The 269,701-nt window shown below is 35.0% G+C and overlaps 9 protein-coding genes and 1 non-coding gene across 24 annotated transcripts; 6 read left to right on the top strand and 4 right to left on the bottom strand.

The window, feature by feature from the left end:
- The first annotated feature begins 2,377 nt into the window (after positions 1-2,377).
- Positions 2,378-12,301, top strand: LOC140743413 (superkiller complex protein 3-like). The gene is made up of 2 exons (XM_073074655.1): positions 2,378-2,606; positions 3,469-12,301. Exons 1-2 carry the CDS (start codon positions 2,562-2,564, stop codon positions 7,186-7,188), a joined length of 3,765 nt encoding a protein of 1,254 aa, XP_072930756.1. The 5' UTR covers positions 2,378-2,561; the 3' UTR covers positions 7,189-12,301.
- Positions 12,302-21,945: 9,644 nt separating this feature from the next.
- On the top strand, positions 21,946-22,019 carry TRNAI-GAU (transfer RNA isoleucine (anticodon GAU)). Its single transcript has one exon. It is a non-coding gene; the product is annotated as a tRNA-Ile (tRNA).
- A 12,016-nt stretch (positions 22,020-34,035) lies between these two features.
- On the top strand, positions 34,036-34,952 carry LOC140743412 (uncharacterized). The gene has a single exon (XM_073074654.1). It carries the CDS (start codon positions 34,209-34,211, stop codon positions 34,914-34,916), a length of 708 nt encoding a protein of 235 aa, XP_072930755.1. The 5' UTR covers positions 34,036-34,208; the 3' UTR covers positions 34,917-34,952.
- A 14,699-nt stretch (positions 34,953-49,651) lies between these two features.
- Positions 49,652-50,953, top strand: LOC140743107 (uncharacterized). Its single transcript, XM_073074167.1, has 2 exons — positions 49,652-49,812; positions 50,116-50,953. Exon 2 carries the CDS (start codon positions 50,187-50,189, stop codon positions 50,565-50,567), a length of 381 nt encoding a protein of 126 aa, XP_072930268.1. The 5' UTR covers positions 49,652-49,812; positions 50,116-50,186; the 3' UTR covers positions 50,568-50,953.
- An 8,177-nt stretch (positions 50,954-59,130) lies between these two features.
- On the top strand, positions 59,131-61,163 carry LOC140743411 (uncharacterized). 2 transcript variants are annotated; one of them, XR_012102463.1, is made up of 2 exons: positions 59,131-59,315; positions 59,603-59,743. XR_012102463.1 is itself a non-coding variant. In XM_073074653.1 (2 exons), the coding sequence occupies exon 2, from the start codon at positions 60,278-60,280 to the stop codon at positions 60,452-60,454; it is 177 nt and encodes a 58-aa protein (XP_072930754.1). In that variant the 5' UTR covers positions 59,169-59,315; positions 60,044-60,277; the 3' UTR covers positions 60,455-61,163. The 2 variants fall into 2 exon arrangements, 1 of the variants encoding a protein (XP_072930754.1); XM_073074653.1 differs by lacking the exon at positions 59,603-59,743 and adding an exon at positions 60,044-61,163 and having other exon boundaries at positions 59,169-59,315.
- A 7,685-nt stretch (positions 61,164-68,848) lies between these two features.
- babo (TGF-beta receptor type-1 babo) lies at positions 68,849-83,864 on the bottom strand. The gene is made up of 10 exons (XM_073074652.1): positions 83,516-83,864; positions 82,207-82,324; positions 80,857-81,008; positions 78,365-78,595; positions 76,321-76,551; positions 75,604-75,771; positions 74,945-75,117; positions 73,614-73,847; positions 70,144-70,271; positions 68,849-69,136 (listed from the first exon to the last, which is right to left on the bottom strand). The coding sequence occupies exons 1-9, from the start codon at positions 83,613-83,615 to the stop codon at positions 70,146-70,148; spliced, it is 1,533 nt and encodes a 510-aa protein (XP_072930753.1). The 5' UTR covers positions 83,616-83,864; the 3' UTR covers positions 68,849-69,136; positions 70,144-70,145.
- Positions 83,865-95,499: 11,635 nt separating this feature from the next.
- Positions 95,500-112,488, bottom strand: sl (small wing phospholipase C gamma 1). Its single transcript, XM_073074651.1, has 12 exons — positions 111,939-112,488; positions 111,649-111,787; positions 110,961-111,123; positions 109,382-109,582; positions 108,679-108,794; positions 107,427-108,357; positions 106,938-107,119; positions 106,435-106,612; positions 105,656-105,721; positions 102,438-102,632; positions 98,453-99,278; positions 95,500-97,514 (listed from the first exon to the last, which is right to left on the bottom strand). The coding sequence occupies exons 1-12, from the start codon at positions 112,294-112,296 to the stop codon at positions 97,267-97,269; spliced, it is 3,603 nt and encodes a 1,200-aa protein (XP_072930752.1). The 5' UTR covers positions 112,297-112,488; the 3' UTR covers positions 95,500-97,266.
- A 1,165-nt stretch (positions 112,489-113,653) lies between these two features.
- PAN3 (Poly(A) specific ribonuclease subunit PAN3) lies at positions 113,654-152,265 on the bottom strand. 2 transcript variants are annotated; one of them, XM_073074649.1, is made up of 15 exons: positions 151,908-152,265; positions 151,705-151,804; positions 151,541-151,627; positions 151,199-151,423; positions 144,994-145,081; positions 143,859-143,978; positions 137,834-138,073; positions 129,505-129,659; positions 123,877-123,998; positions 121,299-121,401; positions 120,343-120,479; positions 119,323-119,401; positions 118,417-118,532; positions 117,025-117,187; positions 113,654-116,544 (listed from the first exon to the last, which is right to left on the bottom strand). In XM_073074649.1, exons 1-15 carry the CDS (start codon positions 151,922-151,924, stop codon positions 116,455-116,457), a joined length of 1,842 nt encoding a protein of 613 aa, XP_072930750.1. In that variant the 5' UTR covers positions 151,925-152,265; the 3' UTR covers positions 113,654-116,454. The 2 variants fall into 2 exon arrangements, with proteins under 2 accessions (XP_072930750.1, XP_072930749.1); XM_073074648.1 differs by having other exon boundaries at positions 113,654-116,571; positions 151,908-152,264.
- Positions 152,266-153,217: 952 nt separating this feature from the next.
- Positions 153,218-166,450, top strand: Syx7 (syntaxin 7). Of its 3 annotated transcripts, none has more exons than XM_073074646.1 (8): positions 153,218-153,371; positions 153,620-153,729; positions 155,372-155,441; positions 155,739-155,889; positions 157,147-157,240; positions 159,599-159,723; positions 163,215-163,370; positions 164,188-166,450. In XM_073074646.1, the coding sequence occupies exons 2-8, from the start codon at positions 153,627-153,629 to the stop codon at positions 164,272-164,274; spliced, it is 786 nt and encodes a 261-aa protein (XP_072930747.1). In that variant the 5' UTR covers positions 153,218-153,371; positions 153,620-153,626; the 3' UTR covers positions 164,275-166,450. The 3 variants fall into 3 exon arrangements, with proteins under 3 accessions (XP_072930747.1, XP_072930746.1, XP_072930748.1); XM_073074645.1 differs by having other exon boundaries at positions 153,257-153,536; XM_073074647.1 differs by having other exon boundaries at positions 153,289-153,307.
- Positions 166,451-167,480: 1,030 nt separating this feature from the next.
- MESK2 (misexpression suppressor of KSR 2) lies at positions 167,481-254,821 on the bottom strand. 11 transcript variants are annotated; one of them, XM_073074636.1, is made up of 11 exons: positions 250,761-251,208; positions 250,343-250,535; positions 249,920-249,997; positions 235,537-235,733; positions 216,802-216,919; positions 187,427-187,568; positions 183,132-183,278; positions 179,445-179,690; positions 176,250-176,334; positions 172,577-172,679; positions 170,872-171,012 (listed from the first exon to the last, which is right to left on the bottom strand). In XM_073074636.1, the coding sequence occupies exons 2-10, from the start codon at positions 250,525-250,527 to the stop codon at positions 172,609-172,611; spliced, it is 1,269 nt and encodes a 422-aa protein (XP_072930737.1). In that variant the 5' UTR covers positions 250,528-250,535; positions 250,761-251,208; the 3' UTR covers positions 170,872-171,012; positions 172,577-172,608. The 11 variants fall into 11 exon arrangements, with proteins under 11 accessions (XP_072930735.1, XP_072930734.1, XP_072930736.1 ...); XM_073074634.1 differs by lacking the exon at positions 172,577-172,679 and having other exon boundaries at positions 167,481-171,012; positions 250,343-250,532; positions 250,759-251,209; XM_073074633.1 differs by lacking the exon at positions 172,577-172,679 and having other exon boundaries at positions 167,481-171,012; positions 250,761-251,209.
- Positions 254,822-269,701: the final 14,880 nt, after the last annotated feature.

The raw sequence follows: 269,701 nt of genomic DNA, 5'->3' as shown, positions 1-269,701 counted from the left end.
AATATTTGAATTTTGATTTTTATATCTCTCTGTTATTTCATCAAAATGTTTCTTTCTTTCTTTCTTTCAAAATGTAAATTATTTGCACACACTGTTGTTTTCGAATCAATTGAACGTACTTTGAATTTTGATTTTTATATCTCTCTGTTATTTCATCAAAATGTTTCTTTCTTTCTTTCTTTCAAAATGTAAATTCATTGCACACACACTGTTGTTTTCAAATCAATTGAACGTAGTCACATGCGTGCACCCGTGCAAGTTTTAACGGACATCCTTAGAAATATAAATAAATCTTTACTGCTGTGTTAATCACGTAAAAAGTTATTTGTTTTATTCCTAAACAAATATATGATTGTATGTTAAGAAATAGTACAGCAAAGAAATATAGGTATTACTCTAATTCACGTTTATGATTCTAAATTTAAAGGATTGATGTAGTGATGCACTTTTAAATTATGAATTTAATATTTAATATAATACTTTAAATATGTCAGTTACTAAAACACTATGCTTCGATCTATATGAGGTTACAGCGAAAAATGCATTTTACTGTTACAATAGCTAATTGTGTTACACCTAACTACGTAGTAAAGAGATCAATGTGTGGCTAGAGATCATAATTATTATAACTTGTACGTCACATAGGTACCATGTACGTCGCTTTAATAATAGCAATAAACTATATTTGACAGGATTTAAAAAACAACAATGAGTATAGAACTATAGATATATACATAGATATCTGATAAATAAACAGTAAAATCTATTATCAAGGATTCTCGAAGTAATCAAGATTTTCAAGGAATAATGTATCTGTTCAAATCATAGAACTTGATAGAATCCTGGAATAGAATCTTTTTAATAGTTTATATCTCGCTTAATGAAAGCGTGCACCACATGAGTAGAAAAAATGTAAAAAAAATGGTACAGATACCTACAATGAGTATCTAATAAACATATTGCACTTATTTACCACAACTCTGGTAACATAGAACTTATCCTCAACTCCATTTTATAATATAATAATAGGTATATATAGAAACCTCATTTGATACAGCTGTCCTATTTTTCAGTAATGTATGGGAGCTCAGACAATCTTGTGGCATGAATTTTCTATTTGGTTCGTACAAGAGTTATTTAATTCTGCAATCTTATTTGTTGTTGTCCACGAGCGGAAAGATCACTTACCATTAACTATACTGAATGCTCGATAGCTTATACTATTTTGTAAAAATAGGTCATATTAAATTGTAATACAACTGTTACTTTAAAAGAATGTTACGTAGTTTACTGCAATAAAATGTAGAATATACCTACAAGATCCTGTCCAAAATATGTTAAAATTAAAGACTTTACTGTTATAAAGAGAACACGTGCTTTAGCTTTACTTTTAATAATTTTAATCGAATAAAATAATAATAATAATAATATGTATGTATGTTGTGGTTTCAATTTGTATGTATTTATTGTGATTGTAAATAAAAATTAAACTGAATAAAGATACGTTTTAAAATAAAAATATTGTGTACTTTCTTCTTTCTGCAGCTTTATAAAATTTTCAGATTTTCTTTTCATGAAAATTATATTTCAAACGAGAATTTTGTACGAAGTTGAGTCTTTTTGTAACAAAACTGAATTATAATATATTTAACACATCTTTTTAAAATTTCTTACGTTGGATTACATTAAAGAAATAGTCCAAATGTTAAAGAATACGCCCGTTATTAATATTCAATCCATCCAGTGATTTGCCAAACTTCAACTCATACTAGAAATTGCCAAATTTACCTATGGTAAGTAAAAATTTAATATTTTTGATTATTTATTTTTTGGGTTAATTTTTAAAGTCCAAAGCTATTACCTAAATTCTAAAATATTAAGATATTAAAATATTAAGAGTAAATAATTAAGAACTTAAGATATTAAAATATTAAGAGTAAATAATAATAAATCACCCCTCAGTAATATCAAGTTACTAATGTCTGTAAAAACCACCAAGCGGACTCAGTGCTACGCTTATCACCTAAGACATAGAAAAGTTATTAAAATTTTCACATATTATATTTTTCAAAAAATGGCGGCCTATTCGATTCAGCTAAAGCGACATCTGTGTTATAGACGTACAGTAAGAAACGTTCCGTTTCAATATTACGTGAGGCTAAAAGGACTCTTAAAATAGTTAAATATTATTTTACACACCTTGTTCTTCAATTGAAAATTATTTTCATTTTAAACAACATGTAAAATTCTTAAATAAAATATAAAAAGACTAACTTTCTTGTTAAACTCTGTATCAAAGGAACAATGGAACGTAGCAAAGCATAATTTAAAAATAATATTATCGATTGATGCGCGGCGTCGGCAATCCTGTCTGCAGTATTGATTTCCTGCATAAAATTTAGAGCTAGTGTCGCGGTAAAATTCAATGTAAGCGCAAGTCTCTCGCTCCATTACAGTAAAAAATCTATCAAAATTGCTTAACATCAGCAATGTAAAGTTATTTGAAGTGAATTAATGTGAAAAAATAAAATGTTTTAAGGATTTTGTATAAAAACACCAAAATGAAGTTTTTCAATCGGCGAACAAGGCCTCCGCCTAAGGAAAAAGTAAGTGTTGCTGAAATATCACCCTTTTTCAATTTTTAACTGTGTATATCTTTGTAATGCCCTTAATTTATATTAAGTACCTACCATTATGCCACTGGAGATATTAATAGTTATATTGTGCCTACTTTATGCGTGTGTATAGAACTGTGCGAAAAGTAAATTAAAATATAGTTATTATATGCATTTCGAATAAAAGCAATATTGCGCTGAGCATTCGACTTTTTCAATTTTCCATTTCATACTGTGCGGTAACATTTGATCTCTTCAAGGTGTTGATAAAGTGATTTTACTTGCTATATTTCGCGAATTAACAGACGAGTATTTATATACTGAAGGGTGTATGTATTGATTTTTACCCACGGGGGTGGGATGACCGAAAGGTCGTATCTCCACACTCCCAACCCCACCCACCGTTGCCGATACCCGCTCTCCGCACCCGTTTTCCCTCTCCCCCCGCTTTCCCCCTGCCTTTAGCCGCAATGCGCGACGCCTCGCCCGGGTCTGCCTGCGCAGCTTTTCCTTTGTTAGCTTGAGAACAGAATAAGTTCCTTTGTTCTCTAATCATGTTTTAAATAAAATGTATTGATTAAGAACTCCATATGAATGAGACATTTAAATTGAATTATCTAGTCAATTATAAAAAAAAAATAAAACATAATATCACATTGCTAAAGCTATAGTCAATTTTAAAGGCTCGGCAATTGTTTTACTTTCCCAGGGTAAACTATTTTTTTCTTTAACTATTATTCAGAAACTTGAAAAAAATACTATTACTTCTCCAATGTGGACTTATGGTTGGTTTCAATTTTAATTATGTAGATGTGCAGCACATCATTTATTTAATTAAATAATTTTCTCCTAGGTCCCCGACAACAAGACCCTATTAAGATTTGCCAGACAGTACATAGATGGAAAAAATATGCAAGAGGCTCAGAAATGCTGCAAAAAAGTACTTAAGAAAGATAGCCAGTGCTATATGGCACTCGTACTATACGGAAAATCATTGGGAACGTCTGAAGAAGCTCTTAACATGTATAAAAGAGCAATAGATATTAAACCAGATAATCCATTAGCTTGGCAAGGTCTTGCTAAATACTACGAAACAAAAGATGATGAACAGTCTAAAAACCAACTATTTGAAATTTATCGAAACATTTTAAATTTGCGTATTGATGATGACTATGCTATAAAAACAATAAACAAACAAGGCACATTGGGTTGCCTAATGAAACATAGTGAAACTATAAGTACCCTTATAGAGTATATGGGTGTACAACGCGATGAATGTATAATGAAGACAGCTGAAAAGCAATTTTTAGCATTGTTAGTCTCAAAAGTCCCCATTAAGATTGAAGATATTACCAATACCACAAACATGTTAAAGAAAATTAATAATACAGATTCGAGAAACAACGTAAGCATGATACTTTTAGGAAAATGTATTTTGAAAACAAACGAATTTGCGAACGCAGTACAACAAATAATTGAATTAGAATTCTTTCCTGAAAGCACAATGATGAAAGAATGGTTGTGTAAAGTACTATGCAAAATATTTATAGAAAAAGATGACTTTTACAACTTTGATATTGACAATTATATAAATGTACTGACAACTGGAGTTGAAGACACAATATATGGAGGGACCCTGTTGGCAATAATGGACTACAGGGTACAGAATTACGAGGAAGCACTACGGAAATGCTCTCTTGTAGTTGACGATTCTGAGGATACAGACATCCCTGAAGCTCTATTTATGTTAAATTGTTCAAGGATGATCAAAAATGTTTCAATGACAGAAAGTCTTATTCAGTCATTTTTGACTAAAGAAAAGCTTAAACAGCCAGAGTTTCTTGTAACGATGAATAAAATCATGTTATCATGTTACATTGAGAGTAATAGACCTCATGAAGCACTCATTTGTCTAAATAAAATTCCCATAGATGAAATGGATTCCGCTGTTTTGATTGATATTGCGAATATGTATTGTGAAGCAGATGCCCATGGCGTAAGATTTGACAACATCTTATTCGGATCGGATTATCTTGATTTATTCAAATTTCTAGCTTATATGAGAGTGGAACAATATGATCAAGCTATTGCAGTTTTACGTAGATATGATAAACATCCGGTGAAATATTATTTACTTGCACAGGTATATTGGCAAACAGAAATGTTCGCCCATTGTCTACAGAGCTTGCAATTTGCATTGGAATTCCTTCCAAATCATCCTAAAGTATATTACAGTTTAGGTATATACTACTATGACCACGAAAGAAATATATATAGAAGTATACAATGTTTTGAAAAAGCTTACAGCATATGTAGTACAGATATTGAAGTAATACGAATGTTAAGCGTAGCCTATGACCAAAATCTCTTAAGAGACACAGAATACAACTTATTAGAGACAGCTGTTAACTCAACGGAAACCAAAAAATTTTGGATGTGTGCAAGACTAGGGCGTTTGTGCTTTTTGAAAGGCAACATGGACGACGCTCTTATTTATTTGCAAGAAGCCATTCATCTGAACCGGTACGACCTTACTGCCTATGAGTGGATGGGAGATGTCTATTATAATACGAAAGCGTACGATCTAGCGCTTAACGCGTATGAAAAAGTTATGGACCTTAGTACCGATATATCACTCCTGGTCAATTGTCTTAGCAGGATAGGATCAACATACTCTCGCCAAACATATTACGATAAGGCGATTTTTATTTTCGAAAGAATTCTACATCTTATCCCAGATAGTATCGAAGCCTTAAAAGGCCTTACACAAAATCACATCTTGAACGCGCAAAAAAAATCATCAAACTATTTATTTAGTGAGGCAAGAGACGAATTACAAATGGCTTTAAATACCATCACTATAATCATGACAAGTGGTGTGACAAATTTGATTTATTTGCATTTCTATGGAGATGTTCTAGTATCCCTAACAAGACTGCCGAAATTTTTCAGTTACGTTCGAACCCGCAATCCAGAGGGTGAATCACGTATAAATAAATTAGGTTTATACGAAATGGCGATAGCAACCTATGCAGATATAGCAAAGACAAGAGACACATATGCCTTGTTTAAGTGTGCTCATACGTATCTTGAATATTACGTTGAAACAAAGCGAGCTTCACTTTTGCACGCATCATATAATCTATCTGTACTTAGCATAAAAGCTAAACCTGATTCATGGCGTTATTGGGATTTACTCGGAAAAGTGTGCTATTTTTTGCACAAATCTGACGTTGCTCATTACAGCTTTTTTAAAGCAATTATATTAAATGGCGACATATCTGCGTTTAAGGTATGGTGCAATCTTGGAACGTTATATTTAAAAATCAATAAAGATCGATTGGCAAACTATTGTTTTGCAGTAGGCAAGAAATGTCTACCATCTTATCCTTCAGCTTGGATCGGAGACGGATTGTTAGCTGAAATTATCCGTGAGGATGGAAACGTGGGCATGTTTGCCCCTAATCCCGACTCAAACGAATTTGAAGAACTAACTGACCTTGACTTCTTAGATTGGGTCACCGCTATCCATGAATTATCCATTCCACCAACAGAGCCATCCTTTGACATGGCTCTTGATGCATTTTTTATTGTTCCTAATCGGATGGATATAATAGAATGGTACTTAACATTTGAGCAACATACAGGTTGGGGTTGCATTTGTTTAGGTTTAATACAAGAATATCGAGGACAAATAAATGAAGCGACTGCATTATATAATAAAGCATATTCACTGGCAGAAGGTGACTTTAAAAAGGAGACAATACTTCACATGTCTCGACTTCTAATGAAACGGCATAATTATGATGAAGCAATAAAGTTGTACGGTGATGTCGATCAAGTAAACTTAGAAGCGACCACTGCATTGGCTAAGGCTCTTTACGAAGAAGCAAGTTATAAAGAGTCATACATCGCCTACAATAAAGCTTTAAATGATTTGTGTCAAAATGACGATGATCTAGTAAATGTGCTAATCCCAATGAGCAATGTAGCATTTAAATTAAATGGATGTGCTGATGCAGTAAGATTTGTGCATAGAGCAGCGGAAATAACATCCCCCCCAATGCAGACTCATGTTTTTAATCTCTCATTCCTAAAAACATATGCTTTCGGCAAAATACATGTGGATATAATCGCGTACATTATGTCGCAACATATGCACTTCTACGTCGACGATGGCATGTGGTGGTACTACATGGGTCTAAATTACCTAAGCGGTGACAGTGGATTTGCTAAAATTGCAAGTTTGTGTATTCAAAGAGCCATTGACGTATCGTTGGACACAGAATATTCGCGTGAGATAGGAAAAATGCACGCTATGATCAGTATTGCAGAATTTTATTCAGGCGATAGAGAAGAAGCAATGGCGTACGCCAAACAAGCATTAAATATATATCCGGACCAACCAGAGCTCTGGGCTGCGTTGATATTGTGTGTGTTTTCTCACAGACAATGGCCTCAAAGAAAATCTTGGATAGAAAGGGCATTATCTCGAGTACGCCAAAACATCACTTTACCCCGATCAATCAGCGAATGGCTAGATAACTTGGAAGAAAAGCTTAGGCGTGAATAAAAGAAAGGTGATCAATTAAGAAGATTCCCTTCCCCATACATTGTAGAACATCACTATCTACTATCTACATTAATTTAAGGTGCAACTTTCGTTTCGTAGTAGTAGTCAAAATAAAGAAAAGGCAAAAAATGTTAATCAGCAACTGGAGTATAATAAATTATTTTTCATTTTAGTCAAATCTGGATATGACCACTTTATCTGTCTCTCGCTATAAAATAAAAATTTTGACAGTACTTACAAAATTAAAGTTCTATGATTTTCGTGCAATATTACAGTAATCGTAGGAAATCATTGAAATGCATGTTTTGTGCTTTACTTCCACATAATCAAACACCTTATCTAACATAATTTGCAAATTTTACATAACGTGGATGTTATGGTATGTTTCCTGTTAGGCAAGAATAATTTAGTAGCTTTCTAATAAGCGTCTTATAGAAAGGTAAATATATACTTGAATAAATCAATTGACATGATGCGATTGACATGAATAAAGAATGAATAATCTTACTGGAAAAGAAAAATGTTGAAAGGATTACAAAAAAAATGGGCCTAGTTTCTAGTCGTCGCCGGCTAACGTCATGACACGTGCAAACATTTTCGCGTTTTAAAATAGGTAGTACCTAATGCAAAAAATACTACTCGACTTGGCGGAGGCACTGCCGTGCCTCCAGATTATTTGTCAGAACAATAGAGAAGCACTTACATTATAAAAGGGGATTTCAAGATCTCTCATCGTGCCCATTATTGTAGTATATAGTGCAGCATTAATACATTGCACGCTTTACATCTTATTAACATCTCACAATAATGATCTGAACTTAAATTTGTGTGAAGCCAAACATTTTATCTATAATACAACATAGCTATAATTATCAATAAATTACTTTTAGCCACCAAGATTGGAATCTTAGATGTTTGAAAAAAGTATAGTCTGTAGGCATTGATGTAATAACACCTAGGTGATAGTTATTTTAACGTAATTTGGTTAAGATCAGTACAACAGTTACACGTAGTAGATTTAGTTGCGTAGGGAGGGCACATTCTTTTTTAATTAATTTTAAGCGTTTAGTTTCAAAGTCAAAATTGTATGTTCTTTTAAAAGCTGACTATTAATAATGGATTATGTTAAATCATCAATCTTATTGAAGCCGATAAGTTATAGGAGGATTAGATTTCTGAAGTTAATTTCAGCATACTTTAATGGACTTAGGACTTAATATATGTCAGTGTTTGATTATAGAATAATATATAATATGATTATAACATAAATATAGTGTACTGTAATGTTTAATCTATAAGTGCAGGTTTAAAAATTGAATTAAATATCATAGTTTCTTCGTGTACCAAATTCACCAAAAATATTTCAACAATATGTTTGTAAAATTTGGATAAGCATTAGTACTTTAACTTTGAATCAGTTAAAATATTTTGTTCTGTAGTACAATAATGTTCCATTCAGTCTACGCAAATCCTATAAACCATAGCTCTGTTTTGCAGCGATTGAGGTAACAAGTCTAAGTATTGATCATCGATAACATTATACGATCTATTAGGTCTGTAACCTGAAATCTATGATCTATAGGACTGGCAAAGATGATTTCTTCTTTTTGTTCGCCATTTATGTCAAACTTTCGTACCCATATTATTTTAATTGTAAACTTGTGTTAATTGATAATGTCTTCGATTATAGTTAGATGTAACCAATTAATTAAGAGAATAATTGAATGTAATAGTTAGGTACTAGTGGAATAGCCACAGTAGATATACGCATAAAAAGCTTTTATATGTATCTATGTCCTCTATTTATGAAAACCTAAATATAAATTTCAAGTATTTTTAATTAAAGTTATAGTTACTTCTTATGGCGCATTTGGAAAAAAGATCAATGTATTTTTAAGGAGAGGCGGAGTTGCGTGCCAATGTAACACATAACTTATTTGTATTTACTTTTGGTATTTACTTCAACAGGTAGTTCGCTTGTGTTTTTAGAACTTGTTGGAATACATATTTAACTTTTTGGAAAAGAAATAGGTATTACTTACGTGTAGACACACGCTTTTAATAAATCTGACTAATTTGTACTATTTATAGTTTTTATCATAGTTTTACTTCAGTGTATATTATCTAATTAAAAACTACAGATATTTTTAAAAGTATGTACACGAAATCAGATCTAGTCGATATTATAGTTCCAGTGAGACAGTTTCCTTATTAAATGGATTCTACGAAAATATGTATAGAATCATAGATTAGTAAAGATACTTCGCCGTCTTGAAATTGAATGAAGCCACAAATGGCTTCTTATAGTAAGTTCTTTTTTTGAATTCTTGACAAATAAAAACATTTTTAGAGAAAATTTACGAATAAATAACTAATACTGCGTAATTTACATAATAAGTAAATAATTTTTAATAATAATTTCAATTATTTTAGAGACATTTTAGCACGGAGACGTGGCAAAACTTTTTTACGCAACTATTTCAATTCTCAAAACTGGGTACATTTTCTTGTTAGGAGTGAGTAATCTTTACTAATCTATGTATAGAATGAAGTAAATCATAAATGTCATTGATATATTTCCCCGTAGTCGCACAATGGGTTGCACATAATATTGACTTACATATTATTATATAACTTTGCGTTTGGTTAATCAACTTGTCATTACCTATTATTTTTAAGTTGCAAACTTACGTGATCACTGGATAATGTATTAGGATTAGTTACTTATAGGTATAAGATCATACGTAATCGTAATTTTAAGATAACTAAATGTTACTTGTGTTGAAACACATTTATGAGTAGTGAAAAGCCACAGAAAACGCATTAACAAGCTTTTGTATTATCTGTATTTGATGTCTATCTAATCTTTAAAATTAGGGTGTATTAATTTACTTACTTAACTGTACTGTAGTTTTTTATCATACATTTAAATCAATTTATATGCATCCGAAAGAAGTTCATAAGAAAAATACTTCGCTTCAAATTACCTATCGATTTAACAGCAGCGCATATCTGTTGATTTGAGTATATGTTTATTTAGTCGAGGAAATCTTTGTCTTTGAATCGATTAGAAGTATTTGATAAAATGAATATTCAGTGTATATCCTAAATATACATTTATATAATGGACTATATGTGTATAATCCTTAAAGTAATTATAGTAAAACTATATCATATGCTTATACGTGTTGTAGTTTGCGTAAATCACTTCAATTTCTGAGAACTAGATTTAATTAATTTATCGCGATATTTATATGTATACCTTAAATATTTTAGTAACATGCATTTATCATAAATATCTTCATTAATAAATAATAGCAACGTCCATTAAAATTCTCTCTCGTTACACCATTTGTATTATGTCTTAACATATTACTAAGTCATTTGAAAGAACGAAACAAATATGATTTCCATTATTATAAAAACATAATGAGCGCTAGTGTATACTAACAAAGACATTATTAATAAAAGTAAAACTATTATTACTGCTGACATGAAATCAAATTTGGTTCATTTGTATCCTATGTCAAATTAGAGCAGGAATTTTAAGGAAATCAAAGAACTGAAGAGGATAATTATGGTAAAAATAATGGACGTTCGCAATGATAATTATTGCATTGAAATGTAATGACAGAATTTCTCCCATCCAATGGGTCGTCAAGGTGGGTACAGATTGCTGCAACGTAACATGCAATGTAACAAAATTCCCATAATGTAGCACTTTTGCGCACGAATCGTACACTCTACGCGCGCGAACAGTACCCTTACCAGGAGTTTTTATGTTTCGACGCATATGACTGTTTTGGTATTTGTTTACGTATTTGTAACATACAAATTCCAATCAGCGCCCCTAGCGCATTGTGTCAGAACTAGGAAATCATATTGGCCCATACGTAAACAAATACCAAAACAGTCATATTTGTCGAAACGCAAAAACTCCTGGTAAGGGTACAGATCATTACAACTCGTGCGCGCTGCGATCCGGGACTTGTCGGTTTTTTCGCCGAACATAAAGGAGCGCGCAGTGTGCGCGGAGCGCCAGTGTGGACGGATCGTGTGTGTCTGTACTGCGAAACGGTACTGTCGTTAGTGTTCTCGACAGACTCAGCTATGTTCGCCGCGCGCATGCCGAACATGTTCAATTCGTGCGCGCGCTGCGTCCACACTTATAAAATGCTCCTTTCATGTTACATTGCTTGTTACATTACATCAGTACTGTACTGTACTGTACCCACCATAATCTGTCACACTTGAAAGCGCAACACAATTTACACTGTCACTTTTAATCTTACCAATTTCACTTTACCGCGGATTTCATTCTCAAGGTTCAAAATTTTACAGTTCATAAACTTTATTATGCATAGTTCTAAAATTCCTTAACAATAACCAAATATTAATTAACACGATTAGTGAAGAATTTTTCATATTCTTGTATTCTCTGTTAATTGGAAATATGTAGAAACTACTGATTTTGATAATGTATTGAATGTACGCCAACAATTTTATTCCTAGTTATAACCTAATGAACAAGCGCACCTTTTTAATATTAATTTTATGTCGTTATAATATGTTATTATCCTAAAAATGTGGATCTTTTAAATTTAGATATATTTTACAACTCATCCATAAATTATGTCGTATACGATATCAGTGACGTCATTATAAAATAAATTGACGTCTATTAAGAGTGAGTTTTAACAAAAAAACATATTTAAAAATATGAGACTATAACACAGGAGATCGCACAAATATGACGTGTAAGATCGATCAGCAGGGAAAATAATTTATGGATGATCCCTATTATTTGAATTTAGGTATTTTATTTGTTTTAAACAACTAAATTAAACCTTTTAGAAAATATTATCATAATATGTATTGTATTAAAAAAGAATGAATAAACTTTTTTGGAACCCTTATACCTGTGAGAATCTTTAAAAATTTTCTTCACACTTTGACTATTTTTGATGTTGAAATTTATAATTGCTAAGCAAAAATATTCAATATAATACTAATCACTATTAGATAAAAATGTAAACGTAGATAATATTCTATAGAATAGAAATATTATTTCAAGTATATAAAAGTCTGTAATTCGGTGTCTAAATGAAATAAAGTTCTCTTTTACTCTCAGTGTCATTTTATTTACATTGCTGATTTTTCCCTATCCCTTAATCCGTCTTAATCACATATATTAAGTACATGATAAGTATAAAATATTAAAATAGGTATATACCTACTTACATACGTTCAAATATCAGTACTTATATCTTTTCTAGAAATGAATCTTGAGACAAAATATTTTTACTGGCTAACCCATAGATAAGTATAGATATCTCACCGCTTTGTAATTGAAGGAAGCTATTAAATGACTTCAACGGCTTTCAATACTGTCAGCCGTTTAATGGCTGTCATGGTGTAATTTACGCATAATGCGGACATGCGCAGTTAAGACACGAAATCGAAGAAAATGTGCGAAGAAATATCGCTTCATTCGTAAATGATCTAAAAACTACATTTTTTAAATATTTTTCAAACACGAAAATAATTGACAGTGACAATTGTCAAAAGGTTACATTTTCTTGTTAGAAGCGAGCAATCTTTACTAATCTATGGGCTAACCTTATCAATTTTTAGACAGTGGCTCTACCACGCATTTGAAAAGAAATAAGTAATCATTCACATGGAATATCTACAGACTCAGTATCGCCTGTACTATGGACATCTGTAACCAGTAGGTCTGTAACCTTACCTGAGGTCGGTCAGACCTGCGTTGCAATCTCTGGGTATACTTTGACTTTTTATATACTTCAGGAGTAGCAGACGATCATGCAGTCCACCTGATGATAAGTGGCTGCTGCCGCCCATGGACAATGTAATCAACCCCACATAGAACTAGATATTCCTTTCTGCGCCGCATCTGCGCTGCTACCCCTGAGGACTAAGCTGGAACGATTTGGAAAAGTATGTCTCCCTTACCACACTCTCCAAAACAGTACAGCGGTTTAACACTGCTGTTTTGAGGTAAAAATAGGTGTGAGGGTGGTGCTGTCGGAGTCGAACTACAAAGGGTTCTACCGCTTTTAAAACTACACGCCTAACTCATGTACCTATATTATTTATTAACATACATTTCGAACACCACCTCACCAGCAGCAGTAGCATCAGCCATCGGCCCCGGGCCTCTAGTCCTGGGGGGCCTGCAAATTAAAATCTTGTAAATTTCGATCAAATTCCTAGACAGAGGACCTCACTCAAGTTTCCACCCGAGCCTCTGACGAACTAATGCCTGCGCCATTGTACCACAACACTTAATACTACTATTACAAGACAGAAATATATGAGATGATGGTACTGCCGCAGTCTATACACACAGTAATTAATTATTTTAACTCGGTTACATGAAGTAGACTTTAAATCCACTTAGAATGGCTTTGTGTGATGATCTTTGATGAGAATATAAATTGCCTCAGTCTAGAAATTATTAATCACTTGCTTTAACGACGAACGACACAGCGAGGTACAGTAACATAAGTGAGAAATCACAGTATGGAATATGTCAATCCGCACCTACTTCGCTAATGTGGTGAATCTTTAACTCTCTGCCTATTTAGGGTTCCTTGTACAGAAGCTTCAAAGAGAATCCTATTACTAAGCCTCCGCTTTCTTCATTCCGTCTGTCACAGGTTTGTATCTCTTGAACCAAGGTTGAGGTCTTGAGGTCGGCCATAGATGCACCGCTACCCCTGAGGACTAAGCTTGAATGCCTCGTAAAAGTATGTCTCCCTTACCACACCCTTCAAACCAGGACACAGCAGGGTTTAACACTGCTGTAAATAAATAAAACAAATAAATTAGCAATTCCTAAACATAGATTATGTAAGGTGGCTAGATCTTTCATGGGTAACTGTATTCGCTACTACAATAAAATAGAATCTCACAGAAAAAAAATCAAACATTACTCTGCCGTTAGTGGACCGATTTTGATAATTCTTTTTTGTATTGTGTAGAGACGAGCTGGAAGTTGGTCCCACTTAAATATGGTTAGGGTCCGTCGATGGGTTCTGGAGAAAATGAGGGGAACTCCTCCACCCATGTAAATATAACAGCCATAACTTCGCCGTTATTAACCTATTTTAATGCCTTTAATTTCGTGTGTGGACAATTGCTACAAGTTGGTCCCATTTAAATATGATGAGGATCAGAGTGGGTTCTGGAGACAAAATATGTAACTCATCAACCGATGGGTATAATTGAGTTTTGTTTGAAGATATTTGGTGTAGGTTCTAATGAAATTGCAAAACTAGTTTATCATTGACTATTTAAGGGTCTGATAATGTGGCTCGGAGTCCAATAATGTAACTCCTCAACCAATGGGAATAATTGAGTTGTGTTTGAAGATATTTGGTGTAGGTTCTAATGAAATTGCAAAACCAGTTTATCATTGACTATTTAAGGGTCTGATAATGTGGCTCGGAGTCAAAATATGTAACACCTCAACCAATGGGAATTATTGAGTCGTGTTTGAAGATATTTGGTGTAGGTTCTAATGAAATTGAAAAATCCGTTTTAAAGTCATCATGACCTGACTGCTGCACCCAGGGTTGGCTCCATGCATGAGACATCCTCGGTGCTCAACAGCACAAATACAAGATATTACACACGCATTCAATTATTATTATAATCCGTTTTAAAGTCATCATGACCGTCAAGACCTGACTGCTGCACCCAGGGTTGGCTCCATACATGAGATATCCCCGGTGCTCAACAGCATAAACATGAAATATTATACACGCATTCAATAACTCTTATAATTCGGTCTAAAGTCATAATGACCTGACTGCTGCACCCAGGGCTTCATACATTTGATATCCTCGATGGTTAACAGGCCGGATACTAAATTTTATATACGCTTTCAATTACTATTATAATTCGTTTGAAAGTCATCATGACCTGACTGCTGCACCCAGGGTTAGTTCCAGACATGAGATTCAATGGTCAACAGCACAAACACGAAATATTATACACATTATATACATTTCATTATTATACTCCGTTCTTGAGTCATCATGACCCGACTGCTGCACCCAGGGTTAGTTCCAGACATGAGATTCAATGGTCAACAGCACAAACACGAAATATTATACACATTATATACATTTCATTATTATACTCCGTTCTTGAGTCATCATGACCCGACTGCTGCACCCAGGGTTAGTTCCAGACATGAGATTCAATGGTCAACAGCACAAACACGAAATATTATACACATTATATACATTTCATTATTATACTCCGTTCTTGAGTCATCATGACCCGACTGCTGCACCCAGGGTTGCCTCCAGACATGAGATCTCAGCAGTCAACAGCTCAAACACGAAATATTAGACATAAAATGTTTAGGCTTTAATAAATTAAAGCCTAAACATTTTTTTGTTTTAATTAAATTACGACATTTAATGACACCTGTTGGTAAATCTGATGTTTTACCGTACTTTGGAGATTTTACAGTAGCACATATAATATATACAGATAAAATTTTATAATGAAACAAACGATACGTTTTTTGGTTTATTCATAATTTAATATTAGGAGTAGTAGACGAGCATGCAGTCCACCTGATTGTAAGTGGGTACTACTGCCCATGAACATCTGTAAACAACCACATGTAAGATAATAATCCCCCCTAAGGGATTTTTTATAATATAGGAGTAGCAGACGAGCATGCAGTCCATGTGATGGTAATTTGCTACTGCCGCCCAGGAACATCCGTAATCAACCCCAGATAGGTCATAATTTCCCCGCTACCCCTGAGGACTAGGACTGGGACTGAGCTGGAATGCCTCGGAAAAGTATGTCTCCCTTATCACACCATTCAAACCCGAAAACAGCAGCGCTTAACATTTTTGTTATTAAATAGAAATATGTATGGTAGTGGTGCCGCCTGAGGCGTACCACAAAGGGTTCTACTACCTTCAATTTGTATTTGATTCGAGGCATATTTTCTTTTCTTACCGTTCTTAAGTAAATTACGGGTAAAACACTTGTAACAGCCTACGCTGACAAGCATCATGGACGGTCACCGACTGTTGTCAGCTCAGTTGACACCGGAACGCCGCGATTTTGGTTCGATTTCGGCGGCACCACCGCCACACCTATTTCTGCGTCATAACAGCATTGTTAAATGCTGCTGTGTTCTGGTTTGAAGGGTGTGGTATGAGACACATACTTTGCCGAAACGTTGCAGCTTAGTCCTCAGGAGTAGCGGTGCATCTGTGGCTGTCTTCAGGCAGGAATATCTAATCCTATCTGGAGGTGATTACAATAGTCCATGGGCGACAGTAGCCACTTACCATCAGGTGGATTGCATGCTCGTCTGCTACTCCTTTATTATAAAAAAAATCAAGACTGTCCATGGTTGCCGACATCACGCGGCAACAGCCGACCACTCTCGCTGACGGCCGCCGACTGTTGCGTCCCGTTGCCGAGGACGGCCGCAGTGGTGGCCACCGACCACACACGACGAACACGCATGAAACCCGGCCAATATGATAATACAGCCGTTCTTGATAATGTATTTATCAATGTTTTGCTTCTCGAGGCATTTGAATATTACTTCATATTAGAAATTGACAAATTTCAGTCAAATTAAGGTTTAGTAAAGTAGTAATAACAGGTATAAAATAATATTTTGTTTATCGGTTTCTGTGCGGTTGCGTTACGATCGTCAATAATTGTAAAAATAAATCTCAGACTTTGATACTTATTGAATAGAATACTGTTATTTTATCTGTCACGGGCCACGGCCCGTGTTTGGTACGTTCGATGACTGTCGACGACAACTTCCGGTTCCATAATTTTGTATAGAAAATATTATTTTGTCTGCCAACGTCTGGCATATTGCTATTGCTTGCCTCAGTATTGAAAGGTACGGAAGTTATGTGGTGTTACCGGCGTAGCTTTCTGCTACGAGGCGGGGTAGCTAACAGCTACGAGGGCTGTGTAGCTACGTATGTATTTGGCTACGGTAGTGGTGGCGTCGCCGTAGCATCCCGGTGGGATTGGTTATTAGCATAGATATATTATGTCAGTAGGATAATATATCTATGGTTATTAGTGAATATTCACCATACAATCTGTGACAACCACACAGTGATTGACAGACATATGACAACAAATGGAAAGGCTATGGGTAAACAATTAACGGTTCCGTGAAATTGAGAATCCCAATAAACATGTATGTATTATAAATGCATTATAAAGTCATACGGTTGTTATTTATTGGCCTTAACCACCATATTTAGGCATTCGCCTTATACAAAATTACCAAGTAGTCATCCGATTATGCACCGCCGCCGTGCCGTGGGAACGCTGACTCCGCACCACCGCTCCGTTCCCATTATCCGTCCCGAACGTGGGAATTCACTCTGGGTGCTAACATCGCCCCAGCAAGTCACCTAGGATAGTTAGTTATAATTTAGGTTAGATTTAATCCAGACTTGTAATATTCGGTTTTGATAAAATACATTAATATAAATAATTCGGTCTTTCTGCATCCTGGCTGCTGCATCCCGACGCAAAACATAACTCGGGCTCGATACTCTTTATGTGTAAAGAATCTTTTTTTTAATAATTTCTGGGTAGCAGACGAGCACGCAGTCCACCTGAGCTACCGTCGCCTACGGACATCTGGAATCAATGCCAAATTAAATATGGTTCCTACCTGTACCCTTACCAGGAGTTTTTACGTTTCGACAAATATGACTGTTTTGGTATTTGTTTACGTATGGGCCAATACTATTTCCTGGTTCTGACACTATCCGCTAGGGGCGCTGATTGGAATTTGTATGGGCAAATACGTAAACAAATACCAAAACAGTCATATGTGTCGAAACATAAAAACTCCTGGTAAGGGTACTGATGACGACCACAGATGCGCCGCTAAACTGGAATGACTCGAAAAAGTATATCCTTACCACACCCTTCAGAAAATAACACAGCAGCGCTAACACTGCTGTTATTACATTTATTTATTGAATGACACACCATCGGCTTATGTTGTTACTATTCATAAAATAAACGGAATAATAAAATAATTAAATAAAGGAGGATGCCCACTGAAATATGGAGTTTGGTTTCATTTTAAATATTTTTGTACCATATCGCATATTACATCATTTTGTAGAGTTTTAACTGCAGATTCAATATTTATAAGATATTTGTCTCTAGGTTTACGAGAAAATAGTTAAAGATTTTCACCAAAATAGATTATTTCTTGACAATTGCAACTTACAAATAACATTTGTTTTTAATTATTTTGCATAACTTAAAATATAATAATAATAAATGCAATGGAAACTCTAGGGCTTCTATCTAGTTAGTAGATAACTTTTTTTTTTTTTTTTTTTTTTCGTGGTGAAACCCTTCATGGGTTCCTCTCAGCTGCGGGGGTAGCGGAGAGGATATGCCGGACTCCTACCGGCTAAAACCCCACGGTGTTCCTCTGGACGCCTTTTGTCGGGACCACGGGTACGCTGATAGCACTCGTCCGCGATCCCGACGGCGTTTGCCCACGTCCGGGCCCGTCTCGGTTCGGGATGGAGCTGGAGCTGCTCCATCCGCTCATCTTTGAGGTGCACGCGGGAACACCGCGCGCGCCACCTCAAGGTTTAATGGTGTTTTTGACGTAGGACACCCCCGTGTCCTACGCCAATGCCTCCGTTATGGGGGTAGGAGATGGACGTGGGGAAACCTTCGCCTACGCCCGATTTTACGGCTGCGGATTGGGAGGTCTGAGGATTTCTCTCTCTCCCGCTCCGCAGCCTCCTTCTGCGAGATAGTAGTTAGTAGATACCTAATCAATTTGAAAACATGAGGACCGACCTACTACCAAACATGCTTTTTATAAATATAAATAAACCCAGTTGGCAAGTATGGTATCATTGGCCTGGGCAATGAACCAGTGATTCTTTTGCAATTCCTCTAGACTTTTTCGGGCGATTATAATAATCCGAATACAAAAACGAATTGTTGTTTCAGGGATTTACCTACATAAAGGTAAAGCAATCCCTGCTCTTATGATAATACGTTATAAATTGTAAGGTTAAGCATTAATAACACACTGAAGTATAGTCCGCTGTCCACTGAGCTATGCATTTGTGTGAGTGCACATGGATGGTGTAGGTGTGAAGTCAGATTACGTCCTTTAATTGATTTAAACCGATTTCAATAATACAAAGTTTATTTAATTAAATTCATTACATATTCTAAAAACATTTTTTTACTATATTTTTTAAATAATACCTCTTCAACTATGGATCTAACTAAAAATGATAAAATTTATTTTTGAAAGTTTTTTCATCTGAGTCTACTTTTGTGTTTACTCACACTAATGCAAAGCTCAGATTATACCTCGCGGACTATACAAGACTATTCCTTATTTTGTTACATATAATTATTTTTAGATTACTAATCATTTTCAATCATCCAAAAATTTTGCCGGGGCACACCCGGGCACTGTGTTTAGCGGTGTAGGTGATATCGAGGAACGAAGTATATTCAGCATTCAATTCATTCAACAGGAATGTATGTATAATACATGTATAGTAGAAAAACACTGGTAATTTTATAGATTTCGTAAATAAAAACATGTTTGTGCTTACATTGCAATAGCTGGCTGAATCCTACGAGATATCAAAATATTTTACTACAGCCGCGTTTCCCAACCTGTGGTTCGGGGGTCCGCGAGTATATGTATGGGGGTCCGCGGTATCATCTCTGAACTATACATAAATCGCTCATTAAATGCAAAAGGGCCGCTTTAGTGCTATTTTCAACCACATACCTATGTGATCTCTACTCTTGTTTATATAAAAAACAATTACAGAAACAGATTACAAGTAGAATCTGATTTGTGATTACAGCTTAGTAGTAACATCAACCCGAATATCCCTGATTTAGTTGCAAACAAGCAACACCAATCCTCACATTCATATTTTTTCATATTTTTCATAATAAACAGTTATAATTACCTTCTGTATTTGTTTTTTTTTTGTATCTGTAATAACTAAAATAAATACCTAATCCGTTTTTTTGTTGTTTATTTTATTAAGGGGGTCCGTGAAAACTGTGCTTGATTTCCTAAGAGTCCGTGGACTGAAAAAGGCTGGGAAACGCTGTACAACAGTATTGTACACCTTAAAAAGGTCTACAAATAAGTCCGCGATGGCATATGTCTATCTTTGTTGCGTACTCCACAATAACTGTTTTTCTATACTAATATTATAAAGAGGAAAACTGTGTTTGTTTGTTTGTTTGATTGTAATGAATAGGCACAAAAACTACTGGACCGATTTTAAAAATTCTTTCACCATTCGAAAGCTACATTATCTACGAGTAACATAGGCTATATTTTATATGAAACGTTTGAAATGTACAAAGTTTGCCGGGTCAGCTAGTATGTTATAAAAAGGAGACAAAAATTAAGTTCATATAAAAATGGTTAAAAATCCTATGAGTATAACATTTCGCCGGATGAATATACATTTGGACGCACCTGCTATCAATAAAGATGGTTGTCGTTCGGTTCAATAGAGAGTATCCATAACATTGTAGTTTCGACTGTTTTCCTTAATTATCAAAATAGAAAACGAAGATGCAGTATACCTGGAAAGTCGTCACTGCCGCCTATAAGAATCAGTAACCAGCTCCATATAGATTGGGGTTTTACGGGAAGCCTGTCAAAGACGATTTTGAAGGTGGTAGAACCCTTTGTGGTTCGACTCCGGCTGCACCACCGCCATACCTATTTCTACCTAATAACAGCAGTGCTAGGCACTGCTGTGTTCCGGTTTGAAGGGTGTGGTAAGGGAGACAGACTTTTCCGAGGCGTTCCAGCTTAGTCCTCAGGGGTAGCGGCGCATCTGTGGCCGACCTCAGGTAGGAATATCTAATCCTGTCTGGGGTTGATAACAGATGTCCATGGGCGGCAGTAGCCACTTACCATCAGGTGGACTGCATGCATGCTCGTCTGCTACTCTTATATTATAAAAAAAAAGACGCGTAACCACTCCTGAGTAGATACAGAATTGGTCGCCTCATATGCAAGTCGGCCGATATGTGGCAACTCTTCCGCCAAAACAAAAGCACTGCTGGTGGTATTTTTTGTCTGAACCATATTGACCCTACTACTTTTCGAATATATTGTTGTGAAATATTTTACATCTTTTTCGAGGTTCGGAAGTGTATTGGACGACGAGAGTTTGATCAACGAGGCAGGGATCCTACTAAGGAAGACTGCACGTGTGGTCGTAAACACCTCTTGCAAATCATTTTTCAACCAATTCCATTACTGAAGACAACTGCTGCTGTCGCACTCAGCACATCAAATTGGGACTGTTCTTATGTTAAAGGGACAAGCGACGTCGTTCTGATGATTACTTTAAAAAATAAGACACGATCGACCACCTACGGGGCTCCCAGGGTTGGTGACCCCTGACCATCAGGGGGCCGACCGTCCGCTAACGGTAACGACGCGACAAGTACCGAACCACCCACTTGACAGTGGGTTGGTCTATTTTTGATACTTATTCATTATATTATAATGTTTTAAATAACATCAAACCAATCAAATCAAACATCACTGAAAACCGCATAAAAATCGTATCCTCTCACTCCAAACGCATAGTAAATATACAATGTCCGTTCCGTAGCGAGTAAAAAAGCTTTAACTATAGGATACTTTCGCCAGTCAATACAATAGCTCTCGTGGCGCAGTGGATAGCGCGCTCGGCCGATAGGCTGAGAGGTCGGTGGTTCGAACCCTCCCGAGAGCGTTAAAAGACAGTCGGGTATTTTTGCTTTTTTTGTATATTTTTATTTGTATATTCGTATTTGCATTGTTTTTTTTTATATGTTATAACGATAAAATATTTTACCATTAATGTCTTAGTATTTGTAGAACAAAGTTTGTGAAATATTGGAGGACTGTTTTGTTTTTTAATTAATGTCTCACTCACAATTTTACTTATTTCTCACTGTGCAAAATAGTTGTTTTCACAAGTGGGACTTTCTTTATCAATGGGCTCCTCAAAGCCTCATAGGACCGAGATTAGACACGATTCTATGACGCTTAGGTACCGGGTATACAATTATATATTCCTGGACTTACCACTGACTGACTGACATGCCGTTCTCCATGTTGCCGTCTAGGAACGACTTTGTTGTCTATGGCGGGTTTTCTCCTTTCTACCCCGAGGCAAAGGGAAAACTATGAGATGCCATATATTCAAGATGGCGTCCGATTTAAAATTTTTAACTTTTCATTTATATACTTTATGCTGATGTTTGTTTCTTTTTCGAATAATATTTAGGTGGGTGTTACGATGAAATTGGGAAAAAATGAAAAACCAAGATGGCCGCCGAGATATTAGAGTTTGAAATTTTTCAATTTTCGAGGTGTTTTTGCGGGCTCGTATCTCTTGGGATTTTTAATATTGTTTCGCGATTTTTTTTAATTTTGTCGGATATATCCTCAATTTTGCCAAATTGGATTTTTCAACTAGATGGCGGGTCGTCTGTTAGGCAATTTGTAAAATGTACGAAAAAACGGATTTTTGAAGTGAAATATTTGGAGGTTGACAACGTTTGAGCGATTTGCTTTGTTCGGGGCGGTCGTGGGGCCCGGTCCGAAGTGTTGACAGGTTTGAGTTTTTTCTCCCCACTCTTACAATTTTTCAAACTTTTCATTCAAAAATATGAAAAGTAGAAGGAGAAATATTTTTGATGAACATTTTTCACGGGAATATTTTTTTTGGGTGTCGTAATGACTAAATGTTGAACAATGAACAATCCAACTGTTGTCAACTACGAAATCGTTTCCTTTCACTTCAGTTGTGATAGTTCTACCATTATCATCGGGCGATCGACGCCGATACAATGGACAACCATCGTTGCCTGTAATGGTCAATTTTCGTGGATACCGTTTGGAACACTTGCCGTCGACCATGCACGGTGATTGACGGTTGATGAATCCATGAATCATATTCGTGATTACAACATCATGTAGGTCTGGATCGGTTTAGGAGCAGGAATCTCCGCTCATATGATGTCATCTATTTGATCTGGCCGAATTCTTTCGACTAACCAAATTAGAATGTGAGTATGCGGTAGGCCTCATTTTTGCCATTCGACTGAATACATTGAATAATTTCCATCCATTTCAGACTACATGTAAATGTAATGAATAGATCTTGCCGACCATAATGACGAACATATGTCATTGCATCTTGCGCATATTCATGCATATGACGCGGGATGTGTATGTCGCCGGTAAAATAGTCAATCGACCAACATTTTCTGAATCTCCTTCTGTGCCTATTGCATCGCGTAAATGAATATACTCTTCCGAACGCAATTTAGCTTGATTCAACCGAATGAGAGCCAGGCGCTCTGTTTCGATATTAACGTATTAATATATTATTAATATTAATATTAATATTGTTGAAGCAGTCGACGAAATCGCAATTGTCAGAATTTTCACAAATCATCAAACAATATGCGTAATAATTCATCGAACTAACCTTCTTGGTAGTTTCCTCACCTGATATAAATACAGTAAAAATTGTATTTTAGAACCCCTAATAGGTTAACGACTCTTACAGCCACTCTCTACTAAATTAGGTGTCACTCCTTTTTTGGGTACCAAAAACGCAAACAGAATAAAATGTATATCAAGTTAAAATGAAAACAATGATATTGATCTTACCATTCAATGGATTATTTTTTTGATATTAAAGTGATATCCATCGTCTCCTTGCCAAAACATCAGCGGGTATTGTAACGCGTCATATGAACGGTGTGTTTCATATATTCTTTGTTGTTGCCCAGTATTGCGTCGTGTAACGGCAATTACAATATCACGTGTTTCCATGTTTTCACCAACAATCAGGATTGCCACTTCATCGATTGTTGGAGCATTAAATGTGCGTTCATGTGTTCCAGCTAGTCTTTTATCTGCTCTGATCACAACTTTATAGTCATCACTTGGCATGCGCTCTAAAGCAGAATTGAACAGCCTGACCAATGAATGATGTTCATGAAGCATTTGCTGCAGATCTTGGAGAATTGCTCTTTTCGTAGCTGTGTTGATCCCTTGACGCCGGTCAAGTGGTTCTTTCATATTGCCCATGAAGTATATTTGCAAGAATTTATGATGTGCATCTTTAATAGGGTGCAATGATCCAATGCGATGGCAAATCTGGCCTTGAATCTGTAAAGTCAAAGCCATAGTTATAATTAGATTTACAAACACTTTTTTTTTCAAATAATAACATGTCATTTTTATTTTAGAGACAAATACAGAAATCTAACAAACTACATTCCAGATTTTTTTTACAAGCATAGAAAATAAAGTTTTTAACGTAAATTACCTTAAATGTCGGATTATATCCGTGTTCTTCGATAATTTTCGCCCCAAATGGAGTCATTTAGAAACAGACATTGTATTTTTAAGTGTTCGCTAGAAAATGTCGTGATTCTAGTGTTTCGCCATAAAGCAGGAAACACAATGGCTCTGGTGGCGGGACCAATCATGGCAATTTCACTTTACCACTACCAGGCGCCAGCACAAACCAGGCGTTTCACCAGCAAACTTCAATGCGCCACAATGCTGGAAAACAACATCCATTGGACCAATGCAAACTAAACGATGCAAGCTGTACCCGATGGTGCAATAATATAGAAACACTGCTCGATTCAAATCAATACTTGAACCATTTCTTCTTGCACTTCGAAAATTAGTCCTTTGTTCATCTGTACGGTAAGCTCGACGATTTCTCGTTTCTAACCTAGTCCTTTCACGGTCTGCCTCTCTTTGCTCATTTGTTTGAGAAGCACGAATTAAGGCCCTCCTTTGCTGTATACTAACGCGGCGCTCTTCTCGTGCAATTTCTCGTTCTGCATCAGAAAATTGACTCGCGACATTCCGTTGCCTAATTGCATTACGGCTCGGCTGGGAAAGATTAGATCTTCTAGGACGCGGCATTATTATTAATAGTAATACTGAATATGCACTCGCACAAAACCACATAAAACAACCAAATATAATAACAGTGCCTGAACTTTCGAGACATAGACAATAGCTATATCGTTTACCACAAGGTGCTTGAATGAAAATCCGATTAATGAATTAATCCGAGTGTATCCCAAGCTGCACAACATAGTTTTCAATCATTTTTACTGACATGTGTTTGAAGTACTTAATTATTATTATTTTTTATTTTTTATACTCATTCTCATTTTATAAAGCAGTGATAGCCTAGTGGTTAAGAAACTCGGCCTCTCGACCGAGGGGTTCGAGGTTCAAATCCCAGGCCCACCTCTGATTTTTTAAAGTTATGTGCGTATTAGATATTAATTATCACTTGCTAAACGGTGAAGGAAAACATCGTGAGGAAACCTACATACCTGAGAGATTTATAAAAAAAAATCTCAAACGTATGTGAAGTCTACCAATACGCACTTGGCCAGCGCGGTGGACTATGGCCTAATCCTTTTCATTATCAGAGGAGACCCGTGCCCAGCAGTGGGACAGTAATGGGTTGTTGATGATTCTCATTCTGTATGTATTCATCATCATTCAACTAAATCATAGACAACCTTTAAAAACACATATATACTTTTGTTAACATGTAGAAAAAATCTTAGGTATTATTTTCGGAAATAAAAAATTAAATAATTAATAAATAATTTACACTAATTAATGTCTAAAACAAACAAATATAACAGCACCTGAACTTTCGAGACATTTTACACTATAGTCCATAGATATAGGATGTCAAAGATACACAATGTCAGATAAAACGCGTTACCAAAACTGATATGTGTCTGTGTGCGTAATAGTGTTGTTACGTTCATATTTTTTATCGATTAACATCCAATATTAAGTAGGCAAAGTAGCTTTTGTGTTCAAATTATTACAAAAAATAATTAAATACTATATTTTTATAGATGATTATTTATTAATATTATAAAACATAAAACAAGTATTACGAAATATAAAAAAATAAATTAAACGATACGTAACTCATAGATCAACAAAATAATTAACAATAAATAATCAACAAAATAGATAACATAAATCAACAAAAAACTTAACTTGCTTTTATGTTCTCATCTCATGTCATATCAATCATCGCAATGATTTGGACAGTATGGACGTATTATTTTTTATTGTATTTAATCATTTTGAACCGACTTTCCAATGGGAAGAGGTTCTCTATTAGTCGCCTTTTATGTATGTCCAGCGATTATTTCGCGAAGCCGCGAGTGATCGACAAGATTCAAACTCTATTGTGCGGCTAGTTTTACAGGGGTCCACTTCGTGGAAATCGGATTTATTTTTCTAATTTTCCCGGAAAATTGAAAAACCCGATATACTTGTTTTTCATTTGAATTTGAAAGAATATATATAAGTAATATTCGTGGTTCTGAGAATCATTAAATACTATATCAAAATTAGCAAAAAAAGTGCATTGGAAGTTGTTTATTTTCTTCTAGTGAAAAATTTCACTGCTTCTAGAACCGTATTTAAAAAAATGCCTTAAATCTACTTAAGGACTGCAAATTGCAACGCCATTTAAATAACATCAATTTGATCATACTAATATTATAAAGGCGAAAGTTTGTGAGGATGGATGGATGAATGGGTGGATGTTTGTCGCTTCTTGTAACAAAAACAGCAAAACAGATTTAAATGAAACTTTCCAATAATATATTTTCTATATCAGAATAACATATAGACTAAAATTTATAAAGATATTACGTGGTTCGGCTATAATGTACCGACAAGTATTAAGAAGTTGCAAAAATTCTTGCGCTCTGAGAGCTGTCTGGGCGAACGCTGCATAAACCGTTTGTACGCTAAAACAGTATTTCCTTCAGCTAATGAAAAGTAATTATATTTTTATGTTTGTAAATAAAATAACTATTAACTGTATTTTTATTGGCCTCGGAAAATTACAGTTTTATTTAAATGAGTGCGGATAGTACACCTGTCAAGCTTTAATAATTTACTTTCATATTTCAAACGAAGATCGAAATAGATTTCGATTACGCTTTTCATCAGAAGATATCTATGGTTATCTAATGGATCTTGATCTAAAATATGATATTTCATATCGTTGAATAGATGTTGGTTATTACGCAAAACAATTAAGACACTCTTGGCAAAAATAAAATCATCCATTCTTTTTGTTTTCATATTTTCTCTAAAATAACTCTCAGCGCTACAACACAAAGTCACAACGTTTCTGGATGGGTATGTAAGATAGCCGTCGCCTGTTTGTGAATAATCCCTTTTGATAATTAAGCTATTGTAAAACAAATCCGAAGAATTACTTAATAGACTTTGTACACAAAAATTACAGTGAATTTTTTTACTTATTTTTTTTACTACATATCCAGATATATAAGTAACAATCATCTTAGATATTTGAGACAAAGAAGCAGAGTTATCTAAGAACACTAGCTCTTCGTCAAAATCAGTTTCTTGGTATTGACTATTTTCATAAATACCATCCTGTGCCAGTTCTTTGAAAATCTTATTATAGTTAGAAGAACTGTTGATTTTGTCAATTGTGCCAGAGGTAGATAACACTGTGATTTTATCTAATTCTAAGCAATTTGCATTTTCACTAATTTTTATTTCGGTATGGCATAACAATCTTTTATAGGCGGCTATAAAATTTTTAACGGTAGGATTGTTATTAAAACCTCCTTTTGAACGAATGGCTCCAAAAAAAGTTTCTAAATGATCCTGTGATAGTTTATATACAGGAAGAAATCGTAGACAATCTTTTTTTTCTATGAAAGATAAATACATCAATTTTAATGCAATTCCGTTTGTGATAAAACCTAAAAAACCTAAACGTCTTTGGGTAGTTATTAGTAGCCTACCATCTTGACCTTTAAGGGATAGGAAGTATTCAGAGATTTCATCAAGTTTGTTGAAAACATCGGCTTTATTACTTGGACACAGTGGCTTTTTAAATCCTAAATTATTCAAATTTCTGGAATTAAAAATGTCAAATATATCATTTACATGATGAAGAAATTGTACTGTTGCTTCCGAATCCTTAAATTCCGCCATTCTGAGATCTTTTTCACAAACGTGTATAGCTACACCCACCGACCTACTCAATAATTGTGCAGCTAGTCGGACTTTCATTTTTTGGGTCTTGAAATTAATATGTCGCGCAGTTAATTTATTTGCAAGATGCAGGCCCTCGTTTCTCTGTAAATTCTGTAATTTTTCGACAAACATAAAATCAATTTTTCGTCCCGTACTGTCGTAAAAAATTTTATGATCTCCAAAGAAATTTCTTATTAACTTAATAAGATGGCATGGATCAAACAACACATAATATTTCCTACTTTTATAAATAAAATATGGTTTATATGGGCCCGTAGTTAAAGATGCACCGAGTGATTGCACCATATTTAAATTAGATGCGATCCCATCAAATGTTATTGAAATCACATTACAATTGGTATCGTTTAGTAAATCAAGACATATTTTTAATAATCGGGCTTTTTCAGATGCAGTAAAACTTTTAGCTGGAAAAAAACCAACAGGTAATTTCCAATACCCGTTTACAGCTACCACCATAAATACAAGTATTTCTTTTGCAACGTCTATCTCCTCACCATATAAATCGTTGCCAATGTTTACGTATCCGTAATGTTTCCTACCAACTAATTCAGGCTCTTCTCTAATTTTAATTTCGTCAAAACATAGTGACACATGCACCGGTCCTTTTTTTGCTAATTCTGATATAGTATTTAATGATTCTTGCGTAAACCCCGGCTCACAATCTAAACGAGAATACCAATTTCTTAAAGTATTTACGTGAGGTAAACACAAATTAAATTTATCCCTAATATATGAATAACACCTAGGACTATAAAAATGTACCGTAAGAGCGAATTTTTTAAGGTCTTCGTTGTATAAATCTGTTTGACAAATTTGTTTTTTATCTCTACTATTTACCCTGTCTACTAATTTTTGTAATAAATTGTTAGTACACGCGACTTGAACCTCATTACGATGGTCATTAAGCTCACGACTTTCATTAATATCTTTGAGAACTTCCTCTAAAGTTAATAAACGTTTCTTCATCCTTTTTGTCTTCACTCTTAAATTTCTTAAAATTCTATTTTTTTCTGCTATTTTTCCCATAAGCTTTTTTTTTCTAGGAGAAAGAATTTGACCCGAAGTCCCAGGTGTGGGTTGTAGACTTGAAGTTTCAGGGATAATATCTCTATTGACATAGGAAGTTACTAAATGTCTTGATGGCAAAAAATTGATCGGCACAAATAAAGTCGGTACTGCATCCTTCTTTAATATACGCCGGCAACTTCGTTGTACAAAACATTTTTCTTCAAAATGTTTGCTACAGATAACTGCCGATTTATTTGGCGTCCAGTCTGGCCGATTTATTATTTTGATCCATTTGTCACGAACCTCGCTTGATCGACTCGGTATCCTTGAAAAGATATAGGTGATACAAAAATTATTCGAGTTATAATAACAGGGTATTTGACATAAAAATTCAGAAAATGTAAATTTTGTTACTATCCGTCAACTAAGTTTATGTTCTGTTTATATAGGAAACAAACACTATCGCCTGTATACCATTTTTGCGATGCGTGAAATGATATTTATTTTTACAATATATTATCGACACATTATCGATACAATATGACGTCACCATATTGTCAAGCCCTAGCGTGGATTAATAATTTAGTTCTCGTATATATTTTGGTAACTTTACATCTAGCTATGAAATGTATGTATTTATAGCAAGATAAATTAATATGAAATTGTATAAAACCAACTAATATGAAATTTGACGAAATATTGCTTAAAACCCTGGGATAGAAAAATCGTATTTACCTGTGAAACGTATACTTTTGTGGATTATTTTTTCTTGTAACAATACACTTAACAATACAACAAGACACCATTATAACAAAAAATCAGAAATACATTAATAGTAATTTGATTTTCACTAAAACATTAAAACGTCTCGTAGTCGGGGGAGCTTAAGGCTGCTTATTCGAAGAGAAATTGACACACTGTCACTTTTGTTGGCATCTCTTTCTCTCTAGTAGATTGTCTATATGAGTTGACATATGTCTGTCTCATGCTTTGTTGGTCTTTAGCGTAGCGAAAAAATTCTAAGTCTATGCTATAGTCCGATTCATAATTAGGTGTCCAAAATGTAAACAAAGGTCTTGACCTATCAAGAAAATATGTGTCAAATGGCAGTTTCTTATTTTTGACAATATTAAATTAAGACATCGATAATAAAATAATAATCTAAATAAATTAAAATCAATTCACATTTTCCAATATTTGTATTAACTCAATTTCATTTCATACAGTAATAATAATAAAAAACAAGATTTATGAGAAAAAATTAAATTGTGATAATGGTCACACAATCGGCATCCAAAACATTTTTTGTGCCACCATTTTTAAGTTTCGTAGTTGATATTATTCATTTTCGCGATCGTGATCGAACTCGAATTTTTTCTAGTTTTCATAGCGCGTTTTTTTTTAAACTGTGTGCAGTTATTAAGTTTTTGTTTTATGTAGAATTTTGTGAAAGTTTTCGTTTCTTGTTAATTTGTTAAGGTTTGCAATACCTGTCATCGAATTTTGACGATGACATTTCTTTGTTTACATTTTGGACACCTAATTATGAATCAGACTATAAATAAATTTCTGAACGCACACATGAATAGTTGTTACAGTATTTGACAGGATTGGACAACAAATGTTTGACATGTAATAAACAAATTAGCATTTATTGAAATGCTTAAGTATTCATTACACATCTCGAGTTTTCATTATTTTTAAGATGTATTCTGCTATTCGGGGCGGAGACAAATCCAACGAATCAATAACCATGAAAATTGGTTCAACACATCTCCAATTATAAGTGTTGTAACAAACCCGTCTTTGTTTTATATATATACGGTCTTATTCATAAAAAATGCTTATAGAAGGTTTTAAGCACTCATTAGTTAAAGTGTTCAATAAGCTTATAAAACGTTCTATAAAATTGCTTATTCATAAACGTTCCATAAACCTTCTATAACTAATGTGTCGCTAAAGTCAACTATAAATGAAAATGTTGCCATTATAGTGAAGTTCGGCGAACAAATTGACGAATATCCATAGATAAACATCATTAAATGACATTATTTCGTACTAAAAAATATTCTGTCTTGACATTCTTGTCAATGGGTTGTCGATAAAACCAAATCACATGTCAGTGTCATTGTATTTGTAAATACCGCGAATTTAAAAATATTTTATTTATTAAAATGGGATGTGAAGCAAAAGTTGTTAAAAGATAAAGGAGTGAAAATTGGTTGGATATTAATGTTTTATGTAATATTGATATAATTATATAAAGTTAAATTCAATTAAGTTTCGTTTTGTAAACATTCGCAATATCTTATGGCAGTAAACCCTGTATTTCAGAATGTGTACCAGGACCTCTGCGATCTAATTTACGATCATTACGTACGAGATCAATTATAAAATTTACTGTCGATTTATTAAAGCGATAACGCTTACTATAGTCTAATGAAAACAGATCACTCTTTGGTGCAATGTTCTTCGAAGTGAACGGTTTTCTAGATTTTTAATAATCTAAGCTTTGTAAAATTTGCATTGTAATTTAAAATAGTGATATAATAATTATTTATATCACTATTTTAAATTACAATATAATAATTATTTATTAGTTATTTATCGGATATTAAAATAAATTATTTCAAGTTTGTATACAAAATGGACATTGACATAATTTATTAAAAACGTATTGTCAAATTAGGTTAGTAATCACGAATCAGCTGTTGAGAGTCGGCCATCTTTGCCTTATAGCACTGTTATAGTAGGGTTCTGGCCTCTATAAGTTATAGAAGGTTTATAGAACGGTTTAGTGCCTAAAATGCGTTTATGAATAACACTTTTTGACAATCGTACTATAGCAACGTTATAAGTGTGCTATAACTTTTTATGAATAAGACCGATAGATTATAGCTATTTGAAAAAAATATTTGTGAACTTTTTTTTTTAATTTGCAATTTAAAAGAGTCCATAATATAAATGAGTATTTTTAAACTACAATTTTAACACTACATATCATTATATATAGGCCAAGTACGAGTCGAACTCGCACATGGAGGGTTCCGTACCACCAACATTTTCATATTTTTTTTGTTTTTAGTATTTGTTATATAATAACAGCAGCAAGCAGCAGTTGTAAATACATGACTGACAGACAGACAGACAGCAAAGTCTTAGTAATAGGGTTCCGTTTTTACCCTTTGGGTACGGAACCCTTGTCCTTGTAGTACCGGGACCAGAATAGGGCTACGGTATCCTCTGCCTGTCGTAAGAGGCGACTAAAAGGGGCTTCTGGGGTTGCGGGTGGCAAGAGTGGGAGCTCAAACCGTCCAGCAAGCGACCCCGGGAAGGACAGCGGTTTGTGTGGTCGCATATCGCTGTAATCACCAGGGGATGTGAGAGGAGCGTAAATTGCTCCCCCAGGGCAGAGCCCGATAAAAGGGCGTCGCGTTAGGAGGACTCCGGTTGTGTTCCGTTGGAGATCCCGGAGTTCTCCACCAAACGCTGAGGACGGCCACCGGGGGGGTTTTAGTGCGGTAAAAATCCCACATAACCCGGCGTCACTCCCATGGCCAAAAAAATAAATAAAAAAGGGTACGGAACTCTAAAAACACGTTCCTCCTTTCGCAATCTATGGCGAAATATGTTTGAAAAATGTAAGTTTGTTCGCGTAACATTGTAATAACGTGGTCTTGACGTTTTTTAAAGGCCATTGATTTCCTATAAATTTTCCTGTAATATTAAACTAATGTTAGCCTATGGTATACGATTATATTATGTTATAGTCCAAGATCCCAGGGCCACCAGACGTCACGTATTTTCTGACGAAGGAAATGTGGACGATTGAGTAGTGTTAGTATGTACTAAGAACGCATGCCTACCTGCTAGCTTGCTCAGACGGCCAATTTTCAGGTATCAGGTAATCAAGGTACATAAAAACTTTACTTACCTCACGTAAATTCTCCAAGCTAATTTTTACGTATATTTTAGGCAATATCCTTAAAAATAAGTCGCCAATACTCCCAGACACTTTCCGTCGGCCGTATTGCTTTGCAGACGCTTTAAAGCTCCCAAAATAATTACTTAACTTCACGTAAATTCTGATGCTCCATTTTTATATATGTCTACCAGACAACTATTTTAAAATCTTTTACAAGAAGACAGACCGATCCAAGGGGCCAATCATCCCCTAAGCTCAATTTTAATGCCTCTGTGGGTAGGAGCGCGAGGGCATTATCCACGCGCATGAGACTGAGTGAGACATGTATTAGGATATATTGACCTCTCTCTCTCTCTCACTCCGTTACAATTTACTCATATAACTTAATTATTAATATTTAAAAAAATCAGCTAAAATAAAAAAAAATGTTACAAATGGTGACCCAATTGAAAGCAACGAGATATGATGTCATTTTTGACCAGTATTTTTCTCCTTCTATAAAAGATTACGAAAGATTTCGTCGACATGAATCGTCACAACTAGAATTCAACATTACTAGACCAGATCAAGTCCGTCCATCAGATTTCGCGAAAGAATTAAAAAACATACATTTCAAGCAGTCTCTTGTTGAATTTTTTATACTACACTGGGCTACTGATGAGATGATTCCATTCATTGACAATAATAAGATTTTTTTTTAATTTTAAACAATGTTACTCTTTCATCGTGATTAACTATAAAGTTATATCTGAAATCGATGAAGATTTATCATGTTCCGAGCATGAGGAAGCTGATACAAAGATCGTGTACCATGTATGCAACATTGATGCCCAGGCTAATTTTGTGATACGATGCTCAGATACTGATATAGCAGCTATAATGCTGGGAAATATGCATCATTTGAAAAATGGTGATTCCCACGTTTGGATTTTGACCGGCACTGGTAACAAACAGAGGTATATTGACTTGAATACTATCTACGAACAATTCGGACCGTCGTTGTGTCAAAGTTTACCAGCATTCCATGCTATCACAGGATGTGATTTTAATCCAGCATTTTTCAAAAAGGGCAAACAAAGGCCGTTTAATATTTTGAAGAAAAATGAAGAATACCAACAAGCATTTCACCGTTTTGGTTCCTTGGATTTTGTTGGTGATGTAGATGAAGAAGAACGTGTATTCAACATAATACAAAAATTTATCTGTGATGTATACAACGTTCCTGGAATAATTCATGTAGATGCTGCCAGACTCCAACTGTTTATTAACAATTATATGGTTTCTGACATTAATGAAGAATTCAATCGGAAAAATTTGAAAAACTTCGATGCTAGCAGCTTACCACCTTGCAAAAGTGAGCTTTGGCAACAGTTCCGACGAGCTAACTATATTGCTAGTCTTTGGAACAATGCAACTATGAAGATGATAAATATTTTCAAACCCGAAAATAATGGCTGGACATTAAAAGATGGAACATATGATTTTCATTGGTTCGACGGAGATGAATTACCGGGTTTTGTCAGTGAGTCGCTAGAAGAACAATCAGGTAATTTATTTTCGTTTCTCATATTTTTTGTGTCAGTTTAGTTTTTTCAGATCTTCATTGTTTGAATTTTTTTTTTACAGTGGAAGGAAATGAGGACAATGTTGATAGCGACAATGACGATTTAGATATTCAATATCAAGATTGGCTGGATGATGAATTGTCTAATTTCAATGACGATGATAATGAAGATTAGAGGCACTACTCAGAAATTTTCAGAGATTAATATTTTTCTACTTTGTATTTTACTTATGATTAATTCCCAATAAATAAATAATTAAAAAAAAATTGCTGTTATTCAATGAATTCGTTAACACTATCGAGTATTTGATATTGCTTAAAAAAAAAATTTGAAGTTTTTTCGAATTTATTAAAACAGCTTGTAGGATAAAATTCTAGAATTATTGTAGTCAAATGAGCATTTTTTTACAAGTTAATTTTTAATTGTTTACCTGATTTTTTATTTTTTAGCTGATTTTTTTAAATATTAATAATTAAGTTATATGAGTAAATTGTAACGGAGTGAGAGAGAGAGAGAGGTCAATATATCCTAATACATGTCTCACTCAGTCTCATGCGCGTGGATAATGCACTCGCGCTCCTACCCACAGAGGCATTAAAATTGAGCTTAGGGGATGATTGGCCCCTTGGATCGGTCTGTCTTCTTGTAAAAGATTTTAAAATAGTTGTCTGGTAGACATATATAAAAATGGAGCATCAGAATTTACGTGAAGTTAAGTAATTATTTTGGGAGCTTTAAAGCGTCTGCAAAGCAATACGGCCGACGGAAAGTGTCTGGGAGTATTGGCGACTTATTTTTAAGGATATTGCCTAAAATATACGTAAAAATCAGCTTGGAGAATTTACGTGAGGTAAGTAAAGTTTTTATGTACCTTGATTACCTGATACCTGAAAATTGGCCGTCTGAGCAAGCTAGCAGGTAGGCATGCGTTCTTAGTACATACTAACACTACTCAATCGTCCACATTTCCTTCGTCAGAAAATACGTGACGTCTGGTGGCCCTGGGATCTTGCTCTATTACCCTATGGTCTATATTAACATCTATATTTAAGCCTAACGTAATTAATATTTATATTATAATTTATGATCAATGATTCAACAGTTAACCACGTTATATTTATTGCAATGTATAATAAGTAAACAATGTATCGATAGCCATAGATATAGAATAGCAAGAGACCAATGACATTTTATACTTATAGACAGGTTATACCCGTACTAACTTGACCGAAAACTTGAGCGAAACTCCATTGATAGCACACATGCACGTTTTTTATTTTACTTACCTTTCACTACTTAGACAAATGTTCTCTAAGGGACAGAGCTATTAGAACAATGTGATAAAAAAAGACAACTAGTGTTTGACATTGCGTTTAAAGTGTACGCCAACGTAAATATTGACCATGGAATATAGTGACCAATGATTACTTCAGTCAAAACGGGACATCGATTTTTTTATGTCAACTACTTTTTATTTGAAAAAATATGGTTTAAAAAACTAAAAACACGTTATTATGATAAAATCAACTAAAAAGTAGAAAATAATTTTCAATCTAGGGATTATTTAAGGAACAGTAAATAGTATAATTGAGGAAAAAGTGTGGGGCGCTTTTCGAAAACTGATAAATGGAGCACCCCATGCTTTTTTCACAATTTTACTATTTATTGTTATTTAATTAGAAGTTACTTAATTAAACGTTACTAATAATTCAAGATGGCGGAAATTTGCTTTTAAAACATTGTTATTTTAAATTTATGGATTTTAATATTTAGTTATCATTACTGTTATTTGGGAAAACGGACCAATTTTGTGTCCCGAGGTTCTTTTCGGAGATAACGGGACGAAGCATCGAAAAAAGGGACTGTACCGTTCAAAACAGGACATATGGTCACTTATCCATTGATCCGCATGCTTGTCAAAGACAAAGAAATAATGGGACAGAAGGTAAAAAATATACAAAACTGTTGATATGTTTTAGTGCGCCGTTTACGTAGAAATTTTATAGTACATTTTAACTAAATAATTTATTATATAAATATATAATTTAAAAGTCTGATACAAAATATGTAGATTTTATGGTTTATTCTATTTTATCTTTAAATAATGTATCTATACAGATCGATTGGTTTAAAATAGACAACTTAAAAATATAATCAATTTTTTATTCAAAATAGGTTCTTTATTCTTTTTTAATGTAATTGCATCTACCACCACTTCACAAGGTGTTTCGATATGGAGAAGAAGCGAAAAATTTCTGGCTATACAAAGATTGTTTATCAAGTTCAATAAAGACGTAGGTAGGTTACTAACAAAACAACCGGCGCTTGTTAGTGGCACTCATCGGGAGAAATACACACTACTTTATAAATATTATATTTAAACAACACACTAATAAATAGTTAAGAGGAGCAAGTAGGACGGCATGTTCGCCTCTTAATGTGCGGGCGATAGGTGCGCCGGCGGCGGCATCCGCGGCGCGCGGCCAGTCGCCCCACTCCTCGACCACTTGGCCTACGGCGTTGGGCAGAGACGGACGCTCGCGATAATTTGTAACCGATCCCAATTAAACAGTTAAAATACAGTCCACTTCTTTCATTTCGAGCCCTATGCATATTAGGTTGTCCCTGTAGTTCCGGGACTAGAATAGGGCTACGGTATCCCCTGCCTGTCGTAAGAGGCGACTAAAAGGGGGCTTCCGGGGTTGCGGGCGGCAAGAGTGGGAGCTCGAACCGCCCGACCAGCGGCCCCGGGAAGGACGACGGTATGTGTGGTCGCATACCGTCGTACACACCAGATGGTGTGGCGAGCGTCAAGCTCGCCTGGGCGGAGCCCGACGGGGCAACGCGCTAAGAGGACTCCGGTTGTGTTCCTTTGGAGATCCCGAAGCCCTCTACGCAGCGCAGAGGACGGCCACCGAGGGGGTTTTAGTGCGGTAAAAATCCCACATAACCCGGCGTCGCTCCCACGTTGTCGGGTACCTTTTGAAGGTTTCCCCTTCGATAACAAAAAAAAAGGCATATTAGGTGCTCTAACACGGCACGTCTAACTGAATATGCAAAAAAAGGATAAACATATAACTTTATGCGTGGCAATCATGATGACTATTCGTTAAAGATGAGTTTAAGTCTGATCCGTCTATATGAATTAATTGAATAGCTACCTATAATGTGCTTGGTATAGAGAGAATAAATTCGTATATGCATTAATTTAATATGGTATTAGTATTAAGGGAAAAATACGTAATTCAGTGCGTGTCTCTGCGTGAATGTTGCATGGAATGGAGAAGGGTGTTCAAGAGTGTTTTATGATTAACTACTAGTATGATTTTTGGATGCAGGCAAAATAAAAAATAAATTCTTTTGTTTTGTAAGATTTAATTATCATCGTCCATGGTATGTTCAGAGCAAGTCCGACTCTAATAATTTGGATGCGAATCGTCTTCCCTTCTTACCTTGCGAACAATGTCCAACCACTTTAGTCGCCCTATTTCATTTAATGGGAACCTAAACAGAAACATACACAGAAATACAATCACTACACAGAAATAGTATTAGAAAAAATATCGACTTAAACATCAAATTAATAAATATAACTTTCAAATTAGTAAATGATTTGTGTAGTTTCTTACGATATATATACCAATAATGTACCTTCTGGACTATTTATTAATTTAATCTATGATACATGGATACACACAATTCATAACGCTTCTCTTTTACACTTAGTAATATGCCCATCTTTTTATTCGCTCTATTATCTGTGACATATATTTACGCTAAATTTAATTTGAATTATTGAAAAATCGATAATAACTTCTTGAAATTGAAATACTTACGAATGATAAGTGATTCCACCACCTTGGGTGATTTTTCCGCTGTAGTTTGTGCAAAATATCATGACACAAGACGGCATTTTTAATCACTTTTCAACACAGAAACTTTGACATAGACACGACCATTCTGAGAGGCGCGCGGCCCGTGACTAAGTTGTCATAGGCCAATTAGCCCATGAATCATGTGCCAAATTTCGAACGTGTATGACTCATCTACGTCTTTATTAGTAGTATATCGATGCAAGAGACATAAAGAAGCGGGTAATGGTGGTTTTGTCATTCGACTGTTGGGAGGAAGGACGGGACGTGTTTTTATTGTGTTGTGTGAAGAATAAAGAGAAAGTGATTGGAGCTCTGCTGTTTTAATTATAGACTACATGCTTCTGAGGCTATCCCAATACTAAGTATGAACTATTTTCAGTATTTTCTTACAAAATTCTAGCCTCAGTAGATTCGAAGATAACCGGAGGAGGGAAAAAGGTCATTTTACGTTTTATTTCTTGAAAAACTTTAAGAGACCCCCACAACAAGCCCTTTCATTCGTTATGTCACATGGTATAGTTTGCAACACATCTCTTACCGAACCCTAAAACATCGTCGATGTAGGGCTCCGGAGTCTCGCAGCAACGTATAGGATGAAGTCTTGTCCAACTAAATCGAGATTAATATAGTTATAAGGGAGTCGGAGAAAAACAACGTTCCTTTATTTTCTTAGTAGTCAGAAGTAATGACATATATTTTCTTTTTAAATATACAATAAAGTTTAAAAAAGGTAAAAATATATAAAAACCTTTGTCTATTGTCAGCCAGCAGCCTGCATCGCCAACAGTCGAGTTAGTCATTTTCTTATATCACAATGTAAGTTTATACAAATCTGAATATAGAATGTTTAAAGTGTTCCATTTTTATTTATATTTTTACAATTAATTGTATTCACAATTTTTTAACCATAGATATATATACAAAAACAAAACAAAAAATATAACTTAACAAAAAGTAAATAAAGCTTAAGATAATATAAAAATTTAAAGATAAAACTATGAGTCCAAATCACTGCCTCTCGGTAGGGTCCCAAGAATGCTGGCTGCGTTGCCGCGTTGTATGCCCAAACATGTTCTTTGGCCAAAATAAGATTTGGTATTTGACGCTCCAGAAAGGTCGAGCAGACACGACGACATTTCTTTGAAGAAGCGCCGTGCTTCCGGTCCCCACGGACCCAGTGTCTCTGAAATCTGAATTAATTTCATTATCCACGACGGCGATCGGAAACTATTTTAGCAACACATGTCACATATTATTATAATTAGAAAAGCTTTTTAAAAATACACTGTCACTATAATTTGAATTAACGCCAACAAGAAATGTGGTAAGCGGGACACACTTTTCCGGATTCCAGATTAGTCGTCAGGGGTAGCGGCGCATCTGTGGGCGACCTCAGGTAGAATACAGAAATGTTAATGTGCGGAAGGAGCCAATTACCAGCAGGTGAACTGCGTGCTCGTCTGCTAAATGTATTTCTAGGCCTGCAAGTAGAGATTTTAGGTAAATTCGCGCCAAATGATATCCACGGCGAAATTCTACTAAGATCGGTCGCAACCTAAAATTTTAATCATAGGATCATTTGGACCATGTTTTTTAATACATTTTTAATGGGTATTTAATAGCTTATGCTAGCTATTGCTAAAACAAATAAAAACTTCCTATTTAAATTATCTAAGCAAGTTATAATTTCGTAAATTGCCTATTTTTAAAAGGTATTTAATTTGTACGTGCGATTTTGTGGGGTCATGACCCAGTACTAGAACCGGGTATGAGATTACTAAGTATGATCATGCTGAAAATTTGAGGATTTTTAGTAATAACACTTAGGTAGGTGCCTTCCTACCTACCTTAGCTAAGTCGGATATAAAAATATAAATTATTGCGAAACAAAACGTCCATTTCGAATGATTAGAAACATTGAGTAAAAAAAAATGTTAATACAAGAAATGTTTAAATTAATGAATGGCGGGAACTTAACTGCCAAATTAATATGAAAAAATATGTATTTTCTTAAAATTGAGGCTTTTCCTTTAGTTTCTCATTTATCATTGCTTCCCAGAATTTGATCCTTATAAGAGACACTATCAGATAGTGGAATAATATAGAGGTGTATTTTTTTCAAAATGAACTGTTTCGATTCCCGGCTAAGGAAAAAGATATTTTCAAAAACTAATAATGCAGTTTTAATTTTTATCAAAATCGGCCTCGTAACTCCTTTCAGCATTTTTCGCTAATCCTTATAGTTTCGGATTTGGCCCTGAAGGCCCGTTTGAAAAATTCACCCTGTATATATATATATACTAGATGACCCGGTGAACTTCGTACCACCTAATTATGAGTGACTATCTGTACCTCGTGGTTTCACTCGTGTAATTTATGTATTATGTCCATAAACTACTGGTAAATATTAGGAAATGGCCACAGGAGAACAGGAAAATAAAAAATACAATTAAATAAAATTCACTCTACCTCTCTGCACCACTCTGTTATTTTTTTATCGACTTCAAAAAGGAGGTGGTTATCAATTCGGCCGGTATATTTTTTTATGTATGTACACGAATTACTCCGCCGTTAGTGAACCGATTTTAATAATTATTTTTTTATTGTGTTATTTTTTATTGTAGGTTCTAATGAAATTACAAAGTCAGTTCATCATTGACTATTTAAGGGTCTGATAATGTGGCTCGGAGACAAAATATGTAACTCCTCAACCGATGGGGATATTTGAGTTGTGTTTGAAGATATTTGGTGTAAGTTCTAACGAAATTGCAAAGTCAGTTCATCATTGACTATTTAAGGGTCTGATAATGTGGCTCGGAGACAAAATATGTAACTCCTCAACCGATGGGAATAATTGAGTCGTGTTTGAAGATATTTGGTGTAGGAGGTTCTAATGAAATTGCAAATCATTGACTATTTAGTTAGGTTAGGTTGGAACACATAAGACAATATAAAACCAAGCGGGCAGGGCGCGGCAGCGCCCTGCGAGCGGGCGGTTCCAATCAATGTAAATTCAGACCGTATCTTAATTCATGATCACGTTTATACAATTTTATATTGTATTAATATAAATGTTATTATGTCATCACTAAAAAGGGTAAAAAAAAATTTAACAAAAAATACAACCGACTTCTATGTCACTACATAGTAAAAAATAATTCAAATAAATGTTGGTTTAGTACATATTGCTGAAGTCGGCGCTCAATATATTTCGTTCGAATTATTTTTTACTTTGTAGTGACATAGAAGTCGGTTGTATTTTTTGTTATTTTTTTTACAAACACGCGAAAAGAAGTACCTATAACTTCAATAACGGTTTTTTTTAAAGAAAGTTTATTTACTTATAGTACTCTAATCGGGTTGTTGAATAACTAAAAATGCTGAAACAGGTGTGTAAATAGAAAGGCGATTTATAACAGTCTTAAGGGTTGATCTAAAAAAACAAACAGTGACTCAGATGCTTCATTATGTCTTATGATAATTTTCTTAGTGCTCCAAATTAACGGATATTAAATTAAAGTTCCATACCCGATTAAACGACCCTAAAGGTTGATTTTCCAAAAACGGTGAAAAATGTGTTCTATTATTTTGAATCAAAAAGCTAAATTCCAATTTTCATAGACTTTGCTTCAAAATCTGCCGATTTCTAAACGAAGTGTCTTCTAAAGCCAAATGCAAATTTTTACAGTTTTTGCTTCCAAATTAACGGATTTTAATATAAAATTCCAACCCCTACTTAACCAACTTAAGGGTTGATTTTGCAAATATCGTAAAATAGATATTTAATTACTTTCTATCGAAATCCTATCAAATACCAATTTTCATATAGATTTGCATCAAAACTGGGGGACTTTAATACAAACTTTCAACTCTTATTTATTCACGGAAACGCGGTTGAACAGGATAAAAAGTATCCTATGTCCGTCTCCTGGTTCTAAGCTACCTCTCCACCAATTTTCAGTCAAATTGGTTCAGCCGTTGTTGAGTTATAAAATGCTTCACGAAAACGCGGTCGAACGGGATAAAAAGTATCCTATGTCCTTTTCCTGCTTCTAAGCTACCTCTCGATTAATTTTCAGTCAAATTGGTTCAGCCGTTCTTGAGTTATAAAATGACTTCACGGAAACGCGGTCAAACGGGATAAAAAGTATCCTATGTCCTTTTCCTGCTTCTAAGCTACCTCTCGATTAATTTTCAGTCAAATTGGTTCAGCCGTTCTTGAGTTATAAAATGCTTCACGAAAACGCGGTCGAACGGGATAAAAAGTATCCTATGTCCGTTTCCTGGTTCTAATCTACCTCTTTACCAATTTTCAGCTAAATCGGTTCAACCGTTCTTGAGTTATAAAATGACTTCAAGGAAACGCGGTCGAACGGGATAAAAAGTATCCTATGTCCGTCTCCTGGTTCTAAGCTACCTCTCCACCAATTTTCAGCCAAATCGGTTCAGCCGTTCTTGAGTTATAAGTGGAGTAACTAACACGACTTTCTTTTATATATATAGATATATATATATATATATATATATATATTGTTACAGGCACATCGCATTGATCCATTTATATTGCTGGTTGTTAATACTTTACGTCACTTATTAAATACTTTTCTATTATATATTTTAGAATGTGGAGTCTTGCTTTGAGTCATAAAATGTCAGCTGATATTTTGCAATGTCTTTTATAATGAAGATATGATAAAATAATAGTGGATAAAGATGTATTAATGTAAATGTTGATGATTATGGAAGAATATATTGTATTTCTGGAATTCCTTCTGAGCGTTTTAATAGCTCAGAAGTGGGATTACTGCAAAAATATACTGTTTTTGCAACGCCCACGGATGATGGATGCTCAAAGGTCATGTTATTTTTGCTATTTTTTGTAAACGATTTAAAGAAATAATGTAGAATACACGATAATTGAAATTATAGTCGAATGAATTTATGAAGTAAATAAATACTGAAAGAATGTTGAAATACGTGAATATGTTAAGATGGTGAATATTCTGTTTAAAAATGTTCGATACAAGTTTAATCGTTTTTTGCTTCAACAGATTTTTATTTTGTTTTGAATTACGTGATGTATTTTTGCATTTTTCATAAAAATCGAGGCGTCATAATTTCGCAAAATTTCACATTTCACATGTAAATAAACATTTAAAGACATTGAACTATCTATACCCCAGCGAAATTGGAAGAATGTTTACCAACAATCGTTGCTTAGCAACTGATAAGGGGAATATAACAAAAGCCTTTTTTTCGTCGGTTCAACGTATTTAGAAATAATATTATAACATTTATAACATTTTATTTGTTTTATATCAATATTGCTTCTTCTATACGGCACATTACGTCTGTTTTGAATTCAATATTGTGAATAGATATTTGAACTTGACTTTACTTTTAGTTTTCGCGATTAATCTTACAAATTTTAATTTTTAATTCGTATTCAAACGTATATTAAGTAAATTCATACGTCTTGTACTTAAAATGCCGTGTGAAATTATATTCTGATGATATAAATGCATACCAGTCTCATATTACAATGAATTGTAAATTGAAGATACTCACATTATTATACAAACCAGCTGGTGCGGTGTGCATTATTGAATAGTTTCATAAATTAATTGAAATTGTATTTAAAACACCATAACAAAATCAGACCAAATGTTCTAACAACCTGACATTCCTATGGCATGGCTTATTCTTAGGGTTATTACCACTAAACTTATTTGGATATTTTTTTGTCTTTGTCTGAGCGCAATAATATCAATGTTGTAAAAGTGCGTCGTATGTAATGAGGTTTAGAAATAGTGGTCATGGTGAAATAAAATATCATCCTTGACTTATTACCACCAATTCGAAATGCTGTCAGTATGAACCAGGATGATCGTTTTTTATGAAAATACTGATAAGGCCCTATCTACAGCCGTATATATTTAACTTTGAAATAAACCCCATAAACGATAAATAATGTAAAATTAATTAAACGAACAATTACATAGGATTCATGTGTAAGTTTCAGATAAAGGAAGACTAACAAAGTGAAGTTATCCATCCATAAATGCGCTTTAGATGGTCGTAGCCAACTGCAGAAGTTAAAAAAGCCAGCGATGATGAGCAACGAAGCCGAAGTATTTCCAGATGTAGTCCGAGAGTTTGTTATGACCAGCACCGCAGCCGAGCCGAAATATTTCCAGATATAGTCCGAGAGCTTGTTATGATCAGCACTGCAGCCGAAGTGCCAGATATAGTCCGAGAGCTTGTTATGATCAGCACTGCAGCCGAAGTATTTCCACACATAGTCTGAGAACTTGTTATGATCAGCATCGCGGCCGAAGTTTCTTCAGAAAAGATCGCAAGCCGTTCATTACGGGAAATGTGTTAAGTCCCAACGTATCGTCATAGTCATAACGTACGTGATAATGAAAGAAGAGGGAAATCGACAGACTATTTATTATTATAATTTAAGGTCGAATAATAATGAAAATCTTAATCAAGATTGCTTTTGTTAAAGAAAAACTGTTAAAGCAAAATGAACAACTCGTGTTTACGTTACTGCACTTGAATGATTATTATACCTTAAACGAAAAGTATTCGCTCCTTACAGAAGTGATACTAAAAGTACAGTGCTTTATAAATCAAAGTACCTACTCTTTTTCTACTGATTATTTTTGGAAGATTTTGCAAAAGTCCTTAAGAGATTATGGTTTCCTATTCCGCACAAAATAATGTTTCTGAAGAGTTTTATGAACGTGAAAATAAGAAGATAAAGAGATAGATAAGATAGATAAGAAATAAGAAGATAGATAAGAGAATATAGAGAAGAGATAAACACAGCAGCACGTTATCAAAAATAGACTAAAGGACAATTAGACTAACGAAGTAATATATAATAGATTAGATATATGAAATATGAAATATGTAGATTTATATGATATAAAATATGTAAGTAGTGAAAACATTTTAAGTTACAATTTTGTCAACGTGATCACAATAGTAAATCAGGAAAAACAAAATATAACCTAAGTTTAGAGTTGATACTGAATTCAAAGTGTACTTTATAACAAAGAATACCCCTTGGTAATTCACTTGCTCGAAATGGTAGAACATACAGAATTATAGTATGTGTAATTAAACCTTTGCTGATCCTGTTTACTATTTTAAGTGATAATTAACATTTAAAGATAATAGATAGTTTATATCATTTTATTATTTCAAATAACATATTGTACTAAATGTTATATGAATGATGAGGTAGTAATGTTTTATTTGAATGGAGCATATAATTACATTTTACTTTTATAAGATGAGTACAAATAATGTTTATAATGATATTTACGATACGTGTATATAACATACGTATATATTCATGCAATTATTTTAATGAAATTTATGATATTGAATAATGAGAAGTAACAGTGTAAGGATATCTATACTGTCTACATATCACATGAGCTTGGTCCATGAGAGAGCATGTTCCATGCATGAGTGTTGTGTGACAAATTTAGATATCTCTTAACTTAGTGATTAATGGGGATAGAATAGTGGTAGCGATATATAATTTGATAGCATAATAAAATACGTATGTTTATGTATATGTTTTCATTTTATTGATGTGAAATTGAAATGAAATTTAAGTTCAGACAAAAATGTAATTGTATGATCCTCTTTATTCATAAATATTGAAATAGTGATTTAACTTTAAATAATTGGAAGACCATATTTATACGAGTATAAAATAAGTGATGTAAACAGTTAACACGTTAAATTAATTGACACAAATTACCTATATACCTTGACACAAATATCATGCGATATTAGTTAACTTATTCCAAGACTAAATAGACGAATCAAACCCCAGGCCATATTACAAAGTCTACGGATATTGGGCTAATTAACATATAGTAGGGTTTTAGATATATTTAACTGTACAAAATATTCATCATAGGCTTATGGAATATTTATTTTTAGAAGCAAGTGTTTTATGACACAACTAATACGAATTAACAACGGATTAATTGAAAAAAAAAAAGATTTGATACTGACATCAGTCTGTTTGGGGAACGAAAGGAATGGTATTTATGTTACAGTTCTATGATAAAGATTGCGATTGTGATTTATGAACAAAATTATCAATAATTGAATCATACGCATCACAGTCTCATTATGAATAGACCATAGAAAGTTATTGTAAATATTTTCTATAAATAATGTGCTTAAGACAAAATTACTGACATGCACGTAAAACCCATTGAAATTCCCTGAGCAAATCGGAACTTACTTGCAATAATAAAAATTAATTCCAGCTAAATTATATTTTATCTGAAACATAAGAAGACTTAATGTGAAAATCAGTGCTAATGATGAAATAATTAAGAGAACAGTTTTCGAGGTATTTCAAGAAGGCGTTGATGGATATAAGGAGCCAGGACACAAGTTTAAAAAAAAAGTTGAAGACATAGATTTTATGTTCAAGGCGGAAATACTGATTCTAGTGGAATATTAGAAATGAACTTTACCCCTTAAGATAGGGAAGAAAGATGAGGGTTTCCACGGATCTGTTTCCTTCGAAGAGTCAATCCATTGATAGAGGTACATCATACTCAACATCGATAGAGGCTGTTGTGACGTCAAGTAGACATTCTATACCTATTATAATAAAAATGAAGCAAACATACGATTAAGTAAAGGTTGATAATGAAACTGCAGAATGATGAAAACAAATAGAATTGTTTAATTTTAATCGATTTTTGAAGGAGGTGGTTTTATGTTTGGCTATATATATTTTTGGAGTTCATGCTGGACCGGCAAAACCTCAGAGGTTCATGTCAACTGTATATTTTAACGAGTCAGAGACGCCAATAAGTTAACACACAGTAGATACTTCGTGAAAGTGTGTATTCCAGACGGCGTTATAAAGCTGACTGACGTGGGGAACGGGGAGGAATCGAGCGAATGCGTCTTACGGAAATTGTTAGTAAGATACGAGCGAACCGATCCAATAAGATAATTTGCTGGAAAGGAATATGTGTCATATAAATTAAATGTGATTTCTAATGCTTATTCTAATACTGTGGAAAATCAAAAACAATACCAACGGCTAAGATTTGGATTGAATGTAAAGATGCTGAAGGCTTGTATCTTCATCGAAAATAAAGTAAATTCAAGATAAGTCACCAACGAAGAATCAACAAAATACTTTGAAAAAATTGTTGGGGCTCGAAATTGTTTATATGAGCAAGAGAAGAAGCGGCATTTAAGAACTTTAAAAATAGATTTATTAAAAATTATCGATGGAAATAGTAAAGATGAAAAATTAATAGCTGAATACTTCTATATTACGGAAAGTCATGTAGGTCAAAGTCATTAAGATAGAGCAATTTCTAAGTAAATGTAAGCTGCATCGAGTGATGAGAAACAATCATCCGAAAAATTTAGAAAACATTAATCGTACTGGACAGACTTTGAAATATATTGATTTTGCGAAATTTTATATGAAGAACCATTTTTTTGTACTGGTTGATAGCTACAACAAAAATAATCTCAGAAGGAATCACCTATTTGTGGTAACATATTTTTTTTATTATTTGCCTTGGTCTTTCAATAAGTTTTAGTTTCAGAGAATGAACTACTTCTAACCCCAATGTTACTTTCCGAAAGATGACAAAGGTAGGCAATGTATGGAACAGCGTTCCTGTACTAAAATGCAGATAGGCTGGGAATCTTAAGCCGTCTACCGAGCCACAGAAAAGTGGACACACAACCATGCAGATGGACGGACGACATCGTACGATTGGCTTGAAGAGATTGGATGAGAACAGTGCGAGATCGGGACTTGTGTAAGACCAATGGAAAAGCTGACATCCAGCAGTGGATGGCGACGGGCTGAAGAGAAAAATAAACGAGCATTTGTTTTGGAAGAATCTATTAAACAGGAATAATAATATTTCACAATCTTACGAGTACTGAGTCAAGCGGAGATTACCATTAATATTCTTCTACAAAAAAAAAAAAACAGCGGTTGAGATGCTGAATGGTCGAAAGTATTGCACTGCGATCTCAGATAGGTATACTTCGAGATGCACAATCAAATAACGCTGACCAGCAGTCAGAAGTTTGATGTATTGAATAACGAGGGGACTCGTTACTTTGTCGGATGGCCGAATGTTACAGGCACATCGCATTGATCCATTTATATTGCTGGTTGTTAATACTTTACGTCACTTATTAAATACTTTTCTATTATATATTTTAGAATGTGGAGTCTTGCTTTGAGTCATAAAATGTCAGCTGATATTTTGCAATGTCTTTTATAATGAAGATATGATAAAATAATAGTGGATAAAGATGTATTAATGTAAATGTTGATGATTATGGAAGAATATATTGTATTTCTGGAATTCCTTCTGAGCGTTTTAATAATATATATATGTATGTATGACTAAGATGTGGTAGAAATGTATAAGTACTTTCGTAGCCTAGCTTCGACCTCGATCTGCCTCGCACATCTCAGATAGAAAAGCACCCAAAGCTCGTCAATAACTAACAAAAAATATTACTTGACCAATTTGATAAAAAAAGGAAATAATATACCTCTCAAACTTTGTCATTACGTATTTATAGTGTACTTAAATAAAAAAAAATATATAGGCAATTGCAATTAATAAATTAATTGATAATACATTTTTGTCATACGAGCCCCTTAAGTAAATTCTCAATTTCACCTATACAAACAAACGATAGAAAAGTCTAGAATCATCATTTCAAAGCTTCCACCTACTAAAATATTAAAGGCTTTATAAGCTGCATGCGTAGGCTACACCCACCCCCTCCCACGGTGCAGTATTGGGGAAAATCAATAACATCCCCCCGCGCCGCGCCCGGTCTGCGCATCCCAGCTACACCTACATGAGCAAAATTAAAATCTACGCTGTGCCCTAAGCTCATTCGCCTGCTCCGAGCACTTTGAAGCGCTAGTCTGTCGTTTATTGATTCTAAAGTGGTCTTTGTCTAGTTTTAGGGCGTGGTGGTTGCGGTTTAAAGGTAAGTTACAGTGTATTTAATGCTATTATTCCAACTGACTAAAATTTAGGTCACCTTCTAACCAGGGAAAGATATAATTTGTTAGATTTTCATGCTTTTTTGAACTATTTGCACCATAAAAATCAATATGAACGCCATTTTCCGCATCGATCGGTCTTTGTTTAATTACTTTCATTAATAAATAATCGAGTTCGAGCTATGTGGTGCTAAGTGGAAACGTTAGTTACGTAACATGAAAAAGCAAATGGCGGATGGAAAGTTTCGTGTTCGTGTAGTAAAAATATTTATTGTTTCTCTTTCCAGATAAGCCGTAAGCCCGTCCCAAGGCAACTTTCAAGAGAACCCGGAAGCCGAGCCGGTTGAAGATCAGCAAGATGACTGTCGGCAAAGTCACTAAGAAAGACTCGCGTCTTTTCTCCAGGACTTACAAATTTATGAAGAAGAACACTAACAATCTGACTCTCAAAGACTTTGCTGAGTTGATTGACTTCATGACAGAAGCTGACGAGAGCCTGAATAATCCGACTTCGTCTCAACAAGAAACCCGTCAATCTTCCAGGCCGGTCCTCGGCTTGGGACATTTCTTGGACCAGCCCTCGCGAATTAACCATGCCTTGTCGGCGGGTGCTCCAGGCAATGTAGGCAACTCCTACAAACGCACCGGCCTGCCCATCCCACCGGAGAAGAAGAAAGAAATTGATGCTAACCGCAACCCTCTCGAAGCGCCTACAAGCCGCCCTATGGAAACCCTGTAAACTTCAACTGTTCCGGAAAATTTCGTCGTTTAGATACTTACATAGTTATATGTGTAACTTTTAATTCTGATTGTTGTGTAACTAGTCTTATTAGGAAATTAGTACTAAAATGTATACGTTTCTTGTTATTATTTTAATTCTTAATACTTTTGTACTTTTAGTTTTTAATAAATTAAACATTCAAATCTACCTATTGTAATGTATTTTTATTAAGTAGGCAGTTAAAAACTTCAAATGTTAAAATTATGTTTATGATCTCATTAAAAGTTCTCTTAAGATTCTATTTAATTAATGTATAACTATTTTAATAATGTTTATTTTATATTAAACTACTTATTGTCTACAATAAAATATTAAAGTATACTCTACTTACTTAAACAAAAAAATCCTTTCATTTCCCTCATATTCATTCTAAATATTTCATAGATTCTATTATTTTAATAGAATCTGGTCGAAACAAACGCCTGTAAAATCTTAGATGACACAAAATCTTTAAATATGATATTACATATCTATATAATTAGTGTTCATCATAGTGATTACATTCTCTTTGGTGATCATAGCTGATACATTATCATTAAATTGCTTACTTTTCAATGCCAGAACTATTAAACAGGATCATTGTATTTTTTACAAATTGATTCCTTCATTAAGACAGAAATATATTGTGCTAATAAATATGAATCCTAGCACCATCTATTGTAATATGTCAACATCTTTATTAAAGTGGATAACTTTCTGCTCATAAAAATAAATTATATTACCAATTTTATCTCTCGTTAGAGTTTTTCCTTTATATATTTATCGATATTAAATTTCGATAAATATTATATATTATTCTTATTTGCCGTGGCATATTGACAACTATAGCCACTTGATACCGTCCGTGGTGCTCTATAGCATTCCGCGGGTGATAGTTGTCAATAATGTCAGAATTGTCATTGACATTTGTCAATGTGACACGACTAATAGTGCCGTAGGTAACATTTATCGAAATTCGATGTCGATAAACATTTTAAGAGATCAAATTTAATGACTGAAACTTCTTTTTATGCACAGAGTACCATTTATAACCGACTTTAAAAAAGGAGGAGGTTTCTCAATTCGGCCGCATATATGTTTTTTTTAGCTATTTTAAACATTTGATAATATTTGTCATTCAACTTTTATACAATAATTTAGGATGACAGTTTATTACTTTCTTTTATTATGTACGCAGAAACCGGAATCTTCTTTTAACCTTTTTATGCAACGTCTATATACTGGCCGAGAACAGACATGAGTACGAGTGGGAACCTATTACCTTTTTTTTTTCTGGTGGGGTAAACCTTCAAAAGGTACCCGACGACGTGGGAGCGACGCCGGGTTATGTGGGATTTTTACCGCACTAGAACCCCCCCGGTGGCCGTCCTCAACGCTTGTTGGAGAACTCCGGGATCTCCAACGGAACACAACCGGAGCCCTCCAAGCGTGATGCCCAACGGGCTCTACCCTGGGGGAGCACTTTTCGCTCCTCCCACATCATGTAGTGTTTACGACGATATGCAACCACACATACCGCCGACCTTCCCGGGGTCGCTTGCTGAACAAGCTCCCACTCTTGCTGTCCGCAACCCCGGAAGCCCCCGTTTAGTCGCCTCCTACGACAGGCAGGGGATACCGTAGCCCTATTCTAGTCCCGGAACTACAGGGACAGGGTACCTATTACCTACTCTAGTATTCGTATAAAGGTATGTATGTTATGTACGGTACTCAGTCACCACAATGCTAGCACATAATTAGCTACATTCTCGTGCGCAGCGTTTACATAATCGTCATTGTTTGGCGAGTTATTAAGCGGATTGTTCTCAATTTCCTAAATGGGCCATTATAGTATGTATATCGTGAGTACGAGTATAACTAGGTCATATTGAATATTAAAAAAATTACAGGTATTATAATAATGCCGGCATGTTCAGAGCCGAATGGTCTCGCACGTGACGATGGCAAGCGGCCCGACAGTATGACGTTAATACCCTGGAAGAGGGGGTAAGATGGTGGTGCGGGACGCAACTTGCGTTGATACACTGGAACCTTCTCCAGACGGTCAGGATCTCCAGATGGCTTCGTCAAGCGCGGGGGCGGCGGCTACTGCTGCTGAAGAAGAAGAAAAATATTTGTTACTTTATGTAATAATTACATACTTGCGGATTTTGGTGTTGAAACTTTGGGTCCATGGGGTCCGGGTTATAGCAATTCAAAGAGGAAATTCTGCAAGCGTCTTGGGGACCCTACCCAAAGACAGCGATAACGATATTTTTTATGAGTGTTTTTGTTTATATATTTTTGTTTTTCTTTTTTGTAAATTAAATTCTTTATTTTGTATGTATACAATTTGTATAAAGTATACACATTTTATTTAGATAGAAAATTCAATAAAAAATGCGATAAACTATTTCGTCCTAATGGTTGGTTGACTGGATTAGTTGATTGAGAGTAAGTAGTTGGTAAGTTATTAGTTGATTGAGAGTTTTATCTCTGAAATGGTTTCACCAACATTCTTATTGCTCATACTTGTTGGATATTTATGGATTTTAAGTATTGTTTATAATAAATATAGTAAAATGTTAGTCGTTTTAGACAAAAAAAATAGACTGTTTAGCAAATTTATTTTACAAGCAGTATTTTATATCACAATTACTGACAGGCTTGCATTTAACTATTACAATTCTATTTACTGTATTATTTATTTGCCGAAATAATTAGTTAAAATAATAAAATAATTATTTGTAAGGACCTCCGCCCCCTCATTTGCCTCAGAGGATTCAAATCTATATAATATATCCGCCTCTTTCTACGTGGAAAGCGACATTTCGCCCTTAGTTCATTATACAGTTTAATCGATGTACATCGATGAAACTTTTTGCAAAACAGCTACTCGGGTAAGATGAACGCTCACATGAGGAAGGAGTCCCCTCAAGATGTTTATGTATATTGAAACCTCATTTCAATATATGTTATTATAGTGCCAATAAAACTACAAGCACTCTTGCCGAATGCATACAGAATCGGAAAACAACAGAAATGTTACATTTCAAACCCACTGCTGAGTTGTGATGCAGGTTTCGGTACTTACTGAAACCGACTCAAATACCATGAAGCTCTCTCATAAAAGAAAAAAATGTTCACAGTAGTCCGTGATCAGTTTTTCAAAACGATTACGGTTTTTCTAATCGATATGTTAAACTATTATGCTAGTTCGATATTAGAATTGGAGTTTTTAGGTAGGTACGATGTAGTATCGGAACCTAGGTATATCAGTAAAACTACATAGTAGTACCGTTTTAATATATAATCGTATCTTTTTAACGATTTTCGTAAGATAACGATACGTATTTTTTCGTAAGATAACGATAGATAACGTAAGATTCACAGTCAAATTTTATGTCTTGTGCAGTATTCTCTTATACTAAATGTGTTTGATAGTTCAGGTTAACATATTTTTGTTATGAATTATTATATAAGAATGGTTAACATAAAATTAGCCAACTCGCAAACGGCGGGTTGCATACCATCAAATGTTCATTTATTTTTAGGGTTCCGTACTCAAAGGTTGAAAACGGAACTCTATTACTTAGCATCCGCTGTATGTCTGTCTGTTCGTCCGTCATGGGGCTCTATTTCTGGAACCGTAACAAATAGACACTTGAAATTTTTACAGCATATGTATAATTGTGGCCGCTAGAACAATAAATAATAAAAATTAAAAAAAATCTTCAAAATGTGGTTCGCGATTATCTTTTGAACCATGTCGCCATGATACTAAAACGGATTACAAAAGTTAAAAATAAATTTAATGGAACGGTCCCTTCGGGTTCCTCTATACGCTCTTATCCAATTATTTTTATTATTTATTAGTATTTGTTGTTATAGCAGTAAATGCAGTGTAAAATTGAAACTGTCTACCTATTACGGTTCATAATAGCGGATAAATCTAATAAAAATAGCATTGTCTTGTATGTTGACTTCCATTGATTGCTCCAGCGTTCCAAAGTATTCCGCATGATTAACTCGGTGTAGCCGTTAAATAGCATTTATATCCCTGGCTGACTCTTGCATTAGAATAAAATTCATTAGATAACACACAAATGCTTAGGAGTACACAGTCATGTACTTACTCGCCTTTTACAGTAATGAAAAGAAAAATGTAAGTGAATTTCTACAATCACTTTATAAATAAACATTGCAGTATGTTATTTTGTTATGATTAAACTAGTTTACAAACGATACGTCGAAGTGAATCGTATAGCAATAATATCGTATTTAATATCGATATATCCCATAGTGCTGTAGTCATAAATGTCATAATTCAGACATATCGCATAGTAATGGCCTCGATCGGAAATTCGGAAACGTTAACCGTAAACAGGAGCTAGTGACAGTAACGGCTATATTCGCCGATAAATCCCTAATACAAAAAAAAAAACAGGAATCTTTCTTTCGGGCTAGGTCTCTCGTATCGATCACATGCTGCAATATTGGAAGGCTTTGTTAAGTGAGTAAAATGTGAGTAATCGACATTTCCGAAAGTGTTATTTTGAAAATCCGAAGAAATCAAAATAATTCCATCAATTTAAAATATAATATCAATAGCGCAATAAATTTGCTTACAAATTTCACTCGCCGAAATCAAGATGGAGGAAGTGTCCATAGCGGACACCGTTCCCGCTGAAATTTACCTGAAGATTTGGTCATATTTACCATCTAAGCAGGTGGTACAACTTCGTGAGGTGTGCGTCAGGTGGAAAAACATCATCGATGAGTTGTCTTTATGCGATTACTTTTGGAACAACAGGTGCATGAGGGACTTCCAAACCATCTATAAGTCGGCTGGTGAGAAGCGCCGCCCAGGAATGAACTGGTCAGACCTTTACCGCTCCCTGACCCTCTGGTCCAGGGTCCATGTGGCTAATGATAGCACACGCGATCTGTGTACTGCCTCGTTCGTCAACGAGGAAATAAGAAGCCTTGAACTTCTATGTGGCAGAGTGATCGCAGTCCACAACAGAAGCTCAGTCTCGTACTACGATATTGACACAATGATTCAAGTACGAGCTCCTATTTCTGGAAACTTCCTGAAATATTCAGAAAACGATAAAGTCTCTGTGGTACTGAATTACCATAAGTTTCTGTTCGTTGAACAGAAGGTTTCCACGATGGACTCTCCACTTATAACATCTTATGATGATATTAAGACATTCTTGCTGCTCGACGATGTCCTGTTTATTATCGATATGGACAACAACTTGTACCAATGCAAGTTAGATGCTCCACAACTTGTGAAAGAGTTTGTCATTCAATCCCATTGCGGGATTGTGTCTGTGGGATACTACGGTAAACACTTACACGTGCTGCTGCTTGATCAGGGCGTATATGCCATTATTAACAACACGCTGGTTCTAGTCACCACATTGGGTGCGACTTCAAATTTGATGCACCTGTTGTATGTGTTTAACTTCACAGACATGATTGATTGGAGAATTTATTTCCACTGGATGTTTATTCTGAAGTATTATGTCCCTCAAGGACCTCTTGAGGAAATACTAATAATGCGGATCTATGGAGACATGGTGTTCGTTGGATGTAACTGGGGAATCCTCAGAATCTACAAGAAGCCATTTGTTCGTGGACAGTTCAACATATTCAACTCCGAACCCATCAAACAGTATAACTTCATGGAATGGCTCGGAGTTTCGCAATGCACGTGCCCTATCCAGAGCATTGATATTCAAGAAGTAAAAGATGGGCACAACGTATATGTGGCAATGCCAAAGAAGATTACAGTGATCAGCTTTAATCACGATTTCCTAGAGACAATTGCTCCAAGAGTGTACATCGCAAGCATGAACAGATTCGGCATCAAAAGGATGAGGATGTGTTAAATTTGGCATCATTTCAACACACTGCAAAAAAGATATCAACCAAAGACACGAAAAAATATTATAAGAATGTTAACTCTCAAATCTCTTAGCCAATGGATGTTTTATTGTTAAGCAAAAAATGCAAATGCAATAAATATATCTGATTCTTCGATTCATGATTCATTATGAGCAAGAAATTAATTATCATCTGAATGATAAGCTGAAAACATTGAGGAGTTAGATCATATGGCAGCATGATGGACTATTGCCAAACCCCTACTGGTACTCAACAAAGACCTCCGCCAAAGAAGAATTTCTTTGGAATATCTCATACTTTCATAAGCAGTTACTACTTAATTGTCAAGTTTGAAACTTTCCACAATATAATCAGTATTAAACTAGTTAGTTATTAGGATTTAAGCATTTTAAAATTAAGCAAGTTAATCAATGTATGTCAGACTTGATTTTAGAGGACTTCATATGATTTTCTTATGCATTTTTAAGGAATTACAACTTAACAAAATTTGATCTCAGTACTGTAGTGATAGATCTTACATTTTATATATCATGTACTATTATTGTGTTATTTACTTCAATGTGGTGATTAAAATATTTTTTGTTATTTTTAGAATTAGGTTCAAATTACATTTGATAATGCTTGAGTTCCATACAAGACTTTCATTTGGGTTTGGTTTAAGGATAGGTATCCACCGAGTATCATATGTACTAGATACCCAACTTATTTGCTACTTACAAATGTAGCAAATGGGTATTTCAACTATTTGTTATAGTACGCTATTATTGTTTTTGTTTTGAAATTTGTATTTTTTATCTGAATGTCAGTTCTAAATAAGTAAGCATTTAATCGTGAGTTACAAAACTCCTTATTATAAAAGTATCATATCATCTTATATAAGTATTTAAAAACAATTTTTAAAAAATCTCTGTGTATAGTGATTATAATTGTAAGCTTATAATCATAATAAAGATTAAAGGATTTTATGTAGTTTCAATGCTATACCACCCAAAATACTAAAACGGATGACTTGCCAAGTGGCTAGACATGACAGGGAATTGTGTCATCCACAACTTATTGCTAATAGGTAATAAGCCATTATAAAATATTTTTAAATCAATCTGAGACAGTGTGAAGTAGGTTGAAGGTAGGTACCTACCTACCTTCAACCTACTTCACACTGCTGTCAAAAGTTGCATATTGCAACTGCAACCTACCTAGGTTGCAGTTGCAATATGCAACTTTAAAAAAAATGTGCTGTACCAATGACATAATACTGGTGATTTATGTCAGTTATTAATACTCAATCAATCCTTATTTTGCCTAGGACTTTACTTTGCCTTTGATTTTGCCTAATTAATGGTAAAATTTGTGAGGGTGGCTGGACAAACTCATTTGTGTTATTCTTTTATTATCTCATATGTGTATCTGTATACCTATTTAAACTTATTTTATTTGCAACTATTGCCTGTCTGTTGAATAATAATATGAAGGTGGTAGAAACCTTTGTGGTTCGACTCCAGTGGCGCCACCGCCACACTTATTTCTGCCTAATAACAGCAGTGTTATGCGCTGCTGTGTTCTGGTTTGAAGGATGGTGGTCTTTGATTTTACTCATCTAAGGGTGTGGTAAGGGAGACATACTTTTCCGAGACGTTCCAGCCCGTAGCCTCAGGGGCAGCGGCGCTTCTGTGGCCGACCTAAATTCGTAATATATAATCCGATCTGGGGTTGATTACAGATGTCCATGGGCGGCAGTAGCCACTTACCTACCATCAGGTGTACTGCATGCTACTCCCATATTATATATAAATGCTTATATTAAATACAATAGAAGGAGATAGATTTCTTATATTAATTGAAAGGCAGAGGTGTCCCATTACAAATTATATGTTCCACTGATGGAATATGTGAGAGCAACACAATGAAAATAAGGTATGTCGGCGTAAAATAGCCACTGGGACGTGACATTAATTTGTGGCTGATTTGGACCATTTTTTTCAAATAAGAATTATCATGCAAGTGTCATTAAATACGGCTTAAAATATTCGCTAATCTCTCCGGCAAATCCGTAAGTGAGTAAAGGAAATTAAATAATATTTGTTTTTTGTCTGTTTGTACTTGTAGCCAATCTTGTACTTTATTTTTTACAACGATACCTAAGGACTTCAGAAGCCAAATCTCTTAAGTTATATATCTCATCATATTAATCTTGGAGTAGGTACCTTGCGTGTTTTTGTGCTGAATTTGAAGCTGAAGCATTAAATAAAATAAGGCAAATGTAGTGTTGTAGTTATTGTAACCAGAACATGAAAGATTTTTACTGGAGAAGCTTTTAACCATCATATTAAAAAGATGCTAAATAAATAAAACTATGCAAACTAATCATATTCATTTCGTTTTAAACATTAAATTAAGAAATGCGTATTAGATTTATGAGGCTAGGAGTCCTGAAGAGGTTATTTTGTCATTGAACTCATTGATTTTTAATACTTATTAAAATATTCTATATAATTATGAGGAAAAAAACTAGGCATTAAAAATAATACATTGTGTCTTCGTTTTTAAAATACAAAAATATATATTATAATCAATTAATCATAGAATTCATAGATCACACATAACCACAGCTTATATATTTGTCATTTTCTATAAAACGTCAGGTACATAAATATTATCTGTGTTCTCTGTTCTATGCTTTGTGGTTCAAGCAAGCGAACGCAACGAATAATTTATTCAACTACTTGTCTACTTGATAAGTTGATACTTGATAAACTTTACGTTTATAGTTTCTGTAAAGTTTGTTCAGTTGTTTATTAACAATTTCTACTGGTAATTATGTTTATATGTATTTCATTATCAGATTAACACGTGTTTCATTGTAACTATTTTAATAATATGTGACATTCTTTTAATTTCCCATCCAACTATTTGTTTACCACGCCCTAAAACGGTAGAGTGGATCTAGTGTTAGGGCCTGGACGTTATTATTTAAGACTGCGAGACTGACTTATTTGACGGGATTGCATGGGAATTGTCGTACGCACTTGACTTATTTCTTTTTTTCTGCAGGTATAAGTCGAAAATGTCGGCATATGAACCTCACGCTTACTTTACAGGGAACGGAACTTATAAAGCTATTAATCCTATAATATCTAGAGTGGGAGACTTTACTCCATTCTACATCACTATAGCGATCTGCTCCGTTATACTTGGCTGTATAATTATTCTGAATATAATTTGTTGCTGTTCCCGATATTCAGATTATTGGCTGGATAGACATACAGGTCAGTTTAGGTTAAAAAATGCACAAGCTATAATGACGTTACTGGGCTCAATCATTTTTATTCAAGATTATAAGCTTGTATTCACTTTTATATTTTTGCTGCATGGTAGTATAGTAGTGAGGGTTAAACAAAAATCGCAAATCAAATGTAGTATTAAGTGTTATAAACACAATTGCCACGATTATGTACATCTTGTTATTTTTTTCAGTACTTAATATTTTAGTAAGTTAGTAAATAAAATATACATTAAATAGTATTTCTTTGTTTATACAGGTAATCGGTGGATTGTATCTATTTGGTCGGCAACACCACACAAGCAGCCACCTTTGGATTTCACGGAATTAGAAAATCAATACCAGACAGTACAATACATGCACCCATATCACAGTGAGGAATACCACGAGGTTCACAGACATCACTCCGAAGTACCCCAGTCCGTCTCCCAACAACCTCTCACATCTTCACAGGAGTATTTAGAATTGCATAAGAGGGAAAGTGATATTTAAAATGGCTTTCTTGATGATGTATCCTGCGATAGCCATTCTGTCTCTTTTCGTTCTTATGGTCATTATATTGATACTCAGATTTGGTGCACGTTGGTGTAAACTGCGCCATGTCACTTTCGCAGATCAAGAATATTGGAATGAAGAGGAAGCATATGAACAGAAAGTTTCTTATGCTTAGTGATCTGCATTCTTTGATCATTCCGTCCATTTATGTTCTGACTTTACTTTTATATTCTTGTAGATTAATTTAATTTTAAGATCAAACATGAATACATGAGGAGAATGTTTGTTTAGAATGTATCAATGTTTTAACAACTTAACACTTACATATAAAATGACCTAAACACACAAGATTCATTTGGTTGGATCTTTTAGTGTTCGTTTCAACATACAAAAATCTTTTTCTTATGTAACTTAGTATAGTCCGCGCCATACTACTTGTCTGCTCTTGAAGTTGTTGTAAGCAGGTGTAGTCATACAATTTGCTATGGCGATGCGATTCATTTCTATATTCAGAGCAGACTTGCAATTTTACAATGTTTAATATATTCTTTAAAATATTTAACTTTTAAATAGGATTTCATAACATATGTGTTATTTTACTATTTACAGATTTGTTGAGCACTTAATTTTATTGACCTCATTCTGATTTTGTTCTTTCTAGCACTTTGTTCAATTTTAATATTTTTCAATTTTATACGTTTTGTAGTATATTTAATCATAAAACATTTGATTTTAAAATATAAAATTATTGATGGAATCTCTGTGTCGAAATTTTTTGTGTATTTTTATTTCAATGTTTTGCACAATTATGAGCATTTATATTTTAGACTTAGGTGTGTTAAATATAAGAATCTTTTCCGTCCAATAAAAATATATTAAAATACTATGAATTTTTCATTAACATAACCATTAAAATAAAGTAAATTTCTCTTTAGTCCAAAATATTTTCCAGGCCGGCCTCATCTAGGAAAAAGAGTACATATTACTTTTAAAGTAGGAATGCTACCCAAACTAAAAGACATTACCTTTGAGTAGTGGAATACCATAGCTTTCTTACTGCATTATTTTCAAGCTCCTACTTAAACGACTAAAGAAACTGGAAAGAGAACCAAACAGCTCTGGTTAAATAAGTTTTTTATCTGAGAGCGCCCTGAATATATTTTGTACTTTGTCATTGGAATTGTGTATATGTACATTGGACTAAAAACAACTAAAAGTGTAATAAAAACCGGCTTAGCCTTTTCTAATTTCAGTCTTTTCAGTCGTTTCGGGTTTTTGGGCTGGAATTTCAAAATATCACTGTCAAAAATTATACAATACATAAATATGTAAATTTCTATAACGGATCAATTTTCAGTACATTTACTATAAATCATATAGTTGAACAAAAAGGGCAGTGTAAAATAAAACGTATGATTATAAAAACACTTGCTTTATTTATTGATATTAAATTAAATTATTCACTTCATAAACAATTCATAAAACTTACGCAATGGGATAATTAAATAATGTTATGTACATAAAATTGCTCATATTTGGAATAAACGATCGAATCCCTCTGATCTTGTGATATGATGGTGCCTTTATTCACACATTTAAGTTATTGCAGTTAAGTAAACAATACTTGTACTTTTTTGGTATTGCTCATCAAATTTTATCAAACCAACAGTTTGATGCTTGTACATTTTGTATGACATTAATAAAATTTGAACTTGGCGCCTTAAGTCTACATCTAAAATATTTAATTTTTTAATCATTAATAATATATTATAACATACAAGTAAAGAACGACGAACGTCGAACTACTAAAGTAAAAATACATAGATTAATGGGACAAGATGACATTGAATGCAGTCCTATCACATTAATCTATACGACATCTAATGGGATTTTAAATCTTCAAATCTAACACCAGTAGATATATGTCATTTCATAGATTTTGTCTGTTTAAGGCCATTCGTGATTGGTGTTCCATTCTCGTTTTTATTTTGCATTTTGTGTATACAAAATATTCAGTGATGTCAGAACTAAACACTTATTTGACTTAATTACATATTACTTTAGTGGTGTCGCTTCAAACATTGAGTGATGTCCAATAAATTTTGTTGTGAATTAGTTCATGTTTTACCATCAGCCATATAACATTTATCAAATTATATTTCATGCATTTATGCATTGCAAAATTTTATTGTGCAGGATAGTGCACATTAAAATTGTCAAAAACAAAAATGTAACAGGCCTACGACAATCAAGATAAATTAGAGTCTTACCCCTAGAAGTTACACAACCAAACATTTTTAACATTAAAATAACTAAACCTGTGATTTTTAAATACAAGATTATTGCATGTTTAGTATAAGGCATTTTTCATATATCAGATGACAATATTATTAAATACTTCTTATAATAACACTTAAGACACAAATATAAAATCACCGCAAGATACCTACTGTATAAAATAGCTTGACATAAAAAATTCAAGTACTTTGCACAGTGACATTTCAAATTAAGTATAAAACATTAAATACTTAATACAACAAATTAGGTAGGTATACAAAATAAAATAAAAATAATATTACCTTTAATTTTACCCATATACGGGTCACTTACAATGGCTACGCTCGGTTAGCTAGAGACTACTTCCTTCTGTTGTGGCAATAACATCCACCTTTCAAATGGTAGATGATAATAGGTTGGAAAATAATCCGCCATTTTAAGATTCCTGTTTAATATCATTTAAGTCAATATTTATTAGTGTAATCATCCATGTTCTACAAAACTTCTTCCCAAGATTTAACATGATTTGTAATATAATTCTGAAAATTATTCGGTTTCGACTCGAAAAAGTAATTCAACCTGATAGTCAATTTGCATATCAATCTGATAACGGCAAATTAACCCGATCATGAAGAACACGTACATTTTGGAAGAACAAAACGTCCTCTTTCCAATTATTTAAAACATTAAGTCACAAACATTTAATGATATGTGAGATGTATAAATTCAAAAAATGGCGGGGACTTAACTGCCACCCTAATACGTTTATTCATGCAGTTCAAAGCCATGGCAATGCAGCCAAGCCATGGCAAGTGGTACGTATGCGAGTACCGTTTCACTGAACACACTGATCACTAAGTAAACTTAATAACGCCGCGATATAATAAGTAAAGCGGTGCGATTTCCTAGTTATTTCAATGCGTTCACTACATTACAAAAAATAATAACTAAGCCTTATATTATATACCAACGAAACTAAAATATACACGTTCCTTAACTAACACTACACAATCACTATTCAATGTTTGTGCTACACCATGTATCACTGCCCAAACTGCTATCAACGCTATATTCTATCGATCTCGCAGTCGTAAGTGAGAATTTGTCGGTACTGGTTTGTTCATAATAAAACTAACATCGCATTTAGCCCTCAACAATCATACAAATTTTGAATTTGCTTTATACAATTTAAATAGCAGACTACAATGTTACAATACATATAATATAGATTGATAACGGTATAATTTGTTATGGCTTCTAGACATATTCAGAGTGGTTTAACTGTGTATGTTGTGGGATAGTATTATTTCAATCAGAGATGCTTTTTATATGATGTTGGAAAACCAACGTTAAACTAACTGCACCTTATATTTCTAGTATCTATTCATCGTCATTCTTTTCTGTTTTTATAATTATTAATGATTCTACAAAAGTCTGGTTTTATATCTAACAGAGAAGGGAACTAATACATATGCCTATATAACATGATATAGTGTAGAGACCATCAATAAAATATTGGCAATTGTCCTTATATTAATCAATTCATGATTTTTTAACCAAATTATTTAAGTGGTTTAGATGTTATATCCATATATTTTACATATGATCTCTTTAAAATTATTTAAAAATTACCTACAAGTGCAATATATTTTTAAACCTCAACAATTATAATATATAAGCGAAAAACTACCTAACATACATATATTACATAGAATGAATGATCAATATTAAAAATAACCGCATAAATTATTATAGAAACTTATAAAAATCCTATATGAAAGCATCACAAACAATACATTTATACCTACACCAAACACTTAAAATAAATCTAACAATAATACATTATCCATACAACTTATGCAACTAAACTATTTCTACAGCACTCAAATTAAAGACACAATAAAATAGCATAAAGACTACCTTATTACTAAATAATGTATGGTATACTATTGTCCTATCACCGAATATGTGACAACAAGAAACTGTTACACTATATCTTATTTGTATTGCTATACGGTCAGGTTCAGGTAAAGGATTGGCCTTTAAAATTCAAAACACTACGTTTCGACAAATTGTCAGACACCTATGTTTAATCATCTTTCCACAAAATTCCTAAAAACTAAATTTTAAAAAGATGTTTAAAGCAGATAGCTCAACTTTACGAATATAATATTTAGATTTTATAACATACCCAATAAAATAATTAGGCATCCACTTGTGTGCATTGACGTAGAAGCAGAACATTAGTGTGAAATATTTACAACTTTTTTTTAGGAAATAATTTTGTTGCTTTTATTTTTGTTTCGAGAATTCATTATATTCATCGTTTTGTTTGCATGTATAAACTGACACTAAGGTACTGTGAACGAATTTTCTATGTATTAAGAATTAAATTAAAAAATGTGTAACTTATAATTTCAAATTCGCAGAAAAAAAAAATTTCACTTAGGAAAAAATGTTGCTTCTTTCTTAATAATTGTCATCTAACATATGTATCATGTGCTCAATAATACAGTGTGTTTTATTATAATAAATAAAAATTAATCATATTTCCTATGCAATACAGGAAATACATAGAAAATTAATATATTTACTGAAGATTTACACAGATGCCTTTACAGGTATTAATTTCAATAATTTTGGTAATAAAAGTAAATTAATATATAAATACGTTATATATTAATTATTCTGCTAGTCAGAAAAAACATCTACATTATATTGAAATATAAGGATTTCATGCATATCAAAAAGTGTTTAAAATACAATTTTAATAAAAATAATAATCTTGGAATTGTTAGTAGATTAATTGGAAATCGCACATAGACAAAACTACGGAATTATTAATATTTATTTGCGTTAGATGAACTAAAAAGTGTACTGATAAAAATATACAGTGCATTCAACAAATATATGTAGTACAATTATTGCATATCTATATCTTACAGAAAAATTGGTAGATATATAAAAATGTGCATATTGGGGCATATTAAATTCCACCATTTTTAATAGTACCTACTAAGCTTTTTTCGCGGAGATATAACTGTGCTAATCCCAATTTTAAAGGATCAAAATTTTGCACAATTAATAAGATTGCGTAATAAATAATGTGATTTTAAATTGGTTTAGGAGATTTATACTGATTAGCTAGTTTCGTTTACTATTACTATTGAAAGCGCGACCAACTAATCAAATTATTGTGCATTTAAAATAAAACTTCTAGTGTAAAGTATATGTGTGCAACATTGTGGTAAATAAAGATTATTTTATTTTTAATTTCAGGCTGGTTTCATACCTGTTTACCTGAAAATAAAAATAAAAAACGTAATGATGAACGACGAAAAAGTAACGATGGGTGGGTTTGAGTTCCTTTTTGTACTTATTAATAATTGTAATATTATAGCCAGGGACCAAACTTCATTATAACAGAAGTGATTTTGTTACTATGACGTAGTGATTAGGATACAAGTTATATTAAGTTATTGTTTATCCCGTCTAAAGCGTACGTAGTCTTGCGGCTTCTGTATATCTCAGTAGATCCATAGTCCGCGCCAAACTGCTAGTCCGCTCCGAATATAGAAACGAGTCGCATCGCAATAGAAAATTGCAGATATTACCGAGATGAAGACAACGTGGGACCTTCCTGGCACCCTCCGCTGCTCGCTCTCGTCCACGGGTACATAGTTGTGTTAGTGTGCCATTACGTTACGGAGTATATGCTAACTAAACCTGCGCGCAACAACTTCAGAACGGACTAGCAGTTTGGCTCGGATTATACAAAGTTAAGCAACGTCGGGCGTTCAGCCACTGGATTAAAAATGGAGACCGCTAGTGGCAAAATTTAACGTGTCCGTTCTTCAGAGGCCATGATTATGATTAGCCGTCGGTATTCAGTTGATGATATTTGCTCCACGTTGCCGTAACTTCAATTTTATGAGTACTTCATAGACTCCGTTGTCTAGAATTGTAATTTTAACAAACTAATTAATTCAATTCTTTGTTTAATTATAGTTTTGTATTGTTGTAAAAGTGGATGCGATCTAAACTATGTATTGCTTTGGTACAGTTAAAGCTTAGTTTTCAATGTTAATTGTAAAACACCCAATACATTATAGCTCGAATTAAGTTCGTACAAAATATCACAAACCATCTTTTGTTATTAAAATAAACTATATTACGTAGTAATTTAGTAGTAAAACAGTAGAAGTGTAGTTTGGTACGAAAATAGAAAGTTTATTTTGATTGGATTCAAATAGAAATCAATAATTACTATGTTAATATTAAAAACTTAAAGTAACTTAAAATTAATATTAAATTATTTAATTAGCGGTAAATAACGTAATGGGCAATAAAGCAAACGAAACCGCAATGGAACAACTCTACAATAATTAAATAACCTCCATTTGAATCCAAGGATCGCTTTTTAAACTCGGTAATGAATTTTAAAGGCGAATATAAATTACATATTACTGTTAAAAAATCAGTCTCGATCAATAGCTGCTAATGAGACATAAATAATAGAATATACAAGTCACTTAAACTTATTCAATCAGTGCATGCGGCCTTTATACCTTACGGACGCTTATTTACCTGATAATAAAATATACGTATTTGGTGACATTAAATTAAACAGCGAAATATGTTCACTGACAATATATAACACTCAATGTTTAAAGATATATGTAGACTAGTACTATAAATAATAAAAAGCATTCTGCTTTTCCTATGAAAATAACTTTAAAATACTCCATTCATCTTTTACAAAATAGCCTTACCATCGAACCTATTCTAACAATTGATTGATCGATCTTTAACAAAAACAGAAAATGTCTTAAAAGTTTAGACGTTCCATATAATTAATTCTTACATCATATTAGTATACATCCTCATATTTTTGAAGTACAGATACTTTCTTAGGTGCTATCTATATAAACGCCGTAAACTTTTGCATAATATGAATCTTGCCTTGAAAGAACAACCGTCTACGCAGCCGCTGAGCGCCAATGTAACCCCCAGAGCGGCCATTAACGACCCGCTCGTCAAATATTAGAAAAAGCGAAGAGTTGACACAAAGTTTTCAGGCGAAAATAGTTATTAAAACGAAATCTTAATTGATAATTAATCAACAATATAATTCCCAGAATTTTCTTATAGTATTAGAAAAAGATGCAAAATATTATTGATGAGCTTTTAAGTTGTCTTTAATAAATAGCTGTTTTTCGTCTTCAAACAAAAGTTTTAATGACTTTTCGGTTTTCCTAATAGGTACAGTTACACCTATATCGGTGTCCACATCTTTAACTAGAATAAACTTTGATTTAATTCTGTCTAATCCGTTACCATTAAACTACTGAATTGAACATCGATTGTACTACGTTTAACTATTATTATTATAATAACATTACGAACGGTGCTTCACGTATGTCACGGGATAAGTTTCAAATGCAGTGGAACTCACCGGGAGGGGATGAATCGAATGAAACTATTACAATTTACATGTAAATCTAGTAATATAAAAAGTTAGGTATGAAATCTACGTGATTATCAAAACGCTTACTGCAAATATATAAACTACATACTTTCATTATATACAAATTGCAAATATCTTAACATCGAGAATTCCAGATCCGAACAAGTATGAAAATAGGTGCACAAATATTTATATCTCTGATATTCAATCTCTCGACTTACCCTAAAGTACGGTGTACGCGATCTTAAGGTTAATATACCTAATAATATTATTTAAAATACTACAATGATTACTAGAGTCATCGGAGCCAGGAGAGGGCAAGCGTGTGCTCGGTAAGTTACCGTTTCGCTTCGGACGCACCTCTCCGGCCGTGACTGTCACCGATTCGTGCCATTTAAGATAGGAAACTAACTTTTACAATTCACAGAATTCGAATGTTAATCCATCAATCACAATCTTATAACCTACACGAAAAAATCATCTATGATTTAACAATTTAATTTAAAGTACATAACTCTAGGAAGGCGCGTGATTTTAGATTCTTTTTAAATTTTAACCATAATCAGGTAACATATATTGCCAATGATCGCTAAATTACTAAACATTACGACCGCCGTACCAACGAGAACCATTCGCAGATGTTAAGTGAGGAGGGAAGGAAACCAAACAAATCGTATAACAACTGCATAGTGGCTGCACGAGCGCCCCGCTGTCATTTACATTTACGAAAAACAAGATTTATATTTGCAAACCAAATAAAATTTAGTTATAATTTTATTTTAATTATAACTAAATTTAAAATTAAAAATTATTAATAACACGCGATTTCATTAAAATACAGTAAATACATTAAAGAAACAGAATGTGACAAAATATTTTACATATTTTTTTTTGTTTGAATGTTCAATATTATAAACAGAATCAAAATCTTAACAAAAGTTAGAAACTACGTATGTATGTACTTGGTAACGAAAAAAATATCACTACAACTTCCAAGTCCTTAACATATTAGTATATTAAATGCTCCTTTCTGATATTAGTGGAATATAATCTAAGAGGTAGGATAAGGAGGTGACGGTCTCGCGAAGCCTCGCCGCACGTGTCCGCCCCATCCTACGCAAAATATACATACATTTTACTGATTTTCATAATATATATAAGTAACGAAGCATGCAGTCCCTCTGATAAAAGCGCCAGTTAACTATGGACTGTTATCAACCCCAGATAGAAAAGGTCCCACTTAAGGCCCGGTTTTTCGGTTAAGGAATTTCAAACTCTGTTTTCTTATTTAATCCCGTTATTTCGGGATTCTTTACAGTTCATTCCGGTAACTATTCACGGAAGGTTTAGAATGCAAGTAAAAACGCACATTCAGTGCAGTTTTTGTAAATTGGACATTCCTATATCAAAAATACTAAGAGAGCGAGAATTAAATTAACATAACATTCAATTTACCCTCAAATATAAATCGAAAGTTATCTCAACTCACAAACATAACAAATAACCTCAATTAAGATTATAAATTAAAATACCGAAGGCAACAACAAAGTATAAAAATAATTATGCAACAGATAAATACATTGAACTTATCAACCTACACACAAGGGGACCGGTCATATATTTCAATAATAAAATAATTATGTTTACTTTCACCCATTGACAGCAATAACAATATTTCAATGATAACGCTGATAAACACGAAGACGATTAACATTCCAGTATAATGCAATTGTGTATAGAATTTATTGTTGAAACTACGTTGACAAAGAAAACTGATAATACACGAGTAATATAAATAGATTTTTTATAAAGTTGTAGTGGCTTTGAGAATAAATAGGTTTTAAAGGTCCCTGTGTAGTTACTACAGCGGCACTATTCAAACCAGAAAATAGCAATGTTAAGCGCTGCTGTGTTCTGGTTCGAAGGGTGTAAGGGAGACATACTTTTCCGATACGTTTCAGCTTAGTCCTCAGGGGTAGCGGCGCATCTGTGGCCGACCTACGGTACGAATATCGAATCCTATCTGGAGACTGTTACAGCTGTCCATGGGCGGAAGTAGCCACCTACCATCAGATGGACAGCATGCTCGTCTGCTACTCCATATTATAAAAAAACCATACCATTACAACTTGATGTGGTCCGCTGTGCCAATGTTGGCCAGCGTTTTCTTTATTCGCAGTGCGGTTAGCCGGGCTGCCGGTTTCTGGTACCAGCATTCCTTCATCACCTTCGATATCGCCGAGAGTACCTGAAAAATACAACAGTTATAAATTATAATATAAACTAGTTTCTATACCTAGTGGTCGAAATTAGATGTTATTAATAATTAATTTGTTTTTTTTTTATTACGATTATTAGTAGACTGTAGTTCGATAAGAGGGGAGGTAAAACAGCCACCTATTTCGAATGTAAAGCAAGCTACTAAAGTTCTTACGTTTAAATGGCGTGAATATCAGCTAACTTACATAGAAAGCAATCATCTTATTCCTCGCGAATGGCAAGGAATCTATGATCGGTTCCAGATAGATTCCCTGTTCAGACATCTGGTTATGACCACGACTGACAGTGACCAGTTACCGCTATACTGATATCAGCTATACTCAGAGCTATTTGCTACCTTAATCTTAATCTTATAAAAGAAAAAGTGTGCTTTAGACCACACGACTGAAGTAAAACTTATTTAGCTCAATCTATATATGTTTATACATGTTTATTTAAATACACAAAACGTAACTCTCTCTCTATATTCACTAACTTTCTCATTCTATCTTCACCAACTTATATATCCCTCTCAACTTCCGTTCGCATCACCCGATCACACTTTCCGTAACGCTCTCGTCACGCAGCCACCAGCTAACTCCCCAAGTCAAACGTGCGTAAAAACGTTCTACTTCAAAAACTACATACAACAAACGTTAATATGGTATAGTTATCGCCAAACTGCTAGTCCGCTCTGAAGTTGTTGCGAGCAGGTGTAGTTATACAATTTGCTATGGCGACGCGATTATTTCTATATTCAAAGCGGACTAGCAGTTTTACGCGTACTAAAAAATAGCCTTGTACGCCAATAAGCCACGTGTATGTGTGACAACATCATACATTCATACAAAGAGATTATATCACGCCTTTCAGAAGCGCGAGTGAATCACGCACTAATAGTTATCAGCCTGTTTACAATTTACATCTGAAACGTATTGTCATCCAATCTGATGATCTTCCATGAGGTGATTCTCGAAACGTGTTGAACTTTGCCATCTGCTTTACATATAGAACTGAGACGACATTGAAATTAGGGATAACAATACTGCGTATAACAATGCAATTATGGTAGTATATGTACAATTAGTGTCGTTGTCGTCATGAACCCGTCATTGTCCCATTGCTGAGCACGGGTCTCGTCTCAGAATGAGAAGGTTTTAGGCCATAGTCCCCGCGATGGCTATATGTGAACAGGTAAATGTGAAGCTTTTTAGAACTATGTTTTTCTTCACAATTATAACAAAAGAAGAAGCATTTCAAAAACGCACTAGCTTTGAAAAATAAAAGATTTGCGAGCCTGGAATTCGAACATGGACTCTCCAATTAAGGGGCTGCGTCTCTTTTTTTATGTTTAACCAAACGATAAGGCAGACGGGCTACCTGATGGAAAGCAGTCACCGCTGCCTATGGACATTTGCAACACCATAGGAGTCGCCAATGTATCGCCGGCTTTGAAGGAGAGCTCTTTTTACACCCCTCTTGAAGAGCCCCATGTCATAGTCCTGAGGGAATACCTCAGAAGGAAGTTCATTTCACATTTTGCACGTACGCGGCAAAAATGAATGTCAAGTTGATGTGGATGGAACTTCATCCTTCGGCGAGTGGTACGATGAAGGAAGGGTGACGTAGGCACCAGATCGAACAGTTCCTCAGAGCATCCACCATTGTAAAGCCGGTAGAACACGCAGAGGGAACCAATGTCCCTCCGCAGACTTAAGAGTTCTAACCGATCAGAGATCGCTGGGTCATCGACGATTCGCACCGCGCGTTTTCTGTACGGAGTCAAGCGGGTTAAGCTGGCATTGTGGCGCCCCTGTACAGAGATGCGAGCAGTACTCCATGTGGGGCCTCACTTGTGCTTTATAAAGCAAAAGGAGTTGAGCCCCAGTGAAGTACTCCTTGGCTCTGTTCTGGACGCCCAGTTTCTTTGATGCCAACTTGGCTTTAACTTCCAAATCCCGATACTGCACGTCACACGAGATGTCAACTCCCAGGATCCCAACACTTTTACCAATGGTGAGCGGGGTACTTTGGAACTTGGACGCTATGACGAATGGGGGTTTTTTAGCGGCAAACGCGCAGACTTGTGTCTTCGTTCTACCACTAGTGTCAATCATGATTGCTTGCTCTCTGTTAAACCGCTATTTCTATTGAAACGTATCAATGATACGGGTAGGTAATTTTCACATCTGAAGATAAAAATATACAGTTGTAAAAACGTCATAATGATATGATACATAGAGACATGTTTTGTCAGACATTATTTACATCATTCAGCACGGATATAGTATACATTATACAGGAAATCAGCGAGCCCTGATATATTTAGATACACATAAACAAATTAATAATACGACCTCCTTAGCTACGATAACGATATATCGTATAGAGATAGGGCCGAAAACGAAAACAATTTATCGCATCGGAATGTACCGGGGATGTTCCTCAACTCACGTGTATGTAGCTATGCCTAATCTCATAGCCTAATCTTATCATTTCAGTGATTGGTAGTTGTATTCATCTCGAGATATGATATTAGCCTGATCGGAATGTCATCTGTTAGGCACGTTAATTAATGCTTGATATAAACAATTTGATAATCACGGGGACTTACAATAACCGAAGTAAAAAAAGAACTTTTTTATTAAATGATTTGCAGTATCATAAATACTTTTTTATAATTTTGGAATTGAACTATTAACATGAGTCTGGTTCGGCCCAAGTAACGTTCAATGTTAATCATAGCTACATATATTCTGTTAACATTAACATTTCCTCCTCTCAGTGTGACAGCTAACAACACCACTTTAACCACAAACGTAACCTTACCTTTATTTTTTTTCTTTCATCATCAATAACCCATTACTGGCCCACTACTGGGCACGGGTCTCCTCTCATAATGAGAAGGATTAGGCCATAGTCCACCGCGCTGGCCAAGTGCGTATTGGTAGACTACAGGTTTCCTCACGATGTTTTCCTTCACCGTTTAGCAAGTGATAATTAATTTCTAATACGCAAATAACTTTGAAAAATTAGAGGTGCGTGCCTGGGATTTGAACCTCGGACCTCTCGATCGAGAGGCCGAGTTTCTTAACCACTAGGCTATCACTGCTATCAATTTTTTCTTTACGGGGGGGAAACCTTCAAAAGGTACCCGTTACTTCAAAAGTGATCATGCCGTCCCAGACTTCGCTGCGCTGTACCCTCGCCCCAACGATGTCCGGCGGAGCGAAATCCAGCCCCACTTTTTCGACGAACGTCCGCCGCTGCAAGTCGGCGTTCTTCTCGGCCTTTTGGCTACGATCAAAGCGTGACCTAATCTACCACTAACCTGGTCCGAGTGCCACCTGTTGGGCACATTCGGGCGTCGTCTCTCCACGCAGACCACGCGGCGCATGTCCTCGAGCGCGGGGTCCGGCGGCACGCAGTCGTAGTACGGCGGCTGGTACTCGTCCGGCATCACGCCGCAGCGGCGCGCCATCTCCCACAACACCAGACCGAACGAGTACACGTCCGAACGCTTGTACGGATCGAATTGGCGCGCGTCCATACTCTCGTCCAACACCTGGATAGGAGAAGTTTCGAGTTATTTCGATAGAAAGCCGCGAAAATGATGTACATGCAAACACACCTAGAAACTATGCTAAGTGGCCTCTACAGACACGCCGCTCGACGTGAGGACGAAGCTAGATCGCAGCAGCAGTTAACACTGCTGTTATTAAAAGTATGTATGTATGTAAAAGCACAAAATTATCAGCACAATTAAGTGCATTTTTTAACATTTTAGAACGCAATATAAGTCTATAGATATTAACGGGGATTTAATTCAAAGACTATGTACTGACGATATTCTTTACATCCAGGTGAAGTTATAAAACTCAACGGTACCATAAAATAAAAAAGCAATTTCGAAACGATTAATTAATGACGAATACCGTGTGGTAAGGATGTAGGTAACGAAAAATTGTAAACACATTATTCCTCATAAATGAAACATTAGAGTCAGCTTTATTGCTTGCACATTTACTTGAGTGTTATATAACTGTATATTTTACATGCCGTTGTTAAAAGAATGAAAAAAAAAACTAAAGAAGTAGGCGATAAATTGACGTAAAAAATTAAAACAAATTAGAAAAGAACACATATTTTCATGTCATAAGAGACACGAGAAATGGGAAATGGGAAAACATTCGGTGATGGTGTTCAAGGATTAATAGGCGTAATAAAAAACTAAAACAATTTAGACATGAAAAAATGTAGGATAAGAGAATAAGAGATACAGGAAATGGGAAAACATTTAGTGATGATGTTCAAGATATATTGCAAATGGAAACGAAGTTCCTTGCCATAATTATGACATAATGATTTAATGTTTATCAAGTACGAAACGTCGGCAGTGCATAGACTCGTGTTACCAAACCCAAAGATGAAAATAAACCAATAGAAAATAATAATTTAATACTTGTAAGTCAGACAAAGGTAGACAGAAAACGAGTATCACAATTAGTTACTGTACTCCTCCGAAACGGCTTTACCGATTTTCACCAAATTTTACCCTAAATAAGTTGTTCACCCTTAATATTTTTTATTTATGGCAACACAACGTTTGGCGGGTCAGGTAAGCTTAGAAAACGAAATTTTGTAAATGGAAGCGAAAAATACCTCAGGGGCCATATAGCGCTTGGTGCCGACACGGTTAGTGGAGGGTACGTCCACGGAGTCGCTGGACACGTTGTGGCGGACGGCCAGGCCGAGGTCCCCGATCACACACGTCAGGTTGCTCTTCACCAGGATGTTCTTAGACTTCAGGTCGCGGTGTGCTATCGCCGGCTTGCCTGCAACCGAACAGAACGCCGCCTTACACCAACCTGACTTTATATCCTACCGCGTTACCCACATTACCATACATTTATTCACGCGCACACACCAGTCCAGCGAATCTGACCGTGAACACGTGAATTTTTAACACGAAAACAACCATAAAAAACCCCGTATATACATGCAAATCGAACTGAACGCATTTGAATGTCTGCGATTTTCAAGAACGTTGCATGCAAAGTGGAGCACGGTTAAAAGTAGACGGGGTTGTTTTTTTCGTGATTTTAAGATGCAGTATTTTTCCAGAATTTCACAAACAACTGTGACATTGAATATTACATTGTATCTGCAAAACAGGCGATGGCGTAAGCGATCGAAACACAGAAATAATATGTTAATACGGAATAAATAGGACCCGACATTTTGATGTATTGAGAGTAAATTTGGCAATAAAAAATTCGAACGAGCAGATTGAGGTAAACAGCAGAAGGTAAAAGTCTTACCTTTAGTGCCAACGATGTCCATGTGTAAATGGGCCAGCCCCGTGGCTATCGAGAGCGCCATCTTGACGAGGGTGTTGGAGTCGATGGTGCGTGCGGTGAGGAAATCGAACAGCGATCCGTTCTCGTGGTAATCCGTTATCAGCCACAACTGCGTCCACGTCCCATTGTCTGCAAATATATCATGTTTAAACTTGTGCCCCACTGTTGGGCACGGGTATCCTCATTCTATCAGATAACGTCTTTTGGAAACTATTGGGAGAACTTTTGGACATATACATATGAAAGTTTTCCCACGGTGTTATCTTTCCCTGTTCTAGCAAATGATATTTATTTTTTTATAAACCAATAGTTCATAGCCTTTAATAGTCTAAAATTATAACCTGGGCATAGAACCTACGATAGTAAAGCGAGACCAAAATGCATACGCACGAAGCTATAGCTGTAGTGAACACTTATATACTATAAAGCATATATTTACTCAAGTACTAGTGTAAGGACAATAAAAGAAAGTTTAACACAATTATAAAGAATGTATAAAACCACATTGCAATACTATACTCCAATGACAAACCATGAGTCACCAAGCAGATTGATCATAATCTACGTTGACAGGGATTTTTATACATTATAAGATTGATTAATTTAGGGTATTCCCAGAGCTCATTAAGTACATAACAATAACAACACATCAGCGACAAAAAATGCAATCGAACACACCTTTATTATCAGCAGCGATGAATCCCAGTATATTTTCATGTCGCAACATGACCGTCTGATATATTTCTGCCTCGCGGAACCACGAGCACTCCTCCCTGGAGGAGAATATCTTGACGGCGACGTTCTCGCCCCGCCAGCGGCCGCGCCACACCTCCCCGAAGCGGCCCTTGCCTATAATATCCACCAGCTGGATCTGACGGGCGATGGAGCGCTGCACTAACAGCGGGAGACCTGCACGATACATATACACTTTTTAGGGTTCCGTCGATGACAAATCGGGACCCTATTACTAAGCTTCCGATGTTAGTACGTCTGACAGAGGGCTATCATGAAATGTCACAGAAGTTTTCAGAGCGTGTACCTACTACGGCCGCTATAATAACAAAGCCTATGATTATCGTAACTCGCTAAAAATTAAAAAGAAATAAAAATGGGTTGTACGGAGCCCTCCGCGTGCAATCTCAACTCGCACTTGGCCAATTTTATTACAACATTGAAGTAGACAAGCAATGAATCCACCTGGTATAGTCCGCGCCTAACAGCTATTCCGTTACGAAGTTGTTACGAGCAGGTGAAGTCATACAATTTGCTATGGCGACGCGATTCATTTCTATATTCAGTGCGGACTAGCAGTTTTACGCGGACTGTAAGTGGTCATTGCCGCCCATCGACATCTTTAACTGCATATTGAACGGAGGTTCTACCTGAAACCGATCGTAGATGCGTTGCTAAACCTAAGATGGCCACCTCATACGTCAGCCGCAAAGATTTATTAAATCTTAACAAGTTGCACAAGACACTAATAGAAACGAGTGTCTCGGCAAGCAGGAAATATACATCCTTATTACTACATTCTATAAGCAATGAGCAACCAACGGTAGATCTAGCGAGTGGCGTTTAGAAGTGTGAAGATACTTTATACTGCTGATGACGTCTCATGCGGTAGGTATCGGTTCGTCTTATAGTTTCAAATGTAATAATCTCTGTGTAATTTGATTGTAAAATATAAGTCTATTATAAAATCCTAATCCTAATCCTAATCCTAACTAATATTATAAATCCGAAAGTAACTCTGTCTGTCTGTCTGTCTGGTTGTCTGTTCTTCACGCCTAAACCACTGAACCGTTGATAATGAAATTTTGTACAAAGATAGTCTAAGACCCGAGAAAGGACATAGGATAGTTTTTATCCTGGAAATCCCACAGGAACTAGGGATGGCGATCTAAGATCGATTAATCGGAGAATCGATCTTTTGGACAAAAAAAACTATTATTTTAATCGATATTAGTAAGGATTGAATTGTAAATTATGCATTTAATCAAGTATTTAATCACGATCTTTAGCAAAGTTGAAGGTACGAATTTTCAGTTTTATGTATGTTAGTATGTCATATTATTTCCTTTTAAACGCGGGCGAAGCCTCGGGCAAAAACTAGTCTTATATAATACTTAAATACATAATAATAGGCATACATTGGAACCATACTGTATTTATACTATACTAAATTGGATTTTGTGTACCTAATTGAAACTGAAGGGCCAGACGCTGCCTCTAACATAGCGCGATCCCTAAATAGAATACAGTTAAATTCGAACACTGCGACACTTCGAAACTTAAATGGCATAAATGCCTTTTAAGAATATAAGTGTTTTTACTGTTTCGAATAAAATTGTGTTAGTGTAGTGTTTTTGTTGTAAATGCTCTCTACGCCTTTGTGCCTTATAAATCATGTTTGAAGGTGGTAGAACCCTTTGTGGTTCCAGTCCGGCGGCACCACCGCCATACCTACTTCTGCCTACTAACAATAATGTTAAGCGCCACTGTGTTCTGGTTTCAAGTGTTTGTTCTTTTCCGAGGTGTTCCAACTTAGTTCTCAGGGGTAGCAGCGCATCTGCGACCTCAGGTAGGAACATCTAATCATATCCGAGGTTGATTACAGATATCTACAGGCGGCAGTAGCCTCTAACCATCAAGTGAACTTCATACTCGTCTGCTACTCCTATATTACAAAAAAAGTTACTGCTGTAAATGACATAGTGCTCACCAGAGCCCGATCCCGACGTGGTCAACTCGATCATGTCCCGTATTGTGGTGGTGAGCATGGGGTTCCTGGTCTCGCAGACCGAGTCCTCGTTGGGGAAGAGCGGCCGCTCGCGCTTCGGCAGCTTGCGCACGCGCTTCGCCCACCAGAAGCTTATGGCGGCGCACACCCCGAGCACCATCAGACCCATAATCCATGGCACCACTTGCCACGCAGTCGCTGGCTGATTCGTGTCTTATGTTCAAAATTTTATAAGTTAACAACTGATCTTATTTGATTTTCGACCAAATATGCCAAATAAACCTATTTATTGCACATCAAACAAATCTAAAGTTCATATCTTATATTTTACACGCCGCGTCTATTAAAAAAATATTCTCTATTTATTTATATTGACATAACTTTTGAACGGTTACGAAATGTTATAATATTAAACGTGTGGCCCCTATATAGATTTTTTAAGAATCATTATTATGTAAATTCAAACTCCCATCCCATTTAAATTTTGTCACAATGTCGTCAACAGCGTAGCTGACACGGAAGGTCGCATAAACATTGCGACATGTAAATACAGGCAGGATACAGCGAATAAATAAACATTTTGCATACAAATATTGCTCCGAGACAAGCACAACACACAAGAGAAGGTAAAGGTTACAAATTTGAATTCCAGACTACTCCACATCTTGTACCTATACCCTTTGTCTAAATATAAACATTCATGCGCAAAAAGAAAAATAACACGAAGGGCATTTAACACATACGCCTATTCTGACTTTGTCGAGGTAATTACATATATAGAAATTAAAATAATAGACTTTAGGTAAGTGCTGTAACACCTGCTCCCTATTTCCCACGAACATTTGTGAATTCGCCACACTTTTAAAATTATAACAATTGAACCGCAATTATAAAACATTTATCTATCTAGAATATCAAATTAATACAATATGAATTATTCGTTGAAACTTTGCGTATCTAATAAAGCAGTTTGCGGGAAAACATATAAGGCAATTAACACATACATACCGTACATTTATTTGTTACTACTTTGCTCTAAACAAAAATATTCATAGAAGTAGGCAATATGTAAATGAATAGATTAAAATGAATTAATTAATTGTGCGATAGTGAATGTTTTTCAGTAATGTGTAGAATAAGACTAATTTACATGCACATACACAAAATGCAAAAACATGCACAAACCAAAATGACTGCGTAAATTGTGAATAAAATTATTTCATTGACCAATTAACCTGCTAAGTATATAAATGAGATTTTCATATATGTATAATTAATTTATCGACCACTCGGCTTAATATTTTTACTTTCCACAAATGAATATTTTTAGCATTCTCTCAGTAGGGCGCGAAACTTTAGCTTTAAGAGCAATAATAAGCAAACGTCAGATCTCTAAGCGTACTACCTGTTAATTCCAGAACCCGTTGTTATAATGTATAATATTAATTAAAAGATAATGAAAATCCGTTTTATTTACGGCATAAATATTAGTGTAAAAAGAAAAGGCATGCTTAAATAAGAAAAACCGGCTTATGATCACTTACGTTCTTAACGGTCCCCCGGGTACAAAGATAATTTGAACATTCCTCAAAACGTATAAAATGATTTTAAAAACCACTCACACCGCTCACTATATTACAATGAAATCTAAACGACTAACTGCAATTAACACAAATATATTTTAATTAGGTATTCGATACAATAATGCCTAATATTCCAACTGCTGCTTATATAAGAAAGTTTACAAGCACAGTTCGTAACTGTAACCGAGTATAACGTAAACACCACTTCCCTCATAAATATTTAATTTAATAATTAAACAGTGATGAATGTTAAACGCAAATAAAATCAGAGACGGGGAATATCATGATTTAAAATATTTCATTCCCATGCACTTCATAATATTTTAACTGATACAAGTATGTTAACCGTGTCATAATGAAACATGATACATAATGTTCTTTGAGTCACTTTGATTATGGAGGACGACATTTTGCTTGACGAGGACATCACAATACAAAGCTGCCCAGATTGACGCCCTGACGATACATTCCTCAAGTCATTACTTATATATTTGTACCTGGAAAGAAGTCTCGATTACAGTAGTCCGTGTCCGAGCAGCACTTTATAGGCTTTTTCGGCTTGCGGCACCATATAGGTATATCTTCAGGAGGAAATAATGCCGCCTTGTCCCAACATCTATACCTTCGAACGATTTACAAACGATTACGTTAGTAAACAGATAATCTTTATCGCGATAAACGGTGATCAATGCCGGTGTAGAGAAAAAGAAACTTAGTAATATTAGAACAAGAAATAAAACAAGAAAATCATTTAGCCATGCATTCTCGCACTAAGTACCAAAGCTCTAACGGAGCCGTCGCCAGTCCAGGTATTATTGGGCGTCCAGTGGCAGCAAGCTAGAGTGCACAGTTAGGGGCACATCGACGGCACTATCTCGTCGTCTCTCCTACCTGTCGGCTTCGTGTGTATCTCCAGCTGCAGTTCTCGATTGCACATGTCATGTGACTTACAACATCCTATCATCACCGACTCATTTCTAGTTCTTGTCGTGGAGCACTTGAAGGGGTGCTCGATGGGTATCAGTGATTGGAGCTCGATACAGCTGCGCCGCAAGTGGACCAACCATACATTATGTTTAGTATGTTAAGCAAAACCAATGCACACTCGGAAAATAGTGTTTGTTAAGTTTACGGCACATCATTCAAACCATACTAATTATGCGACCGGAGGGCCGAAATTGTTTGTCTCGCTTAGTAGGTACATATTCAAATCACTAATCAGAAGCGATATTGTTAGAGGATTGGCATCTCAACACAAAACTTATATGTAATAGATGGCAAGACAATTATGATTCTAATATTACATCAAACAAACTCAAAATTTGCATCATCAGAAGATATCACACGCTCACAAGTGTGTTGAACTTCTTACCCTTGGTCGCGGATTGATTGTATTTTGCTCGGTAAATCTCATCAGAATTGCAGAAATCTTTTGAACAGCAATAATTTCTTGGATCTCTGCATTTTATTGGATACTCGGGAGGGAATTCGGTCTTTTGCAAACAGCTTAAGGCCACCTCGCTATACAAGTCAATAATTTGACAAAAATTGGTTAAAAACTGTACCAACAAAATTATTATTGGTAGTATTGTGTTGAAAATTTGCCAATTATAGATTTTACATTATACTGCACTGTTTAATTGAATTAAGGAAGACACATTTAAAGTTCACATAAAAATATGTACCTCTGATAGTTCCCAACAAGATTATTTATCTGCACTGTGCATTTTACAAACTGTGAAAAACACTAGAACCAAAGGCAAGATCACTAAAGCATAATATAAATGACATTAATTGTAATAAGGTGACTTGTAATGTTATATATGTATGAATTCATGTTTGTAGAAAGTACAGCCAGGCATGTTTTATTCCTATAAATTTGAAAATGTGTACAGCATATTATCCACTACAATTTTGCATCAATGCTAGATTTTTAAAATACAGAAGTAGCACATGAGCATGCAGTCCACCTGATGGTAAGTACTGCCGCTCATGGACATCTGTAAACAATCTCAGATAAGATTGAACTCCTACCTGAGGTCGGCCACAGCTGTGTTAACACCTGAGGACTAAGTTGGAATGCCTTAGATAAGTATGCCTCCGTTACCACACCCTTCAGTCCTGAACATAACAGGTCTTAACACTGCTGTTATAAGACAGGTGAGACGATGGTGCCTCCGAGTAAAGCCACAGAGGGGTCTACCACCTTCAAATGATATTAAGAATTGTAATGACACTCACTGGTATGTATATTTTGGTATGCCGTTGTCTATCACTGTAGAGGCAAAACAGAACCCATCAGTCTCACACGTAGCATTTGGGCAACTTGGGCTCACACTGTTACAATAACATTTTAAACCTGAAATTAAAAACAAATGTTATTCCTTTGCATTATCAGTGTCATCAATCAGTGACCTCGTCTAGACATACAGATAAGATTGATAGCACCTTGTCCCTTATTCATTGAGATATTTGAAAATAGCAAGTTATAGAGGTCATTCTTCCAAAATCATAAATATTGCTTTGATTGTGGAAAAATAGATATATATCCCACTAGCTGACCCGGCAAACTTTGTACCGCCTCAAAATCTATTTATCAAATATATACTTCATATAAAGTAAAATATAGCCTATGTTACTCGTGGATATTGTAGCTTTCGATAAGTGAAAGAATTTTTAAAATCGGTCCAGTAGTTTTTGAGCCTATTCATTACAATCAATCAAACAAACAAAGTTTTCCTCTTTATAATATTAGTGTAGACAAACAAAACATAAAAAATTTAATATCAAGTGTTGTTTTAATTTCGATGGTAATCAGTGCATTATTGGTCAGTTACAATAATATTTTTGTGGAAAGTAGCTAAAAATAATACAAATATTTTAGTATATTTCATGGTAACACCAAAACTCGTATGTACTATTTACATAAATACTGTTAAATAATTTAAGAAACAAAGGATAATAATACACATTGTTTGTTCTTTATATTTCCTTCAAAGAAATATAGTGATTACCAAGTTATTGTAATGAGAATGTACAAGTACATATATGTATGTTATATGCATCAGTGAATTGAAGAGAGATATAGAATTAAATTTATGTGTTTTATCTAGCACATTGAGACCAAAGCAATGAAACAATAATCTACTCAGGATTTAAATAGTTTATTTATCAAGTGATAACAGATATGTGTAAGGATATTTACTAAACAGCTACGAATTAAATAACATATTTTTATACTCAGATGTTTCTGATCCACTGCTAAAATTTGAGGTGTGAAATTATTTTCTCAGTCAGTATTATGAAGGACTTAGTCCCTGCATGCTCATAGATAAGTACATTACAGATAGGTAAGTGCCACATATAACTAGCCTGTTTTGTTTGTGGCAATGGATTTAATACTCAAATATTTACATAGGTAGCTATTTTAATGCCTCCTCATGTAACCTTAATAAAATAACTAGGTATATCATACAATATAGCAATCACTGGAATCGGAGGGCCAAATTGTATTAATGAATAATCAAACACTATTATTTCGTAAACTTACCTTCGACGGGGTCCAGCTTTCGATACACCGTAATTATGACGATTACACACCATATCTTCCAGTGAAAATTGTCCATCATGACATTCTTGGATCGAAACATTTCAATTTATTGTTCCGCCACAGGCAAATACTTGCCATTGACACCAGTGCGACACGGCCATTGAGCTATTCTAAAAGGAAGATAGGACATTTTCACAGGCTTCATTAATATTTTAACAGTCGACCGCAGAGATTAGACGGCACTTCTATTATACAGTCTATCAAGGAAATTGAAAAGAAATTCAATGTATTATTGCAAAATATAGCACTCCGGTTGATAAATACTGTGTAACTTCGCGTGAGATTTTTATCACAGATTAAAATAGGGCTGTCAAAATCAGTGTCATGTCAAATCTGATTTTATATTTTTTAGAAACGTCCGGTAAAGTAATTTAGTATAACGTCCGTGAAATGTTAAAAAGTCCCTCCGCTCTAAAATAAGTACATACCTAGAGGAAATATTCTACCCAACAATTTCTGTTATAAAACTGCTCTATAATATAGAAATATATAAATCATGACCATATGCATTTTTTTCGATATAAAACTACAAAATCATACATATTACATGTAAATAGTAAAGTTTGTGGTAACTATTGCGAAGTAATTGCAACAACGGTGGAGTACTAGGGAATCACAGTCTTTGAAGATGAGGAAAAGTACGCTAAATTGCTTCCTAATAAAACCGTGACATGCCAGAGATAACGGGGGAAGGTTCGCCCCGGAGGACTAAAACATAAATATTCCCTGTGATTATTTCAAAATATTAGTGAAAATTTTATTATTGAGAAAAATTACAAAATAAAGGAATGATTAGTTTTTCTAGATTCTAGATTTTTAGATCAGAAAAAATCTTTTTTGTTAACCTACCTCTGGGCGGCAAATTTAAAATGCGCCTTGGGCGGCAAATTTGAAATGCGCTTTAGGCGGCAAATTAGACATTCGCCAGGGTGACTCGAAACTATATTGTGCTAGAGTTACTATGGTGGTACAGACTTCCACTTTACATACATTGTATAACAACGAACGCACAAAATTTTATAATAATGATATAGAAGCGAAGAATGTGCGCCATTTCGATAAAGCGACAAATGTATAGGAATCGTATATTGCATGAAATCGAGAAATAGGTGCTCTGGAACCCCAAGGCTGTCTGCAACACACACACACCATACCGTATGCTCATTCTTATTATACGTTACTATTATTTTATTGTAATGAGGTGCTGTGAAACCACCTAAATACAAGTTGTTATACTAAGACATAGATTAGTAAAGATACTTCGCCGCCTTGAAATTGAATGAAGCCACAAATGGCATATTATCGTAAGTTCTTTGTTTGAATTCTTGACAAATAAAAACATTTTTAGAGAAAATTTACGAATAAATAACTAATACTGCGTAATTTACATGAATTTACATAATAAATAAATAATTATTTCAAATAATTTAGGGATATTTTAGCACGGAGACGTGGCAAAACTTTTTTACGCAACTATTTCAATTCTCAAAACTGGGTACATTTTCTAGTTAGGAGTGAGTAATCTTTACTAATCTATGTACTAAGATTTAATTATAGGCTACTAATCTATGTTATAGGCATGACTAATAGGTAATCACTTATCAGGTAAGTTAAAAAGAACACAAAGAAATTTAATTATTTATTATCATAATAACAATTAACATTTTTATTGAAATACATATCTGATAACATTTACAAAGAAATCTGAATAAGTAATATAATGGAAATAGTGACGATATATTATATATATTTAAAATTAACGATAAACACCATGATAACTTCAATAGATAGAAAAAATCTTTCTACGTCTATGAAAAATTCAAAATCTGTTATTTGTAGATCTACAAAGGTATTACGGATAAAGTCAACATGGTTCATTTCAAAGTGTCATCAATTCATATTTTATAGCGTGACTCACTAGTTAAAGGTATTTGAAAAATATTATCGAGTAATATTACTTATTTAACAATGTAAACTATCACTTTAAAGATCTAAGAAATGGTATAACATATTGTTCAAGAAGATATGTAATCATTTCTTACATATATAATAAAATTGCAGTTTTTCTACGATTTCGAAATACCTAGACTCACAGTAATATCTATTTAAAACGCATTATAAAATATTTTTTTTAAATATTTGACAGTGTATTTGTTTCATAACTGCATGTAAAACTCTGGAAAAATGTTGCCATTAACTTAGTTAATATACAATATGAGGTGCGCGCGGGCAAAGCGGCGAGCAGAAGCTCGTAGGTAGGTATATAACGTGACTGAGAAAATGTAATATTAAGTAGATACTTATTTTATTTATCTTACTTCCTATATTTTAAAATACTGTTGGAATTTTAATAAATGCGCAATTTGTTTGTTCAAATAAACACTACTCTCAATGAAAGGAAGCAGATCATTTTCTTGACTAGGTTGTGTAAGCTATTTAAATAGACACGATTCAAGAACACATGTAACTAAAATTAGTTACCTATAGCAAAATATTTATTTTCTCCTCTAAGAACTATAGCAAAAGTATGTAAACACCATTTAACTTTTAAGGAAAAATATTTAAACTGTTAACGATAATATTTATATATCCAGTGCACCTATATTATGGAAACACACAAGGCTTATTCAGTGTTTGCATATGTTATAAACGAAGAAATCTATATAGATATACATGATTTTAAAATGGAAATCTACTACACAGTAAAGATATTTAAAGTGGAGAAATTTTAAATAAATTGTTGCAAAAATTGATAAATACATATTTATTGAAAATACAGATAATAAGTCACATAAACGTGCGTTATGAAGTTATCCAATCTTGGACACTAATCCCTCTTCAAATCTGGAGCAAGTCTTTTTTAGAAGCAAATCCAAGGCTGATATTATTTTAAAGTTCAAAAATTCTTGTAAAAGATTTATAGACTTTCGACCAAATTATATACCTTGAGAATAAGGCCTCAAGGAGCCCTTCGAAGCGCTGAATTTTATTCGCCAGCAGTCAGTAATCGAATTCCCGATACCGTTTTAATTTTAAATCAGTTACAATCTACACTAGCCACGGGGTTATAAGACTGTCCACATACTAGTTTTATTCTGAGCGAACACCGAAATTTGAAAAATACTTATAATAATATCATAGTGAGGAATCCCATTTTTATATCAGAACAACTTTTGTTCTAATATAAAACATAAATACAGGGTGCCTTATTATCGGTATCGAAGAGCCTTTAATGGTGTAAAGATGGTTAATTTTATCGAAACATTAAAGATTATTTCTAATTTCTCTTCAAATGCAGAACTTCTGACGGATGGTACTCCATTTGCCTCCATTTCCCTACTACCGAAATAAGTGATAGTTTTAAGAGTCATATTCAAAGTACCACAATTCTTACCCCATCTTACTTAGAGCTTTAATTTTAATCTTTTTAGCTCATATTGTGTAGTATTTACGAAAAATAAACGAAAACGATCTTACTTTAATAGACATTGATAAAAAACAGTGCATTGCAATAAAATTAACCATTCTTGAAACCATTAAAGGCTTCCGACACCAATGACCACACATCCAGTAGATATAATTAAATAAACAAACTATAACTATACATTTTACACAGTAATATATAAATACATATATAAATTTATATATCTAAAGCTCATAATTATAATTTCAACTTACAGTATTAGTGGAAAGTTAATATCGCCAATACTATTCGCAGACTTTATCGTGGATGAGTTCAGATCAACACCTTACTACTAGGTAAATCAAAAACTAATGGAGGCACCAGTTTTCGATTCCCCTTTATATAGGCAAGTCCCGTCAAATATCAATACCAAAATTAGCGAAATTGTCAATACAGTCCTGAAATGTTATTTTCGTCCCTGTATCTCTACGGGAGATCTTATTACCTAGAGAACCTGTTTGTGCACGATTGTATGCGCCAAGTTGTGAGCACCAAGTTATTTTGTATTAAAATATGTATGTAGTCTTAGATAATAATAATCCATGGTAATAATCAGAAATATTAACTTATTGGAAATTAAATACTACTCGTAAAAGCTTTATTATAAATATAAAAAACATATCCGTAGTTTCAAATGACTCCGTTATAAATAAATAACTTCATATTTCTGATATTTACGTGTGAACTTGCAGTTTTACAAGGCTGACCATGCGATATGTAATTTATATATGGCTGTCAATAAATTATAAATTTAAATGCATTTTATTTTATACATATGGTAGTCTATTATCAAATTCAGTTTTTTTGTTGTGCATTTTATTTGTATTTTTATCACTGTACTTGTATTATTTTCATAAATATAGACACGATAAAAATACGATAAATTATGGAACACGAGTTCGTCGCAGTACTATTGTGACACATACGGTTAGCAACATTTTTATACTGAACGGGAAGTTCATACGTCAAGACCTAATATTTTATAATAATTCTACTATAACATAAATCATTAAACTATTTAATGTGTACGTCACGCTTTTTTTCCGTATATACGAAATATAATAAGAAAAAATGATTTACATGTACGAGTACTCGCGTTACTAAACTTGACGACAACGCTGCCATGGACTAGGTATCCACGTGACCTACTCATAAAAGGACCATCCAGACATGCTTATTATTTGTAAGCAAAATAAATACTTATAATCAGTCTGTTTACAAGCTTCCTGCCGAGGTATCCTTGAAGACCCACTTACAATAGGTAATTAAAATTATTTTCATATGATAAACAAATCAAATCATATCAATACATGTTGACGTGAGGTTAATTAGGCTTGGGGGCTAATCGGGGGCCCAGGGCGACAGTTTCAGGGGGTGCTAATATCATAAAATTAGGTTTGAACAAAATACATCCCTATAGTCTCTTGGTGTACCAAGGGACTAGCGTCTAGCGCATGTTGTATTTATTTTAAAAGCACCTATAGTTATTACTATCTTTTGGAAAGAGGTTCTACGGTATGTTATTATTAATTACCCGACTGCCAAGGAAGGGTTATGTTTTTCGCGCGTATCTTGTATGTTTGTCTTTCTTTATTTGATCCGATCTAACTAACGGCTGGATGAGTTTCAACAGTTAAGGTGTCATTATATTTGTCTCAATGACCCGAGTGTCCTTAGATAGGTGTTAGTAAAAAAAAATCAAAATGGCGGATTTATGGCGCGAAATAGTAACACATTTAAAAAAAAAAGTTAACCGAACCTATCGAGTAGGGTATCAAATGAAAGGAAATTAAACGGAGATTATAAAATCATATTTGTATATATATAAAACAGTAAGGTGACTGACTGACTGACTAACTAAATGACTTTTTCATTTTTCAGAAATCAACGTACAGCCTAAACCAAGGACCTTATAGTTCTGAAATTTTGCACACAGGTTCTCTATATAGCTTTAATAAGTACTAAGAAAGGCCTTTTGGAAATTCTACCCTTAAGAGGGTAAAGTAGTTGAAAACAGTTTTTTTTAAATCCTTTAATTTTGAAGCAACTACTATAAAATTTTGTATTTGGCTTTCTGGATAGGGACAAGGACGCACTTATTTATCCCCCTCCGAAAAATCAACCCCGTAGAGGGTAAAATAAGGGTTAAAAGTTCATTTGAACAATCGTCAATTTTCAAGCAAACACTATGACATTTTGTATCAGGCTTGTTGGATAAAAATAATGAAATGCTACCTCTAACGAGGTAAAATAATGACCGAAACTTTGATTTACTGAAGTTATATATTTTATAGACCGTAAATGGTGAATATTTTCGCGAAATAGTAATACGTTTTAAAAAAGTTAACCAAACCTATCGAGTAGGGTGTCAAAATAAAGGAAATTAAGAGGAGATTACACATAAATTATATAATATATCTTATATATAAAATTCTCGTGTTAGTTACCGTACTCCTCCGGAACGGCTTCACCGATTTTCACCAAATTTTATATACATATCCAGTAGGTCAGAGAATCGGCCACTATGTATTTTTTTACACCTAAGTGATAAGGGTTGTTCATCCTTAACATTTTTTTATTTATATGGCAACACAACGTTTGCCGGGTCAGCTAGTACATATACTCGTATACACATCGAGATGACTGTCTGACTAAATGAGAGAGTTGCTGTGCCAGAGTTCAACGCAAAGGGAAACCGCTGAACTTAAGCGTGCTGGAATTTTACACATAGATTCTTTATATAGCGTAAATGAACACTTTTTGAAGCAGACACCTACTATGAAACTTTGTATTTGGCTTTCTGGATAAAAATAATGAAATACCTATTTCACTGCTTTTGGAAATTCTACTTCAGCCTTTTTTGTGCAGTCGGGTTTTTGATTTTTTAAATAAATTACTTGTTTTAATTTTATTAATATTATTTTTTCGACAAATTTCTTTACATTTTTTGTACGAAATTAAGAGTTAAAAGTAGAACTTCTCCTCAAGCCGGTCTTTTATATCATTTATGATAATTTTATTTTTGTCTATCCGATTGCCATGAAACTTAACGTGAATATTGAATATCGAGGATTTCTTGTCCTTTTTAAATTTGACCGTCAACTCAACTCTGATGATACAAACGGGCGCCCAGCCTTATTAATATGACCTAGCCATTTGGTGCTTACAAAATATAATAAGGCAGTCAGGGACACATGATGGAAAATTTGGTCTTTTAATTAAAATCCACGGGGTTCCAATGCATATAAGTTCAGACCTAACCTTTACGAGCCCTATATTCACCCTAATAAAACAACTATAACTATGTTGATGAAATTACGCTCTCCTCCTCATATAAGTATATTATATTTTAAAAGCGTGAATTTTTAGGCAAATATGACCGACTGCGGTGGCATTGAAAAGTAAGAAATATTTGGTTTACTTCATGATCCACCGAAGTATATGTTGAGTTTCTTAGTTTATTTTTTCATAAGTGGGTCGAGAAAATACCCTGAACGTTGCGCACCCTAAAGGTTTTGGCAGCCGCCCATCAGGCAAGTCCCTACCTAAGATGCTGTTGTTTGATCTACCCCAAGGTGAAAAACAATGATAAATAATGTATTTAACTTTGAACGAAGTAGTTAAATCAGATGATCTACAAAGAACAAATTATAGTTGGTAAAATAAGAGGACAGAGGATATCGAACCTAAGGCTGAAGTAAGATTGGAGTGAAAAAAGCGGGGCCTAAAGAGTTAATATCATGATTGTTTCTTGATAGCCTCTTTGCCAGTACAAATAGCAAAACTATGATAAGTCAGCATTACCTATAGCGCATATTATACAACGGATATGTTTTAATTTTTCTCACTTGTCTTAGCTCTAGGTGATTGCGTCTGAGATCACTTCCATCGTAGTATAAATAATTGATATCTGCTCAGAATAAAGATATATATTTTGGAACAATATATAGACATGATATCGCTTCTTTTTAACACGCTTTTATTAACTTGGGTTGTACGTTTGTATGTATGTATGTACGTAACAGTCACGGAATCTCTGAGACCGATTTCTATCCTTTGAACGTTCAGTTTAATTCAAAATTTATTAAAAACCGAATTATCAAAAACCGATGACAATACACGATTTTATTTCGATATAAGAAAACATACTCAAAATCTAGACGCACGGCGGTTCGTTCCCCAAATTCAAGGAATTATTATTTACTCCTAAAATAGCAAGGCACCCTAAATATTTTTTTAACCGTCTATGACTTTTCCGACTATTCGCTACACACAAGGAATTTCGTAAATAATAAATGGTCTCTGCAAAATTTATCATTTGGGCGCTCGTAGTGCTAGATTTAGTATTGTCTCGAATTTAGGTTTTCGTTCACAATTTTTAATATCATATGATTAAAAATAACACATTCGGATAGTAATTAGCAATTTTGTAGAAAGATATAACACAAAACAATAAAACATAAATCACGAACCGTGATTACAGATTTTAACATTTCACAGCCGTGTGTTGTTACATTATGTGCGTATCATGTTATATTTTAATTTTTAATTGCATGGCATTCCATGCAATTTTTCATTGCACGTCAATTTCAGTCTCTTAGTATATTGAAAGTATATTACTCAACTCCTGTAAGTCTTACGAAGACTTATAAATAACTTTATAGCACTCTGTGACCTAAACCCGCATTTTAGTCACGCTTTTCCGTGTCCAAAGTAGCCGATTTTTATTTTTACGAATGTCAATACACTACCCTCACAGTTATAAAAAATTAACATCGCTATGAACGTTTCATACTTTTAAATACCATTTGAAAATTAAAAGTGAGTAATGAGTATTTTGTCTAAAGCAATAATTATGTTAATATTTTATTTTGGACGTATTTATAAATAATTCTGCCATTGTGTATATTTTAATCAATAGCATCACTATAAGACTAACTTTTGGGCTGTATCGAGTTTTATTGTTTGTTTTGACTGTGTATTTTCACTACACACCATTAATGATATTTAAATTAGGAATCATTATCAAAATTAGCCATAATACTACTCCCGTAGAAACTTGATAAATCGAACTATTTGTTGCCGTACGTCATTCGGAATATCGAAAATTTGGATAATTGCGTTTATGAAGAAAAGCTATTTGATCTGCGGTTATTACAAAGTTACTTATTCACGTTTGGCAATCCAAATAATTGCTAATCTGTATAACTGAGGTCCGGATTATAGATTATGTACTGTATCACTAGTATACATTATGTGATTGCTTGTCATATTATGTTTCTTTAATACGTTTAGGCGGAGTTCTTACTATATGCCATTGGTCTAGACGCCACTAATTATTTAAAGATTTGTAATTATGTAGCCTAAATGGCTTGATGCATAGAAAAGAAAAGCAAGTAGAAGTGGTAAGTACGAGCGAATGTATCGGAACCGTTGTCCCCAAACTCACACTTGCGTTTTTCTTGTTACATATAACACTACTAAAGTAAATATCATTTTATTGGTCGTTTATAGTTAACTCCAAACTATTCTAAAATATACAGAATGAATATGTAAAAACAACTTAGGCGCATATTATATTAAGGTTTATTTTGCTACAACATTTAAAAGCATTTACGTCATTTAGTATTTGAAAATGTAGTTCCGCTACTTGACCATAGAAGGCAGTGATTGGGCTTAATGCAATTATAGCCCTAAGCACATTAAACTTACGGACCAAACTTGCGTAATATTTCTCCTACTGGAATAGAGCAAAGTATTTATCGATAAAATTATCGATAAATACTTTGCTCTATTCCAGTCTCATCTCATCAGTCTCATCGATCTACTGTGAGCTAAAAATGTGGAATAGAATTATAATTAAACAAGGATTAATTATTAAGTAAAACAAAAAAAAACAAAAGTATTACCTACATAGGTAGGTTACGTGTCATGAACGTAGGTTACGTAAATAGAAGTCCTAAAAATGAATGCACGAAACGAAAATGTTCCCGAAAGTAGACAATTATTTGTCATTTTTTATGACACAGTAATTTCATAATGCTGTTGAAAAGGGCAGCTTAAGATTTTGTTACATATACAGGGTGAATTTTTAAAACGGGCCTTCAGGGCCAAATTCGAACCTATAAGGATTAGCGAAAAATGCTGAAAGGAGTTACGATGCCGATTTTGATAAAAACTAAAACTGCATCATTAGTTTTTTAAAATATTTTTTTCCTTAGCCGGGAATCGAACGAGTTCATTTTGAAAAAAATTACACCTCTATATTATTCCACTATCTGATAGTGTCGCTTATAAGGATCAAATTCTGGGAAGTAATGTTATGTGACAAATTAAAGGAAAAGGAAAATTTTGAAGAAAATACGTATTTTTCCATACATTGGCATACTAATCCTTAAGGATTATACATAACAAATGATTTATGTATAATTCTTTAGAAACAGACATAAGTCATACCATTGAAGAATTTGTTGGTTAATCAACTAATTATTCGATGTTATGACTATGACATACGGCTTAGTATGAGAAAGTAATAGTTTGGCAAATAAGTTACCGCCGTTTTTAGGATTTATTTTTTAATGAAAATAGATAACTGATTAAATAGTAAATTCCTATTGTTTGTTGTTTACAACTTCGTTTCAACATTGAATATGATTTTCTATATCTCTTTTTTTAAGTAATCACTCGGATTTGACTCTAAAAAGTAATTCTCGCAAATTGTCAACTTTACATCTGTATTAAACGAAACTCCGCCCATAGCAAGTAAATCTATTTTAATGGTCCTAAAAATAACCTTAGCTAAGTCGGACATAAAAAATAAAAATTATTGAGAAACAAAACGTCCATTTCGAATGATAAGAAACATTGAGCCAAAAAAAATGTTTAATGTAATGAGTGGCGGGAATTTAACTGCCAAATTAATATGAAAAAATATGTATTTTCTTAAAATTGAGGCTTTTCCTTTAGTTTGTCATTTATCATTACTTTCCAGATTTTGATCCTTATAAGCAACACTATCAGATAGTGGAATAATATAGAGGGTGCATTTTTTTTCAAAATGAACTCGTTCGATTCCCGGCTAGGGAAAAAGTTATTTTAAAAAAGTAATGATGCAGTTTTAGTTTTTTTAAAAATCGGTCTCGTAACTCCTTTCAGCATTTTTCGCCCTTCCTTATAGTTTCGGATTTGGCCCTGAAGGCCCGTTTTAAAAATTCACCCTGTATAGGGTAACAGATAAAGTTTTTAGCTATTTAGGTTGCCGCAGATTTTAAATTTATTTTAAAAATATATTATAAAAAAATAGGTTAAAATGTTCAAGACTGTAAATACTACGTACTACGTAATTTACGTATTTTTGTACATAGATATATTTTGTAAATGAGATAAAGTAAATATATAAATGTTAAACATTTAGTAATTGGCCGCATCCTTAACAATTATATAGCATTTGTCTATTTCTTCTTACTAGTAGCACTCATAAATCCAAGCTATGGAAAAATAATGAGATATATCATGAGAGATATGATATGTGAGTACACCTCAGTAGCTATTACGTAGTAGGTATTACGATACTTTTCGCTGCAAAACCCTGATTTTAGATTTATGTAATTTTATTTTCTAAATAAAATATTTTACCTTTATAATAATGTATATTATAAAATATCGATAAGAAAAATTAGACTTGCCCCCATCACTTATTGAGTAGCGTGGATTTTTCTAGACGTTTTGGTATGGTGGAATCAATTAAAAAATGAACTTTATTTGAAAGCAGTAAGGTTCATTTTAGCATGACTATATGGAAATTATTTATAAATTTGATATTTTTAAGATTTTAGGAAAAATAAAATAAAATTATACTCAGTGATGGTACGAAACACCTCCATTTTTAATTGTCTTCTTTCTGCTATCATTTTTACATTCCAAAATAGCAGAATATGTCTTAAATAAAATATTTTATTGAATTTGACAAACATCTGTCTCGGACCGATGCTCAAACATGAGTAGACTCGTTTGAAGGCAAGTGAGAGTAACACCGCCTAGTAGTGGAAGCCGCGCCACGCCTACTTTGCACTTCCACTTGTTTTTTCTGTTCCATGGCTTGATGGATTTTGACTTATGTGTGGTGTTAGATTTGCCTTTATCACGAGAGCAGAATAATAGAATAGGCCAACTAAAAAGTTTTTAACCCAAAAATCTACTAGGTACAAATTACTAAATTTTAACTAAAACAAAACTTCTTCACATCAAATTTCAATGGTTTTGGTTGTCACTTTTTAGTTGTTTCTCTTTAATTCATAATTTTAATTTCAATCATTTATAAGTTACTTTTCTTTCAAAATAATTATCATATTTTTTTCATATCAATTGACAAGTATAAGCGGGTTTATGCCACACGTGCTATAAAATAGTATACGATACTTGTGACATAAGTAGCCTATTATGTGCACGGCGTTTAGCTAACTTCACGCCGTGCAAAAATAGGCTACTTTGGTCACGCGTATCGTAATATACTATTCAAAGAAGTAAAACTTCTAAAATATTTTTAAACTATGACGCACATTTATTAACATCAGACATTTCATTTGAATGCACAATTTCGAAAATATTCAATGTAGATTTTACTAACCTTTTATTGACGACTAAAGTACTCATATAGACATTTTAAAATTGACCACCTAAATTGTAATGAGAGGTGTCTCCCAATAAATAGCACTATATTATAATTACGAAAATATTGAAGAATAGTTCACATCGGAGTTCTACAATAGATAGTTGCCTCGTCACGTGACGCAATCCTTTGCGTAAATTCAATTCACACAATCATTATATTATTACGTCATTATATAGAAGTTAATAAATTTTCTAAATAAAATATTATATTCCTAGGATGCACGAAACGGTCGAAGTAATGATATGAAATATAAAATTATTATAATAAACAGATTTTTAAGAACTATAGGTGTACCAGAATGTAATGGCATGGACAAAATGAGCCACATAATCAACCAGGTATATACATATGTATATAGATAGACGATCATTGTTTTACATGTCAAGCAAAATGAAACATAAATATTTATTTTATTCTTGGTGATAATGCCAAGTATGATGAAGTTTTAAATATTATTTAAACACAATGGTTCTTTACTCAAAAATTAAATTTCTCCTTTATACTTAATTATAGGAAGTACAAGGAATGAAGTTATAGTGAAGTTGTTTCATATTGTAGGCGAAGGCATTTCATATTGTTGATTGTCTAATGAATTCAATTTACTATGGTGTTGCTCATTGTAAATTCAAATTTTCCTATTTGCCATAACATTCTAGTAGACCCATATAATTATTATGTCTATCCTAATTATTGCCTTATACAAGTATTATGCTAAAAATTGTGACAAAAATCTTAGGCGTCAACTGATTTAAAAATAAATCCAGTAATATAAGAAGATCTATGTAGAATAAAATAGTCTTACACTAATATTCGAAATATATAAAGAAAACATTTATAGAATAGTCAGTACAGGCCTAATATAGTGTGATATCTCGAAGGCACAGATTAAAAAATTCGTGAAGTAGAGACGATTATAGAGAAAAATAGTTTAATATAAACCAAAAACTGCCAGTTAGCTGTTTTTCTAAGATTAAACTTACAAAGAACCATATTACATAACGTAAGATTATGTCGAATAGAAATATATAATGAAGTTTGAAGACAATGATAGATATCTAGATGCAAAACAGTATAGTGAAAATGTTGCGAGATTAATTTCTAATGAAAAAGTAGCGGCTCACATATTATCTTACTGATATAGGAACTGAAATCGTAATGAGTGAAAAATAAGATACGGCGTACATTTCGCGCCTCACACTCATCAACTTCATATTTAAACTGCGTTAAAGTAACAGAGGTGTAAATAGCAAGCACCAAAGTAACCTTACAAATTATAAAAAAGAAATAATTACTTCTTTAAAAACTACGATAACACAAAATATACGTAAATAGCACGTAATAAAAATATGGGAATAAAACCTAAGTGTTCAATAGATATAAATTGACTAAAACCTGTGCACTACATTGTAACCAGATCGCACTGCAATCCAGCGGATTGTTTTCGCAAATATCTACAACAAATGTGGAAATAAAATCACTAATACAATCTGGAATTCAATACAAACGTAGCAGTGTACTATTCGCAAAAACGGAAGTAAGGTATTATATTTTTCTACTTTAGTTTTGTATGAGAGCTATATGAACGAGCAAGGAGGAAAGTTCCAGTTCCTCCGAGAAGCCATTCATGAGAATCACGCTGCGGTATCCCGTACGCAGACATTTGAAGGGATACGTCGCCTGGCCGATGAAGTTGGGGTCGCCAAAGATATCTTCATCCTGCACCAAGAACCTGATCAGAGCCAAATCAGGATTCGCCACCTCGAACTCGCATATGTCGTTCCAGATGGGATTTATGCCGTTGTCAACTGAAACAAACATATGTGTCTTATATACACTTTGATTGAACCATAATTGTGTTATAATATTTTAATGCACGTCGTGATGGTGATCCATACATTGTAAGTTTACTTAATACTATTCAAATGTATCCATTGTAAATATTACTACACTGTAGCTTAAATCCAGAAGTAGACATCCAATAACTTACATAACATATAAACGATTGTTATACAGTAGTTCTTAGTAAGGCATTACACCTTAGTTCTACAACGCATCTGTGGCTGAGCTTAAGTAGGTATAATCCTACCCTCGTCCCTGTAGTTCCGGGAGTAGAATAGGACTACGGTATCTCCTGCCTGTCGTAAGAGGCGACTAAAAGGGGCTTCCGGGGTTGCGGGCGGCAAGAGTGGGAGCTCGAACCGCCCGGCCAGCGGCCCCGGGAAGGACGACGGTATGTGTGGTCGCATACCGTCGTACGCACAAGACGGAGTGGCGAGCGCCAAGCTCACCTGGGCGGAGCCCGACGAAGCAACACGCTAAGAGGGCTCCGGTTGCGTTCTTCTGGAGGTCCCGAGCCCTCTACGCAGCGCCGAGAACGGCCACCGGGGGGGGTTTTATTATGTGGGGTAGAAATCCACATAACCCTGTGTCGCTCCCACGACACCGGGTACCTTTTGAAGGTTTCCCCCTCGTAAACAAAAAAGAAAAGAAAAAAAAAAGGTGTAATCCTACCCTAATGACCAATATCTTAGTGGCTCAATCATACGGTGGAGTCTTCAATCACTAATAAGATATTAGTGATCGAAGGGTGGAGTAAATTTTTATTTATTAATAAAAAAAAAATTAAAAATATGTAACAAAGAGCAAAGTCCGGTCAAAGTTAGCTTGTATTTAACATTTTACATATTATTAACTGTTCCAGTTACTTTACAAATAATAAGTATTTGAATAAGTTCCAACTAACCCACAGTCTTGGTGACCAGTTTGACACCGCTGTCGTAATCAGCGCCAATGATCTCCACTTCCACGAACGGGCTGGCGGTGCCGCGACCAGACTTGCACAGGTGTCTTGCACCTATCACACGGAGCATCACCGTCATCGGGCGAACCTTCGTCTCCACAGTACGTCGCTCGTATGGATTGTAGCCTTCGTCGAACATGAAATCAGGCTTCAAGATAAAACCACAGCCTCCATTCTCCTTAAACTTGCCCATGTTGATCTGCATCGGCTTGTCCGGCGTTTGGTAGTTCAGAGCGACCATCTGAGACCCGGCGTTCCAGAACGGTACCGGGTTGTAATTCGAAGAGTCGATCCTCTGCCCTTTAGGGTAAATGCGGCTCAGCTGTATCGTGTGATACTTCATAAAGAACGCGGTCTCCTGTTGGCACATGAGCCGTTCCGCTTTCGTTTCGGGGAAGGAGGACATCTCGTTGAATATGAATCCCTTGCTCCGCAGGCGCTCCTGATTGAAGGCGACGGAGCGGCAGTAGACGATTAGGTCAGACATTTCCTTGGCAATTCTCCAGGTGCGTTCCATCTTCCTGTGTTGTAAGGATCTGGCGCTGGCGCTGTGAGCGGCTTCCTTGATAGCGGAGAGCCATTCCAATGCGTCTTCGCGTGTTGGAGCGGCCATGTCGAAGGGCGCGCACATCGAAGGGCTCTGGATTCTCACCAGCCACCTTGCAGAGCCGTTCTCTTCACCGACCACCAACTCTACAACAGCGCCCAATACGTCTACCACGCCCTTTTGCAAGGATCCCAGAGCAGCTGTTTCGTTTTCCAAGGAGCCCTGCAACGAATAACAGGTAAAAGTTAGGTCTAGTTATGAATAATACTTTAACTACCCTAAAAGGTGTAATACACATGGCATGGTTGTTATGGTATTATAAAATGGGTCAAGATCTCTTAATATATTTAACATATAAATATAAATACACAAACATGCGGAACAGAAATTTAATTTCATCATTTAAATGTTTACTTATTCAGAAATTGAACTGGGAACCCAGATATTTGACTGGCATGGTCTGCAATAGTCATACTTACATATATTTCTACATAAATTTATGCAAAGGGAGTGAGGTAACCAATGCACAATAAGTCTCAAGTTAATAAGTTATCAACCATTAATTGTTCCATTATTAGGTCCAGGTCTCAGATTGTAGGGCTGAAGGGGGTAGAATCCCCGTGATTTCGGTGACACCACCTGTACCTGCCTAATAACAGCAGTGTGCCTAATAAAAGCGCTGTTGAATTCTGGTTTGAAGGGTGTGGTGACATACATATTTTATTTATTTATATATTTATTGTAACACAAACACAAGGTTAAGGTACAACAGTACCTTAACCTTGTGTTAGTAAGTGGTAGTGTTGGTAAGTGGAGAGAATTTGCGGCAGGTGTCAAAATACATAAATATTGTAATACTTACTACATATATAAATACATATCCAAATATATACGAGGGTACGTTTTTAAGTTCGCGGAATGAGGGACAAGGAGCGAAAATAAAATGTCAAAATTATTTTTCTTTTTCTACATATTCTCCTGCAAGACGAATGCATTTTTCAGATCTTTGTATTAACTTATTTAAACCCTCATAAAAAAATGTTTTGTCCTTGTCGGAAAAATACGAGGAAATTGCGTCCTTTACTTCTTCGTCTGTAGAAAATTTCTTTCCACGAAGCTTTTTTTTCATTTTTGGAAAGAGATAATAATCGCTGGGAGCCAGGTCTGGACTATAGGGTGGGTGATTTAAAATATCAAAGCCCACCTTATGCAGGGCAGCCAGTGCAATACGGCTCTTGTGTACGGGCGCATTGTCGTGCAACAGCAGGACACCTCTGGATAATTTTCCTCGTCTTTTTTCTTTGACGGCTTCTTTTAACCGCTCCAAGATTGTTGCGTAATATTCTCCGGTTATAGAGACACCTTTATCTTTGTAATCTATTAACAAAATTCCTTCTGCATCCCAAAAGACTGTCGCCATGAGTTTGCCGGCCGATTGTGACACCTTAAACTTTTTAGGAGGTGCTGTACCCTTTTTATGCCACTGCATGGAGTCTTGTTTAGACTCAGGTTCATAATGGTGAACCCAAGTTTCATCTCCAGTAACAATTCGATTCAGTACAATATCCTTATCTTCTCCACAGAGGTTCAAAAACGCACGGGAACATTCAACGCGCTGTTGTTTCTGAGGCGGCGTGAGCATTCTCGGCACCCACCGCGCGCTGACCTTAGTCATGCCAAGATGGTCATGCAGAATTTTAAAAATGGTTGTATCCGATACTCCAACCATTTCTGCAAGCTGTTTCTTCTTTAGCCGAGCATCTTCCAGTACTATTTTTTCGACTTCCGCTATCGTTTCCGGAATGGTCACCTCAACAGACCGTCCTGGTCGTGGGTCGTCTTCAAGTGAATCCCTGCCTTGCTTAAAAAGGTTGTTCCACTTGTAAACCATCGTTTTTCCAGGGCAAGAGTCCCCGTAAACCGATGACATCTCTTCCATTATGATTTGCACAGACTTTCCTTGCTTGGTAAGGAACTTTATAACGGCGCGATGCTCGATTTTCTCCATACTTCCAATTTTCTTCCGGATTGAGTTGTTTAATTGTCGATAGTTTTAAAACTAATGATGCAATTGTGATAAAACTTTATATTTATACTATTTATGAGTCACTTAACACGTACCGCCCTTAACGAGCCCGCTATCCCCCCTCCAACCCTGCCATTCCGCGGACTTAAAAACGCACCCTCGTACATACACACATATATCTAAAACACTACATATATAAATACACACATATTGAAGCATTCAAACATGGCCGACCTCAGGAAGGAATATCTAATCCTACCTGTGGTTGATTACAGATGTCCATGGTCAGCACTAGCCACTTACCATCAGGTGGACTGCATGCTTGTCTGCTACTTCTTATATTAAAAAAAATGATTCCCCCACCCCCAAAATAATAGTAGACAGTCATCAATTCATTAGTAAGATGTACATTGTTTCTGCTGTATTAAAATACTGTAGAGGGTCGTGGTCAATTAATTGAACCCACTGCTGTTCAGGACTTTATAGTGAAGCCACAGATGCTCCGCTACCCCTGAGGACGAAGCTGGAATGCCTCGGAAAAGTATAAACCAGAACACAGTAGCGTTTAACACTGCTGTTATGAGTTAGAAATAGGCGTGGCGGTTGTGCTGCCGGAGTCGAACCGCAAAGGGTTCTACCACCTTCAATAAACATAGATGGAGCTAAAGAAGTTTTACTTCAGTCGTGTGGTCTAAACACACTCGTATTTATTTGTGGATATAGTATTTCAGCAGTGATAGCCTAGTGGTTAAGAAACTCGGCCGCTTGATCGAGGGGTCGTAGTTTCAAATCCCACGCACCTCTGATTTAAAATTTATGTGCGTATTAGAAATTACTCATCACTTGCTTAAACGGTGAAGGAAAACATCGTGAGGAAACCTGCATACCTGAGAAAACATGTTTTCAAAAGTATGTGAAGTCTACCAATACGCACTTGGTCAGCGCGGTGGACTATGGCCTAATCCTTCTCATTCTGAGAGGAGACCCGTGCCCAGCAGTGGGACAGTAATCAGTTGATGATGATAGTATGTCTTGAAGGTGGTAGAACCCTTTGTGGTTCGACTCCGGCGGCACCGCAGCCACACCTATTTCTACCTAACAACACCAGTGTTAGGCGCTACTGTGTTCCGGTTTGAAGGGTGTGGTAAGGCAGACTGACTTTTCCGAGGCGTTCCAGCTAGTCCTCAGTGGTAGCAGCGCATCTGTGGCCGACCTCAGGTAGGAATATCTAATCCTATCTGGGGTTGATTACAGATGTCCATGGGCGGCAGTAGCCACTTACCATCACGTGGACTGCATGCTCGTCTGCTACTCTTATATTATAAAAAAAAAAAAAAATAATGTCGGCAACTTACAGCGATGCCGGGCATGTGCGGCACCTCGATCTCTTGCACGTAGTTAGCGGGGAACCAGTGGTGCCGCTTGCCGCCGTAGTCGCCGCGCCACCAGCCCTCGTCCGGCTTGTCCACGTTCGTGATGATCGCGTGCTTGCAGAACGAGAGCTCGTCCTCCTGCCGCGCGCGGTAGTCGTACAGCGCCTTCACTGTCACCTGGTGCCAACATATTAGTAAACATTACTCACTTCCGACAAGAAAATGTAACCAGTTTTGACTATTGAAATTATGTGCCACTGTCATCTATGTTCGTGTAGGTAAATATTTAAAAAAATGAAGTTTTTAGTGCATTTACGAATGAAAATATATTTTCCCCGCACTTTTTCATCGATTTCGTGTTGTTTTTGCACCACTTAACCGCACATGTCGACATTGTTCCGCGTAAATAACACCATGACAGTTGAAGACGTGATGGGAAAACAGTCAGCCATTTTACGTATGTGTCAGCCATTTGTGGCTTCCTTCAATTAGAAGGCGGTGAGATATCTATACTTATCTATCGTTGGCAAATGTGTCGCTGCAACTATGAGCTAGTATAGCTTACGTTAAGAACACCTTTCCTAAATGTGCCAAACGTTATAATAATAATTTGATTATTGATTTATAGTAAACTCATTTATATTTTTGATACTTTTAAAATTTTAAATGTAAGCTGCAATGAAAAATATACCTACAGTCTACTCTATTGCTTATCGTCTTCAGGATGCTGTTGGAGCTATCCCGTACACGGTACAGCAGTTATGGTGGGGGAACAAATGTAATGGCGTCGTTGAATTACACGAAAAAAGTACGCTAGTCTCTGTCAGAATGCCCGGAATATATAGTTTTTAATAATTATACAGCGAAAATTTCAAGAAGACATTTTATTTTGTCTGTCTATTAGCTGGGCAAGTCTGTTAGCCGCTACCATTTTATCTATTACATAGAGAAAGGTACGTTTTTTATGGTCAATCAATCGGTTTTCACACTATTAGACCTCCTAAAGTTTTAACAAATGCTACGCAATAGTAACAACTAGCATCGACAACTAAAAGCACCCACTGATGCACAGAAGACTATATCTCAGTGCTAACCGGTAATTAAATTGTCAAAGTTGTTAAAATTTGGTCAAAAATGCTTTAAGTTGTTCATTACTTAAAGTAAAAAAACATTTCTTTGTTATTACATGTATTTTGGCACGATTCCTTAAAGTTGTATATTTTTTATCGTGTTTCGTAATAATAATTAAGCGCCTTAGCGAAACTCATGCTATTTTCAGAAAGCGAACAGCATCCGCGATCAGCATCCGCATAATATCATAAATTCAAATGAATTGCTGTTTACAGTGGTTTCGCTCTTAGAAGCCAAGCACTTGTTATCGAATTCGAATATACGCATGACGTCAAATCAAAACTTTCCGAGAACCTTTATTATTATTCGAAGTTATTGGAAATGCACAATATATCGTATGATTGACGGTCTCCTGAACAACAAGCACGGTCTTGAAACACTTATAATTTTAGATGCATTGTAATATCTGTATTGCAAAGTTATTTTTTATAAGATTGCATACGATATTGCAGTCCACCTGATGGAAGTGCGCTGCACATGGACGGCTCATAATCTATCTGTGATAACCAACTACGTGTTGAAAAGTGTTCTATGTTTAGTCGATCACAGGACTGAGATGCTCACTTTATGAGTATACCGTTTACCACACATTTTCCCTTGTCGAACCATATTGCTTCTACCACCTTTCGAAATACAATAACACGTGCAAATAAGTGCAATTTCATAAAAGCAAGACTCAAAAATCAGCCCGAATCGAATCCGGCACGAACAATCGCCATATATAGCGAGCAATATGCTATGCGGGTTATTACAGAAATGAAAAATTAATATAAAAAGTAAAACGCTAAGCACACAGCTAAATAAAAAAATAAATCATTCCATACTTTATACGGTATAAAGTAAATAATGTATATAAAAAATAAACAAATTTATTAAGTTCTGATCAAAGTAATCAGATGAAATAAGAATTTGTACTAATAAAATAGACAAAGAAATTTAAATATCTCAACCAATTATATGAATAGGAGTGGTGAGTTCACGGAAATATCCGTATAAGTTCCTGTTAGGAATATATTTACTAACTTCATGTTTGGAAATGTATCACATTCGTTTTACTGCATCAACGCGCAATATCAACAACAGTAGCCGACAAAACAATACAATGTAAATCGGAACATAACGCCTTGCGATCATGCATGTAAGCAGCTGCATCTAAAATTAAGTTTATAAATAAAAGGGTCACGTGACTATCACACGGCTCCCCATATTAGGTACATCTCGCTGTGTATTGCAACAACAACGTATGGAATCGATCAAAATCAGCGGCGCATAACGTCAATATGATAATTTGTCCCTGTCCCTGAATGCTCTTGAATTCGCATACAGTATTCATTTCCATGATAAGATATAACCTGAGTGAATCAGAGGTCGAATGTTTTTACTTAAACCTTTTCTTAAAATACACATATCCTATTCAGATTGCTGGCACATTTGCATTTCAAAAAATGTTATTAAACACGAGTAAGCTGATACTTACTAGACTTATAAACATAACAATATGTTTACTAATATTTCCATAAATAGCCTCAATTCTCTTTGAAACGTACACACATAACTACTCATAATTCAAAAAAGAATTTAATAATTGATTTTTGAAAAAATGCATACAAATTTATCACATTCGAAACAAAATCCAATATTATATATTTTTATAAATACAAAAAGGCCATACATATAAAAACTAAAAGCTACAAAATAGTAAAACTCAATAAATATTTAGTATTATTGTCGCAAAGCTTGCATTGCCATCACATATACATATTACTAGCAGTGTGGCACAGAACAATTTATATTATTCGAAGGTGGTAGGACTTTTAGGTAGCAATTTCTGCCCATAACAGCAGGGTAACTGCTGTTATTGGATCCGAAAAGCTTTAATTCCACATCCTCATTCTCAGTTAAGAATTAGAAAAACTGGTCAGTTTTGCTCAGTCTTTGGTAGTAACGCTTTATGACCATGATAGAAGCTGATGATCATAAGAAACAAATGTACTGACAGACTAAACAAGCATTGTAAAATAACTATGAACTTGTATATATAGTAGTGTAGTATATATAGTTATACATACTTTGGACGTGAACGACGTTGGGTCCATGTAGCCCGGAGTACCATACACCGAGTTGTCATCGGGCTCCTGATAACAAAATATACCTTTAAAACAATATATACAGACAAGACATTCTCTACACTTATAGCCGCACATTAGGATTCCTTGTGTGGGTGCCATGGACAAATACACACGCGAATACACAAACATCCAGGGCCAGAATAAAAAAATAAATCCAACATTCATCTATCTGGCCGAGAATCAAAGCCGGAACCCTGTGCTCGTCAGATCGGTATGATGACCGCTTCGCCACACGAGCCGTAAATTATTGTGATATTATTACAAAGTGTCATGCTTGGGTTTACCTCTGAATACACCCACACATTTTATCAAACACAATCTCTTTACACCCCCATATATATTTTATCTAATACAATCAGTATTTTGTGTAAAAGCCTACCACATGTTGTCGCTATCGCCCAGGATGACTGGCAAAGAATGCCATTAGGCATTAAGTCCGCCTTTGTTACTCTTAGTTTAGGGTGTTTCATAAAATTAAATAAATAAATAAATCAGATGCCAAGTATACAGCCCAACTAACATTATGTAGTCAGTCCAAATACAATAGTAATCCTAACTCAGATCGATCATTCTTGTGTGGCTGCGCGGAGGACTAAGTTGAAACGCTTCATATTTTTTCTATTCTCTTACGTTAAACGTACGATACAGTGACCCTCTGCATATCAATATAATATAATTTAATCTTTAATAATAATTCATAAACAAAGACTTATACGCACTGCAATAATTCGCCTCACAATATCTTCACTTATGGGGAACCATAACTTCACTTTCTTGTAGAGCGGATGCTTCTCGTAATAAGAGACCAACTCAACCAAGCTTTCAAACTTGACGGTGCCAATAGTGTACAGCCTGCCCTCAAGTTTAATCCTGCAGTGTTTTATTTCCCTTTCGGTCCTAAAATAACAAAATATTTGAAATGAGTATTTTTTTAACATAACTGCTTATTTAACATAACATGCTAGTAGCAGACAGACAGACAAACAAACAAACGGGTGATGTTATCAGGATTTCGTCTTTTCGTATTGACGTGCGGAACCCTGACAATGCTAAACAAGTTATAATATAAATAACTGACCTTAAAGTGTGCAAGAATAAGTAAACACGACGTAAATAACAATATTTTACTTATATTATAACACTTGCAATACAGACAATTAAATAATTGTATTGCAAAATAAACTTATTTTAATTTATTGGATATACATCAGCAGTTTATTACCTGAAACTGATAGCAAAGGAACCCTGCTCCTTCTCGCTGGGCCTAACAAGAAACGCCCCATCCGTGTTAGCCTTACGGAGCAGTTCCTCAGCTTGAGCCCGCGAGCAGTGCGGGTGGTACCAATCCTTGCCTTCATGCTTATTTGGCTGCGGCACTGGCTCTTTCAATGTTATCAAGAACTCCTACAAACAACATTGAAATCAAGCTTAAAAATGCTTAAAATCAATCCCAACTAAAGAATAATTTCTCAAGTGTATTTGAAGAGATTACAAAAATATTAGCCGACTCGGCTAACGTTGCCATAAAAATAAAAAAAAATGTTAAGAGTGAACAACCCTTATCACTTAGGGGTATGAAAAACAGATAATAGCTGATTCTCAGACCTACTGTATATGCATATAAAATTTGGTGAAAATCGGTAAAGCCGTTTCGGAGGAGTACGGTAACTAACATTGTGACACGATAATTTTATATATAAGAATATATTACCTGGCTCCTTAGTGGATGTTGTCTGTAATGCGTAATCAAAGTGTAGAGGCTGTCGAAGCACACAGTTTCGATCAAGTAATACTTCGTGAGACCCCGTTCTTGCTTTAGCTTAATCCGGCAATGGTTCACCTTGCCCTGGCGCCAGAACGACAGGCAGTAGTCACCTACAAACGTGACACTCTCTCTGACAAGGAATGTGCCATCCCCAAGGTGAGCGTGAGCCCTAAGGAGGTCCTCGGCCTCCTGCCTATTCCCCGCCAGTTTCCCATGAAACCAACATTCACCAAAATGCAATTCGTCCTGAGGAATGCTTGAACTGTCCCCATCTGGCTCTCCGTCACTGTCCGCATCGGTCTCACCTTGTGTGCTGTAGTTCTCCGTGTAGTACAGCTGGTTCTCAGTGAGCACGAAAGCATGAGGATGCCACTCCTTGTCTACTGGGTCTTCCAAGAGCAATATTCCGTTCTTTATAGAATTTCGCAAATCGAGATCCTTTCCCTCCTCCTGGCGCACCGCAAAGGAATTCTCCTCGGCCCCCTCTGGTAGTTTCTTGTGCTTCAGTATAATTTTCCGTCTCAGATCGTGAGGAGATGGGAGACTGCTCTCGTTTTTCTCAGCAGGTTGAACGAGTAACATGTCGCCAAAGACATCTTGAAATGCGCTCGCCATGCGCCTTTGTTGTGGAAGCGAGCAATTGTCTTCAATGGACAGTATTAGAGGGTAATCAGATGTTATAAATGCATGTTCTTTAATGGTACGTAAGACGTCCATGAACCTGATTTTCGTAGTAAGGGTGTGGCCATGGTAAATAAATGGTGTTCCATCGGGGCCATCCCAGCAATCTAATTCAATGCATCGACATCCAGATCTCAAGCACCTCACATACGCTTCCAGAGAAGATTCACTGGAGAATTGATCTCCAGTCAGATACCTGGACACCAAAATGTAATGTTAAATAAGTGACAAGTGGTCTTAAAATTTAAAAATATTTTTGGAGTGAAAAATTCTTTAGACATGTCAGACATTTTTGGGATAGGGAAAAGCAATGTAATAGCGTAATCGTTAGGTTCAAATATATAGTTATTTACAGATATTATCTATGTATATTATATACAAAACAGCGCAATAAATCAATATTATTACATCAAAAAATTGTAAAAAATAAATAGTTTTAACAACACAAATTAACGTTTGCAACTTGAAGCTTTCGCTTTTAACATGCAGTCCTACGACTGAGAGTTTTAGTACTCACGTATTATGAGATGAGGATATCCAGTAATGCGACAGTGGTCTGGTCATATCCTGGGTAACATTGTTGTGCTGGCTGTCCCAGATTGTGTTCTGTTTGGAGAACAGCATCTCGATGAACTGAAATTGAAATGGGTTCAAAGATATTAATTATTATGGTTATAGTGACAACAATATATTTCTCAATGATAAGTGGTATGTGAACGCAAATATCTGTATCTAATTTTATAGCAACTTAACACAAGATAGTAATAGTGTTACTGGTTATTGTATATTCAAATATTGATATAATAACGACGATGTAGCATGAGGAAGATGTTTATGATAAAACTATTATCCGGTGTAAAGTTCTTCAACACTTTCATCCCACATCAATAATCTATATGAATTATTATTATAAACACTAAAACATATTTAGTTACACTTGATATACAAGGATCAAGTTAATAAATAAAACAAACAAAATATTTTATTATATTTGTGTGATTATTTTTAGTATGTATTTTTAAGTAATATAGTAATATAGTAGGTTAGGTGAAGTTTGCGAATTCTGCATGCAGTAAGTTATGCAGAGGATCCGCTCTTATGTATCATTACAATATTTCTATCAAAACGTTTACTAAATAAAAGCTTGGTTATCAGAAACATACATTAATCATCTTCAAACAGATTTTACTATTAATTAATGTTAAAAAAATTATACTCACTTCATTCAATGTTAAGTATGGCTCATAAATATCTCGCTGCGGTTCCCGTAGGTAGTCCCTTATGAATTGGGACACGCGTGTCTCATCCTCACCTAATCTGTCATGCTGTTCGACCACGAGGAACCGTTGGAACTCATGAAGGGTAATAGTAGTCCCATTCGCACAATAGAGGGAGTACTTGTCAAATATATCGTGCACATTCTGAAATACAATCAGTATAGGAATATTGATATTAAACAAATAGGATGTTAGTAAAACTAATAAAAGAATCATACTAAATATCTGATCAAAATTTAAAGGAAATAAAAAACCACACTAACTTATAATTCCTATTTCTAGCAAAATAATCATTTGCGTGACATTTTAATATGACTATGGTTCTATTTTCAAAGTAATATAATGTTTAGTAAAATACAAAAAGAAAGTCCAATACAGTTACAAAAAGCAATACAAAAATGTATACCTCCTATTCTACACTGAAATTTCACATATCAGTATAAGAGTCCCACTAAATTCGAATAAATTATAACTATTGCATTATATACAGTAATATAATCAAGATTTTCCAAGTGTATTAAACTCTATCAGCTAGGTTGATGGGGAATGGCAGTGTCTTTCATATATTTTTTTGAAAAACACAGGTACAAAGTGAAAACGGGTAAAACCAATGCACTGATGACACTGTTTGTTTATTTTTATTAGTAAACATTGTAGTTACTTTTATATTTGCCCTGCAATCTAGTTGGCTATTACCACCATCTGTCTTACCATCAGATGCAATAGTAATCCCAATGCATGATAAATAAAGAGTAAATGAAGACTAATTACTTAGGTATACATGCAGGTGTGGATAGAAAATACGTAATGTTTCTACTACTTCTGTAAATAAACACTGGCAACATAAAAAAATATGTAGTAACTTTACAAAGCCACGGGCCTTTTTCTTATCACGCGGGTCGCCGGAGACGCATGCGGATCGGGTCCACATGCGTGCTGCTCGTATTGTAATCATTCTATTGGTTCATAGATAATTTTCCTGTAATTTAATCCACACGCATGCAGGACGCTAGGCGACTGCTGTATGTTAACTCACGCATGCCAAATAAACCCGCTTGACAAGAAAAAGGCCTTTAAAGCAGACTCGTATTAAAACTTAATTAGATGTTGTAAATATAATTCGACCAAAAATAATGTTTCTCCTACATTATTACAAGAATAACATACCTTATGTCTAATACAAAAGCTTATGTGCCAGTGCCATTGGAGGGTTTGCTATATGAAATAATATTATAATGATTTAGTTTGTTAATCACATTAAGATTAATAATGTCATAAAGACTTAAAAGTCAAAGGTCTTATCAAGACACATAAAAGCTAAACACAAAATTATATACCACAAAAATGGTTTTGTACATTGATTCTTAAAGGGAAACCCTTTGTATATACATTTACCAGGATTATTATACAAATTATTATTATTATATACTATATGACATTAAGTCCCCCCCAGTTTTGTTTCTATATATTAGTTGCAATATTTAATTACATATTAGTACAAATTTGCGACTGTTACACTTACATTTTGATCAAATATTAGTTTGTGGTAGAGTATTGAGAAGTCATCAAAACCAATCTCGCCCCTCTTGCCTGTGTCAACTTCTTGAAATATATCCCGCAGTTTACTGGTAGAGATCTTGCAATTGATTTTTGGCAGAAAGGCTTTTACTTCTTTTAGGGTTATCCTGTATAACAAATAAAATGAAAGTTTACAGTGCTATGTCCATTATGCATGATCTTTTCCATTAGTTTATAGTTTAATAGTGTTATAATGAACATTTCACTTGTAAAGATGTATATTTATTAATCACTTTTCAACATAAAGAGTTCTAAATTTAGCAATGGAATACAAAAAATGTGTAAAAACTGATGCGTAGATGATTATTTTTACAATAACACGAAGAATATATATGATAAATTACATTAAACAAAATAATAAATGTAAATACATTACAATACCTTAATAAGACAAGCATATAGCTCGCAGTAAGTTACATAAATAATTTACTGAGTACAGAGAGAATATTCCAACAATACTGGTCCATTACTTTACATTTATCAGCAAACAATGATAAAGGTCAAGATTAATACACATTTTTCACTCATCAGTATCTCTCTTAGAGTTTTACGATAAAATTGTATTCATAACTGAACTGTTATTACAATAAGAGATACTTCTTATCAGGGTATCATTAAATGAACTGACTTACTTCTCATGAGAATTCTCTATCGCATAGAACTCCTTTCTAAGCCACCTCTCTATTTGCAACGGATATGATGCATTTAAAGCTTCTTCGATAAGGAATCTTACACCCTTTACCCAAGCTTCACATTCTTTGTCAGTTTGCGCTGAAATGTAAACAAGAGTTAAATTTAAATGCTGAATAACACCTACAGCGTCTTATGATTTTAACAGGTGCAATAGTATAATTAAACTTAATACAATTTTCATTATTCCTTTAAACATTCTGTATTTGTTAACGTTTATTTAATAATTTACCTGCGAATGACGCTGACCGCAATTTAAACTCTGTCCCATAGTAAATGGTGAAACATTTTGATGTTTCGAGCCTTTTTGTTTCTTCAGGCCATCGTTCGAAATCCTTGGATGATTTGCCAACGCGGATTTCTTTCACATCCCTGATTTCCAGGGCACCTTCGAATGCATGCCTCTGGGGAGCCCCATTTCGGAACCAAATCACTTGATGGGTCTCCCGTCTCACGGACAGGGTCCGGCGTTCAGGCCGCTTCCGCGGGTAAAACTTGACCACTGTGGACCCCCGTTCTATATACGATATTAATTGATCCGCCTCATGGATAAGCCTATCATTGGCCCCATTATAGCCGACAGAATGCATTGCACTTTCTTTGTTAGCGCCTACTGTACCGAGACTGCGACGGAAACGCGACTACCTGGGATACATTTGCGAATGCACAATAAGTCAGAAGCAGTTCCTTTTAACGAATAAACATTAAATGTATTCGTGCTCGTAATATATCATACACACACTGTCGCCTGTTATTTCGTTTGTTTGACATTTCCAAACCAAATGAGATATGTATGTATACGAATTTGTACTGTATATCACAGTATATCTATAAATTTTACTCTATAAGTACGAAACAGTGTTGCCACTGGTTATGTTTTAGATTGCCGAGAACGTAAAAAAATATTGTGCTGTATTTCGATATTTTTAGTCCCAAACGCATGTTTCACAGAACTTTGTAAGAATTTCTAAAATTTTAAAACTGTATTTCGGTTTAGATTTATAATAAACTACACTGTTATGTCACTTTATATTATTATTATTGGCAAATAGAGATAGGATCGGCATAATTTATACAATTAATTGCTTCTTTCTTATGCAAGTTCAATATCCTGAGGTTTCAATAAATGAATATGTCGAAGATTTATTAAACACGAGTTTGTGATCCAATTTCCGTACAAATTGGCAATAATCATACTTTTGACAGCACTGATATAAATTTTCGATGGGATCATGTGGTGTATCGAATAAATTTTATCGATAAAATTTGATATTTAAGTCGAAAAATATTTATAATATATAGATTTTTAATAAATGAGAATTTTATTAAGATTCTATAACTCAAGTAAAATTTTCAGCACGTTTACAAGATGGTAGAACCCTCTGTAGTTCAACATCGGCGGCACCACCGCTACACCTATTTTTTGCCTAATAACAGTTTCACCCTTTAAGGTGTGGTAAGAGAAACATACTTTTCCGAGGTCCATCTAGGCAATAAGCCTTTTCATTTTCATATATAATTAGTCAATTATTTCACAGAATGTTCTTTATAAGGAACACTTTCGGACGGTGAAGTAAGACAGGTTTGTTTCTTCTTTGAAGTAAACTCGTCCGATGTCCAGCTAGGGAAACATTTTTTTTAAATCTAATACTGCAGTTTCATAACAATAGGCCTCGTAACTCCTTTCAGGATTTTTAGCTATTTCTTTTAACCGACTTCAAAAAAGGAGGAGGTTACTCAATTCGACCGTATATATGCTTTTTTTTTTTACTTTCATACTTAGCCATGAAGGCTCACTTAAAAATTAATCCTATATAGATAAATAATTCTTCAGTAGTTTGGATATGTCAGGTGCCAATGATTTATCAAGTGTTTACAATGTAAATGTTAATGTATTACATCTAAATACTTATATCAATTTGCTAGGATACAAAAATAAAACAAATATTGATTTAAAACCATTTATTCATAGAAAAAAATATACACTTACAATTCTGAAAATACATTTTTTATTTTAAAGAAAATGTTTCTACATAGATCGGAATTTGCAGCGTCACTCTCGGTATAATAATATTCGGCTAAATTAAAAATAAATAAAATCGTATAATTAATCATAATACAGAATTTAACTAAATAACATAAGTTGCGATAATACATGTATAATTTTCATACATTTTATTATGTAACGGGTACGCCATTTTAAATTTCTTAATTGAATTGTCGATATATCGACACGGTTATATGGATTGAGCTTTCCACGAGTTTTGCCCGGTTGAAATTATGATCACAGAGGAATTTAAAACTGCGTATCATTTTTACGCGTTACGTAATAAACAGTTAGGGTTTTTCGACACTGGGGTAAATTCGTATATTTGAATTCGCAAGTAGTTTGTCAATATTTCATATTCGGCAGTCGTGTACTGAAAATTGTCAAATTTAGCAACTTTGATATGTTGAAAAGTTTCAAAAATCTGGCCCAAGTTCATTATCATGCTTACTGATTTACCCCATCGCCGTACTATTATTGGTAACATATTTTAATTGAAATCATTTATATCTGTACTCAGTATAAAAACATATCAATGTGTAAAATAAAATAGACAATAATGTAAAATGAAAAAATCATAATTTTCGTGGTAACTGCCAGTGTACTTACACCTGGACAAAAGTATAGTAAGCAATGGCAAGAAAAGTAACAAACAAGAATATTCAGACGTAAAGGTGCATGTGACGGGCGACAGTGGCCGTGCATTACTGACAATGCGCTTTCATAGACTTATTAGAATAGGTCTTTATTATTGCAATATACAGATTGCTATCAAACGGCCACGTGTCTCCCTATCGATTGCACTGTTCACATTATATACAAATTCAGATCTACGTGGTTTAAACTGATTAGTTGCGTACAAGCGTCCGCAACTTGAAAAGGGATTCGCCGCTTCGCCTAACTCTTAGCCCGCCAGCTCCGGAGTCAATAACAAGTGACCGTTAAATGTTCAGTTAATACAATAGACATATCAACGGCAAATAATGTTTGACTCATAATTGAGGACAGCAATGCGTTCCAACTTAGTCGCAGGCGTATCAGTACGCCTGGGACTTATTTGGAACGTTTTGTGTGTTAGTATTGCCTATCTCACCTTACGATCCTGGTTCTAGATCATCAATGCGGTAAAGCAAAAACGGGGGGAGATGAGAACAGATGTTTCGTAAACGGATTGATATTTAAATTTATCCGATTCTAGATGTATATCAATTTATTTCTGCTATACCTCTCTTCTTTTCTCTACCCGTCTTCGTTTAGATGAATATCGAACCTAAGACCGAATAGTCGTGGGCGGAAGGACAATACAAGAGATTTCTGTTTGGGCTGGCAATGCCGACGTCCATACTATAATTTTATTATTATAGGTACTGTCGCTTTGGAATGTCGTGGCGTTTCTTCAGGCGGCTGCTTTAGGGTACAAAACTATAGTTGGACACTTAAAGCTCAAAGTGGGTGATAGAAGAATAATAATTAATTAAACATCCAGATATTCATAAAAATATTCATAAAGTATTGTGTGAAATGTGGTGCAAATATTGAAAACGCACCACCATCTTACTGCTAGATGAGCTCAGTTCTATATATGAGATCGTTGCTAACTCAGTATCCCTCCTTTATAGCACTAGTCGTGGACTGTGAGATGCACCTTCGTTTTATTTATGTGCCTACGTAGTCAACTTGTGATCGAAACCGCAAAAGGTTTGTGCGTTATAAAGTGGTTTCACAAATTCTAATGTGAACACAATCCAGCTACTATGGCTCACATTATAAATTATTATCGATCGATACATAACCTTAACTCTAAGACGATATCATTATAGAAATATCGATTACAAATCGTTTCAAGTCTCGTGAATCACGTTTCAACGTTTTAAATTAGGCACACACATCGAAGTTGCAAATATAACGCAAACAGTTTTGTATGCATAAGACACTTAAATATACTTGAGTCTCTCTCGAACTGACTATCTCCATACACTAATATTATAAACGGACCGATAAATGAAACGTCCAATGACGTATGAGTACAGACCAGGAGCATGCAAGATTCACCTGCTACGTCGCTTCGCTAGCTCTTCACTAATATCTAAAACGCGCGCCCGATGTGAATCTAATATATAGGTGATCATCAAACGAGGCGTGTACACACTGAGTAAACATTAAATACGTGTCGATTAATAATTAGTAGGTATATTAATTAATTATGTGATGTATTAGGTATCCCCGGTGGGGGGTTCTGTGGCACTGTCGGCGGGGGCGGCACGTAGCAGAAACGATTGAGCGAGCACCCGTAGCAGTAGGGTACGAAGGCGGGCCAGGTGAATATGTAGTGCGTACCGGGCGGGGGGGGCGGCAGCGGCACCGGCACTGAGGGCGCGAGTACCGGGGGCGGCAGGTGCAGCGGCGGCAGCCCCGGCGGCGGCAGAGGCGGCGGCGGCACCGACGGCGCCGGCAGCGCCGGCGGGGGCAGCGCTGGCGAGAGCAGCGCCGGCGGCAGTAGCGCCGGCGGTTGCGGTGGCGGTGGCGTCGCCGGCGGCAGCGTCGGCGACGGCGGAGTCTGTGCGTGTCGGTGCGGGGGTTCGATACGGGGTACATCGAAAGACAAAGGGGGCAGTTCGTATTTAGGTCCATTTCGCTTGTGAAAGGGGAGGCCAGACGCTATCTGCGCCTCCAGGGGACGAGGGTCCCCACGGGTCGCGGGCTAGGGGGGCGCATTGGCCGCTTGCATTACTTCGTCGAAAGCTTGTTCCAGGAATTGCTTGAGTTCAGAATATGAGACTACCAGCACGCTCTGCTCGTCGCGGGACATCAGTTCCACCTGTTAGTTATATTTTTGAGAAATAAAAAGATATTTTTAATTTTAGACCAATGAGTTTTTTTTTTAACCGAATCAATTTAATTTGCTTTATTTTAATTTTAGAGAAATCTTCATAATAATAATTAAGGAAAATCGTCTTGTTTCTGATTGTATGAAAGGTTAAATTAATTTGATTCTTTGTAAAATTTTGTTAAAAACCCATTCTTCTAAAATTATATTCTCACTACGATTATACAGACAAAATATAATATAAGGAATAAAATAAAAAGTGCACTACAGGCAACATCGCTTACGTTTCGAACATAAAGGAAAATAATATTCTACAGGCAACAACATTTACACATCTATTTAACGAAACAAAACAATCTAAAGGCAACGATTCTAATAAGCTAACAAAGCAAAATAAATTTGTAAATTCTACATTTAAATATTGACGAAATGGATGAAAATAACCTTGTTGTTTGTGCCGCTATCGAGTTGGTTGAGGCAGTAAACGACGTGGGCCAGGTCGATCCAGGGGCGGCCGTCCTCGGTCACCGAGTGGAAGATGTAGTCGCGGAACAGCTTCAGCATGTAGCGATCGCCGGTCTCGCTCCAGGTTCCGTCCAGGTTTAATCTACATTATACATCAGTTTTCTAATGTATATCTTAATTTAACTTAATATTTAATTTTAATTGACTCAATTTGTACACCACCATGTGGCAAATGTGAGATTCTAATAATTACGATCTGTAACTAACACCAAATTGTAACCACATCGCAGCAAATAAAGATATTTCATTTCATTTCATGCATGTATATTACACTAACGGTCGCGTTCACAAACAAAGCGTGTGTGTACGTATGTACGTATAATCCGCGCCAAACTACTAGTCCGCTCTAAATATAGAAATGAGCTGCGTCGCCATAGCAAATTGTACGACTATACCTGCTCGCAACAACTTCAGAGCGGACAAGCAGTTTGGCGCGGGCTATACGCACGTAATAATTGTGTAAGAATCAATATGGTGTACATAAGTAATTATTGGAAATGATTGGTAACTGTCGTATTGTATCAGGTCTTTTCATGTCATAATAAAATATTTAAAATAACTCTGGTTGTATCTTTTTCAAACAAATTTGTGACATTTTCTAGCAAATTCTATGGTGTCGATTTGAAATTGAAATTTTCTAAAAATTCACTTAAATAATTTATCCCCGTCTCCAAAAGAAGTGTTATATAATTTAAAAAATAATTGTATTATCTGTCAATCCTGATTTATGAGCATGAGCATTTGCTGCATTAGTATGGCGTTTTAAAAATGAAAATGAAAAATTTTATCTGTATCGTTGACAGTAACATGTTGATGAACGACGTTGGAAGGTCTCTACACAAAGAGTGATTGACGTAACAATAATCACGCAATGCACCTGATATTAAGTTGTCACTGCCACCAATGGACATGTAACGGACATATAGAACATTGTAGAACACGAGTAAAAATTGAAAATTGATCATGAATGCATTGCTAACGCTGCGCTCTAAGGGCGTAGCATAGATAAGTATAGATATCTCACCGCCTTGAAGGATCAGAACACAGCAGTGTTAAACACTGCTGTGTTCTGATTTGAAAGGTGTGGTAAGGGAGACATACTTTTCTGAGGCGTTCCAGCTTAGTCCTCAGGGGTAGCACAACTGTAGCCGACCTCAGGTAGGAATATCTAATCCTACCTGGGGTAGATTACAGATGTCCATGGGCGGCGGTAGCCACTTACCATCAGGTTGACTGCACGCTCGTTTGCTGCTCCTATATTATAAAAAAGAAAATGACATAAAATCTAAGTGTATGATAGTTGATACTCACTCCGGTCTCTCGTTAATCATGCCCATCTTCACCAGGATGCGGAACAGGCGCCCGTTGTCGAACTCGCGGTTGAGGTGGTCTTCGAGCGCATCGGCGCGGCGTTCTAGATCCTCCACCTAATCAAATCTTATTAGTAACTTGTATGTATAATAAATTATATTCAAATAATAAATAACATACTTAAATATTTTTAAATGTATAAAATATATAATAAAAACTGGGGTAAGTCTACCAATTCGCACTTAGTCAGCTGGGTGGCATAGTCCACCCTAAATAGCCTAAACTAATCTCACTCTGAGAAGAGACCCATGGCCCAGCAGTGGAAATGAAATTGGTTGATGACTAAACCTAACGAATCTGATCTGCGCAGACTTCAGAATTGGGTGTAGAGTTATACAATATTGCTACTATTGTTGTATAAATCTTAATATTAGTCTTTTCAAAGTATAACCATGGAATTGATATCATTTTGCTTTTTACCACGCATTAATAAGTAATAGTAATGGAAGAAAAGTCTATTTACTCACATTGGAAACTGAAATTGTAACGACACTGTATTTACATAAATGTTAATCTGATTTACCTTAACTTATGTTATAATATAATTTATAGCTTTTGAAAAAGTCTTTATTTTGTTATAAACAAAATCTGGATATAAATATAATTTAGGCTCCAAATAAATATTTCTGTAACAAATTTAAATATAATAAAAAGGGCAAATAGAAAATAAGCAGACAACCAATAAGGTAATCTGTGATAATTATGTCAATGCACATGAACGCATTGATAGTTTCCTGTGTTAATTAGCATAACTTCCTTCGAAGAAAGTCGTATTTTACAACTTTTTAATATACAACAGTGTATAGCTTTCCAATAATTTATATTATACTCTGCTTTATAGTATACCTGAGTGTAGAACCTCGCCCCAATCATGGGCATCAGATCAGTCACGTTGCGATGCGGCTGTGTGGATGACAGCAAGTACCTAATGCGAATAAATTTTATTAATAAAAAGGCTTTAGCACTAACAGTAGCAAATAGTAAAAATAACTGGCAAAGCAAGAGTCGTATACAAAGGGGATTCGACCCACCAAATTTTCAATATTTTTTTGTATTTGTTATCTTAGCCATAGAAGTAGATGCAGTTCAATAGATATAGCGAATAACGCAGAAAAATAGCGGTTTATTGTAGGTTGACCGCCATTTATTTTCAAGCATTTGATTTTTAGTATTTGTTTTTATAGCGGCAACGGTTACAAATACTTTGTAAAAAAAAACAATTGGCTATCCATTACGATTCAAGATATAGAACCCTTTGGCAGATGAACAGACAATGGAGACTTAGTAATAGGGTTCTGTTTTACTCTTTGGGTCTGAAGCCAAAAATTGTAAATATGGCATTGTAAAATCTATTGGATATTCAATATGTTGGTATTGATCTCATATACAACATGACACGGGAAGGTAGACAATTGTTATATTTAATATAACTTTATTTAAGTTTGGATTATAATCTATTGCCGTGTCTTACACTCAGACAGCACATGTGTTTTGAACGTGAACTAGTATAATACATTGCCGTCTGTAGAATATAATTATATGCATTATATTTGGCTTGTGTAAGTATGCGCCGCTGGCAACATAGTGTGGCAAAATCCAATGTGATCTGCAAAGTTAAGTAATGAGCTGACCATTGTTGACCAAAATTCTTGCGCGATTCCATGCCGGAGGGCATGGTAATCTGTCATTGAAAAGTAGTTTCCAAAGTTTATAGGAGGCTTTTTGTCTGAAAATATCACACACATGGCCAATTACCTTACACCTATACCCATTTAAACATGGAAGAGTACTCTCCAGGCCTGTTACCGATTTGGAAAGACACCTGTAGTAGAACAAAAAAAGACAAGTAGCCGTGTATAAACTTACACAATCAGGTTCTTGAGGTCCGACGAGTAGCTGCGGGTCACGAGGTCCAGGGAAGCGGACAGGTTGTCCAGGTGCCTGGAGCGGCAAGCCAGCGACAGAGCCAAACGGCCCAGGCCAGTCAGGTCGTCTTGTTGAGCCTGGATTACAAACAAACATCAATCTCTAGTCATTGGTACCGAACTTGACAAAGTGGCAACATCTGCCACACCGATCCAAGGAAGAAAGTTCTTTCCTAAAGTCTGCCACAGATATGGTGCTACTATTGAGGATTAAATGGGAATGTCTCCTGTAAGTGTATATTTTAGAATACCCTTCACATTAGACCACAGCAGAGCTATTACTGATGTTATAGCAAATGCAGATGGTAAGTAGCTACTACCGCCCATGTACTATAATCTACAATCACCCTCAAACATAATTATAGTTTGTCTTAGTTCCGTGACAGATGCCTCGCTACCCCTGAGGAGTAAACGCTTTAGATAAGTATCCCTTACCACACTCTCCGAACTGTAACAGCATCGCTTAACATTGCTGAGGCATGAATATGAAGTACGAGCTATTGCCCGCGGCTACGCTCGCGTTACGAAGTAATATTATTAATTAAGAAGTAAGTACTAAAGTTTATACAAACTTTCATCCCCTATTTTATCCCCTTGGGGGTAGAATTGATCAAAATCCTTTCTTAGCGGATGCCTACGTCATAACATCTACCTGCATGCCAAATTTCAGCCCGATCCGTCCAGTGGTTTGGGCTGTGCGTTGATAGATCACTATGTCAGTCAGTCACCTTTGAGTTATATATATTTAGATTAGGCAGAAATAGGGGGTGGTGCCTGCCGAGTGGAACCACTAAGGGTTCTACATTAAAAACATTATGTAGCTAAAGTGCATCTACTCAACGTCGACAGTAAAGCGACGGTACCATTTAATTTGAGAGTAATATAATGTACTGATACCTGGTTGACATCGCTAGCGTTGGCGAGCAGAGAATCGGCGGCGGCGCACCAGGTGATGCGAGCGCGGCAGGTGTTCATGATCACCTTCGACAGATCCAGGCTCCTGGAAACAAATGGTTATCTTATTTTCTTTTTAATTATCACCATATATATATATTTATTATTTTACATTATTTAAGTCGAAGTAATAACGTCGAGAAATAGTGGTTTCTTTTATGGCCACCCTCATTTAACTTCAACTTTTCGTTTATTTTTAGTATTTGATGATATAGCGGCCACGTTTATATATACTCTGTAAAAGTTTGAAGAGTCTATCTATTAAGGTTCAGGAGATGAAGCCCTGTGACAAACGGACAGCGTAGGCTTAATAATAGGGTTTAGTTTTTACCCTTTGGGCATGGAACCCTATTAAAAAAATATGATTATGGTTGAATTCTGACTTCAGATTAATTTCAACATAAATAGTTTCTCTTTTGTTTGACAATCGATATTCCTATTTTTTTGGTAGCTGGTAAAAGATGTATGTCTGCTGGAATCCTCGCCGACCTTTACAGGCAGAGGTAGTTATAAAATATAGTACATATCTGTATTTTAAAAACACGCGATTTGTACAAGTGCCAATATAAGTAATTTTATCGCAAATTCGAATTCATAGTAAATATTTACGTTTTTCACGTTTCGCTTATCTCGTGCAATTGGAGGAAATTACGGGTATAGTATTGAAGATAATAATATTTACGAAATTGACTTTTAAGCGATAAGTTTATTTTGATCCCAGCTTTATAATAAAACGAGCTTTTGCCCGCGGCTTCGCTCGCGTTACGACGTAATATTCCCATCCCCTATTTTATCCCCTTGGGGGTAGAATTGATCAAATTCCTTTCTTAGCGGCCTTTTTCCTTTTTTTTACACCATTGCGTTTCTAAAAGAGTGTGTTATATTATATATATTGTCTATTCTGAGTATCCCAAAGTTCTCGTAACAATAGCTTTGTTAGCTGTTAAGGTGGGACTTAAACCAGTGGCGTAGCGTGGGTTCCCGTTGAACGGGCGAAGACGAATTTGTAGCTCCTTATACGAAAAGGTCGACAAAAAAGGTCGTCAAAAAAATTAAAGTTAAAATAAAACAACCTCCTATTGGAATATTTTTTGCGTGTGCCTGAAATAATTATTCTCTGATATTTGTGCGCGAAGAAAAGGCTCTTAAGATTTTTTCTCGCCTCTCCCACATGAAAGGTACGCCTACAATTAAACCGAGATGTGACTAACAAAAATACGTCTCTTTTAATATTATATTGAATTGATGCTTGTACCTATCACTTTGATGATTATCGATATTTTAGAAGTCATTGATGTATGAAAGGTACGCCTCCAACTTGAAAGGTACGCCTACGACCAAACCGAGGTGTGATTGCTTACCTTTTATATAACAATAAAAGCGTGTTAAAAATACGTCTCTTTTCACATTTTATTGACTCGATGATTGTGCCTATCACTTTAACGATTAACGATATTTTAGAAGTCACTGATGTCAAATATCATAACATTGTACATATGTTGAGGGCATAAAATCTAGATACCAGAGCATATAACGTTGCTATCGTCCACTAGATAATTCGAGCTCGTTATCTGTGCAAACAAGCGGATGTGCATAAGTAAGAAGATGATTGCCGCGCCATTTGAAATGTATTATTCGCGGGCGGGAGCATGATTTCTATGTGGTTATTTTGGTCAAGTGCCCTATTATTCTATTAGGCTATCTCGTGTCATCCGCCTGTTATTGTGCACAATGTTGCAGTTCATCTCGTTCATCTATTCTCTCTATTCAACTCTGATTGCGGTGATCTCGGTGCCTATGATTGATAAACTTGTTTACTTGTGTGCCCTGATGATATGAATATTTTATTGGAAATAACTCATAATAATTTAGATTTAAGTTGCAACAATATAAGAAGTAAAGTTCGTATTATTATTAGGTTTTATGATTTTTTTTAAGTTTTTCAGAACTTACTTCAATCATATTTAGATTAAGTAACAGACGCGTATGTGGGAAATAAAAATAATTAGACGACTACATTCCCGTTCTCACCCAACTGATAGATTAGTATATTTACCAGTGTATGTATGTATATTTTATTGGCACGACCTGCAGCCTAACGCGATTGATAGATTTTAACATGTGCGGTGTCATACGAATTGGACGTTATCGAGGTGTATCGAGACAAATCCCTTGAAATCTCACCAAGGGAGGTTCGAAAGTTAGTGGTTATTTAGCAGTAGCAGTATTTTCCCAAATATAGTGGTCAGACTAAGGTCGTCGGTGACCCGGGGCGGAGGCTAAGGCTTAGGCTAAGGCTAATTGTGTGGAGGCCCCTAGGTTGTAGGGCCCGGGGCGGAGAGTTGAATGGAGGCCCCCAGTGTAAAAAGTTCGTCTTTGATTCGGTGACCATTTTTTTCGCATACTGCTACATATTTTATAGATTGTTTGGTTCTGACGACCTCCCCCCGGGTTCCCCCCGGTGCCCCCCAGGAGACCTCCCGGGTTCGGGGGCCCTCTTAACCCGCTAGAGATAGTTTACCTGCAAGCCAATCCAGCGGTGTGCACGGCGCGGAGCGCGGCAGTCAGCTGCACCAGGAGGCTCCACAGCACGGCCTCGGGCAGCAGCGCACCGGACGCTACGGCGCGCAGCATCGCGTTTTTCTATACGAACACAAATACAAATTCTAATATTATAAATGTAGCTATTGGAGGCCATGATGACAACCCGCGTGGCGGAGCAGTCACCATGCCGGTCTGACGCGCAGGGGGTCCTTATTTCGATTCCCGGCCAGACAGATTTCTAAATGATGAACTTAGACTTGTTTCTGGGTCTGGGTGTTTGTGTATTTGTCTATGTGTGTGTCCATAGCACCCACGATACAGGGAATCCTAGTGTGGGGCTGTCAGTGTAGAAAGCGTTTAATTTTTTTTAATGTAAATATGTACAGAGGAATGATTTGAAAATCCACCTCCTTATCTGCGGAACCGAGGTTCGAATCCATGAACCTCTGAATTTTCGAAGTTTTATTATTTACTTTAACGGGTTGGGTAAATATCTTGAAGCTAGGTATAACTCAAAGTCTTAACCACTTCTACTAATACCGCTTTTTGACGAACTTGGTGTCATTAAAAAATCCGCAAATTCCTATAATAATTTAATATGATCCAATTTTAACCACTAGGTAAATTAAAAATAATTAACCTAACATCATTGTGCCTACTGACAGCATTGTTAAGCGCTGCTGTGTTCCGATTTCAAGGATGTGGTGGTAAGAGAGAGATAATACTTAATCCAAAGTGTTCTAATTTAATCCTCAGGAGTAACAAACGTATCTGTTGCCAACCTCAGTTAGGAATTTTATCCAATCCGTGGTTAATTACAATTATCCATGGGTGGCAGTAACCACTCGCCATCGTGTAGACGCAATGACAAGCATTCTGCTACTTCAATATTAAAAATGCGAAACGCTAATAATATTACATGGGAACATTTACATACATAATTTAATATGAAACTGAAGGCTCGCATGGTGGACATGCTCGTTAGAAATTAATTTTATAACTTGCTTTAGCGGTGAAGGATTCTAAGTGTACCTATTGCAAAAGAGTATCTGAGAATTCTGTATTTTACATAATAGATTGGAGAGGTCGATCCTATAATAGATACCAATTGTATCAAGGGCAAAATCGGGGCAGATAAAATAAGAAACACAATTTGAATCCATATTTGGTCCTTGTCTGGGGTCAATCGATACTTCTATATTTGTGATTCCTCCTGGAACAGATCGGAGTAACGTCGTCGGTCTAACAAATTCTAAAATATCTCCAAGTGGCCTAGATTTATAATAAACTCGATATTAATGAATATTGGCGTTATCTGAGAATTCTGTATTCTACGTAATAGATTGGAGAGGTTGATTCGTATAATAGATGCCTCTTGTATCGAGGGATAAATCGGGGCAGTTAAAATAAGCAACACAATTTGAATCCATATTTGGTTCTTTTCGGGGTCAATCCGTATTTCTATTTCTAACTGTGATCCCTCTATGAAGAGATCCGAATAAGGTCGTCTTTCTAACAAATTCTAAAATACCTCCAATTGGCCTAGATTTATAATAAATTTGATGTTAATGAATATTGACACAATAGAAATATCTTTGTTAAAACTTAGCTTTTACCATTCGAAAGACCGATGGCAATGCAATGGTTTAAGAACTTTGTAACAGTTTTAGCATTTGCATATCTATATATACGCAAATATGCAAATGTACAAAATGCTATTTTATAGCGTTATTGCATATTTTTGTAATATATTTTATATTTTAAACTACAGGAGTGCAGTTGGATGATGCTCCATTGTATTATTCAATAACTAACCATTCTAAGGGTCATATTCAATCTATCATAACTCTTTAAGTAAATTCTGTAATATTTACGAAAAAGTAGGTATTTATAATGGTCATCGAGAAAAGTCATAAAATTACGGAAGGAGGTGCTTTTCAAAATTTTACCTTTTGACAATTATTTTCAATGCGCTATAAAAATGTGACTGTAAAGTAAATAAGTAAGTAGGACTGTGTTCACATCTCCATAACATGAAAAAATATATTTTATTTTTGTATAATTTTTGTACAAATATGATAAAGTCCGTTGAAATGGTACATCTGGGTTGTAATAGTAAGAGCACGCAATTTTATTCTTTGAATGTCAAGGAAGGGTTAATGTAAACCAGGGGTCCCCCTCCAGTGGACCACCAGTGGTTGGCAGAAGCCAAATTATGGTCCGCGAACATTTTTAAATTTAGCGGGCTGTTTATTAAATTTAGCCGCTTGAAAGTAAGTGATGATTTGCGTGTAACTTTGAGTAGCAATGTTAGTCCTAGGATAGCTTAATTTGTAAAAATGATGCAATTACCTACAGAAATTACATTAATACAAAATTATAAAAGTTTATCCTATAATATTATTATTTATTTTCATGTATGTTCCCATTGAGTTTTTCGTTAAAAGTTAAAGCTTCATTATTACAGTTTATTTTTATTCTACCTATATAGTTGTCCCTGCTAACAAGAACATCATAAAAATGGTCCCTGGTCAAGAAAAGGTTGGGATTCTCTGGAAGATTGGGAACAATGTAAACCTAACTTGTGGGGTTACAAATTTGCATCCCTCGTATTTTGATTGTGCATATTCCGGTTTTTTAGTGCATATTTCAATGCGTCGATATTGCATTTGATCCGATGTCAAATGACCACCTTGTTGTAACGACAACGGTCAATTACAAAACGGTAATATTAGGAGGGAATTTTTATGTATATTTTTATGAAATTTAAATTGCAACGGACCATTAATTTCATGTCTCTAAATATTTTTTGTATGCCATGAACTTTTTGATACTAATTTGTAAATTTGTATGTACTCATTACCACAGATTTATGAAGAGCTTGCATTTTTAACGAAATACTAATTTGAACATATTTTGGAAAAGGTGCTATAAAATCGGATATCGGGTACGGTCTTGTACGAGGTCCGAAAAACATATTCCGTTTCTGAAGTGCATTCTATTTTTGCATTCTTTAATTGCAGTATAATATTGGTCAAATATATAACTATAGATAACTTTATCTCAGGCCAATAACCGACACAATATTATCGTGTAAAATACACATTTTTTATCAATAACTTTTTTCATAACAAACGTTATTTATTTAATAAAACAAGCTATAATTATCATCTGCTTTAAATATTCGTACGTATTTCCAGTTACAACTGATTTTTTATAATTATGAACGAGTTCCTAAGTTTACTCAGAGTTTCTGAAGTTACGCGCGTATAAGAAATTAATTAACTGCTTCTTAATTAAGGATAATTCCGTGAAGCCTGAGACTTCTATAAAAAATATTTTTAAACGTGTATCGAATCTAGCAATCCGCGCTTGATCAGCGTGGGAGACTATGTCCTAAGCCCTTTTCACTATGAATGGAGATCCGTGCACAGGCACAGGACAGCAATACGTTTAAATGTTGATACTTAGGTACCTATAGTGCGTGCCAAACTGCAAGTCCGCTCTGAAGTTGTTGCGAGCAGGTGTAGTCATACAATTTGCTATGGCGATGCGATTCATTTCTATATTCAGAGCGGACTACCAGTTTTACGCGGACTATATCTATTGTATAGAAGAAGAAGAATCGGGACAGTTAAAATAAACAATACTTTGAATATCCATATTTGGTTCTTGTCTGGGTCAATCGATCAATCTATATTTATGATCGCTCTTTGCAACAGATTAGAATATCGTCGACTATCTAGCAACATTATATAGAACTCCAAACCTCCAAATAACCTAGATTTAGAATAAACTAGATACCAATCAATATGGACTCGTTAGTTATTAGCGGAACAGAAATCTACCTATTATTATTTATTCAAAATGTATGATTTTGTATAGTTTCATTTACTCTGAAATTTGAAATGATTTGTACAAAAAGAACGAAAACACAATATTAGGATTTGATGGAATTTATTCCCGTATTGAGATAAAAATATTCCTATCAAAATTATGTATCTTTTTGTTTCCGGTTTCTTTATTTTTAATGCAGAAAGCTCGCCGATTTCATTATTTTTATTGCAGACACGCTCTAAGCATCGAGGTTCAATTCTAATATGATTCGAACTCCTTTAATCGTTATGTACGAACATATACACATCTTAGTGTGATAGTTGAGTGCCTGCATTACCGTACAATTCACTCACGTCGAACCACGTCCAGATCGATGCGATTACGATACATACGAACATTATAGACTAGCTACAATAAACCCCCAACGCCAGGCTGTCTGGCGCACGGAATACATATCATAATCATAGCTAGGTTCATAAACTGTTATACGGCAGCCTCCCCAAAATACCTATCAGATTTGCAGACGGTGAACAGCCTCCCCTCGATTTCTGGTTCACCCCTCGCAGACGATTTTAAACACGAGTATAGCTATCCATCGCTGTTGTCTGGACACTCTCCATCTCATTTTTACATCGATTTTGATAATGCTAAGTACTGACTGCACTGTACATTCAATGGTATTATTACTATTGATTTATCTGAATACATTAAAATGTATGAAAGTAAGGGACGTACGTTTTTCCGTTAATTAATATTTTGGTTTTCCTATTAATGCGGTCAACATTAAAATCAGGTAGGCACTCAATTACCTATCGACAATGTCATGCATATTATTTTATAATTATTCGTGCTGATTAAATTCGCGCATGGAGTATAAAATTTAATTATATTCGCCGAAACAGATTGAACGGTTTTAATTTACATAAAGCACACGCATATGTAGTGGTTTCACATTTGCGTGTTAGTGATGTGAGGCATGTTTGATTTTTCACATTCGCGAATAGATATGTGTATGGTTACTTTCGGTATTCGACTATTCGCGAATACGAATGCAAATAAAAAAATACGGTTTATTTTTTATTAATATAAGATAGGACTTTATTAGAGTTACCTGTGTGTTGTTTACACTTTAATTAGATTAACAACCACAAAAAAGGAACTATTTCTAATGAAGTTACCTATCTTAGGATTGTATTAAAATTTTGCAAATACGAATTTCAAAAATTATTAGAATGATTGCGAATGCGAATGAAAATTTATGGTACATCACTATTGCGTACATAACTTAATGTTAAGTGAATACCGCAACTTACATATATAAATAATTTCAAATAGGTGTATATCCTATACGCATACGATCACGGATGCTCCGCGGAACTTTTACAACAGAGTTAGAACGCCAAATGCTAGCTAGTATTACAATGCATTGTTTTACCTCACGTGTTATTAGGGTACATCTTCTATGATCGCTTTGTTCGAAATTCGACCATCCCATTAAAACATTTCCAACTCCGAAAAATCACTTTATCACACTAACGATTCTTACCTGCGTTTCACTAAAGGTGTCGCAATGAAACGTACATTCTACAAATCTACATTGTAATACAAAAACAACGATATATGTATCATCGCTATACTCTGAGAGAAATCCCTAAAACATGACCCACTGCGCATTTACATAGATAAGTCAGTTGACGCTGCTGCAGACATACCACGAAGACCTGTACCTTCAGAAGCACAAGAATACGGACAATTTCCAGCTTCTCACCTGATGAGTGTAAGGCCTCGGCGCGTCAGGGTCCGAGGAGAACGGATCATGGTAGACGCCGTTTGATTCGGCCGGGTTCCCGTTGCCGGTGGCTGTCAAATACTTCTCCAATAGCGACGTGCTTCCTGCGTGGTACTCATACACCAGTATGAGCGCTGTAAAGAAATTACCTTTGTTATGACTTACACTTTTTACAAGCTTTTTAGTAACTTGCTACATATATTAGTAAAGATTACTCTCTCCTAACAAGAAAATGTAACCAGTTTTAACAATTGAAATTAAAATGTCATCTATTTTCGTGTTTGAAAAATATTAAAAAAATGTAGTTTTTACATCATTTACGAATAAAACGATATTTCTGCGCACTTTTTCTTGGATTTCGTATTTTTGTACCTCTTAACTGCGCATGTCAGCATTGTTCCGCGTAAGTTACACCATGACAGGCATTAAATGGCTGACAGAATTGTCAGCCGTTTAAGCCATTTAATGTCTTCCTTCATTTACAAGGCGGTGAGATATCTATACTTATCTATGACTTGCTATGATAAATGTGTATGAGATAAATCGTGTAACAAAATTGTTAACTATTTATACCAATTGCTTAAGGACTGAAAGGCAAATGGATGTCCGGATGGATGGATTATGCCCGTTATGAATAATAATACACCTATCCGAGTTTCTCGCATACAGTATTATTGTTAATAACAAGAGTTAATGAGCTTGTTAAATCGATCTCGATAAGATCAACATTATAGCAATACATTAGTTGAATAGAAATCTTATTTGAACGCATAGATTAGTAAAGATACTTCGCCGCCTTGAAATTGAATGAAGCCACAAACAGCTTATTTTAGTAAGTTCTTTTTTTTTGAATCCTTGACAAATAAAATCATGTTTAGAGAAAATTTACGAATAAATAACTAATTTACGTAATAATTACGTAATATACGTAATAAATAAATAATTATTTCAAATATTTTAGGGACATTTTAGCACGGAGACGTGGCAAAACTTTTTTACGCAACTATTTCAATTCTCAAAACTGGGTACATTTTCTTGTTAGGAGTGAGTAATCTTTACTTATCTATGGTTGAACGTTATGGATCTTGTTCAGCATTACATTGTCCATGAAATCCATAGAACAGGTATCTATTAAATATAACGCCACAACGTATCTGTTGTACGAATCAATGTGCATACTATTGTTATTCAAAAATTACGTAACGATATAACATTTAACTTTAAAATAGAATTAAATTGCCTAACCTTGGATTACGCAAATCATTTAAATACAAGGCATATCTACTGAGTGTTTTTGAATCTGAATGCAACGGACGCCTCTTAGTACCTTACGTAAATAAAGTAATAAACTAGACAGAATGACTGTTTAATATCTTATGCAACTATTGTTTTATGTTAATTATGACTCCTTCAGGTGCGTTAGGGTGGTAATACACAAGCGACAAATGTCGGCGACACAATAGGAACACGTAGTTTGCGTTAGGTTCCTTAGGTTTTCCTAAAACCTTATGATCACTAAAATCTCATGATTTTCTAATCGTGAGATTTATCGATGATTGATGTTATGATTTTCTAATCATGAGATTTTAGTTATTGCGCACATAGGCTGACACGCGAAATCAACACGACGAAGTTAGCAACAAAGTATCTGAAATTATAAAGTTAAAAATAAAAAAATATAAGATTAAATTTAGGGATTGCGCACATACACCTACCGAGAAGTACAATCGACATGATGAAGTTAGCAACGTAAGAGCTGTCATAATATTGCACTAAACTGCAGTTGCCTCACACCTTACGAGAACAAAGTTTACGATACCTATGCTAAGCGTCATTCTTTTATCACTATAAAGAAGCTTCGTGCAGAGCTAAAGGAACAATCGGGATCCAAGCTAAACGTGACTCAATTTGCGCTTGTTCGTTCAGTAGCCGGAAAAGAAAGCGCGAGAGTAAAAGGTAACGAGGGGGTAAAAGGTCGCTGAGGTCGCTATTGCACAAGGACCACGGTAGAGGCACTTTCACCCTCACTGAGCAGACGGTTTAAATTTAATGAATAGTTGCAGTACTTACACAAGCTACTGCACTCGTCTGCCAGCGACATTACATTTCAAGTTAATTGTCGACTCTGTTATTTAGGGCCGGTTCACATTAGGTCGGGCCGAGTTTTACTGTTCAGAGGCTGAGAGTTCTTGCTGTTCATATTAATGAAAAAAAATCCGAAGGTTAGATTTAATTTACAAAATACACACTTGTTGCTCAGTGTCAACATCAACTGCAATTTGTCAGTCGTCGAATGGTAAAACTGTCAGGCCGACCTTATGTGAACTGGCACTTAGTTTTATTGTTCAAATATTTTTTTATAATTACGTATCCACCATTATATAAATGTTAAATTAATATTATATTAGTTACATTATTTGAAAGGTCGTAGAGACAGTATCGATCGGAGAAGTACAATAGTCAAACCAATTTCTTCCTTAAAGCAAATCTGCATTTCGGTGGAGAGATGTGGATGCCTGCTGACTTGATTTGTGATCGGCTTCACTCAAAATCTATTAAATTTGGACTAAATCACAGATGTTAAAATCAGTTTACCATCAAGTGGTTTGCTACTCCAATCTTATAAAAAAGTCTTATTATTCCGAGTTTTTTTTCTCATTACAATTTATAGTAACGAAAAGAGATATAGGAGACGTTATGGAGGTATCACTGATCTATACTGAGTGTATAAATCAGTTAAAAATGTTTATTTCATTATAATAATATGATATAATATTAAAAGTACCTAATGGCGTCACTAGAACGGACTTCCACTTACGCTAAGTGGAAAATCGTTAACGTAGGGCAGCCCATCATATTAAATTTTAAACTAGGCCAGCGTATATCATAATGCAATTTCGTATCGATTGAAATATAATAAGTAATTCATAACAGTGTTCTAGGTATCCTGCCACCCACCTTCACCCCGTTCACCGCCTGCCTGTATTTTAACAGAGAAATCGATAAGCTTATAGGCGCATACAATGGTATCCATCATTTCCAGGCAGCGAGAGCTGGACCCGGGCTGCGACGAGCCCCCACCGCCCCCCGCCCGCCGGCCTCACCTCCTCGCGCTCTCGCTCAGCGCAGCCCGGCCAGTCTAGCTCGATGTTATTAATTTGTTATTCCTGTATGCAAACTTTAAAGTGCCGTTGAAAGCATCGTTTTAAAGCGTCCTTGTATTTATGATGTTGGTACTATAAGTACAAGTACATATTTCTCAACTCATCATCCCATCTATAATATCATCATTCATGAACACATAACCAGATTATTAAAGACTACTTAAACTTTTGAAAAAATCTGTATGTTAAGACACAGAGAACTCTTCTCTGACTAATAAAATTACATTTCCGTCATGAAATAAAATTACATTGTCTCTTTGGTATATTGTGAGACTTGTGAGATAGTTTTTAACCGACTTCGAAAAAGAGGAGGTTCTAAAACTAACTACTTCGAAAAAGAGAAGGTTCTGTATTTGGCTGTAAGAATTTTTTAACACCAAATTACAGGTATCGCTTTAGAAAAAAATGTGGAAGATCAGGTTCAATTTAAGATAGTCATAAATAGATATGATAGATCGAAGTTACAGAGACCTATAAAGAGACCGCACATAACATTTGAAACTAATGTGTGTGTGTGTGTGTGTGTCAACTCAAGTCAAAGCAACACCTAGATAATTATTTCCAAACTAAAATATTATAAGGAATAGGTACTGTATCGTACGAATGAATCAAGTAAAGAATTTTTTGATTCTTTTGCATACACCCACATCATTATTTCTCGTTAGCAAAGCGTCCGACGGTATTAAAAGTACAAAAAACAAAATTAGCTGCCTGCAAATAGGTAGGAACCTACCCCTCCGGCGAGACAGACATATATTTGTATTCGCAGGTAGAGGGTAGGGTGGTTGTCTGGATGTACTCGTATTTAGCTATAAGTAGTAATTTAGGTATCGCCGATCGATACGTGGGGAGTTCGGAACCCCATCCGAAACAGGGTATACCCTAGGTGGCTAGAATATATACGCACTAGGGTGCAGCGAGGGGCGCACACCCTAATGAATACGTCAGAGAGATCTAACCAAATAATTGTATTGAATTTTAGCCGGGCTCAGTTCGCCGGCTCTCTCGAATGTATTTGATTTTACAGGCTCGTGAATATGTTTTATTACTACCTTAGGTATATCATTAATGTTACGCATTGTTCTTAAGCGACTTCAAAAAACAAGGTTCTGTATTCAATCGCTATGTATGTATGTATGTAAGTTTGTATATCCGCGAATTTCTTATATGTTACTCATGTAATTTAGTTGGAGTTTTGGTTATGTTTAGTGGGTGGTAAGAGTAAGTCCCAACTTATATCTAAGGTATATGTGCCCTACCTCAGACAAGAGTCTAATCCTACCTGAGGTTGCTTACAAATGTTCAAGTGAGAGACTACATACTATCAGATCGACTGCTCGTTTTTACTCCTATTAACTGGTAAATGAGTCTTGTACTACATTAGGAAAAAAGGCTTATGAAAAAATAATGTGTCAAAAAACTAGGTTGCCTCAAAACGCTTTCATTGTTCTATATAGGTATCGATTAGATATATGTTTCGACAAAATGAAAAAAAAAAAATATTTGATGTAATCCTTTGTTCTAACTTAACAAAATTACGAGTAATTATTTAATAATGAGGCTTGCGTTTGATTGAAATGTTACAATTAATCAGAACCTATTAAGGATTTGGATAGATTGCAATTAACCGATATTTTCTGATGTTATAATCAACTGAAATTGTGATATATTTTAGACTATTTCGATTAAAATTTAATTCGGTGTATTCGAATTCAAAACTACAATATCCTTGAGAGTATTTGATATGTCAAGCATCTGGAAGGTAAGTTAGTAACGGGAAGTTCAAATGGGATGTTTGATTTGAACAAACAGCAAGCGTACGAACTTACGAAGAGGCTTTTAAGGCAACTTTTTACTCTATGTACTCGTAACTATGTACTCTACGTACTCGTAATTTATCATTTGAAATTATATAATTAAAATCATTGACTTGTTCACACGTCCACAAGTCAATGATGAAAATGTAACTAATAGTTTCAAAGAAATTTAAAAATAAATTGTGTCATTAGACTCCTTTCTTTTTCAGTTAGAGTTACTACATCATCGTATGCTATCTTACATACCCTATCTTAAATATAAATATAGTAAAGCACTGAATACAGAAGCTACAAAGTTTATTGCATTATTTGCATAATTGATAAGCTTTTAGCATAAGCCTTTGAAATAACAACAACAGACTACCTTTGCAGTCAGTTCCACTCTAATACGAATAGATTAAGGGAACTACTAACAAACAATTCTAGCCTCGGTACCTACTTATACAGAGTGTTCTAGAGTTCTAACGATAAACCGAGGTTTCTAGAGAACAGCTTAGAGAAACAAAGATACAAAGGGAAGGAGGATAACACAAAAGGACGATACGATGATATTGTGGTGTCACGAATCACAGCAAGTAAAGGGATATAAATACCACAATTTGCTTACAACTAATGTTTTATAGTTAAAGGTAACCATAAATCGTAGATCAAAATAAAATTACCTATATTAAACATGTACCAGGTGGTAATGTAACTAAAAACATAGTTAAAACATTTAATTGCGAAATTCACGGAAACCAAAAATCGCATTTATTTTATTTTGTAATTTGTATTATTTGCAATATTAATAAACTGAAATAAGACCGCGTAATTCCGAATAAATATTGGCACGTCAATTTTAACAAAAATTCCATCAGAAATCAATCCGCCTACGGGTATTTGGATATTCGCGAAAAATTGTTTTCGCAGTAAATATTTGCAAACAGAAACGCCGTGGATAAGCTTAAAATAAAACCGAGATTTCATCTGAAATGTTATTATATAGGTACACATCAATTGCATGGACACTGCAGCTGTCCGCACCAGGAGGGTTCAGGCAGCTTAACGCACACGCGGACATGGGGGTAGAACCAACCAATAGCTACGGGAGGGCTGCGAGTGTAATAACAGAACTTTAACTCACACATAACCATACGTTTGCGTAACATGTCGATCAGAGGTTAATTTTAGGGTCCAGTAATTAAAGATGGAACCTTATAAAAAATCCTGTACGTATGTCAGTATTTCTGTCTCTCCCGTCTTCGAATACATAAAGATCTAAAGAAAGATAAGGCAATATGCACCAGTGTACCGGTAAATTGTTGGTAAATACAAAAAACCGATGGCACTCCATAAATAGACTGAATGCACAAATGAGTGTAGAATATTTTTAATCAAGTCAATACTAGTTAATAGGTGCTTCTCTGGTGTTCTTTAAGTATGTGACAAAGAATTTTAAAAACAATTATAAGGTACCGAAAGTGATAAAAATCACTCATAATGAAATAATTAGACTCCATTTTCAAGTTAGCAACCTCGGGAGAAATTTAACATTTTCATTGCGACAACAGTACAAAGCCGACGCACTTGGCAGTCTTCATAAAAATGTTTACAAAGCAACGGTAAAAGTTTTGTACCTTGATTCTTTTCCTTTGGTAAACTGGAAGTTTAATAAACTTCAGCGAGTTATAAATATCGTTCAGGAAGCCGTTACTGTTCTGCAAAACTCAATGGAAGCCAAAATAAAAATTTCCCTCATTTACAAGAAACTTTGCAATGCTACCGAGTAAGTACTTGCTACTGAAACGTGACGAGTATTAAAAATATACTTGTTTTATGTTTTGCGTTACGATGGTTTTAAATGGTTTTATATTTAAAAGAGTAATTGACATGGATTATTTTCCCTTTATTTAAGTAGTTTTGAAATATGACTTGAAAATGTTTTAGTAGTCTTATGATATTTCAATGGAAAAAAAAAATTACACGCCTTTTTGTTAAAAGTGTGGCTTCTGTTAACGCAGTATTTTTTATGATTTTGATGCACCAAACGAGGTAACAGTCGATATTATGGTCAATGATCACTGTCGCTTATGGATAATAATCAACTCTGAATAGAGGTAAAAGTCTATGTGAGAGTGGCAAAAAAGATGTAAAAGTCTATCTGCATCAGTACCTGAAGAGTAAGTTGGAACGCCTTATGGAAGTATCACATTTCTCATACAATTGTTATTACAAACATCGGAACGTACGTCAATGATCATTTCCGTATTGACTCAGTAGAATGTGTACAAAACCTTAATTACTGAACAATCATGTAAACATCAGAATCCCACAGACCAACAATGAATGCGATCAATGAGAATATTCGTAATTATAACAAGTGTAAATTTAAAATAAAAAGCTATGCACTTATTTCAATTCGTCTTTGTGTTACAAGTGTTTTTATACAAGCTCGCAAATGGTTTTCTCGATTGCCCAAACTTATTGAGTCTTTTAAACTTTTCAATTCCTAGAAGAATACCGAGATTTTCAACATTTAAACTTTTTTCTGATAACTCCCATAAATCAAATCTCGGGCAGCATGCGCCTATTAACAGAATCATTAAAGAATACAATACTGTCTCCAGGACCTCAAATTTTGACATCTTCTCTACTAATCTTAAGAAGATCAAGTGTACTACATTGCATTACGATTGTGACACTTCATTGTAACTGTATAGACATTATTGTGCTTCTTCAATTCAATTTTATGTTTCTTTTTTTTCCATTAACTTGCTTGTAGTCTACACCTAGTCTAATTATAGTGGCATTAAGCTAGCCCCTTATGTGTTTTGTTGTACCTTAACTGTATAAATGTTCATTATGTTGGTGTTCAATAAATAAATAAATAAATAAATAAGTGTAGCTGTCGCGAAAGTACGAATAATAGACAAAAAGTCGCGAGTAAAAATAAGTCCAGCGTAAGTGTCCAGAGAACTTTCACTGAGTTTTAAAAATTACATACTTTAAACCTTTACGTACTAAATCATAAAACACAAGAGGCAAAATTTAATACGTTTGAATTTATTTTGCATTTTTGTAAAGTATTAACAATTTTATCATAAACAGTCATACATTTTGCCGTATGTCGTCCTCTTTTACCCTCCTATGGGGAAAGGGTCCGTAAAAAATAGTACCTGAAATATGTCAGCAAAACCAAGAAATAACCTCCTCAAGAATAATATTTGAAAAAGAAATTTCGCGTATATTATAGATTTCTGATGCTCCGAAGTCCGAACATCCAACCATCGCCTTCTTCCTTCCCGTCCTTATACATCCTAGGGATAAAGTAACTTTAAATATACTTACAGTGATCGCCGAAAGCTTGAGTTGTGAAGAACTCGTAGAGGCGCACGACGTTGGGATGGTCGATCTGCTTCCACATCTCCACTCTCTTGGTGATAACTGAGGAGTATGCGTGGAGCCGCCTCAGAGCGTAGTGTTCGCCGGTCTGGCGGTGCGTCGCGCGGTACGACGAGGACAACGCGTGCGGCGAACAATTCTCCAACGGGACCAGCTCCGTGTACATCTCCACATTGTCCGGCAACTCTGGAATGGTACTCTCGTCAGTCTTCCGGAAGACGCAAATTCATCCTATCGGAATCGTGGATTGCCTTACTTTTACCGGCACATTTGTAGAATTATAACGCTGAGTATTTTCAGATTTTTTTCTAATTTTGGCATTTTATTAAGAGGTCAAATCTGATTAACCTGGAATTCGGAATCGCACGGATCTCAAAGCGAAAGGGATTTAGGCTATAGTCCACCGAGCTGGTTAAGTGAGGATTGTATTGGTATTAAAACATACTTAGCTGACAATACAATAAAATAGCATTTTTGGATAGTAACATCCCAAGCCCAACCAAAAAGATTATTTTTTTGTTTACTGGATTCATCTTGATATGCACAAAGTGAAAGTCTGAAATGTAATGCGTACGGCATGAAAATCTTTATATATATATATTTCTTATGTGTGTGTGTATGTCACTGAACTCCTCCTAGACGACTGGACTGATTTTAATTAAATTTGTTGTGTGCGTTCAAGGGGACTTGAGAATGGTTTAGATTCACAATTTAGTCGGTGGGAAAAGGTTTTTTATTTAATTTTTAATTCGTAAGTAGTTGTTGATTTTGGAATGTTTCACATTGGATTCGACAGACTTCGCTACCATCGCAGTTTCAAATATTCTATTTTTCGAACCCGTTAGTGATAAGGGTTGTTCACCCTTAACATTTTTTTATTTATATGGCAACACAACGTTTGCCGGGCCAGCTAGTATAGACTATATTTTACAGACACGATAAGATATTGATTGCAGTAAATTAGCACGTATACAGGGTGAATTTTTCAAACGGGCCTTCAGGGCCAAATCAGAAACTATAAGGATTAGCGAAAAATGCTGAAAGTTACGAGGCCGATTTTGATAAAAACTATAAATGCATCATTTCTTTTTTTAAATAACTTTTTCCCTAACCGGGAATCGAACGAGTTCATTTTGAAAAAAAATACCCCCTTTATATTATTCCACTATCTGATAGTGTTGCTTATAAGGATCAAAATCTGGGAAGTAATGTTATGTGACAAATTAAAGGAAAAAGAAAATTTTGAAGAAAATACATATTTTTTTCATACATTGACATACTAATCCTTAAGGATTATACATAACAAATGATTTATGTATAATTCTTTAGAAACATACATAAGTCATACCATTGAAGAATTTGTTGGCTAATTATTCGATGTTATAACCATGACTTACGGCTTAGTATGAGTAAGTAATAGTTTGGCAAATAAGTTACCGTTTTTTTAGGATTATTTTTTTAATAGAAATACATAACTGATTAAATAGTAAATATGAATGATCATAGTATATTCCTGTAATTAAAAAATACCTATAACCCCTGCAATCAATGATTTGTTTAAAAAATCATTTAAAGTAGGAAATACTGAAATCCAAAAAAAGTGTCCCTAATAATATGGACACCCACTGTAGTTTAAAAACCTTTAGATTACGGACACACAAATCAACATGTTCTTAAATACGAATTCGGTTCAGACACATAAGTACATAAACGTACATAGATGTGTAGATGTAGGGTGTGTGGGTTTAAGCTCTACGTCGATGTGTGTTTCATGACATATAATAGTCAAATCTGAGCTTTTATCATCCTTACCAAAATAATAAATGTGAATGTAAGTTTGTTTGTTTGTTTGTTTGCTAAACTTTCCCGTTCTAACTACATAACAGATTGTCAAGAAATACTGTACCCACGTTCAAAACAGGACATAGGGCACCTTAAAAAAGAACGATATAAAACTCTGACAGTGGGCGAAGCCGCGGGTATAAATTAATATTTGTATAAATATGAACTAACTACATTTAATCCATACATTGATTGATCAAAGGGGGATTAAAGCTTTGTATGCCTTTGTACCTATTAAATGTGCCAGGATCGGTTTTTGTCAAAGAGAACGTAGTAAACGTTTGAAAATTCGTTTATTAACGCGTCAGGAATGGCCCGTGGCAGAAAAAATATGTAACTATACTCGCGGATTTGCTCGCGATCAAATCAGACCAGATTAATCTATATCTTGGGAAGTCAGAAAAGGTACTTTTTTAGGATAAAGGCAACCTTTTCTGAACTTCAGAAAATTTGCGTACAAAAAATCTTGATAGCCGGTTATTTAGTTAAGGCGTAAAGGTGAAGTCAAACTAGCAAATTCACATTCACATTTGTAATATTAGTTAGGTTGTAACACGACCGCGTAAATGCCCTTAGATAAATTGTACTGAAAATTTGTTACTTCGTCCGCCATGTCTGACACCGTCAATGTCGAGTATTTACGGAGTAGAGATATGAATATTCGACATTTTTATTCAATTTGAGCAATAATCGAGACAGCTAGCAGACTTGTTATATTGATTTATGATTTATCGTATAAATAGCATCCACCTACATGGGAATTAGAAGTTCCATGAACTGAATGTTATGAATTGAAATGTTAAGCTTTTTTCTCGAGACATAAAAAGGAAAAATATACAGTTATGCTAATGAGGCGCAATTTATGAATGATATTTTTATAATATATTTTATTCGCATAATTTATTCCATAAAATTGTCTGTTCGTCCGGTAGTCAGGATAATGAAAGTATTGTATCAATTGTGATAGCACTTTTTTATGTAAAAATAGAGGACTCTGAGAGAAATATATATGTGACTTATTTTTCTGAAAAAAATAAGTTTAGTTTTGAAAACCCCGATAACTGTATAATACCGTGAAGTTTTTAAGTAAATTATAAAAAAGTAGTGTAATCAATAATATTGTTTATTTATAATTTTGTTTTTTTTTTTTATTTTTTGTATAATTTTATAAAAAGGGGCATACTGATGTGGTTTATGCAAAGGATCTTATCAAGCTTACAAATTCCTTTCATTTTTGTACACAACAAATCTAAATAAAATCGCTAGCGCAATATAGTATTTTTAATCATAGAAGCAAAATGCATTACAATTTAAGTACATGTAACGCGGTAATATTTCTCACTCAGCGGCAAACTGCACGCGGCCAGCTTTTATATTATATATCCTATATTATATATTCGTAAATTTTTGCTCAAGATTTGTTCCCTGAGTTTAATTTTATTACATTTTTTGAAGTTTATTATAAGTCAAATCTGTTAATATAATTTACCAATGTTTCAAAGATTTTGAAACTTTTTAATTTTTTGTGCTCATTAATCCTATTTTTGCAATGTTAGCGATACATATTGAAATGATTATAACATGTAATACTATTTTCGGAAAATATTTTCAAAATTTTAGTCTATTTTTTCCAAAAAATCACGGACAGCTTCTTATACAGCATTTTTTATTTCAATTCGCTATACGCCAATAAGAACAGTAAGCAAGCTTGGTGCAGCGTAGTTAAGTACGCTTCAGACCTCTCCCAGTAGTGGGAAGAGTTTTGCCCAGCAAGATATAAAATAGAATCGAATTAAATACAAGGCAAACATTTTTATTAGCATTTTAAATTTATTAATGAAATAATTGCTATCTACAAAGAAAGTTAATTAAAGTTGTGGCGTTTTTTAATTATGCAAGAGCGGTTTTCCTTTATGCACTTTAATGATTGAAAAGTGTTTCCCTAGAGCCGAAGCGACGTTCTAATTAAATTAGGTTCTAGGAAAATTGTTTACTGGAATATTACCGTCATGTCCGTATCACCGTCATTGTTTTTGTATTTTAAATATTATGAAGTCCAGGAAAATTCGCAATTAAAAGCTCGCTTCATATTCGCTAATTGCATTGCATCCCTTTGTGTTTGTTATTCGCTAAAGCAAAATCACAGGAAAAGCATAGCCTTGGAGCACTTTCAATGAAGACGATTTGTGTTGGACTGCTGCTGCACGACGTATGTTGTACGTAAGGGCGGTTATTGTTTTTCATACAAAATGATTTGATGCGCAGGAATAACCGGGCGGGAGCAGTCCCGTGCATGTTCACTAGCAGGATAACAGCGTTGCGATTGCAACCTATCACGATTTGTATGAAAAGAAACGCAAGTCCAGTGAGTCCTGCTGTCGTGGAGCATCAGTCCGACACGAATCGTCTATTATGAAAGCCCCCTTAGATTTTTTCAACTACACTAAAGAAATTTACAAGCTTTGATTCCGATAGCTAACACATCTATGTAATGTGTAGTTCAGTATACCTAAAATATTACACAATACATTATACATGTTACAATATTTTAATTGAAAGACTATCCTATGACCTAATGGTTATGTTCAAAGCAAACACGCTGCGAAGTGGAAAATGTGCTACAATATAGGCAACGTTATCAATGGTTTTCCTTTATGCACTTTCCTTTGTCGATGCTACAAGGACTAAATATCAAACGTCCCTTTCATGTCGACGACTCAAAGGCAATGTCGGCATGGCAAACAGCAAATGTGGACGATTCTATATATTGAACTCGATTTTGTAATACAAAATATATCGAGTACTTAGATGACAGTAAGACTTATTTAAATGGAACCTGTATTTTAATACGATATTTTTATCTTGTCTTCTAGTATCTGTGTCGTCTTCTAGTTGTCTTGTTAATGTATTCTAAACATAGTAGCAAATACTGAAATCGATTCTTATCTCAAGAAATATTACAGACGTGTCACTAACAGTTCTGAATGCTAACTACGATGTTAATTTTCAACACAATATAATTATAAAATAGTGACCAGGCGCAGGGCAAGCTAAGCATCGCCGTCAAGACATTTGCCACATTTTCAGAAGTGATTGCTATAGAAAGGGAGTACAGAAACAAACTCGACATTATAGTAGGGCAGCCCACGTTGAAGAGACTTGTGGGGGAGCACGTCTAGAGGGTTTTCAAATTGTAAAAAAAATCAGTCAGATGGAATACCCGCGCGCGTCAGATTATTACTATCCTTTGATTGAAATATGTTATTTCTAGGAAATTTAATCCCTATCTCGCGGGATCCCGATCTCGCGTGATCCCGTGTAATTTTTCGGGATCAATCCCGCAGCATAATATGACGAGATCTTGTTCCTCTCGTTAAGAAACTCGGACCTCTCGATCGAGAGGTCCGAGGTTAAAATCCCAGGCACGCACTTTTGATTTTTCAAAGTTATGTGCGTATTAGAAATTAATTATCACTTGCTTAAACGGTGAAGGAAAACATCGTGAAGAAACCTGCATACCTGAGAGATGTAAAAAAAATATGTAAAGGTAATGTATGTATGTAAGGTATGTAAAGTCTACCAATACGCACTTGGCCAGCGCGGTGGACTATTGCCTAATCCTTCTTATTCTGAGAGGAGACCCGTGCCCAGCAGTGGGACAATAATTGGTTGTTGATGATGATGATGATACCTTGTTTTGATTATTTTAGTAAAACTTTTAATTATTTCCTTACTTTAGTTAAATTAAAGGATAAAAATAAAGCTTGTGTTTTCAATAATATTTTGTTTTGTTTAATCTCGCTATAACCAACTAGCAGTTTTACATCTTTACAGTGATGTGACTAGACGAGATCCCGAAAATCTCGGGAAACCCGCGGGATTGTGATTTCTAATCCCGCGGGTTCCGACTTTACAATCTCGAGTCGGGATTGCATTCACTAGTTATTTCACTGAGCCGTACGAGAGTCAAAAGTGGGAAAAAAAATTGTTCGAGCACATCAGATATTCAGGAGGAATATTAAGTGACCCCAAACGATGATCGAGTACCCCGCCTCGATCAGATTAGTAACCTGACATAATTTTGTTACTTAATCAAAGATATTTCATATACCTAATATATTTCACTTACTTGATTTAGACTGGCCAACACCCATGTGGGTGGGAGTGCCCGAGTACATCTGCGACGCGTACGGGTTGGGCGGCGGCGGGCCAGGAGGCAAGCCAGCGCCGAGGCATTGCTCTGGACCAACTACAAACAATTGCATCTGTTGTAGTACTTGTACTTATAACTTATACTAACATGCGCATGCGCACCTAAAAGTTTTTTTTAACTTTTTTGATTGGTTTAACTTTAAATGACTGTTAATGTAAAAAAAAACTTTTTTAATTGTTTGCTTTTATTGCAGCTTTACTTATATTTATTTTAATATTAACGGAACTTTAATTATACTAAACATATTTGAATATTGCAAGGTAATTTCTTAATTTACTTACAATACAAATACTATAAAGCCAATGCCTAAAATGCTCTACGTTTTCAATGAAAAAATGTGTTTGTTGGATCAGTGAATATTTGACTGGTGGGTGCTGTCATGATGCTGGATCCATTGCGGTAATATTGAAGGCAAAAAGGCATGAAAATAAATGCAAGCGGTGTGGGTCATTAAAATATAGAACATAGTTTTTAATTAAAATATAGAATTTCCACTGGTTTCTCTGCCTGCATGCATCGGTTTAATGCTTCAAAGGAACCCTACGTTTTGTACTTATTTATTATATTAATCTTACTACTTGTAAAATATTTTTTGTCTAACTACGTTCAGTAGTTTTCAAGGATGTGCGGTACATACAAACAGACATACATTAAAACAAATATATTTTGATACTGTGAAAACAAATGCGATATGAACAAATACAATGTTATTCTTACATCTTGTGATTTAAATCTTAAATCTTGTGACAACTATATGTTACTTAATTGCATATAATTTAACATGGTTAACAGTGGGTGGGGTTTGTGTTAAACATAGGGATGGGGATAGGTGTAAATTATAATCCACTATTGTTAGGCCAAATACATAACAATAAGCCGACCGTATTAATTGAGCAAGCGCAAGCAACATCATTAATTAAAGCATAATTACAATAAGCGTATCCACATCAGTGTTACCTCCGAACCAGCCTAAATCCTGAAGCGTGTTGCACATCGCAAGCATACAAACATTACGTTACATTAAATTTTATTATAAACAACATAATCATACCGATAGAAGCGGAAGAATTTAGCCCCCCTGAGTTATTGAGGCTGTCGGAGTTTGTCGGGTAAAAGTATGTGGTGCCACCAACATTTTCCTGTCGAAGAATATAACTTTGTAGGGATGTACTGTGTATGTAGTACGTTACTATTTTCTTTTGGAGTTAAACTTAACATAAGCATACAGAATTCACAACTATATAATTATTTGATTATTTATAATAGAAAGAAGATATCCAATGTACTATTTCTTTTTGTGGCGAGATATCTAAATGAAAGTAAGTGTTTACTAACTAGTTTTTCTTTCTGATATTTTTTAGGTCTAAAACATATAAGACGCTGTATTTATTAGTTTTAGGACAACCTCTAATGAGAGAAACATGGTGAGCTTTTCAATGACCAAATTCAAAATAATAAAAAAATGTCTGAAAATGCTCAAAGGATTAGAAGTCCTTGTTTGTTGTTGTAACGCCGATGTTGGGAAAAGGAAATCCGTGTATTTAATTTTCTTCATGTTTCTAGCCGTGAATCGTATAAGTTCATTTTGAAAAAAATGTACCTATTTTGCTCCTTCGGATGGAGGTATTTTTTTCACTCTCAAGCGTTTTCTTATGTTTATTGGTTTCCGTATACAACTATACATTACATTTTTGAGAATTTGATCATCTTGGTCCAGTCACAAAAAAGTAACGTCAATTTTCTGGTTTTTTTTTACAGTTTTTTAGACTGAGTTCGTCTACGTTGCTTGTGAACCCTTCCCCCTTCTAGAACTATAGATATGCCTAGTGATAAAAATACATTTATATATATATATATATATATATATAAATATATATATATATATATATATATATATTTAACGCTGTATATATATATATATATTTATATATATATATATATATTTTCGAGGGAAACTGGTTTTTATCACTTAACGTAGATAAAGTTTCAGGCAGAAGGTTGAGATGAGACAGTAAGTTTCGCGCCAAGGAATAAACAAATCTTTTTCATCGCAGAACTTGCGAATTTATTACTCTCGCCTATTAGCCCGCTGCTTTCTTGTTAATTCTATATAAAAAACACTAAATAAAATCGATCCAAAGCATCAATTTTTTCATTTTATAATATATAGTTTTGAATAAAAAAGAATAGTTACGAGGAATTGGGCAAAAACTAATCAAAATACATTATTTTCTTGATCAATTCGATTATTTCCATGTTAAATGACCACAAGTACCTAAAATTTACCCCGACACAAAATAGTACTTTTTTATATTTATGTAAGAGTAATAATTCATACCCACTGCTATGATACAAGATTAACGTTATTAGTACATAAACTATCTATTGATAAATTAAATGCAACACTATGATGTGAACTTAGAAACGTAGATAAACCACGAACGTTAGTATATCGACGCAGATAGCGCAATATAGACGGAATTGCTTAATTAGTATCCTTGTTTAGCTCTATGGTCGAATTCCTCCACATTCGTATTCGAAAATTTGAGTATTTTCATCAATAAATCAGTTAAGAAACAAGATAAATAATGTCTAATAATAACACAGTAACAAAAGTAATTTTGTTTGATAATTTGAAATCAAATTGTTTTATACGCACGCCGTTACTTTGTCTTAACATTAGTTATGTTGTTTCGCTAAACTTTTTTTTTTGTTTAACCACACGGAATTACTTTTAGAAAGAAATCCCGCAGCTATCATACTGCAAGACAAAATTAAAACAACATTGTTTTTAAATCAGTTATTCATTACTAATGTAGTGATTCTTGTCCAATTAATTATTTCTGTACAAAATAGAACTCAAAGCAATAGTACTGACTCTATACTTTTAGTTTAAATTCTGCGCACGCGCGCACATTCGTCCACATTAGGAAATCTCTAATGCAAAATTACTGTTGATTTCGACATACCTCGCAAACATTTCTTATTTAGAGTCACTTGACATGTTTTATGTACGGGTACATGTAATATTCTGTTCATCAATTATTGACCAACTTTTGTTAGTTGTAATGAATATCATTATAGTGCATTATGATTTTATCAATATTAAAGTGACATTTTATTTATATATAATATATAAATAGGGTAACATAACATATTTTAAGGCTGTGTTGGAAGATTGTCTGGGAATAAATATACAAAAATAATGTTCAAACTATCCATTTTGTTAATGTGACGTCATGAAAAGGGGGCGTCATGCAAATTTGTTAAAGTTGAGTTCAACAAGGAAGTAAGCGTCACGTAATTTGTGGATGTCTCCTAATATTTTACGTTTATTACATTATGCCTTTATCCTACTGGTTTATTACGTTAAATCCGATAATGTGATAGAGGTAGGTATAGGCAACTCCTCATAAATGTTCAATAGAAGATTTTGTTAGACTGAGCTCGCCTATATCGTTAACGCGTAACTTCCGTTTATCAATAGGTACATAATAGGACGTTTTGGCATATCCTTTTTAGTTGCATTCGTTACAACTCCTTTGAGAACATTGTTGTGTGGAAGGACACGTATTCTACTAGCATAATGTGTATTCTTAGATCTTTAACCTTTGTTAGGCGTCATTTAAAAAGGATTGATCACTGGCAAAGGATATGAAACTCTTTCTCATTCCGTTGCCTACTTTTCCTGCTACTGCCGACCCTTCGTAAATTCAGGATTACGAAGCTAGTCTAAAATTCTAAAATTGAAGGCTGCTATTCGGAAGCCACAATATAACTCAATCAACAGCAAATTATGCTTGATTAAAGGTGTCAATCATCGTGATGAAATTTAATTAAACTGTGTTGTGTGATCGATGAAATTAAATTTTAATCGACTTCAAATATAAGGATCCAGACAAAAAATATCAAAATACTATTAAATAAACTGGAAGGTTTTGCCAAGTTATATTTCAGAGAATATTTGGCCAACTGCTAGTCGAACCTGCACCCAGAGGGTTCCGTGCCAATTTTTTTTTTAATTTCCAATATTTGTTATTATAGCAACTATTGAAGTACATACATTGTGAAAATTTGAACTGTCTACCTATAACGGTTCAACAGTTAATTTGAAAAATATCGAAAAGTACCCGTTTGTTGTATGTAAAATATTCTAATAAAATATTCTAATGTGTTTCTGCGACCGTTCTTAATTTGGCGCGTTTATAATTTGTTTTTTTGTTATAGTCCGCGTAAAACTGCTAGTCCGCTCTGAATATACAAATGAATCGCCATTGCAAATTGTATGACTACACCTACTCGCAACAACTTCAGGACGGACTATAACATTTTTTTTTATAATGTGTAATCATAGGCTCTTTTATATGAAAGTAGCGTGGTTATTTCAAACATGAAATAGTTATTTAATAAGAAAAATAACTATTAATGAATTTATGAAAATATTGCGAAATAAAATACCATATTATTATAAATGTATAAGTATGCACAATAAACGTCCGATTTTGAGGTTGTTGATGATTGTTTAATACAAAAAAAAAATAACAAAAAATACAACCGACTTCTATGTCACTACAAAGTAAAAAATAATTGAAATAAATGTTAGTTTAGTACATATTTCAGAAGTCGGCGCTCAATATATTTAGTTGGATAACGATGTAAACAGCGTGTCTAATATGAGCGGTAATAGTTTTATATTATCTTATATGTTCCAACCTAACCTAACTAAATAGTCAATGATGAACTGACTTTGCAATTCCATTCGAACCTACACCAAATATCTTCAAACACAACTCAATTATTCCTATCGGTTGAGGAGTTACATATTTTGTCTCCGAGCCACATTATCAGACCCTTAAATAGTCAATGATGAACTGGCATTGCAATTTCATTAGAACCTACACCAAATATCTTTAAACACAACTCAATTATTCCCATCGGTTAAGGAGTTACATATTTTGTCTCCGAGCCACATTATCAGACCCTTAAATAGTCAATGATGAACTGGCTTTGCAATTTCAATAGAACCTACACCAAATATCTTCAAACACAACTCAATTATTCCCATCGGTAAAGGAGTTACATATTTTGTCTCCGAGCCACATTATCAGACCCTTAAATAGTCAATGATGAACTGGCTTTGCAAAGACATTAGAACCTACACCAAATATCTTCAAACACAACTCAATTATTCCTATCGGTTGAGGAGTTACATATTTTGTCTCCGAGCCACATTATCAGACCCTTAAATAGTCAATGATGAACTGGCTTTGTAATTTCATTAGAACCTACACCAAATATCTTTAAACACAACCCAATTATTCCCATCGCTTGAGGAGTTACATATTTTGACTCCGAGCCACATTATCTGACCCTTAAATATTCAATGATGAACTGGCTTTGTAATTTCATTAGAACCTACACCAAATATCTTTAAACACAACCCAATTATTCCCATCGCTTGAGGAATTACATCTTTTGACTCCGAGCCACATTATCAGACCCTTAACAGTCAATGATAAACTGGTTTTGCAATTTCATTAGAACCTACACCAAATATCGTCAAACAAAACTCAATTATACCCATCGGTTGAAGAGTTACATATGTTGTCTCCAGAACCCACTCTGATCCTCATCATATTTAAATGGGACCAACTTGTAGCAATTGTCCACACACGAAATTAAAGGCATTAAAATAGGTTCATAAACGGCGAAGTTATGGCTGTTATATTTACATGGGTGGAGGAGTTCCCCTCTTTTTCTCCAGAACCCATCGATGGATTCTAACCATATTTAAATGGGACCAATTTCCAGCTCGTCCCTACACAATAAAAAAAGAATTATTAAAATCGGTCCACTAACGGCGGAGTAATTCGTGTACATACATAAAAAAAATATATATATACCGGCCGAATTGATAACCACCTCCTTTTTGAAGTCGGTTAACTATTTAGTAAGTAATAGGAATAATAGTATTTGGATCTTTATGACTTGTGCCAGGCACAAGAGTTACCAATGAAACTCTAGTCCATTGAAATTTTACATTTGGATTACAAAAATCAGAGGGCGCAATTTTATTTTTTGGACATAAAGGGCGGGTTAGTGTTAGCCTCAATCCTAATTTGTGCGGTCGCAACTCTTATCTCACGGCGGCCATCTTGAAAAAGGGGCGCAAAATTTGCGCCGCAAATTGTTTTCACGCTCGATTAGCAAACTATTCGTCGCACAGAAAATTTATAAGAACAATTAGAATGACTTATCTTTGTTCCTATACATTTTCTTTGTAAAATCAAAAATAACAGAATAAATATCGAAAATAGATGAACATTTGGGAATAAATTGTGATTTATAACGTTTTTGTAGTAATTTTACAGAAAAAATCGCCTCAGAGGATTTTGACAGAAGGTTTTCAAGAAAAAAAAGCTATAAAAGGTATTTTTCTCAAATTTTGATCTATTTCCGTTATTTATTTTGTTATTTTTGGTTTCGCAACGAAAAGTTATAGAGCCAAAGTTGTACATAATTTAATTTGAGACCATAATTGTTCTTATAAATTTTTTAGCCACAAATAGTTTATCTGATAGATCGTGAAAACAATTTGCGCCCCTTTTTCAAGATGGCCGCCGTTTTCATTTGAACTCCTTTTCATGATGGCGGTCGAGGAACAGAAGTTGCGACCCGCAAATTAGGATTTGAGTTTATACTAACTCCCCCTTGACATCAAAAAAGTAAAATTGATTCCACTAACTTTGGCCCGCTATTTCAATGGACTACTCTGTTTTTTTGTATTTCACTTGTGTTACGGAGTTGTTGTTAGTACAACAATATTTTGTAGTAAGCAAAACTTTGTTGCAATGCAGTGAGTTTCAAATTTAATGAAAAGATAATGTTAGAACCCATGAAAACCGATGGTCATCAGATTTTAAAATCCCTATATTTATATGAAACATACCACAACTCGCTGAAAATAAAAAAATATCCCATTGCATTCTTTATGGTAGTCGATGAAGCGATGATTACCAACAATTACAATTTAGTAAGAGACAAAAACCAAAAATACAGGCATAACTTCTTTCTATTATCTGCAAATATAAACCCAATTTTTAAAATATTTCAAAAGATAGGAGAGTTGTGGATCCATGATACTAAATATGTATTATTGGGGACAAAGGTATGGGCCAGTAAATAAAACACAAATTTATTGATCTGCTGAATCCTTAATAAATGATATTAGTCACAAGTATAGTTAGACGACTTACCTGGTGCACCTGCGGCGGGTTGGGTTGCAAGGCGACCATGCTGTTGGGCTGCAAAGCGACCATGTTGTTGGGCTGCAAGGCGACCATGTTGTTAGGTTGCAAGGCGACCATGTTGTTAGACTGCAAGGCGACCATGTTGTTAGGCTGCGCATTCTCCTGAGTCTCTGGCAGGATGGCTGGAGCAGGGTTGTAGTAGTTCATCGGGACGAACTCGCCAATCATTGGCTATAGAAAATAAACAATATTGTATAAAACAAATTATGCACTGTCAATTCACTAATATCAAATATTTTAAACTCTTGTAAATAGGGACTAATGAAATTGAACTTTAACTGATCTTACCTTTTTAGCAGTAGTCGGGGATGACTCAATACTCAGCTTGCCCATAGCTTGGTTGAGAGCTCGAGTAGGTGTTGATGTGTTTCGATTCTATAATAAAGAGTCGCTTTAAGAAATATCCAAATTAAAAACAACAATAATTAAGAACATCGTATTATAATAGTCACCATGTAAGTAGCCAGCTTTGATTCCTGGGGAAGCCCATCGGGGGGCGAATACGGCAAATAAATTGAAGGATCCATTTCGTCCGGGGCTCCACCGGGCCAGCTGGATGGACAGAACAAAAGTTGATAAACCATTAGAAATGATAAAAACTATAAAGTGATAAAATACAGTCAAATATATTTTAACGAAAAAACATTTTACTCACTTCCCGCTTAACGCCATGATGTATTCCACTCCCTTGTGCTACCCTTTTATTTTACGAAATATTCACATCACTTTCACAAAATCCGAAAACAATTCTTAGAGAGCCCTTTTTAACGACTACCTACTCGAAGATCGCGACGGGCAATCGAGCCTCACACTGACTCACTGTAATTGCTATTCGCTTTCTCTACATTAGTTCAGTATAGTAGAATTACACAGGAGATGTTCGTTCGTTATTCGATTAAGTCATAAATCTAGCGAGATCCACGATAATGTCCGGAGGACTGAATGTAAAATACTGGATGGGGACACGAAGTCAAATACTTTGATGTAATTGTGTAGGTGAATTGTATACGTGTTTGTGTATATATGTATAAATCTATACCATAGACATAATATTAAGATGCCAAGTTGCGAAGACCCTTCATAAAGCGCGTTCAACACGTCGTCATTTGATTCTTCATTTAGTAGACTTGCGACCATAGAGCAAATCTACAAAATAATTTAAATTTTACTTATTTATAAATTGTATAATTTTATCACTATTTGCGAAAAATATAATAATATATTTTAGAGATAATAGTTTGAATTTGTTTATTCATTTTTTTTAATCGCTAACAGATAATATATTATCTTCGATTTGTCAGTCATAGAATAGTGATGTCTGTTTCCTATTAATAATTGCGAATCCGGAACGAGAAAACCATTTTGAAACATAAAGAAATTTTAGAAATTTATAATTTAGCAGCAACATGACCATAATTTATTTTTATTTTAAAAACATATCAGTTTCATAGTAGTAATAATAATATAACCTACATAGCTAGGAAATTTAATTATATAAATTGTACTTTGAAATTATTGTTAACAATCCGCCATAGTGATATTTTTTTTGCAAGTATATCATATTTTTAAAGACCAGATTTAGTCACAAAATATAACGCTTATAAGCTTTTATTTCAAACTAACGAGTTTGTGACTGATTAATTGGATCTGTTTTCAGTATTTTAAATGCGACATGGTACACTATAAATGAACTATGTTTAGGACTACCCATAATTTTATATCACGAAAGATACATGTTTATTCTTGTCTCATATAATAAGTTCAGTCGCATGTTTAGTCCTTTACATAGAGTATTATTATATACATGTTAGTCCTTTAAAAAAGTTCCAAGCAATAATTTACTATACTCTTTGGTTCCAAGTTGGTGCCATGCATGGAAATCACTAACCACCGTGAAATATATTATCTTTAGCACATGTTCGAAGACACTGATCATTAGCTGTGAGTTTGAGATACCTTTGCCTTGATAAATTTACATAGAAAAATATATAAAAAAATATTTGACATTTGTCAGAGTTGTCAGACAAAGGTAATCAAACTTCAAAGTGGTGGACGGTAATATTTTTTTGGTTTTGTTGGAATTTGTGAACTGAGCGCTAAAGTTGCTGGTGATACTCCCGTAAATGTTATTCTTTACTTTTTCAAGTTAATTATATGCTTTTAAAATAAAAACTGATCGCTAATATCGGCTTAATGAAAAATAAGTAAGAATTACAAAGCTAATTTAGTGGGCGAACGAGAGGACGTCACAATCTCATTGTGTATCTGAGCCGTAATTTGATTAGTGAGTAATTTTATTTTGTAGAATTTTACTACGTTTTATTTGTCTTAGTAGCTTATTATACATTATAACCGGTGTTCTCGTAGAATCAAGATGGACACGTCATACCAAGGTGGTGTGAACTACGAGGAGGCGGATAACTTCCAGCGTCTATCGCAAACGGTCGCGAGCAACATAAAGAAGATATCGCAAAATGGTGAGTTTTGGTTCATTAGCTTTGTTTTTATTATCTACATGTTGCATTATCTTGGGTCAACATTCTTTGTTCATATCTACTTTCATCTATACTTGTATATTGAGATTGTAGATATTTGTTTAAAATTGCGCATGAATTTTAAATAGATATAAAATGTAAAAAGTGTAGAAACACTTTATTTGGAAAAAAGCAATTTGTAATTACAATTTTGATTCATCTACAATTGTACGTCCTAAAATGTATGATAAAAAATAAGAAGAAATAAACAAAACAATGAGTTTGAAGTAAATATGAGACTATTACTCCCTATACTATTACGTCACACATTGTCAGGGTTTCAGAAAAAGACATAGTATCATTTATCCATGAAAATTATCATTCCCGAGGGAAAAATAAAAACCTGTGACCACAAGCGAAGCTGTAGGTAAAAGCTAGTAATCAATATAATATCTACAATGAAGTCAGTTTGGTATGATAGTTCTTGAGTTAAACAAAAGATAAAACAGAGTTATCCAATCATCGAGGAATATTTGGATTGCTACTTTACATAACATGCTTTAGACTGAGTGCACTTAGTCTTACGGGTAGCAACAAATCTGTGTACAGTTTACAAGATATTTAAGGTTCAGATAATTATGTCCAAAGGGTCCAACATGACTTTTGCTTTAAACATTTTCATCCCCTTTCTTTTTACGTTTAGTGTAAGAAGCAATGGAGGGATTCCAATCAGGAGATGGATGTGCAAGGTTGCCTTGTTATGATATTTACCTAATATGATCATAAATAAGAACCATAGTCACTTCGACTTTGTGTGGTAACGGAAACATAATTTTCCGAGGCGTTCCAGCTTAGTCCTTAAGGGTAGCAGCGCATCTGTGGCTGACATCAGGTAGAAATCTATTGCTATCTGGGGATGGTTACAAACATCCATAGGTGGCAGACATGCACATCTGCTTTATTATAAAAAAAATACGACAAAACGCTTTCTAGTTTAACCCATCTCCAGCAGGGCCTTGTGTAGGCTTTAGGCAGTTGCAGACAAAAAATTAAGATTTACCTAAGCCTAGGCAGCTATAAGTAAACTGCACATAGTGCGGCAAAGTGGTTTTGGGAGAATTTTTTGTAGTTCGACTCCAGAGGTACCTCTGCCACACCCTGATAAGACACAGTGTTGAGCGTTGTTGTGTTCTGCTTTGAAGTGGGTGGTAAATAAGACATAATATGTGTTCATAAGCCCGTTACATTGGAACCCACTTCATTTTCACGGGTAGCAACACGTGTGGCTGACATCAGGTAGCCCTCATGTCTTATCTGGGGATGTCCATGGGTGGCAGTAGCCACTTACCATTAGAGGGACTGCATACTCATTTGCTACTTCAACATGATAGTAATAAAAAATATTGCATACCTGTTAATCAATATTTCAGTTTATATAGTTTTATCTATATCTTAGTTCATATAGCATAAGTTGAAATCTGCACACAAGTAGACATAGCTACCGTAGTTATAAAAGAAAATTTAAACTAATTTCGTGTAGATCTTGGTCTCTAACCACTATAATAAAGGAATTAACTATGTGCTCTTTACTTATATTAATTTCGTATGGTAATATTGTAGTATTATTGTAACCTCCATTCCACAGTGTCGTCCATGTCGAAGATGGTCAACCAGTTGCAGACTCCTCAAGATTCCCAGGAACTTAGGAACCAACTGTGAGTTACTTATTTAATAGTAAAATTTACATGGGTATAGTCCGCGCAAAACTGCTAGTCCACTCTGAATGTAGAAATGAATCGCGTCTCTATAGTAAATTGCATGTAACCTGCTTGCAACAACTTCAGAGTGGACTAGCAGTTTCCCACGGACTGTACATGTATTGAAATGAAATAATATAGGCTTGCGGATACACTTACAAATTGCTAGTTACTATTTTTTATTACCCGATTTCAAGATATAAAAATAATATCTATATATATGACAACTAAATTAACATCTTCTTTGTTTAATAGGCGTCAAATACAAAATTACACCCAAAAGTTGGCAAAAGACACATCCTCCATGCTTATGGACCTGATGAAGCTCCCCACTGATCAGCCGGCGAGCAAGCTGACCAGAGATCGTCTCCGCGATGAATATATGGCCACTCTAAACGCATTCCAGGTAACAAACTAACCTTACTCTCATATTATTAAGTATTATTACCAATATTTACTTTCCTGTGACCAATATCTACTTAAAATACGAGGTAAATTATTGTAATTGTATTTTGGGGTACGCAAATTTGCTGTATAAAGCCAGAATTTCTTCAATTAATGTGTTTTATTTGAAAAATATCATATAGGATATTACATCTTACATTTAGTCACATTTTATTGCATAAATATAACCGTTTTCACATCAAACAATAATCATAGCAACCAATAGTTGGGGAGCCCATGAGGGGACTTCGGGAGTATCTCGAGCGCGTCAGACTAAGATATGGGAGATACCTTACATACCGTTAGATACCCTGTAGAGTGTCCTAAACCATAAATGAACTTTATATGTCGGGGAGTTTGCAATGTCAAAAAAGTCGATCACTGGACATGCTCGAGCGCGGTCAATTTTCTTTTTAATATAAAGGAAATAGTGCTAGAAAACGGGAAACATCATAGTCTGCCGATTACCACACGTCGAAGTAGTGAAAAAAAATAGTCATTTTGAAAAAAAAAATCACCCTCTATTATTATGCTATCTGATAGTGTCACTTATTAGCATGAATCCCTGGGAAATAATGATGTATCACAAACTAAAGAAAAGGCTATTTTTTAGGAAAATACATTATTCTTCATACATTTTCATTTTTTTTCTTTTTCAAATCGTCAGAATAAGAAAACACCCAGCTAAATCTAAAAATATCATATAACCTTTTCTGCATTCTAACGTCTAATCTACACAATCGTATAGGTCCCAATGACGCTCGAGTTACTACACATTTAGCATCTTGGGCTCCCCTACCACAATGGTCATGAAAAAAATCTAATTTCGATTTCACCATTAATACTCTAAATATAGGTCGGTGAATCTCAGTTTTAGATTAGATAACGAGGTTGATGTATTTATAAACTAAACCCCATCATGTATATTCATGTTGTTTGAAAACAAACGATATTTTATATTTAATTCTTAATTTATTAAGAAAGGTCCAAATGCCCAAAGCCTTAGCCCAATAGGGTGATCAACTAATAATTGCTTAAAATTAGTTTATAGTTTGACTAAATTAATACCAATTTATTCTTCAAGAAAAGTAGTATTTCCATTTTGTTTGTTTACAATGAAATAACACGTAAACTACGCTTGCATTAATGACTTGCTAAAATGTATTGTGTATTACATATTATTAATAGGAATTAAGTGGTTATATTCCTTTATCAACAGGCGACACAGAGGACAGCCGCTCAGAAAACTAAGGAAGATGTCAGGAAAGTTAAAGCTCAAACCATCAAAATAGCAGATCCATTTGCTTTGGGCAGTAAGTATACTATATTTGTAATCCTTATCCTAACTAATATTATAAATTCCAATGTCAGTTTGTTTGTTTGCTATGCTTTCATGCCTTGACTGCAAACCCGATTGTCATGAATTTCTGTACACACGTCGTCAGGGGTCCAGAAAAGGACGTAGGGTACCTTTTATTCGGAAAATTAGTGCTGTTCCCGAGGGATAGATAAATATATCATATAACATGGGTTTAAAGACGAAGTTCTTGTTTTGTAATCAATCTCTGACTTCGAGCAAAGCCGTGGGTAAAAGCCAGTTTTGTTAATATGTCAGTTATTTATAACTGAGCTGTAACATAATATAATCCATATAGTTTTTTGTGACCTTGGTCGGACCTTATTTACCTGTGTGTGTTACATACATTTTAATTGCCATGCATTAACTGTGGTGTTATCTTAAATTATATTTTCCTCATGTTGTTATGTTTTGTATACATTTAATTAAATGAAATAATATATGTAGTTAGAATGTAGCAATTTAGTATATTGTTGCAGAATGCAGTTTGAAAGATTTGCTTTTTTTGCAAATACCAGCAGTGGCGAACCAAGCTCGCCACTGATGGTATTGTATGATAACCTTTTTATTTTTATTTTGTTTATGAGGGGGAAATCTTCAAAAGGTACCCGATGATGTGGGAGCGACGCCGGGTTATGTGGGATATTTACCGCACTAAAACCCCCCCGGTGGCCGTCCTAGAGATGGGCAAAGAACCCGGTTTAAACCCTGTGCAGGGTTTAAACCCAATAAATACCCGTTTATTTCCTCCCACTGGGTATTTATTTGGGTGTTTATAAAATGAGTTAAAAAAATCTACACAAAGCTTTTAAAATAGTTCAAATGTTTATTTAATAGATATACTATAGGTTTTTACTGTATATCCGATGTTTTTACATTTTTAAATATTACATTTTTAGGGGTTCATCTATTTTTATTACCTTTTTAATTATTATTTGTTTGACGAAACAAATAGCGCACAACTAAAACAAATAAGTATACCTCTCGTATACTATTGCACAGGTGGTGTGGGAATATGGGCATATAATGTAAAATGTAATTCTTACGTATCTTAATATCTTAATAATTATAGCTTTAAAAAAAAAATACAAACATTATTTTATAGAAAAATTTAAGTGCTACAACTTAGGTCCAAGGTATTTTTCGATAAAATTTACCGTTTTCGAGAAAAATCCAGAAACCCGAAAATTTTGATTTTTGACCCCGAATAAGTGCCGACACACACATCGATGAGGACTTTTGGAACTTTACTTGTGATGGTAAACCCAAGGTATCTACGGAAATTTAGCTTTATGTTATTTGATTACTATTTTTATGTTTAAATTGACCGGACTATAAAAACTCCTCTACCAAAATGTTTCAATGTCATTTTCTGTAAATTAAGTACAAAAAAGTTAAAAAAAAGTCTTCCCAAAGTTTAATCTATTATTGTTATTATCTTTGTTATTTTTGGTTTAACGACAAAAAGTTATAGAACTAAAATTATAGATAAATCAATTTGAAACCATAATTGTTCTTACTAAATTTCTGTGCGACAAATAGTTTGCCTGGTAGAGCGTAAAAACGCTTTGTGCCCCTTTTTTCAAGATGGCGGCCGAGGGACAACAGTTGGGACTCCACAAATTAGGATTTAACTGTACACTAAGCCCTTTACACTAATCATTGACATCTATAAAATATAATTGGGTCTTCGAAAATTGCAACCAAAATGTAACACATCCGAATGGACTATAACAGCGTAGTTAAATGAAATATGTGCTTTTAGAGTGCATATTTAGTGAATTGTTTACAATATTATTTTAAAAATGATATTACACGAAGAAAATAAAAATATGAATGACAATAGTTTACACCCGCTGTTTGGGTGTTTATTTGGGTTTAAACCCTATTTCACCCAAAATACCCGGTTTAAATCCGTATCCACCCATTGGGTTTAAACCCTCTGCCCATCTCTAGGCCGTCCTCAACGCTTGGTGGAAACCCGGAGTCCTCCAAGCGCGATGCCCTGATCGGGCTCTGTCCTGGGGGAGCAATTTTCGCTCCTTCCATACGATGTTGTGTTTACGACGGTATGCGACCACACATACCGTCGTCCTTCCCGGGGTTGCTTGCTAGACGGTTCGAATGGGAGCACTTGCCGCCTGTAACCCCGGAAGCCCCCTTTTAGTCACCTCTTACGACAGGCAGGTGATACCGTAGCCCTATTCTAGTCCCGGGACTACAGGGACAATTGTATGCTAACCTCGCACATTTCCTCCCCGAGTGTCCGGTGAGATTGGTTCGCCACTAATGGTATTGTATGATAACCTCACAGGTAGCAACAAGGAGCTGGTGGAGATGGGTGACACGGGCGTTCGCAAGCAGGAGCAGCTCACGATGCAGTCGGAGCGCGAGCTGCTCGAGCTGGAGGAACGCGAGAGGGACATCAGACAGCTTGAGGTAATACCACGGTGTAATGGTGTAGGGATTCCTTTGTGGTTCGACTGGGGTAACAGCCAGGTTGAGGTAACGCTATCATGGTTAAACATAACATGGTGCAGGGTGATAGAAACATCTGTGGTTTGAGACCAGGGCACCACTGACACACAAATTTCTGCCTAAAAACAGCAGTGTTAAGCGCTGCTGTGTTCTGGTTTGAAGGGTGTGGTAAGTGTATACTTTTTCGAGGCATGCTACACTTATATTTTCATACTCTTAAATATTAAACAATATAATGATACAAGGTAGAACCCTCTGTGGTTCAGACAGATCCACCACCGACGCAACTATTTCTGCTTACTAACAACAATGGTAAACGCTGCAGTGTTCTGATTTGAACGCTGCAGTGTGTGGTTAAGGGTATACTTATACGAGGCGTTTTCACTTATACTTCAGGGATAGCAAGGCATTTCTAGCCAACCTCAAGGAGGAATGTAATGTTATCTGAGGTTCATTACAGACGTTCATGAACGCCACAAGCCACTTACTGTCACTAACAATTTGAAGGATGTGATTATAGGGAAATGCACACGAGTCATTCTAATTTAATTCTGAAGGATAGCAATGCATCTGTAGCCGATATTGGTCGTAGTTTTGTTTATATTTTTATTTCGGATATCCTATAGTTTGGTTACGGAGCTCCATAACATACCCGAGTATGCATTTGTAGTTGAAATAGTAACAAAGGCGTCGGTGGTGACCCGAATACAAATTTAATTAACCATCGTACCGTGAAACGTTTATTTGCGCATATTTAACGATGGCTGCATGCTTCTAAATGAACTGATCGATATACCAATATCGATTGACGATACTAGCGTTACTTTTTCAAATTAGCACGTTCTAGATACGTATCACTTATGGCATAATAATGATATCTGTTTCTAAATGGACAAAGACACCTTGCCTTTTTACCTGACTTCGGAGGGTTATGTGATTTTGAGTGTATGTAGGCATGCCTGCAATAGAAATTAATTATCACTTATTTAAACGACGAAGGAAAACATCGTGAGTAAAGCTGCGCACCTGAGAGTAAAAAAAAATCTCAAAAGTATGTGAAGTCTATCAATGCGCACTTGGCTAGCGCGGCGGTCTATGGCCTAATCCTACTCACTCTGAGAGGAGACCCGTGCCTAGCAGTGGGAAAGTAATGGGTTGATGATGATGATGCATGCCTCAAAAATGCCAAATATGTCAAAAGGTAAAATTCGTGTAAATCGTGTAAATAATGATGATGATGACTATGTGGCGGGATATGTTAAGTGGACAAATATTAACAACATGATCAGAATTACAGGTATTATTGTAATTAATCGAAATATTAATTATATTAATACTCATATACAGTCTAGGTAAACACTGATTTAACGTAAACTTTCATAAATATAAATATTTTGTTACAAAATTACTTGGGAGTTTCCGCCTTCATTCTGTGATAAAAAATATATGTATTTGATTTACAAAGTATAGTATAAACGATATACCTAATTAAAATTATAATTAAATAATTTAGTCGCAAGTATTAAAGTCAATGATACAATTTTTGTACTAATAGTGGTAAAGCATAATTCTATGGCAGTAATACTTCCAAACCTATATCTATATACGATCTAAATGTAACAATTTTATAAGTAAACGAGCTTTTGCCCGCGGCTTCGCTCGCGTTACGAAGTAATATTTTCACCATCTATTATATCCCCTTGGGGGTAGAATTGATCAAAATCCTTTCTTAGCGGATGCCTACGTCATAACATCTACCTGCTTGCCAAATTTCAGCCCGATCCGTCCAGTGGTTTGGGCTGTGCGTTGATAGATCACTATGTCAGTCAGTCACTTTTGATATATATATATATTTAGATTAGTAAAATTGTTATATTGGATTAATGAGGGCCGCAAGTCGGGCCTATGTTACTCGTGGATTGGACTAAGTTTCATTAATAATTAATGAAACATTATTATTAATTATTCGCCGAATTATTAACCTCTATCTGAGAAAGAGCAAACAATACTCAATGTCGTTGAAACACTTTTTATTACTTTGGTTTTTGTTTAGTCCAATAGAGTCACGATAGTGTAGTAAAAACGTAACAGAGAATTTATTTTGTTTGAATTGTTGGAAATCATAGCGTTCTGTTATCGTAGTTTTAATTACAATGGCCCATAACGTTCTAATGCTGGAAATAATTGTGTACTTCGTTAAAATATAAAATGTAATTAGGAACAATCTAGTTTTCAGTAGCATTATGTTATTATAGACTGGAAAAGGTTCTTACTTTAAGTAGATCACAAATACATTGTTCCCTTTAAGGAATATTAAAAATGCTCCACATGATTATATCTTGAGCAGCGATACATTTAAGTGATAATTAGTGGTTGAAATTCAGCCCGAGGGGTCCCAGGTTCAAATCCCAGGCCCGTACCTCTCATTTTTCAAAGCTATGCGCGTATTAGTATCACTTGTTTAAACAGTGCAGGGAAACATCTTGAGGAAACCTAAGAGGAAAATTTTTTGATAACAAAAGTGAAAAGGTTCTCAGAGGCATGACAAGTCTCTCAATATGCACTTGGACAGCACGGTGGATTATAGCCTTCCCGCTGCAAAAATTAATACTAGACGTAAACAAGTTATCTATCTCAACGTTAGTTATAAAAATTACATCACACTACATTTAAATGTACCTTCCTCAATAAAAAAAAAAAAAAAAACAAAAAAAAAATGCTTATAATGAAAGGAATACTTTGTATAATATAGAGTAGCAAACGACCATGCAGTTCATCTGATGGTAAGCAATTCAGTCACTATCGCGTATGGACATATGCCTTCGACTCGAGATAGCATTGAAGTCCTATTTAAGTTCCGCATTAAATGCGTGGCTATTTTGGAGGACTAAGTTAGAATGTGCCTCATTTACAACACCTTTCAAATTAGAACACAGCCATTTAACTCTGATTTGACTTGACTGCTATTATGATACAGAAATAAATGCTGTGGTGGTGTCTCCGAACCATATACACCATTTTCTACCTACCTTCTATCTGTTTTATAATAGAGGAATATTAGAAGAGCATGTAGTCCACTTGATAATCAACACCAGATAATTGAGGTCGGACACAGATGCGTCTTTACCCATGAGGACTAAGTTGAAACGCCTCGGAAAAGTATGTCTCTCTTACCACACCCTTCAAACCAGAACACAGCAACGCTTAATACTTGTTATTTGACAGAAATAGGTGTGACGGTAGTGCCTTCGGAGTCTAACCACAAAAGGTCGAAATTGACCATAAGTATTTATTTTAATTGAGGATATTTTTATTATTAAATTTAACAAAATCTGTTAACAAACAATACAAAATCTTCATAACCGTTTTTCCTACCTTTATAACGATGTACACATATATCAAGCAAATTGCAACCTTGCAAGATTTCATGGTCACAATCTGTATATTTTCAGAACGACATAATGGACGTGAACCAGATATTCAAGCAGCTGGGCACGATAATCCACGACCAGGGCGCTGTAGTGGACTCAATCGAGTCCAATGTGGAGTTCGCTGCGCACAACGTGGAGAACGGCACCCAGGAGCTGCGCCAGGCGGTCAACTACAAGGTAACTGACCGATACACAATTGATAATACGAGTAGAATCATTAAAATAATCAAGGATGGTAGAAGGAAAGTTAGTTAGGCTTTCATTTTCAATCGGTAATTTGTTTGGAGTTAACATGTTTAGTAAAGTAACCTTTAGTAAAGTGCTTTTAGGGTTCTGCACCCAAAGAGTAAATACTGAACCCTGTTACTTACAAACCTCCACTGTCTGACTGTCTGTCACAAGGCTCTATCTCTGAAACCGTAATATATAGATATTTGATATTTTTATAAAGTATGTATAAAGGTACCCGCTATAACAATATATACTAAAATTAAAAAGCTTGAAAACAAAATGGGGGCGACGTACAAGAGACCGCTACTTCTCGGCGTTTTTCGCTTTATCTATTTAATCGTAATAAGTAGACAAAATGTACGCAATGCATTTACTTCTATGGCCGATGTGATAACAAATACTAAAATAAATACAGTTTAAAAACTAAAAAGCACGCTAAAAGGAAAAGTCGTTAATCCTGATTCCTGACGATCCTGACGAGGAGAATGGGATAAAATTATTAAAATCATGTATTGTCATCGGTTCTTGATAACTGCTAAAAAAATTAAATTAATCGGACCGTTCGAAGTGGTTCAAAATCGAGTTCAAAGATACCGTTACAAACATACATACACATAGATACAACCCAAGCTAATAATAGCGTGTTAAAAATACAAATTAAATGAAAATTTGGTGGTACGGAACCCTCCATGTGTGAGTTTGACTCGCACTTAGCTAATTATTTATTTTGTATTTAAGATATTACATTTTCTTTACGTTTCAGAACAAGCTAAGAAAGAAGAAAGTGTACTTAGCGATCATCCTGTTTATAATCGTCTCGATCATCTTAATCATTATATTCAACCGCTGAACCGTTTCTTTAGTGAGATTGTATCATTATAATCAGAAATATTTATTGTCTGTGTTAGAAGTTAACATATTATTATTATATTATGTAAAAATAAATATATTTTATCACTGTTCTTATATATATTGTGACGTATGTTTATATTGATTTTTATTAATATCCGCTTAAAATGTTCGGTGCGATAACGATTTTTGCGGCATATATGGTATTCGCGATATGTAATTTATTTTTAGGTGTATAGGCAGGTTATCATGTAGATTGTTAAATATTTACGATGTATGTGAGTAATAGCTTATTAGTAGCATAATTTCTGATTACGCATTATATAGGATGATATTAATACTTATTTACACGAATGTCACATTTATTAAACTAAGTTATAATATTCCATTTATTGACATTGTTTTATAAGGCTGGTCATAGTGTTTCTTATAATAGATGACCTGTTAAAGGAAATGAGATTAAAGCATGGCGTCCACTGTTATAGGTCTTGCACGTGTGTCTACATGTGAACTATTTCAAGATATGATAATTAAATATAGACTATATAATGTTTTTCCAATGTGAAATTTGTATTTATACCTGGGCATAATCTTTATATGGTATTGTATCGAAAATTGATTCACGAAGTAAATAAAACATTCCATTTAGTTCTCATCTACTTCGCAAGGCCTTACATGAATGCCACTTATGTTCTTGTGACTTCTGAATACCGGTTACCGAAATAAGACGATGCTTCTTTTGTGGAGTGACTATAAACCCCTCCAGCAATCGTTCAGCAAGTAAAACAAGGTATTTCTTTGTTAGAAATTTACTGAAATTCCCCCATAGGTCTTTCCATGACAACTTAAGCGACTGAAATAATAAATCCTCGCTTAAATTTTAACAATGCGGTTCTCAAAATTACCAAATTTTCAAGAGGGCAAAAAATCGGCCTCATTTAGTTATTATTATTCTCGTGCTCAACATCTCTTTGAGTATGAAACTACGCTGAGTTACGCATAATTTGTCAATATATGTTGTGTCTCAATTCCCTATTGATTGATATGCGTAACTCAAAATGGCCAGTTTTAAGTTTCGTGAGGTTAGAAATTAAGTGACGAAGTTATACATTTTCGTTTTTAAATATACTGTAAATACTGGCAATACAAGTTAATTGAGCTTTGGCATTCAATAAAATATTCAATTGAGTCTATTGAGTAAGTTAATTGTTTTCAAATTTAATAACTGCCTTGCATCTGGGTAAATTATCCTATGGTATTATAATGTTATGTCGTAACGTGATCGGTACGTTATGACCTAATTATAAAATAAAAAAATGTAAACTGTAGTCAAATTAATGTTTTTCGTAATGCATCCTTTAAGTTCAAATGCGGCCAGGAATATTTGAGATACTGATAATATAACCTACTCAGTGGGTGAGTCGTCCTTTTTGGCCATTTAATATATGAGAATTCGATGTATTTACTATATAAATTTCATTATGTGTGTAGGTAGATATGGTCTTAATATGTTGCAGAATTTAAAAAAATGTATATAGTCATGTACGTGCCGTAATATCGCCTGATTTACCAAATTCAATAATCCTTACTTTTATTGGACATTCGATAATTTAAAATATGTGTAAACATTGTTGTGATTTGGATTGAGATTTTTTTTGTAAATAATGCTGCCTGCTATGAGATTGTTACACAACGAAAATTGTTAAAAAAAAAAATGGTAACACATTAAAATTTTACAGTCCAGGTCTAATATAAAATAATAGGTATCTGATAAGTTTTTAATTATACTTTTTTGCTTTTAACTATGAATGGTGAGTTTCTTATATTTTTGGCTAATTTTTTTCCTTAATCATATCGGTGTATAGTAATAATAACATCGCTTAATAATAATCGAGGCTTGGGCCGATTAATAGAATACATTGTTATACAACTAATATATTATATTGGTGTGTTTAAGTAATTTGCATCAGTAGTTACTCTAAGCTAAATATAATAATGGAAAGTCGCTCGGTACTTTATTTTGTTAAAATGACCGGACATACTAGTAATTAAATCTTAAATTGGATTAAAATATATTAGAAGTAGTGTATATAAATGAATCCAATATATATTTAATTTATCGTGCTTTATATTAATTGTCCTGTCATTTTGTAGTGCGCTTACGTTTTACCGATCACATTTCACAAAAGGCAATGTGATCGAAGTAATATTCAAGAGAACTAACTTCTTTAACACGTAGTTTATAGATTTGTGTAAATATGTTTTATTGCGGTATAATTATTCTTCATACTTACATAACGTGAACGTAACGTTAATATTCAGACTAGATACCAGCTTTCTGCTAAGATTTCGACAATTTCGCATAAATATGTTCCTTTAACGCCATAAACTAAAGAGTTGATAATCATATTAAGATCTAGATTTTGTACCTTATACTATATGTATTTGTAAAACTGTAATACCGCCGAAATTATCTGAAGGATTTATTATCTATAAGCACTAAACTATGTTAATTTGACTTAAGTATAATACATTGTAACTCACAAATTTAGAGGGTCTTTACGTAAATATTGTAAACATAGTGGTTTTGTATAATAATTTTATCGTATGCCCACCTCTTCTGTTGCAATCAATTCAAATTAAAAGATGATGTTAATTTTATTATTCACCTTTAAAACACCAAGTAGACTATTGTGTATTAAGTAACTAACATTAATGTCATATTCCTGGGTGTTAGTTTTTATAATCACTTCATGTTTACAATGTTGACATCTTGTACTTACAAGAATATAATTATATCCGTCAAAATCACTGTAAAATAAGCGTTTTATTTTCATCAATACCTGACCTGACACGATTGATATGCACTTGCTTGGTCAACCAGCATTAACAAAGTAACAAATCTCGAAAATATATGATATTATTATACTATTGTCCAAATTTCATGATTATTATGATGATAATTCTAAATGGTTAAAGTTAATCAGAGTGCAAGGCTAATGCGTACTGATCACTTTTCAGTAAAAGATATGAGTTAACATGCCATTATCATAATGTAGGATAATAATTCAGTTCCTAAAGTCCTAACACGTCATTTTTTTATTTCATCATATGATTTGGCTTTTTAAACTATTACTTCCTTCGTATTTTAACAACAAGTTCCACATACTATAAGAATATGATTTTTTTAACAAATAAAACGAAATGTATTATAAAATCATTTTATTACTCATATTTTTAATTCACACAAATTATAATATACCTAATATTTGAACAGAACAACAATTTAGCATTTTCAGTTGAGATTCTAGAAATTGATTTACATATGTTGTACTACTACGAAAGCGTTATAATAAATACCAAGAAAAATTGTTTGTACGGTTTATTACTTTTATGCGACATCGTTATAGCTGACAGAGACATAAAAGCAGATTTTTATATCGGCAAAGATCTGAATTGAAATACCTATTTCTGAAACCGTTCTTATAAACGCATGTTATGACATGTCGTTACCTATATTGGAAATTTGGGTTTTAATATCCTTTATATGGTATTCGTTGCATTCGAAATACATAGTGACAATGAATGAGAGCCATTCCATCGTTGCATTAACATCATAAATGTTACTTAACGTTTAGGTTTACCTTAACAATGCCGTTGCTTTTAAATGTTACAATAGTTGGTTACGACACCAAAAGCTATTCAAATCCGTCAGCTATAAATATTGGAATTTTGTATGTCGAACGCGACTTTCCATTTCACACAAACAAGTTTTCATGGTACACACAATCAGTTACAGACTACTCAGATCTAACTACAGATCGAAGCTATTCTAGCTACGAGATATTTTCTTTATTAGACATAGTATGATCTATGTTATAACCGGTTATCAGTAACATTAAGGTTAACGACAACATGCTAATTTTATGCAAAAGACAGTGCATCATATTCAACATTCCGTTCTCTTAACTTCGTATGTGTAAAATAAATAAAACTTAAAAGTAGATTAGTCCAACTACAGATATTACGAGCATCCCGCTTCATATAAACAAAATTAATACTGATAAATAATAACATAACTAATAACAAAATAAATAACAACAGAGTAGGCCTTAAATAATAGATTACAATTATTGATACTTATTACAGGCCGTGAGTCAACTGATGTAGAAGACATAGAATATTAAAAACAGCAAAATATTTTTACAAATTTTCAATTAGGTAATTAAAAACCTATCTTGGTCTTAGCATAGCACCCAGTGACGTCCTTAATGTACCGCAGCCCCTTAAAAATCGGTTCCAATTACATAGTACTAAACCATTATATTATTTTGCGTCAATGTCTATAACAGATAGGTGGGGTAGGTTCGCTGCCACCCAGAGTAACCTCAACTTACAATGCGTAACAGTAACAAAATATCCTTATATAAATCAAATTATATCAAATATCAGACGACATTAGATCGTGTTTTATTATATACATATTACAAAATTTTCAATAAGAACACCCACAATTCGTTGTAACTGATAACAAGAATTACTTAATACAAACGTCAAAAGTTTAGTTGCAAGGGCATGGCGACTCTGGTCCCACCTGCGGCTGCCAGTTGCATGGACAGGTACATAAACATGTGTCGACTTTAGCTAATTGAATATCCGATAATAAATGCTCAATAGTGGTATACATACATTATATATGTATATTATACTCGTGAATACTAATATTTTTTCTTAAAATTATATAATGATATACTTTAACAGTGCGACTCGCTTCTTATTAGGAGCCTAACGAACGTTACTCGACCGGCTCACGTCAGCTGCTCTGCCACAGAGCAAGCCAATACAACTATAAGTTTGCAGCCCTCCATCACTCTTCCAAGTTGTTCTCCTCTCAAGATATGTACACTTACACGTCAATTGGTTCCATCGCTCGCTCTCGTTCGTGCGGTGCGCACCAACGAGACGCTTCTTACCAATCCCTTCTCCATTAAAAATTGTTACGTTTATCACTTCTGGCAAGCTGTTGCGAGAACCAGCCACTCCCTATCTTTATTATTATTAAAGCGTTACGTGACAAGCAGCTTGTTTAGGGAACTAGATTCTGATTTTAAACAAGCGTGTCATCTAAATACTTATATTAAAAGTTGTAATTTCATACAAAACACTAAATATAAATAAAAGTTTTTATGAAATTAATACAAAAGATCGAAACGGTGTTAATAACATAAAATATTTCTTAACTTCCCCCGAAACAATGTGCAATATTAGTATCATTGTTGTGTGCATTGCCCTTTATCGGTTATTAGATACAAACCTTTACGTTAGGTTGATAGTTAAACGACGAATAAAGTATATGTGCCACTTAATTATAGTTAAATCATCTTGAAAATGGTGATATACATGTATGTCACGTATAAAGGACGATATCAGGATATCTCAAAAGAATTTGATCTATGCAGTCAATCGACACGAAAGTAAGCAAGTGAGGTATTAACAAGTGGAATGTATAACATCGTTGACGGTAGGTAAAGTGTACAAGTCGTACTTGAAACCAATATAGGACTAGCCCTTTCTAATATATTCCTAAAATTAAGCTTTCTTTGGTCACTGAGTACCATTACTTTACTTGCTTTTGGTCGATTGTCAACATAGAACTAATAAATATAAATTAAGATTCGTGAACATATTGTATTCTTAGATTGTATTCAAGAATAGATGTCGCCTTGTGTTAACAATATATTATAAATGCATGGAAAAAGTTTAGACAAAGTCGTGTGATTAATGTGCATTGTAAATGTTATGCAACCTCAATTGTAATTATATTTCAAGATCTTTGGACACAACTATATATTCATATTTAAATATGATACAAATAATAACACTGTCAAATTACTTGAAAACAATGTTTCTTATTTTGCATTTGTAATTTTGCAACTAAGAATCGAATTTCCAAGGACACACAATATACATACATATATTCAGTTATCTCACGAGAAATTTCTTACAGATGTAAACACGTTTCCCATGCAAAAAGCACACAACATACAACAAACCTAATGCATCGACACTTATTCTTGTATACAAGGGCTTGCATCCAGGGGGGTTACTACCATCTCTTAAAACAATATTATTTTAATCATATATTGAAATTTCTTACCACGACCTCGTTTAAGTAAGATTATTTTCCCAATATTACAATAAGCAGTTTTGTATGATGTCGGTCAAAATGATTATTTTTTTTGCAGGAAATTTATTTTTTAAGCAAAATTTGACAATTTCAGTAAATTTTATACAATGGATAAGCGAAAAATGAATAAGGGTTTAAGTTTGTTCAACAGCGTACGACGGAACACAACCAAGACCGTGTTGCGAAATAGATGACACTAATTTCGACGTCTCGTTTCCTCTTGGATGAGAAAAAAACAAATTACTCGTTATTTATACTCGTTAGGTATAAAACGAAACTGTTTTAAGGAGGTCGTGGTACGAAACAAAATAATGTTGATGCAATATTGAAATAAAACCTGAACTATGATGGCATTTAAAAGATGGTAGGCCCCCAGGGCTATTGTTAGTTGTTTGTCGGGTGTGGTGTTAGTGTTGGTGGTTTAGCAGACCACGGCCTCCGAGATGGGGTTCTCGGTGATGCGGATGACGGGCGAGTGGCGGCACGGGCGGCGGCGGGCGCCGTCCGACAGCCGCCGGAACGCCACGATCTTCGTCGGCGACAGCGGCGCCACTGCGGACATCATTTGTTTATTTATCTATTTATTTATTTATTTACATGCCAACAGCAACACACACAATACATTATATAGTACATAGAAGTACACTATAGTAGTACTAATAAAATAATAAGGCTCGTATGAGTGCCAATTATAGGCATGAACAACGTTTATATTATATTAGTTTATATTTTTAATTTGTCATGCGTAACTGTTATCGCATCATTTAGAGATTTATTTAAGCCCGCTCCACATTCTCGAGAGAATCTCGCGAGAAAATACCGATTCGTATTGGCTCCTCATTCTCGTTTCTCGTGCTACTCTCGCGTTCTCCGGAGGTTTTCGCGAGTACGTGGAGCGGGCTTTACATTTACAGACTTTTTAACCTACTCCGAAAAGGTTCTGTAGTCGACTGTATTTTTTTACATCGAGGATTTATATCCGCATACATGACAAAAAAATATCAATGACAAGATAGAATGCAGTTGATATGCACGCGGACGCAAACCCACGTGATAAGAAAAATTAGAAAGATTTAGGTTTTTTTGCCAATACACGGACATGTTGTATATAAGAGTACAATACAAGTATTTTTTTTATTATTGGTATGTGTAGGCTCTTTTCATTATATTGAGAAATAATACAACAAACACGTTTCTGTCCATCTATCTAACTTATCCACATATACACAAAAACATTGATGTCACCGTCCACGCGGGTTAAAAGAATAAATATTTAAATTTTATTTTACTCTTTTTCATGACACGCGTGCTCCTACATGCGTGACCTAGCCGGTTGCAGTCTCTGCGGTCCGTGTGCTTGAGGCTTATATGACAAGAAAACTATTTATGAAATAGAATTAGGGACAGAATTGCACGGACATAAACCCGCGTGGTGGGAAATAGGCCCTAATACATAAATTACGCCACGCAGACGGGTTAGTAATTATGTGACAGAAATAAACGTTATTGTTTCATACATCAGCCCTAAAACGTTTGTTTTATTTAAATCTAAAAATTCTAATATGTATTATCAATATAGGCTTATTTTTAAATGTATTCAGGTACACACACATACACACAATAGACAACGGTACTACATAATTATTATATTAAAATGTATCATATACATTGCTAAATAGCATTTTTCGTTCAATATCACATATGAATATATTTTTCTTTAATGGATATTTAAGTTACTGTTGACGTGTCACATTAATTTACTTCGTATTAATTTTCATACCTATTAATATTTACAATTAAGCAGTGACAAAAATAAAATAAAAAATAACATAATCTCAATGTAAATGAGCAGTACAGTAAATAAACACAACAATAAACTAATAACAGTCGATTTGTCCGTGTAAGATGGCTCAGAAAATAAATTTAAAAACAGATATCTTTTGCAAAAGCGATATCGAGCGTGTTTGACAACCAAAATATAATTAAAAGTAACATAACATACATTCGGTTAAACATAAAACAACATATTTAAGCTAAACATACTATCGCATTCGCAAAAAACATCCAAACAAAATAACGATACAAAATAATAAAAGATAAATAAAAAAACACTTACGGTTTCTACTTAAGCTTTAAAATAACATACGGCTAGTTGGTGGAACTGGATTTCGACACGGTACTATTGCGGCGGGAGATAATTTTTTGCAATGCCAACACGGCTACGGGTGAGATGAAAACAAAAACAAAATAAATAAAACAATTGTTGTGAGACACTCGTGCTCGTGTCTACGTCACTACAAAATACATAAGTATAATTCGACAAACTTTTCGGGGCGTGTGGTGGCGCCACTGTTATCAAAAGTACGTAAGGAATGAAAAAATTGAAAAATATTCAAAATTAATATAAAAAAATATTAATTGTGTTGACAAATAAATAAGTTCCAATTAAGATCGTACTGTCATTAAATTGACGTAATAGCTAATAACTGTTTACCTGGTGAAATCAAGAAGCTGTGCATGAAGCTGACAACAAATGATTGTTTCCGAAAACCGCCACACACACAGAAAAGTTTGTCGGACTATAAATAAGTGATGGTGAAAAATACTACAAAGGTCTATTCTGCTTTGATCCATGAGTGGTCATAGGCGACACTTTAGTACATTTAAATCACTTTTCCAATCATAAATTATTAAAAATACTTTAATATACCCACATCACACCTCTCAATTGGAATGTGCGGTTATGTGCGTATTCGAAATTCACATGACACTTGCTTAAACGCCGACGGAAAACATCATAAGGAAAACTGTATGCCTGAGCGCTCTTTTAAAAATTCTCATGGGTGTGTAAAATCTACAAATACGCACTTAGTTAGCACGGTGGACTGAGGTCATTACCCCTCTCACTTTGAGAGGAGACCAGTGCCCAGGAATGAGATACTAATAGGTTGACGAAAGCGTGTAATTAGTGAAAAAGCATTGGCAGACTAGAAATTTTCACATCAAACTAATTGCGACACTCCTAGAACTCAAAAACAATTAAAGGTAGACACCTACAATTATTAATTTATGAATTATGATAAAAAATACACAAAGTGTCACCTATGATCACCCAGGAGATATCATCAAAGTGACATAGATCCGAAATTGTATACCCACTAACTACGTAACAAAATACTGGGTAATATGGAATACACACATATAAATGAAATAAGAGACAAGATAAAAGTGTCTATGAATTTTTTTTGTTAAGATTTGAGACATTGAAAGTGAAAAGTCTTAGGACTATCATTCACGTAATTAAATGTTAATGTTAATTATAAGTTTCGACATTAATTTAATAATACTTAGTATGAAATAATATTATATTTAAAATCTACTAAGATTTTTATTCCATTCCATTCTATTCAATTATATATAGATAATAGATATATGATACAAATAAAATATATAGAATGATTCCTGTTACATTACAGTAAATGTTTTTATAGATATCATTTAAAGGAAATAAAAGAAGTTCGTACTAAAAGCTTGAATACATAAGGAGGCATTTATTTAGAACCAATTGTTAGTCGTATTAATAAATATTAGATTCACTTATACCAGTAAATATTAGTACTTAAAATATCCTATTGCATCGATTAATATTTAAAGTAGCTCATAGTGGTTTATATGAAACCTAAACAGCAATACAAATAGCATAATCGTATAAAGGTTTATAGACGTATAAGGAAAAATAATCAAAGGGAAATCTACAAATTTTCCTACGAAGTAACTAGGCAATTTGGAAATATTCTTAGCACTACAAGACCATAAAGGGGGTAAATAAGCTCGTTGCTAATACGTACCACGATGGGATGCCGCGAAACTCAAGGCAATCCAGGCTCAAACATAATCGCGGGGAAAAGAAAAAAACGGGACTTCAGACGAATCGTATTCATTTCTCACTCAACAGAACTGCTTCGAAACTTTCCATAGGTTACCATTTAATAAAACACGAAAAACTAACTACTTTTTGTAACAAATCAAACTACTTTGTACAGAGTACAAAAAAAGTAATTTTAATTGTAAAGTATGGAAACAGTCATTCATAATGAACTACTCCATAAAATGCATGGGACTCATTGAAACGCTAGGAAATATTAAAATAATTTAATCGTATCTAAAACAAATAGAAATTCAAATATAATATAATTAACAAAATAATAAGACAATGATCTTACGTAATACAGTACGCACGCAAGTTTATGACAACAAGGAACGTCTAATCTTGTAAAATATGGGATGTCTAACGATTATTTATTGATTATTAATAAAATGGTAACATGGTTGACTACACAAATGATTTAATAATTATTAAACCAGCAGATCTTAATTGAAGATTGTCAATTATTATGTATATTTTAAAATAAATTAAAAATGAAATGCGATATTTGTAAATGCTCGAAAAAATTATAATTATAGTAACACCCGAAACCAAGAAACAGATTTATTTCTTATCGGGGTGTTCATGAACTCAAGGGCGTACTGTAGACATTTCTTTGCAACCTTACAAGTTACAATCATATTTTTTTTTAAATATTCAGAATCGGACATTCCTACTAACTAGCATATTTGAAGCCTCGTTACAGTTTCATAATAAAATAATCTATCCCCGATTCGAGATTCGTTATTGATTTACAACTATCATCATTTAGATTATATAAGTGCGTTAATTCGATGTTATATTCTCTGACATTATATCATGTCTCTATGAATCACTAGTTTAACATTTTTTAGATTTTACAATGATGAGATATTTAAGAATCAACTGTTAAATGTCAGATAATGTCATGACAGATTTCGATTTCTTGACAGATTTATAAATCCCTACTTCTTAATGTGTATCGCAACTAAAAAGTAAAGCAGTAATGGCAGTTGCGACAGGTTACAGTTATCCTTAGTATGAGTTTTTACAAAAATGAATGTTTTTGTATTTGTTTACGTATTTGCCCATACATTTCCAATCAGCATCTCTAGCGGACTGTATCAGAACTAATGGGAAATGTATGGGAAATGCGTAAACAAATACAAACGCAGTTATTTGATTAAAACTTATACTAAGGGTACTGGTTCATAATGTTTACAGTGTCATCTATGACGCGTGTTACAAAATGCATTGTGAAGCGTTTTAGGCTGTCCACTATCCGGCGCTAATGCTACAATGCATCCTTTGATGCTTATAGCTATTCTAATATTTATTTTAAAATAAATAAAAAGTAATATTTTTTAAATCACGAGTTTTTTCAATCATTCATCTTATAATTGTGATTGTATTCGTAAAATTTGAAATGATATTGATTATTCTTGTCAGTCATATTTAGGACGCATGAATAAAATGATTTTAAGATTTTAATATTCCCATAAGAGGTAAAATATATTGATATCTGTGATTTTTTTGTTCTATTATACATATCAATATGCTACTTAAATCCGTTATCACACATTATTCACGCGTCACATTATATTGATTATTAATAATTAAAAATTTAATGTTGGTATACGTTAAATCCAAAGTTATAAAAAATAAAAAATAACATCAACGATAATATAACATAACATAACGATGAACGGTTAAATCAATAGTTAAACTATAGATTATGCTTATACAATAATAATCCTAAACCAAAGATGTACCGTTAAAGCAAGATTATTAATTGATAATTGAATGTTGTTAAGACAGTTGTTAAACACAGTGTGTTGGTTGTTAGTGGGCGGGTCCGGCAGAGGGCGCTGTTCAGGTTACTTACCGTAGCCCTCGCCCTGCAGGAACAGACGGAACGCCTCCGATATCTTGCCGGGCTGCTCTTCCAGCACCATGCCCGAGTCCGAGATCTGAAACATTACATTGTTTTTGTAATAGCAAATGTGGTATGAAGGTGGTAGAACCCTTTGTGGTTCGACTCCGGCGGCACCACCGCCACACCTATTTCTGCCTCATTACAGCAGTGTTAGGCGCTGCTGTGTTCCGGTTTGAAGGGTGTGTTAAGGGAGACAGACTTTTCCGAGGCGTACCACCTTTGTTCTCAGGGGTAGCAGCGCATCTGTGGCCGACCTCAGGTAGGAATATCTAATCCTATCTGGGGTTGATTATAGATGTCCATGGGCGGCAGTAGCCACTTACCATCAATCAGGTGGACTGCATGCTTGTCTGCTAATCCTATATTATAAAAAAAAGCAAATGACCCCAGACAAGATGAGATCAACGCATTTGTAGCCAACTTCAAGCATGATTCATATTATTTTTAGTTGATTACAGATGTCCATGGGCGCAGTGACTACTTACCATCAGGTGGACTGCATACACGTTACGCATTTCCCGACAATTGTATTGCAAGGTGATATCGGGTTAACCGGTATTCAGGCTATAGGGCTGACACACATAAAAGTCCTGTCGCAACGAAGAAATTTGAGGCGTGCAATGCACCCCTTAGTCTGGCATATTTAATAGTCTTAATACGTTACGTTGCATACTGTATAACTGCATAATAACTGAAAGTTTTTCTTCTGACATCTCAAATACGCAGCAAGGATTTATAGCCGTCAGATTTAACAAGTGCAATGGAAGGCCGCCTGCAAGCGGACAATTATTCAATCTTTGATAAACAGGACGCACTCGATAGAATGTACGTTGTATATGAACACGAATAATTGTGTTTATTGAGTGATGCAACAGCGTTTACAGCGTTCTGCCTAATAACAACAGTGTTAAACGCTGCTGTGTTCTGCTTTGAAGAGTATGGTAAGAGATTACAGATGTCCATGGGCGGCAGTAGCCACTTACCATCGCAACTACATACTTGACTTCTACTCTATAATATTATAAGAAAAATCAAACATTGTTTGTTGCACGTGCAAAATGGAACTTAATTTTGCTATCCAAATATTTAGAGAATCTCACATCTGTGTGCGTTATCGTTTGCGTCGTAACTCACGTATGTTTTATTACGTTATGACATGCGGGTCTTAAAAAGGGCGTAAAAAGACTTATTAAAGCCGGCGACACATCGAAGACTCCTTTTGTGTTACAAAATTTGCAGATAAAAGTAATTTTATGTCTAAAATATTTAATGTTTTGAGTTAAAAAGCCCATTCATTGTTAAGGATATATTAGTTTGTAAAAAAGTTCATAATTTAAGAGCAAAAATGTCAGTAATCGAGCATTGAATTGCAAGGCAAAAAACCTTACAAAAATTAAATTTAAGTGAAAAGTTCTTTAAAAATAGTGAAATTGTTACTACTCTTTAATGCAGTATCTTACACCATTTAATGTTTAAGGCAGATAAAATATAATAAAAGCATTTCACTATTTTTCGCAAATTAAAAAATATTTATCTTGGCTGACTAATTCAACCTATAATAATAGCGAAGTCAAGATAGACGACATAAGCCTGAGTGAAATTAAACAGGACTTTAAATCTTTTTTGAAACTTTCTTCCACCATGGTAGGTTCATGTTCGTGTTAGTCCTCAGGAGTGTTAGCGCATCTGTGATCGACTATAGGTAGAACGCGTTCTTTATCGAAATAGTTACAGAGGACCATGGGCGGTGACCACTTACCATCAGGTGGACTACAAGACTTACCTATTTCTACCTTATAACAGCAGTGTTATGCGCTGTTGTGTTCTGGTTTGAAGGGTGTGGTAAGGGAGACATACCTTCCGATACGTTCCAGCTTAGTCCTCAGGGGTAGCGGCGCATCTGTGGCCGACCTCCGGTACGAATATTGAATCTTATCTGGAGTCGATTACAGCTGTCTATGGGCGGCAGTAGCCACATACCATCAGATAGACAGCATGCTCGTCTGCTACTCCATATTATAAAAAAATGCGTTGGCTACTTCAATCTTATAAAACAATATTAAAGGGTTAAACCTATTCAATATATATCTATCCCTTTACAAGTTTCACATAGCCCTTCTTACCTCAAAGTACCTAATACATCACTGTCGAAACCTACTCCTGAGTTATAACTAGTCTACTTATCTCCGCTCAAGTTTTGAAGTGTTAACGTTCCTAATTGCAGTGTAACCGATTCCAAACAGAGCATGCCCTAAAGTTGATCTCAGATACCTTTCTACCCTAAGACTTGCTTGTTGTTATTAATAATCAAAGAATTCAATCTTTTGTCTATCAAAGAAGTTTACAATTTACTTATTAGAAATTGTCAAATTTCCGACCAACAGAAAGGCAGGCCACTGGCCATAATGTTGTTACGTTGCAAAAACTTCCCCATAAGTGGGAAAATTTACTGATTATATTTATCAATATTTAATCTCAAATAATAATGTGAAAATAATATTAATTATATTGACAAATAACATAAGATAGTAAAGTAAAGTAGTGCTTAACGGCGGTATTTTATTAAATTAACGTTATTAAAAATAAAAACATACTTTGGGAAATTGAAAATTTATAATAGGCTTTAGAATATTTCGTTTAACTTGTAAATACAATCACCATAAACTTAATACTGGAAACCGATAATTCATTGTGAACTTAAATTCGTTTTGTCGATTTATTATTGTCTAAAGGAAACTTAAAACTGGTACTACTCGACAAAATTTCATTAGAAGAACTTCAAGGTAGATCAAAGCTTGCATAAAAAAAACCGGTTTAAGAAAGCTACATGCTTTGTTTATTATATATTTTTTTAGAATAATTAACCTCGAATAAACGAGATACTTACCTACTTATCCTATGCAATACCTCAATATAACCGAAAATTTCGTGATAAGTCTTCAATAAACTACTCTGGCCGGGGATCGAACCCGGGATCCATTGCGCGTCAGACCCGTATGGTGATCGCTCGACCACGCGGGTCGTCGGCGGGTATGAGGAGACTTGTTCGTGGTCCAATTTAGCAATATCTGCACCACACCAATACCAATGAAAGTGTAACAATTAACTTTAGATAAAACTCCCGCTCACTATGGTCTAACTAACCTTCATCCAAGTGGAGTTGGTTGGCTGGAGGCGTCCGTTGAACGTGACCGTATCGTCCACGTGGGGGGAGAGCGCCCCGGTGATGTTCAGCACCGGCGGCTTGATGGTGCCGGTGTCGCGCGAGATGCCCAGGTCGCTACGGCGGACATACGAGTCGATGAACATCGACAGGTTGGTGGGGTTCACGTTGCGAGTGAAGTACATGCGGTACATCTGAGCCAGGTCGTGGTTACGCTCCTCGGGGTACTGGAATGAATAAGGTTTAAGATGTTCATATGTTCTAACAGTGCACTCGTTACTAAGACCCTGGGAATGAATGAATGAATAAAGTTTAAGATATTCGTATGTTGTAACCGTGCACTTTTTACTAACAACCGTGTTTGTGAGGCTAATAAACTATTTTTATTTCATCTCATTTCATTTCAATGAATGTTTATTTGTAGGAAATGTATGAGAGATGTTAAGAGTCGACCTGCAGAGATAATTCCCTGTAACTGGGGAATATTTGGAGTATTACAACTAAACAATCGACTGATAACGATTTTTCGAATTAGTTTAATCAGGTACTCCTCATCATGGCGACGCAACAAATTGCCGCCCGAGCCGCAGCGGCTTAAGCAACTGTTCAGTAGCTTAAGCAACAAGATGAAACCCTTAGCAACCATTGCTCAAACTACAGTAAGTAATAGGTGATCAGTCTAAGGAAGACAGAGATAAGTACAGGCCAATGGCCTGCTCTGGTCGGCTGTTTTCATAGACCCGTAAGACTGCCGATAACATCTTACAAACGCCGTACGACAACCGACACCGATGGCTAACCGAGCGCTTCGAAATGTGAAATTGCACATGACATAAATCATGATCTATGATTTTTTTAACGTATGATCGAATCGATCTTCAATATGGGGTTCCCTTCACACATCTAGTACCAAACCCACACAGCACTTCTGGTAGGTCATTTAGGAACTAAAATTTGTCATTGTAATGTAACATAGATCGAAATTTCGAGCTGTCGATTCAACATTATAGATCTTATAAAAAACCATAAACCACATTCAGTCGAGCAGATTGAAAACTCATACTAAAAGTAGGTATAGAATTGGCCAAAGAATGTAGGCAGTTTACATAAACCTCCGATAAAGGGTCTTTCAAGGCGTCCCACAAAATTTCACTCTTCAACAACAACCTATACCAACTACTTATTGTTACTTCCGACGCCTCTCACTCATAAAATTTAGCTACTAGCGGGTAATAATATACCAAAAAATACGCATAACAATCATACAACAAAACAAACACTAAACTAGAGAGCACAGAAGACAATGTAGCGACATTATCGCAGTATGATACAATATTAACTGTAATATGGAACGCTAGTGCGGAGTGTCATAATACGTAATAACGTAATATGTTACATATATTGGGGTGTAAACCTAGATTGAGAGATCAGCAAATATAGAATTTATCCATGTCACAAAAGGTCACATTATTTTTACCCGACTGCCAAGGAAGGGTTATGTACTAATGCTTTATTACGTCACATTGATTTAGGAATTTTGTACTACTGCTTTACGTCACGTAGATTTAGGACTGAATAAATTTCTAGAACCTACTCTTTCCGCGACTATTTATGTCTTCTTACACACAAAATCGTAACACTAATAATCGTAACACTAATAATAGTGAATGGTATAGATGAAATGAATAAATATACGACAGGTGTATGTGGTGCATCTTCCAGTATAACAACCTTAATCATTAGATAGAGGTGTAACATAGATTTGTTGCATTAAACTTGCCCTAAGATGATTTTGACGCACCAGCAAATTGAGTAAAAGTATTTTTTGAACGTTACACGCATGCATAGCGCAATTTCTTTAATTTCTTTAATCGCAAAGCATAAAGAATCGCATATCGACAAGGTTTGTAATATTTGCAATATTGCTAATAGAATTTGCCTGCAGCTGCGCTTGCATTATGTACATATGTTAAGCGTTAATACCTTAAGTATTTGTCTTAATTACTTAAAGTGACATAGGAAAGGATTATCAAAGTTTAGTCCGCGTAAAACTGCTCGTCCGCTCTGAATATAGAAATAAATCGCGACGTCATAGCAAATTGTATGACTACACCTGCTCGCAACCACTTCAGAACGGACTAGCAGTTTGGCGCGGACTATATTCATATACGAAATGAACGTACATATAATACGAATATTACATTTAAGAATAACATAGATACATAGGACATAACTTTAATTATGGAATGAAATTTAATGTTGACAAAAAAATATTTACCAATTATAATTTATTATGAACAAAGACGCCAATCTGAATAGAGTTTTCGGTAAAACTAAACAATGATTTCAAATAAAACGCGCCGTGCTTACAACATAATTTATTCGCTAGCACGAAATCTGACCAATTAATTAATTATGAGCTTAAAATATCCAGAAAATATAAGAATAACCCGTTAGAATATACAAGAGAAGAATAATTATTGAATTTAAATTTGTTAAAAATAGGTTAACTGATCAATTATGTATTTTCTTTTGCTACAGAGCTTAGATTGTGTTTTCAGTCTTTGAAAAATAAAGAGATGTTCGGCTGTGTGTATTTTTTGCGTTGCTCTGGTAAGGGCGTATTGTTCGAAAGAATACTGTAAGATTATTGAATATTTTTATAAAGTCTTCGAAGGCCTCCGTCAAATTTACTATCATTTATCATATTTAATGAAAAAGAAACCCAAAAATAAAACTATTTTTTTCTGTAAAAATTACCATAACAACCAATGGTTCCTTCATGTTGACTACATTATTGAGATAACAGTGTTACTATGACGTCGTTATGAAAAAAATGAAGTGCTTTCTTAAAACTACGTCGCAGGCTCCTTATAAATAAATCGCAAGCGTACATACATAAATTAAATATAACAAAGCATTGCTATTTGAATCAAGGAGACATTTGAAACGCAGTATTACGTCACACGAGAAATGAAATACAAAGTACTGCAGCTTTAAATTCCAACTGAAGTTGATATCTTCAATAATAAACAAATACTTCAGAATGTGAATTGAATATTGCTTGTAGATAAGACCCTTATTCTTTATTTTACTTTTGAAGTAACTGAAACTTTTATTAACAACGTTTCTACTTTAAAATTGATGCTGAATACAAAATCCAAGACTTTTATGTTAGTGAAAGACCTATCCAAAAATAGGTTATGAATTATCGAATCAGTTACTGGCGAACGGTTACATAACCTAGGAGTAAGTAGCGAATGCTCTCATTTTTGGAACCAGGTCAAAGTAAGTTCTCAGCTTGGGATCTAGAACGGCAAATCGGAGGTACAGTTTTGTCGTCAACGAATTGTCCCACGACTGGGCACGGGTCTCTTTTAAGAGTGACGAGAGTTTAGGCTATTGTCCATCAAGATTTCCATATGCGCATTGGTAGACACCGTTAAGAGCATTTTGTAGAGAACTCTAAGGAAAGTGAAACTTACCCTTTGAGAATTTTCACGATATTCATTCATCATTAAAACTAACGATTAATTTCGAAAACTTCGAAAAATGAGAAGCGTACCTGGGATTTCAACCTTCGAACCTTTGAACGAAGGGCTTAATTCTAAACAAAACTGTAAAACATAGTTTGTGTGTTGGCTTTATGTTCGTCGTGTGGTACTTACCCGGCCGAAGTGGTGCCACATGAGGTAGTCGAGCACGCCCTGGGTCATCCCGCGGGAGCGCAGAGAGCGGGAGTTCATCTTCTGGTAGGCCCACTCGATCCAGCCCGCCTGGCTCGACGTGCAGTTGATCAGCGCCAGGGCGTCCACCTGACGAGTTATAACTGTCTGTATACTCATTGGCACCTTGAGTTCTTTGTTGGGGTCATAGATGAGTATATCTCACCGCCTTGTGATTGAAGAAAACCACAAATGGCTGGTACGTAAAATTAACTGTTTCCCCATTACGTCTCCGACTGTCATGGTGTAATTTACGCGGAACGATGCCGACATGTGCAGTTAAGTGGTGCAAAACAGCACGAAATCGAATAAAAAGTGCGGAGATTTTTTTTTATATTTTTCAAACACGAAAATAGATGACAGTGACTATTTCAATTGTCAAAACTGATTACATTTTCTTGTTAGGAGTGATTAATCTTTTATACATTAGTATATACCTACTATGGTTGGGGTCAGAAATATCAGAATTTTACTTAATCATGTGCCTTGTCAAGTAAGGTGGCTGACAAAATTACATAGCCTTAAAGGGAATTTGAGTCCTAGTGTAGTATCCAATCGCGGTCTTAAAATGTTCTAATTAAATTACACTATTCCCGCAATTTGGAAACTACAAACATTCGAATCTGTGATGGTCATTGACATGAACTGTTTTAGCGTAGTGTTTTTAACGTATAGTGTAACTGTGTAGTGTTTGTTTTAGTTTAATTAAAAATAACATGCAATCGTTCGTTGTAACGATTTCAATTTAATTGGAAACGAATATAAACATAGAGGCCGTTGTACATACATATCTGCGTACTATTTTGTCACAACAGGCCCAACTAAAAAGAGTTGGAAAACGTTAACAAATGCATGACATGCACAGAGCTATCGCAGTGAACCCTTTGTTTGCTGTGTAGGTATTCATCGGACATTCCTATTCATAGATGGAAATGGGAGAACGTAGATTTTTTGTGGGATAGACCTATCAAACAGATATTTAGTCCGCCTGGTATAAAGTTGAGGTTGTGGGAACCAACGAAATACGGCATTTGTGTGGTTTTGATGGTATAAAGTGGACGTTGCAGTCAGCAACGAAATACGGTATTGACTTTTTTTTATAATATTGAAGTAGCAGACGAGCATACAGTTCACCTGATGGGAAGTGGCTACTGCCTCTCATAGACATCTGTAATCAACCCCAGACAGGAATATCGTCCTATCTGAACTCGGCTACAGACCAGTACAGAACCGCTACCCTAAGGACTAAGCTGGAACGCCTCGGCAAAGAAATGTTTATATAAATAAATAGCGGAGTCTTAAGACTCATAATAAGTTCTCTGTATTTCAATCATCCAAATAGAAATATGAAATTCGTAAAAGGCATATTAAAACTACGGAGCAATTGAAGTTGTTGAAACCCTTTTATTTAAGCATACCTGTAAGGTTGAAGCAAACCTTACAGGTATGCTTTAATAAAAAGTTGACGTAGTTTTATTTTATACGCTCGTAGATTCATAACTTGACAGGTTTTGATATCGAGATAATATTATGATCTAATAGACATAAATCTAATGGACATACAAAAACAATAATTGACGATTTTCAGTTTTATTGTATGTCCATTAGACAATCCCGTAAATGTTGGAAACTAAATTTACTAGATCAGACTTTAGATATTTGGATAAAAAAGTCTTGCGCCAAAATAAGTGGGGGTAACAAAGTTTTTTTCGACGATTTTCGGTTTTATCTGTTGAACCGTAATCATATTACGGTTAAAATTTTCATGTAATAGGAATCGAAATCGGAACTTTGGTGATACGGAAATCTCCGTGTTCGAATCGCACTTGGGTAATTATTAATAAGTGTCCCACTTTCGATGTATATGTATGCCAGTACTGCAGTATGCAGACGTAACCGCTGCACGATTCCATCGAGTGCCTAGTGCACATAGCTAATTTTTAGGTCAGATCAATAAGGCCGCGCACACCTCTGTAATTACGATGTTTTTTTTTATTTTGAGTACCTAACAGACGAGCATGCAGTCCACCTGATGGCAAGTGGCTACTGCCTCCCGTGGACATGTAATTAACTCCAGATAGGATAAACTATTTCTACCTGAGGTCGGCTACGATTGCGCCCCCGTACGACTAAGCTGGAACGACTCGGAACTGTATGTCTCCTTTACCACATCAAATGTATGTATGATAGACACTTTGTTTCAATATTGAATTAGGAAACGAGCATGTAGTCCATCTGATGGTTAGGTCTCTGCGGCAGGTCTAATACTCGTATTCGTGGACATGATCATTGTTCACGCCTATTACGCATCTGTGGGTTTGACACAATTTAAAAAAAATGGTGATAGGACAGGCTGTAACGACTTGTAACGATTTTAAAGAAATTGTATTTAGCCTCCGTAACATCAATAAACAAGTGGAATCAAGACAAAAATCGTTTAATTTACAACAATCATTTCTATATAGAAGTTCTGCTTAAGGTCGATCATATACACTGCCACTCGTAAGGGCTATGATGATAAGTCGATAATCACATATGTAAGTTAGTAGGCATTCATTCTTACACCGTAACTTCCGATCATTTGATTCCTGAATTCCTTGTGGCAACCATTATTTACCATACACAATTAAGAGAATTATTATGAATTATGAACAAAATACTCAAATGCTTAAAAATATAATTTTTGAAGGTGGTAGAACCCTTTGTGGTTCGACTCCGGCGGCACCACCGCCACACCCATTTCTACCTAATAACTGCAGTGTTAGGTGTTGCTGTGTTCCGGTTTGAAGGGTGTGGTAAGGGAGAAAGACTTTTCCGAGGCATTCCAGCTTAGTCCTCAGGGGTAGCGGCGCATCTGTGGCCGACCTCAGGTAGGAATATCTAATCCTATCTGGGGTTTATTACAGATGTCCATGGGCGGCAGTAGCCACTTACCATCAGGTGGACTGCATGCTCGTCTGCTACTCTAATATTATAAAATAATAATAATAATAATAAACTTTGCCAATTTAGACGACTACAACGACACCTTATATTCTTAAATCCATCAAGCTATTAGGACTTGGATGTAGAGACGTACAATGAGACGTATATACCTACATATAAACATCCATACATACTCTCGAAGAACTCCGCAGTCGGGTACAAAGAAGTTGATTACCCGGCTATTAGATCGCCTTGTTTCAGTTAACAGGGGCCCAAAGTTAACAGACGTAATTGGAAAATAGGTCTATTAATACATATAGAAGTGTACCCCATTACGTTAGTAGGACATACCCAATTAGTTATACGACGCTAGTTCCAAATCATATTTGCTAAGACTAGTTGAAGCACTGAAGAAGCACAAATATACAGCAGTTGACCTCGTTTCCCCCACAGACGTACGTAACGCGGTACAAGACTGGCGGCGGACACGAATGTTTACAGTCGTCAGTGTGCCAAGCTTCTGGTATCTTCAATTTAATAGTTTACTTTAAGGCGGTTATCACACTTGCGATATTTCGACGTAAGCGTTGAAAAAAAATGTGTAGTTGAATGTCGCTGCATAACGCGACGGTTTCACGTGGCTTGGTAGTCACGACGTACCTCTACCTAGTCTTTTCTGTTTCGTTTAAAGAGTAATTTTTATCTGAGGAATAGCTCTAATTATATTATTACTTCATCCGACCCATACTTATTATATTATTTTTCTAAATAGCATCGAAATCTTCGACTGTTCTGTGTCAGTGAAGTGAAGAATACTAGTAAGATTGCGGTGTCGACTGCGTTTTAAAATCGCCAATGTGATAATTGACCAAAACGAAAGCGCGACGTTTCAAATTCAAAGTGAGTTCTTGTGTAGAGAGGGTCAGTTTGAAGAACTGTCATAAGAAATCATTTCTTTTTATTGCTATTCTAAACGTTTGTTTTCTTATAACTTGTTGCAGTCCCTATTATGAAATTCGTTTTACATCGGTTAAGTTCAATATATTTCTACAATGATCACTAAATTCTAGGTAATTAGATATACCTATGTAGATAAAATTGTGAAATTAGGATAAAAAGTATTTTAGTAGTAGGATAAAATGTACAACAGTCCGCTGTCAATATTTACGATAGTAGGTATATATTTTAAACTATGCAGTATTCATAATATGGATTTTCGAAAACGAATGCCCACGTCACTGTTAACTACATAAAATTAATAAAAACACGTACTTAGCAAACGGATGAGTATCAAGGGAACAAGGGAACGTTACCTTCTGCGAATTGTTGAGGGCGAATCTGGCCAGGATGTTGGCGCCTGCGCCCACGCCAAAGCCGATGAACGATTTAATGCCGAAGTGACCCAGCACGTAATTCAATTGATTGGCCAACTCGTCCATTGTCGGGTAGATGTAACTGCAAAGAAAGTTCACGTTACAAAAATGTCGAATAAACTAAAAATCTTGGCGTGTAAACATAGTCCAGTGGTTTGAAATTTGGTCTTTCAATCTGGGCTATGGTTCGAACCCAGGAAGACACCTTTGATTTTTCGATTATATGTATTTATTAATAATTGTAACTTGCTTGAAGGAGGCAAAAATATAGTGAGGAAACTTCCATCTTTTAGTTGTGTAAAAAATTCTCAAGGATGTGTAAAAACTGCCAACTCGCCCTTGGCCAACATGGCGCACTACGTCCTAAACCCTTCTCACTATTAGAACCTCTGGTGAGAAAATAATAGATTGACGATTTTCATTACATAGTTTGACATCATATTTGTACTATAGTAATAAGACAAATATTAAACAAACATTGAGAGTGCAGTATCCATAAATTTCTCCGGATGGTTCTTATTAGTGATCGAAGGGATGTTGTTAGTAAACGGCAGCTTAACATTTAACGCCGTGGACTCACTGTGGATGGCATACGGCGGCTGTTTAGCGCAAAGAAGATAATTCTCATGGCGCGTAAAATACGGCCTTTGAATACGAGATATCGCGCGCGGCAGGCCAGGGCTTACAGCACGGAGATGAACGAGACTCGTACAAAGTACAAACACTACGTCGTGTCAAGTCACCGTACTCATAGTGTTCGTACATTGAACGACGTTACGTAACACTGCGGCAACAAACGAAACTGATATTTTGCACAAATAGGTAGGTACCAGTACGCGGTACCTGCGCACCTAGCCCGCTGCCATTGTGTTTATGTCGACAACATGCAAACACCGTATAATCGATAATATCAATTACTTAACGCCTTAGTAATCATTCATAATATGAATAACATTGACTTTATATTGCTTGGGCCTTTTTGTTATTTTTTGTAAGCGATAACGATAGGCAATTCTCGTTGAACAACCATACCTATTGTTTTAATAATACTAAATATGAGAATGTTTCTATTCTATTCAGGGAATCCGTAAAATGTTAACATCCAATCTGACTCCCGAGATTTCATAGTCTTAGTGAATGAAATTTCGGCTACGCTAGCGGTCGGAGTAGAGTACACTGTACCCATTCGACCGCTACGTCGTGAATGGAGCGGAGTGTGCATATAATAGTGGTCTAAAATAAGTGAAACAATTTTCCGGTGAGCGATTCCCCTAAGTCCCCGAGCACATAAAGCGGGCCGACAGACGTAACTTACTAGCTAGCGCGCCGTCCGTAGTAGCTGCCGACTCTATCGAGCGGGCGGCGGTTACATAACACTGCGGTACGAAACACGATGCCGCTTTTATTCCGATTTCCTAATAATAACCGTCATTATTCAAATTTTCCATTAATAAAAATACATAAAGAACATAAAGGAACTTCGCTCATGCAAACGAAAATTCGAGTGCTTTCTCTGATACTCAGTAAGAGATTTTATATTACCCATAAAAGTTATTGGCATCTCGTCGACCGGAGCTCTTTGGACCCCATCGGAGTATTGTGATTATAAGCCAGATTCGTGCGCTAATAAATATTTACTTGTGACTTCTATTTATAATAATGATTTCAATAATTGCGTTTTTAACATGTAGGATTATTAAGTTAACGAGTCTAACGAATGAGTTTGCAAAGAGAAAATCTCCGATATTTATTACTAAACGTACAGTTTCAGGGTCAAATCTATGCAAGTATATAGGTATCTAATATATACTAGTGGTTGTTACTTTAAGTTTCATATTCTTTCCCAAGAGGATTTAGGCATTATTCGGCAAATCGGAAACGTGTGTGACATCTTTGACGTGCGCGCCCCACTCGTTGAAAACGGGCGCCAGTCTGTCGCGACGCTGGCCTATTAATGCAGTTTATTCACCTACCCTTAGCGAGGAAAACAGTATTTCGATTGCCGTTTCGTTTCATTTCTTATTCCCGCCTTACGGCGTCATAGAAATTTCATCAATAAAACCGCGGTTATTTCCCCGCGCAGTAATGAGATTATCGACTCTAGCCATACCGCATACGAACAATGGCTTACCCTGTACAAACACTCAACGTTATTTATGTATTTTTCCTTCCATTACGAGCAAAACGTACACATATTTTGTTTACGCGGTAATATTTTATATATTGTTATCATTACGTGCCAGCCGTACCCTCGAGGTATCATCGGCGTATAATAATTATTTTAATTACACTAATTACCTGTAAGCCGATCTCTACCAATATTAATCAATTTTCTTTAGGTATATACATAAATCTATTATTGTCGGTTTGTCTGATTCTTTATTCAAGTATCGCTTAGTAACTACGGGACTATGAAATATGATTAAACGCTTTAAATGCTTCTAATTAGACAATTACAATTACTAATAATTTGACCGGAGCAGTTAATTTAATCAATTAGGAAAACATGTTTTTTTTCAAAATTAAATAAAACGATCCAATTTGATACAAATTCGTATTATTGCGGACAAACCCTAGTAAGTAAAACGTAATGTGAGTAATAAACCAGATTTGCGACATTTCCTATTCTACTACAGTAGAGCATATAAGTACATCGCCGGATTTTTAGCAGTGCACAGTCTGGGGTTTTCTCAGCTTGAACGATAATATTAAGTCATTCGCTTGTTTGCTCTTGTCACAGTCCCGCAGGCAACGCAAAACTTGTAACTTTCCACATTTTTAAATGTACTTCTTTTAAAATTCCCTCCTATGGCTATTACGAAAATGAATTCTAGATAGAACATTACAATAAGCCTCTTGTAGTTTCGCAAAATTATTGGCTAGCATAATCCCCTAATAGGGACGCGTGGGACGAGAAATAAATTAAATAGGAACTTACATATAACATATAGTCCTTGCCTGCTTGTCATATTTATTATTTCTTTTCAGTTTTACCTTAGTCGCTACTTTACATGACAGCTTAAAGCAGTTAGTAGTTAGTATAAGACTAGCAGACGAGCATGCAGTTTATTACTGTTATTAGGCAAAAATAGATGGACCCACACAAGGTTTCACCACCTTTAAATATGAGTACCTACATAGGCAAACAATACATTAATTAAATGAAAATATTTATACGCGATCGCTAACTTTTGAAGATGTGTTATATCTTTACAACAAATGCTATTAAATACTTCACAAATTGGCATAAGGCTTAGCATGCACCAGGATGTCTGAAACCACAAGAAAATTTAGAAAATTTAACATATCGTTTTCTATAGGTGCACGCCCTACAGACGTTTTTAGTAATTACTTTAAAAAACGTAAATTGTTACATTTCGATCGCACTTTTTTTTGTGTCCCGTAGTAATAGTATGGAGACGCACGCATTGCGTTTAAACGCATTTGTTTTTTATTCATTTTCGATGGGCGAGTGATAAAACTAACACCACAACACGCGCGTGTTCGTATGCGTTTTTGCGTTTTCAGCTAGCCCCAATCCAGTTGCGTTTAGCCGTAGTGTGTGCTAAGCCTAACATACGATTTGTTTTCCCAGAAAATCGGGCAGTGTGTTTTATTGACGAAATGTATAAAGGACAATGCCCATGAAAGTATGGACCGCCGTCCAGAGTTGCATCAAATTGAAACTTGTTGTGGACGATGTATAATTAACCAAATACTACTACCGATACTTATATTTTAGATCAGCACCCGGGTTCTGAAGTTATTTACCGAAATGTTACATAACCTCAAAATCGAAAATATCCGACGATAGATTGATGGTCAGTTTTAACTAATAGTAGGTACCTATAATGTAGTTCGATTAACATATATCCATTTACTTTTAAAGGTAGTAGGTAAAAAAACCTAAAATAATCCTAAAAACCTAAAATAATGAATTCCGAGTATAAAATATCGCCATTTTAATTTTTAAGAACAACAATCAACATTTTGTCTTATTTTATCTTAAATGGAACCACCTTGTTCAAAGAAACTATTCTGATCGACAAACTATGTAAAAAAATCAAAAAATAATTTTAATATTACTTTCATTTTGATGCATGAGAAAAATCATTAGTCAAAACACTAATAGATCTTATTGAATTCCGAGTATAAAATTCCGCCATTTTAATTTTTAAGAACAACAATCAACATTTCGTCTTATTTTATCTTAAATGGAATCCCCTGTTCAAAGAAACTATTCTGATCGACAAATTATGTTAAAAAAATAAAAAAATAATTTTAATATTACTTTCATTTTGACGCATGAGAAAAATCAGTACCAAGAATGGGCATTCTCCTTTCTCATGGGTGTTAAGTCACGTGTGTACTTAGGCAGTGCGCACGTAGCACTCGAGGCTTTGTTGTTTTCCATGGAGGCTTTTAAAGTGACGTTGTTAATTTGCCACTTAGTCCGTGTTACTATTGACAATGTTATTACATCTTTTGTTATTACAACTTTATCCCAATTATTAACGGCATCTAGCGATTCGGTGGCGATCTTTTTAGATCGATAACAGCATCAATTGACTAATTAGTCAATTAGTTATGATTTAGTTAGTCCGCACTACATAGCCACGGCGCCACCTACCTCTAACACCACCACGAGAATCTTTAACCCTAACGACCCTTATAAGGAAAATGGGACAAAATTATTAAAATTATGCATTCTCATCGGTTCTTGATAATTGTTCAAAATTTTGAATTAAATTGACCGCCCAAAGTGGGTAAAAAACAAAGATTCCATTACATAAATAACCTAATCAGTTAAATACATACAAGCTAATAAAAGCGAAGTAATAACTACGTAATAATGTGTGGTATTTTAACATATTGTACGCACTACTCTTTATGTAACGAGGGGCAGACGGGTGAACGTTCGTTTCGCTTTGCTAAAGTGTTGAGGCGAGAGTCATCTTAAAATGCTTTATACCTATATAGTTAGCGAGAACGTGTAGGGACAGGGATTTTCCTTTAACACCCTCCCCAAATTTCTCGTTTCTCATTTACTTTTTAATTAAGAAAATCGTTAAACAGTTTGTTTACGAAACGTATGTTTCACTGACCCGACATCGTAAACTGTCAAGTGGGTATTCAGACTAAATTTCCGTTGAAATAGAGAGGTTAATTCACGTTTACCTAAACTTCATTTCGTCGTATTAGACTAGCTGTAGCACTTGTGAACTTTCCCCCTCCACGTTTTAAACTTCGAAGTGTCGTTCAAACTTTACCGAGCAGGTAATATCTTCAAGAGAAGGTACATGTTGGAGATTTGTATAAGGACATATCATCTTTATGATTATGTTTTATGTCGTAGCGGATGTCAAAAATTCAGCTATTTTGGTGTTTCGTACTCAAACATTAAAATGGAACTCTATTGCTAAGCCGCCCCTGTCCGTCGTTTTGTTTGTCACAGGGCTCTATATCTTAAACCCTGATAGATAAACACTTTACAGAGTATATATAACAGTGGTTGTGATAACCCTGTAGGGGTAAGTGAGGGTATCACTGTGTGAATTCGATTTGAATTTGATCAATTATTTTAAATTTATGCATAGTATACTGCGTTTGAATTTATCTCACTTAATGATAGTCAGATTATCAAATACCTGGTTTCCGAAGGTTTCGATCAAAGGTGTAGCATTAAATATTTGTCTTTAAGGTATTGCAACTATTAACTAATAGAGGAGTTCCAAGTATAAAATCCCTGATCATTAGTGACGTATTTCCACGGGCTTCAACCATATCCGGTTAAGTGCAAAGAATTGCTAATTCTATAAAAGAAAGAAAACACACAAGGGGCACGTCGCATTAAATTTATCAATTAACGTAAGAAGTTGATAAAACACTACGAGCGACGGAAACAGCCACAATGCATTAAGTGCAAAGATTGCGTAAAGTGGTTTAATCATTAGATCAAGTGGAAAAACGGATTACGTCCCCTTCGGGCTCGGAGATAAATTGACACTGAAATGTAAAAGCTGTTGAAGTATTTCAATACAACGAGGGCTTTGAAGATAGAAGCTCTTAGTGGTTCGACTCCGGAGACACGGCCGACTCACCTTTTTGCCTACTAACAGTAGTGTTCAGCGCTGATTTGTTTATTGATGGTTTGAAGAGCGTGACAAAAGAGATATTCTTATCCGAGGTGTTCCAATTCAGTCCTCATGGGTAGCAACGAATTTGTCGCCGAACGGTAGGACTATAATCAGGGGGATGATTACAGATGTCAATGTACGATGTCAGTATCCACTTACCATTAGGTGGACGGTATGTTCTTTTGCTATTCCTCTATAATAAAAAAAAAAAAACTTAAATCGGGATGAAACATTAATAACGACCGTAAGTCGTCGATGCCGTCGACCCGAGTTGTCAAAGAAAATAAAAAACGTTTGAAGTTTCATGAAGTGCCTATTGGTGCCTATGAAGTGCTGCTTCAAACTCACGGCCGACTTATAACAAGGTAAGATTCATACTAATATATAAAGCTGCTTTGTTTATTTCTTCTCGCTAATCTTTAGAACCACTTGTCCGATTTTAAAAAAAATATTTTGTATTATTAGGTGAATGCGGTGATACCATCGGCAAACCTATTTCTTACAGTGGTATAGCGCTGGTGTGTTTCAGTCAGACTCTTCAGACCCAGCGACGCACCTGGCATCTACGTCAGGTCTTTTTTAATGTCACCATTCCTGTTATGATGAGCAGAAATCCTGGTCGACTGATCAGTTAATGTTGGTGCCTCGACAAGATTGTTCTTTGTTTATAAAATAAGAATAGTAAACGAGCATACAGTACACCTGATGGTTGGATGGATGGATGGTAAATGGTTACTGCCGCACGTGGACGTGTGCACGTGTAATCAACCCCAGAAAAGATTAGATTACAACCTGAAATCGGCCACAGATACGTGATCATCCCCGAGGACTACGCTGAAGTGCCTCGGAAAAGCAAGTTTCCCTTATCCTTACCCCTCAAACCACAGCTGCGCTTAACACTGCTGTTATTACGCAGAAATAGATGTGGCAGTGGTGCCGCCGGAGTTGAATCACAGAGGGTTCTAGTAGCTTCATATTTCTGTTCCTTTCAATATTGAAATTATTTTATATCAAGTTTTTTAATCCCAGGGCAATATTAACATTAATAAAATAAATCGCCTACGAAGACATGATTAAGTATGCGAATGAAAACGACATAGTACTTACTTATGTCGAATCTTTCTAACGTAGTCCTTAGGGTAAGCTACGTTCTCGGTATCGACTTTAAGTACTCCTGTTTTATTCCGAACTAGCTTTTACCCGCGGCTTCGCTCGCGGTTGGAGATTTTTTATCTATCCCTTGGCAACGGTTATTTTTGATAAAAGGTGTACAAATTTTCAAACAAACTCATATTCGCATATATCTCTAAGCTGATTATTCCTGAAAGACTATTTTATATAATAAAGATTCAATAACAGCTCCATTCTTTATTTTCTATGACAATCCATTCTATATCATCTTATTCTCCAACAATATATAATAATATTCTTTTTTCTTTTTATATGTATAATTTCCCACTAGATTGCTTTCTCACCAGTAATTAAATAGAATCTTATTAACATGAAATAATTTAAAAAGTATTGTAATTAAAATATATCTAACCTTGCTTAATATTAGATTGGACATAGGGAGGACTGAATGCCCATTATAAAACTACATAATACTAGTAATATAAAATCCAGTATCTACCTATAATAAATCAGATATGTCGCGTTCGCAGTAAAATATATTGAATTTTAATTCGTATACGGTACTAACGCTTGTAGCCTTGCGCTGAAATGCGGTTGTCGTGAACGTATTCCATGGCTATTGCCGAAACGAAGGTCTCCCGCCAGGGTCCGGTGCTACGCGGTATTAGTTACGGCGGCACCGACCGCATCTGCTACCTTTAAATATTAGACCATTGAAATGTTACAAATTTTGGTCCACCTTGTGCAAAAGGCAGAGGATGCAATTTTATTTTTTGAATTTCAAGGGGAATTAAGTGTAAAGCTAAAGCCATTTGAAACCGTACTTGTTCTTACAAATTTTCTGTGCGATTAATAGTTTCGCTGGTACAACGTAAAATCCCTTTTCCAAGGTGGCAGCCGTGGGACCAGAGTTGTGACGTCACAAACATGTAACATTCAATGAACGATATATTATTACTAACTTCTACCCGCAGCTTCAATTTCTAGTATGAATTGTCAAATGTCGGACTTTTGTAGACAGAAGATCCGACAGATTAATTATTAATAGCGGGAGATAACCGATGTAAGCGGGGAGATAAAATGTATAATTTTATTTACGAGAGTAATAAACGGACCTTGTTAAAAGTTCAAGTGTTTATTAAGTAGGGATCAAGAGATAGAGATCTGTGACAGACAGCCGGACAGACAGCGGAGGTTTAGTAATGGGGTACCGCTTTTACGATTAGACTACAGATCGCCAAAAATATTATTGACTATCACGCACACGAAGTCGAAGACATACGCTAGTCCTAACTAATATTATAAATGCGAATGTAAGTCTGTTTGTTTGCTACACTTTCATACCTTACCTACATAACCGATTGTCATAAAATTTTGCACACATGGTTTCAGGTGTTCAGAAAAGGGCAGAGTGTACCTATTATCCTGAAAAAAAAAACCGTGCCGATAAAAACCTCGGACTGCGAGCGAAGCAGCAAGTAAAGTCTAGTATTATATATTTTTATTCTTTATGATTCAAATCATAGATTAGTAAAGATACTTCGCCGCCTTGAAATTGAATGAAGTCGCAAATGGCTTATTATAGTAAGTTCTTTTTTTGAATTCTTGACAAATAAAACTATAAAAAAAAAAATTACGAATAAATAACTAATACTGCGTAATTTACACGATAATTAAATAATTTATAATAATAATTTCAAATATTTTAGGGACATTTTAGCACCGAGACGTGGCAAAACTTTTTTACGCAACTATTTCAATTCTCAAAACTGGGTACATTTTCTTGTTAGGAGTGAGTAATCTTTACTAATCCATGATTCAAATAACAAAAGGCTCATGTTTGCCGTGTTGACGTTTCCGTCGCCATGGATACGGTGTACCGCACTCAATAATCACTCGCGACTATTCTGTTGCAATACATTAATGTGACATGTACTGGCAATTTCCCAGACATCGTAATTTATGGTCACTGTGAATGTTGTATGGAGACATTATCCAGTCAATAAATGTCATAATTATGGCGTGGCAATCGTATTTATGCACTGTATTGTTTGTGAGATTACTACTATCTTTATATATATATATATTTCTTATGTGCGTGTGTATGTCACTGAACTCCTCCTAAACGACTGGACTGATTTTGATGAAATTTGTTGTGTGTGTTCAAGGGGACTTGAGAATGGTTTAGATTCACAATTTAGTCCGTGGGAAAAGGTTTCTTTAATTAATTTTTAATTCGTAAGTAGTTATAGAATCGGAAACTATGCATTTGATCAAGTGATGATCTTTAGCAAAGTTGTTGTCCAAGAGCCCACGAGGGTTTGGGAGTTGGTAAGACCAATATTCGACAGATGGCTTCACTGTCATTCCAATGCAGGTACAAATTTTCAGTTTTATGTATGTCATATTATTTCTTTAAAATGCGGGCGAAGCCGCGGGCACCACTAGTAAAATATATTATTCGCTAAGTACAGTGCTCTATACTTACAATTAGAACCCAATAACGGCTGTGTTAAGCGGTGAGGGTATAGTAAGAGTCATTCGAGGCGTTCCAACTTAGTCCTCAAGGAGTATCAAAGAATCTGTGGCCAACTTCAGAATATCCATGGACGGTAGTAGCCACTTAATATCAGAAAGATAGCATGCTCATGTGCTGATTTCATATTATAAAAAATCTTAACTCAGCAGGGTTATGATCAGGATCATGCAGCATTCGTACACATTGTCATCATATTTTGAAAATCAGTTCAAAGTTACGAACAATCAAATTGACTATAAAGGTTAACGCACAGTTTGTGGAAGTCTCGTAAGGGAATATAAGTTGTAGTGACGAAAGGCGAAAAGTTAAGCCGACTTAAGTAGATAATCCCTAACTGTAGTTTGAGAACGGGAAACAAGGAGAAAACTTCCGTCACTTTAGATATTGTTTCTCACAGTCACTCCCATTAAAATTTCACTTTAGTGCAGGTACTAGATATAGATAGGTCGGTAAACCTATTTCTGAATAATATGAGAGTAGCAGCTGAGCAGTCCACCTGACATCTGTAATCAACCCCGGAGTTAGATTCCTACCTGAGGTCGACCAGAGATGCGCCGCTACCCACTAAGGAGCAAGCTTGAACGCCCCTCCTTTACCACAACACAGCAGCAAACCATAACCACAGTACAAATATCTATATCCTTATACTGTGCCATAACACAGCAACGCTCAACACTGCCGTTATTAGGTAAATATAGGTGTGAAATCGGAATCGAAGTAGAACCAAAAAGTCTACCACCTTCAAAGGTTTAAGAAAAAACATACACAAAACTTTGGGATTATACTTTATTTAGGGTGGGTTGCATCATGTAACTTTAACATTTACAGAAGCCTAACCAACCGTCAAATCCATAGTTAAAAAAAATAATTAGTTGCACCATTTTAGTTGACGTTGAAATTAAGTCATAACTAATACATACTTAACTTTAACCTCTCGAATTCGATCGGTTAAAGTTACTGTATTTGTCAACTTCCCTAACTGTCAATGTCGACTAAAAATTGCGATGACAGCGACACAAATGACGTTAATGACAAATCAATTGATGCAACACAGATTTTTTACATTCCATCGCTACCGTCAAAGTTACTGTTATATTTACCTTTAACGCAAACTTTAACCGGGCTTTCGATGCAACCCATCCTTAATCAAAGTAACTAAACATTTTAAATTAGATTTTTAGAATCTACCTATTATGGTAGGTACTCACAACAAAACAAGAAAAGCTAACATAATTACACTAGTAAACATATTATGTCAATAGAGTTACTTACTGCTTAAAAAAATCGTAACAGCAGTAACGCAGCACAACAAGCTTGTTTGTATCAAATACTTAGTTAAAGCGCTAACTTCGCAATACGGGTGATAACATTTCAGAACGATGTGCAAATATTAGAACAGAAAGGGCAAATTGTTGACTAACGAACGGCATTAAGGGGCAGTTAGAAGAGAGATTCCATCGAGGGCGGATGTCCCGGCGGCGGAATCTTAATGACTCTCCGGGTAGACTCTTGCAACATTTATTCTGACTCCCCCCGAGGGCTGTGCGCCAAAGCCGTGAGTGAAAAAGAAAGAATTAAATTCATAAAATGCTTTTAAAGCGCTGTTACATGTACGTTTTATAGAGAAATCTAGCGGATAAAGCTAATGGGTTACCTGTTGGAAAGATAAAAGTTTAAGGAACTCTTTGTATTTCCAGGACGGCATCGAAAGACCTTTTTTTTCGTTAACGAGGTGGAAACCATCAAAAGGTACCCGGTGTCGTGGGAGCGTCAAGCAGACATCTTACCTGTGGATCTATTTAAAAAAGTACCCACCGTCCTTTACAGACATTTGCAACATTAGAAGAGTAGTAGGGGCAATGGAATAAAATAACTAAATCTAGTATAATTGGGTTGTGATTACTAAAAAAAGCTAATGGGCATGTAGTTGCACTGATGTCAACTTTTTATTATAGAATCTGTCTAACTGCTACCTAATCCATATAGGACAAAAGACAATATTCTTTCTTCAAATTGATCAGGGATACGTTACAAGCTTGCAACCCCCAAAATAGACAGTTTGAAAAACTAATGTTTGAAAAACTAAATAAGTGTCTCACCTTTTGCCTTTAAACCAAAAGATGGCAACACAAAACACGATATATATAGATTTTATATATATATAAAACTGAAGGCAATGACGTGGTTCCGTCATGCTGAAAGTTAGAAAAATGATTAAGTTAATGGATATTGTTAATGCCATTAAAGACGCCCTTGCCTTGGTACCTACTCCTAGGGGAAAACATATGATATCACTGGCAAAGCAAAAGCTTTATCTTTTACCATACAAAGTATATATGACGTCAATTTATAACGATTAATTCGTTTCGGTGGCACGATTAAGTGAAACAAATTTGTCAAGTTTATATAGCCCATTCATTGTTTGCTCAATCAACTCTGATTGAATTTCAGTATTACAGAAAAGAGTTTATTTTATATTATATATATTTATATTTAAGACAAATTGAGTCCGGTGGTTTCAACCGTGTTTTAAGTGTAAAGACTCGGGAGGTTTTATGGGTTAATTTTTTTTACGCGGTACCCTAAATATTCTTTTATAATAAAAGTATTGTCCGCGCCAAACTGCTAGTCCGCTCTGAAATTGTTGCGAGCAGGTGTAGTCATATCGTGTCGCCATAATTTACTATGGCGACACGATTCATTTCTATATTCAGAGCGGACTAGCAGTTTTCGCGGACTTTAATATCAACTTACTGTCATTGAAAATCCCTTCTAAAGCGTCCAACCGTTTCAGAGATTTACGGGAACAAATAGACAGACAACATCAATTATTGTATGTATGTACTTTGATACGCATTTAGATGTTTCAAAAGCTGTTATTTTAACATTACAAAGAGACACTTCCATTTTATTTATATGTATGCATGTAGGTACTTGACAAGAAAATATTCTTTACGACGATTCGTTTCCCCCCTTTCTGAGTCATCCCGGAAAGACCCATGTGGATGATTCAGGGCGACCACAGCAATAAATCTGTGACATTAAACCAAGTCGCGTATACATCGTAGTGTATAGGTCTATGTGAAATTTATTTCGCCAGTTAACAGAACCGGCAAGTCTAGCAACATTTATGAGAATTTAATGTGGGCGAGATCCGTGAATTAATGGCTGGCCCATTAGGGACTCAATGTCCAGACGGCGCGGGGCGTTTCGTTAGCGTTCGGCTACATGACTCATATTTGATTCCAAAATTGTCTTCTGTACCTAATTCTAAACTAAAGTTCATCGATAATGTAATGTAATGACAAAACTACATTTATAGGTACACTAGCTGACCCGGCCAACGTTGTGTTGCCATATAAATAAAAAATTGTTAAGGGTGAACAACCCTTATCACTTAGGGGTATGCAAAATAGATAGTAGCCGATTCTCAGACCCACTGAATATGCATATAAAATTTGGTGAAAATCGGTAAAGCCGTTTCGGAGGAATGCGGTAACTAACATTGTGACAGGAGAATTTTATATCGTATATAAGATAATTACATAAATGCCATTTTTTTACAGTGGAATCTAGCTATAAAGCAGACGTGCTACCTGATGGAAAGTAGCCGACATCGTCTATGGAGATTTGCAACGTCACAGAAGACGACGATGCATCGGCTGAATAATAACGTTTTTTGTATAATATAGGAGTAGCAGACGAGCACGCAGTACGCATTAATGGTAAGTGGCTACCGACCATAGACATCTGTAATCAACCCCATATAAGATTAGATATCCTACATGAGGTCGGCCACAGATGCGCCGCTACCCCTGAGGACTAAGCTGGAACGCCTCGGAAAAGTATTTCTCCCTTACCACACCCTTCAAACTAAAACACAGCAGTCCTTAACAGCGCTGTTATGAGGCAGAAATAGAAAGGTCCTACATAATTACTGGTCCTACTTTAACACAGTAAAATTCATAGACTTGTATCACATGTTTCAGGCACTACCACGGTACATTATGTTTGCATAATATTTCTTAATTTTCATTGATAAAACATCAGACTAATCGAATTAGATTAGTTACATACACAATAAGATTACATAATAGCTGTCACTACGCGTGCTGTAATTTCTCGTGTTATCCGATGTGTGATATTAAATGATAAGTAACCTATGTAATAAAAAGGAAAATATGCTTGCTATCTACTTACATTATTATTCTAAGAAGATTGTTACATTTCAGTATTATTTTTAAAGACTCCAATTACAATGTCTTTTACATAGAGATTTGTTATCCGAAGTAATTATAAATTTCGGAAAAAGGGAAATTGAAAATGTGTTTACTTGTACAATTTATACCGTAAAGCAGCTTTGTTTTATTTATATAATCGCTGTTTGATTTGATTAATTAAGTAGGTTCAAATCCTAATTTCGAAAATGTTCATGTAGCGAAGAGGTTCGTTGAAGAGATGGTTCAAATATCACAGTGACATCTCACATTTATTAGTAAGCCAATTACAATATGTGCTGCTGTGTTCCGGTTTGAAGATTGTAATAAGGCAGGGTCATCAGACCGTTCAACGTAGTCCTTTAAAAACGTATCATTGACGCAAGTTCGACAGATGTAGAGCTCGTAACTAATTCGTAGTCACAGTGTTGCCTGCAGAGGCCATTTTTAGTCAGAAATCTCTTGACAGATAGCTCCTTAGCTACCGATATCTCCTTAGCTATCGGTCTAGTACAAGGGTACGCCTTAAAAATCCTTCCCAGGCTATACCGTTCCAACCTCAGTATGCTTAAATCTAAAACACTAAATTAAAAGCTAACATATACGGATTTTGTAATTTGCAAGGAAATTACCCGTTTTATTCCAATTCACACTGAGATAGGAAGCATTCAATGCCGCTTCGCTTTACCAAACTAAATTCCTCTGGCGTTCAGGAGAATTTTTGTTCAAAACCCGATCTGTACCTAACTCGGAAAGTGTTACATAAAATTGCCGGTCGATTGCGCGCGCACTGAATTTTAAGCCCTAGCTGATTTGGCCACGATTTCTGAGATAAGGAGCAATCAGTGACGTATGTAGGTAGTAGGTAGTTCCTACCTTGCCCGTATGGGAAATCGAGTATTCATTGACTAGCTCTTAAAGTTAAAGCTATTATGATGCAGTGGACCGAATGAAATCTATTAATGAATGTGTCTAGACATTCAATCTTTTGTAGATTTATGATAGTTGATAACGAGCTTTAGCCATTATAATAAATCTACTAACTTTTAACTAAAAAATACATGACATAGGTAGAAATGATCAAATTTCGTCCTTCGAACTATAAAGATGGTACTTAAAATAAAAATTTCGAGAACCGGGTGAATTTCTCATTTAATACGAAAAACTGAAGTTACCATTTAATCGGCATACGACATAAATTTTCCGTATGCCTGTTAATAATACTATTCATTTTAAACGCATACCACTGTAAAATTATTAAATTCCTTATGTCGCGTACGATATAATTAACGAGGAAAATCAATGTGTAAAATGTGATAATAAATTGTAATATTAATAATTATAGGCTACTCTTCAATACAGGTATCTTGCTCATAAATACCATCGTAATAAATACATAGGAAATGTATTTTCAATAACATTAAAACACACAAACATAGATTAGTAAAGATTACTCACTCCTAACAAGAAAATTTACCCGGTTTTGAGAATTGAAATAGTTGCGTAAAAAAGTTTTGCCACGTCTCCGTGCTAGAATGTCCCTAAAATATTTGAAATAATTATTTATTTATTATGTGAATTACGCAGTATTAGTTATTTATTCGTAAATTTTCTCTAAAAATGTTTTTATTTGTCAAGAATTCAAAAAAAAGAACTTACTAAAATAAGCCGTTTGTGGCTTCATTCAATTTCAAGGCGGCGAAGTATCTTTACTAATCTATGCACACAAATTAAACAATTAAGTACAAGAAATCAACCCTGTCGGTTCTCCTACGGATGCTCCTAGAGTTACAAAAGCATATGTCAGTGTATTAATCTATGATAAATCTTTAAATGAAATTCTGTGAAAATCTGTTTAATTAATCCCGAGTTAACACACAAAGCAAAACCAAAAGGAATAGAAAATAAACTATTTAAACTTTAACTGTTTAAGCATATAAAAACGCATTTAATTTTTATCTGAAGCGACCATCTTAGGCTTCAAGGGTAGCAACGCATCTGACATCGGCATCAGGTGGAATCTTTGTTTTATATGGAGTTTGTTTACAGATGCCTACGGACAACAGTCACCACGCACTGTCAAGCGGACAGCACACTCGCTTGCTACTTCATGTTGTAAAATATCTATACAAATATTATAAAGAGGAAAGCTTTGTTTGTTTATTGTAATGAATAGGCTCAAAAACTACTGGACCGATTTTAAAAATTCTTTCACCATTCGAAAGCTACATTATCCACGAGTAACATAGGCTATATTTAATATGAAATATATTTAATAAATATATTTTGAGGTGCTACAAAGTTTGCCGGGTCAGCTAGTCTTGAATATACTCGTGTCACAATGTTAGTTACCTTACTCCTCCGAAACGGCTTTACCGATTTTCACCGTATATATACGATAACCGTATATTTTATATGCATATTCAGTAGGTCTCAGAATCGGCTACTATCTATTTTTCATACCTCTAAGTGATAAGGGTTGTTCACCCTTAATATTCTTTTTTATTTATATGGCAACACAACGTTTGCCGGGTCAGCTAGTATACATATAAGAAATTGAGGGAAAATCAGACTTCAATTAAATCTACATGCAGATTTGTACTGATTTTACCGAGCCCTATTTCGAAATGCAATTATTATATTCCTGTCGGAGATACTCGTAAGCTTTCGATATAAAGCTCCGATACGAATGTCGTAGAAATTGAATCAAATCCCGCTTCCGTCGAATCAATTCCAGATGGAGGATACGCGATGGCATCGGAAATGCAATATTGATCTTATTATCGACACGAAAGAATAGGAACTGACATATAAATTTTACCGATAGCTACCCCACGTTGTACCTGTAGACTCGGGACTAGAATGTGACTACGGTATCCTGCCTGTCGTAGGAAGCGACTTAAAGGGAGCTTCCGGGGTTGCGGACCAACCCAAGGAACCCCGGGAAGGACGACGGTATGTATGGTCGCATACCGTCGTGAACACCAGTTGTGCGAGAGGAGCGTTCATCCTCCCCCAAAGCAGAGCCGGACAGGAGCATCGCGATCGGATCATTCCGGTTGTATTCCGTCGGAAATCCCGGAGTTCCCCAGTGAACAAAAAAAAGGTACCTCTCATTGCGCTACGTGGTCACGTCGATGAATGACACAAAACAATACCTACAATAAACAATAATAATATTTTTAACATAGGTAGGTTTTAAACTTATTACAATTGTGAACCAATCCTAATTAAACCGCTATTTTTAACGCAAATTCGGTTATGTTACATATTTAAAATGTGTGACGTGAAAATTTATCTATTTCTAAAGTGAAGCCCTCCTTGTTCGGTGGAAGGGCCTGGTTGACGACTGACCACTTAACAGGCGACCATCTTAGTCGTCAAGACTGGCAACACGTCTGTGATCGGCTTCAGGAAGTAGTTCTATATGGAATTAGTTACAGATGTCCAGGGGCGGTAGTCACCACTTACTATTACTTGGACTACACGCGTGTTTGTGATGACACGATGATCTATCGTTTAAACCTATCTCATTTCGATACCAACGGTAGGAAAACTATAGGTGTCTCGTATTAATGAGCCCTCGCTGTAACAAAGGACCTTTAATACGGTTAGATCCATATTCATGTGCGCCGCTGCGGCTCGCCCGCCTAAATTTGTTTGTCAAAGGTTTAGTCACAATACAAACTATGTTGGCGAAGCCCTGCGCAGGGCCGTATTATGACGCAACTCTGTCAAGGATCCAATGAAAACTGTACTGGGAAAAATAAACCTTACTTTGGGAAACTTGTCAGAACCACAACTAATGCAGTCACGTCCCTAAACACTAAATGGACGAAATTCCTACAGTATTACTTCAGACTCAGATATCAGACGCTATCTATCAAAATACGGAGAATACCGGTAAAACGAAACTCCACTCTGTATACAAGTCAAGAAGTAATAAAATTGTAATAAATTTCACAGTACATCTTTTAAAAAATTAAATAAGGACAAGATGTGAAGCCAGAATACGCGCTATGAATATATTGTCAATTCATTGATTTCAATTCAGTAAAACTACTGCGATTTCAAGCACACACACAAACAGACGAAAAAAAATTCGAAAAATGAGAGATATTTCTATTATTACCTACTTGTTTTCAGTTTTTCTGACTACTTTTTTTACAAATGTATTCGATGTACAGACACGCAAATTTACATTCTTATTATATCTCAAATTATAATAACTAATAATAATCAAAGGTAATAACTAAAGGTCAAATTGAACACGCAAAATCAGTAGATACACTAAGTACAAAAGGTATTTCGCGGAAACCCGGTAATAAGAAATTTAATCCTGTATTTTTTCTTTCGTGGTCAATTTATTATATTACAAATTGCGGTAGGTATGCGATGAAATATTTTGTTCACATAAGTATAGATTTACTCACTTTTGAATATATCCGCGGCGTTCCGAGTTGGAACTTCCAACTTAGACCTCAGCAACGCTCTACTCTTATTTGTGGTCACTTACGAATGTCCATGGGCGACAATACCCACTTACCACCAGGTGGACTTATGTAAAAAAAATATAAAAAATCATAATCAATAGTAAGGCAAGACGGCATTATTTAAATGGTATTACTCGGACGTTGTCGGTAGCGCGTGCCGTTCAAAAAAAATCAATATAACCCGCACGCCCTGACTCACTCGCGCTCGCAAGGACACCGGCTAAATAATACTATTAAATGAGTTATTCAAAGGTACACTAAGAAAATTCTAATTATAATAGTGCTACATTTGTATAGAATTGTTATTCACAATATCACAAAGGTCGAACGTTACGAAGTTTTCGCAGCGTTGATTTCTGTTAATTATTACTTTATTCGTAACGTTGTCGAAGTTTCCATTAATTAAAAGTTTGGATTAATTACACTAGCAACACAACTATAGGGCGTAGTTCTAGTGTGTATACTGTTGGAATAATATATGGCAGAGCGAGCTTTGTACTCCCTCAATCTGATAATAGTATCAACCTGTCTTGTGGCAAGCGCTAAGCTAATTCGCCATGGGGAGTTCGAGAGGTCATTGAACAGTCGACGAGGTACCCGAGCATGTCACGTATCTAGAAATATTAAGCATTCATTATGTGGTATAATGGATAATGTGTTTTACGAAACCCTTCGTTAAGTATACGTTAAGGGACCTTGGCAATACACAGGTCTACAGTCCTAGACAAATCAATGAAAAATCATTTATACGTGTAACGTGACGTCAACCTAATAGTTTTCTGTAATATTTCTTTAGAATCTTCCAATTTTCATGTTTTATACTTAAATCATCTAGTATCATTAACTTATTTCAGCTTGCACCTTGAAATTTTACTTGAGCTTTGAAGCAAGTAATAGTTTGTAAATGTTAATATGCACAATTTCAAGAAATTAGGTACATTTACGAAATCTGTACGTTATTGGCTTTATTCCCTCCAAAATGGAGTTTTCCACGAAATGTCAACGTTTCATAGTCGCGTAAATCTATTCTGATTTCATTTCCTGCTTGATATATGTCATTCTTCACAATATATCGAATGTGTGAAGGGGTTTCGCGTAGCACACATTTTCTGAAAAAAAAAAAACTTTGAACATAAAATACAGTTACATTTATAGAGAATTTATAAAATATGTATATTATTTTCGTGCTTTTTATTTTTTTTCCCCTTGCATGCAGGGCCTGATTTAAGGGAGGGCAACCGGGGCGGCAGCCCTGGGCCCCCACAATAGAGACGTCGGATTTTTTTTTAATTCCGACTAGTAAACACTAGTAAAAAAAAAATATTTTCCTTTGATATTTTTTTTCGCTGTTTTACCTTACCTTTAGCGGTATACAAAGTACTGTAGATACAGTACTTTGTATAAACATGAATACTAGAAGAATCTACCTGCGTTTCACAATTAAATATTTATTGAAAAACTCAACAGAATTTTTTTTTCATTTTATTCGGAAAATAATTTGGGTCAGGGGGCCTCCACTCCTTTGTTGCCCCAAGGTCTCTAGACCTCTAAATCCGATCCTGCTTGCATGTATTGTTATAATTTTGGGAAACCACGAAATATTTCAAAATAAGCTTAGACCGAGGATTGACTTATGAGAATCAATTAAAGTAACGTGCGGTGATTTACTGTAAAAACCATACTAAAATTCAACAGCCGTTGTCTTAAGGGATTATTATAAGAATATTCATCAGATTTTTATGTTACGATAAGTTTTTATTAAATATTTCAGAACATGAGATTAGAAAGTTATTTGTTATGATTATTTATGTTACATGTTATATTAATTAGAATTCTATTTATAAAATATTTTTATTACTAGTAATTGAATTGACCTAACCTGAGGTCCGTGCCTCACAGGGACTGCCCTTGGGTCAACCGCAATCCCCACGTAATAAAAGGTAGATGGCCAGGACGCCGGCAGTAATTGGATCCGCAACCTTCCCTCCCTCTAGCGAAGAAGGACGGTCTAGGAAACCGGCGACGGTGACCAATACTTTATAGCCCATAGTCTTTTTGCCCATAGTCCTGGCGGAAATTAGACCTGCCACCAAAACCCGGTGACGCTGGAAACATCGCTAGGGCTATCAGCAACTATACACTTCGAAAAAATGGTAATTATATGGATAATCCCAATTTGCATGTTAAAATAAAAAGCATAAAGTCAAATAATAGTTTGCATAAAGTTAAATAATAATTTTATTTTAAACCTACGTATACCTAAAGCCTAAAGCAATCAAAACCCATGCAATCAAGTGTTCCGCGCGCAGTGATTGAAGAATTTGACATTTCCAGAAGGTTAGCCGGTTCACTCGACCCTTATAATTGACCGATCGCACGTCCCCGCGGGCTTGCACTGTGCACGTCGTCTCACGTGATTTATGGACGCTTGATGTTGTCAACGAGCCCGCTGTCGGCTGAGCTTCATGTTGTTCCCGTCTTGCTGATACGTTGTTTGTTCGTTTAACTATGCTGAATACTCGGGAAATAAGGATTTTAAGCCGTGTTGTAAAATGGGCGAAATTATTATTAAGTTTTTTATTTTTTTTTTTATAAGTTATTTATGATAAACGCTTATGGCTCGTTTTCGAAGCCATTGCTGCAACAGCTATTCCTACCTTTTAATAAAAGCGCTGCTTCTGGAGTTGTGAAGGGTGTGACTCTTATATGAGACATTATCACTAAGACTCAGAGGTAGCAACGTATCAGTAATGTAAGTGTCGGTATACGTATCAGTAATTTCGGACCCAAATGGAATGGTGCTCGTTAATCGATAGAAATACATACTTTATTCCGAATAAAATCAAATGGAAAAGTGAAGAGCAATTTTTTTGTGAAAGAACATTCAATTGAAGGTGAAGTCGCGTCTCGGTAATAGCTGAACGATATCGGATTGTTATCTTTTCTTCTGTGTAAGTAAGTGAGAGCTTCCCTCGAAGGCATAAAACGTTTAATTGAAGGCTAAGATGCTATTCAAAATGTGAGAGAGCTCAGAGACATTGCCAAGTTGTAAGTGCGAAAACATCAAAAAGTTGAATAGATTTAAAACCAAGCGAAGGAAAATTTTATTAACGGGCGATATCTCAGCTAATATGAAAATCCTATCTGTACCGCTTAAAGAATTGATTTTACGCTTCAAACCAATCATACTAATGTTCAGTCATAGTTAATAGTACCTACTCAGTTGATTACAATTGCAGCACTAAATAATGCACAGCGGGATAATTCAGGTGTCCGTCGTTTAGTGATAAATGGAAAGGGAAAGGGTGGTCTTCAAACAGTTTCTAACCCTTCCGAACTAAAAACAGTGTCTGTGTACATAATGGGTTATTAGATAAAACATAGGTTGTTAGAACCAAACAATCGGTGAAATGTTACATTCAGTGAAAAAAAGATCACCAGATTCAAACCGTCACTGAAATACGTTTTTGTCGGCCGAATAAGTCTATGAGACATTTGTAATTTTGTAAAATCGAATCAACTTTTTAGACTGGGGGCCTCCATTCAACATTTCCGCCCCGCGCCTTCAAAGAACTTAGTCCGCCACTGTTTAGAACATTGGTTTGTTTCACCGCGGGCCCTTCGCGTCCAATATCAAGCGAACGGAACAGTTTGTCCTGAGCATATAAACTTCAAGATGTAAAAACTTCCAACTATTTGAGAAACTGGGAAATTGCCAGAGCTGCTCTTGCATTTTGAATTCATGATAAATTTTAACAAGTAGTGGGAGATGAAACTTGGGGGGCTAACTTTTGATATATCTACTTAAATTTAAATTAAATTGTTTGTAATAAGATTTGCGGAGGTATTATACCTATAAAATAAAATATAAAATTGCCGCATAATAAATTATGATGAAATTCAGGTATTCGACAATTACTACTGACGACTGACTGATTGACTATGGCAGACAATTATCACTTGCCATTAGTTTCCTAAGATTGACTAGTTGAACTTTAGTAGGATTATTACATAAAAAAATATAATTTAGTCTTTCTAGGTTTCTATAAACAAGCGAGTATTAACATAGGCCTTCTATTCTTAACTTTTCAAAACACGGCAGCGTCTTCCTTTATTATATAGCGTGTACAACAATAGCTGTCTTCGTTTAATAGAGCGGAGCGTCTATAAGAAAGTGCAGTCGCAGCGCGGGTGGAACGAAGCTTTTAAGAGATTACTTCAGGTGGCCATTAGCGCGGGTAAGCACCCTTGTACCACGACAGGCTAGGTAATGCTTTATGAATAACGTTCTGAACATTTGCCGCACTCGATATACTCATAAGCGCCTATAGTCGCTGGCCCCGGCTTCGAACGCCGGCAATCAGGTCATTGCATAATCTTGTATTGAACAGCGGTACACGAACTATTGTTTAATCTTTAAGGCTTTCTCGGGTTTCATATAGAGATATATTAAATATATGTACTTGAAAGTAGGGTAACGAGAGGTTGCACAAACGATTCTTCGCACTGATTTGAGAAGGATTTTTCTGGAACTCCAAGAGTAGGTATGAGAGGTAGTTCAACTATTTTACTTCGCAAGTCGTATTCTGCCGACGACGGTTAACGTCACGTACCAAACGCGAACTTTTTATATTAGCCAATATTACTTCGTTTTACAGCAAAATTTTCCTTAAGCGGCTAAAAGTTATTGAAAATGATTTGAAGGTAGGTGGCTACTTCACAATTACCCTGCAAAACCCGCAGTAAAATAACCATTTAGGAGTCGATTGTTAAAACGGCTACCCTTTTATTTATAAATGTTCAAGCAGCGTGTTGACTCTTGGAGGCTTTTTTGTTTATATTACTAAGGGAAGCGAGACAAGACAATAGGCATAACCTTTAACTACTCGTACATGTGTATTAATTTAACAATACTTACATACTATGTATGAAGGAAAATATTAGGGGTTACACTCCGGGAATTCCGGCAGAAGAGAAAACTTTCAAAACCTAAGCTGAATAATAAAATATTATAAATAAAAAATGAAACTGACATCCATTGACATATTTTTTGACATATGCTGACTTGCAGTTTGCTTTGCCACCTTACGAATTTTCGATCAGGACACGTGATCCTGACGCGAGTTTAACATTTTATTACCCGTCACAAAAACTGCACAACGCTGCTAAATTGTTTCATAAATATTTTTAAGTAGTTTAGAACTTATATTTACTTTACTTTATTACTTATACTTTTACTTACTTAGTTATTACTTATACTTACTTAGTTTATTTAAAAGGCTTTTCTCTCTAAATTTATTAATAATATATGCGACGAATTGACAACATTTCTTTAGTAAAGTTAGTTAATATTCCCACACAATGTTACGAGCAATGCTGGTTACGAAATAAACTTTACACTAATAATTTTATTTACGCTTTTCACTGCAATTTCTTTGAGTAGAGAATTAAACACTTCGGAAGAAAACGTTGGCATCGGAATGAATTTAACGTGATTGCAAAATGCTAAGTAAAGAGAGAAAATAAATTAAAAAGGGCAAAATTTAATGGGAAATGGGTCTTGAAAAGGCGTAAAAAGTGCGATGCTTAGGCAACTCGTCTGATAATGCAGATGTCTATAGGCAACGGCTAAGTACTATTATCCGCGAACATTTTCTTGATTGAACAATTAAATATAAACTCTTGTAATCGACTTTTTAACACGCTTTTATTAGCTTGGGTTGTACGTTTGTATGTATGTATGTACGTAACGGAATCTTTGAGCCCGATATCTATCCACTTTGAACGTTCAGTTTGATTCAAAATCTTGAAGAATTATCAAAAGCCGATGACAATACACGATTTTAATAATTTTGTACCATTGCCCTTATCAACATCCTCAGGATTACCGATTTTCGAGGCGAGATTTTTCAAGCACCTTCAGCAAAATTCATCGCAAGTTTAGTTTGCAAATAATTATTGCACGACTCATGATGCGAAGCATCAGAGAGTGCTTTACGATCGAAAAATTTTTTTCGCTTCATTTTGGCGGCTATTTTTATTATTATAGCCTTGATAGTTCACGGAATCAAGATATTTTGCATACTATTGTCGAGATAATTTAATGGAGATTAATTCCATACTTTTTAAAAATTGATTTACTGCAATAGAATTGGAAAAAAACACCAAAATAGGTCAAAAATTTTTCCTGTCCGTCATGTGTGAAACCTGAAAACACTGTAACTTGTGAAAAAATCCATCATTTGAGTTAATTTTTTTTTTTTAAATTCTAATCGACGATTGTAGGTCACTGAATGCGAATGATTAATTAATTCAGTGTCGTTTAATTGCAATTAATAAAATGCATGCAGTACCTTCTTCCTACTACAGCTGTTTTTTCGGCAATTAATTTTGAACGACTTTAGTTTTTTTTTTTTTTTATATCATAATTAAATGAGCATTATGAGTCGTGCACTTTTGGATTTTCCAAACTTTTGCTTTTTAGTTTCAATAGGCGTAACTGTTATAGCGTGATTTTTAGTTTAGAAAATAATAATGTTATTTATAATATAGGCGTAGTAGACGAGCATGCAGTCCACCTGATGGTAAGTGGGCGCTGCCGCCTATGGACATCTGTAATCAACCCCAGATAGGATTACATATTCCTACTAAACGCCTCGGAAAAGTATGTCTTCCTTACCACACCCTTCAAACTAGAACACAGCAGCGTTTAACACTGGTGTTATAAGGCAGATATAGGTGTGGCGGTGGTGCCGCCGGGGTCGAACCACAAAGGGTTCTACCACCTTCAACTATGACGACCTATTCAATATGACGACCTATTTTACCAATAAAACCCTATACTTATACTGAGCAACAAATATGTGTAACAAAGTTTATTTAGACAAATAATTCTGTTAGAACATCTACTTCTCATTACATTTGGCCTCCGGTCTTAAAAACGCCGACTACGTTACTTTGCCAAGCTTGTCGTGATTTGTGAAACTTTGTACACCTTTATACCCTTTTCACATGGAAAATACAGGTATATGGGTAAACATGTTAGGTAAAAACTGAAATGAAAAGATTGTTTTATTTATCGGAACAAGCAGACTTATTTCAACACGCGATAAATATCCAGAGTAAACATGTCTATAAAATGATTAGCGTTAATTTCTACGATCCAAAAAGCTCACCTTTTTATTTTTATAACAGAACTGATATAACGGGCTGTACACGGGTTTCCTATTGGAAAGGAGACACCGTCTATGGTGATTTGCAACACTACAGAAGTCGTTAACGTCAGCTTTGACGCAACGCTCTTGCACCTTTTTTCAAAAGCTCGATGTCATAGCCAGTCTCGTTCAAAAACGACTAAATAATGGGAGTGTAACAACATTATCCCTCGTCCCAGAGCTGTCAGAGTTTACGGAAAAGGAAGGAATGATAATTATTTTCGAATCCAGGCAAAACATGTACAGTCCACGACACAATATCTCGGGAATTCGCCATAAACGAGAGGCATCCGGCATTCCGTGTTATATTGTTTTACGCGACATTTATAGTCGTGACACCGTGTTTTTATGTTTTATCTGCCATTTACGCCTGTCTGAATTCTGAAGCGGGCCGCGCTAACCATTCTGCAATTTGTTTTACGCTACGAGTAGGTACATTAAAAAAGGAAGGTGTTTTTAAAATAAGAATTAAGTCGAGTAAAATGCTTGAGCTCTCTTGAGTGTTATTGACGTTAAGTGGCAATTAAAGCGGATGGTATAATATACAGCCAAAATGAGTTAAAGGACGTATCTGACAGGTAGTCACAAATGTATATTTACTTCCAAAACTAAGACGGGTGAGAGGATACGATACAAAGCAATCATAGGAAGATTGGTTCTTTCATTGTGTTTTAATAAACTGTGAAAATATAGTACCGAAACTGACGCTCCTGAGTTCTTAAACAAACATGATTTAGAAAAATCAGAAATGCCTGCTTAGGATACGAACCAGGACCATACTCTCCAAGTCTCCAAGTTTTGTGCGGAAAACGTACATACTAATATTTTGACCTCTCTCCAATTTAAACTCTTCAAATACCTACTAATATTATACATGCGAAAGTAACTCTGTCTGTCTTTCTGTCTGTCTGTCTCTTCACGCCCTAAACCACTGAACCGATTTGAATGGAATTTAAAGAGAGTCTGAGACCCGAGAAAGGACATAGGATAGTCCTTTCAAGAGCCCAGGCTTCTGAGTTGGTAAGACCAATTTTGGACAGATGGCGCCACTGTCATTCTAATGAAGGTACAAATTTTCTGTTTTTTGTATGTCATATTATTTTTTTAAAACGCGGGCGAAGCCGCGGTCACCACTAGTTGTATATAAGTCGACAATATGTGAACGATATCAAATAGCGTCTGTTATAGATCGATATGTCAGTGCCATACAAGACGCAGTCCAATAAATTGATATTTCATATTCTGTTAAAGATTTTGTACTAACTGCTTTGAAACATTAAATACTACGTTCGAAATGTTGTGCGAATGTTGTTGGTGCAAGCTTCTGTGTAAGAGAAATTTGAAAATCTGCAGATTACAGGTGCAAAACTGTCTTTCATCAAAATTATATTTGAATTTAGTCATCTATTAATTATTCCCAATATTATTATTATGATTTAAGAAATTCAGCGTTTTAATATTCAGTTCTATATTAAAAAAAATAAAGTTCAAAATATTTTCATTAAAAAATTAAAGAAAGTAATTTATTAATTAAACTATTATTAAAAAAAATGATCGTTAAATTCAAGCAAATTGTGAATGATGATCAAGACGGATCTTTCAAAAGAGTAGATTAAGAAGTACCTAGCCTGAATACCTGGTATTATTTTTCCACATTCCCACACAAACAAAAATTCGCTCCAATTCCGAACCAAATATGAACCTTTCCGAACCATTATGACAAAATCTGTTAAAACTCGAGTTAAAATATATTTCTACCGGTTAAAATAACGAACAATTACTCAGACGGTCTGTCGTCCGTCCATTAGTACTAATCCAAACGTTTACATCGCGATAACACTGTTTCTAGATAGAAATTGTTTTCACATTTATACGGAGAGCGCTTTTGGGAACGGCATTGGGGAAACGTTACACATGTTGGATTAAAATGCTTTCCGAAGCATAATGTTAGCATTTTAATTGAATATGGAGCTTTACCTAGTTTCAATTAAATTCATAGCTAAGCGTTTACCGGGTTCATGTTATTTGTAACCATCAGCCGATTTGAACAGTTATTTAATATTACTTTATTTAGTTCAAATACAAGTACTGTTTTCGTTAAAACAGAGTAAGAAAGAAATAATACGTTTCTCTTTATGTATGCAGTTATATAAAGAAGGTGGTAGAACCCTTTGTGGTTCGACTCCGGCGGCCGACGTCACACTTATTTCTGCCTAATAACAGCAGTGTTAAGCGCTGCTGTGTTCCGTTTTGAAGGGTGTGGTAAGGGAGATATACTTTTCCGAGGTCCATTCCAGCTTGGTCCTCAGGGGTAGCAGCGCATCTGTGGTCGACCTCAGGTAGGTATATCTAATCCTATCTGGGGTTGATTACAGATGTCCATGGGCAGCAGTAGGCACTTACCATCAGGTGGACTGCATGCTCGTCTGCTACTCCTATATTATAAAAAAAATAAAGAAACGAACTGATTTTTTTTCAGCGTTAAACCCCGCGGTTTTACTCGCTTTTCTCCAGTGTCAATACTATGATGATTCTATAAAATCTGCTGTCACCTATAATTCAATTTATAAAAATATATAATTTTAAAGATATTTACCAATTTAATTATCTTAACTAGCTCAACAAAGAATACATAAATCTCTTGGCAAACCAAATTTATTTTTTAAAGTTCCAAACCTATATTTCAATCTTATAATATGCCAAAAAAATTATGAAGTAGTACGAAAGATATCTTTCAAATAAAAACTTTAAAAATCGAAAGTCTAAAAACACACCGACTGAAATCGAAAGCCTTTTCCCACTAATATCCCTGACAGATGTAACCTACATCACAGTAATGATTCGCCCGCTTAGCTCGGAGTAAATAAAAGCAAAACCAAATACGGAACCAAATCCAGAATTGATTAATACTGAACTTTGCTTTCGCCGTAGATAAGTTAAATAGACAGCGCTCTTAGAGCCGCCTGCAGCCTCTTGTTTCCCGGTGGTTCGTATTTAGTAACATTTCATTAAATTCTCTTATTAGTTTGCGAAAGGAAAAGCAAGTCTTCTAATAGAAATTGAAGGTTCCCTATTATTATTGACACTGAGTTCCATAGTACCACTGTCCGCAGTTTATTTTTTAAGTCTTACTTTATAAAGTCCATTTGTTCACATTTCGATCTTTACCAAAATCGGGCTAGAAACTGGAGTTACATTATAGTTTGGAGATGTATATGTAAGTGAAAAACAAACCAATAATAAATGTTGTCAAATACACACATATTTTTCCGATTATACGTAAATTGTGGTAGTGAGTCCATTAAATTACAGGTCAATGATTTCAATAGTACTTGTCCATACTAAGTGGACTGTGCCGATAACATATTCAATTTCGAAAATTATGCATCGAAAATTAAATTAATTTTAAGTTAAATTTGTGGTTTTTAAAAAATAATACGTAAAAAGTACCTATCATGATTTGCATATAATAACTGCAGATGCACTTCAAATTATTTATATTGCAACGTCAGGTGACCTTCCAGACTCTTTCACACTCCTATAAAATGGAAGAAAATAGTAAACATAGTAGTAAGAGTACTCACTCCTCAGGCAGGCTCGGTGCGCCCTCCTCTTGGCCCGGCGCGTTCACGTGGTACACGCAGAAGTTCTCAAGCAGGGCCCGCATGTCCACGAAATTGAAGAACGGTTGGAAGCAAACATCTGCAAAGACAAAGATGATTGTACTTCTTCGTATGACTAAAAACTACAACAGTTCAACATCAAAATGCAAAGAATGACAAGGATTTTTTTTATTGAGCGATTATTTTCTAAGTATTCAATAGGTATAGTCAACGCAAAACTGCTAGTCCGCTCTGAATATAGAAATGAATCGCGTCGCCATAGTAAATTGTATGACTACACCTACTCGCAACAACTTCAGAGCGGACTAGCAGTTTGGCGCGCATTATACACAGTTACAAATCTCCTCTTAGAAAGATAATGACACCACCTTGATGAAAACAAGATTTTAGAAACATTCGAACACGGAATTCGAAAACAATACGAATAACTTCCAGACCACTATGTTTTCAATCGTTAAAGCGAGTTGTAACCAAATAACTCAAAATGAACAATCTTGCGTCCCTAAGATTCGAATACAAAACACTATCAAAACAACGAGGCTAAATAACTTCTGTTATTAATAGATTTAATGCACTTTAAACGAATACAATACTCCATTTATTGGTAGCCTGCAGACTATATTAGCAATTTTGGAATTTTCAACGTTTCCCACATCTATTTCATAATTGCACGTTTCATCTCTGAGAGGAATACCGAGCATAGCTTCACGATAGCACCTGAATCTTTGGAATTCTAGCTTCAGCTTAAAGGACGCTAGTTCTCCTGTAATCTGACTTAAATGAAAGATTATTTTAAATGCCTGGAATATCTGGCTAGAAACGGACAATCGGGTAATATATGCAAGCATTTTTAAAATTATTTTCTGCTCGGTAAAATATTTCTTTAATAAAGCCGGTCTTAGATCTTCCAGCACTTAAAGGGATTATATCTTTGATGCCTTTGAGGATATCAGAATTTTGTTAAGTTAATATTAATGAGTCGTAATCAACAGCTTGCATCGCGGTGCTTTTGAAGTCGAATTGCAAATTAAAACGTTTTACTTTATTTCTTTAAGCGATCGACCGCCTGGCCTTTGCGTGATAGAGTTCATCTACATCTAAAAATAAATAAAAGTGACGCGTTTGTTGTTATTTCGGCGTAGTACTATGGTAACAAGACTAAATCAATTGCTACGTCTAATTTATAGTACATAAAGAATCGTTTTTACATTTCTATACTTCTATTACTATACACAAATGCCGTCTATCCTGGCCCAAAATTAAAATAAATATTTTTTTTTATATAAAACATAATTTTTTTTTCATTGCCGTTATATTAATTGCCGTTAAAATATATGAAAGAAATGCATTATAGGGTTTTCATACAGATTGGAAACAAATTGTGCGTATAACTGTGATAGGTAATACCTACGTTACGGTGGTCGCTAATTCAAATCAACATGTTTCAATCCAATAATTACTGAGTTATCTTTTAAGGCATATAGGTAAAAAATCGTACCAATTCGTACAGTAAATCTTTATTATGAGTTTTACAATAAATATTTTACACGTCGTAAATAACTCAAGTTATGATCACTAAACCGTCAACGCGTTCACACATCGACATTTTATATTGCCTCACTTTTATGTACGTCATCGACACGGTTGATACATAGTAGGGATGTTATGAATATATTTCGGATCTCTTAAAAAAATATATCGATTCGGATCTATTAAAAAAATATATCGATTTGAGATCCAGTTATGGATATGGACTTTTTCGGACTATTCGATAATTTCGGAAAATTTCGTTTACGGATACGAGATTTTTAAGCAAACGTAAGTAAGAAAGTACAAATCGGTTATCATTTGATTTTATTTGTAAAGTAACTGAACAGCGTCGTATTGGTCGAACGAAAACGTTTCATAATAGTAACGAAACTAATAATTTACACTCCGGCCTTATACGAAATTATTCGGAACTTTTATACTTTTATCATAGATTAGTAAAGATACTTCGCCGCCTTGAAAATTGAATGAAGCCACAAACAGCCTTTTTTAGTAAGTTCTTTTTTTAATTCTTGACAAATAAAAACATTTTTAGAGAAAATTTACGAATAAATAACTAATATTGCGTAATTTACATAATAAATAAATAATTATTTCAAATATTTTAGGGACATTTTAGCACGGAGACGTGGCAAAATTTTTTTACGCAACTATTTCAATTCTCAAAACTGGGTACATTTTCTTGTTAGGAGTGAGTAATCTTTACTAATCTATGACTTTTATACCGATTCGCTTACGGTTTCCGATATATCTTTATTTCGGATAGTTTCGGTTACAATAACAAAGCTCCATAATATCCCTGATATATAAATCGATTGGTAATTTATTTACCCCTCGCGGAGACAACTTTCGATTGAGTATTTATGTAAATCTCGCGAACATCTGTTTGGTCACAAGCGACGTAACACCTGTTTCGGGATACAATAGAGATGGGAACAATGCATTTTTGTTTAAATTTATCTGTTTTCATTCATCTATTGCAGTTTCCGTTCACTTTTTTCATTCAATACAAATATATCTACTTCATCTGGTTAGTAATAAGGTACATTCTCGTGGACAACAGAAAATCCTTTATTTGCGAGTATCTATGTCTATGAGGATAGGAACGGAACAGAAGATACTTGACGTTTAAAAAACCTTACAAGATTATTAATATCTTCAAAACATTTTTGAAGATAAATTATAATTTTCTTATAGTTTAAATTTTAATTTAGGTCGACTTTAAGGGAAATAACATTTTTTTATTAATTTGACCATTGATACAAAAATATCTGTTGCCATTGAAGTAACGTTTCAGCGTTATAAACAAGTAAGTACATTTTGTTCAATAATTATGTATATCACGAAGCGTGTACCCAAGCTCCGGTTAAAGATCTTAATTCGCAAAAAACACTTTTACACAACACTTTCATAATACAACAAACCTAGGATTAAAGTAGATAGGTAAACACAAAAGCAATATCTGGAGAGTAATCATAGTATGAGCCTTTTGAAATTGGTGTTAAATTGCAAAATCTCATTCCGAGCAATATATCGCTTACATCCCCGTGCAAACAATGAGATTGCGCTTCATAATTTGTTTGAATCTATATTCGATCCAGATGTTTGAACACCCATAGTGTAGATCATCAATTTTAAATCAATTATTAACTTTCGTGAAAAAAAAATCTTTGAAATTATAGAGTAACTATTACCAGAGTTTTTTGATCTGAGACCTGATCGCATGATTTCTACGTCTGATTTTAAATCAAAATTCTTTTTTTGCATACAATTATTAACGAACGAATATGTTATGCTAACTCGCTTATCGACATATGATCGTAAGTTCCTTTTATTAAATAAACGTTTATTAAGAAGTATTTTTTTATAAAAGCAATTCTGAATCTATTTGAATGTAATTAATATTTTTGTTAAACATTATATGAATGGCTTCCAATTCGTGAGCGTAGACAGTCTCGTGTACTAAACTCTCTTTTTTCTATTCTTTTCGATCCAGTTTCTCCAGAATACCTGAATTGTATATTCAGGTATCTCTCGGATTCCCATGAGCGGCAGCTCCGTTCCTCAGCTTCTCTTGCCCTTGCTTTTCCATTACACCGCTCTGGGTTTATATCAAACTCTTTCACGCTCCAGTCCATCCGTTTTTGGAACTCTCTCCCTGAGGCTATCAGAAGGATGAAATGCAGGACTTCTTTTAAAAAAGGAGTGCATGGTCACTACATGAATCAACTCATGTATTAATTTTTCTAGTCTTTCGTTCTTATTTATATCTGTGTATGTATTTTAGAACCTTACGTCACTTTTCCTTTTCCTTCTCGTATTTCTTCTTTCTCTTACATATTGTTTCTTATGCTATTATTTTATAACGTATTTTTGTTTTTCTTTTCTTTTATTGTTGTACCGCTTTTATTATTTTCTGCACAGCCCAAATGTTGGCTGGGAGATAATGCTTTTAGCATTAAGCCCGCCTTTTGTTCCACAATTATGTTTTGGTTCAATAAAGTATAAATAAATAAATAAATATATTTCATCTGGATCATTAAGATAAGAAATAGATTTACTTTAATAAAAAGAGGCGGGCTTAGAAATAATGCGGTCAGATCTCGTGCTATCGTATTAGCTTAGAATCTGAGTCGCGGGAATGTAGTGCACTTTTATTATTGTGGACAAAGTGGAGATTTCAATCTACTGAGTGGTGCTATTTCTATTCCCGTTTTAATCTTACTGAACTTTAATATGAAAGTATATTTTTACATTATATAATCGGGCACTGTAATATCAAATCCGCGATTAATATATATCTTGTCTATATAAAACCTTAAGATAAGTTACAATGTAAAAATAACGACGAATAAAACTAAAAATATGCCGTCCAGTCAGATATATCGAGCAATCATAAAATATTAGGTAAATTATGATAGCTCTACAATAATGGACAATAAACCCGTCTGACATCATATAAATAAATTGACAGATTTTGGTCGGCCTCATCATGCCCAAATATTGTTAGATAATGGACCTCATTTCGATATTAAAATGTTTACTTTCTATCTTTGCAATTTTCATTCTTAAAATAAAACGGATTCAACATTTTAAATTATTGTTCAAAAATTTTAAGTTTAGCAGTAGACGAAAAATATAAAAATATATATATAAGCTCTCAAAGCAGAGAGCGCTAAAGAGGTTTAGAACAGATATACTTTGAAGTCATATTATTTCCAGTGTGTTAACCGCGTTCGTATAACTATCTGAAACATCTGTTAAGTATTCATATTTAGCGAACTAAATTCAACAGGCTTTCTGAGTGTGACCCGAAAAATGGAGCAGGAAAGTAGATAGGTACTTGATATTCCGGGCCCGTTAGAGACACGTAAACTTGTCTCAAGAAGTCTTTTTGAAGTCTTCGAAAGAGTGCGCGCTAGACGACTTGAATGAAAAGACTCATTCAAAACGAGTCGCGAGTGTCCTAGATAAACCTTTTTAAAAAGCCATCGGCTAATAAAAAATCTTTCGTCTTCTAAAGCTTCTATGTTAAACCTCCTATGTTCTACCTCCATATGGAAAGAGGAACGTCATCACGATCCCTCTCCCAGGTAAAGTCTTTACTAAAGGAAGTAAAATGTATGCGTATCGTAGGCATACTTTGTTTACGTAAAGGATTGGAATTTTAATATCATTTCAGGCTCCCTTCGCGTAATCTCAAAGTAAAATACAGTTTGGGCCACGAAACTTTGTTCACAATCATACATTATTCATAATTTCTACCTGCCTAAATAAATAAGTAATATATAATATGAAACAAAGATAATATTTTAATCATATTTGTTTTGTCTTGTAATATTTCTAAAGATTACGTACTCGATAGTTTCACAACCTCGATACGACGTCTCATCGAAGGGGATATTGTTACGTGATCATATTACGTACATTACGTATTGTCACATAATAATCAATATTATACTTTGCTACACACATTTACGGGAGTAACTTATCTAATTTCATTAATGTTTATTTTTAGGCTACCGTACTGGCCAATTGCTAAACATGCCAATGTTTACTAATTGGTCATACATGATTAGTTAGTTGACCTAATTCAAACGCCAGTTTATTGGTGCGCTTTTCACATGAGAATCTGTCATGCAAATGAGACAGGCAATTAGCATCTCATTTACGTCCCCTATCAATTAAAATCAATTTATCCAATGTTTTGTCTACCAAATATCGACATTAAAGATTTCCTACCTACTTAAAATTGTATTTATTTATTTATTTATGCACACAAAAATACAATACAAAAGAGAGCTTATATCTAAAATTTAGTGCAAAGGCACTGCTTATTTCTAAAGAAATTTCTTCCAGCAGACCTGAGATTGGAGAATGGTTAACTGATGGTAGTACAGCGTGCACTTTAAAATAATATATAACATGAATAATATTATAATACATAAACATAAATATATATCAATATATACATATAATGTAATAATATATACATATAATGTAATTGTAATGTTGATTACAGCTGTCGATGAATCGCAGGGGCGTATTAGCGATTGCTTCGATGCTAGCACGTCTTGGTTAGGTCTGCGTTCGATCGCGGTGTCAAAAGAGCTCATTTTAACAAGAGCATTGACGTTGTTTCACTGTTTTGCTTCAATTGCCAATCCTAAACGTACAGTCTACTTGGACGCTTTTGTCAATAAGAACGATGGCTGATCAAATTACCACCGTTTGGTTAGTTTTAAAAAGTAAGTATGCCGTGTAAGTAAGGAAAATAATATTTTTCACAAGGCGAAAACAATGAAGTGTCGAGCTTTTCAGTAATTTCAAGTTGAAAGTCAATTCGAATAGAGACCGCTTTGACAGGCACTGTTTCCGAGTACCGGTATTAGTATTGCGCAATCAATTACACGGCAATTTCGAAAACAAATTTCATGATCGCCGTGTGTTGGGTACTTGCTTAATGTGTTTACTGAGCGAGAATCCTTTTATTTTCAACCATTGTCTGTTCTATTCTTTCGTAGACACTATTGTCTAGTGACATAGATGGACATCAATAGACAATATGATGGCGTTGTGGAAATATGATCGTGGCATTCTTCTTTAGACATTGTCCTCATCAATAGTCACGTATATAGCTGAAAAGGGGTTGCGGTATTCTTCTTATCACTAATGGAAATTGGGATAGAACCGTTCAATGTCCGTGAAATGACATTATTGTGTTGTGAACGGAATGTTACAGCTACTACAAAAGTAGGGAAACTGTTGTGTACACAATGTAGATGCTGAGTAGCTTTCTTTCAAAAGGCTTTTCCGGAAAATTGTTACATCCTTCGTCGCATGTCGTGTTTATCTATACAACGAATGAAAGGGACGGTGTCTTTAGACTCAACCGAGTTTTCCCCGAGATTGCATGTAAACGAAAAATTATGAAAAGAGTTCGCAACTCCACTTTATTGAAAATTTAAGTTTTAAATGCCTGCAACGAGGGCATGACCCATTATATTTTTAACGAAGTTGTGGCTCCGGCCAGATGTGAAAATTACTTATTGAAATGTAAAAAAAAAAATTTGGTGCAGGAAAATATTTTTCTTAGATTTTAAAATTTTACTGATGCTGCCCATATACATTTGTATGTAACTAGGCACCGCTAAATCTTGTAAAAAATAGTCGAACCATCAAGGTAATTTTAAAACAGTTTATGTTTTAGCACCATACAGGGCAGGGCAGCGTAATCAATTCAAAAAGTTTACAAACAGCAGATACAACAAAATAGTCTCACATACCTACATATCGACTATGGCGTACAATTGTACTAGTCGCATACTATTCGCATTACGTCTTCACCTATTAGAGCAAACATCCGTCCCCCGCATATGTCGTCTGAGTGAACAGGGGCAAAGTCGTCGGCGGGCGGGCATGTCGCCGCCGAACGGAACTACGATTTTCCCGTTCACCAGAGCGACGAGATAAAGAAAGACACAGAAACTTCGGCCTAATTCACGTATTCAAAGAAATTGATTTATTATTCATAAAATGTTACTAGGTTCCTACGTATTGAGAACCTCTCAATGGCACCAGAAATAGAACATACAGGCACAAATAACATCAATCCCTAGGCGATAAGAATACGGCATGTGTCTTCGTACAAAATCTTCTCCTTCTACAAAATCGTAACTGAAAATGCCGATTGTGTGAGGTGGCCAAATCTTTCTTTGGGAATCTGTATTCTCTACAACAATAACATACCAGACCTTATCTTGAAACTCTTAGAACAAAAAACAGTTTAAAAAAGATATTAAACAAACGCTATTTAAATAAAAAGCATCCTAAACATTTTCAAAGTAAAAAGCTACTTATATTCCCTAAAATGTGTTCATCCTTAGAGCAAAGGATAAACTTAGCGTTGTCCAAGCTTGCTTCAACAAAGAGCCCTCGAGCTCCAAACGGTAGTTATTGGACAGACTTAAGATATTGTCGATAATATAAGCTCATAGGTACACGATTTTATGCGCATACCTAAACAGTTTGTAAATTTTGTGTTTTTATTTCAAATATCCACCTGGTTGCCTGAGTTGTACAACGACAAAGGTAATTGTTACGTTATTAATATTCTTCATTTTAAATTTTATTCTATATATTCTATAATTATAATTATTCAAAAATGTTAAGGGCTTCTGCATAAATAAATATTACGCAAGGGTTAGAGGAAGCATATTATATGGAATACTTTGGAGAGTACGATTTTATTTTATTTTAATTTATGTCAATTACAAAGATAAAATACTATTGGAGCCTGAAGTGAGACGCTAGCTACTAACGAGCAGACCCTAGTAATGAGATTTTAACTTAATGAGGTTGTGAGGCGTAGATGCGAGTTGCTCCGCAAGAGAAACTGCTTTTCAACCCATATCAAGCTAACAATACGAAAATAATTTATTCAAAAGCGTTCAACACAAAACAGCAACAGTAATGTAAACTCGTTGCATTTAAATTTGTATGCATGAACCCATATTTTCCCCTTTTACTACGGAAATATCGAATTTCAGCAAACTGAATACCGACCGACACGGGGCGTAAAAAGCGTAGATGACATACATAATGTGCATTTCCTTTCAAGCTTACGAGCACGTTTCGTACATATAAATATAATTCCAATGGCTTCTATCAGTTCCATAGTTAAATACGTCGTAAGTATAAATAACAGTAGTACCTAACCTACCTATTAGATTTTTATTTACAACCGGATAAAATATAGGTTTTTCACATTGTAGTCTTCATAAAAAAATGAAAACTAGTAAAGTACATGATGAAAGTGAACCAGGAATTTCAATTTTAATGAAGTTTAACTTGATTAATATTAATTACCTATTATTATTATAAATTAATTTATGTTTTTTTGTCACATTTTAGTGTTAGGTAAATAATAAAGAAAGAACATTAAAGGATATTTCAATGGGAATTATGAAATTTCTCTATTGTTTTATAGATCTAAATTACTATGATTCATAAGGTTTGCAGGTCAATGGCAAAAAATATGTTATATATAAAATTCTCGTGTCACAATGTTAGTAACCGTACTCCTCCGAAACGGCCTTACCGATTGTCACCAAATTTTATATGCATATTCAGTAGGTCTGAGAATCGGCTACTATCTATTTTTCATACACCTAAATGATAAGGGTGGTTCACCCTCAACATTTTTTTATTTATATGGCAACACAACGTTTGCCGGGTCAGCTAGCAGCTTTATAAAAGAACACGAGAATAAGAGAATAAAAGGCTTTTCCTATAAAATTCTAGTTCAACAAAGAGTAAAGTGGAAAATTCGACCAATTTTTCGGACAATGCAGCGGCAGTCGCGTTGAGCCTCCACAAATATTTGGAACCGTTTTCATGCATTCTACAAAATATTTATACTAAACTCATTTTACGTTAGATGCGCATTACAAACTGCGACGAACGTAGATTAACTTGTATCTGGTTGAAAAAAATTAAATACAATGCGGATAATATATCGGGGCGTCCATTAATTACATCTACTGTTACGATATAAAAATATTAAGCAAGTTATCTTTATTCCTTTTAGAATCAATCCATTGTATTTACTCTAGAAACTCAAATTTTGAATAATCACACATAAGATTAGGGTATGGGAGACGGTATAGTATAGGGAGGGCGTTGAGCCAAATCTCACGACACCTCACCATTAGGAAAATCGCTAAACACTTCTCATATAATTATTAATATCTCCTATACGTGTTAATGGTCAACAGTTATTCGACTTTAAAGATCTGTGTCCGCGCGCGGAGGTAAAAAAAACCGCCACGTGAGCCCCAGCTTTAAAAATTTAAAAGAAACCTTGAAATATATCGCTAATATTAAGTCCACGACCGAAATGCTCACGAAACTATAATTACAACTCTTTGCGAATTTATTCAAAAATGCTACTCATTCAAATATCGTCTTATACGTTATAAAACACCAACTGAAACGAAGCGTAATCATTATATTTATGTATGTCACAACCTTGATTCAGATATATTGCTGACAGTGTAGATAACTGTCCTCAATGTATATAATAATTATAGTTTAAAAACTAAAATCGCACAAGGAAAATCATAAATCCCGATTCCTGACGATCGTGATGAGGAGTATGGGATAAAATGATTAAAATCGTGTATTGTCATCGGTTCTTGATAATTGTTCAAAACTTTAAATTAATCGGACCGTTCAAAGTGGGCAAAAATCTAATTCAAAGATTCCGTTACATACATACATACAACCCAAGCAAATAAAATCGTGGTAAAAATAAAACTAGAAATATCCAACGTAGCAGAAATGTCGTTCAATAAGGTGGCAGTAAAGACCGCACCTGCCCCGGGCTGCTCGCCGTCGCTGATGAGGCATGGGTAATTTATTCTACTTTTAGAACTGAGCATTTTATGAAATCTATACCATTTATGAAAGTTATAAATAGAAATTCAATCATTCTTGATTGAAGTTCCATATCTTACTAGTTGTAGTGAGAGGTTACACTCCTTCACATAAGAGTAAGAAATCTCCTTCAACATTTTCAACACGGAAAGTCGCTTTCATATAGCATGAGTACTCTATACGAGTACACTATAAACTCTTCTTCAGTCTTTTAAAGATATTAGAGTGAATCAATTGAAGGAACGAAGTGATATTAACTTAGTCTTGCCTTCAATATATCAATAATGTTGAATTTACTAATCGAATGCGAATAAGCTTCGTAATCTACTTCACGGTGCTACCCTGTTTGACGACTTACGTGATATAGTGGTCGCATTTTCGGAGCATATTCCATTTCGGATTTGGTCAAACAGATATTCGAATTTTCAATCTAACTACATATGTTCCGCCTTTGGGTATCTGTGTATTTAGTTAGAGCGTAACTTTGGCGTGGAGCTCTTTTTAGTGTTCCATACCCAAACGGTAACGGAAAACTATTATTAAGCCTCCGCTATCTGTCCGTCTGTCAGAGAGCTCTATCTCTTCAACCATAATAGTCACTTGAAATGTTTATAGAGTATGTATGGTAATGGCCTCTAGAACAACAAATACTAAAAATAAAAAGCCTTCAAAAGGGGGTCGCCATCCATACCCGCGACTTTTGAGCTTTATCTATAAAACCGCGTTATAGGAACAGTTAATTTTTTTTCAACTTGCTTCTATGGTATCATGATAACAAATTATATAATATATAAATTATATAAAATTATATAATATATACAAATAAAGTTATTGTTATATAAAAATTATATAACAATAACTTTATTTAAACGTAAAACAACTATTATACCCGATGATTCGAGCAACTGGGACGTTTAAAAGATTAAATGTCAATAAAACGTCCAATAAATTAAGTAGCAGTCAATACGTTGATGTCTGAGCGAATTTTACTGCCGGCGCCATAAACTAAATGAAGTTTGAACAGTTGCATGTCACTGTAAAACGCAATATATGTTGCAACATATTAACGTGAAAAGGAAGAAACAAACGTGTATTTACGTAACACGAGTGCATATACCTACCTCGATGACGTCATGTAGGGATGGCGATTCTTTCCGAAAAAGATCGGTTCTTAAATCAATTCAAATCGTGATAAATCGATTCACAAATAAATCGAGGCCTAAAGAATCGATTCTCCAAAAATCGATCCTTCGATCTATTCTGGGGCAAAGTTAGCGAAAAAAGTTCGCCAGGATCGAAATCTGAAAGAAGTATCCGTCAGCAAAAAAAGTCTATAACATTTGTTAATATTTAATCAACTTAGAAATAATCCAATTTCGATTATCTAGGATGACATCGATTCACTGAATCGATCCATTACTGAAGATCGAGTAAAATAATCGTCCAAAAAATTAATTCTTCGAATAATAAAGCTCAGATCGCCATCCCTAACGTCATAGAATATAATCGTAGCAGACTGTTTGGCGTGGACGTCCTCGTCCACACTCGGCAATCAAATTATTAACTACCAGCTCTGAATACTATCCATTTGTGTTGAAAGCGCAATAGGAGAGAGATGAGAAATTGCTTTCCAGACTTTGACCTACTAACCAAATGGATTACTAATCCGCGGCTGAATCTACTGCGAACAGCTTACTGTCTTAAGATTAATTAAAACCATTTTCATATTAAATTTACTTCACTAATGAGTCACAACGGATAACAGATTTATATTTACATATGTTCTAACTAGAAATATAACTTTCAGTATCTATTATCGTCTTAATGGTACCATAATGCTGCACTATGTTTGGGTTTATATCTTTTTATATATAATATAGGAGTCCACGTGGTGGTAAGTGGCTACTGTCGCATATGGATATCCGTTATAAACCCCAGATAGGATTAGATATTCCTACCTAAGGTTGGCGACAGACGCGCTGCTACCCCTGAGGACTAAGCTGGAATGCCTCGGAAAAGTCGACTCCCTTACCTCACCCTTCGAACCAGAGCACACCAGCGTTTAACAGTGCTATTGTTAGGCAGAAAAAGGTGTGGCGGTGGTGCCGCCGGAGTCGAACCAGGGTTCTACCACCTTGATAACTATAGTCTCATTCATAATTAGGCGTCCAAAATGTAAACAAAGAAATGTCATTGTCAAAATACGATTACAGGTATTGCAAACCCTAACAAATTAATAAGAAACGAAAACTTTCACAAACTCAACAAAAACAAAAACTTAATAACTGCACGCAATTAAAAAAAACGCCCTATGAAAACTATAAAACATTCGAGTTCGACCACGATTACGAAAATGAATAATATCAACTACGAAACTTAAAAATGGCGGCACAAAAATGTTTTAGATCCCCATTGTGTTACCATTAACACAATTTAATTTTCCACCATAAATCTTGGTTTTTATTATTATTAGTGTATGAAATGAAATTGAATTAATATAAATATTGCAAAATGTAAATTGGTTTTCATTTATTTAGATTATTATTTTATTAGCGTTGTATTAATTTAATATCGTCAAAAATAAGAAACTATCATTTGAAACCTATTTTCTTGATAGGTCAACACCTTTGTTTACATTTTGGCCACATAATTATGAATCGGACTATAGTGTAGATTCTGTTTGTACAGTTTGACCCAAAAAGGGATGGCAACCGGGGCGGCAGTCCCGGGGCCTCCACGAAAGAGGGGCCCCCACAATAGAAACGTCGGATTTTTTTTAATTCCGACTAGTAAACACTAGTAAAAAAAAATATCTTTTCCTTTGATATTTTTTTCGCTGTTTTATCTTTATCTACAGTACTTTGTACAAACATGAATACTAGAAGAATCTATCTGCGTTTCACAATAAAATATTTATTGAAAAACTCAACTGAAAAAATTGTTAATTTTATTCGGAAAATAATTTGGGGCCAGGGGGCCTCCACTCCTTTGTTGCCCCAAGGCCTCTAGACCTCTAAATCCGGCCCTGCATTAATGCTCAGGCGTGAAACTAAATTGGTGTTTCGAATATTGGCAGTGAAGGCTATTAGGTCCTAATACGATTCAATGGAAAGTACATTACGCATGTCTATTGAAAATAAATTACCGTGAAAGCACCATGTTAGGATAGTGCACGATAATTATAATCTTATATCAATCAAAACATGTCTTAAACATAATATTGAATAATATTAAAGTACCCTACAAAAATGCCTGTTTTGGTATTTGCCTATATATTTCCAAACAGTGCCCCTAGCGGATTGTATCAGAACTGATTGGAAATATGAAATGGGAAATACGTAAACAAAAACAATCATTTTTATCAAAACGTAAAACTCATTAGGGTACTGAATGGACGTTTGAGTAAGAGACGCCTCTAATATATTGACTTCCACTTTAGTCCTACCTATAAAAATCATATCTGTGCTGTTGCGTTTTGTTTTAAAGTAAAGGGTGTTGAAGTATAGAAAGTAATCTTCCTCAGATAAGTCTTTTGATTAAATTGTTTTACTTAACATTCAAAAAGTCTGACTTCGACAACTCCTATCCCGCTGGGCAGAGTCCACTCCTCACAACTCGAGATAGCACGTTCTACTATTAATTAAATATCCAATAAATGTTCATATAACAATACAGTATACAGTATACACATTTTATTCCTTTAAAATGGTCCCGTAATGAAGCAACCCAATTAAAACTTTACAAACAACGTTGTTTTCAATAGAGTATCTACACCGTAGTATATAATTATTGGGCTCTAGTTGAAACGTGACACGAGTGCTCTAATTTGAAACAGAAGTTATGCACGACGAAGATATACTCGTAATTGAGACTGTTTTACATTTCAGCTTTTGATATACCATGTGCCAAAATTTCTGTTCATTAAATTAATATTAAATTAGCAACAAGTACTCATGATATGGTAGGTATGCACAGCAGTGATAGCCTAGTGGTAGAAACGGCCTTTCAATAGCTTCAATATATCAGCATTTTAATAATCGTTCAGTATCTCTCTATGTATTTTCAAAGTTAATGTTTGATTTACACATTATTTATCATATGTTATAACGCTAAAGTAAAACATCATTAAAAGTCCAACACGCTTTAATTCTATAATAATAAAATAGTTCGCAAACGTGTGTGAATTCTACCAATTCACACACATTCACTTGGCCATCACGGTGGACTATGGCCTATAACCCCCTCACTATGAGAGAAGAGACATGTCCAGCAGTGGGATAGTAATGGTTAGACGACGACGCCTAATGAGATGTGTTTTTATTTGCTGATTACGATTCAAACCGGGTCGAGGTCGAGTTGAAATTGTGGTAGCAGGAAAAAACTACTGAGAGAAACTAATGCTTGATTAATCCAGCTGGCCTTTTTGAGAACTGTATTACGACATTACGCTGTCCTCATGCACCGAGCTTTGCGTTACGTGAAGATTATTTCGCACTAATGAGTTTTTGGAAATGTGTTTTTTTAACGAACTTGCATTCACCTGGTGGTAAGTGGTCATTGCCGCTCATGGCCATATGTAACCAATCTCATACACCAGTTGGTAACTACTTTTCTCTCTACTTTCCAACGGTACCTCGTTGGTCTAACCATTCTAATCCTATCTCAATCTTTGATACAAAGTCTAACACTGACACAGGTTTGTGGTATTGTGTGATCGGAATTTGCCTTTGTAGTTGTGTATCCTTTAGATAGGATCGACGCATAAACATAAATGTATGGTACACGCTCCTATATACGGTTTCTGTACATGTTATCCAGGTGTTGCAAACATTTTTGATAGTATATAAATGTTTGCATTGCGGAGTATTACTCTTAAAGGTGGTAAAGTAGAATCCTTTGTGGTTCGACTCCGGCTCCGACGACTCCGTATCTGTGGCAGACCTCAGGTAGGAACATCGAATCCTATTTGGGTTTGATTACAGATGTCCATGGGCGGCAGTAGCCACTTACACTTACCAGGTGGACTGCATGCTCGTCTGGTACTCCTAAATTATAAAAAAGCGTAGGGAGATTTAGTCAACTATTCTTTCACTGTATAAACCTACATGTTCGACAAGAAGTTGTCTGTTACTTATATGTAAGCGTTATCTAATTCACAAAGAGCTGTAAACAAAGAGAATGTATTTTGAGAGTTAAGCGCCGTCGAGAGTCAAGACGGACGGCACTGTCAGCTTCTGTGCACACAAGCATCGCTACATTAAGAAAACATATTCCATTATATTTATAGTCAGTTTAGCTTGTTTCAGCTTACGTCAACTCTCAACTAAGTGTGTGTTTTGTATGAATATTCACAGTACAGTCCCATCTAGATAAAAGTATCGTCGAAATCGTGTCAGCAAATTAAATATAACAGATAGACCAATATAAAATTTGAATCATACACTGACACCGGTTACTAATATTTGATCGATTGTTAAATGTCAACCTTTGGGAGGTAAAACGTAGAATAGAATAAATATACAACGTATGATTAAGAAAATCATCAATATATCATCAAAACTTACTGCGGCTGCGGCCCATACACATCTGTAATCAATCCTACATAATATGAGATCCTGCCTGAAGTCAGCATCAGATGCGCTGACTTCTGAGATCTATGCTGGAATGTCTCTGAAAAGTATGTCACGCTTTTTTTTGTTAACGAGGAGGGAAACCTTCAAAAGGTACCCGTTGCCGTGTGAGCGACACAGGGTTATGTGGGACTAAAACCTCTCCGATGGCCGTCCTCGGCGCTGCGTAGAGGACTTCGGGATCTCCAACGGAACGCAACCGGAGTCCTCTTAGCGCAGTGCCCCGTCGGGTTCCACCCAGGTGAGCTTGACGCTCGCCACACCGTCTGGTGTGCACGACGGTATGCGACCACACATACCGCCGTCCTTCCCGGGGTCGCTGGCCGGGCGGTTTGAGCTCCCACTCTTGCCGTCCGCAACCCCGGAAGCCCCCTTTTAGTCGCCTCTTCTGGTCCCGGAACTACAGGGACAAAGTGTCGCTTACAACCAAACCAACCCTTCAAACCAGAACACACCAGTGCCTAACACTGCTGTTATTACGCAGATCCTATATCTGTAGGTAGTGCCGTCGGATTCCAACCACAGAGGGATTTACCACTTTAAAAAAACCTTATACTGCCAACATAGAACATACAATTCCTTAAAGATACTACGTCATCCTTGTTAGATACGCGAAGAAAACAAAGAAGTATTATTGCATAACGTACTACGTAGAAACAAAGCTTGTGACAAGTTTGTTTTTATCATACAAAGATCTTTTATAACTCTCATCTCGCTACTATAAAATGAATCGTCTTCTTGCGTTAAATTTTTGAAGTACTATCTACAAAAATATGATTTATGTTTAAGTATAATATATATGGTTATAACATTTTCTTAAAACACCTACATCGACCGATGGTACCTATACAATAACAGTACCTTCTTCAAAGAGCAACTATATATATTATAGCATAACTATTCTCTCATAGATAATTGACAATAGACTTGCCAATAGAATTGCCGTCTTTTACTCTAAATTGAATTATTACACTAATAACTGAAAATTTATTATAATTTTATTTTGAGGCGATTCATTATGATTAATTGTACAATCTTCTACTACTGTAATATTAAACTCTTTGTCATTAAAAATATTTTATAGTTTTTAGTGTCGATAAGCAATAAACATGTGTTCTTTTTTAGTTTTTTTAAACTATTATTTATTATATTCGTTTCCTACTACAAAATTCAACGTGACATTTGCTATGAACGACGTCAGCGGATGGTCGCGTGATGAGTGCCTTGAACGCGAAGCGACATTCAATTTTCATTTTACAACTGAAAATCGATATAAAATGTCCTTCACCCTGAAATCTGATTCTTGTCTTGTAATAAGTTAATGTAGCCATGTAGTTACGTAGTGTGTACTCAGTGAAGTTAGCCACAGAGGCGTTTCTATCCCTGAAAAGTAAGCTCGATAGCCTCGAAGCCAAAACACAGCAGCGCTTAACCCTGCTTTCATTAGGTAGAAAGAAGTGCGGCGGTAGGGTCTCCGGAGTCGAACTTTAAAATATTTTACCACCGGAATGGCTGTAGATGCAACCTGCAGTCTATTAACTAAATACGTATATATGTGGCTATATATGTGGCGTATAAATACGTATATAGGTGCCAAAAAATTGCAAGTTGACGATAACAACTAAATCAGTTTCCACATGTATACATTTCTGTCATCATTGCGGACACATTTCGTTTGCAATAAATAGCAAAAATGTCTCAGAATACCACCAAGACTTCTGCGGCATGTCTTCCAGTTGGGTTCTTTAATAACTTTTTAATAATTTAATACTAGCGCGTGGTGACAGAAACAAATTTTATTACTGCAGACCCGTCGCGTTCTTTTTCAATATTCAGTGAACATTATGAGACGTAGTCAGTGACGCTACGAAAGTAAAACTTTAAAGAGTGAATTGAAATGAAAACATTGTGATGAATTTATTATTGAATTTTTGCATAAAACATCGAAGTACACAACAAACCTACCTTGCAATTAATCGTAGATCGCTAAATGATTCATTTTTACAGTTATAACAAACTTGTTCGAAATATAATTTTGTATTTAAAATATTTCAAATATATTGCAAAACAAGTATGACAAAGTTTTCCTTGTTCTGAATAATCTATTAAATTTTAATGAATAGCATAAACACGCGTTTTAAACTATGTTATAATATGTTATGCAAAGATTTACAGCTATATATGTAGGAAGTATCCGTGTCGTCGGCTCGCCGCACAATAAAAACATCTATAAAATCATGTTCTGCAGCGTCAAAGTTTTTTAGATTTAAGTACCTAAAATCGTGATACAAAAGCTTTAAAAAATACAACCGACTTCTGTGTCACAACAAAGTAAAATATAATTGAAATAAATGTTGGTTTAGTACATAGTTGTGAAGTCGGTGCTTAATATTTGTCGTTGGATAACGGCGTAAACAGCGTGTCCAATATGAGCGCCGTCTTCAGAAATATGTACTAATCGCGAACAAACGTAAAAACATATATACGGTCGAATTGAGAAACCTACACCTTTTTTAAAGTCGGTTAAAAACATATAAAACAAAAAATAAGTTGAAGACAAAACTGAATAAAGTGCACTTACAGTTGAGCCCAAGGTCGTGGTAGGTGAAGATGGCTGGCTTGGAGCGGTCGCCCTGGACGGCGACGACGATGTCGCCGCGGTCGGTGCGCACGCGCACCTCCGTGCAGTTGCTGTCGCCGCTGAAGCGCCGCGCCGACGGGAACTGAAGCTGGATGTTCTTCAACTCGATGTCGTCCATGCTGTCAATAGGCAACAAGCTGTTGGGATAAATATTCATTATTCTAACGATATTTTTTTAATACATACTCATAGATTAGCAAAGATACTTCGCCGCCTTGAAATTGAATGAAGCCAAAAACGGCTTATTAGTAAGTTCTTTTATATCACGGCGTGCGTAAATTGACGTTTTACGCACGCTTCGCGTGCGCAAAACCCCCATTTCCGACCCCGTAATATAAAATTTTATACAACACGCGGACGAAAAATGTTTTTCTGACTCGTGTGATTGCAGTCCTCGCCTGCGGCTCGGCCTGCAAACTCACACTTGTCAGAAAAAAATTTTTCGTCCTCGTATTGTAATGTACTATTTTTGAATTCTTGACAAATAAAAACATTTTTAGAGAAAATTTACGAATAAATAACTAATACTGCGTAGTTTACATAATACATAAATAATTATTTCAAATATTTTAGGGACATTTTAGCACGGAGACGTGGCAAAACTTTTTACGCAACTATTTCAATTCTCAAAACTGGGTTCATTTTCTTGTTAGGAGCGAGTAATCTTTACTAATCTATATACATACTACAATTATTCTGATTAAAGACTGAGCTCGAAGTAATCTAAGTAAATACTGCTAATCTACAGTTGTAACTAATTATTAAGAAGCAATAATTAGCAATGGACTAATGTAATACATGTCATGTAAATTAATAAAAGGAAAAATAATTTTCTTTAAACGACAATTTAATCTGGCACCACGAGCGGTCATTTACGTCGACGGATATATAGGATATCTCGGTATATCGAAGATTCTTTCGCTCTTGCTTTGTTCTTCGTCCTTTATATAGATGCGCGCGTTTTATATTGAATACTACTATTCCACGACCCGCTTTAAATTTCATAGCGAACAATATGAGGCGAAGATCTATAACCCTATAACCACATTCGATATGAAGCCTTCGTTCACAATTATTTTCTACGATTGTATTACTCCATTAATACTTCTTTTTCCGAGATATTAATGTTTTGTTCCTTGTAAAGGTATACTACTTTATTCTTTTAACTACAATCGTGGCACACGTCAAAGTTTCTAGCGTGTTTTCGCCAAAGCCCTTTATAAAGTTTGTACAAACAGTTTCACTGTTTAAAGCAAAATCTGCTTCTGCTTCTCAGTAGAGATTATTTCTCTATTAAATAAACGTAAGACCTGCTACACCATTTACCTGCTATACAAGTTTAATTAATTGTTAAAAAACTACATGTAAGTCAAGGTTTACTTTGAAGGTAAGAAATTAACAATTTACGAGTATAAAATAAACGTTACCCATAGAAAACTATATCAAACTAGCTAACCCGAGTTCGTAAACTGTCAAATGGTAAGGCCATCATAGATAATGTGGGTAGTAATTATAATAATTACGAGTAAAGTTTATACGCGGTTGGTGTATTGTTATATCCCTCAAGCTACTTGTATGGCAATTATCCGTGTACCTAGTGGTCATGTGCTATTAATGTGTTAAATAAAGTTATAAACCGTATTACAGATAATTGGCCAAACGCGAGTCAAACTCGCACACGGAGGGTTCCGTACCACCTAATTTTCATTTCTATTTTTTTTTATAATATAAGAGTAGCAGACGAGCATGCAGTCCACCTGATTGTAAGTGGCTACTGCCGCCCATGGACATCTGCAATAAACCCCAGATAGGATTAGATATTCCTACCTGAGGTCGGCCACAGATGCGCCGCTACCCCTGAGGACTAAGCTGGAATGCCTCGGAAGTCTTTCTCCCTTACCACAACCTTCAAACCGGAACACAGCAGCACCTAACACTGCAGTTATTAGGTAGAAATAGGTGTGGCGGTGGTGCCGCCGGAGTCGAACCACAAAGGGTTCTACCACCTTCAACCTTTTACTATATTAACATATAGTAAAAGGTTGAAGGTGGTAGAATGATAACTCATAGCAGCTATAAAAGCTTGTGAAAATTTGATCTGTCTACATATTACGGTTCAATAGATAAAGCAAAAAACGCCGACAAAAATCAGTTTCTTGTATGGCGACCGCCATTTATTTTTAAACGTTTTTTACTTGTTACGTTTCAGTACTTGTTATCATAGTGTTATAGCGGCCACCGTTATATATACTCTGTAAAATTACCCTTTGAGTACGAATCCCTAAAAAATAGGGTTATATATATATATTTACGGGTTAAGAAAACATTGTTTTAGCAAGTAAAAACGAGTTCCCGCAAGTTCAACGGCAACAATGAGGCGACAGGTGTCTCTGTAATAAATTTTCCAATTTGAGAGTTAGCAGACAGCTACTGCTGCGTTTATGACGTAAATTTATTGGAACAATTCTAGACGAACGCGAAATGCTGTTTCCTTGTTATAATTGTCCGAGATTCATAAATCAGACGCTCAAGTTATAGAACGATTTGTGAATTGTAAAGTTTTTTTACATAAAATAAATGACAAATATTAAATATAGGAGTAGCAGACGAGCATGCAGTACACCTCATGGTAAGTAGCTACTGTCGCTTGTGGGCAACTGTAATCAACCCCAGATAAGATTAGATTTTATCTGAGGTCGGCCACAGATGCTCTACTACCCCCGAGGACTAAGCTGGAATGTCTCGGAAAAGTTAATCTGCCTTATCCTTATCTCTACAAACCAAGACACACCAGCGCTTAGCACTACGATTATTAGGTAGAAAGAAGCTTAGCATTGGTACCGCTGGAGTGGAACCACAGAGAACTCTATCACCTTCCACACATAGAAACGTACACTTTTGCAATTCTACTTTTTTCGGATAATCATAAAATAGCTAACGAGAAAAACTCAAATGTAGTCCAGCGTACCTAGCGACAGCTTTTTATCTCGGAAACAGAATTTATTCCAAGGTAAAATGGTCCCGGCAAAAGAATTACGCTTTAAAATGAAGTAAAAATTTATGAAGATTCGCAACCTTATTTAAGGTATGTAACAAAGTACAAACCTTGAAAATATAGTATTTATACATATATTGTATTATACATATTAAAAATATATTATTTATACAATATTTTTGAAAGTGTGAATGTAATAAAAGGAGATAAATATTTATAGTCCTTAGAGTATTTCAAGAGGATGAGCGGCCATCCCAATCCCGCGATACTCTTAAGAACTTACATTAAAATCACAGAAACGAGGCGGATCTGTAATTTAAATCTAAGTTTCTTATTGCGGCGGTTTGGAATCGTTGACTGTAATACAACGATCTGAATTGTAATTTATATTAGTTGAAGGTGGTAGAACCCTTTGTGGTTCGACTCCGGCGGCACCACCGCCACACCTATTTCTACCTAATAACAGCAGTGTTAGGCGCTGCTGTGTTCCGGTTTGAAGAGTGTGGTAAGGGAGACAGACTTTTCCGAGGCGTTCCAGCTTAGTCCTCAGGGGTAGCGGTGCATCTGTGGCCGACCTCAGGTAGGAATTTCTAATCCTATCTGGGGTTGATTACAGATGTCCATGGGACGGAGGGCGGCAGTAGCCACTTACCATCAGATGGACTGCATGCTCGTCTGCTAGTCTTATATTATAAAAAAAAAAAAAAAAAAACAAGTAGAAAAAATATTATTAAGAGAGTAAATTAATGTATTTAGCGTATATAATACCTATTTTTATTTCTGGAGCGTAATGATACCTATGTCTCATTCTTTGGCGCGCCCTATACCCAAACGGCTTGACGGATTTTAACTTATAAGGTATCGTTCGATTCGTCTAGATTGTGGGAGTGTCGTAGGCATTACAACCCTTTTCAGTTTCTTATTTTTAAACGATCAGGCTATTGTTTTAATAATATGCAATAGTAGTTCTAACAAGATAGTGTAGTACGCAAACATAAAATAGTTGTCTTAAATCGTCTATTAGTCTGCGAAACCTTAAAATGGCGCTAAAGATGTGATCCGATATAGAGATTTTATCCGACGAAAGAAAGAAATACGAAACAAAGCCCAGCGTAGCCTTACATAACCTTACCTACCGGACAAACTTTACGTCGATAAGATATTGTATCTGTTCACGAATGTAGCCCTGGCAGTGGATCGATCGCCGTGTCGACGTTATTTGATTGTAATTGAAGGCATATTTTCCTGTTTACATAATAATTCTTCCGTTTCGATATACGATATACTATTATTACAGCTAAGATAGGTAGTGATACTATTTGTTATATACTACAGGCCTCTTTCTGTGGGATTTGAAGGATGTCGGGGTCATACCGATATTTATGAACCAACGATTATTATTATAATAAAGGCATAGATAATCATAAGTGTAACTTATGAGTGATGCTCCGGATATCCGTATCCGTATTTCGCGGATCTTTACCGTACTGATTTTCGATAGAATGAAAATCTATGCATAAGTGAATAGTTAGAATTAAAAAAACTATTTCATTCCGTAGAGTTTTCTAATCTTAGTAGTTGATTAGAGTATTCTAATCTTCGATTTTAATTCGTATATACATTTTTAACTAACCGATCTATATCCACAGATCACTACTTATGTGTAATGTAAAGATATAGGTATCTCTAAGCAAACGTTTAATAAATCAAAGTCAGTGTAGAGCGGTATCAGACAGCGGATTTCATGTTAATGCGGTCTTATCCCACGTGAATATGTCAGACACACAGGCAAGTATCGTGGAACACGAACTTTTCTTTTTTCCATATAAAAGCAACAAGAAGAGTCTAAATCAATTCAACATATCGATATCTTAATTCGCAAACCAGCCAACTCCATTTTTTTTCCTCCATTTTTATTTATTTTGATTTCGTTCAACGCCAATTTTTATCAAAATAAATAAAAAAACATTTAAAAAAAAAATGGAGTTGGCTGGTTTGCGAATTAAGGTATCGATATCTAACTGGCTGATTTGGTGACGATCAAATATATTATTAAGATACCCTTTACTTGATATACAATCGAAAATCCTGATAGATGTTCAATTTAAACTTACACTTTATTTATACAATGTGTAGCTATTTACGAGGCAGTTTACTAATCCCTTATATACAAAAATGCTATTGCCTTAAGTGCCTACAACTTTTTTCAAACAAACTCGAATGTGAAATGCGAATGTGAGTTTCTTTGTGTTTGTTTGGTTGTTCGCTACACTCACACCGTAGCGAACCGAATGTCATGGAATGTTGTATGTATGTATGAGCGGTTCAAAAAAGGACATAAGGTACCTTTTATCCCGAAACAAATACCGTTGCCGAGGGATAGTTAAAAACCTTCGACTGCAAGCGAAGCCACGAGAAGAAGTTCTAAATAAAACTTATTTACAGCGCTGAGATACGATAAAACGCAAATAAATTGATATAATTGTTATCACGTAACATTAATTAAACCTTACATCAAAATACAATGTTGATAAAGATATTGCGATCTAAATCACGCCTTCGGAGCAAACTTTAACATACCAAACTGCCTCTTCAGTTCACTGATAAGAGCAATAGGATAGTTGACGTCGGACGTCATTAGCAGTTTTCAGGGCAACGGGTACAAACCTATAAATATGCACGAAACTGACACATTACGTACCTGCATGAATAATCTACGCATACAACATGAATACCATTAGAATATCTCATGCCGACGAACACATCACTTCTACTTTGTTTTACGTATCACGTCATTATGGTAATTAATAGCTAAGCAGGTAGAAATTATGTTTATCCGATGTGCATCCCGTTAAGTCACTGACGTTTCAAAATGTACGATCTCGTGAGTTTAAATTTTTGAAGTGAAATCTTTAGCGGCGTTGTGCACTTTTTGTGTTGGTTAAAAAATGTTAAACTCGCGTCCGGACATGTGACCTGACCAAATATTCGTAAGACAGCAGCAAACTGCAAAAGTCAAGATGTCAGACGGTGCCAGCATAGAAAAAATATGTCAATGGGTGTCAGTTTCATTTTTTATCTATACTAATATTATAAAGAGGAAAACTTTGTTTGTTTGTTTGATTGTAATCAATAGGCTCAAAAACTACTGGACCGATTTTAAAAATTCTTTCACCATTCGAAAGCTACATTATCCACAAGTAACAGATTTTGAAGCGGTACAAAGTTTGCCGGGTCAGCTAGTTTATTATATTTTATTATTCAGGTTAGGTATCGAAAGCTTTCACATCTGCCGGCACTCCCGGAGGGAAACCCGATTTTTTTATGGAGAGAAACCCTATTTTTTTTTATAATAGTAGTAGCCGAAGTTATTTGTTTTACTCGTATCATCAGCTAACTGCCAGTGAAAGTCCCGTCAAAATCCGTCCAACCCTTTCGGAGATTAACCGGAGCAAACAGGAAGATAAACAACAGACAGACACAAAAAAAACATTCTTATTTTTGTAGTTAGTACCGCTACCATATATCATACTTTTATATGCATTTCGTTAAAAAACTGGCATTACAAACAGCCTCTTTAATTTTATCTATTTGCATAGATATTTAACCGACTTCAAAAAAGGAGGAGGTTTCACAATTCGACCGTATACATGTTTTTTTATGTTACTTCGGGAAAAACTTCGTCGTTTATGAATCGATTTTGATGTTATTTTTTTTGCTAGAAAAAAAGATACTTCCAAGGAAATCAGGCTCTGATGATGGCAGACCAGAGAAATCGAGGGGAACTTTCAAAAATCCTATATCGTAGCTATAAACATATTTCTGTTTATAAACGTTTGAACGTATGATAAATGCGGTAGTAGCTGTCGTGTAAACCCGGGTTCAATTTCCTCACAGGGGGAAATCTAAATGATAACTTATGACCGGTTGAGTCACACTGTTCTTGAGCTATGCTCGGTACCTTCTATCTTGGTACCTTGCTATCTTCAAGTAGATTTCTATGGTATTATAAACTCAGAATAAAGTGGCAAATGGATATCTTACAAAGACTTTAGCATAAATTGTTTCTACATAAATTACATTTTAGATATATTTAAATGTAATATATTATACAGCGAAAAGGCAATTTAGCAAGAGGAAATATTCTTGAAAATAAAAAGCAATGATCACAAGAAACGATCTGCTCTCCGGACTAGATTTATTTGAGTTGTAGGAAGCTAAAAGGGAAAGATAATTAAAGGGCCGCCTCAAAGATGAAAATATTAAGCATAAAAACTAAAATAAATGTTTCAAGTATTTTTTCAAGAATTTGAGGACTGCCGCAGAAAAGGATATTTATGAAATAAATACGGATGGACATTTTTATTTTAATACCTTTCTTGTCTTGTCTTTACCTAAACAAGTACATACTTAGATAAACAAATACATGTAGATATGAATGCTATACTACATTCAGATACCATATAATAATTATGGTCCATTTTTCGACTACGAAAAAACAATCCTAATGTTCTTTAAAATTCCTTTAATCCTCAATGAATCACATGGAATTTAAAATACTTCCTCGAATGTGTAACAGTAGCTACGTTGTACATGCGCACGAGTCTACACAACTCAATATTAGTTAGTTACCGTGATGTAGGTCAGGAGCAAAACAATTCCTCTCAAGAACTTCCATTTGAACCGATTAACAACGACCTCATAACCCTAATACGTCGATAATTCGCATGAATCAATTATCGGGGCTTCTCTTATTGGGGCAATCGTATTTTTTTATAATACAGGAGTCGCAGACGAGCATGCAGTCTACCTAAGTGGCTACTACCGCCCATTGACATCTGTAATCAACTCCAGGTAGGATTAGATTCCTACATGAAATCGGCCACAGATACGCCGCTTCTCCAGAGGACTAAGCTAGTACGCCTCGGAAAAGTATCTCCCTTACCACACCTTTCAAACCATAACAGAGCCATTAACACTGCTGTTATGAGGCAAAATATGTGTGGCGGTGTCGCCGCCGGAGTCCAACCACAGAGGGTTCTACCACCTTCAAACACTGATGGAATATGTCTTAGCATATTATCGGAAACCCAGTTGATAAACCTTCAATTTAAACGAACGATCCACCACCAGTGGTTATTAAGCTAAAATAGCGCAAATAACTGACTATTGCCGTAGCCTCAGAGCACCTATTGAGAAATGCAAGCAGATGGGACCAATAATTGATCCACAATTGAATTCAAGTTCAGTATTTGTTGGGCTCTCGGCACGTGACACTCAGAAGAGCTAGGAGCAACGTTTATATATAATTAAACAGTCTATGTATATTGTATATACAGGCTTCACCGTGCATTCCCATTTTTAGATATGTAGAGACATATTTATGGATTAAGAGTAATCCATGTTACTCTCTGTAAACTATATCTTTGTATTTATCCAAATTCTTAAAGGGAGACCAAAAAATAATTTTTAATGGTTTCATATCATGGAAGCAAGGACAATGAATACATACAGTTTGATATAATTTTGAAAATATGTGTAGGTAATAATTGTAAAACAAACAGATTTGACACGGTAATTAGATTGTTTCAGATTACTCTGTATACGATTATAAGAACGTAATTGTATATGTTATACACGTTTTGAACAATTTTTATTCGAAACGAGAAAAGTCCTCTTAGTGGTTACGAAGAAGGTAAAGCTTTGAAGTTCCTGCCAGCTTAGCCACTTGGTAAATCCGTCAATACATCGGGCATACCTACATTTATACCATATTATAATATAGTTTAACAACAATAAATATGGGAAAATGGTTGCTACTGCGTCACTTTGTATATCGATCAAATATTCGTTGTTAGAGTTACACATTATTTTTTTAATTTTGCATGGCATGAAGCCTACCTGATGGAAGTAATCAACCCCTGATATCATAGGAATCGTATCCAACATCCGCCACAGATATATCTTTGCCGCTGAGGACTATGTAAGTAATATTTTAAACATTTTTAAAATAAGGTCGGAGTATAGGAGAGGTCTGAAGTCTGAGTCTGGGAGGGGCCGTCGGAACGGGGCACGAAATCGACCGCTCGCCTTGGCAAGGCGCCAGGACCAGACGAGAACGGGAACGGCAGTACCACTTTCAATTTGTGAACGACTGTGCCAAGCGTGGCCCCTATACCGTTCACCTTTAAACTTTTGCACTAATTGCTTGCTTTGCCGCGGCAAGCGAAATGACCCTATTCAGCCTACGTAAGGTCCACTCCACTTTAATGCAAGATTTACACCGTTTACATAGCCCGCGGCACTTTAAGTTACAAATTAGTAAAAACACACGTTACGTGATTCGTAAGGGTTTTTATAGTCCGGACTACATGGAATGGTTTTAACCACGTAAGGTGGATAGACAATAAAGTTTGGTTTTCGATTAGTTGATTGTTTTAAGGTAAACATGTTTTTATACTTTAGTAGGAGGGGGTCTGACGCAAAATTAGGCACAAATTAAACCTATATACAATCAAATAAATAAGTACAAAGAACATCCGTAACTGCAAGATTTTTTTTTTTTTTTTTTATATTTAACCTAACGATAAGGCAGACGGGCTACCTGATGGAAAGCAGTCACCGTCGCCTATGGACATTTGCAACACCAGAGGAGTCGCCAATGCATCGCCGGCTTTGAAGGAGAGCTCTTTTTACACCCCTCTTGAAGAGCCCCATGTCATAGTCCTGAGGGAATACCTCAGGAGGAAGTTCATTCCACATTTTGCACGTACGCTTGAACCGTGGAGGACCGCCACGGGTCAAGCTGATGTGGATGGAACCTCATCCTTCGGCGGGTGGTGCGATGAAGGAAGGGTGATGTAGGCACCAGATCGAACAGTTCCTAAGAACACACACCATTGTAAAGATATATAACTTAAGGAATTTCTGCATCTTTCTTTGATCATACATGTAATGTATAAGTACCTACCAATTTATAAAGAGTAAAGATTTGTTTGAAATCAATAATCTACAACCTGTGACTACAACACAGATTTCTATATATCTTTTACACAGAACAATAAAAGTTCTTTGTTTTGTGATATTTTACCATTGGTAAAATAATTATGTACCTATCCAAAAGTTACATAGGTTTTATTTTTAACTGCCTCAGATCGCAGCGAATGACAAGGAAGTATATAACTACATACTACCTTTAAGAAATTAATACAGACATGTGTCGAACGGTAGGCTAAAACTTTCAGCGCACACGATTCAGTATGAGCTTCTCATCTCCTCATACTTATCACTGCACAACTGGTAACGCCATTATAACTTTACCAATAGACGCAAACCATTCATTAGCAACAAAGGGAATTCGAACTAGTCGAAAACCGGTTACAGTTTGAGCTGTATTAAGTTGTTTGAGCTGAGTTTGAGCTTGAGTTTGAGTTTGAGCGAAGTAGGGCATATAACTTTCATCCGTATGACTGAGAAGATCGCAAGGTAAAATAAAAAGTAGAATTCAAAACATAATGACAAGTATTATAAAAGATGTACAACGTCGTGCTCGACCTGCTTTCTTAGAAACGTTGTCATGACATGGCTCGTAGTTATAACGCGCTAGCATGACTACACGTATTTAACAACCCTATTTTGTAAGATTCAAGTAGCAAACGGGCTAGCGGTCCTCCTGAAGGCAAGTGGTCTCGACCGCTCATGAATATTTGTAAGGAGCTTCATATTCAATAGGGATTCTACTTGAAACAGATCTTAGATCAACGAAACGCACCGTTTCCGCTAGAAATAGTTATGGTGGTGGTCCCTTTCTTCGTACTCTAATGGTTCTAACTATCCTATATAAAATTCTCGTGTCACAATGTTAGTTACCGTACTCCTCGAAACGGCTTTATCGATTTTCGCCAAATTTTATATGCATATTTTTACATTTTATATGCAGTAGGTCTGAGAATCGGCTACTATCTATTTTTCATACCCTTAAGTGATAAGGGTTGTTCAACCTTAACTTTTTTTTTTACATGGCAACACAACGTTTGCCGGGTCAGCTAGTCTTAGTATAGAATAAATATAGTTCAAAAAACTAAAAAACGCGCTTTTAATTATTTTCTACTTTTTAGTTGATTTTATCATAAAATCAACTAAAAAGTAGAAAATAATTTTCAATCTATGAATCAATTAAGGAACAATAAATTGTATAATTATGAAAAAGCGTGGAATGCTCCACTTATTAAAATCGTGTATTGTCATCGGATTTGATAATTTTTCAAAATTTTGAATTAAACTGAACGTTCAAAGTGGATAGAAATCGGGTTCAAAGATTCCGTTACTGTTACATACATACATACAACCCAAGCTAATAAGAGCGTGTTAAAAAGAAATCTATCTGTTTGCTCTTCTATTTTAAAACAAACGACATTTATCTTAAATATTTTAATTGGGAAAAACAAGTAGGATAAATGTCGATCGTACGATGGATACGCAATACATTAATTCCCTGCTCATGTGGCAGTCAGTGACACACACACAAAACGTATAGGCCAAACAAAACACTTGGGCGAGCCGCTCGTACCGTGTTGGGTGTATATAACGTTTGCAAATACTCCAATAGACACATACTAATGCGCATTATGTCCGGTTGTTAAGCTGTATTGATCAAGTTTTTAGTTTCGAAAATTGCAGATTAATCTTTAAGTACTTAAATTGGAATTATTCCCTATTTGTGGCAATGTAATACGTCAGTTATAGACAATTGACACAGTAACTATATTTAAATATTGTACTCCGAGAAGTTAATGCTATTAGTATCCTAAGTAATTTGTTTAACAGAATAAAGAACATAATTATACTATCAGAGACTTCACGGTCTTTTCTTGTCACGCGGATTATTGTCTGCGTGCGAATACCATCCGCACGCATGAATTTTGCAGTTGTCATTTCTCAGTGTTGCGCACACGCTCGCCAGGTTCGACTTATAGGTACGATAAGAAAGGTATCTATCACAACATGACATACGAAACGATCGAATGCGATAGACACGCAAGAGGATCAGAACCACATGCGGGCTCAAACCGGTGTGATAGGAAATAGGCCAGAAGTGATGCAATGGTTATCTAGCTACTGGACGGTCTCATAGTATGCCTTTATTCAAGTGAGGTCAAGCTCAAGATCGAATCTATAAAATGCAGTATAGATTACTTTTTATTTATGTTTTTGTTTATGAGTGTATTGTGTGGATATAACGTTACGTAATATAAAACACGAAAATAAAAAATATGGCTCTAATTGGGAACCCTGCCTTTGGGAATACGGTTAAAAACATTACCTTCTATTTCTAAGAAAAAACTTCGTTTGTGGTAGTGTTTGTGGAATACAAATATCAAACAAAACACTTAATGAATTTTCTAAACCCTGATCACAAGTACAACAATGGCAGGACAGGAATGAAGTTTTTTATTATAATTTCCAACCACTTCAAACCGAAAGAAAAACAGCCTATCGTGTCCCCATATATAATCTATTTTATTTTATATGCAAGGACATGAACCCATTAGTTTTTAATGTTGAACGTTTTCGCAAGGAATATATTCCGTATTTTGCAGGTTCCCATTTGCATTTAAATTTATTCCATTATACTTTTTATACCTGTATTTTGAGGAGTTTATTTTAAGCAACGTTTGATGTTTATTAATAAATATTATTTTAGAGAAGTTCCGAAATCGGTATCAAAATAAAATTTGAACTGCTTTCAATAAACAGCACTAACGAATATTAAAGATGGTAAGAATAACTTTTTGAATTTCGAGAAATTAAATCTTAGTTTTGAAATAAAAAAAAGCGAAAATAGATACCATATACCTACCCAGTAAAAAAACGTTTTTCAGAACACTTTCAATAAGAATTTCGTATTTAAAGAGTAAGAAAAATATAAGTAATCGCGCCTCATTTTAATTTCAAACCACGAATAATTGGTAATTGACGTCATTATTCAATGAAAGTCGAGTAAAACAGCAGTGTTTTCTTTTGTCATAGACACATTAGTGGTGACATAATATTTCCTTTAAATTGTCGTAACAACCTTTAAAAATATAACGTTACATGATGTAATATAATTTATCAGGTATACAGCAAGAGATATTTGAGCAATCAATTCCCAGGCGCGCTGCCGTGCTTATCGTATACTTCAAAAATTCTCTCAGAAAGTACATCTTTGAAATGTTCATATAATGAGTTTTTGAATCTGTGTACAATGTGCATGTTTTCATTGTAAAGGATAATGAAAGAGAGTGTAAAAAAAATATTAACAGTTTTCAAAATAACAATAAATACCATTTAAGCTAATGATATACTGGATATAAAAAAATTAAACTTATATTCCACATGTTGAAGGATTTAAGACACTAACTATAAACATCTACATCTATAAACCCTAATAGATATATTTTTTCACCAAAGTAGGCTGTAATAATTTTATAATAATAAGTAATTTTCTCTTACCCACATGAAACTGAAATGTTAAATTGATACTGGTACATACACTTTGTATATACCTACACCCTATCTATATGTATCTAATAATATACTCCTATCTACCAATATGAAATATCAAGAGTAATGTTGCTATGCTATGTTTGATGTATTTATATAAAAAATCAATTTGAACTCATTTGATTGTAATGTGTTAAATAAAATAAATAACTTAAACCATATATCAAACCATGTTCTTTATTTACTTAGCTTAAGTATATAGCTTTTATAAAACATACATAAATATTATGTTTATATATTTATATTGTGTAATGCAACAGTTCAATTCATACCAAAACTACGAGGAAATGTAAAAAAATGATAAGAAAATAATTTAAATTTCTATTCAATTCAATTTACATTAAAAAAAAAATTAACAATTACATTGTTTTAACTCAAGTCTTGTGAGAAAAATGTTTTCAAACTGTACAGTAAGTGTGTATTAACACCCATTATTAAAAAACAATCTATCCAAATGTTCTAGATACCAAAGATCTAAATTGGACAATGCCTTATGAATTATCAATCGATGATTGGAGAGCCATTAGATAGATAGAACATTAATAATGGAATATAAGGGACTTTTTTATAATATAGGAGTAGCAGATGAGCATGCAGTCCACCTGATGGTAAGTGGCTACTGCCGCCCATGGACATCTGTAATCAAGCGCAGATAGTATTGGATATCCCCACCTGAGGTTGGGCACAGATGCGCTGCTTCCCCTGAGGACTAAGCTGGAACGCCTCGCAAAAGTATGTCTTTATGTTTAAGTTTAAATATTTTGGTGGTCAGTTCACACTTACCTCAACAGAGCGGTCTCCTCGGCGTTCATGGTGGGCATCTTCTCCGGATCTTTCTTTCCTTCGTTTAAGGTTTGCTCCCTGTAATAGTGCAGTGTAGCTTACTTGATGTACGCATGGGGTGATTCTACGTTATCTCAATCAATACCCATATTTTAAATCATAATGTATTTATCAACCCAACACCAAAAAACAAAAACATTCACCAAATTATAATTGAACCTTTCCATGTTAAAATAATTAGTTCTTAAACTAAAATTGGTTATTCATATATCAGGCCAGAATTAAATAATAATATACATATAATATGAATGAATTAATGAAAGCATGATAATTTTTAAAAATTGCATGCATGAAATTGTTAATGCTACATGACTAACACTAGATGGACAAATGATTTGAACTTGCAACAACAGTGTTACTCACTCAGTTAAAACCTCTGACATGTCCGACAAACTTTTATTAAATAATGGTTCTAATTTCTTCCTTGCTGTCCCTCCAAGTTGTAGTATTTTCTTTACCTTTTTATTAGGTCCTTTAGGTACTGTCGTACCCCGGTACACTTGACCGAGGGACATGTATGAACCTCCATTCAGCAAGCCCCGATTCATGCCAACTTAATTTCCAAACAAAAATAAATAAAATAAGCTAATTTGCTATAACAGTGCAGCACATGCGGTCAGTGGGAATACATATACGCAAAATAAATTAAAAGGATCGCTAAAGTAATATAAAGTTTGCATACAACCACAAAAGTAATAAGTTAGGTGAATCTAAATTGCATTAAAAATAGTAGGAACATAGAAAAGTTAAAAATAAAAAAGGATGTTTATTTGGCTTACCTTTTTTAAGAGGTGAAGTGGCTGTCGCGTGTCCCTTGTGGAGTCGGAGCACGTACGATCTTTCTCAGTATATCGTTTACTGACCACAGTCTTCAAAGTTCCGTCGGCGAGTGGAAAAGAATATCTTTCAGCGCTACACTCCACCAGTCGCAGCTCACTTCTCGCCGTTACGAAGACGCATGCGCGTCAATTATTCAATAAAAGCCCGGGATCGGGAAGTTAATACGAAAGAGGAACTAATGGTAGTTAACCAAATACAAACGTGTATTGGTCGTTAAAAACCATTACGAGGACATTTGATATTTGACTTCTTATTGCTTTATAATATAAGCTTATTATGCAACAGAACACTAATGGATAATATCCTCTTTATGCCGCAATTTCGCTCAAAAAAGAGTTTGAATTTTCGCAACGCACTTTATGGACCACTGACAAATAAAAGAAATGTCAAAACTTAAAATATCTGTCAAAAGTGCCAAAAACATAGATGATAAACGATCGATACAATAAAAAACGGATAAAACTATCTTTTTTTATAAACACATTTTAAAAGTCAGATATATAATATCTTAGAAGTAAGAATACATAAGATCTTAGATGGTAAATTTATTAACTGAAAAATATTTACAATTATAATTAAACTTACAGAAAAATAAAATAATAAATTAAAGTATAAATATAGAATAACTTATTAAAAAGTATCTTAGGAGAAATATATTTTAGAATAAAACTATACGCTGAGATGCTGTATATTTATAATAAATCAGAAATGCCAAGTATCTTTGATAAGTGTATACTATTCAAACGTAAATTGTTTTCTTTGACTATTATTTAGCTTTTCCTTTCCCGGTAATGGATGTAGTAATAATACATCGATATACTACTAATAAAGACGATGTCATTGTAATAATAATAATCCTTCAATCTGAAAGTAAGGTGATGTGGTTCTTTGAACTCCTCTGTATTTTGTAAGAAAATTATCAAAGTATAATATCTACTTACCTATAGTCTGATTCATAATATCCAAAATGTAAACAAAGAAATGTCACTATAACTACCTAGCATGCTGGAGATAGCAGGAATTTTAATTTTGTTATGAAAAAAAGGTCTTTATTTACATTTTTGTATATCAAATTCACGGAGGTCGTAATTAATACATAATGAAATTTTGGTTAAAAAATAGCTACCATTGCACTGTTGATTGGAGTTTTAAAAATTTAAGGTTTTGTTAAATTTAGAAACAATATAATCATAAAAAGGCAAAAATATTTAAAATAAATGTCCATGAAAGAAATATATCTGGCAGCACTTTATCAAAGCAGTATTTGTTGGATGGTTACCGAGAGCGCCATCCTTTGGCTATTTTTGAAAGCTTACTCATGAATACAGCGCCATCTTATTTAACACCATAAAGTAATTCTATACGGTAGTTTACTCTACTATTAGGTATCTCTAATCATAGTTAACAGATGGCGTTTGTTACCCGAGTATACAGTTCTGTTCTAAAACAAATGGAAATTGTTCCGAAAAGTAACTATATCTAGAAATAAAATTACATAAATCGTAGAATGAAAGAAAAATACCTTTATATAACTACTCATTTTGGAATTAACCTTAATTGTTCGTTTGAACTTAGAATTATAGTCCACCCTTATTTATGCCTTTGGTGCAGAAGGCATAATTCAGATCTGACCGACTTACATTTTTTTAATATATATCTTAGCTATTTATCGAAATTTCAAAATAAAATATACCCAGTGGGAGCTATAAAGGTATCAAATCGAAATTCAAAAATGTATCTTTAACAAGTGCTGTTTATTAATAGTCAATCTATTAATTTTTTTCCGACCAATAATCGAACTTTCATCATTTCTAGTAAAAAGACATTGTTAAACTTCAGTCTATGGTGGGTGAAACATGGTATAGACTGATTATCGTTTATTATTAACGGGCTAAAATATAGACGAAAGGTGTTTAATTAGGTTCCACGTAACCGTTCCTATTAGGATAGAAAACTCTTGTCCAAAGACTGATGAGATTGAGATTTTTATTCGTGTAGTTTTTTCGGATGGGCTTAATGTAACATTTAAGAAAAAGGTACCTATAAGTTGAAGGCGTTTTTCAAAAAGTTTGCTTATAAGATTCATACCTTCATAGTATTTGAAATGTATGGTAAGTAGACGTTTCTCTTCCTTTAGAATTTATGCGTTAATAATCTATAAGAAGACCTTGGTCATAAGGAGTGTCAACGAATCTGTGATCGGCTTTAGGTACATATAAACAGAGTTAGTCAAATATGTCTACGGGCAGCAGTGACCATTTACCATCAGGTGGTCTATAAGTTAGTTTGCTACTCGAATTGAATCGAACATAACAACTAAAACATAACTCTTATGTCATGCAAATAATAATGCTAAGTGCGCAACAATTAAGTTTAAATCAATAGTTTACCAGTGTTAACACTGCAATATCGAAGGTTTTACCGTTTTTTTAGACCTAAGACTTCATATTTTTCATGTATTATTTACGTGTGTAAATATTTTCTATATTTTTTTTAAATTATGGCCTCACAAGTTTTCGAGAGAAGGAAATTCCCCTTCCCTTCGCGCTCAATTCTCCTTTTCTAAACAACATTTGACATTTAAATGTTGTTTAGAAAATGAGAAAAGGAGCAACATTTAAAAATATCTATCGTAGAATTATAACAAAAATATATTTGGGATTTGGCAGGATCTTTTTAGATATATTTCGCCCCCCAATAGTTGTCCCATAATTAAAAATCTGTTGTTTACACTATATCTTTGCCTTTGGGTCATGTAAAAGCATATGAGTATTAAATTTCAACTCGATTGTTCCAGCAGTTTCGGAGCAAATTAGCCGTGATTGACGGACAGACGGACACGAGAGTGATCCTATAAGGGTTAAATTATTTTTTCGTCGTCGTCGTCAACCCATTACTGTTGGACTGTTGCACAGTTGGACTGGGTCTCCTCTCAGCATGCGAAGGTAAAGGCCATAGTTAACCCCGCTGGCCAAATCGCGTATTAGTAGACTTCACTTCGACTTCCGACTTTGAAATGTTTAATAAAAGTAATTGCAAAGAAATCCTTCAATATTGGTAGCCTATATTAAATTAGGTGTTTCAGGCGTGCCTTTGGGAATAATGCTGATATTATTATATTTCAGCAACATTCAGTTCTTTTCCACGTATCCTTTTTGTTTACAAACAAATCTATGAAGTACCTAGTAGGTAGATAATTAATTAATAAAATAAGTGTAACAACAGTGCTTTTTTCCCGTAATAAATGAAGAAAAATAAAAATTATATTTTTTATTCAAATAATCTTAATTCTTATCGAATACACTCTATAAAAATACTTATAGTTCTTTATTCAAAATAACTTAATAATCATGGGTATAAAACTAGGCCTTTTTGAGTCGATCACGTGGCAACACTGGCGTTACATTTTGAACAGAACCTATAAGTACATACGTACTATAAGCTAAGCTAAGTTTAATTATACATGTCCTATAATTATTTTAACGATTTCATTTACAATATTGAGTAGGTACTAATGTACATCATAATAATATGTTATTATTAGCAGTTATCTCATACATTAGTAATGAGTAACGCAGATTATGGTACTTGCAACCGGTTTGTAAACTACCATTTATTAAATAGAATAATCTTCGAGCTCAGTGTTTATCTTTATCGTATTTGTTTTTATAAAGTAGTACTTTTCGAATTACAAAATCGTTAAAAATACTTACATATTTAATACAGGAATGATGTCGACTGGGTGCTTCTTGGGCGGATTTACTTCGTAAGCCGTAGTGCATATAGCTACGTAACGGGCAATGCGTTCAAACTTCTTTTTTTCCGAAGTCGATACACTATCGTCGATTATAAATCCCAAATTATCCATTATCAGGATTGATGTAAGTTAAAAATATCCTAGACCTCTTTGTGAAGTAGTACGATTAAACCGATATTTTACGAAGTCTTGCTACCGCGGGTCTCGCTGTTGTGGTAAAGCTCAGCGGACGACTGACTAATCCATATCGATGACCTTATAGGTGCGGTGCATTGTTAATTCAGCATTTAGCAGTCAAGTGGAAAAACGAGTAGGTATACATTCAATTATATTTACATATTGCACATGTAGATTCAAATGATACCATCGCTAGCATTGCAATTTATTTAGATTAATGTATCGGCCTTGTTCTCAATAAAAAATCAAAACAAAAAAAATAGAACGGACAATATTGTGATTAAAGCAGTTAAAATAAAACTATGTGCTTATCGTTTTTCTAATTCTGAAACAGAAATTCTACTTCATGTTGGGATTCATTATACTTCTATATCTTTTTATGCGTTTTCTTTTAAATAATAGGTATACAAATGGAAACCAGCATGGAAACTACTTGGTGATAAGTGGTTACTGCCACCCATGGTTGTTTCTTAATGGCAAACAGTAATTAACTAATTACGTAGATATACCAGGTATTATAATGAAGGGTAACCACTGCCTGCGTCGGTTAATATAATTACCTGTGGTTAGGTACTTTGTGGTGGTTCCAGTGTTTGCTTCGCTTCACTTTGCTGCGCTTGTCATTATAATTTAGGGTCCAAGGTTACGAAGTAGATTACATATAAAAGAGACTAATAGACGTTTTCTACACTTACAGATCCACACTAGGATTCCCTGTGTGGTGGGTGCCATGGAGACACAAAGACGAATATACAAACACCCAGATCCAGAACAGATATCCAAATCCATCACTCAGTTGTCTGTCTGGCCGGGGATCGAACCCGGAGCCCTTTACACGTTACATTGGGATGGTCACCGCTCCGCCACGCGGTTTGCCGAGAAAAGAAAGTAGAGGTATATAATATGGAAATTACTATTTATGAGAACAAACCAATGGTGCGCGTCATTTACAAATTATATTCAATGGCACAATTGTACGTGAATAATTATTTGAAACAGTAATTGGGGAATGTGACGTCTTAATTGAGTGGCCACATAATCGCAATTGCGTCTAACTAAATGGCGCAATCAATGGAAATTGGTTGATTTATCAAATAACAGAATGGCCGTGCCCGCGTACTACGCATAGGGATGGCGAGCTGAGATCGATTAATCGAAGAATCGATCTTATGGGCCAAAAAATCGAGTATTTTATTTGATCTTCAGTAATGGATCGGTTCAGTGAATCGATCTTTCGTCCTAAAAAATCGAAAGTCGATCTTTTCGAAAATAGATAAAGACATTATTTGCTAACGGATACGTATTTCAGAGCTTGTTTGGTCTTGATGCCCTTTTTTTCGCTATCTTCGCCCTTCTTCGCTGAAAAGATCGAAGATCTGATTTTGGAGAATCGACTCTTTGGGCCTCGATTTTTGTGTGAATCGATTTATTGCCTTTCGATTCGAATCGATCCAAGAATCGATTTTTTCGGAAAGAATCGCCATCCCTAACTACGCACACGGTGACGAGTGACGTGGACATATGTTTGCCGGCCAGTAATTTATTTCGCGTTTAATTGCAACGTGCATATGTACTTAGTGCAAATGCCCGCATATTAATTGTTTACCTGTAAATAATAATGGTCATTGCATTCAATGTGAGCAATTGTAGATCAGAGTCCCAGATGCATTAATCTTTTTATAACTGCCACCGTCATACATACTCTTTAAAAAATTCAAGTGTCTATCTATTACGGTTCTGGAAATAGAGCCCTGTGACGGATGGATAGATACACGGACAGCGGAGGCTTAATAATAGCATTCCGTTTTTTTTATAATATAGGAGTAGCAGACGAGCATGCAGTCCACCTGATGGTAAGTGGCTACTACCGCTCATAGACGTCTGTATAGGATTAGATATTCCTACCTGAGGTCGGCCACAGAAGCGCCGCTACCCCTGCGGACTAAGCTGGAACGCCTCGGAAAAGTCTGTCTCCCTTATCACACCCTTCAAGACGGAACACGAACACAGCAGCGCCTAACACTGCTGTTATTAGGTAGAAATAGGTGTGGCGGTGGTGCCGCCGTAGTCGAACCACAAAGGGTCCATCCACCTTGTACAAAGTGTTGTACAACCTTACAAGTGCTGTACCTTGTTGTACCGTTTAAAATAAAATTAAAAAAATAATAAAAGGTTATTGATATGGAATCCTCCGTGTGCGAGTTCCATTTTCAATTTGTGTATTGAACCGTATTAGGTACACAATTCAAATTTTCACTTCCGAGGAGCCGTTCCAACTGAAAGCCTCATTTATGTCACTTATCCTTACCACATCTTTCAAGCCAAAACACCGAAAGTCCTACACACTAATCGGTGGTGCTTCCGGTGTTGACCCTTGAAACATAATTGGAACCACTGCCATTTAGTTATTCAAATTTAAAATATCTATTCATCGCTAGTCGAGTAGAGTAGAGTACGTAGGTGGTAATACGAGAGTGGGTACTATATATATACCTATACACATACCTATACCTATACCTATTCACATTTTCAATTAATCTCCTGGAATTAAAAGTGCCGTATGTACATACATACATATATACGACGTACACGAAATCCTCAGCCTTTCATTGCGTAGGCACTTATGCAATGATGGGCTTGCTTTTACGTACCCGCTCGGTAAATAAATAGATTTATTTCCAATAGGTACATATTTTTATGCTTACCTTTTTTTACTTCTCTTAGGTTCCCCCTTCAAAAGGTAAGGTGCCGTGGGAGCAACACGGGGTTATGTGGGATTTTTACCGTGTTAAAACCCCCCGGTGGTTGTCTTTAGCGCTGTGTAGAGACTCCTGCATCTCTAAAGGACCGCAACCGGACTGAGAGGACCTCAGTGCACTGCCCCGTCGGGCTCCACACACACATGAAAATTAACTTGCCTATGATTGTATAAATTTGCAAAAATCGACAATGAAGTAGTCGATAGGTTGAACAATTTTTGATACAACACAGCGATACCGCAGTATATATTTGTACCTGATTTACATTTTATCCCTGAGAATATCATGCTGAGCCACAGCTATGCGTAACTAGAAAAGAATGGCACGGCTGTGCTGCTTATTTTTTTGTTAGACTTGGCAGGGGCACTACCGTGCCCCCAGACAATACTTTTGTTATTTTTTTATTGAGTACCAAGTAATCATTAAAAAAAAATGTCCTTATTCGAACTGTGGCAAGAAATTGTGCCACAAAATATGTCACAATCGCGATCAGAATGTGAGGTGCATATTCGGCGTGTGTTCAGATGTGTCTTGCCGGTTAGAGCGGCGTGGATCCGAGGGTAAAGTGATTGAAGTTCGTCCGGGTGACCCAAGTCGGGATAACAGGTGTAAGGTGCAAAATAAAAACGGTTCAGACACTTTACACGACAGAGCGTATTGTTACTATTGTTGTTGCGTATTGATATTGTTTCCTTTTTATTTGGTCGTGTTTTTTGCGTACGACTGTACCAAGGATAGCTTGTTCTTAACAACTCATAGTAATAGTTGACGTATAATTCCAAGTTGATTATAGAATTATGGTATTCCTTTAAACGCTTCTTCTACTTTACTTATAGAGTGATATTCATGAAATCTTGCACGTGTTATATTACGAACATAAAGTAGGTAAAGAGGTCAGTATATATCAATTATTAAGTAGTAGCGTAAAAGCAGTATTGATTAAATTAAACTGTAATAAGTTACGCTACGCTTTCATGTTGGTAGAAGGTATGACCTATTCAGGCTTACAACACTTCTTCTTCGTATTCTGGTTTGAAGGGTGTCCCATTTATACGAGGCATCCAACTTAGTCCGAGGGAATTCGGGTAGAATATCATTTATATCTGGGGTCGATTATATATTTCCATGAGCGGCAGAAGCCACTTACCACTAGGTAGATAGCTTCCTCATTTGCTACTGCTCTTATATAATCATCATATATTGTTGGCTAGCAACATTAATATTTTTAATGCAACTGTATAAAGTGGCAACACTCGCCCCATCTACCTACGACACGCAAGCGAAATACACGTTTTTTTGTTACTCTTGAAGTTTCATTAATTGGTCGCAAGAAAAACCCCAAAAAAGAAATACAGTCCCCAACCTAACATATGTATATTAGCATATGAAAATTTGTTCAAATATTAAATTTACACAATTTAATAAAAGTTCTTACAGCTTGCAACTCGTTAAATATGCTCAAAACTGCCTACACGCAAGTACAACAAAAAGTAATCAACGATGAACATCTTGTCGTTAATGTTTCAGACTTTATAACTTAGCATGAGCAGTCGACTTGAGCTTATGGTGTTTACCTTAGTAGATGTCGTCTTCCATCGCTAAAGCGTTTAAGGGTGACTAATTACCACGCTTTTATTACCTTGACCTGTATGTATGTATGTAACTGAATCTTTGAACTCGATTTTTACCCACTTTGAACGGTCTGATTAATTTAAAATTTTAAATAATTTTATCCCATTCACCTCATCAGGATCGTCAGGAAGGATTAACGATTTTCCTTGAGCGATTTTAGCGTGTATTTTAGTTTTTAAACTATAATTATTTTCACTGCTAGTTAGCCGCGATGTTATACGATGTCTTAAAAGGCTATGTACCAGATATACAGTACAGTATATAAAATTATAGCCTGTCTATAGTTTTGTATGTTCCTATATGCAAATTGTTTTGAAATGCTAAAGTGATATTTTAAACACAAAGATAAATAATAAGTTTACTCTTCGATTAAAACATAGTCGAGTAATTAAAATCATAGTGTAACGTAGGTTTCTGAAAACGGTCTAAACCAAATTCGTTTCCAGTCATGTATAGTTAATTCCATTTGGTATTCTGTCCAAACTGTATAATTACAGACGGAAAACGCGAAAGCTTTTCCCTTGATACACCAGTTAAATAGCGCTTTATCCAGGCTCCGCGCCGTTTGATCCATTTCAGAAATTTATTTCATAAACTTTCTTCCCTGCCTCCTATTTACCGAATATGTAACAGTGAACAGTGAAATATTGTTATAATCCTAGCCCGCTACATTATTTATTTTTATATTTCAATTACTTATATGCATAGTTAATGATTTAAATTTTCCGTTTAATACTTATACCTAATGATAAGCAAAACTACTTAAAAACAAAACTTAAATGCTTTGGTTACCTACTACATAATATTTATACATCGTTATTCTACTATTGTGTTTATGATAGTTTATGAGAGATTGAATTAATTGTCTATGAGTATCAAAAAAATATTTTTGAATTTTATAAACTTAAATTTAAATTTGCGCAATGTATCTTATCATTGAGGTTTTTTTATAGAAGTTAGGTAGGTATTGTTATTTCAGAGTAACACAGTTGTTATGCTTAGTCATCGTAATAATAGGTAACTTTGCAAATAAGGGATCTGTGATTCATTATAATTATGTCGGTATCAATCCCATTTGAGATTGGGTGTCCTTTTAAAAGGGTCATACTTTGATGCCTAATCGTCGATAAAACTTTATAGTAATAGCTACTGTTAAAAAGACCACATGATCGGTAAATAGTAAATACGTTCTTGACAGATTACCGATAACAGGCAAATGCAAGAATTACTTATAACAAGATAAGCGATAAGGAAAAATAAGCGATCAACTTTACGAACGAGTTAACATATTTAATATAAATACTGCATAAAAATATACATCTCATTTCATAAGCAGTGGCCTTGTTTTGTTTTATAATACAAATACCTAATATGTAGATATCTAAGTATACCCCGAGATTTAACAATCCGGTTTTGAATTCCATATTTCATTCTTCCATTTTTAAACTTAGCACGTTGAAGTCACGTCTGTCTCAAGGCGAATTAACCACATTTCCCTTATCCCAGGACATCACCTGTCACTGTTCCCACTCCGTACAGTAATAAGATTATTACACCAGAATTTTTTTATGAGAGGCCATCACGGTCGTAATTTTTGCTTTCCTATTTTAATCTTTGAAATACTTTTGCCCAAATTCCGTAATTAGGAGATACTTAACGTCTCTGCGGCAATTAATTCTTGTGGAGAACTTCCACATCTAATATTAATTTTATTGCTTCCTTAAAGTTAGCGAAAGAAGTAAAGTGCTTACTGAGTACGCAACGTGCAGTAGAATTGTTAAAGTATTAAGCATTCTACTCTATTCTGGTTTATTCTATTCATCAGATTCGCGTACATAAAATGAAGAAGTAAAATAAAAATATTTCTTGATAGAAAGAGTATTGATCGTAAAGAGAAAACATATTACATCTAAAATCAAGTCTGGTCAGAGTATTTTGATTTAAAAGTGTATGGGAGCGGAAATATGAGCAGACAGGCAACTACAAACAATCTGCGCTATAGGATTTTTCCGCTGGTCGGAACGATGGGTTGTATAAAAATCCTTTCAGCGGGCTTAACGTCTCTTTTGTATGCCATCAGTTCTTTGAATCATGTATAAGCCACCTTGTTAGATTTTTATTGAAATGATGAATTTTGACTGTTACTACATGTATCTGGTTCGACTCCGGTAGCACTACCCCCCGTCCTATTTCTGCCTCATAACAGCAGCGTTAAATGCAGCTGTGTTCTGGTTTGAAGGGTGTGGTAAGGGAAACATATTTTTCCGAGGCGTTCAAGCTTTGTCCTCAGGGGTAGCGGTGTATAAGTGGCCGACCTCAGGTAGGAATATTTAATCCTATCTGGGGTTGATTACAGATATCCATGGGCGGCAGTAGCCACTTACCATCAGGTGGACTGCATGTTCGTCTGCTACTCCTATATTATTAAAAAGAATCCCACAGCTGGGCACGCGTACGCTGGAACATTACGCATATGTCGGAGAAGCAATCGTGGTAATGACAGTTTAAATAATGCAAAACATTACAATGAATAATATGTTAGACGTGCTCCCTGAAGCATGGAAAGCACTTATGTTTGGCCGCGTGTACTCAACATACAAAGATTGACAGTCCGACCGAAAATATCATTGTTGGCAAATGTGTTTTATCTTATCGTAAAATTGCTTTAAATACTTGAAATTTCAGCACGTAATTACCCGGTTTAAATCATCGATAGCGCGACACAATATTTTTTTGGCGAAGTAACTTAAATTGATATCTACATAGAGGTACTCGTAGTATATACCTACCCCACGATTTTAGTCCACTTAACCTTAAGTTTACCAGTCCACTTAACTAATAGTATGTTGCCAATTCTGCTCATAGGAATTTGTAATTACTTATAATTCCCAAATAGTATTATGATGCTCTTCCTGCGATCGGCCACAAATTAGTTGTCACCCCTGAGGACTAAATTAAAACGCCTTATATGCTTGCTTGCGTTACTCTCTCTTACTGGTTTAAGACCAGGACATATTCACGCTTAATTAAGAAATCCAACAGTGGAAGAGCGAGGCGTTCCTATCACAAGTGTCTCTGACTACTTACCAGGAAGCCCCTAGTTTTAAGGATTTTTCTATACTAATATTATGAAGAGGAAAACTTTGTTTGTTTGATTGTAATGAATAGGCTCAAAAACTACTGGACCGATTTTAAAAAATCTTTCACCATTCGAAAGCTACATTATCCACAAGTAACATAGGCTACATTTTATATGAAATATATTTGATAAATAGATTTTGAGGCGGTACAAAGTTTACCTACCTAAACATATTATGACATAAACATATTTTGGGTGTAGAAAAAATAAATCATTTAAGTATTTTGTAGTCGCGCGAATAACCATAGCTTTTTCACTACACACTCACATACGTTTTTTTCACTTAACATTGCATGTTGCTCCAAACATGCGGACAATTAATTGAATTCATCGATCCGTTAAATAGACGAAAGGATTTTCGACAATTTCATTCCATACGTTGTCTGTTACGTCACGGTTAGACCGTGGGATTTGGACGTCACTCATACGGGAGCTAATTTCATTTCGTTGTTCCGTTACTGAGTGCCGCGAATGTGAATATGCTGAAAAATAACTGGCCAAGTGCGAGTCGAACTCGCACATAGAGAGTTCCGTACCACCAAATTTTCAATATTTTTACAATTCCGCACCCAAAAGGTAAAAACGGAAACCTATTACGAAAGCTTCGCTGTCTGTCCGTCTCTCCGTCTGTTAATTTGTCGCAGTCTCTATTTTCGGAACCGTAATACATATTCCGTAAAATTTCTACCTATCACGGTTTAAGAGGTAGGGCCGCGTGACAGGCGGACAGAGAGCAGAGGCTTAGTACATAATAAGTTTCCGTTTCAGCCTTTGGGTACGGAACCCTAAAAATTCACGCCGGTATGCGTAAACAAAGCATACACGGTTGCATCATGCAAAATTGTCTGACATAATAACAATTACACGAGTAGGCACTCTGTTGCCGGTGCAATTATTGCCGAAAGAACGGATGCCATTTTGTAATGAAATACGGCTCACGGGTCCTAATTTAGTCCTCTAAGGTAAATACGCTTTGATTAACTGTTTTGATCGTGGTTCAGTTAGAGGCTGTTAGTGTGTTGTAAAAAAAACATATACCTATCTATACAAGTGTAAGAGTATTTTCATTACAATACTTTTTACTTAATTAGATAATAAGAGTATATTTAATTGCTGGTGAACTGAACTAATTGAGTCCATTTAGTAGCAATGTAGCGGGAACTATATAAAAAGAAAGACGGATATTATTATTATGTTTTCAAAGAATAAGGTGTCATAGAATGGATTTTCAGAGAAAATAAATAACGGAGTTGTTATTGAATCTTTTATTGTATAAAAGAGTCTTTCAGGAATAATGAGTTTACACATTTTTATAGTTTTATTTAAAGACAAGTTGATTTTGTGTTGATTTGAGGACTACCAATAAACCTTTACATATATGGACATCTATTGGTAGGTACTTTGACAAGTAGGTATAGTTATACTATCAATAATATTCGTTTTGTGTTTCATCATATGGACAGTAGGTAAATTATTGTAAATAAGTAATTTCAATGAATAATAACGAGTAACAATTTATTATATTCGCAGAATTATTTTGTAAAAACGGAACATTCCATAATGAATTGGGGATTATGATAATTGCCTGGGTATTTATGATTGATTGTGAATTAAAATATTATATTTCCACGTAACTGGTAAGCGCCTATTGTATATTGACGAGCAAATTCTCTCTACGAACTTGAATGATGATTTGAAACGGCCCAACTGCGATCACTAATAGGAACCTGTCCAAGCAATAGATTTGAAATAAAAATTAGGATATACCTAACTACCTCGTATCAATCCGCTACTAACATATTTGATATATATTCTAAACGGTGCAGCATGTATTATACTATGAGATAACGATTAACAAAGGTAGAGCCCATTGAAGCTTTGTTTTGGACCGAAACACGGTTTTTTTTTATAATGTAGGAGTAGCAGACGAGCATGCGGTCCACCTGATAGTATGTGGCTACTGCCGCCCATGGACATCTGTAATCAACCCCAGATAGGATTAGATATTCCTACCTGAAGTCGGCCACAGATGCGCCGCTACCCTTGAGGACTAAGCTAGAACGCCTCGTAAAAGTATGTCTCCCTTACCACACCCTTCAAAACGGAACACAGTAGCGCCTGACACTGCTATTATTAGGCAGAAATAGGTGTGGCGGTGGTGCCGCTCGAGTCGAACCACAAAGGGTTCTACCACTTTCATAATATGTGGTATGTATGGTGGTATAAATTTCATATATTTTGCATTCACACGAATTCTATGTAGGAGGTTAGTGCGCATGGTTTATATAGTTTAAACTATAACCATAATACATGTTGGTTATGAATTGTTGCGGAGTTTACACCTCACTTTATAGCAGTATCAGGCGTTTCTCGCAAAACGCCTGATACTATTAACTATATGGATTTAAAAAGAAAATTAAGAATATTTATCTAAAGTTTATCCTTTCGCTGTGAATAAATATAAAAGCTGAACACGTCAAACCACGTACGCTCAATTGTTCCGTATTCGACAAGAACATAAATTTTATTGGCAGTTGTATTTCTCAAACAGCAACGTTATTTTAGCACTAAGTAAACTCAAAACAGAAAATATTCCATTTGGAAGGTCACATTTTCGTTGAAGTTACTTCTGATGTATATTTCTAATTATCTACTTACTTTATTTTTTTAATTTTCCAAGAAAAAGTTGAAATGTCGAAGAGGGAGATAAAGATATGATTTAAAGGCGTTACTTATTAACTATTCAGACTATTCAGAGAGAAATATTTAAAACTATCCGACACGCTTAAATGCACTCGACAAACAGACCGACAGGATGAAATTATAAAGGGTATTATTACCTTTATAATTCCTTTACAATCTTAATCTTACCTTTATAAATCCTTCTGGTTTATTACAATGTAATAAAAGCTTGCAACGATGTCACTCATGATAAATGTATCACTTTACCATTGGCAAAGAGTTTCATATTTTACGCGACGTATAGATCCAATAACATAATTAACTGTCGTCACGACTTTGAGGCAAGTTTAAAGAAAATTTAAGAGATCCCAGCGTCCGCCAGTTTCTGGAGCAGACGGCGAACACAACCCACTTCTAAACAATTTACGATTCCATAAAAGTTCTGTTATAAGTGGGGGAGGTGTTAGTGCCAGTAATTTCATGGAAGTACTTTGAAAGCTGGAGACCATCTACGAACGAGGGTAGTTAGCATTTTACTCTTGGTTTATTCACTTCGTATATGTTTTAGGCATGATAACGCTTAATTTCCTTAGAAAGACTGAAGAAACAACATTTAATATTTATTCTAATATTTATTCCGAATAAGTATGAGTTAAAATGATAACACTTGACACAATTATTATTATAGTATGGGCTTCTTAGTGATCGAAGAGTATGGGTTAATAATCCATGAGCGGTACGGAATTAAATTAACATTGAAGAGTACACTTGAGCTATCTATACCATATTAATGTTGTAAATCCCAGTCTGTTGTAATAAAAATACCTAAATTATGAAAAGTAGCTACTTTTGAACATTTTATTTATGGGGATCTTGAGAAACGTTTGAAAAACGGACTGTTACACCGGAGTTAACGTTTATTAGTTTAGTGTGGTACATAGTTAGCCACCTTGTAGTTAATAAATAAAGTAAACCAGTTATATACTTAATAACTAATACATATATTGTTATAAACTTAATATTATTGTTATACCTGCATATCTTGAAAACGACGAAAATATTTTGAAATGTTCAAAACTTAGTTTGCAACATTCGAAAATATGCGACAATAGAAGCAAGAGCCTATGGCATTTGATAACGGACAGCGGCAAATATTTGCATACATTGTGGAGTCCCGTGCCCAAAAAGTACAAACATGAACAAAGGACTCTATCTCTTGAACCGTAAACTTGAAACTTTTATAGAGTGTGCATCACTATAGCCGCTATACCAACAATAGGTTTTTAGGTACTATAAATACATCAACAAAAGTTGAAACACTAAGAGAATGGGGGATTTAATAAACCTGTTTGTATTTCTCGGAGCTTTTTCTTTTAATCATTAACTCGTATAAGATACTTTAAAATTTCATTAAGTTAATAACAAATTTTAAAAGAAAAAAATATTGGCCAAGTGCTAGTCGATCTCGCACCCGGAGGATTCCGTACCTCTATTTTTTTAGTAGTCGTTATAATAGAAACAATTGAAGTACAGGCATTGTGAACATGTCTAATGTCTACCTGTTACGGTTCAGTACATAAAACGAAAAACGTCGGAAAGTAACGGTCTGTTGTATGACGACCCTCATTTAATTTCCTTTTTTTATTTTCAATAGTTGTTGTTATAGCGGCCACCATTATACATACTCTGTTAAAAAATAAAATACGATAAATATATTACGGTTCAGGAGATATAGCTTATTGTAGATGGACAGTCGGACAGACACAGCGCAGGCTTAGAAATAGAGTTTCATTATTACCCTTTGTGTACGAAACTAAAAATTGCAAATACGGAATTCTCCACGTACGAGACCTCACTTGCCGATTTTATTGTGCCGTTTTAGTAAGTAAAATGAATACAATGATGTAGATTTCTATAATATTGCACTCACGCCGCGTGACACATATCGCAGCACTCTTGCATCGGCTGCATCTGACATCCGACATTCAACATTCGCTGACCGTGTCACCTTACACTGATATAACTGAAAATGGATTTGGTTATCAACATCATCAACATTATAGTTACAATGTAACTGGAGGTAAATATCAGTTGGGTTATCGCTAGTTTTTATAAGAAACCGGACTTTTGTTGCTAAGTGGTTTATATATAGATAGGCGGTGCATCAAGATCTGATTTATAAGTGACCTTTAATATTATTATAATCGTTATTCATAGACGGCAAGTGGCATTGAAATTTAATTAACAATTACTTTTCCTTTTGTACACTGTACTTGTATTTATGTTACTTGAACTTAATGTATAGTCCGCGTAAGACTACTAGTCCACTGTGAATATAGAAATGAATCGCGTCGCCATAGCTAATTGTATGACTACACCTGCTCGCAACAACTTCAGAGCGGACTAGCAGTTGGGCGGGGACTTTACCTATTACGAAGCTGCTAAATTAATGTGATGAAATGATGAAATGATATTTTTTCTGATTTTGCTATTACCTAGAAGGTTGCGAATTACGACCATCGCTCTTACAAGTCATGAAACGAAAAATTAATACTTAGTACTTACCACATTATTTTTTAATTCAATTTGTAGCTTTAATCCAAACTAGCCGTGGTACATACAAATCAGGAAAACATTGTTTTAGTGAAAGATTTTCGAGAGACTAAATTTAACGTTTTTATAATACCAGAAAGCTACTTCTTAGCTTTAATAAATTATGTGCTTCTACGGCCCATAACTCTACGTAATTGCAGTTACCATCACAAATTTTCAAACTCTGAGATTATTCATCATTCCACTGGCTTTCACTAAATGTCTTACTTTCTTAATTGTCTGTTGTTTTGATCTCACGTGTTTGTGTGGGCTCAGAATATTTGGATTCCCTAGGCTTTTAAGTGTGCGTACTTATGAATCTTTATATATATATTTCTTATGTGCGTGTGTATGTCACTGAACTCCTCCTAAACGACTGGACTGATTTTGATGAAATTTGTTGTGTGTGTTAAAGGGAACTTGAGAATGGTTTAGATTCACAATTTAGTCCGTAGGAAAAGGTTTTTTATTAATTTTTAATTGGTTAGTAGTTGTTGATTTTTGAATTTTTCACATGGGATTCGACAGAGTTCGCTACCATCGCAGTTTCAAATATTCTATCTTTTTTTCAAACTCAAGTGTTGTACACCCTTAACATTTTTTTATTTATATGGCAACACAACGTTTGCCGGGTCAGCTAGTGAAATATATTTTTATATGAGACATAGCAAACGAGCACGCTTGATTGTAAGTGGAAATTGACGCTTGTGGACATCAGTACCCAACTCCAGATAGAATTAGAATTCTGTCGTAGGTGGGTAGTACATAGGCTTGGGACACCTCTAATAAGGTCGTATGTCGGGACTCGGGAGCCGTTAGTTAGTTATTAGGCAGGAGTAGCCGTAAATTTAATACTTACTTCTAAAGAGAATTTTGAATGGACCTGTAATAGTCGGTTCGAATTTTCATAAAATAATTGTGTTATTGACTGAAAATTATTAATATAAAATGTTTTAAATATACTTAGTACTTAATATTGTAACATACAAATAAAGATCAATAGCTTTGTATTAGGTAAATACTTTACCTTATACACGACACTACCCGTTGGCACAGGTCAAATATTAATTATCGTAAAATCGTAACAATGGGGCATAAGACCATAAATATTAAAGGTGGTAGAACCCTTTGTGGTTCGACACCGGCGGCACCACCGCCACACCTATTTCTGCGTAATAACAGCAGTGTTAAGCGCTGCTGTGTTCCGTTTTGAAGGGTGTGGTAAGGGAGACATACTTTTCCGAGGCGTTCCAACTTAGTCCTCAGGTGGCCGACCTCAGGTAGGAATATGTAATCCCATCTGGGGTTGATTACAGATGTCCATGGGCGGCAGTAGCCACTTACCATCAGGTGGACTGCATGCCCGTCTGCTACTCCTATATTATAAAAAAAAAGCCTAAAATTAACGGGGCCTATACAAGAAACGTGTTTTTAACTTAACGTCTTATATCTTAGCTCTTAATAGAAAGTCTATTTTAGTACACGTAAACAGTCCCTGAACATAAGTCTATATTTATCGATAAGTTGTTTGTACAGTCGAGATCAATCCTGGGACCGTCTCACACCGATATGTTCAAGTGTCAATTTATCTGGTCACAATTATATAGATAGGTACCCGTTCAACGGTGTAAGTACCATCCCTACATTTGTGTTTTATGGGTTCTGTACACTTTTGGATGAATAAATAATTTAAAAAAAAAAGTTTGAAAGGTGTTTTGGTAGCGTCATTTGGTTTTTGTTTGTTTCTCAGAAAACACTTTCTTTTGAAAAAAAAATGGTCTATCATATTGGGATGTCTGCTAGGATTTGCAACATACATACGTCACTAACCTATTTAGCATTATTAGTTACCCAAACCGAACATGCCGCAAAATTACAGCTCAACTAGTTGGTCTAAAATTAAATTGTGTTAGAAATATATTCAAATTATTTAATTTAGTTATTAATTATATTAGTATTATTTTGTTTTATTTTTATAATAATGTGCCCATTCATATAGTCACTGGCTGTATGCGTTACACGATTGTATGCATTAGCAAATAAAAATGAAAAAAAGAACGCTTTTGGCGGGAGAGTTGTATTTTATGCCAGAACGAAAATAAAAGTTGTAAAACTGGTCGAATAAATAGGATTATCATATTACT

This window comes from Epargyreus clarus, unplaced genomic scaffold (genome assembly GCF_041222505.1).
Source record: "Epargyreus clarus isolate Ecla_fem2 unplaced genomic scaffold, WU_Ecla_fem_2.2 ptg000007l, whole genome shotgun sequence".
In the NCBI taxonomy this organism is placed as follows: domain Eukaryota; kingdom Metazoa; phylum Arthropoda; class Insecta; order Lepidoptera; family Hesperiidae; genus Epargyreus; species Epargyreus clarus.
The sequence above is the reverse complement of the archived record's forward strand: the minus strand, read 5'-3'. Positions and strand labels throughout refer to the sequence as shown.

Bases quoted from the DNA above. Each gene is read 5' to 3' on its own strand.
- LOC140743413 (XM_073074655.1), top strand. From the start codon at position 2,562: ATGAAGTTTTTCAATCGGCGAACAAGGCCTCCGCCTAAGGAAAAA. The intron at 2,607-3,468 runs GTAAGTGTTGCT...ATTTTCTCCTAG, and splicing joins GGCCTCCGCCTAAGGAAAAA to GTCCCCGACAACAAGACCCT.
- LOC140743412 (XM_073074654.1), top strand. From the start codon at position 34,209: ATGCTGGGAAATATGCATCATTTGAAAAATGGTGATTCCCACGTTTGG.
- LOC140743107 (XM_073074167.1), top strand. From the start codon at position 50,187: ATGACTGTCGGCAAAGTCACTAAGAAAGACTCGCGTCTTTTCTCCAGG.
- LOC140743411 (XM_073074653.1), top strand. From the start codon at position 60,278: ATGGCTTTCTTGATGATGTATCCTGCGATAGCCATTCTGTCTCTTTTC.
- babo (XM_073074652.1), bottom strand. From the start codon at position 83,615: ATGTTTCGATCCAAGAATGTCATGATGGACAATTTTCACTGGAAGATA. The intron at 81,009-82,206 runs GTGAGTGTCATT...CTTGCGGCGCAG, and splicing joins ATACCAAAATATACATACCA to CTGTATCGAGCTCCAATCAC. The intron at 70,272-73,613 runs GTTAGTGGTAGA...TGTATTTTTCAG, and splicing joins ACAGGTGGCACTCGGACCAG to GTACTCTCGGCGATATCGAA.
- sl (XM_073074651.1), bottom strand. From the start codon at position 112,296: ATGCATTCTGTCGGCTATAATGGGGCCAATGATAGGCTTATCCATGAG. The intron at 99,279-102,437 runs GTAAGTTGCCGA...TATTCGTTGCAG, and splicing joins CGCACATGCCCGGCATCGCT to GGCTCCTTGGAAAACGAAAC. The intron at 97,515-98,452 runs GTTAGTTGGAAC...TGTTTGTTTCAG, and splicing joins ACTGGTCACCAAGACTGTGG to TTGACAACGGCATAAATCCC.
- PAN3 (XM_073074648.1), bottom strand. The intron at 143,979-144,993 runs GTATGATTATGT...AATTGTTTGTAG, and splicing joins AAATTCTTCCGCTTCTATCG to TTGGTCCAGAGCAATGCCTC. The intron at 118,533-119,322 runs GTATACTATAAA...AGATTTGATTAG, and splicing joins GGGCGAGGTTCTACACTCAG to GTGGAGGATCTAGAACGCCG.
- Syx7 (XM_073074646.1), top strand. From the start codon at position 153,627: ATGGACACGTCATACCAAGGTGGTGTGAACTACGAGGAGGCGGATAAC. The intron at 155,442-155,738 runs GTGAGTTACTTA...TTTGTTTAATAG, and splicing joins CAGGAACTTAGGAACCAACT to GCGTCAAATACAAAATTACA. The intron at 163,371-164,187 runs GTAACTGACCGA...TTTACGTTTCAG, and splicing joins GCCAGGCGGTCAACTACAAG to AACAAGCTAAGAAAGAAGAA.
- MESK2 (XM_073074634.1), bottom strand. From the start codon at position 250,527: ATGAATCGGGGCTTGCTGAATGGAGGTTCATACATGTCCCTCGGTCAA. The intron at 176,335-179,444 runs GTTAGTTAGACC...GTAATGTTTCAG, and splicing joins CCAACTCCACTTGGATGAAG to ATCTCGGACTCGGGCATGGT. The intron at 171,013-176,249 runs GTAAGTAACCTG...TGATGTCCGCAG, and splicing joins CCTGCAGGGCGAGGGCTACG to TGGCGCCGCTGTCGCCGACG.